Source organism: Falco biarmicus, chromosome 5, assembly GCF_023638135.1.
Source record: "Falco biarmicus isolate bFalBia1 chromosome 5, bFalBia1.pri, whole genome shotgun sequence".
Lineage (NCBI taxonomy): Eukaryota > Metazoa > Chordata > Aves > Falconiformes > Falconidae > Falco > Falco biarmicus.
Window position 1 is genome coordinate 47,348,793 of NC_079292.1, and position 243,793 is coordinate 47,592,585.

Sequence of the window (243,793 nt, forward strand, 5' to 3'; positions counted from 1 at the left end):
ATAGCATTTGAGCCTCTACTTTGCAGACTGCCAGCTTTGACACACAAAGCCCAGCCACATCCAGCCTCCACTGCGCACCCCCAAACAAGGGTAGGTTTGAATATGAGATGCTGAAGCACGGCTGTGCCGCTGCCGAAGGAGGTTCTGCAGGGTCCCCTGCAGTTCCCCTTCTAGCTGTTTCCTCTGGAGCTGCTGTGAGCAGAGTTTGTTTCCTGGCTCTTGTCCTCAGGTGCCCTGATATCCAGCAAACCCTGACAGTTTGCACACAGGACCCCAGTTTAGCCCCAGTCCCATAGCCAGGCGTCCCTCCCAGGCCTCAGCTGCCCCTGTGAACCTTTAAAAAGGTTTCCTACTGCCTTGGGGATCCTGCAGGCAGAGGTGCAGGTTCTATGTTTTGGCTTTTCCCAGCTGTTTTCCCCCATGTGTGGCTGCAGGCAGGCAGTATGATGTCTCTCCTCCCTCACCCTTGACAGAGTGTCTTGGAGTCTCTGGCAGCCCTCAGTGGAGGGCAGGCAGCATCTCAAGCCTGCCTCCTTCTCCAGAGGTGGTGGAAGCTGTGCCTGAGGGTTCGTGGATAAAGAAAGTTTTTTAAAAAGGGCTTTTAAATCATCAAAACCATGAAATATGTGACATAATTCCTTTGTCTCTAAAATTCCTTCATCTCCATTCTCTCCCAAGCATAAAGCAGATATGGGGCAAGCAGGAAAACCCCATGCCAAATTCTCCAATTCGGGGGAAGCCAATTCAGTGCAGTGCAATTGCCACTCACAGTGAGGATGAGGAGCTGCTTTGCTCCAGGTTAACCTCTCATCTAGAGCATCTAGGTCCAAACCTGGCTTTACCCAGCCTCACCCAGCAACGTTTGGTTATGTTCAGCTTTCTCATACATGCTGACATCCAAGACATCTGAATCATTAGATGTTTTGAGAACCCCAAACAAAAACATACCAGAAAGACAACAACCTTTCCCCATGAGGTGAGAATAAAATCTCTGCTTGAGCTGTCCTGGAGAGAGCCTGCATGCATCTGGTCCTGGGGCATGTATCAGGGAGCAGCAGCAGTAGCTACAGCTGTGGATCCACAGGGATCAGTTTATACCCCAAAAAAAAGCAGAGTCAGGATTTCATAAAGAATGTTGGTCGGTGTTTAACAAAATTGCAGGCAGGGCAGGGGGAAGAATAATCGCAAGTATTTTTAGTTTTAAAAATAGTTCTGTTAACTGAGGACACTGGCAAAAAATGGGCACTTTCTGCAGCTGCAGTGACTGTTTTGTTTCCCATACGACAGTCTGGATGTCTTTGCAAGTGCCCACAGATTCCTGCTGGTTTTACCTTTCACTTTATATGACAATTTGAAAACTCTTCTCTGTGGTTGCCATCCTTCCAACCACAAACTACCTACAGTGGTCACCACTGGAAAGCCCCAATGCTTATCGCCAGTGACCACACCATTTAAGGCCTGTACACTGCAACTGGCTGCACAGCAGCAGTCCGGCAAGTCCGTGTGATGCCCTTTGTGTTGTGCCCAAGACACCACAACATCTAAACTTAGAGCAGGAAATGCCTGTGGTGTTGCGGTGAACACTACCAACAATTTCCTTTTTGCTGCTGCTTGCAAGAGGTTGCTGCTGACATACCCAAGGAATTATTTATTATGAGCCCAGCTGAACTGCAAGAGCAGTGTTATTGTCTCTATCTTTCTTCCTGCTTCCTTGCCCTGCCTGTACTGATGGGTTTTTCCTTGCTTTTCATTTAGCTTAAGTGTCTCAGTGGGGGGACCATCCTTTCATCCTATGGTTACAGCATCCATGACCATGAGGCCCAGATCCTTGATGGACACAGTGGCAAGGTAACTGTTCCATGTTAGCAACATGCATCCTGGCTGTGAGGCTGAAGAACAAGCACTAACCACCCAACACAGCATGGCAAACCTGCTTTGCTGGTAACTCAGATTAAAACTGACTTTGAGAGGCTTCTGGTGCATATTGATGGGCCCTGGGCAGAGGGCAATGGTATGGAAGGAATAGGTTATACAGGAGTACAACCTCCTAGTGTAAGGGTTATCTCTCTATTTCCAGTTTAATAGCTAGAAAAAGAGGATTTTTAAAAATATTTAAAATTTTAAAAATATTTTAAAATACACCCTTTTCATAAAAAGATTATGGCCCTACAGTGTGAATGTAGCATTGTCTTGTTCTTTTACTTCACTGGAATGTTTTTCCTTGTGTATATAACATACGTCTGTGTTGAAAATTACACATAATTTCTATTTTCTTACTCCCAATGGCAACCGAGCAGAAGTGACCAGCGCCTGCAATACAAGAAACCTCTACCCATCATGAGACCTTTTTTACCATTTCCCCTTACTTCTGCTCTACACACACTCCATTCATTTCCAGCTTAAGTAAATCCAGTTCCTTGAGCCTTTCCTAACAGATCAGTCTTCATCCTTTTTGTTGCTGTCTGAACCTGCCCACCATGTTTCTTAAATGACAGTGCCCACAGCTGGACACAGCGGCCAGGCAAGGCCCTCGCTGGCAGCAGGGTGCATGGGGCAAGCACCATGTCACTCCTCCTCAGCTCCTGCTGGCCGGGCTGGCTTGGAGGGAGGCACAGGTCCCACGGATCTGACCCATGAGGAGAAGCAGAGGGACAGGGGCTGGCTCAGCCTGGAGCTGCGGTCCCTGATGAGAGGATTATGGAGATGGAGCCAAGCTGCTCACAGCCTGCTGGGAGAACAAGAGGCAACGGGCATGAGGTGAAAGACAAGAGTTTCAGACAGGGTATAAGGACACATTCTTTCCCCTTTAAGTGAGGACACTCAAACAGTGGGATGGGCTGCCCAGAGAGGTTGTCCAGCTTCCATTCCTGGAGCTTTTCAAGTCCCAGCTAGATGAAAACCTGAGCAACCTGGTCTGATCTCACGACTGCTCCAGCTTTGACAGGAGGTTGGACCAGAGACCTCCTCATGTCCTTTCAACATTAAATAGCCTGTGGTTCTCTGAGCTTATGATCTTCCAGATGACAAAATTGGGTACACAGCCATTTGTATGTATTGTATAAGCCATTCCCCACAGAGAATATACATACAAAACTAAAGCAGAAAGATGTTTGAAACAGGACTCATGAGGCATATAGGAGGACCTAGTTCAGTGCTGTATTCCCAGTCAGTGTATGCTTCAAGGAGAGGCCTACCAAAAAGATTAATTTTGGTGAAAAGCCTGGGAAGTCAGAAAGATCTCATTGCTTTGAAATCTAGTCAATTAAAAAAATCAAAGTGGTTTCAAAGGTCGTGCCTGCCAAATGCCCTTTGCCACCACCAGTGGTTTCACAATCTTGTCCTCCCATTCGATTGCAGTATTTTCTCACCTTTATTGCATAAAAGACTCACTTGTGGTGAAGCACCAAAAAATCCTGAACAGCTAGAGAAAGGAGACAAGCAGTGAACCTCATTAAACCCACAATGTTTTTGAGGGTTTGAAGTAAACAAACAGGAAAGACGTTTCCTTGAATTGCTTCAAGTTCTAGTACACTAAGCGGGTGGTTTTACCCATAGTAAGTGAAATATTTTCAGAACTGGATTTTGAACTGGTGTTTCTTAAAGTGACATCTTGAAAACTCTCCCTGCCTACAAAGAGCACACATCAGAGCCTGTAATGAGCCTTGATTTCTGACTATCTTGGCAGTAGATCCATGAAAATTACACCACTGCCTCCGTAAACCAAAGTGTCTCATCTGTTTTGTAATTGCAGCTTTTATGAAACTTCACTGCAATAGCACTGAGTGACTGCAGTAAACTGTGCTAAATGTCAGCACTGGATGACTAGAAGTTGTCAGAATCCTAGGTTAGGCTCCAAAGTCAATGCTTTCTTCTTGAATTTTTCCCTGTGAGCAACAGTGGAGAAAAGAGAAGGCACAAAAAAGTTTACAAGAATTGAAACATAAATGTAAAATATTCTAGCATCAATATTATTAAAATAGTGTCAGGCATGTATTTTAAAAAGGAAGTTTTTTACAGGCAGGAAGGCGTGTGCTTTCATGCATGTATAGAACAGTGGGAGCGAGGATTACGTTTCTCTCCTCCAGGGGCTGCCTTTGTGGGCTGAGGGAGCACCCCTGCTCCTGGATCTGGCCACCCTTCCTCTTCCCCCATCTTGTTCACAGCCAAGGCCTGGGTGAGCAAAGGGGCCAAGTCCTGAGCTCTTTCCACAGAGCAGTCCAGCCTTCACTCCACTCCCCTGGCCCCTCCCTGTCATCTGGGAAGGGAATTTCCACACTCTGGAGAAAACATCATTAGCTTTCCAGCATGTTTCCAGATGTTCACTATTTTTCTTTTTATTTTTTCTTTACATGAGGGCTTTTTAAAAGGCACCTCAAGTTTTGGGAAGCCAGCTGTCACTCAGAAGAACTTACTGGTACTTAACCCTATGCAGGTGAAGCAGCCCAAGAAGCATGACAACTACAATAAATTAATGCCATACACTTCCTCTCCTGTCTATATTATCAACTTAGAATACAGTCTCTTCATTGCAGGAACTTCCTCTTGCTACGCATTCGTACCATGCCTAAAGGAGCAGGATGCTGCTGTCAGTCGGTCACACCTTGTGGGAGGTGAACTCACATGGCTCCTTCCTCGCACTCCTCTGCGGTGGAGCTGCCCCTGTGCTTTTGCAGGGCTATGCTGCAGTTGCCCACCTATCCTGTGGATCCACCTGTGAGCCTGGCTATCCAGGCATGGCATTGATATGCCAACACCTTGGAGCCAGTAAGGGAGATCCGAAAGGCAGTGGCAAGAGCACCTGAGCATGCGTCTCCTCATGGGCCTTGAGAGTGGCTTTGGAGGAGCCTGGATGAGAGGCACAAGCAGAGGCATACCTGCAGCCCCCTCTTTGGACACCCGCTCTGGGGTCTGCCAGCAGCTGTCCCCTCCTGGCATACAGCTCATGCAGAGACACCAGGTCATGCCATGGTCAGTGTCAGAAGCTCTGGTACAAACATTCTGGTAGACTGTTCTGGTACAAATGAAAGGTCATGATTATTTGTTGCATGTTTTTTATACATCTTACTTCCATATGTATACATGCACATCTATGTGGGCACACACCGATCTTCCATTCACACCTCTGTGTGAATGTTTCCAAATACACAAAAACCATGGAAAAATAAATAAGTGAAGTATAAGACCAGTCTGTGATTCTTGCAAATCCTCAGGCTCCCACTGGAGTCAAGGAAAATGCAGCAAGCACAGAAAGTGCACATTCAGTAGATATTTATTTCTTTGCCTTCATTGCTGTGTCATGGGCTCATGTGAGGCAGGTGTTGGCTTTTCACTCCCAATGTTTAGGCAGCAACAGAAGGGAAGCAAAACAAGAAACGCACAAGTAGATATAAAAGCAAAACCCCTGGAAACGCACAAGTAGATATAAACAGCTGGGATGAAGAAACTTTTTTTTCTTAAGTTTTATGTTTTTTGCTTCTCTCACAGAGGGACTGCTGGGTGAAAAAGATTGCAACCACCAGAGGATATATTTGAGTTATTTGGAAGTCTGGAGAAGTCTGTATACAAAACTATTCATCTGATTGCTACAACTTGTAAAACTGAAACTTTCCAAGGCCTTTTTTTTTTGCTAATGCAACTTTTTCCTGACTTTAAGCCCTCATTTGAACATGCATGAGGAGCATTTTCTGCAGAGATTCAACAGAGAACACTGCAATCAGCACCAGATTTCCAAAGGTTTATTCTGGGGGACAGTATCTAATTCAATGGCAGATCTCTTCCTGTGTCATATGGATGCAATTTCTGTCTGACCCTACTCTGGGAAGGGACCAAGGGAACCAGAGGATACCCATTCACGCCCTAATCCACCCCACACAATAAATGTGCTATTGCTGGCCTCTCTTTATCGCTTATCTCCTATCCTTATCTACCATCCTCTTTATACACCTCTCTCACCATCTCCAAATCGGGAATAAGGAACAGCAACCATATAAAAGGCTGTTCCACAATCAGGGAAATTGCAGCAAATTTTGTTTTTACAGTCAGCTATCAAAAACAACGGCTTTTACAGCAAGTGTGTTCTTATTATATGTGCCACTGTCACATTCTGGTTTTGTTTCCTTTCTGTAATTTACTCAGCAGGGGAGAAGCATATAAATTTCCTGTGCGTGCTCCCAGCAGTTTTTGCACTCGAAAGCTCAGATCAGCAGGTAGCGAGCTGGGGCTCCTCGGGATCAACGCGGAAGCGGCAAAATCAGCGCCGGGATCTGCAGGCAGCAATGAAATGGCATTAACTTGGTAGGGGTGTAATTCAGGAAATCTCTCCTTGTTACATACCTTGGAAAATAACAACCACAAGGCCCGCAATAAGTAAGAGTGATAGCAGCCGTAGGTAAAGGTAAGTTTATAATTCAAGTAAGAAAAAAAAAAAGGGGGGGGGGGGGCGGGAGAAAAAAAAAAAAAAGAAAGAAAAAAAGCCCAAAACAGCTTTTCATTGTTTCCCAGGGCTGCTCTCCTGCAACTTGAAATAAAGTACTGGAGCAATATACTGTTCTCTAGGGGTTAATGTTACATTAATCAGAACTGACAAGCATGAAAATCATTCTTTGTTGTCTTTAAATTGCTAATTTAAGATCGAAATCTAAAACGCTTGAGCACCGATCGTTAACACTAAGGCTCAAACAAAACCCAAGTACAATCTTCTCTCCTATGGGCCACTACACAATTGTTTTACATTTGGTTGAGAAAACAAATGCAAAGTCTGTAACTAAATCCTAATATATCGTTTAAGTGTTTCCATTCACAGGCCTTCTTTGGCTAAACTTCAACGAATTGTACTACAGTTTAATTGAAAAGCAGCATTTGCACAGGCATTTACATCTGAAGGCAGAAATACTGGCATTGTACCATGCAGTGCAATGGCAGCAATAATTCCCCAAAATCCAAATAATTTTTTGCAGGTATTATTTTTTCCAGTTGCAGAGGTATTTCAATGAGGACATTCTCAACTGAGGTATCAAGCAAAGTCTGAGATATTCAGTAACAGAAAGCATATTTAATAATCTCATTAGATTTAATAATCTCATTAAAAACCTGTTAAAGGGTACAGTCCAAATTCAGCACAATGGAGACAGGCACCAGATAAAATCAAGGGGAAGAACATGCCATCAAACACGGGGCTACAAAACTAACAAAAAAGTATGTAGTAGCAAAACAAATGGGACAAAAGCATGTTCTCCTCCTGCCTCTTTAATGGAATTACAGATTGTGTTAAGGTCCAAACCAAGTCGTTCCTGGTGCCAGCTTGAATATTTGCAGGTTTAGGCCTATTTGCAGACACAGCTCCCACTGAATTCCGTGGACATAAGCACTTGCAGCTGAAATAAGCTGAATCTGAATCTTCCGCTTTGCAGAAGTAAACTCCGACCTAAAATCATTTAACTCCAAACCCATCAGCCGATCTGGTTTGATCTGGTCCCTTGTGATAAGGAAGGAAGGAGAAGGACATCTGCAGTAGGGTCACACTCTATGTGACTGTATGGATGCTCCAGCGGATGCTTGGCAGGATGAGAGTAGAAGGGCCGGGGGCAAAGCAAGCTGTGCCCTCATTCTTCCCTCTGAGGAGCCAGTGAGCTACAGTAGCTGCAATAGCCAGCATCCAGAGTGAAGAATGACACATTTATCACATCCAAGCACTTCCCCTTTCTTTGCAATTACAGTAAAGCGGGGTTGAGCTATGCAGACATACTTACCAGATCCATTGACCTCGATGGGAGATCCATAGCAAATCTTAGGGCAGAACTTGCCACACAAAAGACGTGTTAAAGACACAAGCACTGTCATGCAGAACAAGCTCTTAGAGCAGAAGAAAAGAACTCAGCATTTGGCCAAGGAGTGGGGTCATGCACTGAGGGTGCTTTGTATTCTGGGGGAGGACATGGGACGATGGCTCTCCAGGCTCATGCAGAGCAAAGGCAGAGGAACATAGGGCTTAGGGAAAGAGAAAATTAATGTAGGGTGTGGGGAAAGAGAAAATGTGAAAGATTCTGAGTGTTTTCTCATCTGGTAGCCGGGTCCAGAATATGAAGGTGCCTACAGAAGCGGGCACTTATCTTTCCTTCTGGTAGACAGGAGTATAAAACTGCTCTTGTATTAAGAGTTCATCAGAGCAACATTCCTTTGTTTGTCAACCCCAATATCACTAAGAAATCTCCTGGTGTCTAGACTCAAAGTCAGATCTAATGTAAGTATAAGAAAATCAAATGTCCGTTGCATCGCATGCTCCTCCACAGCACCCCTTGTGTATAGTAGTAGAGCAGGTCCCAGTAGAGCAGATTACTGACAAGCATGTTTTCACTAGGATATGTTGGATTCAGAGACATAGCGGATGACTCCTAAGTCTGAAAATTAAAAACATTTTTCACTATATATTTGTCCTTACAAGAAGCAGTAGAAAGATTTGATTGATAGATTTTTGTTGCATTAAGTTCTGTCTCTTGACACTTACAATGCATGTTTAGTTGGTTTCTGTGAAAGACTGGCAGGAAAAGAACCTGTCTGGGCATTTTTAGTGACAATATTTGTGTTAGAGCTGGGACTCAGAAGCTCACCAGCAGCACAAGCAGAGCAAGTCAAATGCCTAACATTGAAAAGGACCCTTACAGCCTCAGATTTTTCAGTAAAAATCAATAGCACCTGCCTAAACAACTGTTTGTTAAATTTTCACTTCTATTTCAAGCTATTTAAAAACTAGAAATGAGTAGAAAAACCCAAAGGGTCATGAAGCATTTTGGTATATTTAACGTTGTCAATAGGCCTTCAAAGCCCAGGCCCAAATACTTGCTTATTGTTAAATCATTTTAGCCATGGGTTTGTCTGCATTTGCCTGGCAAAGCCAGTGTGAAGAAGTGAAGGGAAGCTGAATGGGAAAGAGTGAAATAAGCATTGCATTAATCTTGACAATGACAATTTTCCCTCAAATCAGCATTAAAACGAGTATTTTCTGTTTTCTTTATTGTAATGCAGAAAAGTAGGAAAATGATTGGGAAAATATGTAGTGTTTTGTATTGTCATATGTACACTTTAAATTTTTTGCTTTTCTTTTAAACCTGCAGATCATTTAAAGACTAGGGAATACTCCCAAACTTTCATCCCATTTGTGAAAAACACATATTTTCAAACTATATCTTCTATGTTCAGACCCAGTCAAACTTGAGTTGAGTAGGGGTGGGATCCAGTGCACCAGGCAGACACCCAAACCTAAGAATCTGCACACAGACTAAGCGCAGGATTCCATTGCCTAAGGAAGAAACCTGGGCTGGGGAGAGGTGCCCAGCCTCACAGGCAGCTCCAGGAAGGTTTGGTTCTTCTGCAGACTCTCCATCATGCCAGTCAGCCTCCGAGGATGCCTTTGGTGCCCACAGCCATCTCTAGGGCCTATATTTAGGCAACTAAGCATGTTTGCATTTCTGTTATAGCCAACGGAGATCCAAGGCTTGATTCAGTTGCCTACGTATTGGATTCTAAAACAATGTAAGAACCCCTGAAGTATCTGAGGCATCTTCCTGGAACTAGCAGATATGGCACAGGACATATGAAAACTGATGCCTTTCCAGAAGCGTAGCCTGAGACACAGCTGAGCTGAGAAGCGTAGCCTGTAGGACATCCCACAGCCTCCCTAGTCACATTAGATGTTCACATAATTGAATGAGCTCATGGTTAGTGTATTCAAAGGAGTCTAAAGACTGATTTGTTTAACCAGCCATCAGCTCGCTGCTTAGGGTCAACCTAAGAAGATCTCCTGTCCTCAATTCAGCTGTCTTGGCACCCAATACCATTTGAGAGGCTATAGATTACCCCATCTTGTTTCCAGTTTCTGCTCCAGAAGGGCACTGCAGTCCTGCAAGTTGTGTGCCAGGTTGCCCAGCCCTGTCTGAATGTCTCACATACCAGAACCACCTCAGATAGATTCATGCAAGCCCCTCTGCAGCTCTACTGGGAATTAAAATACCTAGCTCATATGTAGACACAAACATGTATGTATCTTTGTCTTGAATTGAATTCCAGCCACTAAGTTTCACAGGTGCTGGAGGAAATCCTGTGTTATTTTCAGGGTCACACACAGACAGAAATTATCTTTGAGTCCTGAATCTGTTAATAAATAAAGTATTTTGTATGTATCAAGAAACATGGAAACACAACAAATGCCCAGTGCAGATGTTGCATGAAGGTAAGCATGCAAACATTCCCAAAACATGCAAATACTGGTTCATATATGTGTTGAGCTTTTAGATGAGCTTTCCGAGGGTCCCCTTCTCATATGTTGTTTTAAAACACCCGCACTGTTTTAGAAAAAATTTTTTCCTATTTGTCATCTAGAGCTGGACCAGAAACCAGCAAGCTGCTCATATTAATAGATGCAACTCTGTGATTTATTATCACTCCCATCACCCCATCTATTTTGTGTGCCTCAGATGTGCAATTAACTCCATATTGTTGGCTCCATCTGCTTATGTCTACACAGGACATGTCGGTACTGTCATAAAAGCAAAAGAACAGATTTCCTGATCACCAGTACTGCCTTGCACTTCAGGGAAGCCGGCTGGCTCTCCAGGAGGAGATATTTCATATAGGAGTGGCTTGAACTCAAAATAATTCCTGGTGTATGCAGTGTGGATGCAGGCAGCTTGAGACTAGAGCGGTGATAAATGTGACTTCACATCGGAGCAGTGTGGCTGCCACGGTGACATCATACCCTGCAAGCGCCGTGGGCATGCAGGGGCACCATTCCTAACTGGGGTGCTGCAAACAAGTAACCGCATTGACATCAGCCAGAGCAAAAGACGGCTCCATATCTTTTAAAGCTTGCTTATAATTTCTTTAGCTTATGCAAGGCTTTCTCTTTGTCTTTCCCTTTTCACCATTTCTGAACATTCAAACGACCCAAAACTAGTGGAGACAAAGATGCCTATGCATCCAGTCTTCATTGCTGTACCATATCAACTCTCTTTTCAGACAGACTCTGAAGGTTTGGTTAATTTACCCCTTTCTTGTTCTGGAGTATTACAGCCTATGACTATTTTATAATTATTTTCTATTTGACAGAAATTCAGAATTTTAGTAACTTGTAGAAGTTTAGATGCTTCATTTGAAATAACAGCTCATGATGCCTCCACCCATCAAACAGACTAAGTATTTTTCCAGCTTTATTAATGCAGTAAGTATACACAGTGTATATAATGCTGGGGAATATTTAAAAAATACATTACAACTATTTGCCATATTGGAAAGATTTTAGCATTGAGTTAGAACTGGTGTTTTCCCCTGCAGAGAATCTTTTTACACATAATAGGAAGATATGAGGTTACATTACTTTTAGGGATTTACTGCATTTGCTTGCTTCTTGACAATATATTCTATATGTGGCATAAATTTTCATAAATGCCCAATGAATTTAAAATTAAATCACATTTGGGAAATCAATTTCTGGCTGTCTCAATAAATCACAAACATTATAGCTGTGATGTCTGGATGGTGGAAAGGAGCTGGGTCTTATATGTGTCCCTAAGGCTCAAGAATTCTCTTACCAGCCATGAATGTTTTTAATGTGGCCATTATTTAGAAGAATAAATATATGACTGTGAGAAAGGTTAAAGGAAAGTGAAAAATTGTAAGCAGGTTGTCACTGAAGGCATATACGGAGCAGGATAGATATGGTAAGAACAGCACATACCAATTCAGTGATTTACGTGTTATGCTGGAGCCAAATCCCAATTCCAAATCAATACTTTGCAATGTATTAGCCAATGTGGCAGGAACAGAGATTGAAGGCTGCCCTAACCCAATAAGAGTATGAAGTGTGCTTAGTGAAAGTCAGCTGAAACGTTGTTCATTAACACAGAGAACAACCCCCCATTCCCCACCCGCCCCCCCCCCCAAAAAAAAGGACCTTTATCTATTCTGTGTTAAATCAGATATTGCAGAGATAGCAGAGACATAGCAAATCTCTGTTATCACTAGAACAGAGTTTTGAAAGATAGGGGCTATCTGGTGAAAGAGAAAGGGGTAGCACTGTGCATTACAGAAATTATAGGCTAGCAAAATCAAAAATAGCAACTAAGTACGAATTTCTCAGGATGGTAATCACTTTGGGAATGGCTGCTAAAAGTGGCCATTTAGGGCATAAAGGGGATTGGTGACAAGGCCTCAGGCTGTATCTGAGTGAATAATCAGCTCTGGAGTGAAGCTTATGCACGGCTGAGAGCCACCATTTCCCATTTACATTGCAGGCCCTAGCCCTCCTGCCAGCTGCCCAGGATCAAAGTCTGTCCTGGATGCTTAGGAAAACCAGGATTTGGGATTAACTATTTCTCGGTGCCCTGCATGGTAGTTCCCTGAGCCTCACCTAGACTTCATCCACCCGGACCACACGGACAAGACCTCCAGCATGTGCAGAGGCACCAGGAGCTTGGGCTCTCCCCCTGTAGAGGCTTAGAGGGGCTGAGGAGCTCAGGTGAAAGCAGTCTGCAAATGCAGCTGACGAGGTTACAGTAGGGATGGGAGTCAGATCCGTCTCAAAAGCAGATCCAACAGCTGCTTTTAACCAACAGACAGACATGCACACAGAACTGGATTTAGATATTGAGCGTGAGAATATTGTAAGAGGATTCCAGAGACATAGCACTACGGGAGGGTTAGTTTGCCAACTATGACTGAAGAAAATACTGCCGCTGTTAAAGATGGAGGTAGTAACTTGGCAAAAATAAATACAGCTATTTGGAAATTGTTAAGGTTGTCTTAAAAACACCTAAGAGGGATGTGGAAACACATGGAATCACTGTGTACGAACAGCTTTCATAAATATTTTGATTAGGCAACAGTATTCCTCACTTTAAAGTTACAAGTTAGAAACACACTGGAATCAGGAGAGAAGCTTAGTAAATTTACTTTATCTATATACTCTTTTTATGAGCTTCTGAAAGCACCGTGATAAAGTGAACCTGAAGAAAAGCTGAATTGCGTCTATTGGCCACATCCTGCTAACGCCGTCTCAGCAGCCTCATTAGAAACAGCAAGAACTGGAAAGCACCACTGGAGGAGAAGAGAGACAACTGGGGCCTCTAGATTTCAGGTTTTAAACTGAAACACATTTGCTGCGATGACACAATTAGAAACGCAGAAACAGATGTGCGAGGTTTTGATGCCGTCATGAAAACAGCCTGATGCATGATGGATCGAAAATGAGTGGTGTGATCTGTAGCGCTCACATTCTGCATCAAACCACTGCTTGTTTATCGTGGCTAAGCTGCAGCACGCACATGCACACACACCACGACCACGTTCTGCAACTGCTAGCAGCACCAGGCACCAGCTTTCTGGGCAGGTTCACCTAAAATAAAAGCCAACCCGATTCAGCTTGGGTGCAAAAAGTGATCTCGGCCCCGTCAGGAGGAAGTTTTCTCTGGACAACGTGCAGCCTGTGCACGGCTGCCCAGCACGTCCCGGGGCAGAGCAGGAGGCATGCTGACTCTGAGTTAGCTCAATTCAGGACAAGCAGAACTGGAAAGCAGCTAAAAAGAGCTGGCTGCTTTTCAGAAACAGTTTTTGCCTATTTAACTTTCTGTAATGAAACCTGAAGCTGGAAAAGTACCCGATGGGTAGGTAACAGGGGCCTGGTAAGAGCTTTTTGTGTGTGTGTGTGTGTGAGCTGCCTGGCAGGAGTTTCCACAAGCAATAGGCACAGAGAGATGTGAAGAAGTCTCTCCGTCCCCTGCACGGTGTTTTGGACGCCCCTCGCGTCCGGGCAGGCAGCGCCCAGGCCAGGCACGGCTCCGGGAAGCACCTGCGAGCCCGGCCCGGGGTGCAGCGCTGGCCGCCGCCCGCTTGGGGAAATGCGAGCGGAGGGCCCGCTCCGGCCGAACAAGGGCGACGCCGCCGAGGATAAAACAAGAGTGAAACGTAGGAAGGAAAATAAGGAAACCCGCCGGGGAAGCCCGGGACGCCGCGTCTCCCGGTTGGGTGCAGACCCGCCTGACGGAAAACAAGGTGCCCTGCGGGGACAGGCCGTGGCAGGAGCAGCCCTCGGTGCCTCGGGACCCGGCTCCGACGCCCGCCCGCCTCAGCCCCGACCCCGGGGCGGCAGCCCCTCCACTCCCCGCCCGCCTTCCTGCGCCCGGCCCCGCGGGACCGGCCCGCTTGGCCCGGCGGCGGGCGGGGGCGGCCGGGGGAGGTGGGAGGAGACGTGGGAAGGACTTGTGTTGCCACTACAAATCTGGTGACAGACCCGCCACCGGCACATGGCGATCGGCCCTTCCCGCCCCGCGCTCGGCAGGTGGGTGCGGGGCGGCGGCGCGGGGCGGGGCGGCCGCGGGGGGTGCCTGGCGGCCGCTGCCCCGCAAGCCCGACGCCGCTTGTTTGCCCGCGGGCCCTCCCCCGACGCCCGCTGCCCACCCGTGGGCGAGCGGCAGCGGCTGAGGGGCGACGGGCGCGGGGATCCCGCGGCGGGCCGGGGGGGGTGTGGGGTGGGGGGGCGGCCGCCGCGCGGCGCTGACGTCGCCGAGGGGCCGCTCCGAGGAGGCTGTGGCTCGGGGCGCCCAAGATGGCGGCAGCGGCGGGTGACGGGTGCGTGCGGGGGCGGCCGGCGGGAGCGGGATGGCGGCTCCGCGACCCCGCCGCCCGGCGGGGCAGGTGGCCGGGGCAGGGCGGGGGGTGGTGGCGGCACTCTTTCCCCCGGGGAGGGGCGGTCGCGGCGGCGCGGTGCCCGCGCTGGGATACCTGAGGAGGGGGCGCCCGTCGCCGCGGGGGCGAACCGGGCACGGCGTGGGGCCAGGAGAGCCGCCGGGGCGGGAGCGGCGGGGCAGCGGCGCGCCCGGGACCGTCCTCCCCTGCCGGCAGGAGACGTCCTGCCGCCTCCCCGCCGCGCTCCTGCGTGGGGCCCGGGCCTCTCACCCGTCCCGGCGGGGTCGGGAGGGCGTCGAGGTAAGGGAGACCGGGGGGAGGAGGGGGCGGCGGTGAGCCGCGCCGCCGGGCCGGTCCCGCGGGGCTCCTGCGGCCCGTGCCGCTCGTCGGCGAGAGGCGCGGAGTCGCGCCATGTCGCGGGGCGCTGGGAAGCGCCGGACCGTCCTGCCGAAGCGGCCGCGGGCAGGCTCGGGCTGCGGCGTCGAGCGCCGGGTCAGCTCGGCTGGAGCGTCTGTGCGTGCGCGGGCTGTCAGAACAGGGGCCAGGCGGCGTCCGAGCGGCTGTCAGAGCGGTCGGGGACGCTTATTTTTCTAAATGGATAGAACCGTCAAGTGGAAATCCAGACTAATTAGAAATGCGGTGGTTTTCATGCTTCTGTGAAAGTGCTTCGATCTAAACTATTTGTTTACATTGAGTTCTCAGCTGCTGGGAACGACCGGTTATTCGCAGCAAGAGACATAGAGTGTAATGCTGTGCCGGTGTCCTGGTGTAAATGACTACTTCTAGGCAGCATAGTGTATATACATTCCTTAGTTGGCGGGAAAAAAAGGAGAAAAAAGTTAGGTGACGATTTGTATGGCTCCAAAGAAAGGAGGCTGAGGCCTTTCTTGTGAAAGGCTGCACTGTTAAACATTGGAAATAATTTACAAAACTTCCTTTTGAAGTGCTGCTTTGATTTTTAAGTCTTAACTGCTATGCCCGCAGGACTGTACCGCAGCTTGAAGCTGTGCACATCAGTGTTTTGTTGGGATGCTGTCTTTAAAAAAGGAACTGTGTAAGAAAGCAGTACATATGCCTGGTATTTAGCAGACTTGTTATCTAGAACTTTCAGTTGTTCAAGTACCCGTGATTGCTGGTTTTTCAAGTACTCTGAACCTGACGAAAATCAATCGGTAAAATGTCATCTGATGTAAAAGCCAGCATATTAATAGGGCACATGGGGGTGTAAACACAGGCACACAGACAAGCATACGCACACACGGACACACACATATTTATATATTTGTAAAACTGTATTGCATTTCTAGTTCAACGCTTGAGATAAACTGATTTTTCATTTACTTGCCAAACAATTAATTACAAAAGTCGTGACTAAGGGACAAAGTTGTCACTAATGGAAAAAGTTTCCTTTCGGTTATGTTTAGAGTTACAATTTTAAAATGTACTAGCTGTGAAGATGAATCTTAATTTCTTGTTTACATGGAACACAAATGGAAGAAAACCAGCCATTTTCCTAAGTTGGATGGGTTTTTTTGACATCAAGTACTTTTTCAGCTCATGTGTAACCCCAGAATGTACATTTTACCAGCCATTCTTTAGTGAGACTGAAGAAATGAGTATGCCAGTAAAGTTGAAATGTGTTTCAATGAAAAAAAAAAAAAAAAAAAAAAGAGCTATTCCATATACCTCTATTTCTAACTTGTGAAACTTTGGTGCAGAAAAATATACCTTTGTGTTTCTTTTTACCAGACAACTTAATGCTTCCAGTGGTGCTATTCTGTGTGTTGGTACTCGTTATTTTGCTTACCACTTCAGCTCAGGTCTGTGCTAAGAACACAGGGGGGCTTGATCTCTGAAGTGCTGGTCAACTAATTCACAGTTTCTTTGTGTGTGTGCACAGAACTGAATCTCGGGAGAGAAGAATGCATAAACTAGCGCTGAATAACTTTCTTCAGGGAAATTTAACATTAGAGTATTTGCTTGTACTATTTTATTCTGGCTGCAGCTTTCTTCTAGGAGTGGGAATGACTGTGCAGTATTTTTTAGGTTTCTTCCACCATTATGTGTCACTTCACCCCTGTTTTTTCCCTGAGCTCTTCTAGTTAACAAGTCTTGGTTCTAAGGTAAAGTTTTTAGATTTTGTGACTCGACGTAGTCAGTCTCAGTCCTTCAGTACTCCACATCTTAAAACATTTGAACTGTCATCATGCTGCTTGACGTTCAGCTGAAAATTTTTTGGTCTCAGTTTTGTAATTCTAGCTTTTTCAAAGACTTTTCAGATATTTCTGTCTTTTTGACCAAACTCTGCGTTTTGATTTCTTCAAAGACTTCTCCCATGTCAATGATTTTCCTCCCCCTCCCCCCTTCCACCTCATCTCCTTTTCTCCACACGACGACGTAGGTGGGAAAATGTCATGCTGGCTTGGTTGTTGGTGGGGGAGCTGGGGTTTTAGTTTTTTTTCTTCAAGCCGCTGATCTTGTGCTTTCGTAGAATCATGTTGCTTTTGCATGAAGAGCTTGATTGTGCAACCCTGGTTTGCACAGTGCCTGAAATCAGCAGGCTGTTTTGTCCTCAGTCCAGTATCTGCTTACATTTGAGACATGTAAGTAGTTTCACTTTTGATAATATTTTTAAAATAGAGAAACACACATTTTCTGACCATATATTATTAAAAATAAGGGTTAAATAGGGCACAGTGTTTACACAGTGACTTTAACAAAACCAGAAAGGGTTGACCTGTCAGACTCCTCTGACTGACAGCATTGCTGTGTGTGACAGCCCTGTGGGAAGGCAGGGTTTAGTTTTCTTTTCTGGCCTGCTGGAAAGGACCGTTACTAATACGTTACGCAGGAGAATCTATTTCTGTTAGCCCAAAAACACAAAGATGAGTCTTGTCTCTTAAAATCCTCTCTACTATATTTAATTCTTGCAGCACACTTTAGATATTACTTTGATAGTCCAGGAAGGATTAACATACATAGTTCAACTCTGAAATTTATGTGAATTTTATCAAGTGCTAGAAAAGCTCAGTTTTCTTGGGGAAAACAGGTTGTCAGACTAGAAGAGGACATGGGATAGCTCTAGCAGTAATTGTAAAGACTAAAAACCCAAACTTGGTAAGCAAAGCTATTTGTAAAAGGATCTCATTAGCAGCCTACCGATAGACTACCTTTTAGAAGGAAAGAATTTTGTGGATGATAGCAAGCTCATCAAGGTGTTATTTGTGTGATCTGTTGACGGTAGCACGTAGCACACAAGGGATCTCGATCTCCTGTGATACACTTGTGAATGGTGCTTAACCTGGGAAACTGAATGGGTACCTAGACGTCATGGTTCCTGAAATTCTTCAGTGTAGTCAGCGAGTACGGACTAGAGACAAGTCTTAGATAAAACTGAATGAGAACGATTTATATAGGTATGTAAAACTGTATAATTTATTAGTTTCACTACAGCTGGCTCAACCTTTTCTGTATTACAGGGTAACACCTAACAGTGCGTTGCAGTGCTTGATGCTGATTATGTGCTTTAGAGTTATTTGTGGCTCTTATGCTGGTGTCTGTATTGTAACATTTTAAAAGGCAGTAGCTGTGGGCCAATTAAGCAAACAAAGCAATTTTTTGTTAAATCTTTTAACTACAGTTTTTATCTAAGTACCAAATGAAAATTAAAGGTTCTTTTCCTATCTAGCTGCAACTTTTTACCTGTTTCCCTCCCTTAGCAGTGTCATGGCATTGTGCGTTAGGATTCCCTCAGTCTAATGCTTATTCTGACCTAGACATCTGTTCTAAGTTGAGTAACCTATTATTGTGTATTTCTGAATTGTAAAAATGGAGAAATATTAGTATATTTAAGGATAATAGCGGGAATATAATTTTTTGGGTTCTATCCAGAGTTGTCTGAATCACTCAGTATTTTTGTGATGTGGTTTACTTATTGTAAAACAGAATCCTGGACCTTGATAATTTAGAGCCTAGGTCAGGTCTACAATCTGCATGCATTTTTAACGGTGCAACTTGTCTTAATTGGCATAGCCTGGATATTTTACAAACCCCTGGTACCCCTCAGATGAATTAATCGTTTCATCTGGCAAATACTGTGCATAATGATACTGGTGCCATGTGCTGTTTAGCTCTTTAGCTAGTGACATCGTGGTACGAACATCCCAGATCAAATACAATAACTTCCTGATATATGGTTTCTCTATAGAGATAGTCGAAAGATGGCAAAACCAAAGAATGAATCACTGTCTCTTTAATTCTTGTTAGGCAGAGCCTGCCTGTTTGTTTTAGGTAAACGCACCTTATAGGACAAAGCAAATACAGCAGCTTTGAGCAAGTAAATGCTACCACATAAACTTATTAAAAGATGTAAGCCAGTGTTGGCCAAATTTTTAAATAATTTTTTGAAGACATGGATTAGAAAGATCGTTCAAAATGCAGGTTTTTATAAAGTTTACAGCAACTGAGGTAGATACCTTCTGTCTTATGAAGAAAGCAAGTTTTGCTTTTTAGGTCACACTTTTGCTTTCAGAGGTGTTAGGATGACATGTTAAAATGTCCTTATTGAAGATACATTATTGTAGAGAGCATTGGTATTATGGGCTTGCCTGAGCACAAAGGTGCAGTGATTTAATTAAAGGTGTGGTTTAATTAAGGGTTTGAATTGTATAAAGCCTCATTTGTCTGAACTGTTGGCACTGTGTAAACATAATAAATTTAAGCGAACTTTGTACTTCTGCACTTTCTTGCACTTATGCTTAGGAAAAGAATTAATAGGAGCAGTTTATAGCCATAGTCTCACAGAACGGTTTGAGTTGGAAGGGGCCTTCAAAGATCCTCGAGTCCAAGCCCCCTGCCATGGGCAGCCCTCCTTGCACTAGATCAGGTTGCTCAAAGCTTATCCAACCTGACCTTGAGTGCTTCCTGGGATGGGACACCTGCAGCTTCACTGGCAACTTGTCCCATTTTAAGTTGTGTTTGTATCCAAACTCTTTAACAGTGTCTTGTAATTTAATGGGTGCCCTGAAAAAAACACGCCTCATCTGAAGTGTGGCTAGTATGTTTCAGTCCTGAGTCGGAAGGTACTGGGAACACAGTGAGATTGAGACCATTTAGTCTGAAGGTCGAACTGCAGTTGATGATGTTGATTGTGGCCCCACGTAACTGACTGCCTTTATGTGTTTGGTGACACTTAATTGGATGGCAGTCGTGATCTTGGCCTCAAGTATGAGTTTGGTATACTCTTGATACCTGTAAAAGTGATGCACTTGGGTATTTATGAACTGTAATTTATGACTTCTTTTTTTTAGTTGCAGATTGAAATATGGACAGCGAATAGTTTGGATGATGTGTTTTGCCAGTGTATCTCTGCAAGTTCAGTTTTAACAATGGATAAATGTAAGCACATCGGGCGTCTGCGTCTGGCCCAAGATCACTCCATTCTCAATCCTCAGAAATGGCATTGCATGGACTGCAATACTACCGAATCTGTGTGGGCATGCCTCAGCTGCTCGTATGTGGCGTGTGGAAGATACATTGAAGAACATGCACTAAAGCACTTTCAGGAGAGCAGTCATCCAGTGGCATTGGAAGTAAACGAGCTGTATGTTTTCTGTTATCTCTGTGATGATTATGTTCTTAATGATAATGCAACTGGTGATCTAAAACTGTTGCGAAGTACGTTAAGTGCAATCAAGAGTCAAAACTATGAGTGCACTACTCGAAGTGGGAGGACTTTGCGTTCTATGGGCACAAGTGATGATTCTTACCTTTCACATGGTGGTGCCCAAGCCTTGCTTCGGAATGAAGATCGTATGTTCACAGCTCTCTGGCACCGACGGCGTGCATCCCTGGGAAGAATATTCAGATCATGGTTTGAGTTGACACCTACTGGAAAAAAGATTTTGGAAGAAGGACGTAGGGAAGAAGCAGAAGAAAGAAGGGACAAAGCTAGGAAGAGAAGACAAGAACGAAAGCGTGAGTTGAAAGCAGAGATGGAAAAGATGCCTCCAAGAAAGAGCAGTCGTCTGCAAAATCAGATTAGAATGTCCTCCCAAACAGCACCCTGCCTGCAAAAACCATCTCAGAACATGGAATCTGTGGCAGAGTTGAAAGAAACATATACCTCAGATGAAGTAAGATTGAAAAAAATAAGTGACTCTCCAATTAAACGAAGGCCCACAGTGACTCCTGGGGTAACAGGACTGAGAAACCTGGGAAATACATGCTATATGAATTCTGTCCTGCAGGTATTAAGTCACTTACTTATTTTTCGAGAATGCTTTTTAAAGCTTGACCTCAACCAAACTCAGGAACTGCTGGCAACAGCAACCAATGATAAAACCAGATCTTCATCGAAACACCTGTCAATAGCTGCCTCAACATTACATGTGAATGAGAGCCAAGAGAAAGTAAAGGGATCATCTTCTGTGAGGCGGCCTGGTTTATCCTCTGGCTTAAGTGGAGGAGCATCAAAAAGTAGAAGTATGGAACTTATTCAGCCCAGGGAGCCCAGTTCAAAGCATATTTCTCTCTGTCATGAGCTGCATACTCTGTTCCAAGTTATGTGGTCTGGCAAATGGGCACTGGTGTCTCCTTTTGCCATGCTTCATTCTGTGTGGAGACTAATTCCAGCCTTCAGAGGATATGCCCAACAAGATGCTCAGGAATTTCTCTGTGAACTTTTGGATAAAGTGCAGCAGGAACTGGAGGCTACGGGAACCAGATACACAGCTGTCATCCCTGCTTCTCAAAGAAAACTTATAAAACATGTTTTGAACGTGGTTAACAGCATCTTTCATGGACAGCTATTAAGTCAGGTATGTTTTATGAGTATTTTTTTAATGTAATGATTTGTAGTTATGGATTTATACTGGCCAGTGGTAGGCATACTTAATATAATTAGCATACCTTAATATAATACTGAAGGTCAATACAATTGTAACTACTGAGGAGGCATGGGGAGGATTAAATACACACGGTTTCAGAAGAAAGGTCATTTGGATACTCATAAAACTTTCAATAGAAGAGTCACTGGATAAAAATGAAAGTTTAAATTTGGTATTCTAAAGCACTGAGAAATATCTGTCTTTGCTATTAAGTACCAACTAATTTGTAGGAATAAAGAATTTACAGTCTTAAGTATATAGCTTATCCCTATAGTGATACTAGATAAAAAGTGTTAAGGAAGGTGTTAAATCTTGTCTAAGTGGAAACTGATGAGGTAATGGCTGCCAAGCAGGGTATTATTTCAGTAAATAGCTTGAATTTGAGATTCATTACTACGGAGTAATTGCGTGTAATGATGCTGTGTACAGGAATACTAATACTTCTTTTCTGTTGCAACATAAAGGTACAGAAGGTTCTGTCAGCACAGGAACTAAATTTGTGGGATGAAGGCAACTGTTGTTTTTCTTTTTTCTGTCTGATTGCTCTCCTTTTTTCTGTCTGACTGCTCTCCTTTTTTCTTCTTTTCGGCTTCCTGTTAAGTACTTCAGTGTGTCCACTTACGATTATGCATATCCCAACCGTGTGTATGTACAAACGCCTGAGAACTGACTGAACAAACAAATGCTGGTTTCTGTTGAATCAATCTAAAAACTGACCAGACTGCAGCAGGAACAGAGGTTGGGGAAGTCTTGTGGTCCCCAGGAACTGATCTTTAGTATGCATGCACACGTTAATGAAGGAGTACAGAAGCATTTTATGGATATGTCAGGTAAAGGACATAGTTCTAACACAGATTAACAAAAATGTTGATGTTCCTATTGTTCTATTTTGATTTGTAGTTTAATGTTTTAGTATGTGGAGTTAGAAATCCAAGTTGTTTTTGACAAAGGTAGGATTGTTTACTGCTATGATACTGTAAACTTTATCATGAGATAACAGGGTTGTTTGCAGCATATGCTGGCTTTTAGGTTATTTTAGGGTTTGTGTAACTACAAGAAACTGTTTTATCAACTAAAAAAAACGGATAATCCTCTACCTTCCATTTGGCCCAGTGTAAGAGCATTTCTGCTGGCATACCTCCTTTCCTTAAGGTAGTTTATCTATCTTGTGTCAGGGTTGTGCTAAAGTGTCTAGTATGTTATGTCATTAAAGCTTTCTATTTGAAAATCACATTCCTGTCCAAAATAGTAACTTTGTTAGTAAAACAAAGTAATTCTTAAGTATACTGACAAAGTTTTGTTGCATTCCAAGCCTTCTTACGAGATCTAATTTTTTGGAAGTATTTTCAAGGTTTTGAAGGCACACGCATTATTTCAGTAGTACCACTTTTACATGCTTTTAGGTTTGTTATGTGAAAAGGCTTGTGACTAGAAACCCTCCCACCCTCCTGAAACCAGGGAGGGAAATAGTGATAATTCACTCAAGTGTCATCAAGTAAGACTGAAAGGGAATTAAACAGTTTTGAGCTATCCTGTGATTTCTGTGACTACAACACATATTTCTTTTACTGCAGCTGGTTAATGTCTGTGTGCAAAATACAGCCTTGATGAACTTGAATGCCTCAAGTGAGGGGAACAAGGAAAAGAGCATTGAGGCTGTTATCTGTAGTAATTCCTCCCTAGCTCATTGGGCAGTTCCACAGACAACATCCAACACTTCATCTCCTAACGTTCCCTTTGTCTTCCACCACTCTTTTGTTTCAGTTTAAGTCTTCACTAGCACTTTGGAACATTGTAAGTATTAAAAGCAAAAGGTAACTCCTGAAGATTTACATTTCTTCCTTGATAAAATGTATTCAGGTCATCTTATGATTCAGTCCCTGGTGTTTGGACATAGAAGGGTAAGTTTTAAAGACTCTCATTAGGCTATTACTTTTCTCTCCTCAATAAGCTGCCTGCATCATGATTTCACTAGGCATTTGTCAAAACTGGCACAAAGTTCTATAATGCAGTTAACAAAAAAGGCAAGAAAACATCCATGCAGGGCTGAATTAAAATGTGACGTACTTCTTGCTGTGTCATCACATCGTTGACAACGTTACTTATTAAAAGCAAGGAGTGTATGCTTTGTCCCCGTAGGTTTCAGCATTACAGTTTCTCTCTAGAAGATTGTTGGAGCTGTAGCCTGTTGCATTAAAAACAGGATGGGATTTTAGTCTACAGTATTTAATAAGCTACATCTTAATTCAGTGAATAATGGGAATTGAGAAGTTACTTTCTGTGTGCAGTTGCCTTCCACTTAAGGATCACTAAAAAAATTATTATCCTTACTGTCCCTTTGTACTGAAGATACCAGTTGAACGTACTTGATTCTGTGAGGTACTTAAGCATAGTGAAGTCAGTCTTCTTGACCTTCAAACCTCAGCAATACTATGAACTACTCTTGATACAGTACGCAGAGGATCACTTACAATGCAGATAAGCTGTATGTTTACATAGGTTTCACATTACTTTCATGCGCAATAAAACGTTGTCCCTATTCTTCTAGCTCTTCTATTTTAACTTGAAGTCATAATCCTGAGTTTGCCTTCAGTCTCTTGCTATTGCAGTGGCTGCCTGGTTCAGCACTAATTTAGGATATAAGATTAAGAAAGGAGAAAATCGGGTGTGTGAGAATCTTACGCAGATTATTTTTTGTTAATTAGGAAAAGCTTAAGGCGATGTCAAAACAATTCCACATTTTATATGAGTTGTTGTTTTGTAATGTTCTTGGCTGATTTAAAGTGAGTATTTGTCACCTACTACTTGAAATCTTTTATTACTTTATGGATACTAGACTAGGTAACAAGTAACTTCAGGAATAGCACAAGTGGATTGCTTCTTGACTTTTTTTAAATTTTTTTTTTTATTTTATTCCAATATCCTTTTTAGGATCAGAGCTTTTTGCTTTGCAACACAGACTGAAACTTCAATACCCAGTACATCTAAGGGAAGTAAAGACAGCATAACTAGCTACAAAACCCTTCCCCTCTTTTTCCTTTTTCACATGCTAGTCTTCCTCCAGGGATTGCCTGGAGAAAGTTGTGCTGTAGCACTTACTGGACAAAGGAGTATCTTGTAAACATGGGCTTTTGGAGACAGATCTGGAGCAGTGGCTTGTCCCTCTCAACCCCATTGGGAATGTAAGCAGGTGCCAATATATCTATTGAAGTCCCAGTTGTTTTCAATCCCTCAAGTGTTTGTACTCGTAGAAGGTACCCGCTATCTTCTGTCCTCAGTCCTTCAGTGGGAAAGGAGAAGATACTGCACTATGAAGTTATGTGGTACACTGATCTACACTGATCCACAGATCTTCAAAGTACACTTCAAGGGCTCAAGTAGGTTAGCTGCTCTCTCTGTCAAGAGTTTTTTGGCTTGTGTTTTTTCAATTGGTCCCAGCTAAATAGCACAGTATCTTTAAAGTATCTTTATTTCAAACTCTGTCCATATTAAGCAAGGAAGTGGGCAGGTATATATGTAAAAGTCCAGAGATTGAAATAGCAGATTTTAGCTTCCAGGGTAAATGTGTGTTTTCAGCACTGCTTTCGGAGAATTGTCCTGCATATCCGCAGAGATCTTATAAGCAGTAACTCTGATGTGTGTAGTTGTACCAGTGTTAAAATTTTTGTCAGGATGGTTTATACCGGGCAGGGGGGAGACAGGGAAACCAGTATGAAGTATTTGTGAAAGCTGATCTAGGCAATCTAGCTGATCTAGAAAGCTAGTTTAGCAGGTCTATTGCAGATACTTAACGCTGGCAAAATCTTATGCCATAGTAGTGGCAATGTTGATTTAGTAACAAGTTTCCTCTACAGATAAATTGTGATTAGTTACCATTTCTTCTTAGGACAAGCCTGTTGTGGGCTGTGAGACTTTTTCCCAATAATTCACCATTTATTATAGAAATGCCTAGTAAGAACTAATTTTGGTATCTCTAGGCATACTTAAAAAAATCCCAAATGGTTTGATTACTTCCTGATCATTTTTAAGATGGAGTCTGAGCAGAATGCCTCCCCCTGGACCCTGGGAGAGTAAGTGTGCAGCGCTCAGAGAAGTGAGTATGTCAAGACCCAGAGAGTGAAGTAGGTTCTAACCATTGTAGGATGTAAACTATGTTTTAAAATTTTAAAAGGCGCTGCCTTCGCTTGCAAGTCTTGCTCCGTTTACTTTCTTAACCGCTACTTCAGGACAGATTGACTGAGAGAAAGGGAAGTGTTTGACACCCTTTGGTTTTGGGTAGTATGCTGTGAGTTAAGGTTTGGGGGAGAATGCTGAAGCTGACTTGTGCAGAGCTGGGTGTTAAGTGTCCCACTGAATACACTATTAAAAACTATGAGAACTTCAGGCAGGTCATAGGAGAATTTGCACTTAAACCAATCCGTGACCTGCGTACTGTTTTCTGTATTCTGGTATCAGTCGCTGTTTTTACGTGTAGCATGAACCACAAAATGGTTGTCAAGTTGCTTTCTAACCAGATGAAGGTGACATTTTAAGTTAATCTACAAGAGGCAATTGAATCACAGACCATGGTTTGCTGTGGTTATGCTTATGTTATTCTGTTAAATAGATACAGATAACTGTGATGATGCTGTATACTCATCACTACAAAGTTTAGGGCTTTTTTATGACTGCAGAAATACAGTATGGACTGTCATGTAGAATTTTGTATTACAGCAGTATCCTAGAAATCTCCTTCTACTTGGATTACTTTGTGGAAAAATGCAATTACTGCTCTTTCTATATATGTTTCACATAGTGAAAACTTAAGTAGTAGTGAAAGCACAAAAATGGGGCTGGCCATCTTGCTGTTCTTAAAAAAAAACCAACCAAACAAAAAAGAATTAAGAGCAGAGATAGTAACAGTTGTTTTTCTTCCACGCAAGTGCAGGCAAAATAGGCAAAACAGCTGATGATGGAATTGGCTTCTTCTGTAGCAAAATGTTAACTATTTTCTTCGGCTGCATTTAGGTTAAATGCCATCCAGGGCAGTGGCTGTCCATCAAATTATTGTGGGCACAATGATCCTTGTGCAAGTGGTCTCCATGCTTAGCTTCAATCAAGCAATTTGATCCATCTCTTTTCAGTCTGGCCTTTGGCCCATGATTGAATACTGAGCTTTAACCAAACAATTGTATATAAGTACCCATGTTTCAAGGCATGAGAGGGTGGTCAGGGAAGAACATAAGGTAGAGATTTCAGACTAGCTAAAACCAGGAATTTACTTTCTTTGCTCTAATGTAAACTTCTCATGTAGCTTTGTTGCAAAGGACAGCATTAAGGCTTCCTGAAATAGAAATTATGGAGTATAATGGGGAAGGTGAAATCAAACTCTGAATTTGTAAAATGTAGTCATAAAAAGATACACGTCATTAACCAGATTGCTAGAGCAGACTTGGTTTTCTATTACTGTTATTCATACTCATACCATAGAGAGCTACACTGGACAGATGTATAAAAGTTTTTGCCAGCCCTGTGAGTTTGTGTGTTTTTGGTTTTATAAAAACCTCACGTCTTGTTCAGCTTTTGAGCAGTTTATACAGTTTCAGTGCTCTTCATGAAGAAGAAAATCTGGGTTGCACTTTGTGAATGGAAGTGGAGTGTGAGATAAAGGAGTGCCATTTAGGACTGAAAGAGGAGTGATGGGAGTGTTGTAAAGCCTGTGCTGCACAGGCCAGTGCAGATGGATTCCAACGAAGGGTAGGGATCCTCCTACTTGTTAAGTAACCCAATTTATGAGCTCGGGCCTGGCTAAGAAAAATACTTCCAACCTTTGTTCCAGCCCTGATTTGCCTCTCATTTACCACTGAGTGAGCGTACAGGACCAGTTATACACAGTGGCTGATACAGTTGGGTGTATGCGTATCCGAAGACTGCAGGTTACTTGGCTATTACGCAGATCCCAGTTGAACTCTTTAAGAGTTTAACTCTGCTGCAGACTCAGGGTGAGGAGGACTGTCTTGAGTTGGAGAAAGTAAGTGCAGCTCTATATCAGTACAGGATTTTGTCAACACAGGTCAGCTTTGCTTGCAGTTGCATGATGATGAGAAGCAGCACTGTTGCATTAGAGTATTGTTTTTTTAGTTTTTTGAGAGGCAAAAATCAGAAACTAGATCAATTATTTGTTTCTTTTTCTTTGAGGTAGTACTTATTAGCTAGTTGGGAAAGAGGATCTGAAAATAACCTAGTCTATTAACATTACACGCTAAATTTTAAACCTCAGACTTGTTAGAAATTATTTGAAGTACATACTGAGTTCATGTATGCACTTCATCCTGACCTCTTTAATCTTCAGTGTGCGTTCGTGTGCAACAAATTCTTAAGTTGTCAGTTAAATCAACTTTTGGCCCAACAAAATCACCCATTTATACAGTAGAAATCTATTAGTCATATTGTTTTTATGCTGGAGTTAGCTTGAACTGTGGCCAAACATATTATTTTGTCTCCAAGTCTAGATTCTGGCTCTGAATTACTAATAGTTTGTGGCTTTGAAGCGCTGCCAGATGTTAGCGCTTACAAAAGAAGCTCCTGTCAGTGTAAATTAAAGGAGAAGATTCTCTTTTCTGCCATGTAAGTTCAAAGTTTTGTTTTCTAAGAACAAGGCAGTGGCATTTTCTTCTTCTTAGAACTTAAAGCAGCTACCAGCTTTCCTAACTCCACTGCTAAACATGTACAGGTGCACAAATACATATATGCTAATGCATAGATCATGTACAAGCTGTTGTAGCTAATGAATATATTAAATACTAGTTACTCACAAGAACACCTAGAAGGAAGATTCCATAAGGTGACAGGTCTGTCATTATATAAATGATCATGAAATAACAGTCAAAGCAGGGTGAATAACTGTGTAACAGCAAACTTTTAGAGGATTGTAAAGGAACTCTCAAACAAAACCAAGTGTCACACTTGTGTGGGCTTACTAACCTAACTGAAGAGAACTACACCAAATTTATGTAGAGCAGCAACGCAAAGGCGTGCCTGTGAAATAACATTTGGATTCCTTGTGGATTTTTTCATTCCTTTATTACTACGTCTTTGTATTAGTTGTTCCAACTTGTGGTATTTTCCTAAATAGGAAGCATGTTTATAGAGATTTAATTTAGAATTACTTACCCTTGTGGTGCAAACTTAAGGAAATACTTGATATTCCATTTACTTTAAAACATGAATGGTGGTGTCTCATCACACCTGGCTGTTTTTCTGAGCTGATAAATAGCAGTATCTTGATAGTAGGTTCTATATGAAAATTCTGAGTTCCTTTAATCTTATTGGTGGGGAAGTTTAATTGTTGGGGAAGGGGGTGGGAACATGTTAGATGCTTATGGAAGTTCTGTCAAAGCCATCTTATCTAAGCCCAATTAAAATTCAATGTATTTTCAGAATGTGTCTTTTCTAGAGCAGTGAGGCTAGAGCTGCTTGAGTTAGTGGTCAACTGCAACTTATAAGCCAATAAATACATTAACAGTAGAAAACACGGGTAATTAATCTTCAGGATTGTATTGTACTTTATTGTATTGAACATACCAAGGTGAGTGTATCTTTAGTCTCAAACACAGACTTGATATCTACTGGTATTTCTGTATAGCCTTTATGAACTATGCTTGTTGCAGTCTAAATGGAGTTTCACTACTGCGTAAGTTCAGCTGCTAATAGAAGTTATTAATCCACATGGATCATGGAAGGGTGGAGGTCCTTTGGAAGAAGACTCAAATGATGTGGCACTCTTCTGTAAGCAGCTTGAGCTGGCTTTTAGAAGACTGCATTGCGAATCAGCACCTAGTGTGTTGTCATTCCAACTTAGAGAGCTACTGGTTTTAACTTATTTCCATAAATATTGGATGTTATCATAATTGTCCCCTGATGTATTATCTGCATTTTCCAGGTTGACTCACTTCACTTCTTGACATTTTATTTATGTTGTCTTACTGCTTGTCCTTTCCCTAGTGTGACGATGGATCCACTTACTGAAAGAAGAAATAAATTATTTTTACCTGTTAATTTTTCTTTGAAGAAGTATGCTTCCTAATCCAGGCTTCCCTGGAAGACTTACAAAGTAAGAAGGATATGACTTTAAAACCCCCAGCTGTTTTTTTTGTTTGGTGCTTTTTTGTTGTTGTTGTTTCTAAACTTTACTTTCTCTCTCTAATGTGAATTTTATTTTTGGAGTGTTTCTTTTTGGAGAAAAGACTCCTGAGACTCCACCAGCTGCTTTCTCTTGGACAGTCCCAGACAGACAATTCTGACACTGCTTTTGTTTCTCTAAGAATATACCTGTATGTGATAACAGTATTGGACATGCTACTTCAGAGAAAAGAAATTATGTGTACCATTTCTTCTGTTAAATGACTATGTCTTGTCTTTGGTTGCATCAGTTATCTCTAGGGGGATTTTTTTTTTTTAAAAAAGCTATTATTACGGTACTTTTAGCAAAGTAAGTATTTGAGTATAAGCAACTGATGAAATATCATTTTACAGGTTACATGTCTTGCCTGTGACAATAAATCAAATACCATAGAACCTTTTTGGGACTTATCCCTGGAGTTTCCTGAGAGGTATCACTGCAACGGCAAGGAGATGTCATCTCAGTATCCATGTCTGCTGACAGAAATGCTGGCCAAGTTTACAGAAACCGAAGCTTTGGAAGGAAAGATATATGCATGCGATCGGTGCAACAGTGAGTAAAGACAGTATGTACTCATGCATACATTCTCTGTGTAAAATGTAAAGTAAGCTGACAGTGAAAGTACAGAAGAAAATACTAAAAGTCTTAGAAGTATGTTGCAAACAAAGACGTCCTTCTTATGTCCTGATGTGGTCATTTGACAGCTGTTACTTGCCACCTAGAAGATTAAATTGTTCAAAGGATGTGTTGAAGTGTGATGCTTCTCTTAGATAAAGTCTGATCACACACTAATAGCAATTCTGATACTCCCAGCTGAAGAACCCATCAGCTTTTTATATTAAGGTGACTAACCTAAGTGACCACAAGTATTTCATACTTGCATCATAAAATAATCCTTGCAAAATGGCTCTCAGTATATCCTTTTTAAGGAGGCACATAACCAGAGCTATTCAGGTCCACACAAATTTGGTGCATAAATCTTAGACTGAAATACTGTTAGGCTGTTATCAAGATTTGTGTTGTGTAACTGTGTGTTTGGCCTCAGCAAAACGAAGGAAGTTTTCTTCTAAACCAGTTATACTCACAGAAGCTCAGAAGCAGCTTATGGTGTGTCGACTACCTCAGGTTCTCAGATTACACCTTAAACGGTTTAGGTAAGTAGTACCACAGCAAACAGTACTGCAAACTGCCCCATTCAGTTCTGCTCTTTCTGTTGTTTGGGATCAATGTTTTTCAGCATCAGTTTAATTTCCTTTTACTAGTATGATGGAAATAGTTATTCGAAACTTCTTTTTCTTCTTTAATTTAAATGTCAATAAGATACACTGTAAGTAGAGAATTGACTTTTTGGATACACTTGCTACTTTAATAGCAAAATTATTTCATCCTTCTTTTCAGTCAAAACCTACTAACCTTGCTGTGAACTCCGTTGGTAAAAATTAATCTTGTGTTATCTTCAGGTAGAGTAAATGCTCATAGTCACTAACGTATAAACCAAGATTGTATTCAGTGGAAGTCTCACATAGCCAGATAGAACTTTCTCATATAACCAAATACATTAATATTAATGCATTAGCTTGAGAGCTAGGAAGTGGAGACTTCATCTGTGTGAACTCGTAGTCCACGCATTAGCCTGTGCCCAATACGAAGGAAACTGAAAATGAGATAGAATAAATGAGAAATACTGATTAGATATCCTACAATCATTTAGGTTGGAAAATACATTTGAGATCAAATAATATGTGGAAAGTACTTCCCAGTCACTGTAACACAGATCTTAAGATGGATGTTTCAGAAGATGAGAATCATAAAATCATTTAGGTTGGAAAAGACCTTCAGGTGGATCCCATCTGACCCTATAGAGGTGTGTGTGTCTTAAGTGGAGCAGAAGGTCACTGTTTCCTCCTGGACTGTGGGGACTTCATTCTGCTCCTTGTCCCTGTCTTCTAGCTCAGGGGGCTGAGTACCCTGAGGGTAACTGGCCTTGCTATTAAAGACAAGGCAAAAAAGTCATTAAGTACCTCAGCCTTATCCTTATCCTTTGTGGCAATGTCCCATGCCCCGCCCCAGCCCCCTCTTCCAATAAAGAATGGAGATTATCCTTGGACCTCCTTTTGTTGCTAATATATTTCTAAATACATTTTTTGTTACCTTTTATGGCTGAATAGTAGCTACCATAGACACATTTTGAAAGGCCTTGAAATACAGAAGTGAAAGAGGAAGCCTAGAAAAGAAGTATGCAAATTAGCATTGATCTTGTGCACAAAGACAACAGTGATGATAAAATTTGTTATGTTAAAACATATTTCAGAACACTTTCTTTCTTTGGGAAAAAAAAAAAAAAGAAAAAAAAGAAAAAAAAAGTAAGTTTTCATTTGACAACCTTCCAGGTGGTCAGGACGCAATCATCGTGAGAAGATCGGCATACATGTTAATTTTGATCAGATGCTGAACATGGAGCCTTACTGCTGCAGAGAATCCCTCAAGTCCCTCCTGCCTGACTGCTTTATCTACGACTTGTCCGCTGTGGTAATGCATCACGGGAAAGGATTTGGCTCAGGGCACTACACTGCCTACTGCTACAATTCAGAAGGAGGTAGGAATCAGCTGTGGAATAAGGAGTGTGGGAGAAAGGGGTATTTGTAATTCTGAACTGATAGGCTTACTGTCTTCTGTCAAAAGCAGAAGGGGAGTCACTTGTAGCTGAACTGCCTGGAGTGAGAATTGCAGTTCTGTAGAGCAAAACAGTTCAATTTTTGTATTGGCTTGTTAAATGTGTTCTGGCTATAAACTCTCTTGTAAATGTGAGGAAGCTAATCTGGGCCTGAAACAGCATAGGGTTCACTTACAACTCCTTGAATGGGACTGAACACTGATTGGTTATTAAGTGTAACACAGTTACTTCAAATCAGTGTCCTGATGTCTTTTTTTTGGTGTATTTCTTCGCCGCAGGATTTTGGGTACACTGCAATGATTCGAAACTCAACATGTGCACTATGGAAGAAGTACGCAAGGCTCAAGCCTACATTTTGTTTTACAGCCAACGACTTACTCAGGCAAACGGACATGGTAAAACACTGTGTCCTAGCACAGCTGAAATTCAGCAGCACACAGAATTAGCTGGCTCTTCCATGGCCAACAGTAGTAGCAGCTAATCCAAAGCCAGTCAACTGTGTATGGTAAAAGTTTGAATTGTCATAACTATATATTTTTAAATGAAACAGAAGTACAGTATTGTACTTTTTAAATTTGAATCTGTGTACAATGTTTATGTACTTTTGTATGAGTTAAAGTGCTCTTTACAATTGTTAGTAAAAGTTTTTATTGACAGTAAGTAACTTTTAAAGTACCTAGAATTTCAATATAGCTATTTTTTTTAAGAAAAAAGATTGCTATTTGCATTTAACTCTTACCTCAGGCTGTTTGTTTGTTTATTTGTTTGTTTTTTAAGCTGGTTTTGTATTTTGATAAAAGTTTTGAATTGGTTTAGAAAAATGACTTTCAATGGGCAACTGATGTTTCTCTGGTTAATTTTTTATATATGCTTCTGTACATTTTATAGGATAGTTCTAATGATACCGTGATTTTTACTGTCTGCAGGAATTGCTACTAAGTTTTAGAATATTAACATTCACAAGCAAGGAATGTTTTACATGTCAAATAGTAACTGAACTTTTCATAGGTAACACTCTGTATATTTGTGACTAAAGTGAAATTATTTTGCAAGTTTCAAGGGAGCTACACTAAAGATACATTGATAGAATTTCTTAAAGTCTGAAATCAAGGAAATAGAGCGTGAACTTATTTTTATGTAAGAGGAGCATCTAATAATGCAAGAATGTATCTTTACCAAGACTTTCCATGTTTTAAGCCTTAAAAAGTCTGGGAACTTAAAACTCAAGTGCCATAGTCAAAGTACTAACTTGACAACCAGGGGCTTTTTTATTCCAATAACTCAGAAAGCTTTCTTAAAAACAAAACCACAAAACACCACCAAAAACACAAAACCACATTCACCCACCTCACTGTCATTGCTATTAGCACCCCTCTTTCTTGCATTGGGCAAGCTCAATTTAAACTGTAGCAAGCATTGTTGGTCTCGGTAATCTCTAATTCAGACCAAAAGAAGCTGTAACATTTCTATGAAAGTATTTTCAATCTGACTGTTTCCATTACCTGAAACTGCTGTACCTTCTCCATGGTCCTACCACTAGCATTAACAGAACTGTGCACTGATAAGAACTAACAAGCAGGAATTATCAGTCCTCCACATACAGTACTTAATGCCAAGTAAATTTCAATTGTGAAGTTTTGCGTAAGTCCTATGCAAATTGTTACCTCATCTTCTGCAAAGTTTATACCTCAATAAAATGCCTTTATGTGGACAGGAAAACGTGTGTACTGGAATTAGCTCCTACATTATCATTACAATCTTCTTAATTATTATTTTAAAATTTTGTCTAATGTGGGTCAAGGCATTAACTGTAAGACTGCTTTGGCCATCTGTTACTGATTTAACAGCTGGGGTTTTTTTCATGACTTTTCCTATCGTTTCTATCTATGTTTCTGAAAGATGCCATATTACAGGGAGTACATAGTGGTCTCAGTCCTCAAACTTTCTTTGCCTTGTGCTCATCCTAATTTAATGTGCAAGAACGGTTTGCTTCTTTGGGTTTTTTTATTTAAGCCAAGGGCCACCCGCTGAAGTGAGATGATCTGACAAATCTACTCGTTATGGCTGTACAGTCTTTCAAATACTTTCCTTCTCTGTTGGCCTTTCTGATGAGGAAACAAATGTCATTTAAACGCTTCTTTCCACTTACAGGTAGTTCAGGGGAATAGAAAGGAAGGGGAAAGAGTTGTGATAATTGCCTTTCAGACTCCTGATACTTTTTCTTCTCCCAGGAGTATCTCAACTAGATATGTAGGAGTCCTGAGAGACTCAAGCATTAGTGGAAGAGCTTATCTTGGGACTGGGGGGGTTGGGGGAGGAGAAGGAGGTTAATTAGCCTCAATCATCAGTATTAAGCACATAATCAAGTCCCTTAGAAAGGGCCTTATCCTACCAGGATTGCCTAGGCTGTGCTTATAGCTGTCCCCCTGCATTTTCTCTTGCTGCAGCAAGCATTGCTAAGTCTCGAGGCTTTCTCTAAAAGAGATCATTAGCTTAGGAGAAGCAGATTCTGCTTTCTTCCCATTGGTGCTCTCTTGGGTAGAACAAGAGAAGGAGAAAGGACATACTCAGAATTCTGGTCCTAATCCAAGTTGTAGCAAGGATAGAGACGATTACTGCAGTCCAGCATAAGGATGAGCTAATTCAGGTGCACTTCTCAACAGCTTCTGCTTGGGTTCTTAATACTTGCCAGGTGATGCAGGTAGCTCTGCACCCTTTTAAGATGGAGTAAGGCTCAAGCTCAGTGTAAGTCTACATGCTTATGTTCTGCCTTCCTTCACTCAGGTACGTATTTAAAATAGCACTCCAACTGGAGCCAAGGAAGTGGCAAGGTTCAGGAGCAGAAATACCACAGCCAGTGCAGAAGCCTACATCGTGCTGACCTTAGGAAACCAAACAGCTATTTGAGCAAAGGCCACCTACCCATTTTAGCGGCAGCTGTGGAACCCTGACCCCAGGAACAACTCAGTCGCAGTTCTGAAGAGTGGTAAAGCTAAGGGTCCAGCAACTCGGCACCTATATCAGCAACAGGGGTATAGTTAGGTAGAGTTGCCTAAGAGACCCAGGCAAACCCACCTGATTGATAGTTCCAGAGCGAGCTCGTCTGGTAGCTTAAGTTACTGGTATGAAAGATAATCGCGTGAAGGCATCTCAAGAAGCCTAACCCTTGTTTCCTCTACTCGCCACCTTCATTTTAATCTACACTCAGAAAAACAGGTTCAGTTCCATTGCTACCTTGCTAAGAGCTGTCTGCAGCTGACATACAGGCTACCTGGTCACCTAGAGCGCCGTACACTGCCCTTGCTGAATTTCCTCATTGCACAAGCAATCAGTGCTTGTAGCAACTAGGTAAAGCAATTATGTAGTAATTATTTTTAATGAAGGGTTCAGGACCACCTCACACACACAGTAACTCTCCGTGAGTAGTAATTTGGCAGCCAGCCACACTGTGGACATAGAAATGTTAACACCAGTTATGGTTTTGCATGCATTTATGAGGTCACTTGCCAACTCCCTTCTGCAGCCTTCCAGGAGAGATGCTGGGTTTTTTTCTCCAGCTACACAAGGGAAGTGGTAGTGTGCCTTAACGAGTTACCTACCAAGTACATTTGAGGAGGGTACACAAAACTGTTGATAGTGGAAGGGGCCTGTGGAGACTGTAGAGTCCAACTCTGCTCAAAACAGGGTCAACCAGAACAGATGGCTTAAGGGTGTGTGCAGTCAGGCTTTAAACAGGACCAAGGATGGAGACACCACAAACATTCCAGGCAGCCTGTGCCAGTGCTAGACCATCCTCACTGTAAAAGCTTACTTCTGACTAAATGGTACTTCCTGTGTTGCACTTTGTGCTGGTTTCCCCTTGTCCTGTCACTGGGTACCACTGAGAAGAGCCTCGCTAGGTCTCGACTCCCTCCCCACCAGGTGTTTACACACAAGGATAAACTCTACCCTGAGCTCCCCTTCTCCAGGCTAAGCGCTCCCAGCTCTCTCAGCCTCTACTCGTGTCAGATGCTCCAATACCTTTCGTCACCTTTTTAGCCCTTTGGTGGGCTCCCTCCAGGCAGTCTGTATCTTGTACTGGGAAGTGCAGCACTGGAGCCAGCCCTCCAGCTGTGTCTCTCCAGTGCTGAGGAGAGGGGAAGCATCGCCTCCCTTGATCTGCTGGCAGTGCTCTGCCTAATGCAGCCCTGGAGGCAGTTGGCCTTAGTGGTGGTGCCTGGGGTTATTCCTGCCCAGGCGCAGCACGTGGGACGTCCCGGTGTAGAGCTGCACGAGGTCCCTTCCAGTGTGAGATACTCCAGGCTCCTGCTGGCCCATCTCCCCAGCCTGTCCCGGTCCCTCTGGGCAGCAGTGCCCCCAGCCGGCCCAGCCAGCCGCTCCTCCCTGCTGTCCCCCACCCGCCAGCTTGCCGAGCGCACCGATGCATCACGCAGGGCACAGCAGCCCACTCTTCCACTGACAAAGAATCCCATTTTCCCGTCCCAGGTGGTAATGATGTATGCATCCAGACAGCATGCAGTGGGATTATGTGTTTGCACTTCTATCAAGTGGTAAATAGGGCTTCCATACAGCTCTCTCCCATTTAAGGATTTGGAGATTTGGCCTTACTGGGGTGGGGGAATATTTAAAAAACAACTAGGCCAAAAGGCTTACTCTTTATCTTAACTGCTGACAACTGCTAACTAGGCAGTTGTGGGTGGTTTTTTTTTTATAAATCACTGTAACTTTGCAAAAGAAGTCAGCAGCAGTAGAAATGCAAAGCAAAGCTAAAATTAATACGACTTTCAACCTTAGTTGGGTGGCTGTCATGGCAAAAACACAAGTCAAAAATTCTGAAAGAGTCACAGGACAGCTGTCTTAATTAGTTTTTCTTTTACTTTAAAAGTAGTCAAACATTCAACTGCCTCTTGAACCCTTGTAGAAAAAAAATATACTGTATATATTTCATATAAAAATAACATCCTGCTTCAAAGCACACAATGCTTTTCTCAAGTTACATGGTCTTTCTCTAAATACACCTTCATAAAACCATTTGGCAAAACCACTATTTTGTGAATGACTTAAGAATATATACTGCCTGCCTTTGTTTATGGACAGCTGATTGATATTCCATGGAATGCCAAGTACCAACAAGTTGGAAGAGCAAAATCCTGGCAAATAATTAACACAAGAAATACTAACCCTCTTCTTCCTTCCTGTAAAAAAAAAAAAAAAAAAAAAAAGTAAGAAAGATTTGGCAAAGTTCCTCTGCCTCCAAACACCGCCTGTAAAAATCAAACGAACAAATTCCAGTCATGCTTACACATCGTATCATTTATGTTTCCATGATACTGTCTTACCCTGGTTTTGTACTGTTATGTAACGCTAATATTATTTTGATATACTGAAGGTAACACAGCATGAAGCAATTGGAAGACAACAGCAACTTAACCTCCCTCCCTAGATGCCCCATTTCAGCTTCCTCTTTGGAAAGTTATAGTTATAACTCACCCTTGAAATACCTGCTGCTCCCTTGCAAGCCAGGTTGCTACACAGCAGCTTGCACAAAGCTAGTGCTAGAACTGCTCCGCTATTTCACAAGCCGGAGTCTCAAGTAGAAAAGCATGTTCCCAGGGGTGTACCTTACAGTTCCTACTTAGCACCAAGTTCACTTCAATTTTCAATAAAATCCACCACTAAAAAGGTGAAATGCTGATTTCTCTTGTAGGGTGGTATTTTTAAGCCAAAATTTGAAGTGCAGAACTCCAAGGAAATCTACCATCAACACACAAGTGGAAAAATAGTTTTAAAAAGAAGACCAGGGACAACAAAACAAAAAGCTGATGCATTAGTTTAGGCTTTCACCTAAAGAAGCCAAGAAAGCAACTGCGTGTAGCAAGTGCTGGAGCTGCCCTGGCATTTTCCCTCTGGCAGCGTGCTCCTGGGCTGGAGCTGGGCCTGGCACGACGCAGCGTAGGAGGCCCACGTCAAATGCCTTTTACAGGGTGGGACGGGGAAAGCAGGGCTGCAGGATGCAAACACAGCCAGCTTTTTGTTTTGGGACATAAAGTTCACTTTGCTTTTGCAAGCTGCAGTCAGGAGTCTCTGCTGCATCCTGCTCCTTGCATACAGGTAGAGGGGCAGGCTTTAAATGTTTCAACCACCTGGGAAAGACTGCTGCAAGCTGGCAGTGCCTGTTGCCCACACGGAGCATGTGCACTGCATTAGGGTGCCGCTAAGGCAGGTAAACACAAGGCAAAGTAACTTTGCCATTTTACAGGCATAAACTCATACAAGACTCCATGAAACTAACAGAAGACTGACTCAGGTTGAAGACTTGCTCAAGCAGGTGATCAAAAAGGGGAGGAAAAAAACCAACCCAAACCCAAGCCCCACATTGGAAAAGCATGTTGTTTGAGCCTAAAATGAGAGAATCTTAAGCTGTACCTTCATCAAAAGGACAGGTCAAGGTCAAGCTGTACATTCTTTAATGATGCGTGTCTCAAGGTCTACATGAAGGAGAAAGCCTGCCAATTAGGTCTGGGACTCTCCGGCACCTCTAATGAATGTACTCACTGCAAAAACTATTACCATTTCTGGTGCTGCACATACTTGAAAAGTAAGATGATCCCCATCTCTGGGTATTCGAGAAAGACGAAAGACAGACTTCAATATCTGGCTCAAAAAAAAATAATTTGATTTTGCCAAGTGACAAGACAGTATGATCCAGTTATCAGATAGTGTGGCCAGGACCTTATAACTACACCTACAGCAACAGGAAAATGCAGCCTATACGGCATGAAAGCCATAGAAGAATATTTTTTTTCTTAATGCAAGGTGCAAGGAGGTAGAAATAGGGCTTACCTTCTACACTGACTGTAAATGCAGGATGGTCAGCGGCACAGGAAGCATGTTTCCAGACAAACCCAATTAAATTTAATGGCAACAAACAATCCATCATGTTCTGCAAATGTTTTTGTGAAACATTTCCTCTACAACTTGTTATGCATGATGATCAGCTTCCATATGTGGATTAGTAAACAGCCAGTAAATTACAGAGTTAAAAGAATAGGCCATAATCCAAAGTAGCTCTGCTAGTCCAGATCTTCATACTACGTTCAGGTGAAATAAAAGACAAAGGGAGGAAACCAAATCATGGATCTGCAATACCAAGTGTTCCTGAAGTAACCATCAGTGAAGATAAAAAAGCCTTAACCTGTAGGAACAGTACCAAGTGCCACTGAGCTAGTAACAGATGATCCTTCTAGACAGGAAAGTCTGGAATTGGCAGTTAAGAGGCTAAGCACTGAAGCAAATTTGTCTTGTTTCTAGCAGAACTTGCAGTAACCTGGTTTGTTACAAAAACAGGTAAGTGAACCAGAAGCCATCAATTCCACCACAGCCTGCTCATATCAAGTCAAAAAGTGCATCAGTGGTATGGTCCTATTAGCGTAAGTAAAAAGAGCAGCAGCTGATGTACCCAGCAACCCTGTTCATCACAGATTCTTTCAAGTACCAGTTTTTATTTTGCATTGTACAAGCATGTACACTAGTTACTGTTTGTTTGGAAGTTGAGACACACATGCCCATACAGCTGCATAAATCACTTAAAATCCAATGCTGGGATGCCAAGACCCCCAGACAGCAACAACAGAAATACACATTTCAATATCCCGTTTCATCCATTTCTACAAGTTTGAACGGTACTAAGTTTAAACAATACTTACAATTGGGGAAAAATACCACTGATGTATATTATTTTTAAACTGTTGCCAGTGCTCATAATACTTGTGTTTTTAAAAGGACAAAGTGCAGCTTTTACTCGAAAGACAGGGGGATTGAACTGGTATTTCTAAATTAGTATGAACTCCTCTAACTAAACACAGGCTGTCATCTATGAAGGAGCAGGTGAAGTGTCTCTGTTTCGTAAGCAATTGTTTAAGGCACTGTTGTGGATCCATGAAAGCAGCTGTCCTTTTTGTTACTTTTGTATGTAGAATTTTAATGTGCAAGTCACGAGGCAAGTATATAGCACTGAAAGACATACTGTACCTAGGCCTGAAGAACCATTTAATTTAATAATAAATAGGGATTTAATTTACCTTTACAAATGCGATTCAGCAGATTCACTGCAGCAGGAAGAAGATATGACCTCTTATGTCAAGATGACATCAATTACTCCAGATTTGTTTGCCTGTATAGAAGAACTTTTAACACTCCAAAATAAATTAATATTTCATTGCCCCTAAAACATGTCCAATTGAATGTGAACTTTAAGGAGACTGGGAATCACACATAGGAAAATTTTACTCTGTGCAAGAGGGCATGCCAACCGCAAAGAATATATAGGGATATATACTAATATTCACAGCTGACTTCAGCCCGAAGTTGCACGTTGCTGGTAACAGCAGAGACCACCAAATGCATTTGACATGTTCTAATACAGCAGAAGTCTGAAGACCGGCACACTCAAAACCAAATCACACCACGCACCTTTACTGAAGTTGTCCCATTCTGTCCTGCAAAGAGTTGATGACTTCTTACCCTGTATCCCAGTACCGACAAGACTATTTAAATTGGCACTGAAAGGCCACATTTCATACTAAGGGTAAGACAGATCCAGTTTCAAGACAAGAAATGGCAAATCAAGTTTGTAAAATATTTAATAGAGCAGTTCCCGAGCAGACTCCTGACTAGAATCATAACCAGACTTCTAAAAAGTATATATATTTTTAGATCTGAAAATTTGTCTTTATTTTTTACAAAATGGATTCCAGGAAGTTTAAAAGGCAGTATCATAGAGGACTTGGGCGCAGAAATCAGGTGTAGTCATTCAAAGCATTCAAGTAGGAATATGGTAATATAAATATTTGAAAAGCATCTTTTCTCATAAATGTTCAAAACAAAATGTATAACTCATTCCAAACTAAAAATCGAGCTTTATAGCACGTATTTCCCTGAACAAAAAAAATAAGTAACTTTTGAAATATTTCTAAAGGCCTGAAAGCTTTTTCCTTGGTTAGTTACATTAGAAGACTTGCCTTTGATTAAATTCCTTCCTTTCCAAATACGGAAAGTATTACATCAGTCCACTGTTAAAACAGACAATACGTTGCAAATTAATTCTGGTATAGTATGTTCTGACAAAGCCTGGAGTATAAAGGTGCTGAGGTGGCTTTGAGTTTAGTAGTCATCTCCTCTGCTGACAACCTCCTTGCACGTTGGGCGCAACAGTATAGTGTGCTCAAACTGTGCCGTGTATGAGCCTTTAATGTCGCACAAGGGAGGATACGGATCCACTATACCCAAGTCGCACAGGTTCTTCAACGCCATTAGGTATTTACTCTCTCCCAGGCGATCTAGCCATCTGCGGCAGAAGGCAAGAGTACCAAAGTTTTCATTGATAACGTTTAGCAAGTGTTTTGCTCTTGGAAGCCTGAAGAAAAAAGAAGTAGTAATTTGAGAAGGAAGAAGTATCACCAGCAAGTATTCCCTACAGAAATGAAACACACTAATTAAGAAAAGGGTTAGATTTCAAGGTATTTTAAGACTGCCCAGTCTTGGGATGTCTTTCTACATCAATGAGATGTTCTGTTCACAAAAGAAAGTGCATTTTCCTCCTGCAAAAAGATATCCTTCAAAACAAAGCTGAATGCTGCCAAATATCCTGGCCATCCATTTTGAATGGGGGACGTCAGATTGGGAACGTATCTGCATCTAACTATGCAAGCAAAACTAAATGCAGTGACAGGAATAGTTCTCTTAAATAATAAAAGGACAATTCGTTTTATACGGAAAACCAGAATTCTTCCTGATCCAAAGTGGTTAATAATCTGAACTAACTTAGGCATGAGCCTGGTAGTTTAAAATGCTGAAGTTTTACTTCTGAAGTAAAATACTTTTTATTCATACTTCTTGCAATATATAAGCATAAAAATCAGAGATTTATAGATCTGCTAAGAAATAAATTTACTTCCAACCATAAGATGTTCCTTTCCAACCCTTAGGCTAATTCTACAACCCCTCCCCCTTTTTCATATTACTAGATAGGTCTATTTTGTTTCCACAGAACAATCTGGAAAAGCATGCCTGCCTGCTACAGTTCTAACCATAACAGCCTTCACTTCAGAAAATAGATTGCACTCCTAGAAATGTTAAAACGCAATCCCAGTGAAAACTGAACATTAATAATCTATTTCATTTTATAGCTATACACTAAAATAAGAACTTAAACCCCACAAAATATCTACACAAACAAAACAGATGACACTAATAGCTTGATATATTCTGGGAACAGCACTAAAATAAAGATTCTAGCACACAACCATAATACGGATGTTGATTTTTTTTTTTAATCTATACTTTTAATATATAGACTAATATACCACCATAATATATTATTAATTATTAAAAAAATATTAATGATAGGAAGATTGTTAACAAACAATCTAGGTTTCTGAAGACATAATAATGTATTTTCTCCATTTCAAGACTCTTTGGAATAAATAATTCCATATTGTTCCAGACTTACAATCAGAGCATATTTCATAGCATGAACATTGCTACCACCACCCTTTGAATCCTCCGACAACCTCAAGAGAAGAATCTGCATTGTATCAAATTTGAACCTTAAGAGGGTGGTAGCTCTAGCACAAAATACCAACAAAACCCAACAAAATCCAACCTTATTGGCACATGCCCAACATCAAAGTTCTTCATGTAATGAGAACATTCCATATCATCATGAACAACACCTTTTCCCGTGCTACCGAAGGTTTCTATAGCATACACTTCGCCTTCCTAAGGAGAGAAGAAAAAACAAACAAACAAACATGTTGCAATATGAAAATAAGTGACATCAGGCCATTCTGACATGACAATCTCAGTATAACAACTTCTGAATACAAGTAATTAAATGTGAATATATTCAATCACCGGATCAATGTAGAGAAAAATTTAATACGGAGATTTCACACTTAGTTACAGACATCTCCAAATCACCAGCTATTTATGTTAGTACCATTTGTTTCAAGCGATAAATATCAGCACATTTCTAGTCACAATTTCTCAAAGTCATTGCAGTTAAATTGTCAAAGCATATATCTAACATAGCTAAGAAACTACATTCTGTTGTAAAACATTTGCTAACTGGAAGCAATACTCCTTTTATATTCAGATAGAAGTCCTAGGAAACGTATAGTTTAGACATAGCAAATAGATGTTGATTACAGAGACTTACTGCACTGAAGAACTTTCTGCCCAATTTCTGCAAGAATTTTCTGGTAACAGCTGCTAGTATAAACCCTTAACCTGCTCATTTCCACTCCACAAGATGAATTTCTTCAAGAAATGAAGGTGATAAATATCTGCAAGGGCATTATCAAAATTCTAGCCAAGAACATACTGAAATGCCATTATATAAACTCATTTCTGGCAAGTGCACTCACATATCCTTAACGGTAGGATTGTGAAAGGGACTTTACAAGATAGGGCATCAAACATAAATGCACAGCAGGAGCTGGGTTTTTCAGTTTATTAAGCTACTTTGAAAGTCACAACCCAAAAATAAGAAGCCAACACAGCCTTCAAATTCAAGACAAACTCTTAAAGATGCCCTTGAATATTTAACTGATTTAATTTAAAAAAGCGCCCCGAAATACAAAAGCACAAAAACCTGCACACAATGCCACAAAAACAAGAAAACAAACAAACAAATAAATCACTTTACACCCACTTTTTCAGAATAAGGATTGTCAGAGGCTGTATTTCTCTCCGTCACAAAAAACTCACTGGATTGCAGTTTTATACTATAATTAGTACGGTACAGTAAGAGCTTGGCTATGCTCCACATTCTTCATTGGCAAAACCCACTGTCTTTAATGCGGTAGGATTGTGTCCTAAGTAACCTACAGAAGCTGAAGAAATCTAAAAAAGGTCTTCTCCCCAGTGTCTGGATATTAAATTAAAACAATCTCAAATCTCTGAAATCTGTAAGTAAGATTTGCTTAAAGAACTTAAATTTTATACTAGTAATAGATGATGGAAGATACACAAGACCTAACCATTCACTAAGCTAAAACAAGAACGGCACACAAGTTTTTTCTATCTTCCTTTTCCACCACTCTTTCATCCCTTTGAACACTCCTATAGATAAGATTAGAGTTAAAGCGGTCTCTTTGCTCACATCATTAACAAGGTGATCCATAATTACCATACAAGTTTTAGGCGATGAGGGTGAGCCTACCTCAAAAAAATCAGTCCTGTCCAGACCACACCTGTCCCTGTTCAGCTCTTACAAGTCTTATTTACTCTGATAGGCTTACCAGTGACCATTGCTGATCAGTGATCAAGCTTAGAATTAAATTAAAAGCTTCTTATCTCATTATCAATCTTCTAAATAAGCCTTCCTTTCTTGTTAGAACACATTTACATCAAAATGATGGCTGAATCTCAGGTTACATATTTCAACATTACATTTCCAATTGGTAGTTGCCGTATCATGTACAGCAATTTCTCTTCCCGTTCTCCAAAACACTATTCAAACAGCATCTCTCATCCAGCCTCTCACATTAACTAGAAATATGCTTGATTATCTTATATCTGCAAAGAAAACCTGCGCTGGAAGCTTCTCGAGAAAGTTAGCATATCTAACTGTACTTGCAAAAAGTCATCCAAAGCTAGAACACTACATAAATATTTCTCAAGAATTACTGGAGCAAGAGAAGATTGTTATTTCATCTTTTTAATTACAGTGAACAAACAAGGAAAGTGTGAATGACTGGCAAGTCCAAACACCTTTCAGGAAAACTCTGATCCCAAAATTTGAATTCCTGACTTTTTTCCTGCACTTAAGTGCAACATTCCAACACTGCATTAAGTAATATATACACACTGAGAAATAAACACGCAAGAGTTTCTGTAAGCATCACTATGGCCATTCAGAATTCAAGGTTTTTTTGTTTTGGTTTTTTTTTTTTTTTTTTTTTAAATAGCAGGGTCCCTAGGCTTCAATTTCATAAAGTATTAGATACCAGAACACTCCAGGGCTAAATGTAGAAGCCACTGAGATGAAACAAGAGTGATCACTCTTTACAGTAACACTACAAAGTACAGTTTTTCTTCTGCTGCTATTACCAACCAGCATCACAAATACCACACATCAGGAGTGCACAGGAAATAATAATACTCTTGCAGTGACAGTCAGGGAAACTAAACAAAGATTTAATAACTCCATTTACCTCCATTCTTGTTGCTTCTCCTCCTTTCACAATGGGCACTGTTTTCCCAGCATGTATCCTATATGGCCCAATCGAGTGTCCATTCAAATTGCGAATTGGTTTCACTTTTGAAGAAAACATCAGTATTACAGGCAATTTCCTAACAATTCCTTTAAGGCAATTTGGTTTGCTAGCCCATATTGAAAGTACAATAGTGACTCATCATATTGCAGAGGAATTAAACACAGAACTATCCACACATCTTGTACAAATCCCAACCAAGACACAAGTTAGTTTTGTATGCTGTATCAAAACTTCATTATTAAAGACTAGCAACTCCAACATTAACAAAAGCTCTATGGAAAAATGGAAAATATGAAAAAAATGGAAAATAATGGAAAATAAAGGAAAAGCATTAATAAAGCCAAACAACAGGTATCAAATTATTTGCACATTTTGAAACAGTTGTTTAGCCTTCATCTTATCTGTTGAAGATACAATACTTGGAAGGATAAACGAAGAAAATCCCTCCAGAGGAACGGCAAGCCAGCCAGAAACCCGTATTTATGCAAGACTCGTACCATACTTCTAGTACAGAGGTCTTTTCAATATGTTACATATAAATCAGTATTTGTACAAATATATATAGACACACATACACTCTCTAAGAACAACTATCCTTACATAAAGAAAAGAACTTGCCTTGGTATGTTTTGCCATCAATTTCAACCTCATAAGACTCCATAACTTCTTGTATGGCCTCCCCCACATCACAGAGACGTACATCTATTCCAGCACACTGAAAACAAAGTGCAAATATAAATGGAAAAGAATCACAAGGTTTACTGTGAGACTTGGTAAATTACTTACATAGTGATCATACCTTTATTCCAGTATTTGTGGCATCCTTTACAGCTTGTAATAGTCTGTCATATTTTGGATTGAACGTGACTGTAAAAGCACAGTCAATAATACGACCTGAAATCAGCAGAAATTAATTAGCTTTAATCTTTGCACTGAACAATGTTCTCAAAGTTTTAATTCATAAATAAAAACTAACCACTAATATGTGTCCCAAAATCTATTTTGCAAATATCATCATACTGCAGCACTGTTGGATCTCCGGCATTGGGAGTGTAGTGGGCAGCACAGTTATTCAGAGAGCAGCCAGTAGGAAATGCAAGACCTGCATTTAAACCATTCTCCTTTATCAGCTTACGTGAGCAGTCTTCTAGTTTTTCACTAAAAGGCAGAAGGGAGGGAGAAGGAAAAAAAAAAAGAACATAACAGTTGTCATCAATACTTCTTATGATGACTTCAGACAAATCAATGCAACAACAAAGCCTCAGAAAAAATATTCAAGCATATGTTTTCATGTGAAATCTTAAATTACTTATATGCTAACTAGAAGGAGACCCTAGACTGGAAAACGTTAAGTACAACAATAATGATCTTCAGTTCTTTGTGTTGTTTCTTCTACTGGTTCTTGGCCAAAATGGAGGACTTCACTAGTGTGTTTACTCTAAATTTAAAATATCCATCCTTTACCAGCTACATTTAATCCATTCCTCCTGAGCAGCAGTTATACAACTAAAAAAATTCAGGCAATTTAAATAAACTCTTTAAAATTACCGGCATTTAAAAGAGGGTGGGGTGGGTGGGGCAAGGCAACAGTACAGTCACTTCGTTTATTAAAAAAAATAAAATCTAATTAAAGGACTAATATTTTTTTCATTTAAGCAATAACTGTAATAAAATAAAACCTTATGAGACTAGCATTTGTTCATGGTTTTTGTCTACTCTCAAGCTGCTAGCTACTGGAAAGCTACAGAAACAAACACGTTCACCACTGTCCTATAGCGGCAGTGAATGACGCACTCACACCAGCGCACCATACTCCGATTTCATTTAAGAGCGCTATTCACTCAAAGCAATCTGGAAAAAGAAGAGAGCTCATTAAGAGCAAGTCCCCACAGCCTGAGGTATTTTAGAAGGAAAAGTCATGTTTTGAGAAAATTATCGCTTTTAACTGTAATAGTCAAACTGTATAATTCAGCATGACAGATTTGTTTCAGCCAGACTAGTTATTAAGGTAGCTGTCTGTCTTCCACTTTCCCTGATGGTCTATTACTTCTTTCCATTATCCTCACACAGTTACCTTGGGGATCAGCTCAGATTTGCTTTCTTACTATCCTGCTCTTGTCAGCACAGTCCTCAGTCATACCAGGCTGAAAACATCTGATTTTGGAATCTAAACTGTCCCATATCAGTGCAGTACTTGGACAGTAGACATTCACTCCAGATAAACTGAAGGACAGAAAAAGGACTCAGTCTAGCCTAATTAATTCTTTAAACTTCAGCTTAATCAAACTCATGTTTATCTTAATCCATTTGCTCAATTATTTATCAGCTGAGCATAACACAAAGAAACACTGCCATCAGCCAGTGAAGACTAAATCAAGTCAGTCTTCCTGCCCTGGACCGAGTACGCAGCCACCCCATTTTTATGCTTCCTCACCCTCCCAGAAACAGACTGCACCCGTGTTGCTCATTCACATACAATTTCACTGACAATTCTGGCAAAAGCCAGGATGTTTACTACCACTATTGCTGTTTCTCTCAGCACCGCTGCAGAACTTGTGTGCAAGAGTAGCCAAGGTACTGAACATTAAAATCAAGCATGTGCTCAAAATTAAGTGAACGCAACTGAAATCTTAAGTTTGAAATTCAGTATGATCCCAGACCCTGTAAAACTGCATAAGCTAAGAACATGTTGTAAGAGGAAACTCAGAGGAAGTAGTTTGGGATACTGGTTGTGTACTTCAAGCAGAAATCCCCCACAACACTCGTGACACGGTGAATTAAGCACACAAAATTGAGACTAAATCCCACCCCCACACAGAATGAAGAAAAATCTACAGCAGAGGTCTCTGAGAAGATCTGTGTGCTCACCAGATTTCTATCATTGTCATTCCAGGTTTTATCCAGCTCATAACATATTTTCTCACTTGTCTGTGTGCCTCTGCAGCCTCCCGAAAATCATTCCAGATTTCCTCACTGGCTTGGTCTAGCGCTTTCTTTTCTTCATTAGTTGTTCTCCAAGCAGCAGTTCGCCTTCAACATAGATTATGTGTGTCATGAAGTTACTCAGTTAGACCACAAGCTATACTACCCCCTTTATACTTTCAAAAGCCCTACCTCCCAGCCTTCCCAAAAGCCCAGAGAAGCAGTGTCCTTGAAGGATGCATACTTTTCAACAAGACAGAACAAGCATATAAAATTCATATCAATGCTTGCATTTCTACCTTGAGTTTAGCAGGGCAAATCACCGCAACATGCTCTGCTCATGCAAAGTTTATTTTTTGCACAATCTTGCTCATTCAGACAGTGCTCTTCCTGTATGCAGGAGAATCTCAGCATTGTAGCATAGCTACTTGGCCCAGAAACTGTTACCGACACAGAGACAATAGCTCCTTCAAAATTTAAGAGCTTGCAGATCCAGTATTACTTTCACTCACCCTCAGAATTACCTAATGCAGTGCATGGTAACTATGACACATGCCAGGAAGTTACTTTCTAAATTTGTTGGATGGTGAATTAATTTGTTTCAAGAGAATACCACTCATTTTGGCTCTTTTGTAGGTTCATAGAACAAACAGAAGAATGATTTTCAATGCAAGACTAAAGATAAGATCAGGTTTGAATATATTTTTTTGTTATGCAAGAAACGATACAACTAAGTTTTGAAGAAAGCAAACAAACAAGTAATTTAAGCACTCCAGCAGCTGTCAGAACTTAAATACTAATTTTCTGACTACAAAGTAGATACACCTTCAAATAGTGAAGCTGCAGTACTGTAATAATACAAAAAAAACATAGTGCTAACTCAGAGAACTCCATACACATTGTGAGGGACAAATACTAATAAAAACAACAGATAGCTGCACATCCTGCTAGGTGGGTAATAAAAGAAAAGCCATGGTGGGCAAGATGGACCAAAGATGCTGAACTGTGCCAAGGTTTCCAAGTTTAGAAACTAACTTTTACCTTTATCCAAGTGAGCTGAATATGAAGTGTTAAAGGATTACTTTTTGAAATTCAAAGGTGTAGCTACTTAGCTGTTTTATAGACATGTAACTTGGCTCCACTCTAAGTTTCCTTCACAGCCAAAACCCAGGTATGAGTAGCCAAGAGACTATGTCCTGCAATTTTACTGCATTTTGAACTTATTATTTATACATTGTTCAGAGGCCTAATCCTAAAGCAGAGATGAAAAGATAAAGAAGGGTAACAGGCTATTCCATAAACGTTTTCTCTGGATGACTAGAGGATCAAAGTATTTTGAGACTCTTTTGCTTGTTTCCCTTGAACTTTTTGTCCCTGCTCAGATAAAGTAACAACAGTGTGAAGGAGAAATCTCATGCTTAGTTTTCTGAGCAGTTTTCTGGCTCCGATAGCAAGTCTCATGCATACTACTCTTAGAATTTGCCTTCCACCAACAAAGAAACAAAGCAACAGCCTGCAACACCTAAGCCACCTTACTGCACTTGGAAACTGGACTACTGCCAACAATGCAGTCACGGCACAAGATGGAAAACGTGTACTGCAGGAAAACAGTGGGGAGAGGCTTGAGGATCCTTTCAGACTACTCTGGATTCCAGCAGGGAACACCCTCTGGTAGCAAGAGCTGCTGACAATCTGGGCAGCTGCTCTGCCAGTCACAGACTAAAGCACAAACTCCAGCAAATGGGCAGGAAGCCATCCTCACTCTATCCTACTGCATTTCAGCATATAGTCACTCCATGCAATACAGCCGAAGGACAAAGTAGTCCCTACATTTAAAAATACCGTATCAGACCCAAAGCATTTTGCTGCCAAAGCTGCACCACTGCCACCTGGGAGCTCAGGAAAGGAGGTGACAAATCCTGTGTGGGTCTAAGCACTCAAGACATGCAAAAAATCAGTTTATCAGATAAAGGTCAAACATCAAACATCAAGTCCTCTGACAGGTACATGAGCTAACAAGCTTTTCCAAGAACAGTATCCTAATGTGCTGGCTACCATGTGTCAACTTAAGAAGTTCACCTCTTGCTCCAAGCAATTTGTTCCCATCTTTTCACTGCAGTTCACAGCCCCCAGTTTTCACTAGACAAATCTTTGTAAGACTGTGCTGTAAACTAGATTTTAGTGATCAAAGATAAGAATTCCAGAAAACAATTCCCACAGATTACCTTAACCCTGACAACACCACAGAGGAAGAAACAAGCAGTCAGGGACAAGAATTCCTTAATCCCACTTCAACAAAATCAGTGTATCATGAAATATTGCTTAGAGCTTTTCCGTCCTCCCTGTCACGTCATTTCAAATTCCGGTGTCTTCAATAAAAAAACCACAAGCCTTCAAACAAAACCGAATACTTGAGATATAAAAATATCAAACCTGTTAGTCTGTTGCTTATATAAGGATTGATTATCTGCTATTTTTTCCCCTGAAAATTGAATGATACCCACCTTAGTTCAACTTCCTACACAAAATATACAATTCCAGGTTGATGAGAGGTAGCTTCAGAAAGCACTTGACACCAACAGCTAAGCACAGAAGTGCGACTCTTTAAAAAAGCAAAGACAAAACCCTACTGCCCTCTGAATGAATAAGAGAAGCAGCACAAAAATGCTTCACCAATATATAAAATGAAACTGTTCTTCAGAATAGGAAATACCCTAGCATTCATGTCAGTTACTAAGTAGCTACTTGTGTTCAAAAATGCTAAAGTACATCATAAGATGTAAATATTTAAATTAGGAACAAAACTAAGCATATATTTGCTTAAGCAAATTATATAAAGAAATAATTTCCAGTTCCTTAGAAAAGTATACTCTTTTTCCATAGCAGAATGCTCTTGGTACAGAAAAGATGCTATACTTAAATCCTGTTACAAAACGCGGTTTGTTTTTGGTTTGGTTTTTTGTTTGTTTGGGTTTTTTTGTTTGAGTTTTTTTACTTTTCAAATGAATAATAGCAAACCTAGAGTTCAAACATTTAATCTTCAATAGCTGGATATTTAACAGATGTGCAAAAATGGCGTGTTAATAAACTATGGATGTGCTTAAAGACATTTATAACCGAATTTTCTGGACTGCTTAAATCATGTCTATCTGAATGTGTCATATGCATATACAGACACTTAAGCATCAAAGAATCACTCCTGGATCAGCCTGTCAGGATTACTCTGATAAAAAGTTTAATGCACACAAAAAGGCAGTAATTTGTAAATAGATACGAGTACACCTTCTGATCAAATTAAAGTCATTACAAAGAAGAAAAGCTTCCTCAAAACTGAGTTTTAAACTCATAAAAATGAAACCATATCATCTGTGAATATCTGAGTAGAATTTATAGGATATAGTAGACTCTTTAGTTGCTTACACTGAGAAACAGGCATTGACCTTAACCAATAAATGTTTCAAAGTAATTCGATTCTGAAAAGAGTCACTGAAAACTAAACAATGCTTTCAAAAATATAAATATTTATCTACTCCCTGCCCCCCCCCAGCCTTTCATTTAAACACTTTTTTCAGAGTTTTAATGCAAAATTTCCCAGGAATTTTTCAGTAATACTTGGTCTTTTCATTCAGATTTTCATGCAGTTCAAGCTATTTCCACACCACCTCTCATTCCATACCCCCATATTCCCAGTAAAATATGACCTTCCACAACACTTCATGTAGGAAAAAAAATCAGGAAACTCAAGTCAAGCTGGTATATTCTAGTTCCTAACAAAGCACAAGGAAACAGTAGTACTCTATGAAAACCTAAGAATGCAGATCTTTGTTCCAGTAAACTGCTAAAAGTTGTTGCTTGTTTAGTAAAATTGCACACCATTCCCATGTCTGAATGAATTATAAAAAAGTTTGTTATAACATATTCATACAAACAAGAGAAGCAAAGTGCAGAATGTACCACTTAAAGAATATGAGACAGTTTAAGTCTGACACAGACACCTCTTCAACAACAAAAAAACCCCCAAACCAAGTAGTTGACATCTAGATGCCCCCAGAACTGCTGCATAAGTAAGTATCTTATCACCTTAAATTTTAAATCTTCACTCAGTTCTAAATCAGAGTATATTTTTCTTACAAGCTACCTACTGAAATCCTGTTGGCCCCTTGCCTCATAGCAATTCTGCTCAGGCTATATCTTAATTAAAAAGGCAGGGAATGAGAAACATTTCTGAACCAAAGACTTCCAGTTAAAAAAAAAAAAAAATAAAGGAAGAAAAAAAAGCAAAAAAAGCAAAAGCAAAAAAAAAGAAAAGAAAAAAGCACACCACAACTACACTTACTTTGTCCATTTAGTCATACATTAACAGTTTTGCAATTCCACACATCTAGATGACAGCATTTTTTTTTTTTTTTTAAAGCTTAAAACACTTACCCATCTTGTGTTGGTGGGTATTCGCATTCTTCCCCCTTTGGGAATATGTTGCTAGGAAATAGATCACATATTGGAATAGAAGGTGGATCTGTCTGGACTTTAGCTGTTGAGTATAATTTAAGAAAGTTTTAAATATGGTACATGAAATACTAGGTATCTTATTTCAACCATAAAAGCTAAATGGCACAAATTATTTAAGATCCCCTTACCAAAATTTAGGCTTCTACCAAGGTAACATCATTATCACAATGCCCTCATATGACTTTATTCGGCCCAACGTTTAACATGGCATTCAGTGATACCAGAAAGAAGAAAACTCAGCCAGACTTAGCCTACAAACCCAAGATGCACCCCAAAATTTGTTTCTACTGCCAAGAACAGCACTTACACATGCTTATACCAATATTCATGCGGTCTATCTTTATTTTTGTGCCCGATACCTACGTCCTTTCTTCTTTTTCTTCTTCTTCTTCTTTTTCCCTGTTGCTCCATCTCCTTCACCCTCTCCATCTACAGGAAAGAAAGTGTTCAGGTGAACATTAAGTAACTTTAAAACCTGAAGAATTCTGAATGAGACATAAAACCATCTGGAAACACTTCTTTCACAGCAGAATTTAATGGATTAAAAGAAACTAGAAGCTGATACCAAACCATTAGCATTTTTCGTCCCTACAACAAACACAGATCTAAGAAAATACTTGCTCAAGTTGAGACTTAAAGATATCACCAGAGAAAAAAAAAGTTGTTCAGGGAAAGAGCTTTCAGAAAGCCCTACTTAAAATTCCTCTATTCTCAATTCACCCAAAAAGATGCATGGGGTAGGGGAAAGCATGAGAGAGAACTGTATTAGACACAACATGTAACAAAAAGCTAAGAACTACTGCTTTGAACCCATCTTCTGATGCTTCAGCTAAAGGAACTTCTGGAAAGATAAAAAACCCAAACAAGTAAAGCTGACAGCACTTAGGTCAGGATGAGTTTAATCTGGAGATAACTGGGAAAGTCACAACCAGCACCAAGCAAAACTACTGCGTGTGGGAAGTACGAGTGGGAGGTTTTCAGAAAGCACAGCATGTAAGCACCAAGAACTGGCCACACGGCATTACAGGCACATTTGAGAGTTAACAATAACCCCATGGACTTCACATTTAGTAACATCTAATGCTTAGTTACTTCCATACACTTCATATATACTTCATATCTAGTGTGATACCATCTAACTAAACCTTCTGGACCTCAACACAAATGCATTGCAGAACCAATAGGTACTAGTCATCTACATTTAAAACATTTATTTTTTTATCTAAAGTGAGAAGTAAATCAAGAGTACTTTTAAATCAAGTAAAAGCACTGCCATTTTGAACGTATTTATACAGAATTTTTTATTTGCTCCTTTATTTAAAAAACAAACCAAAACACTGACCAGTTGTTCCAGTCACTAGATTTCAAGCCTCTCATGATGGTCAGTGTCATCTGCATTTTTATGCCACGGTAAATGCTCCTGCAGCTGGAGCAAATTTCAGTAAGGTGTCACTCCCACCCCTCCCCAGCTCATCTTGTCATTAAGTATTTTAATTTAAATTCTTGTAAAAAATCACAAGTATAAATACTTTGTAACTACAATTGTAGTCCAGCCTACCAGATTCTCAATCAGTCTGTATTTCATAGGCAGCCAAAAATCCTTAAGAGTGCATAAATTTCTTCAAAATGTGGTAATTTTGCCACATTTCTCTTGACCTTGATGTCAAACCATACATCAAGAAATAAATTAGACATGACTCCATTTCATTCACCTAGTGATTTCTGGATATTTATTTTTTTTAAACACACGGCCTAAACTGCAAAAAAAGTACTGTTGCTATCTGCTTATTATGGCTTTTTCATACATCAACGCACGTGAGTCAGCCAACTGCAAGCCAAACCAACCCAGCCTATGCTTTCATGTCCTTGAAGACTGCTGCAGACTAACTTATGCTTCTGCCACAAATTAACTACTGCATCTGAGCAATACCCTGTGTGTCTACAGGTTATTTAGCTGATAATAATAAAAAAAAAAAAAAATCACCAGAAAAGCAATTCCAGATCTTTTCAAAACTGAAGCCCAACCTTAAGCCATTTTGGTATAGCCATTTAATAACTTAGCCTAGGATCATGCAAAAGTCTTACGTATCAGCATGTTTTAACACTGCAGTGGAGGTCAGAAGTGCTACTCCTAATCAGTCCTGGACTTCAAAAGGTATGCAGTCTCATTTCTGGGGCCACATTATGGGCTTATTAGAAGAAAAAAGAAAAGAAGGGGGTGGTGGTGGGAGGGTGGTAGGTATTTTATTGGTTTTAATCTAACGCTGCACCATGTCTTAAGCAATATCCTTGAAACTACACAATTAAGATGGCAAGTGGTGAGGATCAGTACAGGCAGGAACACACAGTTGTCTTAAAACCCCCTTACAGTAATTTTTATTTTTCTGCAAAAATATTACTGCTTTTCTAAAAATAAATCCAAGTCTAATATATGGAAAAAAAATATTTCAGTGATAGTACCACTTCATTTCTTTATACCTCCTAATACTGTAATACTAATTGCTAATACTCTAAAAAGGATAAAAGTACACAGCACTTGACCTGCAACTAACAACCTTATTTCTCCTGAGATGGAACTATAGTCATTCTAATAACTTTCAAAGTATTCTTTTTATTGTATGAAGTTTTCACTACTCTCCTCAATACTTATCACTTTTGTTGCAATGATGGAAAAGCAGATATTGTATTAATTATCTTTCAACTATGTAACCTGAAATATAGCATAAAACAACAATCCATCAGAATATACTTCTGCAGAAAGTAACTGCATAAAACTGGATGCTATATATAGATTAATAATGTTCAAAGATCAATCTATTTGTAATTTTCTATATCTCAGCACACTTGTAAAAAATGTCTATAACTAATTTATTGAATTCTGGAATGATGAATTCCAACATTAGTCAACTAAGAAGATTTCTCAGCAAAACAACAAGAAACATTTTCAGGGTGCTGAGCAAACTTTAAATGCTAATGCACACAAAGGAGATTAAATGACTAAAGATTTGTATTTTCTTAAATGTTCACTTCTATTGAGAAACATTCATCAAAACAAAGAAAATACAGCATCTTTATCTGATATTCCTACAGAAAAGACGCATCCAGCCTGGATTTCAATACTGGATGCTTTTGAGGCATTTGCTTTGAACATCAGCTGCACAGCACAGGCAACATACAAGGTGTATACCTTCCTTGTGTATTAATCCCTTTCCTGTTCTGTTTTAATGAAAAATTAGGATTACAGATGAACAGGTTTCAAGTCACTGATAAAGAGACTAAAACCTGGTATTAATTAAAATGCTTCCTTAAAATCTGTATTTTTTTGTTCCAAGTCAAGTATAAAAGACATAATTTGGAACAAATTTGTACTGACCATAGTAACTCAAGTTAAGAATTATTTGTACCTTACCTTATCTTGAGCTAAACATCTCCCTTCAGTAATAAGATCCATGAAAACAAGAAGCCTTAACAAAGCCGTTACCCCCATTATTCTTTATACATATCTGCATGTGCAACAGCTGAATTGCTGCCAAAAAAGTTGAAAAGTATATACAGGTGCATTTTACCTCTCACAAGCCAACCCCCCCCCCCCCCCCCCCCAAACCAACTAAAAAAACCCACAAACCCAAAAAGCATCTGTAAAAGTTTTGTTAAAATAGGAGTCCAGGAATAAGCTGAAACTGGAAATGTCAACAGAAAAGTTACACTTGCCTTCATCATCATCATCTTTTTCTTTCTCCTCCAGTGCTTGTTTATCCAACTGTTTTGCTACATCATCAAGAGCACCTTCCATTTCTTTATCTGTTTCTTGTCCTGTTTGTAAAAGTAAAGTATGACTTACAATAAAAGATTAGCTCCATGTTAGTAAACAATAATGCCCAAAACTTTTTTTTTAAAAAAAAAAAAAGGCATCATAAAGCAGACCCAACGTAGATAGTAGGGCACTACAGTGACAGGTGCTGTTACTGAAACTTGCATAAAAAGGCAGCACTACCCAGACACTTCTGACTACTTTTTTTTTATTTCCTGCCAGGGCAACTAATTTTTCTTGCCATAGCAGCAACCTGCTCTTGTGAGATAATATGGGCGTGAAGTAGATAATTATAAAGGCACAGCATGATCATCACTAACTGCTACCCTATTAAACAAACCCAAGCCGTAGTTCTTTTACGCTATTTGCCCAGACTTGCTCCAGCTCTGAGAACCTGGGAGGGTACGGGGAACCCATAGAGACTCCATCATGCGGGATGACTTTCACAGCAGCAGTCTTACGCCTTTCCCCCCGCAAGGCATGGGAGGGGATAAGGGAAGGGGTGGCCTCTCCTGCGCGCACCTGAGCAAGGAGGACTTTCCTCACCCCTGCTTCCCAGGTGCCGAACGGCAGCGGCGTCCCCTCGGCACCCGCCAGCCCCCTCCTCGCCGAAGGGGTTCCCCCTCAGCCCACACGGGGCGGCACGGCGGCCTCGGGGGCGCCCATCGCCCTGCCTGCGCCCCGCACGGCAGGACCCTTCAGCCACCCTCAGCCACCCGCAGCCGCCCGCCACCGCGTACGAGGCCCGGTCTGCCGGGTCGCGGCCCCCTCAGCCCGCCCCGCCGGCCTGTCAGCGGAGCGTCCCGACGCGGCGCGGCCCGGCCCCTACCCGCGGGGCCCGCTTTGCCCTTCTTCTTCTTCTTGCGCTTCTTCTTGGCACCATCATCGGCGCCGAGCCCCACCGCGCCGCCCTCCGCGCCATCCTTGTCCTCAGGTTCCGGCAGCAGCTCGCCGTTGAGGTGCTTCTCCGCCTCGGCGGCAGCGCTGCCCGCCGGCCCCACGCCCGCCATGTCGCCGCGGCCGCGCCGCCTCCCACTCGCGGTGCGAGCGAAAGAGAGCGAGCGGCGGGGCCGGCCCTCCGCTCTATGGTGAGCGCGGGGCACGCCGGGAAGGCTGGAGGACTCCGCCGGGGAGGGGAGGGCGGAGGAGGAGCGCTGGGGAGGAGGGAGCGGCCTCCCCGCACGCCGGGCCTGGTGTGCGCGGGCGGCCTGTGAGGGCCCGGCCCGGGTGGTGGCGGCGTAACGGCCGCGCCTGGCTGCCCGCGGCTGCCCCGCCGTCCGTCCGTCCGTCCGTCCATCCGTGGGCCCGGCCCCCCCCGGCCTGGCCGCCGGCTGCCAGCCTGGCCGTGCCGTCGGAGCGCCGCGGCTCGGCGGCCCCGCTGCCCCCCGCAGCCTGCGGCCGGGTCAGGGCCCGCGGCCCGCCGCACGACTGGGCGCCGGCACCATCGCTGTCGTAACCGCAGTCCGCCGTGGCCGGTCATGTTGTGCTTCCTGTTGGTAGTCCCCACTGGCACGCAGAGCGGTGACCAGATGACGTGTTATGTGTGTCAGTGTTTTAGGGGGAGCGTGTGCCTTTGAGTTTGAAGGGCCACGGTTTAGTCTTTTGGCGTTTTCCTGCCGGCTGGAATCGGGGGGCCTAAACTCCCTGGGTGGCACAGAGCACTTCCACGTAACAGGGTTTCAGTTTGGAGAGGGTCAGTGGAGGCACAGCAGGTGGTGCCCATCGCAAGGGGGGGTTCAGAGGTGCAGGGTGAGGGCGCTCGGCAACTCCAGTTGTTACTGCGTATTCATCAGCAAGCGCCGTCCTGGGGAAAGAGTGAAAAATGGAAAATCCTGTTAAAACAAAGCAGTCCTTTCCCAGCAAGAGCAGCTGCCATGGAATGGTTTGTACCATTTAAGTTTGTTAAGGTTTTACGTCTTGAGAACATGGCAAATTAAGTCGTATGAGAGAGAACGTGTAAAGAAGGAAAATGATGTCAGAAAAAAGAACTTGTTCCAAGTCCCATGGAGCAAAAAAGGGAAGATTCTAATATGTGGCAAAGGGCACTGCCTTGTCCCATTTCCATCTCTACTTAGAAAACCAGTGTTACCAGCATCCACGAATAGTTCATTAAATCAGCCTGATTCTTAAAATTCCTGTACCAAGTTTATGCTTTTCACAGCTTTTCTACTAGTATAACCATGCTGGCTAAAAATACTTCCCCCACCCCCCCTTCCTTACTGGTATATTTTAAAAACTCTTGCCTGAGATGTATTTATAGTCTTTAGTATAATGTAGTGTCATGACAGTTTATAACATACAAAAATTATACACAGGCATAATCTGCATAGCTGTGTTTTAAAATGCTTCTGCAGCTAGGTCTGTGCTTGGGAAAACTGGTAGTGCCTTGTATCTCACCGAGGTACGAATTCTGGCCTCTCTGACCCACTGAGGCTGGCTGCCTGCTTCCATTCCCCCTGCCCCCAGCTCACACCCGTGGGCATCTCCTCACTCCTGGCCTGCTACAATTCTCAGCGGGCAGAAGGCTTCAAAATGATTTCCAGCCTGGTCTGTGCAGGTTTCACAGCAGCGTGTTCTCCACTGTTTTTACTCGTAAGAGTACTTGAACAAGGAAATATCCAGCTGGGCCTTTTATGAGACCAGGATGGGTGCAGGGAAGCTGACTGCCCTGGGTTTAAGGCGTGTTCAGAGCAGTGAGACATGCCTCACCAGTTGGGAATGGCTGTGTTACCACTTGTTCACCCTTTAAACCATGTTGTTATATGCGGGTGTTAATTAATACAACTGGACCACCTCCAGGAGGGTCCTATTACTATGATTAAAGCAGAATAAACCTTGTATGATAGAGCAGGTGAGTGATTTAAGTCTTGCTGCTGGTTTTCTGCTGTTTTGTTACCCCTGCTCCAGTGAGAATTGACGTTGTCTGAGGCTGATGAAGAGAGCAATGGAGGAATAGCTTTTTATCATAGCGAGAATGGATGACACAAAAGCATGTAAACTGATGTTGCTTAGAACACTTTTTGTTTATTGCTTATAATTTTAGTTTTCTAATTAGGTAGAAGAGGAATCTATAGAGCAGTGGGGGGTTTGTCATTGGTGGTAGAGGGAGGAGGAACATCACGGGTCAAATTCCCTGAATTCTCCATTTTGAGTCATCTTAGATCTTCCTGTTGCATATTACCCCTTGCTATATCCCCTTTGGTGCCTTTGACAGCTTGAAAAAGAGAGTTATGAACTTCTGCTCCTGGTCCCTTTGCTCTGGTATGTGCCAAAACAGACAAGTTGCCATGCCATGGATTTTGTTGGCTCTAGAACTGAAATCGCCGATAAAGTAGGCCATAAAATCTACAGAAGCCCAGGGAATACAGAGAGATGTTGACCAGAGACAGATAAAAGAAAAATAAGGCGTACATCTCGTGCAGAGGCTGCAGACATGAGATTCAGAAGTAAGGGCATCAGAAGAAAAAGGACAACAAGCAAAACAAATATTTCTGTGATCAGCTGAATTAATGAAGCCAGTTAAGAATATGAAATATTATGAAATAATGAAAGTAGAATCAGAGGGTTGTTTATTTCTTCCCCAGAATGACTCCAGTACCATTCATAACCACTGTGATAGCCCAACGGAGAGAGAGGGAGATGACTTGTGCTGTAGTAATGTGCGTGCAGTTGGCCAGCTGACTGCTTGCTGCACAGTGGGGGCACTTCCCGGGGCCTCTATCGCCTACTCAGCTGCTGACTTTCACAAAGTATGTCCAGGTGTCATTATTTTTGTGTTGTTCTGCCAAATTTGGCTGAAACTGGGCATTTGTATAAACCTCCTTTCCTTAAAAAAGTAGGTTGACAGCAATTTGCAGAGGGGAGTCACACTTTACTTAACAAAGAATATGAATAAAACCTAGAAAAGTGAAATAAAACTGGCAGTGAACTAGTAAGAGGCAGGATTAACAATGTGTCTCTACAGTTTGAGGTGTTACCGGACCCAGGAGCACTCCATAAGCTGTGTTCATTAGGCTGGCAGAGAAGAGGGCTTGTTGAACAGAGCGAAGTTAAGCACCTTCCAGGTTACACTGCTTCCAGCCCAAGAATTAGCACTATTATATAGTATAGAAGATAGCCAGCAGGATAATAGTTTAATAACCAACGTGCAGAAATGGGAACACTGTATGAAAAAAATTGCAAAGTGTGAGTAAGAAGCTGGACGGACTGCATTAACAAAGCAAACATTAACATGAACAGACTGACAACCGGATTCTGTGTTCCTCACTTGGCTGCTTTTAAAAGGATCCAATCTCTCAGAAGCAGAAAGAGTCACATCTTGTAGCATACCCTTACCAGCTCAGATGTTTTTTGTCCTTCTTCTGTTATTGCCAGTCAGCTGTTCCGATATTAATGAATGCTGTGTTTTCCAATTTCATGCTCTAGGCAGTGTGATGAGAAGACAGCATCAGACAGGCCATAGGCCAGAAGAGTTGTGTGAATTTTTAGCTGGAGAAAGATACTGGACTTTTTTGTTTTCTCACAGTGGCTATTCCTTTTTCGTAACCAGTGTCCCAGACAAAGGTAGGCGGTGGCTGGAGAGTTAAGGGAAAGGCTGAATGCCATCCAAAACATGTAGGAACTAAGCAGCAGGACTTGAAACACTTGCCGGAAAAATGGCACAGAGACTCACATTCTCTTTTTCTTCCAAGGAGGCAGTTCCCATTGCACTATTTTCCCAGCAAAAGGAGCTATGATCTTCAGGAAAAGACTTTTTTCAGGGTATGTTACGTTTTCTTTTGTGTTTTCTTTTCAAGCACTATGTAAGTGTCAAGGAATGGCATAGAATGGGGTAGAGGGAGCTGCCTCAGACCACTGCAGTTTAATCCCGCAAAGGGGGAGGAAGGACGACTAGGGAGTAAGTGGCCTGTATCAGTCCCAAGAAGAATTGAACAGAGGGAAGTTATGTTTTTTTCTGTTTGTATTTTTGGGACTGATGCAATTATTTATGTGTTTATGACGATTTTAATACTCTTTTTCCTAGCTTAGGGCCAAACTCATAGTCCTTACTGAGCTCTAAAAATCCACTGAAGTCAATGGGACAATTTTTATGACCAGAGGTTTAATATTGGGCCTAAAGGCTGGATGTAAACAAAGAAAATATTTCTTGCATGAGAGCAAGTATGTGTTATGAACTCTAGCAGGAAAGATATTCCCCCTCAGCAATTGCTAAGGACAGAGGACACTTGTACATTCTCAGCCATCATCACCCACAGCATTTACTGTGGGAATGACAGCTGTCACCAAGAAGTGTCTTCCTTAGCATGAGCAGGATAAAGGACTTCTTTAATTCTGAAACCACTCCTACTCTGAGATTGTACTTAAAACCTAGGTGAAGTAGCTAAATCAAAACTTCAAGTGACAAAAGCAGCCAAAGATTTCACATTTAACACTGTTCACTATGGACTTCTTTCCACATTCCTCAGAGATTTCTTTTTCTTTTCTTTTACCAAACACTAGTTTGATTACAGCCTGTCAGCCATAATCCAAATGTATGGGTTTGCATCAGCTAGTGTCATAACATCTATGTCCTTTGGAGGACAGATTTTCAAAGGATGCAATGAGTGTTTCTGAAAAGAAGCAAATTTCATCTCTGTTACTGCTGAAAGTAACCTTGAGAAGCACAGACTGCTGTTTTGTGCACTCAGACTGGGACAAAGTAAACGCTTTTCAGTTTGCATAAATAGATGCATGCTGTGAAATATAAAAATAAGTCAGTTTATTGCCGCCTATGGAGCTCATTTTTTAAATTGCTTTTAAGCGACAAGATTCATATGAACAAAACAAGCCATTGTCTGTACCAGGGCTTCTGGTTCCTTGTATTTCTGTGATAAGAAGCATTAGGCATGTACACAGATATGTGCCTTAGGGTGTGCTACAGTGAGTGTAGACAGCAGATCTCAGTGCCTGTGTGCAGTCTTGGTAGGGGTTGGAAGGCTGCACAGAGTCCCCACACTGGTATCTTTCAAATAATTTTTTAATATTTATGATGAAGTCATAACTCCCCTTTTTAAATAAAAGCTTATTTATTGACGTACTCACTGAGTCATAACTGCAGATGCAAGCAGTCTTTTTCAGATATCAAACTGAGACATTGCCTCTCCTTAGAAATAATGGTAGCTCATGTCTCATGAAAATGCTAATTTAGAGTAGTGTGCACCTAAGTTATAAAAAAAAAAAATATTTTGATCTTCAGTTTTTTTGTCACAGAATCACAGAATGTCAGGGTTGGAAGGGACCACTGGAGATCATCTAGGCCAGCCCCCTGCTAAAGCAGGTTCACCTACAGCAGGTTGCACAGAGTCATGTCCAGGCAGGTTTTGAATGTCTCCAGAGAAGGAGACTTCACAAACTCTCTGGGAAGCCTGTACCAGTGCTCTGTCACTCTCAGAGAAGTTCTTCCTCATATTCAGAAGGAACTTCCTGTGTTTCAATTTGTGCCCATTGCTCCTTGTCCTCTTGCTTGGTACTACTGGAGAGTCTGGCCCCATCCTCTTGACACTTGCCCTCAAGATATTTGTAGACATTAATAAGATCCCCTCTCAGTCTTCTCCAGGCTTAAAAGGCCCAGGTCCCTCAGCCTTTCTTCATAAAGGAGATGACCCAGTGCCCTAATCATCTTGGTAGCCCTCCACTGGAACCTCTCCAGTAGTTCCCTGTCTCTCTTGAACTGGGGAGCCCAGCACTGGACACAGCACTCCCGGTGCAGCCTCACCAGGGCAGAGCAGAGGGGGAGGACAACCTCCCTCAACCTGCTGGCCATGCTTCTCCCAATGCACTCCAGGATCCCATTGGTCTCCTTGGCCACAAGGGCACGTTGCTGGCTCGTGGTCAACTTAATTAATCAACTTCATATAATTTAATCTACTGATGCATTAATGTATTCCCATTCATACAGTGCTGGTTCCTGTATTATTTGAAGCAGATTTTCAAGGTCTTGCACAGAAAGTAATTCCTCAGCTTCATTGTTAGTGTAAAAAACATAAACAGTTTCTTTCTCACAGCCTGCTGATATAACTATTTTTCCTCTGGGGTTCTCCATCTCTTCTTCATTTGAGGGAGTAATGGGTATTTCTTTGACCAGGTATTTTCTTTTATGTCCAGGATATTTTTATGCGGTGCTGTCTTATGCACCAGCAGTGCTGTCACAGCTCCCACTCTGGCGGCTGCTGCAGCCTGTGAGGCGGGTATGCAGCTGGAGCGGCTTTCTGCTCTCCGTCACCACAATGGCGTGGGACCGCAACAGGCCCTGACATCTCTTTCTCTCCTGCAATCCTGTTTTACTTCTTTCTTATGTTCACTGTTGTCTTTCTGGGGCACTTTTGATCTTTTTTGCTAGAGCCCAATGCAAACTCTTGGTGAGTTCAATAGTTAGCTGTTAGCATTTTCCTTACACCAGATAAGGTGTTACATGAAGTACCAAACAAAACACCTTTTCCTAAAGATGCATTTCAGCATCCCATCTGGGATGACCATGGACCTCAGGAGCACTCCCAAGGGCTCCACACCCAGGCTTCTTGGTATATGACTGAGCTATGCTTGCTCCTACGTGGCAGGGAGAACTGTATACCTGCACCTCAAGTCCCCCTGTCCAACCTCTTCCACTTTTCATCTGTGGAAAGAAAATACCAATGCAGGCTTTGCAATGAATGAAGTACTCTTTGCCCACACTGGCAGTCCAGACGTGATCTTTGTGGCCTTGGAAAACAGCAGGCACCAACCTCTTTGTAGCGATAATTCATTTAACTGAACAAACAAAAGAGAGGAGCACCAAGATGATGAACATCTGAAAGACCAGCCTATTCAGTCAGGAGTCCTCCAACTGGAAGATGAAGCCACTCTTGGATTTTTCCCAAGAGAATCCAAACCCCTTTACTTATCCTTACAACCCACCTGCATGCCTCCACCCACTGCTAAGTGGGTGTCCCTTCAGTTACTTGCTTGTCAAACTATAATGCTTATGGCTGTTTGCTGCAGAAATATAATGATAAAAATCTTTTTTTGGGAGGAAGGTGGTTTTTTTTAATTATTATTTCATTCTCTAACATAAACAAACTACATCTGTATCACTACTCCAGTTTTCAGGCAGGTATTTTTTCTGCAAGCTTTGTAATATAAGGGAGTTTCTTTGTCTAGCATAGACACTTGCATAGATGCTGTTATATACTATGAAAAAAACCCAACCCCTTAATCTGCAGAAAGGTGGCGATTTGGAGAAGCAGAGACTTTTCATCTCAAGTTAACTGCAAATCCTGCATGATATTTGACTGGTTGGCTAGTGGATAACATAAGGGGCATTTGGCAGTGTCAGGAAGGTGTGTGTTTTGTGTTCCTTAGTCTGTGCACAGAAGCAGAGCCCGTTTGGTAAAGGAAAGGCTCACACTGATTTTGCTGCCTTTCAGGTAAGGCCCAGAATGAGCATCAGCTGCCTGACTGCTAGACCCACGGAGGGACTTCAGCCATTGCAGTACTGAGCTTGGAGTTTATCAGCTCTTAGACCCTGTGAAACCTGGGGGAATTCACACCCGTGTTGGGAAGCTCTGGCTCCCCGCACGATGCACTGTGTACTCCTTCCACGTCTATATTGAAATGTCTATTCTAGCAAGGGGACTGGAACACAACCATTTATTTGTTCTATTTTTTCACACAAACTACCTGAGTTAGATCTTTTAGTGGTGAGACAAGCTTGACAGTATGTCCCCTGCATTTTGTAACAGTGTTGTTCTTGCAAAATTATAACTGTGAATATAAGACAAATGCTTATAACAGTAATAAGCCTCCCATTTCAATAACAGTCTTTTGTTTTTATCTCTTTTGGAGTACTATTGCAATATGAACTTATTGTCAGTGATTATTAGCAACAGCAGAGAAGACAAAAAAGAAATGTGTTTGGAAAGAAGCATGCCTAGTGCTTAATATTATAAAAAGCTCATAATGAATTTTAGATCAGAAACACTGTTCCGTTAGAAAGACAAAAGAAGACCACTAGATGGTGGTAAAACCCCAAGCCTCTGCTAACAAAATCTGTGAAAAGAGAAGTTCAGCTGGGCAAAGAAGGGGAGGAGGAGCTACAGTTTGAGTACTGAAATGATTATTGCTTGGAGTCTATAAAAAAGCATTTGCACAGTAAGTAATTTATACATGGTCAGCCTTGACTCTATGGATTTACTCATTCCTTTTTCTCTGTTTTTGTCACCTCTTTCCACCAAGGAATCCCAAGCCCCAGATGTCAGGTGAGGAGGGGGCTCTGTGGAGGAAAGGTTGCAGGCGATGAAGAGCAAGAACAGCTGAAGGAGCAGCTCTGGTAGATAGGTACAGTTAATTCTTGATTACAAATAAAAGGTTAATTTTAAAAACTGAGAATTATCTTGATATGCTTTGAATTTTATTTGCAACTGACATCTTTAAGTGTTCCCCTTCTTAAGAATCTGATGACTTACAAGTTTGGCTTGAATATTGTCATTACCAAAAATGCACTGAATAAAATATGATCTGGAATAGAGAACTTTTTTTTATTACAGAATTCTACCGATACCAATTCTTAATTCGTAACCTTAGTGTACCCTGAAATGTATGGATTTGTCTTCGTTAGGTGTTTAATACTATGCTTTTATGTAAGCATGTTAGTATTGTACAGGTAAACTGTTTATAACACCATTCCTATGAACTTAAGAAGGACAAAGGCCAGGAAAGCATTTAATTCTTTTTGCTGAAAATGTTCAATTCTTAATTGTGGCAATAATTTAAACTTAGGTATGTTGTATTTGAGTGAGCAGTTTCTGCTGAACCTAATACTATATTTTCCTGCATTTCTGGGGTCTGAGAATTGAGACTTCGAAAACTGTTGTTTGGTTTTCAGCAGAATTTCCAGGACATTGTGCTCACTTCTGCAGGACCAAATAGAATAAACAAAACTATGAATGAAGAGTGCATGAGTCTCTTGCTATCCATCCTTACTTGGAAATTAAAACACAAATTAACAAATCTCTATCAGAGGTTAATTTAGAATCAGTAGAGGAATATGGTGTGGAAGAGGTGGGATGTGTACAAGCCAATTTAAATAGAAATGGGTGATATTTGTTTTGTCAACTTCTGCCTGTTCTCGTCATGCTATATTTTTTTTGGCAGGGTCTTTTGCCTTTTGGAAAATGCATTTATCACACTCCTTGGCAAGTCCCTCAGAAAGAACAGAACGTGTTTGCTTCCATAAATGATGAACACGTCCTCTCAACTGTATGTTTCTGAACCAAACCTGAGTGCCTCTGGTAGCAACTTTACTGTGTCTACTGTCAAGAGCTAGTCATTGCCTTGTGAGCAAGTGGTCATTGCAGCTGAGGTGTTCCTAACTCTGGGCATTGTAAGCCTCCTTGAAAATATCTTAGTTATATGTGCAATAGTTAAGAACAAGAACTTGCATTCACCCATGTATTTTTTCGTTTGCAGTTTAGCAGTGGCTGACATGCTGGTTAGTGTGTCCAATGCTTGGGAGACCGTAACGATATACTTAATAAACAATAGACACATAATTATGAAAGATACCTTTGTCCGTCAAATAGACAATGTCTTTGATTCAATGATCTGCATATCTGTGCTGGCTTCCATGTGCAGTTTGCTGGCTATAGCAGTAGACAGGTATATCACTACCTTCTATGCCCTACGTTATCACAACATCATGACAGTGAAAAGATCAGGGCTTATTATTGCATGCATCTGGACCTTTTGTACGGGCTGTGACATTATCTTCATTCTTTATTATGAATCAACTTACGTGATCATTTGTCTCATCACAATGTTTTTTACCATGCTGTTCCTCATGGTCTCACTAAACATCCATATGTTCCTCCTGGCTTGTACTCATGTGAAGAAAATAGCTGTTTTGCCTGGGTACAACTCTGTCCGTCAAAGAACCAGCATGAAAGGAGCCATCACTCTGACTATGCTACTTGGCATCTTCATTGTTTTGCTGGGCTCCATTCTTTCTTTCTTTTTTATTCCTTCCTTTCTTGCTTTCTTTCTCTTTCTTGCCCTCACATTCTTTCTTCCTTTCTTTCTATCTTTCTATACATTCTTTCTATCTTTCTCTCACATTCTTTCTTTCTCTCTTTCTTTCTTTCTATCATTCTATCTTTCTTTTTTATTCCTTCCTTTCTTTCTTTCTTTCTCTCACATGCTGTCTTTTCTTTCTCTTTCTTTCTTTCTTTCTCTCACATTCTTTCTTTCACATTCTTTCCCTTTCTCTTTCTTTCTTATTCCTTTTTTCCTTCCTTTCTTTCTTTCTTTCTCTCTTTCACTCATTATTTCTTTTTTCCATCTTTCTCTCTTTCTTTCTTTCTTTCTCTCTTTCTTTCTACCACATTCTTTCTTTCCTGCTTTCTCTCTTTCTTTCTTTTTTATTCATTCCTTCTTCTTTTTCTTTCTTTCTTTCTCTCACATTCTTCCTTTCTTTCTTCCTTTCTTTCTTCCTTTCTTTCTTTCTTTCTTCCTTCCTTCCTTTCTTTCTTACAGTGGTGTCTTACAGAATGTCTTGAAGAAATGCACACTAAAATAACTCTGTGTCCCTGGTGCTCAAATCGATGCATGGCTTAATTTTCCAACTACTTCTCCAGATTGCTTCTGAGAATAGAGAGTCTGCATTACCTGCATCCTTTTTCAGCAGCAATCCTGGGCTGTACACAAACAGTGACTGTGACTGATGTGGGAAGTTGAGGTAGTTCATGTGAAGGTCTAACCCAGGACTGATCTGAATAACCCATTTTTCCGGACACCCATCTTCTTCCTAGACGTTATTTTGTTTTTCAGTTGAAGGTGCATACAATGCACATTCCCTCATTCTTTTATTGTGCTCTTCAAGGCAAAGAATCAGTTTTAGCTCTATAAGAAGGCAGTTCCCAAAGCTTCAGCACTTTGTATTCATAGCAATGAACCATACTTTCTATTGACAGGTGTTGTAGAATAGGACTGACATTAACATCTGTCTTGATTTATGCGTCTAATTATAATCTCTCGTTCTGTTTCTCTAGGTTGGATTTTCCAACTGTCTGACTCAAATTCTGAAGATATTCACCAGAAGCTGCCTTTTTGAAATTTTCACTGTGACTCACGCTGGCCATGCTGATTAGTAAGAAGTCGGAACCTCCGCACTCTGCTGCAACTCAAGGGCAGAGTCCGGTGACAAAGTGCTCAAAGGTCTGTAACAAATTCAACAGGTGATGGGGCTATTTGCTGATGTTTGTGAGGCTGCCTGAATTCCTAGATACATTAGTAACCTTAATCATTTCTCTCTCAGCTGAGAAACTCAAATCAAAGTATGTTTTCTGCTTAGGTCACACTTCATTCTAAATTAATCAAAGTCTTGTCTGAGGATTCTGCTTAGCAAAAGCAGAGGTGTAATTTTTTTCCTCCCACATGTAAAAGAGAAGAGCAAACACCTAAGCTGAAAGAAGTGGAGTTTGACAAACCAATTATTCTCCAGCATTATGGTGATCACAGAGAAGAAACTTTCTCTGAGACATGGAAGGTTCAGACTGGCATGATTGTCACAGCAGAGCTGACATATAGCAAAGCTCAGATCCCAGTGATCAAGAAAGCAGGCACAACACAGAGAAAACTGCACTATGGACTGAATGATGGCTCATCTTCATTTAATATCCTTTCTGTTTACACAGCACGTGTGAATTCTAGCAAGAGTGTGAGAGGTGGTGGGAGGACTTTTACGGGGGGAAGACTCAGACTTAATGTGTAGCTGAACAGCTTCCAAGACTCTGCTATGTGAAAATGTTCATTTCTTATCAGGATGTATTTATATAGTACCAGAGCTATAGCGAGGTAGTCAGATTATAGCAACAAAGCCCAATATGTGTCAGGTGGGTGGACATGCCTCAGAAAGAAATTTTCCAGAATGAAGAATGCAGCTACAAGTTAATGGTGTCACACTGCAATCCATTTAGAGTATAACCTTGTGTTGAACAAAGATAACTTTTATCAATCATAGTCATCAAACTGGGTAAGGAGCAGCCTGCCCTGTCACAGGGAAAACCACCAAAGATACTGTGCTTCATAAACGTATTTCTGATTCACGTGTTGCTTCTGTGAAGATCACTTTTGGCCTGTACCAGACATGTTAGCTTAGTCAAGTGGGTGGATTTTGTACTGAGAGCCTTGCTCATCCTCCGTCCCTCCCAACCCACTTGTTCAGGGAAGGAGATGACTGGGTTAGTAACTTCACTTGTGCTTATACACTTGGACCCAATACCCAGGATATAGAGCTGATAGAGCGAGTTAGCCCCCTTGTTCTCTGCAGGGTCATGTAACAGAAGCCATAAAACTGGAGAATGATAACAAGTAAACTCCTTGACTAGTTTTAGCTGTCCTTCTGAGTATCTTGATGTTTGCCAAAGCTGCTGCAATCTCCAGAGTGGGGGTTTCTATACCAACATATTTAGCCTTTCTCCACATCATTCTATAGTTGGAACTTTCACCCCTTTTGGATGTGGCAGCATCTGTCTTCTTAGCAGGTAGGTGGATGCACTATGAGCATGTGCTTGGAGCTGCAAATTAGAGCAGAAAGCATGAAGCTATACAAGGATGTGAACAATGTTCAAAACCATAATGGGCATGAGAAAGATTATATGTTGTGTGATACCATATTTTTTCTGCAGCTTAGAGTCATAGCCTAGTTGGGTGTCTAACAATGGATTGGGTTTGTTTTGATTGGTTTTTTTGCATCTACCCTCTTCACTCAAGAAAGTGAAGCCAGGCACAGTCTTTAGTGACCAGGCTTCTGCTCAGATAGACTGGTAGTCCATGGAGAGTTTGGCATTGGAGGAGACTGACATCTACAGTGTGGGAAGATGAAAAACACCACTTCCATCTTCTTTGCAGGTCAGCTGGAGGTGAAGAAAGCTGGAAGTGAAGGTACTTTACCCTCTACAGGTCCCATCTAGCAGTAAAGTGCCACCATTTTTTCAAGCAGCACAAAAGCACTATGTTATCTAAATTGCTAAGCTAGACAGAAATTGCTTTGACAATTGAATTTCCCATTTGTGAAACCCATGCTGTAAGGACAGGATGCACTTTGGCTTACTAGAAAATTTACACACACAAAGGAGACAGCACACATTTGGGGATCCAGCCTTCTGGCTGCCTTGAATGCGTGAGATGAGGTGCAGATGGATATTACACACAGACAAAATGCAGAAACCCTCTTCCTCCCTGCACCCCTGCCACTTCTTGCTGCCTCACAATGCAGTGCATTATACAGGTCATAAAAAGAGCTGATCAAATGTTATTTGTTCTATGTATTGTTCAATCATCATTATGATTTTCTGTATTAAAAATAATTGGCATAACTTCATGGGGAAAGTGGAGCTACTGACCTAATCTGGAATAATTTACACGCAACAAAATGCTGAGATCTTAGTGACTGTCCACCAGCAAATATTTGCAAACCTGTTTGGCCCTTCCCTCTAAATGTGTCTGAGTGACTTCTCTAAGTCCCTTCCAGCTCCTTTTTCCACAATCTGTTTCTAATAAGCATAAAAATTAGACTATAATTGTCTTCACTAGATCTTACATGCTTGTTTTAAGAAAAATCCTTCAAAAGGTATTACTCATGGTTTTACATTTTCAACTTGATTATATTCCTTTCACTGGGTTACATTTATTCTCTGAGGTTTAGTCTTACACGTTCTTTTTAGGATTTGTTTTGGATACTTATCCTTCTATACAGTTTTCTTCCCTTCGTGGGTTGGTCTCCTGCCTAAAGGGGCATAGATAGGTCTGTCATTAAAATGCTACCTAATAAAAGCTGCAGGATGAACAGCGATATTCTCAATATCCTTGTGTCAAATCTCAATCTCAAATGCAGTTGTAAAGAGCAGATCGCCACTTGTGGAAAGCAAGCACACAGGTGATTTCCTCTGAAGTTTCAGACCCACCAGGCCATGTAAATTGAACAGTTCTCTTCTGGGTAATGTTACTCTCTGTTTGTATCTCTCTGTGTAGTTTTTTGCACCTTTACATGATATGAATAAAGGTTGTCATTGATTCCTACTTACAGCACAGTCTTTTCCTCAGTTTTTCTCTTTTATGCTCCTTTAGTGACTTTGGAGTACTCAAGGCATCTGGCATCATGCTCTGCAGAGAGGAACAGTAGCGAAAAATGAGGGACACATTAATTTGCAACTGCCTTCATTTTTAAAGAAGCCAAGTTCATTGGTTTACCATCCTGACTAAGATCTTGGGACTGGAGGGATATGTTTTACTGGAGCTGTGAAGAGAAGGATTATTCAGCTCATATAGAAAGACTTCAGGAGGAGTTTAATGTCCTCATAGCTAGTGGAAGGAGCTGGCCCTTATTTATATATATAAAAAAAGTCTAGGAGTCCAAAATATAAAAACCGAAACTGTAGAAGAATGGCTGCAGAAGCATGGCCATAGAATCTCTAAAGATCTGCACAATCCAGGCCTGGTATTAGAATAGGCCTGTAATTAGAATTGTGCTGAAGCTGCTGTGCTGAAGTTACCAAGAAGGTAGCCTTGAGCTATTCTTGAATCCTGAGACCAAGTAACTATGTTGTGCTAACAGGCCGTGGCTGTAACAAGCTACAGCTGCTGGGAAAGCAGGTGCAGGGCCAAGAGAGATAGGGACCGGTATGGGAAAATAGGGAGTAGCAAACCGCAAGGCTGAAGCACAGCAACACAATTAGCTACATGGATAGAATGCTTATTTTAGTCATGATAATTAGGGGTGTGAGAACAGCGCGTGCTCAGAGGCTAATAACCAATTATATTTTTGCTTTGGGAGTATGCATGTGTATCGAGTCTATATAAGTAGTGTTAGAAACTAATAAAGTTGAGCAAGATGCATAACTCATATTGAGTAATTTCTTGACTCCGGCGAACCCTTCTCCCAACACAAAACCATGTTAAACAATTCTCAATTGTGATTTAAAAAATCAAATCAAGCAAATTCACTTACACTGGCCAAACTTACATTATGGAAAAGCAAGCAAAAATACACAGAAGATATAAAGTGCAAGCATCAAATCTCAGGATTCCTGGTGCTTCTTACTTTGTCCTTGTTAATATGTATGTATTTTTCAAAACACAGTGGCAACTCAAGAAAACATAGCTTTTCTTAAAAATTCAGTTGCTGTATTCAGTTGAATTGTGAGGAAAAATCAGCAAACTTAGGACTATCTCTGGTGCTTCAAACAGTAAGTCCCACAATTTTCCAATCCCCTGTGTCCAGGGAAGACCATTGATACACAGAATACACTTAAGAACCCTTTTTTGATGATTTGAGGACTTCTTCCATGTGTTTCAAAATTTATGTCTTTCTGCAGGTCACCAGGTGTTTTTTTACATATGGGTAGATAAAAGAAGTATCAGAATACTGTTATTCTTAACAAATATTAAGGATAGAGACATAAAAAATGTTGCTGCAACTGTCAGCTGAAGGCTTATACATGAATGGCACCTATGTGCTGTTTTACTTTGTTTCTTCCTTTAAATTTACACTAGAATTTCAAGTGTTTTAGAACTCCTAGGAATGTCCTAGTAAGTGGAAATGGCATTAAAATCACACCTTTTGACATCAGTTCCTTTTTAATTTGTATTATTAAAACAAGAATTTAACTTGACTCTTTTGTCTGTATCACAGGGATACCAGCCTCACAGGCCTGTAGCATGAGAAAAGCTTGATGAGGGAGCGGATATGCAAAGTGGCTTTTGAATTAAAGACTCCTAGATCAAAGAGAGCTTCTTGGATTGCTTAGGCTTTACTGAGATACACCAGGAAAAACAGGTTTCATATTTCTACTTGATTACAGCAACACCGTAACAGTCATGTTTAGTCAGGAAGGAGGTCTGGTGACTAATGAAGAAATGGTCAGAGAATGGAAATGGCCTTGGGATAGCAAGCTTGCCCAGCCAGCTATAACACAGGTAATACTTATTGCTTTGCTTTTCTTACTGATGTTCTTACCTTTTCTTATTTTTTTAAATTGCACATTTTCTGGCCTCTCTGAGGTGTCTTAATTGCAAGGAACATGGTACCTACATTTCTTCTCCTTTAACACATTCTTTACAAAGAATGGCTTTCTCAGCAGCCTCTACATGAGTGAGTACCTTTACCTCTGTTTTACTCGTGTGGCATCTTAGCAAGAAGAAAGAAAAGCAAATTGCCTGGCAGTGCTGTAACTCATGATCTCAATAAAGCAGAGGCCCATCCTCCCTGCTGCAAGCATCTTGGAAGCATCTTTTCTGAGCTTGGGAATATGAACAAGCAATTCCTCATTTTTCTTTTGGGCATGTTCAGTAGTAGGCAGTTGTTTGCCTTACTTCAGGCCTGATCCAATTTCCACTGACGTCCATGAAAAGTTTCCTCCTGCTTTGTAGTTACCAGAGCTGGGCCTAGAATGCTGCAAAAATACCAGAAACAAAGGTAAAACATTTGTGACCGAAGTCGGTAAGCGTGCCTTCAGGCACAGAGTTTGTAAACACATCCATTATTTTCAAGGGTTGGGTCAGGTGATTTTTTTATTCCTTGCTACCTAATACAGAGCTACTGACATCATGCTTAGTGTTTTTTACAAGGCATACATAAAACCCTGACTGAATGACAGGTAGCCAAACCCATAACACATTTTCTTTACTTGGCTCATACTACTAGGCTGGCAGCTAACATGAAGGAATAACTTCAAACAAATGGCAATAAAATTCTTAACAGCTGCCATGGCTGTTTCATGCAGGCGGATATTCTTATTTGGAGTTGGATTTTTTTCCTGTAAACCGACTTTTGTTTGTTCTTTAAAATCTGCAAGACTTTGAGACTTGCAAAATACCATGAGGTATCTGCAGTTTTGGTTTTTACAAAGTCTGTAAAAATTAAATCAGATAATTATTGAAACAGTTTGGGTCATCAAATACAGATTATAGAATGTTACAGATTATAGAATGTGAATTATATGGTGTATCAAATTCATCTGACGTTCTTCAAGAGCCATATGGAAATGGTAATGAGTTTAGTAAAGCTGTTAGTTTTTGCAACATAATATTTGAATGGGTAAGAGTGTCAGAGGCTGGTAAAGGCTGGTGCAAACTGGCTTTTGGATTAAATGGGAGTGATTCTGAGTCCCCTGCTTGGTGTCACCAGGGCATTCTTCATGGTCTGTGTGCACAGACAATGCTAAAGGCTTCAGTGACTGTGATTTTAAGAAAGTACTTTGTATGTGTCAAAATACTAATTCTTTACTGGTGACTAAACATTGACCAAATCCTGCTCTCTGTCACCAGCAACAGTAATTAAAGGGCAAGCAAGGACTAGACCTTCCCGAATCGGTCCGTGTCTGACTCCACAGCCTCTGCTGCAGAAGTACACAAACTTCCCTTACGTGGTTTGAGAGTTGGAGAGTTTCTCAGGTCTTCCTGCTGTACAGCATCACCTTCCAAAACACGCACATTTGCTTTGGGCAGGGGTCATCCACATAAAGGGCTGGGAGCTGTCTCTGGCCACAGCTCTTACACCACAAGCTAACTTTGCAGGTTTCAAATGACAGTGACAGCACTTGTTTGTAGACTTAGGCCTAGAGTAACTGATGGTTCCCTCACCTATGACCAACTGTCTTGGACACCCTCTGAGACTTCAGTCTGCCTCTTCCATCCAAAGATAAATATGAAAATTTGTTGGAATTTGTAAATCTCCAATCTCCTTTTTTTCTCTTTCAGGTTAGTGAATACATCCCAATGATGACTGGAGGGTGCTTTGCAATTAGTTTGATCTACAAGTAGCAACATGAAAGTGTGTGCTTGTCTTTGTTACCGCTGCAGGGTGCGGCTCTCCCACAGTTAGAATTGGTATGTTGTAACTGCTACAGTAATGCATTTTATGAAGGCCCTTTAAATATATTATTTGCTCTGTGAACTCTGGAATTGATGAGCTTTCCCATAAAACACACTTTGCAAGTTTATTTCTTTTTAAGTGTGCTAAGTGCAGTCACACAGTGATCAAGGAAGAACTTACAGAGTTTAAGTGTAAACTCCAGTGGATTTATGCCAATGTCCACCTACTACAGGTCTGGCCCAAAAGGACAGTTATTCCTATGTACTCAGGTTCCTTTTGCTGCCTTTTTTTCCTGGCTGATTTCCTTAATGATTTGATGTATTCCCTGTTGTTGCATGCTGGTCTGAGACCAGAGCATGGTTCTGTTTGTATTCTCAGGAACAGAATTAAGACTCAAAACGGAGTCAAGAGCCAAGGAACTTTATTTGCCCAACGATAAATTTGCGAATGCAAAGGGAGAGAGAGCAAGAGATAAAGAGAGAGGAAGGAAGGAAAGAAAGAAGAAAAAAGAAAAAGAAAGAGTTCAAAGCAATAGCTACCACCCTGGAGCTGTGGCATCCCGACAGTCCGATTTGTTTCCAAGTCTGGTGGGGGAACGTTCCCTCTGATGTTAGTTGGTTCCATTTTTTTATAGAGTTGTTACAAGCTGTTCTGCTTAACCGCACCTTCCACCTGGCAATGGTGTACCAGCCCCACATTCCTCAAGGGCCTCCAGGCACCTTGACCCCCCTGACTCCAAGCCTGGGCACATGCACAGGGGTTTGGTTAAGTTTTGCAGGATCAGCCTCCTCTGTTGCTCCATGGCGTCAATCAGTTTTCTCCTTTAACAATGTATAGATAAATCTCTGTGGTGGAAGTGGTGTTATCTTCCTAACTTTAAATCTTTTCTGTGGCAGTGGTGTTACCTTCCTGCCTTAACAATGTATAGATCATTCACTGTGCTGATGGCGTGAGTTTCCTGCCATAGCCATGGGCAGACAACACATCTGCTGCAGCGATGGTGGGTCTCACCGGTGCAGTCTCTTAACACCTATTCACAACTTTTGGTGATTAAGTCCCTACCACCCTACTTCCAATGCTTATAGGTGCAGCTAGAACACAGATTAATCTTCTTTTTTGCTCAGAAAGGATGGTTAAATATTACCTGTAATTTATCTAGAATTCTCTAGTCTATGAGATAGAACACTAAGTGCATTGACAGCCCATTCTGATGTAGGTATAATTTATTAAGTGTAGGTGGCAAGCCTACACCTAATGAAGCCCCAAGAAATCCTGGTCTAAATCTTTTTGGGTTTCATTTCCATGCAGTGAGCTGCCTGTCTAGCTAGGTTAATCATCCAGCCAAACCTCTACATCTTCATAGCAAATGCTGTCTTATATTGGATTGAAATACACTGTTGGTAAAATGTTTTTTTTGGTGTGATCTGGAGGTCAGGCAAAAGATAGTTACAAAACAGTTGTTGGAAAAGCCGAAGAAATCTATGATCCAAGTAAAACAAAAATAAAATTCTGTTTGTTCAGAGGTTATTTCCTCCTTCCTGTTATATATGAAAGCATTTAACCTAAGAAAAGTAAAAGCACGCATTGCAGGCCTATAAAAGGCATGTATACGTCTCATTGATTTTAAGAGAAATTTAGATTAACTCCCGAACATCTGAGAAATTAAATTTTCAGAGTTATTAAATGTCATTTTTTATTTTTTAAGAGTTTCACAATGTGTAGCTCCTAGGCTTAGATATTAGAACACATTCTGTGAAATTGCCGCAACTAACATCACCATCATTAGCAAAAAAACTCCCAGCTTCTCATTTGCACACCTTTCTGCTTACATGGGCAAGGAAACATTCTAAATGAGGGAAGATAAAAGTAGTGAATTAACGTATTCAAAATCTATTTTTTATTTGTTTGGAAACAAAAAATCAATCTATGTTTCATAAGCTAAACCCTAGATTTTTTAAACAGTTCTTTGATAAAAGAAGATTGAGGTGCTCTTAATACCTCCCTAATAAGCTGTAACGATTTGTAACAGTGGGATGAGAAACAATACCTTATTCCTTCTAATTCTGGAAATGGCTGGGCCGTACCAATAATAGAGCTACTATAATAGAGACCCTGTAAGACTGCCATCTGAAATGCCAACAGAACAAAAAAATGTTCAAAAAAATTAGAGAATTTCTTCTCTCATTTCTTCTTCCTGTGCAAAAAAATGGAGAATCTAAGCCTCTCTTAAAGCAGAATTAGGGAAGATGAAGCACCATGAGGAATTTCCTGGGTGTCTTTCACTGGTGGAATTGGAAGGGCCACTGCTCTGAGGGACAACAAGGGAACAGGGAGGATTGGTCTAACAGGAATAAGCCTTTTGGCTCATTCACACCCTTAAGTAGGTGTTTAGATTTTATCCAAATCTCTGTTCAGACCTACTTCTTTACACATAAAGCTTTCCTTGACACAGCACTGAGGTGGAGAGTTTGGCTTTAAGAGGATTTGACTTTAAATAGCTGACATGGAAAATTCCACCTGCAAAAAATTATAGGAAATATATGGCGAACAGCTAAGTTCTGAGTCAGAGAGAACCTGTGTCTTCACTTATTCTACTGGCATGAGGGTGTGTCAGTAAAAACCTATGAAGAAGGTAGGACCAGAAGCTTTTATTGAGTTATTTTAGTTGATTATGGGTCTGTACCCTCTAAGACTCCACACCAACTCATTAAGAGGTACCCCAGCAACACACACCAAATGTATATGATATTCTGCAATCTTACTGTCCTCCCTCCTCCAAGCAGATCTGTCATTTTAAACACTACTGGTCCAAAAGAACCAATTATTTTGAAAGGTCAGACTTTTTTGAAAATGCATATGAGAAGGTGGCATTTGCTTACATGAGAAATATCAGCTGTAGTTAGTGGCATTTTAAATACTTCTACATGTTATTTAATTATAGATTAACTGACCACACCAAAAATGGTCTAAACTTTACAGTAAAGCATTTGTCTTTGTACTTCGCCCTTTGTTTCTTATTAATGAAAATTATCTTTCCTCTGAATTTCAAACAGTGCTTCTTACTTATAATCAACAAGAATATCTCTCTCAATCTTTTTCTCTTCCAAAAATCAAATAAACTCCTTTTATAGCAATTAAAATAGCTCTATTTTCTTAGAGTTGTCAGCAATTCAAATAATTAAAGACAGTACACAGTAAAACCTCATAAAACAACAAATATTTAAATGCCGTGCAATGAAAACTGTGAATCATCATAGCAGAAATGATGAATACTCTCTTTAAATGCAGTTGAGCATACCGGGTATTTGTCTTTCTTCAAGTGGTAGATTCTAAGCCTAACATCATTCTTTTTGGAGTCCCATTTAGCATCCAGTTTCACATCAGTCCGCGCTCCCTATGAAGGTTCTTCACCCCGAGAACTCTCTTGCCCTAGACATGGTCTTCGTTATGAGGAGCTGGCCAGTAGACAACATAATCCATACCCTGCTGCTGGCTACACCTTTAGCCTGAGCAAGCAGCGTAATCAGAGATCATTAAAACCAGACATATTGACACTACCTGTCACTTAGTAGTTGCCTTGCATTTGTATTTTCTACCAGCAGAAAATTATTTTCTTCAAAGCTGAGATAATTTGGACAAACTATTGGAAGGACCTGCTATTTAGAGGAGACGAGACTTCATTCTGAGAATTTTCTTCTGATTCTTGTCTCCCTAGCCCTCCAATATGTTTAGCTACAGAGACTTTACATTCATTTCTTCTGAAAGGTCTAGGTAATATATAATTCACAGGGGCAAATCTGAAAGAGAAGGAGGAATATTTTCAGGTAAATTTAAATTAATAGTTACACTGTGGCATGGTAGAATCTGCAGCATTTTTAGAGAATACAGAATGCTGGCATGCAAACTAAGCTTTTGTTAAAAAGAAATAAAAAATAGTTACATTAACCTTCAGTGGGTAAAGTGACAGATTGCAAGTGAAGAGGCAGGTATCAGACTGATTTTGATTTATGCAAGAAATTAACAAGACAAGAACTGCATAGAATGAAAAATATACTTCAGTCTTAACTGGAGAGAATCCTACAGCTCTGGAGAATAGTGGGTTACCTGGTATCTACTCAAATTTAAAGAATTAGGGAAACAAAAATAAAACCACAGCAGTCCTGCCATAGCTACCTTCTGGGAAAAAAAAGAATCTCAAGGGGTGCAATATTAAAAATGTTTATTTTCATTCTAAAAGCATTTCATTTAAGATATGAAGTATATATTCTGTGTGGAATTAATTTTATATTAACTTGAGGTTACATTTATATTTTTCAGAGGGGCCTTTGTTGTTAATTTTCATTTTCCATAGTTGTCAGGGGCTCTTTCAAACATGCACTGATATATGACTTACTGTTTGTAAAATGTTATTACATATATCACATCATTACTGTATGTTCAGAACAAACTAAAGGTAGAGCATTTGTTTGGAATGCAAAGATTTAATTGGTTCTAGATTCAGTGAAAAATCTAGCTGTCATATATGGTTCATGTGCTTTTTTTTTTTTTGCGTAGTGCAAAGTGCTATCTTCTTTGGTCACTAGAGTTTTCATGGGCCCAGCCAAGCAGACAGATAGTAAGACTATTTACTCTGCTTTTCAGTATTTGTAGTCTCCTTTGTCCAGGTTAGAAGAAAGCAGGATTCACTATTGCAATTGTTCTCCAGTGATGGCTGAGCTGGCTAAAAAAGTTTCTTTTTGAATTATACCTTGTTCTATCAATAACTTGTACTTTGTACAAATACTTGCAGCTATTTGTATCTTTCAGGCATTTGATAGTGTTATGTCAGTGTCGGCACCATTAAACACCAAATGGAATCATTAGCTCCTTTAATTTGTTTTTCCATTGTTATTTTTTAAGGCCAAAGTTGACGGAGCTGTTGATGAAAGAAGAAGTTCCAGAGGCAACTGCAAGCCACATAAATGACATCAGTGCAGCCAGAGAACGGAAGAATTTGCAGAGGAAGATCTGGAGCATTGTGGGTGACTGGCTGCAGTATTATCACACAACCCTAGGTCAAGCACGGTCATAAACCAGCTGGGCACATGGTTTTATGAGCTTACTTCTATATCAGCTGGTACCAGAGTAGACTAAACAGTGCTATGAAAGGCAGTCCCAGACTGACCATCAGGGAATATAGACACTGCTGGCTTGAACACTGAGCTAGAACCTGTTACTCAAATTGGCGAGCAGGTACTTGGGATACATGTTCCTCTGAGGTCAGCAGGTATTTCTATGCTGTTTCCGTACAGCACGGCATTAAAATTGCCAGACAAAAGCTGAAGAAGCCCACCCCGCAACTGACAGCAGTAGAACCGCATCAGAGCGCCACTGCATTCGGACTGATAAGTCATGCAGGAATTGGGCCGTTTAGCGCAAATACAGCAACATGTTAACACACTGTACTGTTCCCGGGGCCAGGCTAATACCTCTGTGTGGTACTGCACCGAGCCAAGCACATCGACTCGGTCAGGGATTGCTGCAGCGAGGTACACTGCGCAGTACAGATGCCCTGTGTAGATCCTTGAGATATAATTGGGTTGACAGACAGCAATTTCCAGTCCTGTACTGAGGAAACTACTGGGGACGTCAAGACAGGCAATGACCTGTCTGATTCCCTCCTTCCTTTTTAGTGCAACTTTTGTTAGACTGAGACTGTGGAAGTGGAGGAAGAAGCATTCAAAAAAGAGGAGGGAAAAAAGTGTGTAGTAACTAAAAAACATTTTTGAAGACTGTTGCTCTATATCCATTAGCTATAACTTTTAAACGAACTATCTGATAAGGTAATCCACTGTGAGTTCATATAACTCCTGACAGCATAAAAGCCAGGCCTGGGCAGAAGGCTAATATAAACTTGATTTCAGCCTTGAATGGAATGAAATTGACTTAGAGAGCTCATGCTTTGCATTACATGCCATGGGAATCATTCTGTGAGTGCTTGATACATAAAAGCCTCCTTAATAATACAAGCAAAAGCTGTAAGAACATGTTCTGGTTTACAGAATGTTGTTCAGTAAATTCAGGCACTGCCTGAATCTGGTTTCTTTTCTGATTAATCTAGCAGAATACACATTCCATATATTGGAGTCCTCTTACAGGGAAGACAGCTTGAGCTTCACTTTGTTCCTTTGGCATGGTTCATTTTCCCTTTTCTACCTTGTTGACATCGTTTTCAACACTGATAATGTTTTCTTCTGGATTACAATCTAGCCACCAGAAAAACCTGCCAACCTGCCAATTAGTTATACCTAATCCAACAGCAGAGAATTGGTTTTGGGCAGGAAGAGGGAGATATAAAAGGCTGAGGATCAGATTTAAGATCTACCACTTCAGTTAAGACTTTGGCCTTTAGGAGGTCAAGGGAGGTGATCCTTCCCCTCTGCTTAGCGCTAGGAAGGCCATACCTGGAGTACTGTGTCCAGTTCTGGGCTCCTCAGTACAAGAGAGACAGGGATATACTGGAGACAGTCCAGTGAAGGGCCATGAAGATGATTAAGGGACTGGAGCATCCCTCCTATGAGGAAAGGCTGAGAGAGTTGGGGCTGTTCAGCCTGGAGAAGAGAAGGCTTGAGGGATCTCATCGGTGTATGTAAATACCTCAAGGAGGTTACATAGAGGACGGAGACAGGCTCTTTTCAGTGGTGCCCAGCGACAGGACCAGAGGCACTGGGAAAAAACTCAAACCCAGGAGGTTCCCTCTGAATGTCAGGAAATGCTTTTTTACTGTGAGGGTGACCAAGGACTGGCACAGGTTGCCCAGAGAGGTTGTTGAGTCTGTGGAGAGGTTGCTGGAGATATTAAAAAGCCATCTGGACATGGTCTTGGGCAATCAGCTGTCTATGGCCCTGCTTGAGCAGGGGTTTGGACCAGATGATCTCCAGAGGTTCCTTCCAATCTCAAGAATTCTGTTGTTCTGTAATTGTGTGATTAACTTTCACGATTAATTTTCCAGTTTGGATCACAGAGCAAATGAGTTACATTTATAAGTACAAAACCACCATCAGTTACTGGGCCTGCTTTGTCACTGATTTCAGCATTGGTGGTGTATTTCAGGAACGGACCACATACACCTTCAGAAAATGTCTGACCTTCCTCTGTGACCCTTAAGGAAGGCCATAATTCAGTCTACAGATGCTCTGTCAGTTACTTCAGGTATGCAGAGATCACAAGGGAAGAGGAACAAGCCCAGCCAAACTTCCAAGTCAGAAATCCCTCTTCTAAATCAAATGCAGTTGACTCCTCCTTACAGCATGCAGCAGGAACCATACTTCTATCCTGTCAGGTAAATGAGGGGGACAAGGGGAGGAGATGAAAGAACTACTTTTCCCCCAAGTCACTGGTTCTTTTATGATTGCTTACTTATGCCACACAGTAAGAATTTGCATTCTTTTTCCATGAGATGTTATTATCAGTACCTCAGAGCTTTCATATATACTTGGATGATACTCAAAAAGCAGCAACAACAATGAAGCAGCAATTGCAAAGGTTTGGGAAAATGCCCACCTTAGATCCTGAAATACTATTTTGGCAAAAAAGATTATTTTTTCTTATTATCATCAACATTTTGATAGTAGGAACCTAAAAACTCTGTCTGGGAGCAGTGCCTATCTATACCAGCATTTATGAAGAGGCAAGCCCTGTGTGTCATGCGCTTGAATGATGCTTTGCTCTTCCAAGTGCCACCACCTGTCAAGTATAATATATAGAAAATCTGAGCTTCAGACTCATTTTCTAAGAGTTTGTTTAGAGTCATAGTCATACTACTTTGATTCACTTCTTGAAAATGTGTAAGGGAAGTCAGAGAAATGGAAGGAATGTTGTTTTCAATATCTTTCTTGAGTCCTTGCCTTTTCAAGTACCAGACGGTCTGTATTTGATTTCAAATTATCTGATAGTCTCAGACAAATGTCTTTTTATTCAATCCATTAAAGCAAAGAGGTTTACAATATTCTTAGCAATTCTCTCAAACCTGACTTCACCTATCCACCTATCCACACAAGCTAATGCAAGATGCTTGTGTGTTTTGTTTTGCCATTAAACTTTCACTTACTTGCTGTTATTTTCTCATATGGGGATCCTGTTTTACTAAGTAGAAATACCAAATCAGAGAAGGTGCATACAACTCAGTTCAATGTAAACAGAAGGAAGGTACTGTATGTCATTAATTCATGGCAAGGATATCTAAGCTAAGGCTGGACAATGATGTAAACATTTGATGGTAATAGCTTACGGGCAGTTCATTTCTGGATATGGTTTAAGGAGTTCACCTATGCTTCCAAGCTGTTACACCATTGCATGGGATGCATTGCATGTGGATCAAAAGCAGTAGTAACTTTTCACACCTAAGTAATCTACAGCTGTCATTCATGCTGTGCCTGCAGTTTCTCAGAACAGGAAAAAAAGGTGACATGATTCCTCACTGTATTTTTGGTGGCTCAAGGTTCCCTTGCGTCTTTGAGGTGTTTGCTTTTATTGATAACTTTCCTACAGGTGAATAGCAACAGTGCTTTTTCCAAACGCAATGATATCTAAAAATGAGCAAAATAAAAGGAGCAAAGTACTTTTAATTTCATACAACTAGTTTGTAGCTCAACTAATAAAGTAGAAATACCATAAATCTCAAGCATTTTATTATTGCTCCTAGTATACTGAAATTGTAATCTTGTTTTACATACATTTGAAGCTGAAAGCCAAAATTTTGCACATTCTCCTGCTGCCTGTGAGATCACTAGTGGTCTCTTTTCCCTGATCCATTTATTTTAGAATTATTTCCTTTTTCCTTCTGCTCCTTCCAGCACAATATACCCCAAGCAAACATCTAATTCAGGCCAGTGCTCCTCATAGCTCTCTCTGTTTTAATGGTTTTCTCTTGGCACAGCCATTTAGGGATTGATCCAGCATTCCTAAATACAGCATCAATCTTTCCATTAGCTTCAGAAGGGCACAGGGGAGGCCTGTGGGATTTAGAGTCTTCTTTTTTTTTTTTTTTTCCCTGGTCCAAAACTTTCGTAGGATTTGCTCTCACTATGAGGAAGTTTCGTTCAAAAGATACTGTCACCTAGAGAGGCGTGGCAGTTTCTTAATGTTGACGTCTTCACTAGAGGTGTGAAGATAAGGCTCTGGAACTTGGCACTCCTGCTGCCTGCCTTACAGGACCAAACAACCTACAGAATTCCACCACCCCCACCCCCAAATGGCAAAGGACTTCTCAAACAAACTAGTCTTCACCATACTCATGAAAAATAAATAATACCAACACACATAGTACATACACATGAATATAAAATGAGTATACTACAATCAGCTGTCTGAGATAAGAGGTGCCTATGAGACCTTCAAATAATTAGGGAGTAGCCTTTGGAGTCTGCCCTTAGCTGCTACCAAAGTTAGCCTGGCTAGCTCATCTGGCTAAAGCCCATCCCTCTTTCTCCTGTTGGCTTGATTTCAGAGGCTGTGTTTTGGGAGAAGCTAGGGTCTCCACAGCACTCATGGTTGCATCAAACCTTAAGAAAGACCTGAAACGTGTAGATAACTGCACGCCTTAGATGGATGACTGGGCCTAGGCCTGTCATTTATAGGGCTGATATTAAATTATTCTTCAATCTGTACTTGATTTATTTTACAATCTAAGTTGCTAACACTTTCCCCTATTTTCTCTTCCTTGTGGCAGGGACAAGCTGTGGGTCACATCGCAGGCTGTGCTGCTGTGCTTCAAAGAATTATGACTGGCGAGGAAGGAAAGACATGCAGGTGCAGTAATCATCAGATTCCATATGTGTCAGATCTGGAGTATGATCACCTCATTAACAATCAGTTGTCCTTTAAGGAGCAGATTATAGTGGTCTGTGTCTCATCTTCACAAACAAGGATCCTAATGAAGACAAGATAGAGCAGCTGTATAAAAGAGAGAATCAGCAGAAGTATGCCTTGTGCTCAGGTGGGTTTACATCAGACAGTAGATAGTTTTTCCAACACTATCAGCTAAGTTGAAAACTTTGAAGAGTCTTTTTGGAATAATTTTCTGTTTATCTGGTTGCTAAAATACCTGAAAAGTTGTCTCACCAGAAACGGCTAACTGATACAACTTCAAATGTGCATTCTACAGGGAATTTAATATTAAAAAAAAAAATACTTCCAAAGTAGGAAAAAAGTTTAGAAATGCAGGGTTTCCTACCAAAAAAGGCCATTTAAAAAAAAAACTGTTTCTGAAAACAAAATATTACTTGAATCTGTATCTTTGAAGATGGAGAAAATCACTATTCCCAACTTAAAGGAATTCCTCACATCATTCTTTTTTTCTGGAACAGCTGAGGGAGTAACCCTGAATAATCCCTTGATGTAGACCAGGGACCTCAAATGTTGATTGAAAATCCCTAGAACTGAGTCTGGGGGGCTTTCTAGCTCTGTGGCAGAGTGCCAGAAAACCTTGGGGGTGGTGATGGTGGGTGGCTACTGCGGCATAGCCAGCTCGGAGGATTAGTAACCACAACAGTATTTTGCATCATTTGAGCAGAAACCTGTGATTTGGTAGCAGTGTGACAAAATATCTTTTTTTGAAACATTTTGGTTTCCAGGAATCAGCACTTTCTAATAAAAATGAATTTTAAAAATTCTACACAGAAGCATGCTGCTAGAACATTTAAAACCAGCTCATTTTCCTTACAGTATAAACGTACTGAGTAGTGATTTAATACAAGACTCTGTTCTTACATTCCCATGGCCAAATACTAAGGAAACATGCAGCACAGAGTATCTTTGTGTAAGTGTAGTTAGAAGGACTGGAAATATGAGTAAGTCAAAGTTCAGAAGGGCAAAAAAGCAAAAGTAGGCAATATGAGAAATACTTTAAAACAAGGGATGTTTTTTTTTTTGTTTCAATGTCCCCCTGACATTGTCTATTCTCATAATTACCTGAAAAATTCTCAATAAAGCTAACAGTGGAAGTGCTGGTAGAGACTCAACAGGCATTTTTATCATCTTGACATAGTGGGCACAACAGTAAACACCAGCGACTGCTGTATTCAAAATCTTCCCCTTGTCACTAGACATTTGTGGAGCTGCACTGAAATTAAAATGTTAAGAGGATTTGAGTCTGTGTAGATGCAGGTCCAGTACAAATTAAGGCATTAAAATTACTTCTTTCACTCTGTCTTATTTGTCCATTCCTTGAGAAGCTGGTCACACAGCAACTATAATTTCTGATTTGCATTTGAAAAAGTTAGCATAGAAGGGGTCAAATTCTGGCCTTCATGAAGTCTTTGGGAAAACTCCCATGCATTTCAGCACCAGCAGGATTTTTAGTCCAAGAAGCAAAGACTAAATCTGAATTAAATAGCTAAATTTATATAAAGAGAAGAGGAAGAAAGTAAGGGTGTTTTCAGATCTAAATTTTCATGTTGTTGTTTCCTCCTGGAAGCCTGCCCCAAAAGCCTATTGGGAAATCGGTGGGAAAAAGACTTGTGTCTTGCCTCCTTGTCTCATAGTGTAGTCCTGTAGTTGGCCCCTGTCCACTAACAGCAGGAGCACAAGACTTCTGGAAGCCAGGATTCCAGAGGATTATGGAATCCATAAGGAGGTTGCACAATGACTAGCTACCACCTCTGTTCTTGCAACTATGAAGTTTAGTTTTATAAGTCAGAGGAGATGTTTCTTTTAAGAAGAGAGAAATACACTCACAAAGAACCTGAGAAATTTAGAAGCCTCTGTCATCAAACTTGGAGTCTAAAGAACCACTGCTACCTGGTCTGAAAGAGAAAGGTAATTCAGCTGAGTTCATAAGGACTTATTTAGAAGGAATGTTACTAGCTTAATTGTTCAGGAAAAATTTACTGCTTAATTATAGAATTGTGTTTCCCTTGTTGTTTCAGGGTTCTCTGGATTCCTTTCGTCTCCTCAAATATGGTATCACTCCTGCAGATGCATTTACAGATTGTAAGGGTTCCTTATTGGAAACAAGACATAGGGTAGCTCCTGGCATGTTTTTGGTATGTTAAAACTATTACAGCCAATTATTTAAAACTTTTAATGCTATTACTGTGATCTGGTTACAAAGAGTGACTTTGGGATTGTCACATGTCATGAGTATTCGGGCCGTCAGGAGAGTGGAGTGCTAATATTCCTTCTTCAGGAGTACTGACTTGTCCCAGCAGCCCCAACTCCTCTTTGTCTATTAGCAGTTCAGGATTTACAATGCATCAGGTCATTCTCATTCTACCCGCAAGGGGCAAGAAGCCACAGCATTAGAAAGGGAACATGATTTCTTCCTTTAGACTCTGTGGGTTAGATCTAGCCATCTATATGCACTTAACCCCATTTCTGCTTCATCTGTGGCAAAAAGTCTTGAAGCACATCACACAACAGCATGTTCTGGTCTTTAAAAAAAGAAAACACTTCTGTTTTCCAACATTCTAGAAGTACTTTTTGCAAATTAGGAAAAGGTTTTAAGAACTTTAAGGTCAGTTAGGAACCTTAAAAGGTCAGTTAGAACCTTACAAGGTCAGTTAGGAACGAGCTATTCCTGCAGAAAGAAAAACTTGTCTACAAGACGCCTGTCTGTGATCAACTTCTCTGTCCACTGGGTGACACCAGCAGACTATCTGACATTGCTCAGCTGTGTATAGTACCACAGAACACATGTCTGAAGATTAAATTCTTAACTACACAGCTTCTTTTTTCCTGGTAATATTAATATTTCTTTCCTCTCTGGTGGCAAAGTGATATAAATAAATAGGAAAAACACAATGCAGAAAAAACCAAACTTCTCCCAAACCTCTTACATGTAGTTTACAAAGTGAAGAAGACAAAGCGGAAAATACTCTGTAAAATACAAAATGAACTGAGAGCCTGTTGCAGAAAAAAGATGATGATGACACACTTTAGTATGAATGACCCACAGCTGATAAAAATGATTGTTAACAGTTCTGAGGAACACAGGTAACCAATTACAGAGGTGCAGTTTGATTCTGCTCCATGTTACCTTTTTGCATTCCCATATGCAAATGACTTATTTTTGAAAGAAAAATCAGCATAACAAGAAATTTTTGTGGCTGATGAACTGATTCATTCTTAGAACAGCTCATAAACTACTTCTGTTTTGAAAATAATTTGAAGACATTCTATGGTGTATGTATGTGCAGCATTTTGGTTTGTTTTGGTTTTGGTTTTTTTTTTACTTTACCTGTAATTCGCTGCTATAATGATAAGCCACCAGTACAAGCTCAGTTTCAGTCAGTACCTACATACAGATGGAAATAAAAGATGCATGAGGAGTAAAACCTGAAACCTAATTAGCCTGTCAGCATGGTCTTAATTACTGTTTGTAAAAACTGAATAGTTCTTTTGCTTGAACAAGAAACTAACCATTGCTTAAGGAAGAATGGAGTTTGTTTTAAGAAGGAATGTGTTAATAGTCCTTGCTATCAGTACTCCTAATGACTTTCAGATGGTAAATAATCAGTCCAAGCAAACAAAAAGTCATAGAATCCTAGAACCGTATTTCACCTGGTTACAACCCCTAAAGCCTTTCAAATGATACAGTGAGCGTTCTATACAGATGAAGCCACCTTTGCTGTTCACAGGGAGCTATTCGCCCCATCCTCAAACAGATCCCAGACATACTCAGATGTTACCATGCTCAGCCAGAACAGCTCTATCTACCAAAAGCAGTAGCAATTCAGAACTGTTTCGCAGGACTGGCTTTGAAGAGCAAGACTTCACCAGAGCTGTACTGCAGGATACAAACATTCCCTGTGGACCAGGGGGCACTAAGGAAACATGCCAGAGGTAGCAGCTCCAGCTCTCATGTTATCTTCGCACAGCAGTGACTTGCAAAGACCAGGAGAAAAGTGAGAAGCTGTCAAATGCAACTCTACCAGAAGTCACAAATTGGAAAGGACCACAGTCACTTCCAGAGCAGCTCAAAAGCAAAATAATGAATAATATTCAGAAATTCTGGAACCTAAAATAGGCTACGGTGCTTTTCTGTTGGACAACAGCATGACCTCTGCTGAGGAACTGGGACTAGCCTGAGTGCACTTTAGAAGTAATAATCACTAAGAATGAAGTCACTACATCTAGGGTAGAATAGAACTGTCCTTTTTTTTTTTTGCAGTTCTGAAAAATCAGTCATGTGTCAGAGATGACAAAATTCCAGGTCATGCTTGATTGTCTGGAATGCTCAAAGCTGATCAGAGAGAGCTCCAAAGGATTGTGCAATGCTCAGTAACTAATGATCAGTTGGTGTGTGAAATTCACTGTCAGTAACTGCAGAGTAATTTACATGGAGGAAAAGCATGGTAATTATTTATATAGCTGCAAAGATGGACACAATAGTTCTTAACACTGAAGAGATCAAAGACTCGTTCACTGACATGTTCCTGAAAACATCTGATAAGTGCTCTGCCACAGTCATAATGTAAGCAGAATGTTAATTAAAGGGTAGATAAAACATTCTTGAGATTCTGGTATACAGCACATGACTGCCTTCACTACATCTCAAAAAAGGATGTAGTATGGCATGGCTGTTTGTATAAGGAAGGACCAAATAGGGCAGCTTACAGAAGAGGCTAAGATGAGTATGAGAAAGCTTTATAAAGCAAAAGTGGTGTGGCAAAAGAATAAGAAATAAATATTCATTGTTCCTTAAAACACAGAAATTATCAGACACCAATGAAGAGATAAGCATGGGATTTAAAACTAAAGGAAGTTCTTTTTCTCACAGCACATCATTAAATTGTGGAACTTTTTGCCACAGGATGTTGTGGAAGCCAAAAGCATAAGTGTGTTCAAAATGGAATTAGATACATTCCTGAAGGTTAGCTCCACTGGCAGCTATCAAACATGGTGGCCCAGACACAGCTTTTGGTTGAGGAAATCCCTGAATTGTTAACTGCTTATGGCTGATAACAGGTCACAAAGAACAGGATTTTCTTATAAAAGCTCTTCCACTCCTCCCCCAGCTACCAACCACTCACAGGGACAGGACACTGGATGGGTTAGATGAGCCTTTGGTATAATCTTGCACAGCTGCTTTTACACCAGTATGTGCAAGGTTATTGCTTTAATTGGGGTAAAACTTTAATAAAAGGATTAGGGGGGAAAACGCACAGAGGTCATGAGAAGAATGTTCTTTGCCTCTGAAATCATGCTCAGTGACATATATCAAACAATGCTGTATATATTTTCATTTGTAAAGGGTCAATAATGCACATTTAATGTTCCCAGGAAGGGAAGGTCTCTCTCAAACTGTGTAAAAGTAGGATTAAAAATTTACTTAATTTTACTTGCTTTCTTCTTGAGGCAGATAACTGATTTCCTCTGTTCCTTGGGAATTTCCTCAGATGATCAGGAAAAAAACTTCAAAATAAAACGCAATTGTCCTCTGTGCCTAATGACTCAAAAGGCTACCCTTAGTACACTTAGAAGGACAGAGTCCATCCTTAATTTCCTACTAAAATAACTATTGTTCAGCTAAATAAATATAAGTGAGTTTAGGAGAGGGAATTTGTGGCTTCAAAGGCAAGAAGGAAATGTTGTATGATATTAAACATTTGCTTTTAGACAGCTTTCTATATAGCCTTTTAGATGCCTCAAGGAAATGGTTTTACAGAAGCATTACAATAATGCAGTTGCTCCCAGGGGCAGTTGCTTCTCTCTGATCGTGGCATGCACTTCCTGCCATATGGACAATCCCACTCTCCCCCTGCCCCCCATTGAAAGATCTTCAGCCAGGACTTAATTTTTGTGCCTTCAAAATGTTAGGGAGCTGTGTGCTTGAGGGGCAGGAGGCAGAAGGGAACCAAAGTTTTCATTTTATTTACAAGAAGTGGCTTTTCAAAAGCATTGTTTGTGCCGAGTTAAAAAAAACCAACAACTAAACACCAAACATTCCTGCTGTTTTCTTTCCCATAGTATTTCCATTCCTCTTTTTTCTAAAGTAGATACCTTTTCTGTGTAATTTACAAACTTAAAATCATACATGATATGTGAAGAAATTACTGGGACAACAAACATAAAGCTAACAATAACAAAGCATGGTGTGCTTGCATACATAGGCAAACACACACTGCTGTTGCAGGTTAAGAATGAACTTAAGCCGATGTAATTGCTTTAATCCATCAGTGCTGTACTACACGGAATGGTGGTTAAATACGGTGAAAGCTAGCTGAGGGGAAGTGGCATCGAATAATTAGATTTCTAGATTTATAATCATCTCTGGATGTCACTGACTGAGGGCTAGCAGCATAATTCTTAAAGATTGCATTTCCCAGTTTCTGGAGCATGTCAGACTGACACTGTGATGCAATGGAGAGGAGAAGGCAACTTAAGGTCAAAACCAGATCCATGGGTCTGGAAATGTGTTCCTGCCCCGAAGACTGCAACATGAGCTGTGAAAGTTCCTTATGTTTACTTAGCTCTCACTTGCGGTGCGGCTATGCAGTAACAGATGGAAAGCAGCAGCTTTAGACTTCAATCCATTAGTCCAGATCCTCTGTTTATCCCAAACCACAAAGGTAACAGGCCTCTCCAGCAAGCAGCAGTGTACCCAGTTTGTGCCACTGGTGGTAACCTGCTAAGTGTGAAACAAGAAGTTTCCCAAATGCGTAAGGAAGATAGAAGAGGAAAAATAAAAAGGGAAACAAAGCAGGAAGGGGAGAAAGCTTACCCTCATCAACACCTGCTGCATTTGCCATTAGTGGTGAAATTCATACACACCTGTAAGACATCTGTGGAGAAATCAGCCATCCAAGCATAGATGCAAGGCCTAGGACGAAGAGCAGGAGAATCCATGGTTTTTTTCCTCCCAAGATGGGAATATGTACAAGACTTCCAGAAAAGGCCAGGTGAAACCACAGCCTGACTTTAACCTAACCCAAACCTTCCCATCCCCAACCAGTGTTCTGGCATGGAGGTTTGAGATGGGAAACGTAACACAGTTAATTAAATCCACTAGTGACTTTTTTATTGCCGTTCCTACAGGCTGAAAATATTGAGACAGCCTAGCCATAAGGGGCAGTACACATTTATAACTGGTTGTACAAGCCAAGCTAAACTATCAGTATAAGAAACTTGACAGATGAGGTTTTCATGATTCTTCTCCCTTGAAAAATAGAGTACTGTCCTGGAAAAGGTGAGGGAAAATCACGACAGTCCATTTCATTCCAGATGATCTCCAAAACTTTTTAATGGAATGCTAGGTTCTATAATTGCATTTGCCTTGCAGCCTTGCCAGCTTCTTCAGTGCACTCACTGCAATACAGGCTGAATGCTTTGAGCTGATTGTGCAGCTCATCAATAGCATGGAAGGATTTCATGCAATTGAGGCCATTCAGTGAGTCTGGACTTCTCTGGATTCAAGAGCTGATGGCAGTCTTCTCGGAATATAATTCAAAATTGTTTCTGCCATTTTCTGCCGCAGATAATCAAGATTACAATGTTTTTTAGTAATTCTTCTCCAGTAAAAATAACGCTTATGACATAAGCCCAGGATGTGCGATCCCCTATTTGTACACAGAACCCAACAACACACCCAGCAACTGTTTGTACAGTCTTCTGTTTCACAAAACCTATTCTGGAAAGGCCATTGTCAGGGACTTACAGGATAATCAGTCTCTATGCTTCTTCTACTCTTAAACTTCTTTGACTAAATAAGAACACCAGTTTGCTCATTGTGTGCTGATAACGTACATGTTTGCTTATTAACCATTAGATTATTCATTATCTCATTCCAAATTGTTCAGCCAAGCAGCTGTCAAACAGTAACAAAGTTTTGTTACTGTCATCCTACTGAACTTCTGTTTTCAGTTAGGTCTCTAGTTTGGCAGATCTTCTGCAATGACGGTTCTTTATTTCCTCCATAGTCTAGACCAGGGGTCCTCAAACTACGGCCCCCCAGGGTCCTCAGTCCGGCCCCCGGTATTTACAGACACCCCCACCCCCCCCGCCGGGGGTTGAGGGGGGGGAACCAAGCAGCCGCAGGTGACTGCCTGCCACTGCATCCGCGCGCCGGGCCCCTGGTTAAAAAGTTTGAGGACCCCTGGTCTAGAAACAACCTCAAGAGGCCACCTAGCCTTGCCATTTTCACCAGTACAAAATTAACTATATCAGTGCTATTACGGAGACAAGAGATGGTACGGTCCTGACAGAGCTGTACACACCTACAAAACAGACCTTTAGTCTTGAATTGGTTTTCTAAAGTCTTTCACAGCTCCCAAAGGGAAACGGGCACTTCCATACTGTAGTTAATCTCCTTCCAGTGTAGAACGGAAGCGGGTCAAATGAATCACATGCTGGAAATGCATTTTTCTGCTCCATGGGATTCAGCCGTAGGTGAGGTGAATTCCACTCTTGCTGTTTAACCTGTTCATAAAGACTCAGTGACAGAGAAGCCACAATATACTTACAAAAATACTTCTGAATGCTTTTATACTGATATTGCTTGACATCTTTTTCTATTTAATTTTGTCTTCCTGTCGTTAAAGCCCATTATTTCTTGCTCTTTTTATCATAGACATGGAAAAGAGATTGTTCTCTTCCTTTCTGTAGCAGGTTATATTTTTATGTCCTTTCTGTCTCCTATAACTATACTCCCATAGTCAGTTTTCATGTCTGTATATCAAACAAACAGATGTTATGCAACCTTTCTTGATAGTTCATATTTTCTGGACCTCTAGTCATTCCCCTCGCTTTCCTGAAGATTCTTTCTGGTTGATATGCATTTGGCCACTTCAGCACTGCTGAGCTTGCAGGTTATATTTTGTATTTCACAGGTTGATTCCTATTTGCACACCCCACAATGATTAAAAGTTATATGTCATCATCAGCCCAGATAATCTGTAACATGAAAAGGACAGCTCAACTATCTTGTTTGTACATTACCAGCCCAAGAAGGGTGGTACTACAAAACCCAAACAGATAACAAAGCTTTCATTGAATGTATTTCAATGCTGGTGATTAAATCTAAATGAACTTTAGCATGGGCAAATCTTTTTTTACTTGAACATCTGAATGCACATGCATGTATATACATGAATTTGTCAAGTTGCTTCTCTAAGGGGCAATCTGAATGAACAGAGTTGTTTCTGTAATACGAACGTGTGAAGTTTGCTAATCTGCATGAAATATTCCTCGACAGAAGGAAGAAGGAAATTAACCTTGAGAATGACCGTCTCAGTCAAAAAAGCCAGGGAAAGAGAACTTGTGGTAACTTTAAGACAGCCACATTTTACTCCTTCCGTCAGCTAGAAAGATGTTGAAGGGCACATAAGGGGAAAAGTATGGGCTGAACTCCCAAAACCTCTACTGTGGATTGCTTAATGTCTGTGTTTAATATCTAAAATTTCCCTTTCTCCCAAAGGTTAAAAGGAATCAGGACAGAGATATATATGCTTATAAAACCAACCTACCATGGCCAATAATAAAACATCTTTTATTTTGGCTTTTTTTAATGTTCTGACATATTATTGCTCTGAAGTTCAGAATTTCTTTAGTATTAAAGTTCATCTTTGACCTTTTGCCTTTTTATGTGGAAGAATTAGTCAAGGAGGAAAAAAACCATTCCTCTTTGCCCTGGCTTGCTTATTATGACTCCCTCAAGAATTTCAGTCTGAGGCCATTTGCCAGAACTATGTTTAGCTCTGAGAGGAGAAGGAACCTCCCCCTACTCTGAAATGCTGCCATCCAAGTTTATCTCTTGGCTTTCACTAAAGTCTTGGGTTTTAAAACACTCTGGATTAAATTTGCCCCAGTAAGGGGTAAAAGAGTTTTGCTACGCCTGTTTGTGTCCACTGAGAAAAGTTGACCTTCAGAGCTACTTGCTAATGAACCTTCTTATTCTATAAAATCCTTGTGTTTTAGGAGTGAACCAAGCCAGAAAGATACCTTGTAGAAGATAAAATTCTTACTCATGCCATAAAATGCCAGCCTGTGTAAGTCACATGCTACAGAAGGCCATAATGAGAGTGACAGGAATTTGAAAACCATTGGAAAACTTTGACTGGTAACATTTATGTATTATGCAAGCAAGCAAAGCTTCAAGCATACTTGAATTTTATGCTTGAAGGCACAAATTGATTGCTTGTGGTGGAAGGAATAATGAAATTCCTCCATGTCATAACATCACAGAATCAGCCAGGTGAATTGTAATGGAAAGGGCTACATTCCTCTGACAGCGATGGTGATTGCCAGAGGCAGCCTTCTCATTTATTTTCACTTAGCAAAGTTGCAATGTATTGCGTATTCATGCATCAGATCATCTTTGGAATACATTTATCTACCCCTTCTATCAGCCTCTTCATTTTGTACAATTATAGAACACATACGTATCAGAGAACAGGGGTGCTATTTGCAAGGCATTCTGTGCGCAACCCTGCAGTGGCAAAAGGTTCCTTCCCTATCTGCTTGTTACAGTTTTCATCACTAGCCACACTGAAACAGATTCAGAGCTCTGAATGAAATAACAGAACCGGTACACACCACACCACATTTTGGCAGAATGAATGATAATGCCAGTGGTTAGACAAAGCCAAAGTGTTGTGCGTTGCTTCCTCATTCATGTGGCCATGAAAGGCAATTAAATGGACAACACAACATCTAAGGGTTTGCAGCAGCAAGCAGCAGCTAGTTCTGATTATCTGTATCAGGAACCCGAAGGCCAGAACAGACCAGGGAGTGGTGACCAAACCAGAGCACAAATCCCTGGCATATGGCTGCAGGTGGCTGCAGGTTTCTTCTCTTGCTCTCTGTGCTCCCACCATAGGCAAGGAAAGAACATGCACAACTGAGGGAGAATGATAACAGAGATACAGAGGAAAAGTATGAGAGACTGGATGCCAGATCAGGATGGTCTGTGTAAGGAGAAATGCAATAGGGAAGCGGAGGTAAGACCAGTTGTGGGAAGCAAGAGGAGGTACTGATTACAAAAAAAGTAAGAAGCAGGGAAAGAAACATACATACATGTAAAGTATGAGGAAGAAACTGAAATGAGAATAGGAAAATGAAGAGAGAGTCAGGAAAGTCTGGGCAAATAAGAAAGAGTTTGCCTCAAGGGGAAAGCACACAGACATGAAGGGGTACATATAGCCAGAGAATCAGTAGCTGAGGCCAAATGTTACTGTCATTTCCACCTGCTGATGTACACTCAAAACTGTACCCCAAGGGGAGCTTACAGGAGTCGCTTTGGTGAGATGCTGACGCTGCTCACAACACTGGATTTAAGCAAGGGAGCAGAGAAATGAGGACCTGTGTCACAGTGTAACTGTATTATACTGCTTATCACTTCCAAATCTGCACGGTTGCGAGTGCTCCTCTCACTCAGGTTAACAGACCTCTTCATAATAATGAGACAAGCTACTTGACTGAAAGCAAAATGTTTCAGAGCTGCGTACAACAGTGCTGTCATAATAACTTTTGCCTATAAAACTGAAAAATGCATGATGTAAAATGGTTTTTCCCTCTCAATTTCCCACAAGTAAAGGCAGTGTTCTACATCATGTTCATTACTGGCTATATTACAGATGAGTACGTACTGGTGTGAGCATACGATGAAAACAGTTCAGTGGTCCTCTGGATCTTCTCATAGCCAATACAACCATTGTTACTTGGATGTGTGTTATCCTGAAGTATTCGAAGAGTCTTGGAGTCCTGCATGCTGAGAACGAAATAAGCCAGATGCTTCCAGTTGTGTAACACTGGGGACATCCCACAACACCAGCAGCTTTAGATAGTCCATCAGCTTAAATGATTCTTATAAATTCAATGAAGCCGATCTGCACTTACACAAAGGCTCCTGTGCATTGCCAGAACGACACAGGCTTTCACATCAGTGAGAATCTGGCCCAGCTGCGTTACTGCTTCTTTACTGACCGAGAAAAGGCTGATGCTCTCGCCTTCATTCTTTTTATATCTACTATTTCAACAGTCTTTTTTTTAAGTCCTAATTTGGAGATTATCCATATGTTGTATCTTAGTGGAACTGTCTTTGCAACATGTGGAAGAAGTATTTATCTTTTCTTGAACTTCCTGTGGTAATTTTGAGTCTGGGGACATTAAATCCAAAAGGCCCAACTCAACAAGCCAATCCAAACCAAACTGAAATAGTGTAACAATCCAGAAGGCTTCCCCCTTTCATTTCTTGAGATCTCAGTACAAAATGCATCATCTACCTTGTTTAAGAATTCTAAGTTCTAGCACAAAACAGAATTTGGCTTTTAACTCATCTGTTTTGTTGAGGATGTCATAAGATAATAATCTACAAATGCCAGTTTTGGGAAACATGCAAATGATTGAGATGCCGTGAAATATACTTCAGAATCAAAAGCATGATTGAAACAGTGGAAATAGAGCTGGAAAATGTTTCTGGATCTTTCTGAACAGTTCTGAATTAGCTTTAGTCTCCTGGTTTACTTTTCCAGGGAGAGAAAATTGCTAAAGTTTCAGATTTTGCCCGTATTTTGAATCCATATGGCTTTGAACGTCAGGCCTAGTTAATTCCTATAGATTTACAATCACTTGTTAAATGGCCTTGGTCACCCTTCTTCTCTGGAAGACCATTTCCAATGAAATACAGTATTTAAACAGGAAAGGTCACTGCTACTTACAAAAGTTTAGAAGTACGAGACTCTACTTCTACCCATTAGAAAAAAAAAAAAAAAGAATAATATTTAGTTAACATGTGCAACCCCCCCCCCCCCCCCCCCAATAAACAGCTGTTTTTTCCTATGCCTAACATATCTGTCTGTGTTCATCTTCAAATATGTCATATTATGCCACACCTAAACTGAAATATTACTGGGACGGATGGTAGTGGGTTTTGGTAGCCCATGAAGCAACATGATAAATGTTGTTCTATGTGCTCCAGTATGCGGTGTTTCACAGTCTTGGAGGGACTAGAAAAAACAGGAGTTCTATTTTTTGATTTCTTAACTATATTAATATTATGTAAATATTTATATATATAAAAATAAAATAAATAAAATATTTTACATAACGAAGTCATGAAGCTGTAAGCCATAACAAAGTTGTAAGTCAGGCTACCCAACAACCTTTGTTTCTCAGCCTATCATCATCATTCAGAATAATGGTTGCTCTTGCCAATTCTACGTTTTTTTTGTTCTCTTCTTTGGCAGATGTACGTTCAAGGAAAGCTACTCTTTGCCAACTATATTTTCAATGGGTACAGCAAGTCAACTAAAGACCTTCAAAAACAGCCAAGATGAGGATTGATTATCACATGGGTTAGTGTTTTCCAAGCGATTTCAAGTTCAGGTATTTCTATCATGATGGTTTTTAATCACTTTATCCTGAGACCTTTGGCTTCTTTGTTCAGTTTCTTAAATGTAAAGCACCGTGACTCTGAGCAGCAAGTACAGCAGTCTCAATATCAATGCATTTGCACCTTTTCTGTGTGTTTACAAGTTCTCCATCTCGTATATTCCTCTCTGTCCCATTCAACAGTTAGGGCTGTCTAACCCTAACCGCTGAGCTACAGAATCTTTACTGGCAGTTACTGGCAAGGAGGAAATGAGAAAACAGATGAAGGTCCTGGACTCATCCCCCATTTCTTTTCTGTATGTCTGAATAACACATTTTATGGGCTGTTATATTTACATTTTGGCACTATCCATAAAAATTTAATTGCAATTAAAGGACCAATTACTTTAGTCAGGTGTCTTCTGGCAGCTAGCTGCTTCATTTAATTAAAAGTAGCAGGGAAGCTTTAGAAGCATAACCTGGAGAAAAAGCAGCAGATGGTCCACTACTTCACAGCTGCACACCGAGCATACAGCTCATGGAGGGAGTGTTCCCAGGAGTTAAAGCATATGCTGCAACAGTCAGCTCTCTTATAGAAGTTTCCAGAGCAGAAACAATGACAGGCAGAAAGGGGAAATAATTGCAACTTTTGCAATTTATTTATTACATAGCGTTTGGGAACCATATCATTACTTTTAATTTAGTGGTGCTGCAAACCAGTAATCCAACCGGAACTTCAGAGTGCCTGGTATGAATGCAAAGGCCACCGCATTCCACTACTGATTTAACCAATAAATTCTGCAGGGTGTGATGATGATGATGATCTATTAAATGAGTGCTAATAGCTGGGAAGCAGTTATTAGCAGTGACAACAAAGAACACAGGATATAACCCAAAATGAAGTGTGCAGTCTTTTGCCGAGCTGCTCTTAGCCAGCTCTGACAGGTCACGGAAAGTTCGTTCCTTTCTTGTCTTTTTCGGTTTAACAAAACAATGTATTTCATTTATATTGAAGCGCAGAAACCAGCACATATTATAGCTGCAGTCCATTCTTCTCTGAAGGAAGCTTCACATGTGTACACAGAACAATTACTGGAGTAGTAGAGAAGTTAGGGATTAAGTATGACAGGTAATTAACAGTAGCATTTTCAAAAGTATTAATTACCAGCCTACCGTGTTTTCCCTCAGTCAGTGGCAAGCTTTCTTGATTGCAGTCAGGACAGATTAGTTTTAGGCTGGGTGTTTTTGCAAATGCTTCTCTGAGTGACTGGGAAGGCTGCACTGGCCTGTGGAATTCCCTGTGCTGGTTCTTCTCTACACCAGAATTTTCCTAAATATCTCCCACTGTGGCATCATCCCTAAATGCAACTTTAGAAGTAAATGTATGCAGTCGCACAGAGGGTGTTTGCCTAACCTACGTCTAAGTATAACTGATGCCACGTGTGGTCAGAGCCAGCATGGTTATTCTGCATCTGTGTTTCTTCCCCTTGCTACCACAGCACCACGACAAGAAATCCTTAAATGGGACACTCCACAGGGTTCTTTCATGCACAGGCTGTGAGCACACAAGCAGATGCAGCTGGGGGCACAAAAACAGTCTTAATGAAGGAGAGGGTGATGAAGAGTCTGAGAGACAACCAAGGCTAGGTGACATAGCTATTTCCATATACGCTACTATAATTATATAGGTGGTGCTAAAGATGTGATTAATTTAATCCTTAAGTAAGTGTCTAATTATAGATGAAACAGTAAGTTCTCCAAGACCTGATGCTCCTGGTATTTTCCCTCTTGCCAGCGTATCTCCCACCCTCGAAAATTGCCAAATACTCAACACATATGTGCATGTGCATGTTCTGTTCTTTTTCTTTATTTCAATACTTCGGGTCCACTGTAATTGACCTCTGAACTCTTTCCTCCTGGATACCATGCCGCGGAACAGGTACTATTAAGAGTACACCTGGAGGCCAAGGAAGATCCTGCACTGCTAAAAAGGAATTAGCATCAGTGAAACACTGAAAATCTTGCTTTTCATTGGGAGGGTAAAAGAAGCACTATCATTGCTCTATCTGTTCACGAAATTATTTCTTGGGAGATGGCATTTTCTTGTTTGTAAATCAGGTGTTTCTCTAATGGAAATAAGCAAGCAGATCTTACCCTGCGTTCATTTTTTCCTCTTCATTTACCTGGAAGATGAGTTAAGCATGGAGACAGCAAAGAGAATTGACTGACTTAAGTTGAAGGCCACATTTCTAGAAGAAATATGCCCTTAGATTGCTCTTTCAAATCTCTCCTCAAAACTTGATTCACTCAGGAAGACCACCGGTGTCTTAGCATATGTCAGCAGAAACAACCATCCACGAGACTTATGGGCTTCATCTCTCAGTACATGTTTTGTGTCCTGTCCATTTGTTTATATCACAAGTATCCCATTCCAGGTTTCTTCTTCACTGTCTTACAAAAGTATGGACTGTGCTACAAAATAATGCTAGGGAAGGTTAATACAGTACAACTGATTACATGTTGGGATCAATGAAATGATATAATAGAAGTCTGAATGGCTGGCTTTTTAGGACTGGTCTGATTCCATCTCAGCCAGCCACACCACTCTGGACCAGGTTAACTGATACAGTACAAGAATTTCCAATAAGAAGCAGCATAGCAGAAGGATGAGAAGAACAGGTTTTAATGAGAGAAAGGAGAAATACAGCAATACAGCTGATACAAAAAAGTACACAATATAACACAAGTGTCTATTAAATTAGCAGAGAACTTGAGAAACAGGAAGAAAGTTTCAGATGGTTGAAGAAAGAGGCTTGCTCAAAAAGATACAATCTTAAGTCTTCATAGATATATATATACATTCTTGGCAGTATAGGAAACGTACAGTTCTTACATAGAAAATATTGACTGTCTGACGTGGTAGTATCAATTCCTGAAGAATATTTGCATATGGTACATTATGAAGAATACACACAGGCAATTTAGCATTCAAAAAATCTCCAAGGATAACATTACGGACCCCTCTTAGTAGACAGGCTTCTCCTTCTAACAGCAGCAATTGGATCTGTTCAGTATTCCATATGAAAACAAACCAACCAACCTGGAAACAGTAAAGAATAAGCAAGACCTTTTGTACTGCACAAAAAATTATGCACCAGTTAGGCAGCAAGATTCAATACATAAGAATAAATACTCCTGCCTCACTAAGCATCCCCTTGCCATTCAAGCAGAAATTATTTCCCTTCTTTCCCAGTCATCTCTAAGCTTTCTTTCCTGGGGATATGAATTAGGTGAGTCATACCTCAGTGAGAAGAGTGGTCAACAGCTGTTAACCTTAAAACCAATACAGGGAAAGCTCACAGGAAGAGGTGTGCCTCAGCCACAGCTCCTGACATCAGCAGAATACAGCCTTTGTTCTGATAATAAAGTCTAAGCATTATGAGGGAGCCACAAAGCTTCAGATAAAAGAAGCCAGTCTGTACTGCTGCCACTATTTTGGCACTTCTAAAGTGTACAAAGAAAGTCTGTTTCTTAGGAATCATCCAGTTAGACAAGTAGAAGACATCTCCTGCACAGCACCTAAGTTCAGTTTCCAGGTTAAAGATCGACCTGCTACCAGTGTCCTCAAGTGACGCATTATTCTCTTCCTAAAGCCTCACTTACCTAGCTATTTATGTGATGCTAAAAGGGATTTTGCTGATAGTTGCCCCATGGTTGCATGGCATACAGGCCTCTGAAAGATGATAGGAAGGTGCAGCTGGAAGCACATGACACACAGAAAACATTCTTTCTACAGTCATCACTTATTTAGACAAGAGTAACCAGTGTTCATTACTAAAGTGCTTGTACTAAGGAGCCAGCAAAATATACTGCAGAAACTAACTACTGCCAGGATTGCTTAAAATTAATTTCATCTTCAGGATGAAAGAGGAATTATAAATAAACTTCTGTCTAAAAGATCAAACAAAGTGCTGATACACCATTTACGTGTCCCTGTAAAAGCATTCCCTATTCCATTCAATCATTACTAATTGAAGGATGGATAAGCCACATCTATGCCACCTAGGCAGCTGTCAGGCATAGAGGATGAGGAGAAAAAGCGATACACGCAGCAGTGAGGCAGAATTTTACTACAGATGCCGAAGAAACAATAGCAACCAAAAAGACTTTGAAAGCGATTAGCATTACAATTAAGCAAACTATTTCTGAAACGAGGGAAATGCAGCCAAAAATGTAAAGAAATGGCTTCAATATAATCCTGGTGGTGCACGTCATCAAATATGTCAAAAAAACCTTTAGGTCCTGATTCATAGCCATGGGAAAAACTAAGGAGGTAAAGTGGGAAAGTAAGAAAAAAAGAAACAAAAGGGTTCGGGAAAATATCACAGGCAAAAAAACCTGTCACACAGAAAGGGCAGAACCCAGGAATGTATTCCTGCTACTGCCTACATCCAGAGCTTCAGTTCTTGGAGCTGTAACAGAGCCAGCCACCAGGCTTCATACCTGCTTTAAAGACTTCCTGATCTAAACCTGCTTGAGGCCCATCTCATCAATTGTGTTTAAAGCAGCATCAGCAACTGGCAGGGTAAGTGCAGAAGAGGCTCCTGGTGGAGCCAAACCACATGGGTTTTCAGTACAGTCAGGAAAGACTGTCATCATACAGAGCTTAAAGGAAGAGATATGGAGATTGATTTACATACAGCTTGATACACCAGCACAGCAGGACTGAGTCTTTCTGTGGAAATGAAATGTAGATAAAATAGAGGGGTTTTTAAGAGCGGCTGAAGACTACCAGTTTGATGAATGTTTCCTGTCTCCACACTGAAGAGAAATTGGTGGATCCTTCCCAGTGTCTGCAAACTTCAGAGCGTATCACATGTGATTTCCCTCTGTAGCCCTGCCAAGGTTTTTTGCTGCAGTTTGCTCTTTTCAACATTTCCTCTTATATTTTAGCTCTCATTTATTAACCAATTAAACAGCAGCTTATCAAGATTCTTTTCTTCCTTTCCCTCTGGCTTGCTCAGCAATCTATGGTGCCCTTAGGCCCCGTTTTGGGAAGTACTGAGACGTAGCAGGCAGAAAATGTTGAGGAACACGTATTTGTTTACATGTTTAAGGCAAGGCAGATGGGTGTACAGGCACTCACAGCAGCTCCAGTGGAAAGCCTTGATAAGAGAAAACAAGGTTAAATAGCTTTTCTAATTCAGGGGGTAAAATCAGCATGCATTTTAAATACCTCCACACAGCCTGCTTGGTTGAACAGAATTCAGTTCTTTTGCCATTAGATAACAAAAATTAAGTTTTTGTTTATCTTTTAAGTAAGCAACTGGAACGTCTGATGTGAGAAAGATACAGTCTCTGTGCTAGACAAACCACTAAATGGGATACCTGGCAATACACATGTACAATATGAAGAGTGTGTGTGTGTGTATATATATATATATATATAATACCTCATACAAACCCCTCAAATTAAGTTAAGAAACAATCCGTTAACACTGCTCAATAAAAATTCAAAATGGTTCAAAATTCAGAGGAGATTTAGCAGCAATTATGTTCTGAAAACACATGGTCTTTGACAGCGGGAAAGACCGAAGCACAACTGCTAGATCCCAGAGCTTCCAGAGCTCAAGGTGAGGCAGCTGTGGAGCCAAAGCACATTGGTGTAGCAGCTGGAGAGCTCGTTTTAAGCCTGTCCTGCAGGAAGAAGCAAACATGTTTAGAGGAACACAGGCTCAGCCATAACTGTGCCACCCTCCTCTTGGAAAGAACAAGTAAAGCTCATGTAATGAGGAACATGTGTTCAAGGATCGGTCTTGCTAAGGAGACATTACTATCTCATTATCATTATCACTATCAGATCATTAAGGAGGGAGATTTCTGGAAGTGAATGTTCTGAAGTCCAGGAAGGAACAGGAGGGCCAGGTTCAAATGTAGGTCAAAGCTCCCTGGAAGGAAAGTCATAACAGACAAGTTACCAGACCTAAGAATCCTTCTGTTTATGAGTTTATGACTGGGAATGCACAGCAGCGCCTTGGTGTGGATTCCCTCTAGCCTGCCATTTCATAAAGTTCAGAGAACATGTTCAGAAATGAAGGGAAAAAGTGGCTAAGTTCCTAAAGAGCTGGGAGCAGAATGCTGCAGAAGGGCTGAAGACTGCTGAGAGTGAAGAGAGAGACCACCAGAGGGAAGAACGAACCTAGCAAGAACTGGAGCTTTGAAAGACACCAGCAGAGTCATCAAGCATAGCTCAGCACCCCCATAGTCAAACCACCTCAGTACAACTCTTCCCAGAGGTGGTCAGACCAGAAGAGCTTCTCCACCCCGTGTGCCCAGGCCTTGTCTTCTGCAGTATGGCCACGAATGTTTAAGCTTTCATTGGAGGTCTACTACCTGGTGCATTATAGCATAGTAACCTAGGTGAGAAACAAGAAAAAAACAAACATCCACAATTAGTTTGTGTGGCCTGTGAAGAGGAAAGCTGAGAAGGAAAAAGTTTATGAGTGGGACTGCATGTGGCATGGGTGCTGCAACGGAGCATGACAGAGACAATAAACCCAAAAGGTTTCCCTCAGCACTGTTCCGTGCTCTCTACAAGCTTTGCAGACCTTGGGCGTACAGGTGCATGCAAACTGTCTGTAAGCACTCATGTTAGGACATTAAAAACTGTCTCATACTGAGCAGTGCTGGAACAGACAGCATGAACTTGTTTAAATTTGACCAGCTGTGGCTTTGGATGAAAGATCTGAAGGACAATCCATAGGTTTTTGGCTTTTATCCCGTAATACATTTAAAGCCTATTATTAATACTATTTTAGAAACACAGATATCAAACATTATAAAGAGCCCTCATTTATGGTGCTTCTATTGAGATCAAATGCATGACTGTGTTAGTAATGACTACTGAAGATATTCAGGAATGACTTTTTTTGTTTATTTAGGACCTCTTTTTAATAGCACAAAGTAATGGAATGCATTGCTCACTCTCTGTTTGGAAATTTGAGATTATTTTCTGTTCTTGTCCATACAACTGGAGAAGGTCAGGAAGCAGACTTTAAATATTAAGACAAGCACAAATCAAGGCAACTAATGACACCTATTTTGGGACCTTGTACTGGAATCGCAGTTATTTCTAAAACAAAACTGGTGTACACACCAAAAATGTGGTATAAATTTGAGCTGCTATATGTTATTATTTCTGTTTTGACTGCAGTACTCCCCGTTCTGGTGTCCACCTTCTGGTTCAGTTCTCAAATTCAGTATACACATCTAGGTCTAGACATTCCAATGCTGAAGATGCAGAAGAATCAAGCTGTGTCACAAACACACACAAGAAGAATCTGTGTTATTATTTCAAAATCTGGACCTCTTAAGAGTGGTGGTAAAGGGAAAACCATAGGTGTCAGAGGACCAGAAGGGTGAAAACAGTAAGCAGAAAAAACCATGCATTGTAACTTCAGTTTTACTGGCAGTATAATAAACAGTTTAGAAACTCTGTGGAGTAAAACAGAACAGGTCTTGGGCAGCCTAAGCCTGAAGAACAAAAACCCATGGAGTCAAAATGAGTAAGGAAAATGATGAGTGGCATCATCCTCGGTCAACAGAAAATAGGGAGATGAAGGAAGCAACATACGGAGTTGAGTTTATCCCACTTCACTGCATACACGAATGATGTAATTCATGTAAATACTAATTCAAACTGATGTAAATTTGATCTATGGCATTCCTCCTCAGCACCCAGGCATGTATTCCCTCCTGCTTCCCTGAAATGCTACTAGAACTCTTTCAACCACATGATGAATTAGTTGAGGGAGCCCGGTGAAAGTTAAAGCAGTGGTGCATTTTCAGCCAGATCCACGTCCTAAATCACTGAGTGGTTACAAAAGCCAGCCTAAAGGAGGGACCGAGATTGCATGGCTGTGGCATGGCCATGGCAGCCTGGATCTGGATTGGTTTAAGCTGCTATAGAACTGCATCCCCTAAAGCAGACTGTCTATGAAGCCTTTAAGATTTAAAGGTGAGAAGGTATAAAGGTCAAAATATGCTGATCATATGAAAGTATTCAAGTCTTGGTCCTATTAAACCCTTTTAAAATAAGCCATTTGTAACAGAAGCAAACTCTTTTTCCTCATCTACTAAATTATAGTCACCTCCTCAGAATCCTATGTTCGATTCAGAAAGTGTAACATGGGCTAACAGAACATCCAAGCTGTTGAGTCAAGTTTTATTCTGACAAACCTTGAGAGACGGCAGCGTGAAAGGTGAGGCAGACTATCGAGAACAGTTACGTACTGATCTGTAGCTCAAACTACACTGCTCTACCCATCTACAAAGCAAAGTTCACAGTAGGTAGCTTTCACCCCTACCTGTGAACATGTCTTATTATCACAGCTACAGTACCATTACCACTTCTCTGTTTACTGCACAAATTTCCAAGTCAAATAAATCAAAGTGTACTTTTTGGCATTTAAAATTCAAGTGGTAAAATAAAAACACATACACGAGGGAATTAAATATCATGAGAGTATGAATAAAGCACACCTCCAGGCACCTTAAAAATTACCCACAGAAGCCTTCAGTTTAATCTCTGATATCTATATATCCACTGCCACATTTCTTGTGCAATAATACATTTTCTGATACATGCTTATTCATCAGAGACCAAGAACACTGCTGAAAAGTCAAGCTGAAATTTAAACAAGTGTTGTTTGGCATCTTCAGTTTCTGTTAGACCAGGTGGCAGCTGCTGGAAGTTCATTTTGATTTAACAACTTTTTGTTTTGTTAGCAAAGAAAAACATTATCCAGCCAAATCCTGCTGATGACAGTGAATAAATATTTCTCCTCTCTCAGACCAAATATTTTCATTTGTCATCTGAACAGCTAAGGGTAAAAGATCTGAAAAGATTTTTTTTCCTATATGGACTTAAATATATTTGAATGGTTCAGTGTTTTATGGGAGGTGATTATTACTCCATACTCGGCACTGCTGAGGCTACGTCTGGAGTACTGCACCACACTTCGGTCATTATACTTGAAAAACTGGATAGATTTCTAAGGAAAGCAACTGAAAGGTGGAAAACATGACCTCTGCAGAAGGACTGAGAGAAGTGGGCTTGCTCTGTTCAAAAAAAGAAACTTAAAAACCATTATTGACAAATCGCCTCCTTTGTAAAACACTGTAATAAAGATAAGCACATAGCAGCATCGGGACTAGTAATGACTGACTAAGCATGAGACTGAAGAAATTTATGAAGAGAATTCCATCAGGACCTGTTAAAGCTGACAGCCACCACCACCACTAGCTCAAGGAGTCCCTAAGCCACAAATTGTTGGGGAGCAGCCTGGGGAGACATCACTACACGATCTGCCTTTCCTCACAACTCTTCCCTCACCATCTGCTATTAGTCTCTGCCACAGACAAGATCCCAGTGTAGCCTGACCCTTTCCACTGATGAAGCGCCTTCTCACACTCTGCCTGCTTTTTCAGATGAGACAGTATGAAACCCTGTTAATTCTAAAAAATAGTTGGGTCTGGGAACAAGCCACTTGCATAGCAACAGCAGCCCTTCACTAAGTACTTTAAAGAACAGGGGCAGTTTAGTACACTTGACCCCTTGCTTCTATTTAAAAAAAAGCAAGATAAAAAGGGATAGACTACAAGATTACGAAGTTCAGTGTTGGCCAACAACTCTACAATCCACCGTTTAGATACCTTTTTTTACTACCAAAGAAATTATTAAGACAGTTGCAAATTCTGCACTTTAGATACACATAAAATCTCCAATACTGTAAACAGTCAGGTCACACACAGATAGGTGTCCTCAGGACAAAGTCTGAAACCTCAGTAAAACTGGCTACTCTGCCAGATTCCATCTTGTATTTAGAAAAATAAACGCAGGATTCAGCGATGTCTAGTAATCCTGTCGGGAGTAAAACTGTCCCATTACTGCAACTGATAGCAGAAGCCTTCACATTTGTGAATCTTGCTTATAGTTGACAGAACATTTGACTCTATTTGAAAGATGCTCAGTTATCTGTAATTCTCAAAATTTGCTTCCATTACACCACCGTTTCATTTGTCACGAAGACATACACTTAAAAAAAGAGGACAAATATCACAGATCTTTGTCCCTATTTAAGCCTTTACCTAGATCTTTAGCTGTAAAGTCACATAAAAGATGTAGTGCTAGATTGCAATCCAACCTAAGAAGCAAGTATCTCCTTTGGAGTGCCTTCCAGGTAGGACAGGAGAAGAAATTACTTAACTCTATATAATTACTTGCTTCTTTACAACTTCACAGAGCCGCTAATTGGCACAGAGCTGCTAACTGGAAATAGAATAGGGAAAATGCATTTAGTGTTAGCCCTGCTCTTCACAAATAATTTTTGCCGCTGGTATCCTTTGGCATAACCCATTATTTAGTATGGATTTCCTGATTAACACGTTTCAAAAAGTTACAAAGCTCTAAGAAGCAAATGTTTTGTTTTCACAAAAATCCCTACCTAGGGTAATGAGCCAAAGAACACAGGACAGCACTCAGATCTTGACATGCTCAATATATTCACACAACCCTTTAGTGCCAATTCACACTTCAGTGTGTTCACATATATGTAATTTTAAATGCAACAATTAATTATGATTGCCAATAAATCAGTCAGGTTCTTGACGGAATCTATAGCATGTATGCACAGTCCTTTCAAATGGAATAATTATGAGGAAACCTGGATTATAACAGATTATTTACATGTAAATGGAACCTGATTATCAAATTAAGGGAAGTCATGCTTTGTGTGCTTTACACTGTTAGCCATATTTTTTCTGCAGAGGGAATATTAAAAAAAAATCAAAATAAATGACCTGATGGCTGTTATATATAGATGTGATGGGAGGCAGAAAAAGCAAGTGAGCCCAGATGTTCATGTGTGCAGTTTCTAAGACTGCACTAAGACAGACCGTGGAAAGCAGTTAAATTGCTTGTAGAAAATCTGTTTGTTCAAAGTAGGATCAGAACTTGCTCTGAAAAGTCATGCTTTGGTCAAACCCACGTCTAATGTCAAGGCTGTAACTTCACACTATACAATCTTTGCCAATAATGTAAGTGCGAACAATCCTGAGTCTCATACCCGCAACACAGTATGTGCTGGTACAGCTGTTTGGAGGTAAACACTGTAAACTGCATCATGCATAAGAACAGTGAAAAGTAGCCCCTAAAAGGAGTGGAATTTAGACCCAAGTGGACTTACGAGCTGGTTTATAACATGGCTGCAAAAACCTGTGTTGACACAGCTGATGGGTGAAGATGAACAACTAATGATGGATGGGGTTTCTTAGGCCAGTTTCATCACCAAGACCAGTGTATTATAAAACTAGGTCCCAAAGTCAGTCACCAAAGTAGACTCTCCAGCTCTTTTGCTAAGGACTGTAGCAAAGGAGTAAGAGATAGCAACTTTTATAAATGTGAGATCTGAAACCTATTTTAGTAGCAATGCAAAGCACTCAGGTTACTACCGACTTAATCCAAAACTGTGAGGACAGAGATAATAAATATCCTAAATCTGATCATTTTTCCAGGTTGGTATCATAGCCATACACATTGTAAACTAAGATTTGTATCCCGTAGGAAAAAATCAGGACATCATTTCTGGGATACACAACATAAGATCACGAGATGCTGGTGGATGAGTTAGTGGAAAAATATTAATGGAACATACATTTAGACAGTCAGAACAGTTAGCTAGGAACAAAAAGTATCTGGGCACTTTGTGAACTCAAGGATCTCAAGCCAAGGATGAGGAAGACTTCTTTTTCAGAAGCATGAACAGACTTGATAAAAAAAATAAATTGCTCACCACAGAGAAAATAAAACAGTGTTTCATCATTTTAGCCTAACCTTTACAGGTTACAGAAGAACATCCTTTGCCACTAAGAGGAGGCTTAGCTTCTAAATACACTACGAGAAGCATTTTTCTTCTCTTTTCTTTTACAAGTTCCCCAAGACATCATCCATTGAGCTTCCAGTCACTTACACAAAATTAAGGGCACAGAACACCGTCTTACTGGTTAACAAAGAACGGCAAAACATTCTCTTCCCAAAATCTGTGTGTGAGGGAGAAGACAGGCATTATATTGTGAAAGAACAGTGTAAGTCACATACTCCCTTTGCCTTATCAATTGACATTTACCTCTTCATGGTCTGTAAAAAAATCCACATATTTAACAGCGTTCATACAAAATCACTAATATAAGGGACGGAGGTTGAAAAAAAGCGCTTGTTTTCTGACATATGGTCAGAGTTCCACCCTAACCTGCTGACCTTCATTAGCTTCCCCACTTCTCATGACAGCGTCCTCTGAACAACTTGCATCTAAAAACCCCTTTATTCTATAGAATCATCAAGAGACAACAAATACCCTAAGTAACTGATGAGGTGTTTTGTGACTGGAAATGTATCGAGGTGCAAGTAGAGTATTCCATACAAAGAGGCAGCTCTCTCGCCATTAGACACGAGACCTTTGCTTCATTTTGTGTCAGAGGGCAAAAGGAAGAGAAGGCAGTGAAACTATTGACCAGCTCCTCTGTGAGGTTAGCATCACTTTGCTGCTCCTCCTAACGCCACCACAGAGAAAAAAAACAACCCACATAACCTCATACCAAACATCCAGATTTCAGTGTCAACCAAGTTACAAGATACACCTTAGAAAATACACAGTTCTTGTTCTCTCATGGGTTCTTAATCACACGGGTTACAGGTGTGATCTAAGGAAAAATGAAAGAACATTAGGGAAAAGCAAGTATGCTGTTTAAACAAAATACTGTATGTTGTTAAGTGCTCAGATAATTTTGCTTTAAGAAAATTACTTCAGGACGTAAAAATGTACAATCAATTCTAATATCAAACCAAACAATTATATTAAGGTTCAATTTACAAAAGGTTAACAAATAATTAATAGCTGTTTTAATAAATAGGTATTTACTTCTCAACGATTATCAATCCAACAGATAGCTTCTAGCTGTCTACAGTACTTTCTACCAACGTGCTTATAACCCTCCCTAACATATACTACACATTTCTCTAACAGGAATTACAACATCTAGAAATCATTTATTAACCCTTCATAAAATTCTAAGTAAACCTTAATCTGAAGCATGACTAACTTCATACTGTCAGCCCCATACCCCAAGACACATCAAATACTAGCTCTTTCAAGTTTTTATTTAAAATTCTACATTTTAGTTGGGAGCCACATCACTAGCCACAGAATCACAAATGCCTACGGTGGCTTAGCCAACACACTGCAGACACAAGAAGTGAAATGAAAGTGGTGGGGGAATATCGCAGGGAACAGTTCAGGTTCTCCCAGAAGAAACATCCTGGCTTTTTTGTTGGAACAAACATTGATACCACGATAACGGAATCTGAGAACAAAAAAATGTCTGTTGTAATTCAAGACATTGTTTTGCCTTCTTTTTAGAAACAAAAACCACAATACATTAGAATATAAATAAATAAAACAGAAAACACAAAGGTAAATTCCAAAACCCACCACTAGGTTCTTAAAAAGGGAACAGCCAACTATTTCTTGGATGCAGCCTAAACTTCTCTTACCTGCAAATTTTTGATATACTTAGAAGTCCTATTTAGTGTACCAGACTTAGGGAACAAGATGTATTATACTTAGGTCTCCTTTTTTTCCCGTGCAGTATTTTCATCTTCAAACCCCTACCTTAGTTTTTTGTGTCAAATTGCCTGCTGTTGGTTTAATAAAGTTCAGCTCAGACTTATACTTTTCCTTCATTTTCAGAGCCTCTATCTTCATTCTCACAGTCCTCCACAAGGACTTCATGCTCCTGTGTCTTCTCCTCCTCCCCCTCCTCCTCCCCCTCATCTCCAAAAGTCTCTTCTTGCATTGTAGTAAAAGCAAAAGACCTGGCAGCAACTTGTGCAGCCAGACCAGATGTGAAGTTTAAATCTGTTGATATGTGGAGCTGGGCCAGCCTATGCTTGATTTTTGAATGTAACACATCCTTAGAGGGAGACTGTGAAACCTTTACCCCATCCCTATTGCTCGGCTTGAGTTCTTCAATTTCCCCTTCACGCTGATAACACATTCTTTCTTCAGCCCCTGTAGAAATACCTTCAGCAGCAGCACCGTCTTTGTTTTTCTCCATCTCAGGATCTTCATACAAATATTCTGTCCTGCTTGTATCAGCAGTGTTCACTTTTGGATTAGAGTCGTCATCTTCAGATTTATCACAGCTTTGGCTGCAGTCCTGCTTTTCTGTATCTGAATTCATATGTGATTCCAAATTATTTAGTGGCTTCAGTGGTTCTACAGGAGACAAGGGTTTCACTGCAGCTTAAAAAGGGGGAAAAAAATTAAATGATAACTAAAAGCAAACTGCTATATATAAATGATTTATTTGTGTTTGAAAAGATGCAAGATTGTCAAAATGGCTCAACCCCCCCTCAAAACAACAGAAACAAAACCCACAAAACTTAAAATAACAGTGTTTTCTAATCACAAAGCTGAAGTGAAATGTGATATCTGCGTGTTGTAACTACTTCTTAAAATCTGTGACGTAAAGAGGCAGCACATTTAAAACCAGCATCAAACACAGATGATGCATTCAATGTTAAAGTAAAAAACAAGTAAAACTACTGCACTGTATACAGATTTGAACTGTCTTCATTTTAAACAACAGTTTACCTAATCCAATAAAGATAAGCTGACACATGGAAAAGTCCTTATAGGCAATATCTGATCTCATACACCACAACATATAAATACAACACGTATTCATACAGTCAAGTAAGGTGTCCTCACAAATAAAGTGTGGTTTAATTTAGCCTCTCTTGAAGTTAGTAGCAGCAGCGAGTCCCATTGCCAGCAACGGGATGCTTGCCAGGAAGTCTCTCCTCCCAGTGTTAAGGGTTAGTATAACTCGTACAATCACTTCTTGAAGAACAGACGTCTTTCTTTTTAAGAAAACGATATAATGTCCATTTCCAAGTAACAGATTCCCTAAACTGCAGCAGCTCCTTTACAGTAGCAGCACGAACATAAATGAGAGCGGCAACAGCAGATTCCCAAGTAGCATTTCCCTTTCTAATTCCATTCTGACTTTACCCCTGTAAGCAGAGATGAAAATAACTCTGGGAAATACACAAACTTTTCACGGGAAACAAAATTTATGGTATTAGGATTTTTCCATTGCATCCTATTTCAGTAATATTCACTTTAGCTAGCTGAAGGCAGGTGCATCATTATGGCTGTCACATTAGATAATTATTGTCATTAGCACACTGAAAGACCTTGGCTTCGAATTTGTATTGTACTGTTTGTTTTAAAACCTTACAGACTGAAGGAGCACTGCACCAGACCCATCTCAGTTGTTAATGGGGTAGTTCTTCCCCCAACTTGTAAAAACCATGCTGCTGCTTATTTCTGCCCATTTGCTTGAAGAGGCAGGAATATGCACAGTAATCATTTGGAAGCAAACTTGTTGCCTACTTCCTCCAAAGAATACTTCCAAAGCCAAAATTTCTCAAAAAGTAGATACGTCAGATTGGTAGCTGGCCAATTTGCTGAGTTGACTAGTTAATAAGCAAGGTGGAATTCATCAATTCTTAGAGCATAGCTTTCCAAATCTGAGAAATATTTGTATAAGAACTGTTGTATGGACAAGGTGGGAGAAAGGCAAACAGCTGGGTACAATGCAGCCACCGACAGGATGAACTTTTTTGGGGGGAGAGATTAGGGGAAGGCCAGAAGTGATTTTGCACCAGAAGAAAGTTGTTCTACAGTGTTTAACAAATGAGAACAAAGCCACTAACAACTTCACAGACCTCTTCAAAAGCATCTCCATTTCACTGGCTCAACAGGATGCCAAAGGACCAAAAACAGAAGCTCACTTAACACTCCCATAAATTGCCTACTGCCCAGCCCGTAAGCAGTTATTGCCATGGTGCTGGGCCCAGGCAAATTTGCTTTAGTCTGGTGCTCTGCTAAGATAATGTTTTTCTTCTGGAATCCAACCTATTGTCATCTCCAGTTGACTTTATGCTGTGTTCCTCAGATGCATCAAGTTGTTTGGAGCTGACCTCTTTTATGTCAAAACCATCACCAGCCCCTCCTTCAACAAACCAAAAACCATAACAAATCAGATTGGCTTGCTGGGTGCCTTGACTAACACATTTTAAAGTCTTTGAATATTTCAGGATCTTTTTTCACGATAATCACAATTTAGGAGAAGACAGGGTTTCTGGAATATGACTGCTTTGTAAAAACAGTATTTAAGAGGATTATGGAAAAGTGTGGTATCACAGCCATCCATTGGGTTGGGCCAATAGAGACAAGAATATGAACCTTTGTGGGTTTAAATCTTCAAGATAAAGCAAGCCACAAATTGGAAAGCACAGCTCACAAAAATGTTTAATTTATCCATATGCACGAGTCATTCCTTAAAGTCTGCAGCTGTATGTCATAAACACATGACTTGTGTTTCTTCTGAAGAATGGAGAAAGTCCTTAAAAAACAGTAGATCTTATGTCTGCTGTCCGTATCAGTCTTTCAGATTAGACACACTGTCTCTGAGCCAAATAGAAACAATATTAATTACTTTCATGAACTGCCCTCATGTTTTCCAGTTTTGTATAGACGGAAGTAAGCAATGATTAGTCCCAGGCAGCTGGAGGAAATCACACTTTCCTCTCTCCCCGCCATTGAATCTCTAATGCTAAAACAATGTAATATCTATACATGGAAAGGAACCAACATGAGCCACAAAGGCTTTCAGGTGAACAGTTACTGATGACTACAGGAGTCAGCTGACTCTTTTCAGCTATGGCTGCAAATGGCCTGAGGACATACTGATGTGGACAGGTATCAGCTGCTAACTTAGATAAGAGAACATCCTGTGCAAGCTTTCCTGACAAGAACTCTTTCTGCAGCAGTCACTAGGTCTGTCAACACTTAAACTGGGGGTAGGATTCCTTCCTTCCTTCTGCCCTTAACAGGGAGGAAAGGAAGAGTTGAAGAGGTTCATCCGAAGAGTTGTGAGTTGTTGCATCTAACGCCAGAAGAATAATACAGAAATCCTACTCTTGAGCAGACTATGATGCAATCTGATGTCTCACGGTTTTTTGACTCAGCTAGAAGTCAAAACCGATAGCCAAGTGACTTCTACCATAGTTGTAGCTAAATGGACATGAAGAAAGCTGTGAAGAACAGATATTTTTGTGGGTTTGACGTCAAAAGAAAAGAAACAGTCTCATAAATAATATGGTCTGTTACTGTGTGTTCTCACTTAAGTACAGAAAGACGCTATCCATGGTCTTTCTTTCTGGTAGACACTGGCAGAGACAGAATCCTTGGATATGTTGCCAGACTTGAAGGTTGTTTTGCATAACATAGAGCATGAAATTTCTTAGAGGGCTTTTCCTAACCTGTCTCTAAGAGGAAGGATTGAAAATGGGAAAAAGAAGGGAAAAAGGAAAAGACAAATTACTGCCAATTTTAAAGATAATAAATCAAACAGCTCAAGCAGTGAAAGGAATCAAGTTGCATCCAGTCTTATTGCTGGAACAGACAGACTGTCTCATTGAGGTAAGAGAAATTTTCATATTCCTGCCTTCAAGTGCAAGTGGATGGCGCAACCTAGCAGCCTGTAGATGGAGCAACCCAGCAGTCCTCACAGTTAGTAAAGGCTAGTTTGGAAGAACTCTTCTTGCAAGGTTTGTTGGGATTTTTTGGTTGTTTTTTTTTTTTTTTAAAACATATCCTATATACTCACACTCATGGAATCAAAAGCCAGTCTTACTCTTTTGGAAGTCTTTAATATTTCAAAGTCTAGCTTTCCACTTCAATGTATTTTTGTAAGACTGAGATGATTTCTAATGGTTTCTTTAAATTCTGAAAAGTAATCTATTTATGCACCCCAATTAAAATTCATATTTACTGGAAAGCCATGAAAGCCAGCCAGTTCAGTTTGTGTGGTTTATAGCCTGACAGTTCTCTTTGCACTGTCTTAATGTTTTGTGTGTTTAATATTTTAGCTCAATATTTTGTTTAAAGCCAAATTCCTGTTTCTCTGAGTTCTTTCCAATATATAGTAAAATGATTGCTACAAAGAGTATCAAGAGATGGAATAGCAACAAAGACCACACAGCTCTATCAATGACACTACTATAGCTAAGTACTGTCTGAATTCTAACATAGTCAGAAGCTGATGGCAAACAGACACCTACCCTTTCTTAGAAAGGAATTAGTTTTCAAAAGAACACTTACCATGGTCACTGAATAGCAGCTGTTTCCATTTTTGTCTTTCTATTTCTGATGCTTTAAATCCCAGTACAGATTTCAGTTCTTGTAACACCCTCTTAGATTCCTGTCTCTCTCGTTCTTGTCTCTCTCTTTCTTCCTGGGAAAAGTAGTAAAAATCTTCCCTTTTATATTCATTCTCCGTGTCTGAATAATCAACATATGCTTCCAATTCCTAAAGAAAGAAAGAAAAAAAATCTTTGATTTTCACTGTCAGTGTAGACCATGTCCTACAATCTGATGCATGATCAATTGATCTCAACACAAGTCAATGACAGTATTAGGATGGAGCCCTCTTTTAGCAGAGTCAGTGGATCTGACAAGGCTCTCATATTTGTATAGTTTTGGAGCAAGTACACTCACTGAAAAGTTAACATTATTGCAGTCACCTAAGATTTACTTTCATACACACCATGATCAAGTGATATACCTTGAAAATGAGAGTCCATTTCCTCATAATTACAAGTGGAGATAAGCAATGCTGATACAGGTTTCTAATTTACACAATAAGAAATTCTTCCTCCTTGCTAATTTAACTTAGGTAAATCTTTATTAAGAGGATGCTGATAATAACAAACTCCTCCTCTGATTTTAACTATATTGGCTTACAAGCATGAAAAAAATAGAGCTGCATTTATGTTATAACAGACAGACAGAAAAGTTATTAGTCCCAGTTCTTTGATATGGAAAAAAAATCTAGAAAGAATATTTGTGGGGTAGGCTTGGGAGAAGGCCAGGGAGGGACAGAGCAGAGCACAGCTGTTCCAGTCTGCTTTCAGAGTGCATCTGCCACTCAGTTCTGAGATGGAGGATCTTCAAGACAGCCCAACCATCACACACAAGTTCCCTAAAAAGCTGTTCAGTGTCAGTCTGCTTTAGGTATCTAAAAACGCAGATTACTCAAACTGAAAACAGGCTGGTTTGCTCTGAAGCCTGTCACTTCTGCAGCTGTGTCAGTTTACCTAACAATATGCAAGCAGGACTCTCTTTTATATACCACCTTTTAGCAATTCACACTTTTTTTTCTATATTACTCTGACTTGTGTTGCTGCTCTCCTTTTGTCACTTATTTCTAATGATGTATATGAGAATAAGTGAATGCTACTGCTCTTTTTTCTAGGAATACCTCCCCATGGAACAGCAAAAGGAATATACATCTTTTTTCTTCGTATGTCCAGTTATGAAATGGCACATGGCTACCTACTTGATCTGTCTGGGCAAGAAGGGTGCTGCACAAGCAACTGAAAAAGGAATGGATACAGCAAGCAAGCCTCAATTATTATGTTAAATAGTCTTTTTTTTTTTTTTTTTTTTTTTTTACCTGCTCCTCAGGGATTGGATCTTTGTTTTCTATGTATATGGCAGGCTGTGTTAAAGGTACTGTAGTACGCTGTAGGTTGTCACAGGAAACTTCAAGTTTGCCTTTACGAGGAAAGAATAAAAGGGATTAAAAATAAAAGAAAAAGATTGAGTGTTGAATGATGTTTTTGCCTCACTCAGGTAGGATCCCGGCATTTTCATTAGGCAGGATTGGTACATACAAAAAATGGTGAGACAGCTGGTTAGAATACACTGAAACACTGTTAGAGAGCACTTAAATAACTCAGCTATTTTAATATAAGCTGGGTCTGATGAAACTCATCTTGAACTACTTCAACTAACAAATCTCAAAATTTTTATAGACTTTGAAAACCTGCAGATGGCAAGAAAAAAGGGTAAAAACAGAAAAGAGACTTGGTGCCCAAGTTTAGAAAAAGAAATAAAACAGTAGAACTACAGGCACATCAGCTTCAAATAATTGGAAAATACTGGAAGAAACAATCAAGCAAAATTTACAGGAAACTATTTGGAAGGTAGCAAGGAGGTAAGTGCCAGCCAATGGGGGTTTGTTGAGAAAAGATGTCAAATCACTCCAATTTCATTTCCCAATGCAGTAATTGGTCTTATGAATACAAAGAAGCCAAAGATGTTCTGCATTTTGTTTTCAGTATGGCTTTTGACACAGTATCATGGCGTACTCATAAGCAAAATGCATAGGCCAGGAGAAGTTGCTATTGGGTGCATAGACAATCTCTTGGATAACCACAGTGCAGTTACCATTTTCAGACAGGAACAATATATGGAGTGAGTATTTGTCTCAAACCCAATACTCTTCAATATTTCCAATGGGTGAAAGAGAAGTGTTTCAGCTCATTAAATCTGCTGATATTGGGATAATCTGCAAGGATACTGAAGGGCATGATTAGAATAAAAAACAATACTGAAAAATCAGAGATACAGCCCAGGAAGAATTCGATTTTAGATAGAGCAGTTTCACGACAGTGGCTGCGAATTTTTGTGCTTTGGAATAGTAAAACGCAGAAATATATGACAACTGACTGAGCAGCACCACCAAGAAAAAGATGTGAGAAGCCTAGTAGTCAACTCTACCCTGCTGCAAGCAAAAAGCCAAACTACATACCAACATATAAACAACAGACTGTTAAGACACATGAAATTACGTTTCTACTCTGGCACTGATCAGGCTGTGAATGGAACATAGTGCCCAGTCTGGGGCTCTCATTCAACAATATTGTGGACCAACTAGAGGGCATCTGAAGGAAAAATGGAAATGATCAAAGGACTAAATAAAGTATAGTCATCAGGGAAGAGCTGAAGTATAGTCATGTAAAGAAAACAGAAAGAAACATATTAACTGACTTAAAAAATGTAAGAGTTACAAAGAGGAAATGGATTTCCATTGTGGGTGGATAAAAAGTACTGCTTTTAAATTGCAGCAAGCAATATTTATATTCAGTAATAACTTTATACTAGTAATGGAATTAAGTGCTGGAATAGATGCCTGGAAATACTGTAAAATGTCTCTAAAGAGAGGCCTTTAGGAATAGGTAAACATCTTTCAGCCACGCACACTAATTTACTTTTGAGCAGGGAAAAGGGCTAGATGACCTTGCCAAGCCCCACATACCCCTATTTTCAATTTCTAATTATGGATGGAATACTTAGGGATGGTATTCTGAAAGTAGGCAGTTATGACAATAATGACAATTTTAGTGGTGCTCGGTTACTTGCTTTTGCAAACAAGGGAAGTATGTAATTCCCTAGTTGCCTGGGCTGAGCTAAAGATTTGATGTTCCAGAAATATCTAAATGCAAAGTTCAAAAGAAAGGTGAAGCACGTAGTGAAATCTGTATTGGAAAATTGATATTTATAAAATAAATATTTCATGTCAAGTCCCCTTGTCCATTGCCTAACTCTGCCTTGTAATAAACATTTTAATAATAATGACAGCAACAATAGAAATATGTTCCATGAAGACATATATGAAGAAAAATTTGGAAGAGTATATGGAAGTTACCAATTAAAAGCTTGCCTTCCCAAATCAGAGGGAAACAGCTGCTCTAGTATGTACAACCAGCTCTGTTTGCCACCTATATGGGATGATTCCCTTGCTAAGGATATGCTTCAAGATCACAAATTCAGAGTGTTTAACTAAAACTGCTGCTGCTTTAGTTCCTCTCCAGCAGATCAAGATCCAGGATCTTGCAGCAGTCCTATGGCCTTGCTCTCATAAATATATAAAAAAAGCTGTATACATTTGCAAAGACAGAGACAGTTTAAAAGGAAAAAGGATGACATTTAAACAGTTTGAGGGATATTATTTCAAAGATCATTAAACCAACACTGTAACTAACCATTGAGGATATTCCATTATGTAAAACTACCAGCAGATTACTACATGCTTGAATTGTTGAGGCCTTAAGTGGTAGATCAGTTTTATTGACAAAAGATGTCGAAGAGTAAAGAGATGATGGCTGGAAGTCTAGAATCAACTCATGCTGGAAATGAGCAAATATCTACATGTAGATCAACGATAGATAAGTCTACCATTGCCCAGTGCATTTAAGTAGAGGTGAATTCTCCTCAAGGTGCTAAAGCCCCATTTGCTCTCAGGGTCTGTCCTGTATCTGACAGGATCAGTGACTAACAGCTCTGGTTCTAGAAACACACCAAGTCCTGTAAACAAAGAAGCCAAACGGCATTTACTAAAGTAACCATATGCTATAATACATGTTAGCATCACCACCCATGAAAGGCCAATGGGAATGTATGAACGTTCAATCAGTTAGACTGAAAGGCTTTGCTTTGACAGAGCTTGACACAAAGAGCTATTTAATGTAGCTGTAAGAAACCTGCTCTGGCCCAGTAGGATTTAGGGCAAGAAGCAGGTAGTGCTTGCTGAAAGAGACTCATATGTTTATACAGAGAACAATTAAAGATATGCAAAGGGCTCTGAAAAGTAGTGATAGGCAGCTACGTAGAATGCCACAACTAGGTTAGCCCACAGTTCAAAGCAGCTCCTTAGAGGCTGGAAACTTCCAACTCCTGGTTCAACAACAGCACTCTGATGCTGAACGGACCAATGAGTTCCCAATTTCTTCCTCTCTGCAGAGCAACACAGACCCTTTGCTGCTGCAACTGCTGAGCTGATTTCTACTTATGCAAGGAAACCTTCCCGTGCTGACAGCACTAGGAGCCAAGAAGAACAAGCAAAGATACATTTGTGCTCATAATATAAACACGGTAAGAACGAAACCCAAGCAAAAAGTAAATTTAAATACTGGATACATTTTGAATTTATATATGAAGAAGGAAAATGACTTATTTTGTTTAAATACTAAGCACAATTATGAGATACTGCTAAAAATATTTAACAAATATATACAGCTTTTATGTAATGAAATATTTCCTCTCAAAACTGGGTCTAAGCCATCAGAAATAGCTCCCTTTTCAACAGTGCTCATAACTGACACTGAAAATGGTATTGCCACTGCTCTACTGGTCAAACTAGTTAGTTGAACTAAACATCTACTGCAGCAAAAGAGCTGGGCATCCACTTAGACACAATTTTTGACTATCATGGGGTTCTTGCTACAGCTCTTACCAAAAGATTCATCTGATTTTGGCTAATGGTGTGTGAAGACAAAAGAAAGATGTGTTTAGCAGCTATATTATTTCAGCAGGAAGGAAGCACTGAAAAAAACCCCAGATAATTTAATGAAGCTATTTACATAATCATGACTGACAGACCAGCTGTTAAGATTTGTAGAAAGACAGCAGAAGAACTAGACTTAATTTCATGCACAGCTTGAAAAGGTCAACTCACAGAAGCTGGACTGCTCAGAAATATATCGGGAAAGTAAAATGCAGTCAGATAACAATAGTTTTCAATGACCAACAAAATGTAAAAATAGCTCATAAGGAGCAATTCAGTAAACTTGTTGCAAAACAGAGATTCAACCCCAGCACATTTCTAGGAAAGTCACTGCGCAGAAGTGAAAGTGAAGATTTTATTTTTATATATTTCCCATGCAATCCCTCCCTTCTAGGTCACACACTAGGTTATTTTTATACTGAACTTTAAAAGATGTTATAATAAGAGTGCCTGCTGTGAAATTTATACACAAAGTAAAAATAAAACTTAAACAACTAAAAATACAGTGGCATGCAGTCTAGAACGAACATTTAAGTAAAGGAGAAAAAAAAGATCAGTGGAACTGCTGGCTGTGAAATGCATCAACAAAACACAACAAGCTAGCACAGGCAGATGTACCAGACTACACCTAATATCCTCATAGGCTGTTTTACGCAGGACTGAAGAGGGAAGTTGTAAGACTGGACTATCAGGCAAAGTACACACAAATGTAGCTACACCATGTCTGGACCTGCACAGAGCCTGCATTAGGCCTCTCAGTGCTCCCAGTTCTGATGTAAGCATGAACAAGGTCAGCCTGTATTTCTCTACACCCACAGCAATATTCATCCATCTACTGGATATCTCACCTATATATCATTAAGAGCATAGCTCACTACAAATTTGGATTTCTGCAGGTAACTTGCTGAGAACCCCAAGCCATAATTTTCCTAACACAGTCTCCATTACCAGCATTTTTCAAATGCTGGGCTGTGCCTGCCTAAGACAGTAAAAAAGCTCCTGGAAAAAAGAAGGATCAGAAATTACATGTTCAGCTCCGTATCAGGAGCCCAAGTTCACATCCATTATTTAAGCTTGTTGTGATTCACAAGGAAAACAGCATGGGCAGTACAGGCAATTAAGGGGAAGGACATAAGGCAAAAGTTTGGGATATGCTGCTCAGTATGACCGTTAAACACACAGAAGATTAGCTCATCCTCTCTGAGAGAGCAGGTAAACAGGTACTATATGCTCAATACATTCTCTACAATTTAGAATGTACCAGGAAATGTTGCCAAAAAAGTTTCACGACAGTGCCACTGTGATTTCAATTAGCTATTTTATGCAGTAAATAAATGAAAATCTCAAGGACAACTGATCAAAATCCCACCCCTTCACATGTGATTCACCAAGCAAAGGCAAAAAGCCGCTATTGGTCTACACCTGGAAATGTAAAAATCTGAATCCACAGGTCTAACAGACTGAACCAACAAATTACATTTTTTGCTGAGACAAAAACTCCAAGGTCATCACAATGAAAAAGTTTGACATATGTGCATAGTTTTTCAAAGTGTATGGTTGTAAAACCTTCTTCAGCTAAAATTCTAATATACAGGCTGAATGCTGTCTTTGATCCATCTGACCATTCCATCTCTGAAGTGTATCCCATTCATTGCTAAATTAATCTCTCACACTTACCTTTTTTATTTGGGTTTCTTCCACTCATTTTCTCCACCTGAGAAATGGCTTCTTCCCAGCAGCTGTTGCTTGCTTGGATATGAGGCTGAATAAACTTTAGTTTTTGTTCCAGAACCTGATGGGCTTCTGTTGTCAACTCAGGTGTCTCCTTAGTGCTAACAAGTTTTTCAAGTTCATCCTCAAGAATTATTACCCTAAGTGACAAGGAGATTAACAGAAATAAGTAATAGTAAATATTTGACTTGACCATTCGTTGAAGTATTTCATTTAATATCCTGTTACTTTCTTCAAGTTTTAAGAATCTAACTCAGCCAACTCCTCAAAAATGCCCTGAAATTTTAAAAATAAGAACTGTGTCTCCACATCAAGATACACTGCTCACCTGCATTTGTTATAGTAGTTCTTATATGTAAGATTAAATGAGTAGGACAGTTTTGTCACCAAGGCAGTGATGAATATTTAAAAACATTTTCTAGGTAGTTACTATGAGCTGAACTTTTTTATAAAGCATTCGGTATGTTGCTAAATCAATGAAAGATAAGTATGTAAAGACAAGTAAAATGTTCAGATTTTTTCAAGGGAGTGGCAAAAGCAAGGCAAGATCTTAACGCACTGCTTAGCTTTGAATTTTCACCAGATACTTTAAAGAATAACCAGGAAACAATATCAGATTCCATATTGAACCAAGGGTCTTTGACCCCATACTATGTGAATATATGCCTATGATTACAATGAGTTTTTTGTTTTTAATCTGGGATACAAGCTGCCAACCCAAAGAACTCAGGACTGAAGCCTTCTTCCTACCAGCATATCCTCTTAATTCATGTGTAAACTTACTCATTGAGCAGTGCCTTGAGATGAAGCTGCAAGCTGCGTACTGCTGTCTGAAGACTGTTCAGCTCTCTTGACTTCTGCTTTGTCCTGGCCGGCCGCTCAAAACCCAGCTGATGCTGCGTTTCAAAGTACCGATAAAACTCATAGCTTCGCTTAAGCTCCTCCAAGCAGGCAGCATGTGTATGAGGTAGGCCTTGAGTCACATCAGACAAGATATGATGAGGCAGCCGTTCAGGGGAGACCAAGGGCTTGGGGGATGCGTTGGCTGGGGAGAGGAGCAGCACCAGCCTTCTGAAGAATTCTGAGCTCTGCCCGACCCAGAGCTGAAAGAGGACCTGCAGAACAGGGCAGGGTTAACTCTGCGCACCTGGGAAAACAGCCAGCCTCCAAAGTCAATGTACAGATGCACCACGGGAAAACATTCCTCAGATAGCAACAGGAACTTTGAAAAACTGCAAAAATCCATTGAAGGGCACCCCAGACCATGTGAGGTTCAGATCTTGTGAACCTTAGGCGACTGTTAATTTGTCGATGAAGGACATTGTATACAATTATGCTCAGAAGGCTGTCAGAGGCCTAAAAACTCGTATTCTCAGCAGGTAGTTTCATTATTTGCTATAATGTCCACATATCCTACAGCTCATAAAGGGCTGCAGAAATTCCAGTGGCAGCAAAGACATTTTTTCCTTTATGATGCCAAGCTATCGTTTCTACAATTTCTAACTACTGCACTGCCCCACACCCAACCCTGAAACACAAGTCTAATTGCACTGTACTTCAACAAAACACATCCTACATCTGAAGAAAGTTGAGCTGCCAGCTTAATTCTTCTTTCAGCCAAAGTAAAACTTCACCAATACCACTAACGAGGGAAAGGCTTGTGAGAAATGAATCGAGCCACAATGTTATATATGGTTCAAAAGAGGTCATTCCATCTGGGAGCAAGGAAACCCACAATTTCAATTTCCTGAGAATTTCCTCTTCCAATGAAATGAAAAGAACTGTTGTCTTAGTTTAGGGAAGACTGTAGGCTCAGTAGACCATGACAGAACAGTAGCATCTAATATCTCTAAAATGAAAAGGAAAGGTTATGACACTTTTCTCTGCAATAGTGGCCTTTATTAAAAGGGATGAACTGTCTGTCACTACGCGGCGTAGTCCAAAATCTGTTCTCAAGCATTCCACACCGAAGAAGACAAAGTTACTACTTATCATGCTTCTTTCCACCTCCTCAGCTACAGAACAGGACTAACAATTTACTTGTTCTGAGATCTGAATAATATATTTGCATCTTTGTATTCATATGACTATGGACAAGGAGCAGTTTTTTCCAGTGTGCAAACAATCAAGAACAAAACATTCAGAACAGTAACACAAAAAATTAAATGCCTTCAGATAGATGTGGTCTGATATACCCCAAGGGTACATAAAAAAATTCTTGAATGCAAGCTGATAAAATATTCCAAAAGAAAAGAAATAATTCTTGATTTACAAAAGATGGTCAGGAGAAAGAACATAGAATGATACACAATAATTTGGGGCACATGTGCAAGACTGATTTGGCTGGGTGCTAAAACAAAAAGCAAACAAATGGACAGCGATCACCCAAGTTCCCTGAAGGTGTGGTGCCCTGGATAGAAAGTTAAGAGCTCATGCTATAATAAAGCACAAAAGAAAGCCAATCCCTTCCATGAGACATAAAGCAAAAGCAGTGAAAAAGTAGCACACAAAAGTAGTGGACTTTAGGTGACAATAATAATCCAAAACCTACCTGAAAAAATGCACAATGATGAGAAAAGGGAATTCCAGATGTATTTAGGGTTGCAAATAGCTTGTTCTGCCAATGGCTTCTGATGATTTTTACTGACACTTAAACTTCACCCAAAACATCCTACTGGCTCTCATCAGCTTGAATTGGTATTTATTCTTAAGCCAAAATTTTTCATTCTTTAAATTGATTCAGTTCAAGGACAAAGTAGCCGAAACACACAGACTACATTTGTCATATGGTCTAGACATGGGCTTGAATGAAAATTAAAATATTAAGCAAATCTGGATACACATCTATATTCTACCTGCATTTTAATATAAAGACAAGTTCTCTCAAATTAAAAAAAAAAAACAAACCTGAAGAGGTCTGGGCATAAATATGTCCCAAGGTTATTGAAGTATACCTATTTTATTATATATGCAAGAATCTGCTTAGGACTGATTTATGTTAATTTAGCTTGGTTCAACTACACCACATCCAGCCTACATTACTGTCAGTTATGTGTTCACACAAATTGAGATATTCAATTTGTAACCCAGAAAGAGTCCCAACTAGTTTAACTAAAACAGATTTTAGTCAAATTACTGCAAACTGCAGGTAAACAAAGATTTAGCTTACGAGTTTGGGCAGCTCTGAATTCTTGTGCTTAAAAAGAAGTGGGTAAATAAGTGAGCTTGTATGGTTGCAATTAGAACTTCAGCTAATGAAAAGGCAAGAAAAAATTCCCAAAAGCTTACAACTGATGTAGCTCTTAGCTTACAACTAATTAGACTAAGCCTCAAAGCTTAGCAATCACTATTACTGGTAATATTTACTGTCAGAACAAAAGAAGTCAAGATCTAGGAATTAAGTGCATAAAATGCAACAAAAGCCAACCCCACAGAAACACAGAAGTCATATAATAATGATGTGCAATTTTCCACTAGAAAAACAATGTTAAAAGGGAACTGCCACAGCAAAGAACCACCAGAGTGTAGAAGTTTTGCATTCAAATTAGATCTTTCAATTGCAAACATTGCCTCATACAATTTAAAAATACCTAACATCTCAAAACAAATAGATAAAAAGGCCATTATAGGGTTGTCATTCTGTTCAGTTAAATGTTTTTCAAAGATCAAAGAACCACACTGGCTCACGGCAGCAGGGGTGCAAGCTTATGATTTCTACTCCTCAGTGTAACTAAATGCAGCTACTGCCTTTGGCAATTACAACTAATTTGCATCTTTTGATGTCTCTCTTTCTATCCAAGTCAAGAGATAAGCTAAAAAAGATGTAAGTACAAATCTGTAAATTATTTTATTCAGCTCGTATCAAGTGAAATCGGAGAGTAAAAATAATGTTTAAGAAAGAGATTGATCAAGCTAATTATAAAACATTGGCTTCAATTTACATGATTTGCAGAAAAAAATCCTAATGTAGTATTGTGCAGCTTCTCTTTGACCACATGCAAAAAGAAAGCATCTAAATGTCAATAACTGTGGAAACACATCATAGGAGACCAACTACATCTCTCCCTCAGATGACTGTGTTACTACAGGCTAGTACATACAAGCCACAGGGCTCCATGACAACCAAAAGAGAATTTCATTAGGACCCTGTGCTGGTGCAGATGTCCTCCTAGGAGAGGTTACCTTGAGTGCAGGCAAGCTAAAGCCATCTGTTAGATTGTGTGCCTCCTCTTCAGAAACTTGGTCTTCACTCAGTCCCAGACCCAGCTCCTTAAAGGGGACTACACAGATGTAGCTGGTCACATTATCACTCTCCGAGTTCAGAGGGTAGGTTTAGCTGGAGTTAAGGTGGTTAACAAAGCAATTTTTGCATTAAAAACACAAAAAAGGAAAAAAACCCACCCAGTAAGGTTTCTTATTGCAGGCAATTTGTGTGAAAGCACATACATTCCACCCAAACCCACCTCAATCCTGTTTAATTGAACATTTTGCAACCCTTATTCAGAGCACAAGTTTTAAAGGCTCTTAAAAGGATGAGAGATTAGACATTGATGAAACACCTAGGTATAAACACAAACACATGAAACAAAACAGACTGATGAAAAATCCCTGCATCCCTTTCAAGTGAGGAAAACATGTTTAAGTATCTTTCTCTCTGATAAAATCTCTATGTTTAAATATTAACTTCCCAGGATGTAGCTCATTCATGTCAATCTTAAACCAAGGGAAAGAGAAAAACAATAGTAAAATTTTAAGTTTCAAAGGTAGCCTATGTTTTAGACCAAACTTAGGACAATGGGAATTCCAAGCAAGTTCTGTCTGTGGAGAAATTGCTCAGAGATCTCGACAATAATTGGTGTTTGACATTTCAGATAGTACCGTGAAGAACAGGAGTTCCCCAATTGTCATACCTTTAACTTTATTGATTACATTGCTGTAAAGCCACTATGATCTTGGTAGGAACAGCAGTGAACTGTTTTTTATCAACATTCTTCAGCACATTTAAATTCTCAGTAGGAAAATGTACATTTCCAGTCCTCAGAAATGCTTAAAAAGTAGGGAGCAAGCACAATATAACTGATACCAGAAGACAGATAAAAATAATTCATAGACAAAGCAGCATTTATTTTAAAATAGCATTAATTTTAGGCTAACCTCATGCTGGGAAAAGGGGAGGAGGAACAGTCCAAGATTTCTGCACATTTTGCATAGTCACCCAGTCACAAAGTAGTAAAATTTGCTTTAAAATTGAAACTTATAACTTATGGTCATAAGCACGTTTGTTCCATAGAAAAAACCACATTTGTAAGGCATTCATGAAAATAAGGCCTTAATTTAAACTATGGGTTTTTTTTAATTTATATTTCAATTTACAAACTGAATACTCTCATCTCTTGGGGCACATAAAGATGATTAGAAGCACCTATCTCTTGTCCAACTATTATGCTTTCTGGAGAAGCTACAAGTTCCACCCACTTTCACTCCCAATTTTTCCATGTGATAAATTCTCATAGGATTGAACTTGTAAAAGTGATTTGCTCAAGAAAATTTTCACCACTTGAGTAGAACATTGTATAAAAAGAAATAATCATATTCTGTGTCACAGGATACAGCAATGATAAGTGTCCAGGCTCTAAACAAACACACACACACACACTCTTCCCTAATTTCTCCACAAAGTCCATGAAGAAAGAAGCCTATTAAGTGTTCAGACAAAAACCTGCAATGCAAATTAATTAGGAACAAAGTATTACTGTTGCCACCAGCAGCTGCCTCATAAGCAGTGTCTACTCTAAGTTAACCTGATAGCATGCCCACCAGATGGAGCACATGGGATGAGGATGGTATTAGAGACTGAAAAGTCAGGTCAAACCCCTTCAGAACCAGTTATCTCTGGGACTAATTATATCTCTTGTTATTCTTTTCCCACAACAAGACATAAAAACCAGTTTGGACATGTGAATTTCTAAGTCATGCTAAAAAAATTCCAGGCAACATCTCAAATGAGTGGTTTGACCAAAGGAGCCACTTACCAATACTACATCTCAGCTAGGGATTCCCAGTGGACTCCCACATCTCCTGCCTTGCCCTCCTCTATTGTAGCCCTCCCACCCCCATCTCTATGGGATAGATGAAAGCAGAGAACTGATCCCATGCTCCCATTAGCTTCCCAAAGATTAGACCTTTAGAAAGGTTAAACACATACACACAAACATATACATACACACAAAGACATTTCCTTCACGTGCTTTGCTGTAAAACAAAAGTATTTTTAGTGTTGAAGTTTTCTATTAAAGCCAAAATAGAGTAATTAACCTTAGGTTAGTTAAATTTTTCTATGTCTTTGTGAAAATATATCTTTCGCCTGTTTAACTTACATTCTTTACTAGCTTGGAAGAAGACAAGGCAAAGCTCTTAATAATAAACTGACAAATCCAGAATAAAGTTATCTGTCCAGTGAATGTCTAACCTCTGCCACTGGGCCAATATTATTTATATATAGAAAATCAAGAACACTAATGTACCCCTGTATGTAGAAATTTAACATTCATACTTGGCTCTTCAAAAGCACATTTCCATCTAAAGAACAGCTTCACAATATCCCTGAGAAATCCAAGCTGCTCTTTTATAAAATTCTCACCAGCCCACCAGGTGGGAAGGGATGAGCTAAGCGTGTGATGAAACAGGTGGTCAAGAAAGAAACATCACGCTGAAAAATGCTCAAGTATCTTTATTCAAGCCTTCCAGCATCAGATTTCTGATTTAGGCTTTTCTAACCCCAAAAGGGTACTACTTTTTGTTTAGCTTACTGTTTTCTTTTTCCCAACTAAAAAGGTATGTGTTTTTCTAACATTTCATGATACAATAACTGAATTTTTACAGAGAAGGAACACTTTTTTACTGGATTTACTAGAGAAAATTAGCAAGTTGCCCTGTGCTCAGTGCATCTCTAAGACACAGAATGCATTTTATATCCATTCCACCTTAATGGGGTAAGATATCATTCCATTTAAAACACTGCTATCCAATGACTGCGTTTGTAATACTGTTTATGCCTGGCCACCAGAGAACAACACCTTACACTTACAACAAAATTAAAAGTTTTTTCAGTTTAGATGGTCCAGTGCCCAGGTCATACCTATCAATATAGTTCAATGGAAAAAGGAGTATCACACCGTCTTGCATCAGCTGACAATGAGACTATTAGCATCATGAAGTAACATAAGCTATAAAATTTCCTCCATCTAGCTTGCATATAATTAAATCAATAAATGAACAATATTCCCATGACACAAGGCTCTTAAGTATAAAAATATTAAGCAACTAGCACGCCAACTGAAGTACCGTCTGAGTTATTACACAATGCAATGGAGTACAGTGCAGGGATCTGTTGAACCAGTAGTGACTAGTCTGCACAACATCCTGTAAATACTTAACCCAAAATGCCTAATTGGGAACAGTTATCTTCACTGCATTATGAACTTCAATCTCAGATTTCCAGGTTGATACTAAGAAACACAAAGATGAAGGAAAATAGGACATATGCCACATCATCATGCTTTTGCAGGCCTGTACACCAGTCAGAAGGCCCAGTCACAGACTAGGACCTTATTTTGATATCTGCACATCACACAGAAATGATCCCTGGAGTCAAAGGATCACCACTGTTGTTGAATGACAAATACCATGCCCATGTTGCAGCACCAACTGAATGCCATCAACCAAGGAAAGCAAACTATAATACAGACATTTATTTCCCATGCACATAAATGTTTCCATGAAATGCACACTCTGTGGTTCAAAGCAGTGCCTGTCCCACGTATTTGTTCACAGTCTTAAGAAATTACTGCTTCCTTATTCCTTAAACAGAAAAATCTAGGAAAATTCAATTTTTGTTGCCCTTGAGACTAGATTTTTGCATATTAAATTCCTATTGAAGATTGTTCCAAGCAAAAATAATTCAGTTTTTCACTTGCCTAAATATGCAGAGAGATATATCTGCTCTGCAACAAAAGTACAAAGCAATATCCAGTAAAGCAAAAAATGTTTATTTAAACAGTATTACAACCAACCAGGGAAAATAGTTTTTGGGGTTTTTAAATGTAATTTTGTAATATTAATCCAAATTTTAAATATCTGGAATATTTCTCTAATACATTTTTCTCTAATAAAAGCATTTTGTTTTGCTGTTGCCAGTGTAAATCACTAGCAGTGCTACTGGACTCATGTCTCTCGCAATGCTCAGGAAACATTTCAAAAAGCAATTCATTAATTTATACTCAAATAACCTAGAGGAGTTAAAGTCGACAATATCTTCTGATTTTGTGCAAAGCAGAACTTATTAAAAAGAACTGTAAAAGTTGGAATTGGGATCTCATTTCCAGACATTGGATATAAGTTCCTTTAATTTATCAACATTCCGTTCCTTCAATTTATTACCTCCCTCCTTTATTTAATCTCTCCAGTTCCTCTTTCTCCTTGCTCTAGGCCAGATTTGCACTAACAATCTGATGATGGACAAGGGCATTAAAGTTGTCACAAGTGGCAACTGTGAATGCTTTTGACATGAAGGAATCTTTGGCCCCTCCAGCATAACAGTAATATTTAATTGGAATTTATTTGAAAGATGCTCCTTGCCATCAATACCCATGTAATACACATAACATTTTCAGACATTCACAATACTCAGGGAAAAATTCAAACTAAGGCAACTTGGAACTATTTTAAAGCTGCTCTTAATTATCCTGGTGGGAAGAAGGAATCCTTTACTCACCTTCCTTACACTTAAATGCCTTACTTGCAGTTTTCGTGCACTGCAGAATTGGCCCAGCCTGCATCTCAACTCACAGGCTACCACTGTTTTTGCCACTATGTTCTGCACAAATACAACGCTTCTCTTTCCATTTGTCAAGAACTTTACGCATGCAACTTTAATAAATTCTTGGCCATTTATTTCTTACTGCTGCAATATCTGCATGATAATTTAGTATAATGGAACTTCCATGTTAAAAATTTTACAAAGACAGATATAAATGTCAAATTATTCAAAGTAAACAGAACTTTCTTCTCTCCCATTCTTTTATTTAAGTCACTCCTGTAGTAGTTTCAAAGCCAATGCACAGTCTAATACACACTAATATTCCGTATTTGGGAAGGCCACGTTAACTGATCCATTTTCAGATCTTTCTTCCCATATTCCCATATTCAATTATTTCCAACCTAGATATCAATTGCTCTTATCAATGTGTCTCAATCAGTCAGTATTTTTTTCTTTCTTTGCATAGCAAATACATCTCGTTCCTTACAGCCAAGAGTAAAGTCTTGAGCCCAGACAGAGGATGCCTATCCCTACACAAGTTGTTACTATTTTGCAAATACTCATTTCCTTCAAACTGAATGCATGCACTTGCAGCACTGCATGTACCTCTGTATGTGTACACATCATCACTCAACACATCCATCCATTTGCCAGGCAAGATGCATCAGTCAAATACTATGTTCCAGGAAGACAAACCAAGTAATTTGTCATGTCGGATTTTCAACACCTGCATTACCACCAGCTTTTGTTTCCCTGCATTTGTTTTTTCACATCAGGGATATATCTGTTCTATTTTTTGCTATAATACAGGGTGAAGACATGGTTATTTCCTATGTAGTACAATAAGTACAAGAAACAGAAAAAATCCTTGAAATGCTAATGCCATTAACGTATGCAATTCACTGAGGAAATACAGAAGGCAGTTCACAAAATGGAATCTGAATAAATTCTTCTGCTTTGATTCAGCGTAGAAACTCCTCACTCTTAAATGTGCCTTCTGGATAATAAACATAATCAGAGTTTCACCCAGCTTATCTGAAGCAGGAAATCCACTTACCTTTGAACACAGGGGTGTTGACTGAAAGACTACATTGTTCAGAGAAAAATGTATTTTGGTGCAAGGGAAAAAGATGGCTAAGAGGAATTATAAAACAAAATCCTGAAGGACCCTGAAACACATTATCAGTACTTACACCAAAGGCATGCGTGTCAGTAACGGGGACAATGTTTTCAGTGCACAGAATCTTACCTCACACTGCACAGTACACAAAAAGACAAATTTAAGAGTGTTTCAAACCAAGCATAAGCCCCAGTTCACTATGCTACCCTTTATCTTGTTTAGATATGCAATTAGATATTGTATGTTTCTAGACATAACTCACATTGGCACAATTACAGGTAGGTAACATGACATATCTGAACTTGTGGGTTTTTACAAAAAGGATATTTTTTCAGCATGTATAGAGTAGCCAGTCTTGAAGCTCGAAAGTTGGCTCTGACAGATCGATAAACAGCTTTCCGGAGACCAATAAGATGCTGACTAGGATGCTGTCCAGCTTTATTAAATGGGCAAGCGGCACTGACCCTGTCAAGCAAACTTGAAAAGTAAAATGTGATACAACTGTACAGATGTCCTAAAGTATTTTTAAAAGACAGTACAACAGTTTCCTTATTCCATTACTTAGAAAACTTTTTCAAACCCTCAGTAACTACAAGAACAAAGAAAAGAAAAAAAAGGAAAAAAAAAAAGTCCATCCTATTAATGATATATTTAATCAAAATTTCCAATAAGTAGCCAGGATTCCTCTGTAGACAGCCTGAACATCTTCTCATCTAAGCCACGGCAAAACTCCTGAGGACATCTGTTTTCTCCAAAATGTTATAAAATGATACACTAAGGGTAGACAGGTCACCTAACATTATCTCTGATACCAAGATATCACAAGCCCTCTGTAAGCTTTAGAAGTTTTAACATACAGATATTTAACATACACTTCTTTATATCCAAATTTGTTCCTTCAATAATTTTTGCAGAAAAAAATGTGCTACTACATATTTGTTTTCGTGCAAAACACTATATTCTTTCAGCCTTCTCCATGCAGAATCTTTTCTGGATCAATAGAAATATTATTTGAGAGGTGACACAGATTTTATCATCATGCAATGAATGACAGCTGTTTTGTGGGAGTCTGACAGGTAAACACATGAAATGTATGCAACTATACAAGCATATTTGAAAATACATTTTGGTGTCCACATTCAGGTGAATATACCATTTAAAAGAAACTGCCATTTGCCTATTAGAATATACTTCAGAATGGTTTTAGAACTCTAAGAAATTGCCTCATCTGGAAGTAAACTGAATTGTGAATTAGGTGATTATTACACATGTCTGTGTAACATTAAACTGCAGAAAAGGGAAAAAAAGATTAATTCCAGCTATATGTATTCATAGACAGTCAGATGCCAAACCTATAACTGAGATACTGAAAACAGCCTAGGTACACTCTTACTTGCTGGGACTGTTTTTACAAGAATCGACTCAGGAATTGACATAGTGTGGACAACAGGACAATAAATTATGATTGTTTTGGGACTGGAAGCCTGCTTCTGCTCTCACCTTTCCCAGGGCACGGTGGGGAGGTGATTTCATGTCCACAGTCACTTAAAAAGGAAAACCATAGAGGGTACCCGGCAAGAATGAGGTGGGCTGCTACGCTGGTATCTAGTTCTGTAGCCCATCTCACTAAGCCAGCAGACCTGACCCTGCTGGAAAAACGTCAGTCTTACTGCATGTGCTGAGCTGGACCAGGAGAGGAAACAGCTTATCACCTTCACTGTCAAATGTGAAAAGCAATGCAGCCTACCCAGTGAGCAAGGCTGGACCAATATCAGTTTGTTAAATATGATTAACACAAGAAGATTCATGCCAATTACTGCAGTATATTGAATACACTAGCTGAAATGCTCTATTAAAATATCCGTGTACCATATTAAATTATGGGAGTGATACTAAACGGTTTATCTAACATGTCTTAAAGTACTTTAAAATCTGAGTAAAATAAAACCAAACTGTGTTAATTTCAATTTCTAAATGTAAATTTAAAATGCTAGTCTTGCCATATGTTTCACTAGGGAATGCAGAACGTAACATAGTACATGCCAATCTTCTAACGTTTCCCTAGCTTTTGAAGGTGAAGTGCTTATCCATAAACTCTGACATCAGTTTGTAGACTCAAGCCCTGGGTGAATCATCAGAAGCAGGCTGAAAGAAAATGAGCAAAATTCTTCTACCTTAAAAAGAGAGATACATCTATGTTCTGCTACAGCAATATAAGCATTTCCAGCTTCTACACAGAGCAAATACAGCACAACTCATGCACAGCATGTACTGCCAGTAGTCAGCAAAACAATTTGCTTTCCTTCTAGGAAGTCTTGTCTCAGTGTTCTTTATAAAATAATTCTTCTTTATTCCAGTAATCTTAAATTAATGTAACTTGCTATAAATGTCTATGTGCCAGACATGCCATAACCCCAACTTCCTAATGTTTCATTTGTCTTACATGTATTTAATTTGACTTACAAAACATTATCAGCTTTGTGTATCAGCCACAAATAGCAAGAAGGAAAAAGGTTAAGGGTGAACTTCCTCTCTTCTACTGCTCCAAACCCATTTTACTTGTAAAGAACAGTGACTTATTTCTCCGTTAACCTCACAAGCCAAATTTTAAATAGGCTCTCAACTTTTAACAAACTTGTATAGACACATTAATAAAAACCTTTTACTGCACTCCAACAAGAAAGCATTTCTACAAAGATGCTCTATACACCAATATGTGCTTGTAGAGCTTGATTCTAGTTTAAAACATAGTAGAAAGGGAGTATTTTGGAGAAAATGCTAATTATTTCCATGACAGACAAGAAAATAACTACTTGCTGCTTATTGCTGCAGCCTTTCATTGGGTATTCCTATAGTTTTCATTCTATAATGTGCAAGACAACGGACATACTTTTATTACCCAGTGGAAATTTCAGGCCACAACCTGTGATCAGGCTTCATTTGTCTATTTACAAATGAAGCAGTTAGGCAGAAACACTGCCCTACCTTGGCTACATGATTTTTGTAATCCAAAGTACCCTGGTGAGGTCTCAGTCATCTCTGCATCGCAGAGCTTGCACCACAAAGTCATACCTGCAATGCCAACAGCAGTATTAAACACTTCTGATGGCCATTCTGAAATCAAAATGTCCAGTTGCCTTTGAGAGCAGGTAATAGAGGCCTGACAGGGTTCTTAGTACCTTTTCTAAGTGGCTGCTGTGAGTTTTTTTGGGTGGGAGGGGAAAGAAGGCAAAAAGATGTGGAACCAGCAGACAACTGACCAAAACCATATAAAGAATAATTTAACGTTTAGAGAGACAGTCAAATATCAGTTAACAAGGTCAAATAGGGTAGAATAAAGCAAAGACATAGATACTTCAAAGCATGTGTAAATGAGCCTACAAGAATATAGCAATGGATCGTACAATGGGGAATGCAATGTAATTCAAGCCAAATCTACAGACCTGGGCTTGCCATATCAGAGTTTAGTTAAGTATAGCTAGCCAAAATCTGAACTCAGTACTATTTACATGTCAGCTTTGGTATCTTTCCATTCACGACATCATTAATGCAGTCCAAACTATGCTGAGCTAGCAGTACATTAAAACAGCAGCATACATATCATTGAACTGGATACTGTGCTACCTGCTTGAATTCCCATTCCTTCAAGGATGTAAAATGACACAAGATACTCATTAACTTTTCAGATACAACCATTTCTATTGCTATGTGACTCTGAACAAGCATTAAGACTGACAAGGATACTACAGGTCAATATACTGAACTTTGTTCTGCTAAGGTTTATTGTAGCAAAATTCTGGAAGAAAAAAGGCGTAGCTAGTTTTTTAGATCATATATGAAGTGCTACCTCAAGCAAAGAATTTCATGTGAAGCAGCATCTCTTGCATACATGGATGCCGAAAAGGACACTGGAGTTAGAACTTCCTCCAGGCTAAACCAAAACAAAACCTATACAGCAATGACTTCTTCATACTGCACAATTGTTCCAGTGAGGATGTTGGCACAGTCAGACTTCTACTCCATCCATACTCCAAAGTCTTTTGAAAAGCTTGCCAAAGTTTTAAGTAAAGAGGCTATTAGATCAAGCATCAACTTAAAGACCAGTCTGTTTTCTGTTAATTTGTTATCTAAGATATGTAGTAAAAGAACAAGGCACCAGGAATTTAGATACTGACCACAAGTTCATTTGCTTAAACTTAGGAAAAAATCCAAATGTTTTTCTTATTTGTAATTTGGACAAGCCCTGACAATAATTTATTTTAAGAACCCATTTGCAAAGATAAGACTGCCTATTGCTTAACTATATGCTTCTTCAGCAAAAAACCAAACCAAACAAAAACAAAACACATAGCTAGGCAGACTGAAGACATGCTTATGCATTCCAAAGGGAGAATGAAACATTTCTTCTAATGAAGCATACTGAAGGTATCTCAAGCTAGAAAATTAATTCAAAATATTAAGTCTACAGTTTCAAGCTTGCATGTAAAAACATGTGCCTGACTGCAGAATAGTTGGTCTGGCATGAACAAACAATTTCTTGGTGCACACAAGGTCATTTTTTATTGTTTTTAGAAAGAAGTTGACTGCATTTTAGCTGTTGGCATTTCCCACCTCCCTTAACCTTAAGTCTGACTGGCAAAGCTACATACCTAACCATAGGTTGTTATAAGGGCATAAGGGCAATGAGAGTACACAGAGCGGACCTGTTGGCTTTGGGATCATTGCATACACCGAACATTTTCTGATGTCCTTTCACACAGAATTATGCAAATATTACCAAATAGCTACAAAAGCTAAACAACCAGGAACACTTTCACATCCCTTAAGTGGATGAGAGGAAAATTCAGCAGTAAATAATTTAAGAATCTAAACTTCTCAACAACTGCATGGAAGAAAAAAAGAGTAAACTTTATTTGAGGTGGGAAATGACCTTGATGGTCTTTGTTGATTGCTGTATTCTTATTACTTCAGGCTGTTATTTGTTACATAAAAATAGGATGGTTTTGATGTCATCTTGTTTTCTAAAATATGAATGATTACTTGGAGGTCAATTTATTTACATAGATTTGGTAATATACGATATAAAAAATCCTCAAACTACCCTCTAAATGACTCCCCAAAATAGTTAACAAAATTGGTTTAAGTTCCATTTTTTCATGTACTTCATTGCTAGCAGAGCAGGAGATTCCAAAGGCATATGAGTTTTGTGAGACTTAATTCTCCTTCAGGATACAGGATTTTAACACTGAGTTATTAGAATTCATACTTCTAGTACGAATGGTAATTATACTATTTTAGGTAAACAAAAAGCTTTAAATATTATATTTTTTATGAATTGCACTTGTTATTGGTGATAGTGGAACAAGACAATTTTAGAAGACTTCTTGCTTGAATGGATCTGTGTATTAAATAAAGTGAAATACAGACTCACAGGGTAAATCCTCTGGAAATTACTTCAGTCTCTTGAATGAGTCGTAGAGCTTTCCTCACGAGATTAGTAAAAGCTCGGCTATTCGCCACTGTTTCTTCCAGCTGGATACAGTATTTTCGCAGGGACATTTGCAGCTTGGCTGTCCTCCATGTGCCCCACACTCTGAAGACTGCATAGACAAGCAGAACTAGTCCCCACGGCAGCCACGATGATTCCTTCCACCACGAAGGAAGCATAAACAGTGCACTTACAAAGGCAAGAAACAGCGAGACATCCCTGCAAACAGAGAAAGTACCATCAACCATCAACAGATTCCGGAAGTCAAACAAGTGGGAAAAATCACGAAGCTTTTGGTTACATTTGAGATTACGCCATCTTATTACAGGGCTTTTATGTAGGTCCTGAAGGGAGCTGTAAACACCAAAAACTACTCCTAGTGGCAGATTTAGATGCATAAGCACATGATATTACTTGGTCAATATACTCTAAGGAAACATTTTTCTGCTTTTTTTGCACCATGTCAGTTTCACTTACACATGATACTTTAAAAAAAAAGAAAAAAAGAAAAGAAAATAGAAAAAAAAAATCTGACTACTCAGCATTATAAGACAGGGTGGGTAGGAACTGGAGTATCTGTACTTCCAGGTTCAAGAGTACAGTAGGGAAGGGCATGTTTCTTTTGGTAACAAAACCCTCAAGTAATGCCAGCTTTATTTTTTCCAGACCCTGACTCATTTAACTTGGATACAAACGCACCACTAGTTTTTAACTCATTTTTATAAAGATGGCTTGAATAATAATTTGGAATAATTTGGCAGTTTTTGAAAATCTTTAAAGAAAAGATCTTCTAGTATCTCAGTTCAGTTATTTCTCAAGGAAATTTTAAAAACTTCATAAAGCTGTTACTTTCATCTAGAAAAATTCAACAACAAAAAAAAACCTGCTAGAAAATACAGTGTGTTTCATATATAGTATTATAGTTGCAGTTTTATAAAATTGTGAGAGTCTTCACAGAGATGAACGGGATATGGGCTTCAAGGTACATAACAGCTTTACGTTTCCAGAATTTTTTGGAAGAAAAATATTCAATGTCTTCACCCCTTTAAGCTGTATATCCTGTATTTAGTTTTGGAAATACTCACAAGGAATATTCTCCGATTTCTAAAATAAGGTATGATCTCTGGGTTTCTATTTTCTGGACAGTTTTGTGGTCATATTTAAACAAGCTTTGCAAGTGTTGACTCTTCAGGGCTACTGATAGGCTTCAGTAAAGGTCCAGGGTTAAAATATTCCAGATATGTAGTTAACTTTAAAAAGGACAGACAGGCATTCTAGAACTTCCTTGGTGCATTAAAAAAAATAATCACACACACAAAAAATGAATCTCAACATGAAAGACTGGACGGGATTTAAGAGCTCACTTTGTCCATTTTCAGTTTCTGGTTAATCCAGACCATCACAGACAGACTGAAGGAGAAAATGGAGACTCCACAATCCACCCAGGTAACTATTCCGATTTTCCCAAAGTCCTATCTGATTTACTGGTAAATTCATCACATTATTTTTCCCCATCCCCTTCCCTTTTCTGAACAGAATAGACAATGACAGATGACCACCTTCTCACCAGCTACCTTCTGCACATCATAACACTGTTCTATCCCACCTCCGTTTTCTCTCTTTTGGCCATACAATCCTAGCACACTCTAATGTTTCTGAAAGATTACATTTTATACACTCATTATTCATCTTGTTTTGCTCTTGACTGTCTCTAAATTACCTATGCCACTCCAAGTGTGGCATCCAAACCCAGATACTGTAGCCTAACACAAGGATTAGAAACATACAGAAAAATAAACCCCTGTGCCACAAGGACACCAGGATGATATTTGCCTTTTGACTAATTTGCTGACACATTCCATTTACACTCTGCAACAATGTGCCGACCCTTTTCTGAAGTAGTGCTGCCTACCCAGTTATTCACTACTTTATTTTTTAATTTGATTTTTCCTTCCCAAGTCTAGCTTTAGACTTTTGTCTTTATTGACTTTTCTGCTGACTTCAAGATATTTCTCCAAGCTACTTTTGAACTCCATTCTACCATAACACAAACTTGTTGTCATCTGTAAGCTGAGCAATATTCACAAATTTTGTAAGTGTACTTCATCATCTGAACAGTTAAAGAAACAATGATAGGAGCAGGACCACTGGAAAAATCTGGTTCAAAAGTCCTCTTGTTTGACTGAGAGCATCAATAATGACATATTACAACTTAAACAGCTGGGGTTTTTAACCTGCTGTGGCTTTATAATAATTTTATCTATTTTCCTAATATATGTATGAAAACACAGTACGGATCTCTGTTATGACATATTTTTATCTACTGATTCCTGTCCATTTCTGAGCAAGCCACTCTGTCAGAAGACCCACCACCCTTGTTACTCTTCAAACACAGGTGGTAGCTGTTCAGACACTGCTGCAACTAGCTCCTTCAGTATTCTAGGGTGAATTTCACCAGCCACTGCAGACTTGAATGCATCTTATTTAAATATTCTTTAGTCTGTTCTTCCGGTATTCTATGTCTGAAAATTAACTGCATCCCCTCCAACATATTTTATGAAGACCACAGCAAAGAAAACACGCTCCAATTCAGACTTCACAATCATGTCTCATTTATCAAAATCACCACTGCACAGCTTTAGAAATTCAAGAATTAATCCACCAGGCTAGTTCTTGCGTATAGCACATATTAGGGAGTGGAAGTATCCATTCATGTCCGTGTAGTGATCTCAGATTAAAACTTGCTCTTTCATTAGAACACCCAAGGGAAAAAAAACCCCACATGCTTATACAACAGTATGGGGACTACTCGACCAATGACTCAAAGACCTAAGAAAAAAAAGTAGTTACTTTATTGCTACATTTTATATAAAGACCACACAATGTATTTTTTGCTTGTTTTACAGTGAATATAGTGGTAGATATTCTCTATACAATACCAAATATTAGGAGTTGCTAGGGAGCGTAGTGTTGGAAGCTGTCCGTTTTCCTGTTGCTTACACTGCCCTGCAGACAGGATACTGGGGTCAAGGAACTCAATCAGTTCCACATCCTCCTGCAGCAGAACTTCCTGTTGCAGGATGGTTCGGAGTGTGTCAAATCGAAATCCAACATCCTTACCACAAAGGAGAAAAAACAGGCATTAATAAAGAATATGCAAATTCTTAAGTTAGCAGAACAAGGAAAAGACCCAGACACTCTACAATTTACTGACAACAATCTGTTCCCAAAGACTACAGGAATGTTTCAGATATATGACAATTAGCTACATCATTTTTCTTGAACTTGCTTAACTTTAAAAACTCACATACTACCAAATAGTTTAGACTTGTAGGATGCATTGCACTTTGTCATCTGACCTAGATAGTAACAATACCTGGAAACGTGCCACAGATTATGCCAATATATTTCAGTAAGAATCAGAAAGGTACTATATCTATTAGAAGATCATTAATAAAACAGCAAACACTGTTGGGGTTTTTTTTAACATCATGACATATTTTAAGTCATTAATAAACAACAAAAAATTGAAAGAGGAAGAGAGATAAAGTAGTCAACAAAAAGCAACCTGTTGGGACACTTGGTTACAGTAGGGGCAATGCACCAGACTCAAGCCCCGAGTCAAGGCAGTGAAGTCCTCTCCTGCAGGATTCTGTGCCTTTCCCAAGGGAACTTGATCCAAACATGAAAGAGCAGGGGCTCTGAAGACCTCACACTTGCTAAACTCCAGGTAAACTTCAGGGAGTTACTTGTGGATTTGATGCCGTGATAAGCATTTGCTATTTTTTTCCCTGCAACTACAGCTCTTCAAGACAAATACACAGTTCTTGAAGACAAATATATCCAAGATGGCCCCTTGAAATTTTAATTTGCATCCCGCACCAAACTGTACTTACAAAACTTTAAGTTAAGAATGTCATAACACAACCCAAGTAACACTGAACATGTGCATCTTTGCATCTAGCTAGATTACAGGAGGGGAAGGAGAATATTTCTGAAAAACCTCTAATAGAAGCTGTTAACATAAGTATGACATTTCACAGTACAAAATCTGTTTAGTTCTGTCATTGACAGAATGAGATTCTTTATGAAACCATAAAACAGCTAGTCAAAAGTTTAATTCCACACATTGATATCACTTGAGATAACTTGCATTCTATTTTTAATGGAAAACATTTGCTTCAGGACTGTATGCAAAAGGAAATTCTGCCATCCTCCGAGGCATCCTGTGTCATTTCAGTACCCTGCTGTAGCATGCGGCAGGAGAAACACCTTTTCCATGTTCTTTGGTTGTGTCTCCATCTCATGAAAGTAAGGCTATAAAAAGCTGTTAAGATAATAACTATAATTCATAGGGGAAGAGGGAGGAAGAAAAGACTATCAAAGATCACTAATGAGAGGTTTCAGAGGAAATTTTGTCCTCTTAAGATAAGGGAGAAGTGACACCAATTGGGCTTGGCAGAACTGTCTGAGAAATGGAACCCCCTAACTTCTCATGTTGCTCACTTCTTTTTTTTAAGATACATTTGAAGACATCATCCCTCCATCACAGTAGAAAAAAAATATCAAAAATCTAACTTTTAGATTCTGGAACAGTCTGACTAATATAACATTTGCAAGCTAGACTAAGGAACCTGAAGCAGCTGGGTGCAGGTTAAAGCAGATCTCCAGCAAGCCCAGGCTAGAGACTGAAGTGGATAGAAAGTGGTACTGCGAAGAACAGGTGTAAAGGCAGCATAAAACTATTTTTAACTATCTGGGGTAAAACTATCACCCTTCAGGTCTGCCCCACACAGGCTGACTTGGGCCCTATAAGTTTCTGCATGCTCCAGGAGTAGCAGAATACAACTTCTGGTGAGGCAGATGGATACCCAGCCTGCTTCTGAACTGCTGAGATGAGAGCACATAGGCAGTACAAAGAACTGTTCTTGCCTCTCCCTACAGCCAGACCACTACACAGATGTCATCTGCTCTTAATGCATTAATACTGCTGAAGCATTATAACGGAGGTGCCTTAGTTTGCCTCGCTTTTCCCACATGCACAAGCACTGTGGACAGCAGTGCAGAAACAAATATGCCAGTATGAGTCCAGGGGTAGTACTGCTGCACTGTAGTGGTGCTACACCTGAGCTGACAAGCTGAAAAAGCGGGCAAAGCAATACTCAGATGAAGCTCAAGAGCATTCTGTCTTGAGATGTGTCTGCAAGGCACTAAACTGAAACATAGAGACTTGCTCAGGCAACATCTCCACACTGCTTTTCACCAAAGGGGGTAGCTACACTGTAACTTAAATCCTTTCAGCCTTCCAGAATTTCTTTAATTTCTCACACGTTTTATTTTAATCCCTCTTCCACATTTTGAACATCTTCAACCTGGCTACTGATATTGTTCCTGTTCTCGTGTGTCCAATTGACCTGACACACTGAAAACCAAAATAAATATTATCCAAAAAATAAGTAAAACTCTTAGACCCAAAACTAACAATACAGATTAAAGATGGTGCTCAGAGGACAAGGTACAGAGAAGGAAGACTTGTGGATTAGGAAAGGAAATGGGAAGAAAAAAAAAAAAAGTGATCACTTACCAGTCGGTGAAGTATGTCATCGTTTTTCTTATACTGTGGAAAAGGAAACCAACTTCTAAAGAACTCAACTAGTTTTGACAGGATGCCTTGCTGAAGGGAACAGAAATTACTCCAATTAAAAAAAAAACAACAACCAAAGCCAAAAATACATAAATAACAACAGACAACTCTTTTATTTCTGCATTTGCTTTTCTTGTTAACGGGGACTCAAGTACCTGTAAGGAAGTTTCACTTACTGTGTCTGGCCTAACTTCAGAGTACGCTAAGGGAACATCTGCTTCCCGTTAGTTTGCCTGTACACAAGAGCATGAAATAAAGCTTTCAGTAACCCCACCTATTTGCAGCATAATGGATTGTTATGTTATACTGTTAAAAATAACTACAGCTAGATTTAGTTTGATCTCAAGTTGGCAGCTACTGCATTGATATGAAAGACTTTCTCTCTCCCTGAGTATAAAAAAGGCAGGTTAAATTGCTGACAGGGACTGAAGAAAAGTAAAAGACCAGGAGAGGAACAACCTCTCCTTGGCAGACCACCACAGCCTGAGGACAAGACTCTGGAGGAAACTCCCTGTCCCAACCAGGGTGTGTTAGCTGGTACTTTGTCTCCATGCTGCTTCACATGCAACCTAAATCCACACTTTCATCTGAGCTGAAAACACAACTTTGCACACCATTAGTTGGCGGGACTGCCACTCGGTCATCACACATTTTACTCATGTGTCTTTCTAAAATATGATGCATGGAAGATCATCATTAAATAGATGCATGATTTTGCTTCACTCTGCAGCCATTCAATGAAAAAAAAAGTGTTTTTGACACACACTGTATATCTACTTTCCTCAGACTGAGCTGACAGGAAGTATTTTTCAAAATATCTACTTACATATATTTCATGAAGGCCCTACCTCTTAATCTTCAGACTGCTGACACTGTAATACAATCAAATGAAATGTATGCCAAAAAACATAATTGTGGAGTACTTACATTTTGTGGCATACTGTCTCAAAATAAAAAAAAACAACAAACCAAACAGATTATAATAGCTTAATGTATAAAGGGTGTCTGCATTAAATCAGCTTCTTTTTCTTCTGGTTTTTCTCTTTGTTCTTTTTCTTCTCCCCCCCCCCCCTTTTTTTTTTCTTCCTTTTTTCCCCCAACTCTAAGGTGGGAAATAGGAGAGTAAAACCAAGCAACTGAAGCTTGGAGCTTGGCGGTTAGCCCTGTGATCAGCCTGACAGCCCTCTGAAAGGCAGTGTGACACAAGTTTGATGAAGCAAGCAGGGAAGAATGGTTTTAAGTAACATCAGAATTGCCACCCTAAAGCCTTTATGCTTCAAGAATTTTTGAAATAACTTTGGTGTCCATTTAGGTAACCTAATTCCTATATTATATATCTATATCTATATATAAAGCTTTCCTTTATGTATGCCTCATCTTTCTGTGTACACTTAGAACTGCACACCTATGCCAAAAGAAGTGTTTTTAGGTCAGTGGAGAGACAAACCAACAACAGGGGTTTGATAACGACAGCTCTTCCCGATATACAGACATCACCGTGGCTTATTAGGCGAAGCTACCCCAGCAAACCACACTTCTTAAGACTGTGGAATAAATCCAAGTGATTGTACTTTGATGTTGCTCAAGAGCACTGACAGAATTTGGAAAATAAGTGTCACAAACTGCAGCACTAGCTTATCCTCCAAATTTCTTGTAAAGTGGTGCAAAATAAAATAAAACATTTTGATTAGGATTTGTGGAAAATCAAGATTAAATAAGCAAAGGTCCTTGCTCTGCGTTTGAGTTGCAGACAGATACTTCATTCAGAAGTACTCTTCCCCATACTTTGAAAGCAGAATACAGAAGGAATTGTCCATTTACTATGTAAAATTATGTCTTGGAGCCTACCATTTTCAACTGCTTAGCCTTCACAAGTCTTTTGAGTTTTCATCATAAACATTTAAACCTACACCAAGGATAATTTTAAACTGCTGCCAGCTGACTAAACTAGACTGGAATTACTGAAAGAAACTCTCATACTAGTGTGCTACATAAGTAACCTTTTGGTTTATTTTCTGTGTTTTAGTTTAAAAATAAAAACCTGAGCTTGCATAAACACTCAATAGGCATGTCAGTGCTTGAAAACACAAAACAAGACAACCCACTGTCTTGGGCCGTGACCCAGTAGAGTACAGTAACACATTAAATTATTCAGATCTTTGGAACAGTGTCTCACAGTTTGCATTCCCATTGGGAGTGTTACTGACAAGTAAAACAACTTTCATCAACATGCAAGTCAGGTCATGTTGGCAATGCTTCTGGAGTATTCTTACAACTTTAGATCACCACTCAGTCAAACTCTCTGTAAACTGAGTAACAAAGATGTATTAACTCCTAACATTTAAAGAAATAGCATAAGACATGCACATTTTAGGTACGCTCATTTAAATCTAAAATAAAATTCTAAGGACTATTTCTCTTTTGTACAGGATGAACCTGAAATGGCAAACTAGCAGGTATCTGAAATACTATCATTCACATTGGCAGCTTTCAGTTCTGTGCACTTCAGAAAGAAGATAATGCTACATATGAAATGCCTTCCAGCTACTCAGGGCTAGCATTAAGTGAGTGGGAGCCCTAGACAAAGGCAAAGGACTGGTCCCTCTGCCCTTCCTCATCAGGTCACCTGCACAGCCACTGAGGGCTAGCTAGCCTCAACACCATCCTTAGTAGCTGCCTCCAGCACCAGCCCTGTTCTAGTGATGAAATATTATCACATCTAAGATGGGATAAGGTGTGACAGTATAATCAATTTAAACATTCAGATATGCACAGCAGTCTAGGAAAATGACTGAGAAAAGAAAAATGTAAACAGGAGGAAAGACATTCCTTGAAGATCAAGCAGAGTTACTCAAATAGAATTTAACTCCAGAAAACAAGTTTAGGAACTCTTGCAAAAGTGCTTTAGAGTATCAAGTGATCATGAGACCAGAACTTTAGCTGTAACTTTCTCCAGAGATGGGTACAGCCAGGAACACTGCACCTATAAATACCATGCTAAATCACATCTCTGTACTCCCTCAGATGGGAGACTGGCATTTCATCAGCCCTCAGAACACAACCTTGAAGCACTTTTTCAGCTCAATGTTCATTAAGACTATGTTCCGATTAAAAAAATCCACTAAAACCACACACACAGAGAACTATTTAAGATGTGCTTTAAATTCAGCTGATGCTTTCTGCCTTTCATTAGACCTGAACCATACGCTCTGCTTGGCAGGACAGCAAGACACAGCAGCAATACTTGTATCAGTCACTAGGGTCCTCTTTTTTTTCCAGATTCATTTTTTCAGTCACTGAAGATCCCAAACTATATCATTGCCTTGCCAAAATCTTGCTACATGTCACCAGATTGCATCCGTACAGGGTTCCTACTTGACAAAGTACAAGACGAGTAAACAATCTCAACTCAAAGAAAAAGCAATACTGCAGCTTTTCTATCTTAATAAGTGTTAAAGGCATTTGTAAACTTGCTTTTCAGAACAGAACGAAAATGATACACACACTAAGCATCACTCAGCATGGAACATCATCTACTCCCTGTGCATATATTTTGCACTACACTAAGCCTCAACTAAGATAATTTTATATTAGGACTGTGGGTAGGTACATATTCAGAACTCAGAAACCATTTGTTTCCCAGACATTTCATAATTTCAATAGACTAGGCTAGTGAAGGCTGACAGAAGGGAAGTGGTAATAGTCTCATGTAAAAATGAGCACATGATTGGATGGGAACGTAAACAATTTGCCTGTATGTCACAAAAAGTTTGCAACAAAGCCTCAGATCCCCCAAAATCCAGTCTACTTCTGTAAATGTGTGGCCAACTGCCCCTGCCTCATTCTCTTTCCTTTTGAGACACCCTACAAAAATGGGACATCGAAATCAAATGACAAAAACAGACTTTCTGGTATCAGATTACAAAAGACAAGTGTTAACATTCCTAAAGTGGTACTGGAACAGCAGCAGGAAGAACCTATGACATTTTATCGCTAGAAATGACACACAGGTTTCTTCCTTATTTCCACTACATACCCTTGTCTAGACAGAGATGAGATAATATGAATGTCATCCTAGTATTTGTAAGAAATGGACAGCCCATTTCACACACCCACTCCCTTCAAGTTGCAAGACAAACCATGACGAATGACTTCTACATCTGACACAATACTGGAGGACTTGCTCCCAACACAATAAAATTAAGTGTAAAATGCCTGAGGGGAAGGGAGGGGAAAAACCAGAATACTTGAAGCTTTTAAAAGCACCATATCTTAATATTTTTGAGGTTCTTAACCCCACAGCACTTTTGTATTACATTCAGTGGAAATTATATACGTGAACAAAGCATCATACTGCTTTTACTGACTTCCACAAAAGTAATTATGCAAAATAAAATAATGCAGCTAACAAGTGATAGTCCGTGCATTGCTTCATACTAATGAACAGATAATCAGCCAATTAAATATGTCACTCTAATTTTCATTTAACAGTGGTTTAATTAAAGTCTTCCTGCATTAAGCCAGAATAGGTATCTTCAATGTAAATGGACCACAAAATTGCCAAGAGCTTTAAAGGGAAAATTTATTTTCATGTGGTTTCTTGGGGGTTATGGTGAATGCCAGCTGACAATTCTGAAGAGGGCAGTGTACCTAATATTTCCATGAATACTTTTAAAGGTAGTTTAAATTAAAAGTATAAAAATGGTGTTAAACCCTGAATTAAATTCACCCTTGTCTTGTGACCACTTACAGAAGCAATCATTATTGCAAACGCAATAGCTACCCACACCAACAGTAACTAGAAATCAATTTATTCATTAAATTTAAAATAATCTTACATTACTAGCCAAGGAAGCATGGAGACACTGTAAGAATCAGTTCTCCTCCTCCTCTCAGTTAATCTGTTTCTTGGGCTTACAAATCCTCAGCACATGAGACTTTTTCAAATGACTAATGAGTGTGTGAGGAATCTTATATAGTCTATGCAGAAAGAAGCTGAAATGAGTATCACTATATGAAACTATGATCCATCAACACTTCCCTAAATACTGATAGATGAATAAGCTTCACACTGCAGCTTCTAAAATTTCACTTCAAACACTGTGCATGTCAGTCCTTGCATGTACACCATGTGACTGTAAACATTTCAAAAATCACATTCTTCCCCCAGATCAGAAAAATATTGACTAATGTTATCCACATCAATTAATACACTTCTGAATCCTACCGCACCTATGATACTACACAGAGCAGAACAGATTAAAAATCCCACAAGAAAAAAATACTTCTGACCTAAAACAAAGGAGGAACAAGAGGGACATGTATAAAATTGAAAACATTTAGTTGAAATAAAGCTTAACTGCCACCATTACTTCGCTAACTCCTTGCAGCATCTGAGAACTGACTAGCAGATATACGTCAAGATGGCATTATTTGAGAAAATATCCTAATTAAAGCATAAGCTCTCCTTATTTGCCATATGATCACTCATCTACGAAAACCTGCAGAGAGATCTGGAGATCTCAGGGCCACTCATATCATATTGCCTGTGTTTGGGAAAAACAGGATGCTCTCCTCAGTTTACCGCCAGTTAATTGGGAGGGTAGAACATTGTGGAGCAGGAAAGGAGAAAAAGTTACAAACAAGAGGAAAGTGGTTGTGAAGCTCTAATTTGAAGATGGTTGAAAAGATATAAAGCAGGAACAAATAACTGGAAAACTGAGCTCCAGTGGAAAGTTAAAAGCCACAGAAGGCAAGAATCAGATGCCCTAAGGTGCACAAAGATGGAAGCTACCATAGATGATGGGGAGAAAGGAGAAAGAAATAGTAATTCTTCAGAGGCAATGCATCAACCCATGAATGCTTGGTTTGGGTTCTTACCTGTGAGGTGCTGCCCACCTCAGCCTGGAGTGGTCAGGACAGAGAAGTCTGCATGGAGGCCTCTCTTTCCCCTGGCACATAGTTGGAGCATGTCCACTGAAAATTGAACTCTCCACTGTGGAAGTGAGAGGCAGGCAGAACATAACTGCTCTTTGCATGCTCCATCTAGGTGCTAAGGAGAAGACAGACCAACTACTGAATTTTCAATATACTTGTTGCAAACAGATTCCTACATCAGCTGCCTCAAAAGAGGAATTTCCTCACCCACACTACAGCTCCTCATCTGAATGACATTGCCTGTACACTACTACTAACAGTAAAATAACATTTTTAATGAGGAAAAGAAAAAATGTGTAGGTCATAGTAGGTGTTAAATGGCCAAATTCTCAAGCATTTTAACACCAAAAGTCCACAAACTTTTACTTAAAATGATAGAGAAACAGGAAGTCTGAATTAATCAGCTGATGATCCTTGTCAGCTGTTACAGTTAGGAAATCACCATAACATAAGCAGAGTTCTACTACCTCATTCATATTAGTTATTGTACTTATACTTCCCAGAAATCCTCTTTCTTAATATGTTTTGTCACAGAGTAAGCTATATTTAGCAACTGAATGCCTGAGAAGGGCTGGGAACTGTAAATGTTCTGTTCCAGAAAATTACCGGGTTTATTCCCAGAATCTCATCCTAGGCTAACATAATAATATCCAGTAAATAAAATAATTTACAACACTCAAAAACCTCCTCAACAAAGTCTCCTGCTTCCCTAGCTTACATGAGTGCAAAGAAACACTCCAAACTATACCGGCAAACCATGCATTTCCAAACACATTCCCAGACTAGACAGGACAGCTGGTTGGGGTTTGTGTTTGTTTTTTGGGGTTGTTTTTTGGGTGGGAGTTCTTTTTTTTTTCTTCTTTTTAATACACTAAGAGATTTATCTTTATCCCCTCTGATTTTGCCTATTTGTGAAGTAATGTGGTTCTCTTTTGAGAAGATAAACACTCAGGAACAGGAGAATGCTCACTTTCTGGGCAGCATGCACAGTCCGCTCTTTTTGGCTTTCCACTGCTGCACATTGCTCTGCCTTCTGTGACACCGATGAACATACTTCAAAATCTGTGTGTCCCAAATCCTGCAGATAGCGGTAGAGTGGGGAATTCTAAAAGAGATTTTAAAAAGAAAAATGAGAAAAAGAAGTTAAAAATCATTCCACATTTCCCACAAAACACAACTGTAAATACAGCAGCCACACAACCAGCAACTAATTGATTGGGAGCAGCCCTGCACAGAAGGACTTTGGGATAGCGGCAGATGAAAAATTGGACATGAGCTGGCAATGCCTGTGCGCAGCCCAGAAGGCCAAATCATACGCTGGGCAGCATAAAAGGCATGGCCAGCAGGTTGAGGGAGGTGATTCTCCCTCTCTACTCCGCTCTGGTGGGACCCCACCTGGAGTACTGCATTCAGCTCTGGGGTCCTCAGTACAGGAAAGACAGGGACCTGTTGGAGTGGGTCCAGAGGAGGGCCATGAAGGTAGGGGGCTGGAACACCTCTCCTATGAGGAAAGGCTGAGAGAGCTGGGGCTGTTCAAACCAGAGAAGCAAAGGCTCCAGAAAGACCTTATTGCAGCTTTTCAATAATTAAAGAGGGCTTATAAGAAAGACAGACTTTTTACCAAGGCCTGTACGGACAGGACAAGGGGTGACAGCTTTAAACTAAAAAAGAGCAGACTTAGATCAGATACAAGGAAAAATCTTTTTACAGTGAGGGTGGTGAGACACAGGAACAGGTTGCCCAGAGAAGCTGTGGATGCCCCATCCCTGGAGTGTTCAGGGCCAGGCTGGATGGGGCTTTGAGCAAACTGATCTAGTGGAAGGTGTCCTTGCCTATGGCAGGGGGCTGGACTAGGTGGTCTTAGAAAGTCCCTTCCAACCCAAACCACTCTGTGATTCTATGTAACAGGAAAAAACCCAGCACAGTTAATAGCAAAGAAACCAAAATTTTGCTTTAAATACCTCCTTTTCCTGACCATAATGAAAGAGGCTGCAAAGCAGTCAACATACAAAACAATGGGATGAGAAGTAAGCACGTAACCGATCAACTTTTCCCACAGCAAGGTTTTTTTTAGGTTATCTGACAGGGTTCTTTAGCTTATAACTTCCATCTTTTCAATAAATAAATTATGTATTTGGCTATATTTTAAAATATTATTGTGTGGCTCCAGAACACTTAATGACACCGTTTTCCTACAGTTTATAAAAACTGATTACATTTTGAACCACTTCTACTGAAATAAACTTCAAGACTAGAGCACTTCTCTAATTTCAATAAACGAAGCCTCAGTGTAATGTGATTAGGTACTTAAGAGAGTGTTTTACAGAAATGGAAAAACAAATTAGAAAAAGGCTTCTGCTCTCTCCAAGGATGGTACTAGCACTTCTCACAAAGGAGTATCACGGTTTATTTAAAAAAACAACAACCAAACCCCTCAACTTTTTTAAGCTGCTGGCAAAACTACTGATTTACAAATAGACCTTAATAAAACTTCTTAAAGTATGGAATTCTGATCTCCAGAGAGTGGATTTTTACATGTTTAGGTATTCATACAGACTTCTGAAATTTCTTCTTGTCATCTGCATCAAATATCTAGATTTACTTAACTTATTTTTCTGTTTACAACCACATATATGGCAGTATCTGGGACAGATTTGATGGAAAGGGTACTTATGTTAACTCCAGTTCTACTCAGGACATGTGAAGAGACTTTGTTTTTAAGAAAACCTCTCAGCAATCAGTCTTAAATAACCTAGTAGTTAGGGATTCAGTTTGACCTTTGAAAAATTTTAACATCTCACGCTAGCAAACCACATAGGAAGAACACAAACCATTAACACACTATCAATGAGAAAACAAAAATACTGTAAAAAAAAAGCGAAAACTTTACGGTAAATAATGCATAGTTGTGGAGGTCTGCAAAACCACCAACAGAACATCTACTACAAATTGTTACATTAACTGTCATTAACTTGCTAGTGCAAGCTGTGAAGGCAGCTCATCTAATGTGACTGTGTACCAACATGGCCAAATCTCAAACAATTGCTTGCTGTACAATAAAACTTGGAAGCCACCATTCATACTAGCTAAACAAATTAACTTGTTACCTCTAGGAATTTTTTTAACCCCATCACCAAAGTGCTCTTTTGATCACTCTTACCTATTTAAAGCATGCAAATTCATACTTTGGCATGCTCTGCCTGAGTTACTCACAACAGATTCACTGTCCAGTCATTACCCGAAACTCAAAACACTCATACCAACTCAGAAGCACAATACCCCTCACCCACAATGACAATGACTGTGCAAAATGCTAGGACAGGTTAATGACTTGTTTCCTTGTGGGAATTTTGCCAGTGTGACAACTCAGTCCTATCTTTTTTCCAAGTACCCTTCCTCCATGGCTGAGTACTTTTTCAAATGCATCTAACTAATTAAAAAATGTGCTGCTCTGGACTGGGAAAGCAGGTATGTTTTTCTCTAAGCAGAATATGCCACTTTACCAGAATTACTTAATTAAAATGGGAAAGAAAACATAAAAGACTAGAATACTTCTCTTCTTTAAGACACTGTTAAATTTGCTTAATAACTTCAGGACAAAACTCAGAATATGAATGAATATGCATGACCTCGTTATCTTAAATGGTTTCCATAGAGAGCCAGGCTGCATGCTGCCAGCATACCTGGAACAACCTGAACACCCCCAACATGAGAGACTTTAGGGTACCATGGAGGTTTCAGTCAGAACCAGCCAGAATTTCCCCATTTAGATGAAGACACATAGACAAAATGGTGGATGAACAGATAATGTTTTATTCAAACTCATAGTTTTGATGCTCACTCCAGGCAGGACTCTAAGGAAACCGTATCTATGCTATTGGCAGACCTGTCCATCATTATGACCAAACTTGTCATAACCGAGGCCAGTCATCATTTGACACGTGATTATTCTTGTACTTTACTGGTACTCACCTACATACAGACAGCTGGCAAAACAATCCAAAAATACCACGGAGTTTTTCCATGAGTATCTCAGGGTACACCTGGCTTTGGGGTCCATGATGAGATAACTTTCTAGAAGTTGATCACGAAAACCAGTCTAATGCTGTTTAGAGTGGTTCTATTTCCTCACAAAAATGGATGAAGAAAGGCAGAAAGAGAGACACAGATGGAGACTGTCCACTGAAGACAGAGAGATTTAGGCAGAATCCTGAACGCTACATGAAGTGAAAAATTACACAAATATAAGAGCCCAATTCTTCCTTCTTACTGCGTATTTGACAACATCAAACCCTCCCATTTAACTGTAATTAGTACATTTTCTGCTCTATAGAAATAGTGAAAAATACACCATCTCTCCAAGTGCTAATGAAACTTCAGCCCCTAGCTAGGAAGAATAATTTTATTTGTTCTTGCAATCAAGGTAGAATACAAGCACCTTACTAGCTTTACGTAAATCCCTTCTGATTAACTTTTTGAAGGCTTTTAATGGGGTCTCATTATGGGTAGATTGCAATTTTTTATCACTGCTCAGAACTGGAAATCAGTTTTCTGACTATTGAGTTAGCAAATTATAATTAAAATTTAACTTGAATGTTTAGCACATATTCCTTCAAGTAGATAAAGGTTGTTCTCTTTTGCTTTCTCAGAAAGTACTCAGGGTGCATTAATCCTCCTCTAACACATTTCTCTGGCTCCACGTGCTTTCTCTTCCACATTTTTTCTAAAAGATTATTAGCAGAACTTAAGTATGCATTGGAAAATCTCATTTTTTATTAACTTAAATGACCAAGAACTATGCTGCAACTAAAATCCCTTATGCTGTAAGTAAAACCACCATTGTTCCTCTTTCTGAATCCATCAGAAGCATGTAAGATGTGGGTGAAGAAAGCACTGAATAAGAAGTGGGTTGAGGTACTCGTGAAATTAGATTATTAAATACCTTAATGAACCAATCATAAAATTCTTCCTTTAAGAGTGAAGGCTTTTGTGTAGCACACATAGCTTTATATTTTGCTCAGATAATCTGAAGATTGCACTCCCATTACAAATATCACTGATGGCATACATATATTAGCCTATGCTAACATAAAAGCACATAGGATTGATTGATTGATTGTATTTCACATCCTAGATACTGCTCAACAACCTAGATACAGCTTTACAAGTGACAGCCTTGTCAATATTGTTTCTTGTAAAGCTGTTTGGTCTGTATAACTCACTGAGGATATCTCCACCAGTCTACAGCAAATTTCTCCCATGGCATGTATAACAGGTAGAAAATCCAATAAAAGAATCTTAAAAAGTTGAAGGGTAGATTTTATATATGTGAACATTCACACTAAGTTCCAATATTATCAAAGAATCAGAAAATTATCAATTATGCAACTACAGAACTGCAGTATGATACTTAATACCCTATTCTATATACTGCTTGTTTCAGTACAAGAGACACTTAATGCTTACAAACCATCCTTCATTTCCACAAAGCTTTAGAAACAATAATTAAATTTCATAATGTGTCTGATGTCCCACAAATTATAGCTCTGAATTTCTAGCTTACATCCTTACCCAAGCCTTCCACTTGTAAATGCCTTCTTTGCTATAAAAAAAAATCACAGATATGCACATATTCTTGCACATGCACTGCTAACTGTGAGAAAAGTTCCTTGGTTTAAATTCATGCCATCATTCATCAGCATTGTCAGGTTCAGCTGTTTTCAGCTGCAAATTCTGTGATAATATTAAAATAATGTACTTCTTGGCTGGAGAAAACAGGAGGGATCTGTCTTTTTTCCTCCTAATTTTCTTTGCCCAAAATTCATGCATTCTTTTTCAAACAGTCCAACATTAAAAAAAAAAAAAGAAGCACAACTGATTTTACATTTCTGCATGTATTACAGATACTATACTTTTAGTTTAAGAAATTCGGGACATACCAGAAAGTTTATCCTTGCAAGCAGTGATAGGTTATAATTTAAAAAAAAAATAATAAAGAGGTTTACTTGAGAAAGCTTTTATGTTACTATGTGAATGAAAAGGACTGCAAATTTGTTTCAGCGGCCATTATAAAAAGGAAATTTAAATATAAAATCTCATCTTCCTATTTATACAGCATCACATTATTCTACAGGAATTATTTCATGTGTTTTGAGATCTTTACTTTCAACCACTCGCAACTTAGATAATAACTAGAATAGTTAGTATTGCTTATGTTTGACAGTCAGGTTCATTTATTTCTAGTTGTCTCTGGCAGAATTACAAGGTAATGTACAAATTAAAGAAGAAAAAAGGTTTAATAATAAGCTTATTGTTATGTTACCATCACACTGCCAGTTACTGATGGGAAATACTATCTAAAGTAAGTGAGGGTACCAAGACAAGGTTTTTCAGCAGTATGCTGTATTTATTTCTGCAGTTTCTTCTACGTTTCTTCTAAGTCACTTTCTGAGACCACCTAGACACAAAAGATAGGCATTACATTTACAGCCAGGGCATCTTTTTATTATGCTACTTGTTCAAAATGTGTGCTGCAAAAGGAAAACAGTTCCAGGACAGACAGAAGAAAAAATGGCATTATTCTTTGGTGTACTTTGTACAGATTATACATGGAAAATCTTGTTATTAAGTGAAGCAATGTAGTCAGAAACAGCTGATGTACTGAGTAAGAATATACTTTTTGAAGAGTTAGGGTTTTCTGGGGACTCAGCAGAAACTGACAACAAAAAACTCACCCATCTTTCTGAGACTTTTCTAATTTACTACAGTCAGTCATATGCAAAGCCATTCAATTGTAACTAGACATTTATAGTACAGTATAGTATAGGTTTATATAAAATCCCATTTCCAGAATCAAGAAAGAAAATTCTTTCCTCCTCATTCGTAACTCACTGAACATCTTTATTTTAGATCCATACTGCTAAAATTTCACTCACATACATATGTTTAATTGCAACTCTCATTTTTCATTGTTGGAAGTGGTTGAGTCTCATTCTAAACCCAAGATATATTATGCAGGATTAAAGAACTGCCCACTAAATTAGTTTTGTTCTTTAACACTTTCCCAATGCTTATTAGTACTGCTTGCAATACAGCACTGACTTGGTTAGAAAAAGCCATCACCTAAACTGAAGACCAAACATTGTGTTTGCAACTGTAAGCCTACAGTAAAAACAAATACAAAAAATCAAAGCCAAGCCAAACATTGAAAGCTAATCAAACATACATAAAATTGCCTACTGCTATGTGATGGAAAGCTTGTTACAGCAGTGAATTCCCTAGCTTCAGGAAAGAGCTTACTTTTGATAAATGTCTATTCAAATACTTACATCTATTGCAGCCCTGCAAGCACAGATACTGCACTTAAATATGTAAAGGCATTTTGTGCATGTTCTGAGAAAAATATTTGCAATCACACATCAGATTAAGACACTGTTAGCTTTCAGTCTTTTTACAGTAGCATCTGAAAATCAAAGCCACACCCAAATTATTTTTGCTGATGCATCATGAAGTAAATGACTCAGGATTTCTCCATTAGAGACAGGAGCTTCCCACACCCGATGTTCTTTACTATGATAAAATTTACCACCTAGTAACCCCCTGCTTTAGTTTCCAAGAATAGGTAATGGAGCAGATTAACCTTAAAAGTAATATTTAATGCTACTGCACAAAATAAGAGGTTTAAAGATCTCTTGAAATATGGGTATGTTTTTCCAAAGCTGAGGTTTCCAATATGCCCAAAACACAGTGGGAGCTTAAACCACCTCCAAAATAACTACAAGATACGAATTATCTTTTTTTATTGTTAAACATTTCTACCACAGAGACAGCAAAGGCTAAGATACGCTGAACAGGTAGCAAAACTCAGAACAAAATAAACAGTATTCAATCTTCCCCCATCTCTCGAAACACAGATTTGAAGAAGTTGAGCTAACACTTACAGACAGCGCGATCTTTGTCTCCTGGAATAGGGTATTCCATTTTTCTCTTCGGTACTGCTCCCATGCACCTGATAGAAACTCGCCCACCTCCCCGTTTCTTTCCACTTGTCCCTCCAGGATGACCCGAGCCGAGGATGAGAAGCAGCCGTCAGTCTAATTGCACCTGTGCCCCTGCACAGTAGCATTTTCCTGACAGCATCAGTGGATGCAGTTTGAAACTTCCCAGGACTGTGCAATTTCTCCTGACTAATGTGCCTTTCTAACTTGGGGGAGGGAGACAAGGATGACAGATTGCTAAAGGCTTTTAAAAAGATACCGCTTGAAAGAATTATTGCACATCGATCTTATATGCAGCCATTAATAAGACTTTCCAAGCAACAGTATCTAAAAGCCTCGGTCATATTCTCCTGGCTGGTAACCACCTCCTCCTGTGCTCCGACTGACAAAGAGCCAGGCGCTGACAGGGCTAATATTAGACAATGACTTCAAGGCAGTGAAAGAGTCATTTAAATTTCCTATTCTGCTTTCACTGCCACAGGAGCATAGACCTTGGTTTCTCCAGCATCACTGTATCATCTGATTTAGAAACAGGCTCCGAAAACTACTTTGAAGTCATTAATCTATTACTGTTCCCAAATATTTTCCAATGCACAATATGCATCTAATTCTGCATGCACCCAAATGTCCCGAAGAGTTAGGAAAGTTTTATAGCCTGTGTATAGTTCCTTATCACTGGATCTGTAATACAGGAAAGCTCTTTTTTTTTTTGCATTTTCAGCAGGTGACTGCATATTATTGCCATAACGGCAAAGTCTTAGAAAAAAATAGTACGTACTAGACAAAGCACTGAAACTCACCGAGAGCTCTGGACTATTTACCTTATCAAAAATGTACCTGTGAATACAGGTGAAAAGTTGAGCAGGACCTTTCTGACAAGGACAGAGATGAAAAATACCTTGAACAATTGAAAATAAAAGTGCAAGACTGGGTAACAGGCCAGCCAGACTCTGTACCTGGAGCTTTGAATGGGAAATCACTGATCATGCAGGTCATCAGACTAGGCTGATACAGGAAAACTGGTTTGTTTTATACCACTTACTAACAACTCACAGATTTTTACCCCTCAATTACATTCAAAACTAAATTCATTAAATTATTGCCTCTTGTAAACCAGTGGAGTATTTCTGAAACATTTTGGAAACCTCTTTAAAACACCAGCTCCAAAAAATTAACTTGTTTATCCATTATAAATCATGTTAATTCTGACTCCTAATGACAACACAGTGTAAGCAAATATCTTTACTGAAATGAAAAACATCCAAGAAACTAAAGAGACTGTCACATGATAAAGACTAAAAGAAAAGTACAGTGAGTCATTCTTTTTATTCATGTGTCTCAAGGAAGTTTATTCATGACTTGAAGTTGTGAGGGCAGTACTGCAGTATTAACCCTCCTGTAAACACGACCTCAGAACAATTAATATAGAGGAGGATTAAAAAATTTTTGGACTAACAGACCTCAAATGTACTATGGATCATCATGTACTTTTGGCTTCAAAATTTCTATTAAAAATAATAAAGGCAATATGGGTTTACACACCATATGGCCTATATAATACTTTTCTCTATCCTTTCAGATATGACATCAGTGCGATCCAAAAACATCTGATGAATTTACTTGCCTCCACAACAAGAATGTTTTTTACACAGCTTTAAATTTGCAGTTTCATTTATTTTTCTCTCCAGTATCACCTGCCTCCTAGTCACGTGACGAAAAGGAGCACTGTCTGTCCTCCCCTTCCTCTTAGTGGACTGCTGAGAAGCAAAATACCCGCAACAGTCCATCCATCACTAGTCCAGGCACCTCCACAGTACACGGCAATTTGCAGCAGGGATATCTCCCCAAGCTGCATTTACATGGTCAATTTAAGCTGCCATTACCAGTGGGTGCAGATGAAAGCTGCAGTACCATTTTAGAACACTAATGGCAATATTTATATAGTCAAATGGTGAGATGGAACAAGGAACTGATCTGATTGTAAAAAAAATAAAAACTCTTTTTTTTTTTTTTTTTTTTGTCTTTCTTAGCCAGGTTAGTTTACAGTCTAACCAGTCTCCGGAGCTAATTTACAGTATCACCCACAAATCCAGGTGCCAGCATAAGGAAGAGGATGGGATTAAGCCTGAAAAGAGGAGTGAAGCCTGAACATCTCTTCCAGCAACAGCCCACACTTAGGCAGACAAAGCATAGTCTCAGAACCACCTCATCAGAATGACAAGTGAACGGTGGTTGTGACAGAACTGTGCATTTAAAACTGACTTTATTTCAGCTTTTTATGTATGAAATGAAAACACTACATATTTAGCCCACCCAATATTTGGTGAGAAAAATCCTGTTGAGGGAACATTACTGACACTACCATTGACATTGTTTGACTGTTCTTTTTCAGCTTCCTCTTAACATTTGAGATGTTATTTTTTAGAATACTCATTTATAAGCCCGATGCTTGACAAAAATCACATTACTTTGCAAGTACTGACGTTTTCAGGGTTTTGAATGAATGTGACTTAAAATTTTCATCACAACAAAAAGTTTCTGAGGTTAGGTTACTTGGAGTTTTCATCTGGGTTTGTTTCATTTTTTAAACTAATTTTAGAACAGCTCAATTTAGGTGGAGAAAGCATTTGTGAAAACAAACATCACTGAGTGTTTCGATAAAAGCTACATTTGGTTGTTATAAGGGTTCAGATGAGGATTTGAACATCTCAATTTAATGATGCACAGTATTCCCAAGAAATACCTATTGGAGTCATGTTTTACTACTGTAGGCATGCAGAGAACAAATCAGCTAAAGGCTGTTTTGAAGATAGTTGTATTATGCTGGGAAAGGTGGTGTCTCTTGCTGGAATCTTAAATCTTACAGAAGTATGTATATCAGATCATTATACGTAGGCATTCTCCATGCCTCTCAGCACCAAGCAGCTCCTTGGCTTGTAGCCTAAATTAGCAGTGAGTGCTGTCTTTCTGAACCTGACATTTGAACACATTATGATCTTGTCCAGTATTTCCCAAGCACTTTTGTTTCATGTCCCTCCTAAACAGACTCCACCATTCCTACAACCTCCCCACAGAGGCCAGACCCAGTGCCAAGCAGCTGCCAGCTCTGCTGGGCCCTGGTGCTTCCTTTCTCTCTCAGGATGGCACGCTGTTCATGGAGCACTTCTCCACTGTTTTCAGGCCTCATTTTTCACATTAGCTTCTTCCACCACAGCAAGAAGACAAAGAATGCAGACCATGTCTCTCCAAACCCTGGAGAGGGTAATTCCATTTCTGTGCATATTTTCTGCCAATGATGATGACTGCTTGAGCAAGGGCTGGCTGGGAAACAAGAGCACCTGTTATACGTTCAAAATCTTTGTTCTGAGTTTGTGGGTTCCAATTCTAGGTTCAGTACAGCTGTGTTCAGTATTTCACATAGATACAAACTTTTGAATTTGGACACGAGATTTTTTTTTCCTCTCTTTGTGTTCATCCCCAGCTTGTTTTCTTTTTAGATACAGATTAGTATGGATATGAGGTCTGATGCAGATAGGCTAGCCAAAGAAAGTCTCATTTTGTTAATTTGGTATTATTCTCTTATTTGTGCAAAACAAAACTTGAAGTCAGGAAAGCTCACACACACAATTTATATTGTATTTTTCAGTTTGGGATTTCTAACAGTACAAACAATAAATCCCAAATTTAAAAGTCTGGAACCATACTTATGATCAGATTCTCTAGATCTAGAATAAAATATCAGATTCAACAACCACACTCAGCCAGCCTTTAGTGGGGCTATTATTTAACATGAATTTCCATTAGTACTGAAATAGCTAGTGAATAGCAATATTAAGTAAATAATATGGACAGAACTGGTTGCAGGAATGGCACAAGACTCATGAGTTAATTAAAACAATGTCTCAAGTGAGGGGAACTTACTTTCCTAATTAAAATTTTAAAAACTTGAGAGATGTTTATGGCAATGAAATTAATCCAGTGGTATATTTTATACAATTCTACATGCAAAGCTTTATTTTTCAAACATTGTGTATGAAAATGCCCTTAAAAATCTAAGGTGGTGGCAGTTTGACATTGTGGGTGTCAAAATCTCTTTTTTTTTCTGTGCAATCTGGTGAAAAATCTTGCATGGATTAACTTTCTTCTGCAAACACAGCATTAAAATGGAAAACAGCAAAAAGTCAGCTCCAATCCTTCCAGCAGTACCATGCACGTGACACAGGAAGTCTTTCTGGGATTAGGTTCCAATGATGGTCTGGGCAAACCTGAAGAAAGGAGCATCTCATACAAGAGGAAAAGCTGAAAGAGCTGGGACTTCTCAGCCTGGAGAAGAGAAGGCTTGAGGGATCTCATCGGTGTATGTAAATACCCAAAGGGAGGGAGCAAAGTGGACAGAGCCAGGCTCTTTTCAGTGGTGCCCAGCGACAGGACCAGAGGCACTGGGAAAAAACTCAAACCCAGGAGGTTCCCTCTGAACGTCAGGAAATGCTTTTTTACTGTGAGGGTGACCAAGGACTGGCACAGGTTGCCCAGAGAGGTTGTTGAGTCTGTGGAGAGGTTGCTGGAGATATTAAAAAGCCATCTGGACATGGTCTTGGGCAATCAGCCGTCTCTGGCCCTGCTTCAGCAGGGGGGTTGGACCAGATGACCTCCAGAAGTTCCTTCCAACCTCAACCATTCTGTGACTCTAGCTTTATAATCTTCTCTAGTTTCTGTGAGCATAGCTTTGATATCTATCCAAATGTAACAAAAAACCAAACCAACTTGCACAAGCTCATTAAAATATAGGACAGGTGACTTAGCTGGAAGTAGAAACTGAGAGCCGAAAATGCACTCAAAGAGCAGTATTTGGATCACCTTCACCCCTGTGTTCTGAAAGAATGGGCACAGGAGATAACAGAACCAGCAGAAAGGGTTTTTCATAAATCTATAAACTCAAAAGTGGAAAAAACCATAGTGCCTATATTTACAAGAGAAAAAGGCAATCAGGAATATGTCAGGCCTATGAATATGATTAAAAGCCAGCAGGCTACTGAGAATAATTATTCTCTCTGGCAAAATTCAAAGACAAAGAAGAAAACAGATGATCATCAAAGATGGTATCACATGGGTTTGCCAGAGGTAAATTGTGCCAAACCCACTTGACATCTTTCTTTGAAAGACAAGCTAATTTTTTCTAGATAAAGGAAATGCAGGAAGTTTATATGGACTTTTTATACTGTGCCATATGGGGTATGGACTTTTGATACCATGTTGTATCAGTTAAGACAAAAAAGATGGGAAAGGAACCAAATATGTAGATGGCAGAGATAAAAGTGGGTTATGTTGAACAGAAAGGTATCAGATCAAAAGTAGCTTACTAATGGATTTCCTAAAGAATGAGTCCTTGGTCAAAGCTTTTAAATTTTCTTAATTAACCCTATACCAAAAAAGCATACTAATGAAATTTCCCAATAACACCAAATAACATCACACATGCAAAAAACAATTGAAACATCATACAAAAAAACCTGGATGACCTTGAGTGGGTACTGATAATGGGCATGCAATTTAACATTAGACAACAGCCAGACCTTACGCAGGGACTAGTAAAAACAAACTCTCCAATAATATGGAAGCTGTTGATAAAAATGAGAAGTAAGGGGTTACGCTACCACATTACTACCAAGTCAAACAGTATGAAGACTTGAAAAAGTTGTGTGCAGGCCCAGGATGCAAGTAACAAAGTATTCCCAGCAGAAGCAAGTGAAAGTAGTTGTACAAGACCCCATCAAGAACACCAAGTACCATGCTGCAAGCTCAGATCAAGAAAGATAGATTCAAACTGAAGAGAACGCAAAAAAACCCCCAAACCCAAACAAATAAAAAAACAGAACCAAAAATGAAGAACAGGAAAATCTGTTTTGAGAAAGGAAGCTAAAATATATTGGATTATTTGGTTTAGGAAAATTCTTAGCCAGGATGGGGTTGCTTTCTACGACTACATAAAGAGAGGTAAATTCTAAAGAAATGTGAGAACTATATATGCTAATGGGCAAAATTAACAAAAGTGCAAGTAGGTATTAAGTGGCCATGAATAAATTTTAAGTCAGAAATTAGATGGCAGTTATTAATTACCAAAGCAATGAAGTTCTAACATAGTCCTCCCCCTGGAATAATGATGCAGAAATTTAGCCAGTTTGAACAAGGAGCTTCTTTAATTTATACATTTAAAAAAGAAAAAGAAAACAAGGAGATGTCATTGTCCAAACAACAACAAAAAACCCTCACACAATTCCAGTCTTCACATCAAAATACACAAAACAGTCAAATTTTCCAGAGGACTCTGGGGTATACAGTAACTGCAGCATTCTGTCTTCTAGCCCATTTTGGTAAAAAGCTCATCTCAAGTAACTTAACATCAAATTTCCTATTTCATGATCTCCCTTAATAAATTAAGACAGACATTAATAAAGAATCTCATTCTTTGTTCGTCCATTTTTTAGTACAATCTGCTCCACATTGCAAAAATTATTGACACACTGCTGGCGGACAAGCCCAGGCTAAGCAGATCAGGGGCACCCCTGTGTTTCTTGGGTTCTGCCCCCTCCCCTCAATATTTATAGTATTTTAATTACAGGATCAACTGGTTGTAACAAATGCAAGAACTGAAGTGCTGAGGGCTATGCAGTCGGTGAATGAAAATCACTGGCTGCTGTAAGAATTAATTTATAAACTGGATAGAGTGTGGCAGCACTTACTGGATAGATTAAAATGCCCATCATTCATTATTGTTCAATCAAAATGACCTGCAATGGCTCTTGAACTGGATGGGTAACACTGCTTTCCCAGGGCAGTGATGCCACGATTGTGTTTCCCTTGCTTCAGAGATACATTAATATAAGATACTTTGACAGTGAGAAAAACGACTGGTCCTTGGAAGCTCATAAATATCTATCAGCAGGCCATCATCTGTGTGATGCTGCAAAATCTGTAATGTGGACAGCTGTCCTGCTGGACAGAGCTATGACCTGAAAAACGTGCAGAAAATAACACAGGGCATAACTGTGATGTGGAACAGGTGAAGCGTACCCCATTGCTTCTCTTGCCCCTTCTACTCATTCTTTTGCACATAAAAATATGAAGGACCACTTCTTTACTGATTATGCATCTGTTAGCAAACCACTATTGCTTACAATATTGACTGATACCTTGTTCACAGGAGCTCCAAAAGCACAAAGAAAACAGGTGTTGGCAGTAATCTAGATGTAAATGCTCAGGGCCTTGCAGGAATGACCACTGAAAGAACAACATGGGAAGTGACCTACTAAGGTGCAGAGAAAACTGTAATTGCTTACAAAACCCCACAAATAATTAAGGGGGAGAGTCTGGGGCCCAAGAAAAAAATCCAAATGCTAATTAAAAAATAAATATGTTGTAACATTAACCACCCAAATACTTTTCAGTTCCTTGCTAATTCCCATCTCTGGCTCATCTATGTGGAACATACTCATAATTCTCTGTGGAGCCTTCATTTTACAGTAACATGAACCCTGCTGAGCACTTTTGAAGATAATTTTTTCAGGTATTTCAAGATACCCATTATTATCAGCGGGTATCTCACGCAGCTCTGCACCCCAACCTATCGACCAACCAACCAAAAAAATATGTATTTTTCCTACCATTGCTTATCCAATGTTATAGTTGTACCCTCATATATGAAAGATATGACACTTAGTATACCTATAAGTGTGTGTACACACACACACTTAATACAATAATGTACCAAAGAGCCTTTACTAGTGATGGAAATCTGTTCCCAAAACACAAAGAAAATAGCGAAGTGCATATGCACGTGCAGAGTTATCTTTTACTCCCTATGCGGCCATTATTTTCAATCAAAACGGTAACCACTGCATGAACTGTAGAACTGTGGAACTATAAAACGAGTATCACTATTACTGAAAAAGGAAATGCAGACGGCAGGCATTACACCAGTGAAATAAATTCTCACCACGGATTTATGCTATTAAAGGAAGTGATTTAACATAGCAGCAATTATAAATAACAGATTTTATTGTTAGGATTCAAGGTTGGTTGTAGATAAACACTAAACTTTGTGGTACAAACCAAAGCCATATACAGGCAGTACTTACGCAGCTGAGAAAAAAAATCATTCCTTATGTGAGGAGCTTTTTGCATCCTGGGAAAACCAGACACATTATCACTATCATAAATAATTAATAATTTTAAAGACAGTATTTCTCCGTAACTACTTTCTCTGTACACCTGCAAAAACAGGTGTGCCCTCCATGAAGATGCAATTACATTTACCCACTCCAAACTAACCTGATTTTGTCACCAAACTGCAACTGATACATTTAGCCACTGTTTTAAATAAGGCCAAAATGATATGGTTGCTGTGTTATCCAACAAGATATGCAATACAATCGTAAAAGTTTTATGTAAATAATACAAATACTGTTAAGATAAGGTAGTTTCGGTACTTACTACACACGTGAGTGCGTGCTGAAGTGTACCTTTTACGCGGATTACACCGATTCAGAAGCCAGATTTATTAGCTGCACATGGGATTTACCACCTTCGCCCCGACCGCAGAGGTCGGTGGTCAGCACGGCGCGGCGCTGATCCCACCCGCACCGAGCCGCCTGCACCCGCGGGTACAAGGGCGCTCGCCGCCCCCCCTCAGCCCCCGACGGTGCTCACAGGCCGGCGCCGGCCGCTCTGAGGGAACACCCGCCGCCACCGGCCTCCCGGCACCTCTCACCGAGACTGCAACGCCGGCAGCCGCCGACCCGCGCAGCCCCGGCGGGCCGCCGCACAAAGGATCGACCGCCGCCTCCCCGGCCGAGCCTTCCCGGCCCCGGCCCGGCTCCCGCTCCCGCCGGCGGTCCCGCCCTCGGCCTGCGCGGAGGGGCGCGGCGCGGCTCCCGGCCCGCAGGCTGCTCCGGAGCGCGGGACACCCCCGCCGTCCCGCCGGCTCCCGCCCTCCCCCGCTCCCCCGCCCGCCGCCGATTGCCCGCGGCAGGCGCTGCCCCCGGCCGGGCCCCGCGCCCGGCTCACGCCCGCCGGTCACCTCGGCCCGCCCGGCACACGCCGTCCCCGGGGGCCGCGGCGCAACGCCCCGGCGAGGGGCGGAGAGACACGGGCCCAGCCCGCCCCGGGTCGCCCCCGCGCCCACCTCAAACACCACTTCTTCGTCAAACTCCGGTGTCATCCTTCTCCGCCATGCCACCCCCTGTGGGCACTCTGGGAAACGGAGTCCGCCGCGCAGCCGACGGCCCCTCCCCTCCCCGCCCGGCCCTGCCCGGCGCCGGGGGGAACTACAGCCCCCAGAAGGCACCGGGAGCGCGCGCTTCCGGGCGCCCTGTGGGCGGGGCGGGCGGCGGGCCGGCAGGGGGCGCCGCGGGGCGGCGGCGACGGGGCTGGCGGCGGGTGCTCACTCTGCTGCCGGCCGCGGGCTGTTATGCAGTGGCGGGCGGGCGGTGCTGCTGCTGCTCGGTGGTGGCACGGGGGAACAATGGGCTCCTTCTCCTCGGCCCTCAGAGGGGCCGTGGCGTAAGGGACGAGGGGGAGGCCGGTGCAGCGCTCGGGGAGCACCATGAGCTCCGCCGGTGAGTGCCCGGGGAAAGTTTGGGGAGCGGCGGTTCCGCTCCGACCGCCCGGCCGGCGGCAGGCGGGGGCCGTCCGCGTGCCCCCGCGGCTGGAGAGCTTCGCCTCACCCGGTGGCGGCCGGCGGGGCGCGGCGGGGCGGGGCGGGGGGGTGAGGTGAGGTGAGGTGAGGGAGCTGCGCCGCAGCCGTGCCGGCGCGGGACGGGAGCCGTCGCCGTCGCCGCGCTCCTTGTCCCGGCAGCGCTGGGCGGTTGCGCCCCGCTCTCCCCCGCCGCCGCGGCTGCGTCCTCCCCTCGCCCCGAGGGAAGCCCGGGGAGGCGGGCTGGGCGAGCCTGCGAGGGGCGAGCCGAGGCGGGGGCGCATCCTCGCACCCTGCTCCCGCCCTGGGGGGCGGCCCTTCCCCGGGGTCCGCCACGGGCGCCCCGCTTCCCCGTGCCCCCGGCACGTTTGGCCTCGGGGCTGTGCGGGGCGGCCGGCGCTGCGCGGGGCTGAGGCGCTCCCCGCTCCCCGCCCGGCGTGCGGCTCCGGCCGCTCTCGCGTGTCCGGCGGAGGGACTCGCTCCCGGCGGGGCCGCTGGGGGCTGCGCGGCGGCGGGTGGAAGCGGCCGGGAGCCGGGGCCGGGTGTTGCTGGCAGCGGAGCCAGCGCCCGGTTCTGGGGTGTCGCTCCGTCTGACTTCGTGGGGCGGCTAGTTAGCCAGCGTGCGAGCCCCGGCTGTGGCGGAGGGGTGTACCTGCCCGGGTCGAGCCGGCCCCAGCTGGAGCCCTCACGCAGGGCCAGGGGTGCTGGAAAGCGCCTGCTGCCGGCCTCTCCAGCTGGTTTGAACCGACCTACCCCAGCGCTTTCCTTACCTTTCCTCCCCCTTTTCCTGACCGCTGCCAACTTTATCCCTAGAAGAGCTGCAAGGCAAATTCCTGGCTTAAAACGAGAGCTCCCCGTGTTTAAGGGAGTTGCTCACGTTTTTTTATTTGGCTGCACGGTGGTGTGCTGCTAGTACCCTAGTTCGCCCGTCCGTTAGATCAGTAGATTCCTTTCTTAGTCCACTTGCAGATGAGAACAGGAGTCGCTTCTGTGCTGAAGAGGTGTCACGCTGAAGTTATGATGTGCGGGGTGAAAATGCGACTAATTACAGCACATACCTTCAGCGTCAAAGTGCTTCCTGGGAGGACAGGGCTGGGGGTTATTCCAAACAGAGCAACACACAGACACCAGCCAAAAACATCTGCCTAATTCTCAGTGTTTTCCTCTCAAATATGTCAAATTGTTATTGGGTCCAGCGTTAACCGGATTAGCTGGGCTCTCCTAATTAATTTACTGGAAAATGCTATTTAATGCATCTTTCTCCTTTCAATATATTCCCAGTTTTTATACATATATATATATTTATATATAACTTTTAATATATACATGTGATGGAACTTATTTCGTTTAGATCTTTAAAAGCATCCAGTAAAGCGGGATATCATCTCTACCTAACAGCTGCATTGCATATTCATGTTCTTTACTAGTGCCGCTGGTAGGGCAGTTCACCCCTGCTCTCTTTGAACAGCTGTGCAAATAAAAGATGTGTTAGGGGGTGCTCAAGAGCTTAGAGCTGGGCTGTTAAAATTTGGTACGGTGCTAAGTTTCAGAAAGTTGGGTAGATTTTCAGCCCTAAACCGTGATTCCAGGACTTCTAGAGCTGCGGTTTTGTGACTGAGTCTCTCTGTTGCGGTTGGTGTTGTAATGGTGTTTGTGGGGAAGGTGAGTGAGGAGGAAGGGGTTCTGGTGAACAAAGTCACTTAGAAGGCAAAAGAGAAAGGGATGCTGAGGAATATCAGTAAGAAGAAAGTGGGACAGTTTCATGGAAAATGTGAATGTTAGCAAAGGATTTGAAGAGGAAGGCAGAGAGTGTGTCCTGGAGGGCAGGAAGGGGGAAGCTGAGAGGTATGTGAAGGCTGCTGAGGCAGGGATGAAGAGTATTTTGTGTGTAATGGATTATGTGAGGATAAAAAAATATACGGGCAACAGTTAAAACAGGATTGGAGATTCATGATTCTGGTGACAGTGTCATTACAGCTTTTGACATTTCAGTTAAGAAGCTCATAGGCAGGGCATGAAAAGACTGAGGATTGTCAGTAGACAGTTTGGAAAGTTTAATATCTGTCTCTTTGTATTGCTGCAGAATTTAGCTCCTGAAATATGGAAACACGCTTTGTAAAGCTACTGCACACATAAAAAACCAACTCCTGTATTTTAATTTAAGTCCTGTGATCTATAGGATCTATTTCCTATGTTGAAATCATTTAACTGAATTCAGTTATTACTCTGGTTTGTGCTACTTAAGCTAGCTTTCTGACAAACTGGTAATACAGTGTTTCAGTAAAAATGTTACTATGTGTGAGGGCTTCAGGTGGAACCTGAAATGCCTAGAAATCCTTCTGCTCTCCCTTCAGTTTAACTTGAAGGGCTTGAGTGTTGTTCTTCTTTTAATGTACCTTTAGAATAAAGCTTCCTGGTACAGCATCATCAGCATTGTTTTAATATTTTTAAGTAGGATTTGAAGATATGACTGACTTTTGCTTTATGTGCAAGAGTCTTAGATACTGTGCTATTTGAAGGGTCTGCGGTAGGGAGTGAGATACCGAACACGGCTTCTGTCCCCAAACAGAAGTTGCGAAAGGTCCAATATTGATAATCCAGCCTTAACTCCACTCCAGCTTGCCTTCTGTCTTTCTAAATAATGCAGTGCATATTCAGCTTCGTGCTGTGTATCTTTTGTAGTTCCTCTACAAAATTGTTTCAGTTGCATCTCAGTCCAGAGCTGGATGTAATTCAGTGATAGGTGAAGGAGTTCTGCCATAGCTGTTGCATACATATTTGAGAAGGTATGTGTAAATCTGGACTTGTTAGAACTAAGGAACTATAGCACTTATTTAGAATGCTTATAGATAATTTAAAAATTATCTTATTGTAGTGATCAACCTGTATGTTGGTTTCAACCTTCATTTATAGCTACTCTCCTCTCATTGCTTTCTCATGTGCTGCATATTCTTTATACACAATGCTGATGAATGTGCATTTACTCATTTTCTGCCTGGAACTATTATGCTGCCTTCAAGTATGCACATTGCCTTTAAAAGGGAAAAACAAAAGCTCAGTTATGAGTTTGACATTTATTATTTCTTGCTGGAGAAACGGTCCTTATATGTGAATCTATACAGCTTATTTAATGTGGATAGAATGTATATCTTAGACTTGAAATCTGATTTGACAACAACAATGAGAAATATTTAGTGTATTTTAATGTCAAAAATGTAGTTTGAAGGGAAAAAAACCATCAGGAACAGAATAAACAAAATCAACATGACTTTTCCAATCAAACTTCATTGCTTTCAAGGGTTGAAAAAATGAGGCCTACGGGGTTTAACGTCCCTTTAACCCTCTAATATGTCAAGTCTCATTACAGTTACTCAGCTCAGTCTCCACATACGATCTTAAAAGGTTGTTTATTCATCTCTTGCCCTTACTCTAAAGTTATCCCCAACTTTCCTGTTTTATTTCAACAAGTCATTGAACAACCTGAGGTTTTGAAATTAATGTTTTCCTTTTGCAGTTTATTTAGGATGTTTTCTAAAACCGTAGTGGTTTGGAAACCGTCGTTTTCCCTTGTATTTTAAAAACTACATGTGTTATCTTCCAGGATGTCATGACTCATTCTTTTTTTTTATTTCCTTTTGATCATTGTGGCACCTGAGAAAATCGGAGCCTCTGTATAATGAGAAAATAAATACACATTTGCAGGAAATAATGATCTCTGAATACTTTTTTTGAGGTGTTTACTTAATGAAACTTACTGTACCTGAAAGCAGAGTAATTGAACTGAAAAGCCTTGTTGTGAGTCATTAAAACTTAAGTTGCTGTAGATCAGGAGCTTTACAATACTTTCTCTGTTTCTCTGTGCAGTGTATTAATTGCCATTGCAGTAATTTCTGAGTGTATCCCAAACATACATCAGTAATTCTCTCTCTGCCTACATGGTCTTTAAAAGCTGGGTTGGCTTTCTTGTTTTGCGTCTGTGAGTGGTAGTGTTTTATGCCAAAAGTAGTCCCAGGAATAGTAAATTGACTGTTGGAGAGGGCTTTTCCTTCACCTAAGCAAGAACAGCATATCAATCCCTCGGTAGATACCTTCTGGGCATCGTATTATTTTCATATATAGCCTACAGATGTGATTTCCTAACTCTGAGAACACAGTATGCTTATGTAAACAAGGTGCTATGAGAAAGGCAGTATATAGGCTTGCAGTGGGCCAGCTGCTAAGCGGTAGCTGTTTCAAGCCCTTTCCTTTTCTTTTCCTAGTACATGTGAAAGTATTAGATATGTGAAGTAGTATATGAAATGGATTTCACCTCACACAGGTGAAAAGGAATAAACTACCTTCTATACTGTGCAGTAAGGTAAGAGTATACATATGGCCTCCTTCTCTAAAGTAGCTGATCTGTTAAATTCACACCTTTGCTAACCCCATAGTAACATAGATTGTGTACTTATACCTTAAGTTTAGGTCCAGCTGCTGTCAAAATCTTATGTCACACTGATTATTTTACTGTTTTACTACTGTTTTGTGTCTCAAAAAGGCTATTGCTTTAGGATGGGTTGCAGGATCCTGCCACGGGGTTAGCTCTTGTGACTAGGGACAGTCCCATAGGGGACCCTGAATGCCAGGAGCATTGCAAGGAAATGAATATCAAGTTTGTGTTTGCACGACAGCCTCCAGATTTAATTTCTCTGTCTCTTGGACAGATGCAGGTGAACGTAACTTGTTGTTTTGCTGTTCCTAAGTGTAGAAGTTGTTAACATAATCTCAAAAGTGTGGGCTTAAAGATAACTTTAGCAATAGCAGGGTTATTGCAGAAGGGGTATTGCTATTTGGTTGGGGGTTTTGCCTCAGATCAACTCTATATATCTTTTCTGCCTATTCCTGAGCTGGGCCGACAAGATGACGATGTAAAAATTTGAGGAGAAAATTTAAAGCTCTGTAATAATAGTGATTAAGACTGCACTGTCTGATTGGCTTTCCTGCTCATGCATGGTACTGCACAGGAGAAGAGACATGAGCATTTTTAAGTGAGGTCCTTGGTTGCCAAATCCTGTCATCTGAAGAACAGAAATGGACACTTTAAGGACGAAGCATTGAGAATAGTAGTTCCTCCAGGGTGTTCTCATTTTCCTCTAAACCAGCTTGGAGGTAGGACAGGAACACGTGCTGGTTGAGCAATAGCGAGTGTTGGTTGCAGAGGAGCTCAGCAGGATGGGAACGGGTGCTGCTTTTTCCTCAGCAGCTGAAGAAGGAAACTCACTAGAGGGTCAAATGTCTGTTCTCTGTGCTGTGACCTAAAATCGAGCAAAGAGCATGTGTATTGACATGCATAGGTGATGCTAATGGTTATTGGTAGAAAAATAATGCCTTTCTTAATCCACTTTAAGGGTGTTGGGTGTATTGGTATTTTTAAGGATTTTTTTTTTTCTTCAGCGCTGAACGTGGTGTTGGCTGTTCTTAGATGAGCAGTAGATTTCCTGTTGATGATGGCAGCTTTGTTAAGTCACTTTATTTATGGATTTCTCCCTTTGCCTAGTCAAGCAAGTCAGAGGATATCTCTGGCTGCTTCTCTGGCTCCTAATAATTTAATCTGTTTATGCAAATAAAACTTTGTGTTTCTGCTCTTACATTTGGGTTTATTACTGGTAACCCATGATGCTAGTCTGGAAGCAGGGATTCTCTCTGAGAAATAGAATAAGATTGGAGGGAGGAGCAGGGGAAAACATAGTGATTCTCTGTTCTGATCTCCTGAGTAAGATAAGCCAGAGAATCAAATGTCCAGTCCAGAGTTTCCTCTGAAACTTGTACACATCTTGGAAAATGAGTTTAGGTTGACTGTAAGTGCTGGTGGCTCCACCACAGCCCTAGGTGAGATGTTTCTGTAGTCAATGATCCTTTGGGTTTAATAGTAATTTTAAAGCTTTGTTTCTAGTTTGTAGTTGTCAAACTTCAGTGGTCAGCTTCTTCCTCTGACTGAAGAGACATCTGTTATCAAAAATCTTTAACATGTGCATAAGTATAAATGCTATTACCATCTCACTTGTTAACTTCTTGATTAAATTAAGCAGGGTGAGCTTTCTTGGGATTTGAGGCATGATTTTTAGACCTTGGATACTTCTGTGGTTATTTCTTGCGTTCATCCCAAGTTTTCATCTAAGAATGCCAGAACGTGATGTAGCATGTCACTAACAGTCTGGCAGATGCTGCGTACAGAAATATTTTCAGCTCTCTTCAGCTTTTTATATTTATCTCCTTGTAATTTGAAGGATTATTTACTGCTTAGCTGCTGACCTGCATGGAGCTTTCATAAAATAACTATCTACAATGATTTCCAAATTCTCTTCAGTTTTTACTCTCCTAAGCATAACCAGTCATCTCTGTTCTTAGGTGAACAGTTCCCTATGGCACCAGGAAAAAGACCCTTGTCCAAACAACTCGCCACTTCATGCTTTTGTTGTGTAACATTTCCTTGATTATGTTTATTGTTTTTCACCAAAGAGGCTTGCTTATGCTTGTCATTTAACAAAAAGTCATCCTCATATGACTTCCAGTCATTCCTTACACCTTTATATATAAACAGTTGCCTCCTACTTAGTTTTCTTTCTGTTTGGGATGTGAAATTTTACTTTTTAAAGCACTGTGTTATGTAGAACTGGTTTTTATCCACACATGATTTATTAGTTTACAATCAACTGAACTTTAATTCTTGATTCCTAATCAAAACCTTTTGCCCTTGCCTACCTGCTGTGTGTTTTTCTAAAAAGTCATAACTTGCATTTTTCAGAAACTTAAAGGTATTTTATTGAGGAAAAATGCTGGTATGCATTCCCTTCCTGGAGTCTTTCCTCTCACGTCATATTTGTGTTTGAAAGGGCTCTGATTGAGTGGTTGACTGCAAATCTGTATTGATACTGAGACTATAATGTGCCTGTTAATACATTGACCCATATGTAGTCTAGATGGAATGAGCAATCACTTTAAAGCAGATAGTGGTGTCTATTGTAACATGCAACTTGCCAGACTCTTCTGTCTGACCCACTGCTTTTTAACGTTGCAGTCATTTGAAACATTCTAGTAGGCTTTCTGAATCACACTTATTATCAGAAGGGGATTTTTCTTGCTCTCTTCGTTATCCAGGTTTCCACTATTGGTGTATAAACAACTGGTTTGTTTTCTTTGCATCCCTTTACATTTTCATGTTTTAGTTTTGAATCTTATGTTCAGGTAATGGTATCATACAACTTCGGAATGTCCTCCCTGATAAATGCTAGTTGAAAGCCCTGCAGGGTAGTCTAGTTTGATCGGTATCCAAAATGTCAGGCAGTCCCACTACAGAGAGAAACTTCCAAGGTTTAAGGACCTCAGTTTGCGGAGTGGGACAAATAAGCCACAGGATATCACTTTATCTAGCCAGTGTTTAATCTCCTGTATCTTCTGCCATCTGTTTCTCTCATTTGCACATCAGGAAGGATTTCTAAGCAGACTGTCTCTCTCCTGTTTTCAGGAAGCTTTAATACCTTGATAAATATTACTGAACGTGGCCCAGGTCTACTACTGTGTTATGTTCTGTGACAAACTGGGTATCCCTTCCTCATTCTTTACCACAGAAAACAGGCTTCTTTGTTGCTGTTGCTTCATTCTCCATCTGAACAGGCAGTTGCCTTGTCTGAAAGTGAGCGTACAACTCTTCTGCTCTTCAGGATTAGTAGGTGCCTATCCAAAGGGTTAATTTTTTAATTATTTTTTTCCTAGCAAAGTGTTGACTCTTCACTCTGTGGGGAAACTGGCTTTTGGACAGGAAACAGAAGGCGATATGGCTTTTGCAGTAGCTGGTAGTTGGGTCACTGTTGGCTGTTGTTAGTGGCTATAGGGAGCTGTACATTTGGAAAGAAATTCTGCTTTCCTGGTTGCAAAATGTCTCAAAAATTGTCTCTGCTATAGGGTTTACCTCTTTGCTGATGTAATTGCAGCAAGGACAGCTATTCTGAGTTTAAGTGGAGTCAGTCTGGATACCATTTAATGATTCATGTCCTAGAAAAACATGGTTTTCCTGTTTCTATAGTAGACACATTGTTTCTGGCTGTCATTGCCAGGGCAGTGGCTTTGTGTTTGGGAAATGCTTACAACTGAGGCATCTGCTTTTTTTTTTTTTTTTAAACATCTATTTTTCTTTCAAACAAAAAAAATCCAAAACAAACAAAAAAACAAGCCTGAAACTTTGTTCTTGTATTTCTAGGCTAGAGATTAAGATATAGTTGCACATCTATAATAATATTGGTGATAAAAAACAACCAAACACCAAAACCACAGTTCAAAGGGAATAATAAATCCATGGCTTACCCAATCTCTTTGCATGTGAAACATTAATTAGCATGTTTTCTTGAGAGTTTTAACATGTGTGTGACTTCCTGAAAGTATACCAACATATTATTCAAAACAAAGGTAAATAGAGGTAGTACATAAAAAAACAGAATGAGAAGATTGTTTACTTTATGAATGAGTTCTGGTATGTCAAAAATCACTTCAGAGCACTTTAGAAATCTGAAATTATTACAGCATATGGAAATAAATTGGTCATAAAAGATCTCCTGCAATATTAAAGTGTTTCAGGCATCCATTAAATAAAAAACCCCCACAAACCAAACAACCAAACAAAAAAACCCCAAACCAACGCCACAATCAAAACTCTATAATCTCCAAGTTCCTCATGTACTCCTTTTCCTGCTGTCCACTCTCCCCCAGGTTTGTCATCTTCTGCTGTCAAGTAGGTCATAAGTCATAGCAGTCGTTACTATTTCTAGGTCAGACAGTAACATGTTCGGAAGAGTAATTTTTATAAGATGCACGGAAGGAGGGTACTGACTTGCTACCCATTACTGTGTTACATGTGTTCACACCATGGGCTCATTTCACTGAGCTGATGGTAATGACGTGCCAGTTCTACAGCTGATACAATAATGCATTTCAGTATTGTTTGAAAAGAAGAAGAAGGGAAAGGGGTAATTTAGGTTACACATTTTCCAAAGGTGGCAGGGGAAGGGACTGAACTGTCCTGGTAGTTACCCTAGCTGTTCTGTTATCTTCATGGCTTATTATACATGAGGCACTTAACGTATTTACACAGTTTTTAAACAGTATTCTAGTAGTTCAAACTGCAAAACCAGGTTAATCTGCCCTGTTTTTATTAGCGTCATACTTAGCATCTGAGCAAGGAGATACACTTTCATAAAATTAAACTGCTTTTTAACAAATAAGTTACCCTTGAAGACTTTTCCTACAATTCCTTGATTGCGTCTGTTAAAACAAAGAAAGGCAACTAGTAAAAAAGCAGTGGTAGGGAAGGGAGGCACGCTTTTAAGAGGAAAATGTATACATACACAGACTGACATCTTGTAGATCACATGCTTTAAATGTTTTGCAGAACTTCTAATAATACTGTGGTGCAAGTGAAGTTGTTCTGTGGGCTCACGGTGACTAAAGTCTTTGTTTTCCATCCTTTCTAGAAATTAAGAAGCCACCAGTGGCCCCCAAACCAAAATTTGTGGTAGGACACAAGGCAACGCCTCCACCTGTTGCACCGAAGCCTGATGTTGTACTTTCTGGTGTTATACAAGCAGCAAGGAAAACCAAGCCAGCAATTGCACCAAAACCAAAGGTTCTAAAGAGCTCATCCATTCCAGAAGTTAAACCTCCATCGTCTATACAAAAAAGCACAAAAAGCTTTGAGGAGCACAGGGGAGATTCTTCTCAAACGCTAGACCACTTGAACTATAAAAATGAAGCCTCGGAAGGGAGTACTGGTAACACAGCATATATTCTACCAATGTCATCTTGCAAATTTGAATGCCTTCAGAAGCTTGGAAATGGGGAGAACGCCTGTAAAACTCAGATTATTTTTGAGCAATTTGAAAACTTAGAAAACATCAAAGTTGGTGAAAAAACCACACCAGGTCTGGGCAATAGTCACAATGAAAAGCTAGTAAATAGAAATCAGGTGGTTTTGAAAGCCAGCATTTTGGAAGAGAAACTTAAGGACGTTCTAACTCATAGTGTGTTTCCTAATAACAGTCCTGTGAGGCACAGGCATGCAGACAGACTTGACAAAGGGGATGGCAGCAGTTCCAAGAATGACGTTAAAAGAGAGTTTATGGAACTTATACAGTCTTCATTGTCTTCTGAGGTAGCTAAAGGAAAGCAACAAAATACTGATGGTAAGCTCACTGCTGATGAGTTTCAGATGTCTGAAATTTGTCCTGGTTTGACTGAAAATAACCATAGTTGCTCTTGCCCATTGGACCAGGAAAACCTGGAAAATGAAAATTTAAATAGTGATAGTACATTGTCAGGTGAAATAGGTATGAAAGCAGATGCTGATAAAGCCTCCTTTGAAATATCTTCAGTCCTGAGCTCAAAAGTGCTTCCTATCCCTAAGCCAAGAAAGCCACGTGCTGCATGTCTAGTCCGTCAGGATGGCATAGACACCACAGGAGAAGGAACAAAAGAACCATCTAATGCAGAGAAAGATTCCTTTGGGCTTGTGGACCAAAGCTTTAAAAAGCCAGCAAAAATTAATATCCTTGGTCAAAGTGTTTGCTATAACAATAATACAGAAGTGCTTCATCCTGAAAAATGTGAGGTAACTCAAAGCAACGCAGACAAAAAGCATCAGGTGAAGGAACCAGCTATGGAAGAGTCAGCTTCACAAAATCTTTTGCCTCAGTTGTCACACAAAACTTCTGATTTGGTGGAAAGTGTTGAATGTTCTTTAGGTGCAGACCATAACTTAGTTAACTCCATGGATGAGATGATAGATGATACCAGTATGCTAGATGCTGTGGACAAAAGAACTAACTTTGTCAGGTGTGATGCTTTGTCCATGAGTTTGCCAAAGCAACTCAAATTAACTAGCAGTCACCACTCAGCTTCCAATAGCCTTCATGTTTCCCCACAAAAATTGGAAGATAAAGAAGTTAAAATAAAGGATGAAAGTTCTCCAAAAACAGTTCCTAAGAAACCACAGAGGCACAGCCTTCCAGCTGCTGGCCTGCTGAAAAAAGCTGCATCAGCAGAGCTGGTGGAGAAAAGTTCTTACAGCTCCAGTGAGGACAAATCGAACAGTGTTCTGGAAGGATCTCACTTCACGCATCTGCCAGCCAAGGAGCCACATGCACTGTCATCCTGTGACATACCTAAACGGTCTTCTGAGAAACCTGTCTGGAAGTTACCTCATCCTATTCTTCCGTTTTCAGGAAATCCTGAATCGTTAAAAACTGCTAACATTGCTACCAGCTTCACCCACTTGACCGTCGTGACGAAGCCTAGGGCCAAATCTCTCTCTTCTGTGGACATGGAAAGGACAGACAAGCCTTGCAAAGACCATCAGAAGAAAAATAGCTTGAAAAAATTTCTCAACATGAAGCTGTCAGTTTGCTTAATGAAAAGCGACTTCCAAAAATTTCTGTCTAAAGGCAGCCAGTCAATGGATAGTGCTATTGCCAACCTTTCCACCGGGGATGGGTGTGGAAGTGGTAACAACCGGAATATAGCATCTGTAGGCAATGAAAGGAAAGCTAAATCTGCCAAGGTACGTTCCATAGAAATAAGTAGTCCAGCATTACAGAAGAAGAGGCAAAGAAACAGAAGTCAACCTGAGATGCGGAATAACCAAAGACTGGAGTCTTTAGATGGGCATGTACTTTTGGGAGAGAATTTGTCACAAATGCATTTGAATTCTGTAACCAGCACTTGTGCTCCCGAGTATGAAAACGTGCGTCACTATGAGGAAATACCCGAGTATGAGAACTTGCCTTTTGCTATGGGTGCTGGGAGACGTCTCTGTTTTGACTGGCAGAACTCCAGCAGCATGGAAGACCAGAGCCCTGGCTTCTATGAGGTTGAGGAGCTTTGTGAAGCTACAAGCAGGTATTTGAGACTTGGCAGGTAAAATAAAACCAGAAGTTTTTACTTCTCCATTGTAACTCTGTTGGTTGTAAACATGTTTAGAGGATGACTTGAGGTTGTACCCCTTCCATTAAATGTCACCAGGACAGCCACTGCTGTATATCTTTCCATGTGCTTTTGCTGTTTTGAGAAGTGCTTGCACTTGGTGAAGAGTCAAAAGTAAGCTAGTTATTCCTCATGTATGATCAAACTTTGGGAAACTAACGTATGTGCTTTTCCAGATTTAATTAAAGCAAATCGGATACAGTCATGTATTTGTATCCAAGAATACTTAAATGGGGAGGAATAAACCTTACCACAGGTTCAGGGTGAACTTGAACAAGCGTCCATAGAGTGCATAGTTGCTACGTTTGTAGGGGGAATGAATATATTTTGAGATCAGCTGATAGAGCTGGGAAAAGCAGACAGGCTTTTGGGTATGCAAATTCTTCATCAGGTCTTGACAGCTTTTTGGGTATAACAACAGATGCTGCCTCTCCCTGAATGTAGTGAGTCTTCTGTATCTCCCTGTGCTCCCAGCAAAGGTAGTAGTGATGCATGACTTCTGTGTGACTTACAGAATATTGCTGAAGCATGGGTTTGGTGACTCTGCAGGTTGTTGTCGTGTTTCGTTGTCTCAGAAGGTGATGAAGACAGATAAGATCGGCAGATTAAAAAAAGGGATTGGACTGATTTATAGGTATATCCAAAACAGATGCTAAATGGAATAGGCAGGAACATATCTCTTTAATATCTGTAATGCTGTGACTGTGGATGCTGGGAAGAGGGATGCGCCACAGAGAGTGGCCAGGCTTTTGTGTTCTCCCTAAATAGCATCATTTACTGTGTCTGTTGGAGTTTGGTAACAGATGAAGCGTTGTTTTGACCCAATACAGTATCATTTAACCTCTTAACTTCAGCGACTCAGTTGGTCTTGCAGATCCTAAAGATTTATCTCAAACCAGCAATAAGGATTTGAATTAAATATGCAGACTCTGTATTTCATAGTCCCCAGCAAACTTCCTTACACTGTTGAGAACATATGCATAATGACAAGAATAAATGAGCTAGCTTATAGATAGTCACGTTTAACTTCATGTTTCACTGAGAGATACTAAGCTTCATTTCATTTTGGATGCGTGTGTAGCAAACACATGCTCCAAAGAATCTGAGAGCTGGCTGTTCTTTAGGGGAGCATATCCTTTTATATAGGATGAGACAGATAAATTTAATGGTTGGACTTGATGATCTTAAAGGTCTTTTCCAACCTAAATGAGTCTATGATTCTATGATTTTAAGTGGTATCCTGTCTTAATAACTGTTTATAGAGTTGATATTCTCAACATTGGACTGTTTGATGGAAAGCATGAAGCCTTACCACGGGAAGCAAGGTTCCTGGTTATGGGCTCGATATTTGTAGATTTATTCATGTGGCTGTTGCGTATTTTTCTTGTTTACAGTGGAGTGTTTCTTGGTTTTGTCTTTGGTATACTTGACGTTCTTGACTGAGTGATTGCTTTTTGTTTAAGTCTAATCTTCAGCTGTCTTTTAGGGGTTTTCACTGCATTCTCTTGGTATACTTTTGATTTGATTTACCCAAGAAGGGTGAGACCAAACTTAAATAAGGATATGTTTTATGTGTTTATGCTATCTGTTTTGGTTTGTGTTGTGGTTCTGAATCCAGGTGAATGCTTGTATTTTCTTTAGGAAAAGAAGAGGACAGTTTTGCTGTATGAACCATGGTAGCCATGAGACTGCAGTTGCGCCTTGAGTAAAATTCTGTAGTTTTCTTACCTGGCTGAGTGTGTGAGATCTATTCCCTCACCACACAAACCTTGCCCAGTACTAATGATGATTTAAGGGTTTCAGTGATCTCTTGCACCCTGGCACGTCTGCATCTGTAGTTGCTCCCTAAGCTGGATGTTCTTGACATAACTGGGTTTGTGGTTTTCTTTAAAAAGCACACAAAACCCCATAACCAGAGCACTTTATGTAAATGTTTATTTTAAACTAAATTATATTGTTAGAAACTACCTTAGCAGTTAATGCATGCAGTTACTTCAGTAGATCCTAGGAGCAAAGAAAACCCTAGGAAAAAAAGGGAAAATAATGGGGCAGTGGTCTCCTAACCCGGTTCAGCTGCTGCTGGAAGAGCAGGTACAGGTATTCGCTTTTGCTCTGGCTTGGGAGGTGTAAGGGTCCTTGCCCAGATGGAACCAGACAGGCAGCTTCTCCAGTTTTCCCATCCATTGTTATCTCAAATCTTTTGAAGCTTCTTTATCAATGTCATCTTACCTTTTCTGCATAGTTCTTTAAGAGCCTTTTATCATTTCCTGGGCCAGGTGGTATTATAAAACCAGTTAAAGAAACAGGCTGATGTTACTGAAATAATTACGGCTTGCATTTTCCCCAGCCTGTCAGAACACGCACTTAGTTTTTTTTTTTTCCTAGATCATGGCACATAAAACTCCTGTAATGCACTGCTAATGGGGATCTTAAAGCAAATTATCTTATGATTAAAGCCGATGTACAAATGAGATTGTTCTTCTGAGAAATTCATAGACTGATTGCCTACACTTCTAGTCATAATAACACATACGCAGTATATTAAGTCTGAATGCCAGGCTTGCCATTACCAGAAGTGTTTAGTGGTGTTTTTACCTGATGTTACATCTCTTTCTGGAGGAAGAAATAAAATTTTCATAATGTACGTAGTACTTCGATGGTTGCTGAGAAATTTCATCCCAATCCCATTTGATGAAACCATTATGCTTTAATGGAGCATGGACATAGCATCTGACACTCTTATTCTAACTTGTATCTGAATTTAATAACACATATAATTTTGTTTGCTTGGGCCTTCTCACATATAAATGCAAATGGTGGGCTTGCGTAATCAATGGTGGATATCAGCTGTCACTTACCACTTGATTTTTTGAGTTACTAGAAGGGAGGTTGACATCAGCTGAAGGTGGGCTTGGATCTGAAAGGAAGAAAACTAGGGTCCTGATACGGGGTGAGCAACAGAGCTGGGACAGGTGCTGCCGAGGGAAGACTGAAGGGTTTTTCTTGTGTTCAGTAGTTCAGGGGAATATTCTCAACAAAGTAATGACAATACCTTGGGAGCAGATAATCCATGTTTTGTTTCCACTATGGAAAAACAGTCTCTTGAAACAGCTTTTTAAGGATGGTTTATTTTATCCTAGCCTACCTGTCTGACTACCAATTTCAAATGGATAATTAAGATTAATGTGTTATTCTAAGGACCCTGTAAACAAAATGAGTGAAGAATAGATGCTGTGGGATGAAAAATTTACTGTTAAATGTGAAAGATGTTTTAAATGTAATTATCTAGTTGCAGATAACAGGGGAAGCAGCTCTTTTGGTTTGGGTCGTTTTGGGTTTTTTTTGAGAAATGAATGGTTCAGGCCTGAAAAGTGAGTGCTGCTTGGTATGGCCACAATGCATTGTAATGTTGTCAGAGACTAGTAGTTGTAATGGTTCTGTTTTGAAGGGACACCTTTTTGTTTTGTTGGGGTTTTTTCTTTCTTAAAACCTCCTAATGAAAGAAATATTTATGCATTGGCTCTCCTCTTTTCAGTGACAAACCTTTACTGAGGAGAACAGCAAAATTTTCCTTAAAACTAAAAATAAAATTGAGTATATATTTGTCCAGTAATCTAAAGATGCAAAGGAACATGCGCTGGAATGTGTGTCATGCTGCAGAAGACAGAAACTTACACTTTTCTGGATCTTGTGGGCTTCCTTTTGGTCTTTGTTACATTGTTCTAGGCAAGAGAATTGTACTTCAGGTTGAGCAAGTCTGCTCCTTCACCCTTCAGGGAATAGCATATTGTATTTACTGACTACTTTGGACGGCGTTCCTTCAAAATGTTGCAAATGTGCATGACTGCAAATTGATTTTGACAAGATTTATAGCTGTGTCATTGTGATTGTGGCTAGGATTTATCTTTGCAAAGGGCTGGGGGAGTACCATGTGACAACAACCCTTTTTGATATCTTCATGTTGGTTTAATTAAATACTGCTTCCTATTTTTCCCACCCCTGTGGATTTAGAATAATCCATTGGTATTTTTGTAAGCTTAGTTTTTTTGGACTAAATTCTGCTTTGGTGACTGAGTCCCCACAGGTCAATTAAGTGTCCATGAAAGCTTTCCTGGAATATTGAATTTAGTATTGAAATCTGTGTGGTTAAGCACTTTGATAGATATTCCTCTTTGATGTACTGAACTTTGTTAGGGTTGAGACATGCTTCTGATGAGCAATATTGTACCAGATAAATGTGGTGGTGTTTAGAGATTGGCTGCATTAGGGAAGGGCTTTTTTTTCAGTTGTAAAATCCCATTCAGAACCACTAAATTAATAAAATACTGTAGGGTCTAAATGGCATTTAAAAACAGTTTTGAAACACTTATACTGAGATTTGAATGCGCAAAATAAAATTTAGATATTGAAGGTGTTATATTTATACATTAAAAACCACATTTTCTTTTTATTGAAGGATATAACTTCCTGAAAAGTAGATGCCAGGTATGTAGATTTTTTGGATTTCATACACTACTAAAAGGTGATAGTGGATTACTTTCTGCTCTGAGGAAGGCAGGTTCCTTTTCCTCCATCAGCTCTGCAGTCTTGCCATGTGTTCAGTCTCCCCCTGTATTCTAGTTGGCTTCTGCCACCCTTAGTTGTTCATTAAATTCTTTCTCCACAATTGTACCTCAGGTTTTAGTGGAATAGCTTTGATAATACACTGTTTAGGTTTCCTATCAGGCTTCCTTATCTTCGGTCATGTTATCACTGGCTTTCTTTTTGTATTCTGCTTCCTTGAGCTTGCCTCTTTCTCCACACCCCCCCACACCCCCCTGCTTTCTCACGTACATGTCATGCAGCTGGCAGGCTTCTGCCAGTTCCAAGGGCTTGTCAGTAAAGAGTGAGTCAGAAGGCTCAGATCTCTGCTTCCCATCCCCTCCAAGGCTGAATACAAAGCCTATCTGGCAGTCTCAGCTCTGGTGCTCCGGAGCAGGGAATGGACAAAGAAATTCTTGGCTACCAAGTATAAGGAACGTGCCGTTTTGCTTTTACAGATGGTGAAGAAACAAATTCTGTAATGAAATTAGGTGTGTCTAACCAGAGTCCAAATCAATGAGAAACTGAAATATTGGTGAGAAGTGGTAGTGCTGTTGCTTGGGGATACTGATGTTCTGACACAGGGACTTTGGGAAGGAATTGGGTGCATGCAGTGGTGGGACTCTGATCCTGGGGCTGTATGCTGCTCTCTGGAGTTCCTTCTCTTTCCTGAGGGTTAGTAAAATCACTGACCTTGGGTCTGGAATTACTCTATTTTGTAGTGTCAAGTTAATTATTTTATACACTACTAGGATAGCCTGTGAAACTACATGAGAGACAGTGATTTTTTTTTTTTTTCCCTTAGGAAAGCATGTGCAGTGTTTTGGGGTTTCTTCCCTTTCCTTGCAAGAAACTTCAAGCAAGTCAGTGTCTCCATGTTCTGCTTCTCCAGTAAGAGAAGTTTTCTTTAGTTTTGGGATGTCTTTTGGTTATACAGCTTTACAGTTTAGTCTGCTATACTACATGAAATAAGATGCATGTATTATAAGAAGGAGATATGCCCTTTGGGACAATACTTAAATCTTCTAAAGCAATCTAGGGGTATGCCAATCCATCCCCTCACCTTTTTTTTTTTTTTTCCTAAATCAGACTAAATAGGAATTTCTTGCTTTGAAAGAATCTTCACCCATTCTCATCCAAATGTTTGAGATGAGATGATTTCATCTGTTTTGACATTGGGGAAGATTCTGAAGTCTGATGCTCCCTTCTCCAACGAGGGAAAGGAGTTGGAGAACTGTATTTTTCTAATACCAAGTCCATTATTTTAGTATATAATCCAGTCTTGAAAAGGTTTGAAAGGTCTTACAAAATGAAAACAGTTGGAGGATCTCCAAGATTGTAATGAAAGAGAATTTCTGTCTTTGGTATTCCTTTCATTCCTGTTTTCAAGAGCTCCCTGTTGGTTTTAGTAAATGAAAGACGTGGGTGAAGCAGGTTGATGTGGACACGGCACATAGGGAAACTTTTGGCAGGGTTGGAGGTGCCATAATGAAAGACTTCTAACTTACTGGATGGCATTACAAGTGTTACATAAAAACAGATGTAGTTCAAGTTCTTGATATCTTTTCATGAAGTGTAGTCAAGGCTGGGTGGGGTGTGTTTGTAAGTATGAGACGGGGAAAGCTGACCGTGGCAGCAGCGATGGTGATGAGGCAGCACTGCTGGGGAGTGCTCCCTGGCTGCTGGGCAGATCCCTTTGCCACTCTCCAAAAGATTTGGTGCTTTTTTTGTCAGTCTTGTGCAGTCCAGAAAATTACATCACACTAACCTTGTAGCCCGCGCAGTCCATCTGCATTAAGAGCCATTTTAAGGGTAAACTGTGCTGTCCTTTGTTTCCCATTGAAGAAGTGCTCACCACAGATGGCAAAAATGTCTTAATTGTGCTGTTCCCATCGATCTCCCTGGTACAATACAAGGATGTCCTCGTCTTTCCTCCTGGTGACGTCGCCTCAGCTCAGCGTGTCAGCCCTTCCCTTCAGCTGAAGGGTGACTTAGCATGATGTGGGGGAGCCTGAAGTAAGCAAAGCAGCACAAAAACCCCCCTGTGTCCTTTACCCTGCTTCCTAACCCACCTGTTTATGGATAACAGGAACTCAGGTGTCACATACTTTCATAAATTAATCTGAAAAACTTTTGCTTTCCTCTTTTATTCTGTGTTTGTTTTTTTCCTAATTTTGGCACTCTTCATATGTATTTCCTTTTCCTTAAAATGGGAGAAGCTAAGGTAACGTTGTATATTTGTCACTCTACAAATATATGGCATTTCTGCCTTGCCTCTGACATGCACACTCTGTCTCCAGTTGCCAGCAGTGGTATAAATTGCAGGTTAACACATAGCTCCAGAGAGTATCACAGATGTAGAATGGAGAGTCAAATGTGACATGAGAACTGATGAAAGACCCATTTATATGCTCAACAACAGCCTTTTCCTGTGGGTTTTCTTCAGTGTTAGCTCAGGAAACATTTTTGTGAAGCTTGGTGGTACTCTGGTTTGTATGGTGATATTTTAACTGTGGCAAGGTCTAATATAATTGTATATGTAAAATAGTAAGATTTTGGGGGGCATAAAATGAATGTTGGAAGAAAGCAATCAAAATATTAACTTCAGTTTCTATTTAAATATCAACAGTTATATTAATATGCCTCATTTATCCAACATCTGTATTTGATCAATTTAAAGATGTTTTAACGAATAGACATACAAAACCGTGCAGCTGTGTTTTTTCAGACAAAATTTATGCTAAGGAATGCAGGCTTTATTTTAGATGCTAGAATCAGAGACATTTCTTTTAAAAATACTGAGTTTATGCAAGTTTTAATTTTTCTTTGAAATATCTTCGTGCTTCACTCAAGCAAAGTGGACTAAAAAAAAATCTCTTAAGATTTTTGCCTGTAAATAAATAAAAGGAGTTTTTATCAAAACTGCTATTTTGATAGCTACAACCTGAGCCTTATGGCTCAGTGATTTCAACTGTGCAGAGTTTGGTGGATTTTTTTATGTTCTGTTTTTCCTCCCCCAGTGGTGTTCCTGGGGGCTGGATGTTCGGTATTGATTTTGAGATGAGCGGAATAGTTTAGAAAAAGTGTCTAAATCCCATTCTTCCTCTAATCTGTGCAAAAGATTAGAGGAAGAGAGTGCACAAGTCCAATCTTGCTAACAGCTCAGTTATTTTTTACAGGTAGTCTGTGCTGGTCTCAACCAAACTGTTTCAACCTCTGTTTTCCAGCAGCCTGGAGCCGCATCAGCTCCCACACATGTCGGCAGTCGTGTTAAGTTAAGCAGTTAAGAGTTAAGTCACTCCACATTTATTTTAGATCTAAGTCACAACCTTTAGAGTACTCTGCTGCTTAGCACTTTCTTGTCATCTTCTAGCTATCCAACACATAAAATTGGAGTGCAATAGGTTGTGCACAGCCCTGATTTCAGGGATAAAGTCACCCAAAAATCATAAAAACAATGATGAATCAATATAGGAGATATTTAGGGCCTTGCCTTAATTCTGATTTTAGTGGAGGAGTAGTAGTTATACAATGGAACTCCATGGTAGCTCTGGCAAGGTGAAATCAATTTTGTTTGAAATGAGTATTAATAGGAGGTTTTGTTCTCACTTGGTATAGGTTTTCCCTTTCCTATTTGATGTGTTTGGTTTGAAATTTTGTCACATTTTTATTATAGTTTTCTAGAAGTCAATTTAATGTGTGCTGGAGTTGTGTTGTGGTTTTTCTTTTTGTTCTGTGACTGGGAAGTAAAGTATTATTTTTCTTCTGATCCTGCTGTCTTTTTCCCAATAAACCTTTTCCCACTATGTGTCTGTTTTGTGGACTGAGAGAAGTTAGAATAGCATGTCCTGATTGTAAATGAGTGCTGTATTTTGGTGGTCCTGATTTATATTCTTTATCACTTCCATGCCTGGAGCTTTTTTCCAAAGGTCTTGGCCATGAGCATTGCAGCTCTCCCTATGAAATGAGAATTGGTGATAAGGGAAGGCAAAAAGCTGTAAATTCTGCGAAGACTTCCCTGTTTACCTACCTGAGAAGGCAAGTAATCCCTCACAGCTTTGGGTGGTGGTGGAAAGAACTGATGCAGCAACTCCTTCTCCTGTACAAGTCTCCAGGCAAGGATTTAAATCTCAGGGGTTCAGCACAGTGTTTCACTTTCCAGTATCAATGGTTGAAACTGTCCCCTTGTGTCCTCTTCGATTATGTTCTGCTACACTGGCATGATCTCCTTTTGGCACTTTTGCTGGGGCTGTCCCAGCAGAAGCAGGGCAGTGTGACTGTGTCTCCTACTTGTCATGATACCAGCTGTGCCGTGCTGCCTTGGGAGCTGCACTGGCCTGCTGCGGGCACCCGTGTTCTTGAAGGCTTGTAAAACTGAGATCTCTCAGGTTTTTGGGGTTTTTTTTGTTTGTTTTTTTTTTTTTTTTTATTGTGGCTTTTCTATGGTGAGTGTGGAAACATCTGAAGCATGCATGTGTGTTTATGTTGAGCTTTCCAAGGAACTGAGGAATTGTCAACAAACGGTCTCACTGAAGATGCCTCCCTTGTGCATGGGAGGCTGCTTGTGGCGAGAGCGGTCCCCTGGGCACTTCCACCCGCGGGAGCTTGTGTGTTCAAATCGCAGCTAAATATGGAGATAATCTGAGAGCTGTTTGCACCTTCTTTAAGCTGTGCTTATTAAAATCGTGCAAAGAAGTATGCGCAAGACTACTGATCAATAGTGTGCCTGAAGTAGGGTGACTGACACAACGGATTGCTTAAAAAAAAAAAGTACAAAATTTATTAAGTGTGAAACACATATGACAAATGCCTTACTTTTTGCTTGGAATGTGAGTCAGATTTAATTTCTTCTTGTTGAGGAAAGAAAGAAGTGCTGTCTTGGCCTGAGGATAACAAATGCTAAACTAAATGCTGCTGGCTACAAATGCTAGGATAACTTGGTTCCAGCAAATCAGGTATTGCAGTTTGCAACATGCTCAGCCAAGTACAGAAGAAGCTGCCAGTGGCATGATCTAACAGGCTAAATATGGTGGCAGCTCTCAGCAGTGTTTGTGATATTCGTCTTGCCCAGAAAACCCAGGTGTGAGCAGGGAGTGCCAGGGGTAAAGACCAGAACAAAGAGGGTAGTTCTTGGCATTTCTTTTGGCAGGAACAAACTCCCAGCATTCCTACCTGGCCTCTCTACAGCCAGCCCGTTGCCCAGGAGGTAGCAGGCAGCTTTCGAAGTACAAGAGGCTCTGAACCAAAATCCATTTCAAATAGATTGTCTTAAGCTTCTCTTTTGACAGCATATCACTGTCACCAATGATCCTGACTTCCTATAAAAAAATATAGACGCTTGGGCATGCATACAGTATGTATGACATTGTTTAAAATAATGCTGTTTCAATTCTTGAAGTCTTTAAATTGCAACTGGAAAAAGTAACCTGACACGCACAAAATATTTTCGAGTTGCTCAGCTGGATGCTGGTTGTTTCTGTTTTCTAGCTGTGGTTCCTGAGAAGTGTTTATGTTTGTAATTGTATCCTTAAAGTTCCCTAACGGGCCTGGAGAGAATATAGCACAACAGTTATAAGTGATGCAAATAATCATGGATTCATTGGTCTAATTTGTTTGCCTCTTGTTTTGTGGTGCTTTGGTTTTTTTAAAAACTGTTGTAGACGTCTATTTCATTCCTCGGCCATGTCACCAAGGAAGGATAGCTTGCAAAAGGAACTAATGAATCTCACAGATGCAATCTCTTCAGGTGGTCTTAAAAAATATAAATAAAAGGGAGATCAACATTAAGTGTCTGTTGTGTTCCTTAGCATCAGATCAAGAAAAATTCCTGGTTTATTGCCTTTTGTGTTGTTATTAGTCCTAATAATATGAAGGACTTACTAAAATCATTGGGCTGTCACTGCAGAAGAACAAATGGCATAACTTTAATGCTATCATGTAAAACACTATTTGAGAGGACACCCTGCTGTATTTCACTGTGAAAAAGCACCATTTTTGGCAGAGAAGTTGAAGCCCAAGCAGCTTGGATACAATAAGGCAACGAGTCCCCAGTGCTGGCAGCCAAGCCAGCACTGTGACAGCCGCAGCAGTATCCACCAGCCCTTTTTCACACAGTCCACTACACCTAGAGAGGAGAGACAGGATCTCGGCTTCAGTTCTTTCCATTGGTGCGTCTGTCATTAAAGCAGAGGTGACTGATGCTGTAGGAATAACTCAGATAAGTAAGCCACCTGGTCTAGGCTGCATTTCATCCTCATTTGCTGCTTAATGGTCTGGTATGCCTGAAGGAGAAATAAAAGCAAGGGGACGTGAAGAGGACAATGAGGGAGGGGATTTTTTAGCTATAATGGTAGACAGTCACCATTGTTCAGAGAATCTGAGGTTTTAACAGTGAGGTGAATATGATGGGTTAGGGTCCAGGTGCATCTGGAGTGATTTGAAGTTCACCTTTATGCTTGCCAGACGAAGTTCACCTTTATGCTTTCCAGACAGGTTTGCAAAAGGAAACATGCTGATGTTTGCTTCTTCAGGATGGTTGTGGAGCAGAGGTATTGCAGCAAAATGTAACTCATCCAAAAAGTACATTAATTGATGCCTTTATTAACCTTGCTGATCACTAATCCTGTCATATATCTTCTTAATATGTCATAGGAGCTCACTAGTGATCTTGGTTGTATTCATGGTTATCTTTGTGCTTTGCCAAGTGTGCTTGCTTTCCAGAACTGGTTTCCTTTTTTCTAAAAACTTGCAGTAAATAAGTAATAAAGACATTGAACTTAAATAAAAGTATTAAATTAAAGCAAAAGGAAGTTCACAAAACAAAATCAAGGAAATTAACCAAGCAATAATTTCATTTTTGCTTTGGCTTTCCAAGAACGTCTTCTGTTGTCTTGAGCACCCAAATTAGATAATTGCTTCCTAAGTTGTTTGGGGTTCTTAACTTGATTTCTGTATTTACAGCCCTTTCTACCTCAAAAGAGATTCTGAATTTAGATAGGAGCTAACAGAAAAGATGCCATAGGACATTTTTTTCTCCTTTTTAAAGTCTTTTATCCTCAGGGTTTCCCAGAAGTGCACAACTCTCATCCATTGAGGGAATCGGTCAGTGAGGCATGCTGCCTTACCTACAGCTATTACAAGTGTGAGGCTTTATGAAAAAAATAAGTAAGCATGTCAGCTACTGACTCCGTGGAGAGCCAGTGTGCTTTTAGGTCTTTAAAAAAATTTAAAAAAAATTAAAAAAATAATAAAAAAAAAAGAGCTGAATGTTCCTTAATTATTGAAATTGATTGCAGGGACTGATGATACTAAAAAGTGAAAATGGATGAACAGCAATAGTAATTGTTGTCTCTCTGGAGGAAAGTGAGGTTGCAAGCAGCTGTGAAAGGATTGTGAAATGCTGTAACAGTACAAAAAGAATTTGAGATGAAATATTATAGTAGGGTATGCTTATTGGCTCTCTGATGTTTTGGTGTGTATCTTGTAGTTGAGTGGGAACTTCAGTGTGTGTAATTTTGCCTGTATGACGAAGGCTTGCTTTAAAAATTAACAAACACCGCCACCCACAAAAAACTGCAATGAAATACTGGAGGAAGAGGCAGAAGAAGGATAAAGATGCTGGGACACTCCTACAAAACAAAGAGTGGAATGGACACTCATTTTAAAATAACGGATGAGAAAATAATTGAGCAGTGTGTTGTGTGCAAGGTTCTGTTTATTCAGTGTTCCTACGTATTTGTGATTACTTACTGTAAGCAGAAAAAAAATCTAAAAATAATGAAGATCATAAGGAAATGTGTAGCATTTCCTTGCCACAAGTAGCAGCATGGCTGAATCTATTTTAAAAAATACGTTGGAGCTGTGGAAACTTGCTTTTTAGTAGTTATGGTGATGCTAACACTTGGAAGTAATTCCAGTATACTATAAAATACTTAATGTTGGGGCAGTCCATGGCATATAGTATTTCAAGCTTGACTGAGATGATTCAGAGAGATTCTGTCCCTTCTAAATGAATTGGGAACTGAGACTGAAATGTTAATTGTGACTTCAGGCTATAGTGTCCTATGCAGTGTCTGAATCAACAGTGCCTACAAGTGAAGCCTTGAGTGTATTTGAAGCTTCTGCAATAATACAAATAGTCTGAACTAGTCTTGATCATCTTTTGAAGAAATTAGAGAGTTTTATGCTGACTAGGATTATTTTTCTGCTGTAATAGTTTGATAGCCGTTCTTAAGGTTTGACAGTTTATCTTGCTGTATGTCTTACTAGGACTGGCATGTGTCCTTTCATTAATATTTTACTACTGCATTAGGAAAATACAGCACAATCTATGTCCCATAAACCGCTCATTCTGAGGCGAACTAACGATCCCTTCATTTTATGTGTCAAATAAAAAAACCCCACATCTATATTTAGGTAACTTGTTCACAAGATAGGGCAAGGTATTCTTACTCAGTGGGCAGCATGGTGAGTTGGCAGTGATGGTGTTTCACATGACCGATAATGCAGAAGTCTCTCTTGTAGTGCTGTGGGCAGGACAAAGAACCGTGATGAAGAGGGAACAAGATAGAGATAGTTCATAGTATCCCCAAAATACCGATCAGAAGAGCTGCTTAAAAATAACCATTACTGCATGCTTGTGGTATTTTGCAAAAGGGGAATTGACATGTGGCAGAAAAGATTCTGTTTAAAGATTTACTATAAAGGCTACAAGGGTTTCACTTCATCCAGAGATAACTTTTGAGAGAACTGTATATACACTTACATTATAGATTACTTCAGAGGTCAAAGTACAGAAAGAGCAATCAGTAAACACAGAACTGCTTTCTGTTTCAAGAAAAAAGCTGTGGTATTTGTGATGGCGTAAGGTCCAAGGAGAGGCACATGTTCTGTGGCACATGACTGATAAAGGCAGATCAACATAGTGACTTTATCACCATCTCCTCTGAGGAAGAGGACACAACCAGATTACCCCTAGGAGTGCATCTGTCTGTGGCTACAATATTGTGTCCTATTCCTGAACTGGTAGCTTGTTTGAGTCTGGAAAATAGCTGGATGTGAACTGGCTTTTGATCATTAATCATCTAATCATCCATGTGGGTTTAAAAAAAACCAACCACACACACAAATAAAGAAAAAAAATTAAATATAACCCGACCAAAACCCACTCAACAAAATATGTCAGGTGGAAGAACCTGAGGGCTGTGTTAGGCTGTGAGCTGAGGAAATACAGGATAAAGACAAACGGGGATTACTCTGATGTGCTTGACTGGTGGGGCAGATATCCTAGGCAAGATTTGGTATATGGTTCTCTCAGCTCTGTTTGCTTTAAACAAATAGTATGCACCACAAAGGCAAGAAAAGGAGCTTACTGCTTAAATGTTGTTGTGATTCACAGGAAGAAAAAAAATGTAGAGTGGCTCTCATTTGTGATCATCAATAGTTAATTATTAACATTTTTTTAGTAGTTTTCTTACTGAAACTTTCTATTAGATAAGCTGATTAATCTTTCATTTAGAATTTTTTTTACGTAGCACAGGTCAGCTACTTTGATCCTTATCCTTCAGTGGTGAGGGGGTTATGTTTGTGCAAGCAGAATACGGCCTTAGCTAGAAATGTGCTTGTTTCTGACTTCCGAAAGGGCAGGTTTTCTAAAACTTGTAAGTGTTGACGTGGTTGCCCTGAAAAATTTAAATGGAAAATGACAGCAAAATCTGGGAATGGGCATCCTGTAGAATATGCTTAGGCAAAAGAGCTGTGATTTCACAAGTGTGAAAAGTTTCATTAATGGAAAGGAATCTTAGTTAAAGGAAATTAAAGTAGCAATTAAAACAAATATTAAGGCTAGGAAAAGGGGCAATGAAATGTCCATTAACAAAAGTAATATTTAATGAATAAGTGGCTAAAAAGTTAATTCCCTTGTGGTTAGAGATAAAATGCTTAATACAATGGGGGGAAAAAAATAGCCCAGATCAGATGTAGATTCAGTGACAGATGAGGATGGTTAAACTGAGTAATACAGTAAAGGAAGGAATAATAGTAGTTATTTCTGTTGCAGGTTTTTACTAAAGCGGGGGGATATATCTACCTCATGTAATGCTACAGATGTAATAAATATGTTTGCCATCTATAAAATGAAAGGATCTGAAATGGCATCTGTCAAAATAAACATTCTCAGGCCAACAGGTCATTTGACTGTGAATTAGATAGACTAGCCAAGGAGTTTTCTGGATTGCTGGAGTTAACAAGTAACTGCAGAAGTCTTAGCGTCCTGCTACTGTGGTTCCAGGGAAAGCCTCGGTCAAAAGCTGCTGTTTTGCCTTCCCAAAGCTCACAGAGGCTCACTGGGAGCCGTCCCTGGCATACCCTATGCACTGTTGCCACCAGCAGTCATCTCTCTGGTGGCTGCTCTCTTCCCGTGTGAAGCTGATAATTTCCAGACTGAAATAAATGGGTTTGCCTGCACCCCGGGTGCTGCAGTCTTGGCTCAGGGTCTCATTTGAACTCTGTGATGAGCTTGCAGTCGCCTTCCTCCCCCCATTGCATTTGGTTCTGGGAGACAGTAACTGCTTGGGTGTTTCCTGCATCCTTCCTGTGTTGTCTTAATAGAACCAAGCTATTTTTAATCTTTTCCCTGTCTTCGTGGCTGACCGAGGTCTGTGTGCAGCCCAGCTTATCTTGTTTTCATCTTTAAATACATTTCTATTTGTGATAAGCATTTGTATATCTAGATTGTTGGGGTTTTTTTGTTTGTTTTGGTTTGGGGTGTGTTGTTTTTTTTAAACTCTGCCTTGAGCATTAAATAGTCAACACCTTGCTATGGCTGCTGAAGCATCCTCACACAGCTGGTATTCCTTACTTCTGGTGTTCAGGTTACTGGCAGCCACCTCCCATGGGATCCATGCTGAGTGTTTTTTCTGGTAACTGACAGTTGGAGGTGGTGACTCTCAAAGAGTTGCCCTCCATCCCTGCTTTCTTGTGATTCAAAGTTAGGCAAAGAAAAGATCAGTCATAACCATCCCTTGCGTGGGGAGGCAGAGGGCAGCTATCTGAAGAAGTGTGTAGCCCTGACAGGTGTTGGCTGCACAAAATGAGGTGTTGATCAGCATAGTGAGATCTCTGCTGGCTGCAACAGCTTGGGGACAAGGGTTTCTGGATTTGCTTTTTGCTTTGGAGGATAGTTAGTAACATCGGGCTCATCAAGTAGGAGCCCAGGGATTTGCTGTTTCTGTGTAACTCATAACTGTGAGTTCAGGCTCAGTTTCCTCTAGTCTCTGTTTTCTTCTTTATCTTTCCTTACCCCCTTTTTTATTTTCTTTTAGAATTGCATTCCTTAAATCTCTACCGAAGTTGTCAAGGCTAGTTAGAGGAAGAAGGTTGTGCACCTGCCTCATGCAATTTCCGTATTGCAAATACAGCTGAAGCTAATGAAGAGAGACGTGAACAAGGTTATATTTTATAGCTTTGACAGCTACCTGGAAGGTGTCTATCTCAGGGGGATGGGAGTTTTTAATCACAAAAGATTCTGCTCTCTTGTTTTTAAGAAAAATTATTGGACAGAACGGTTATAATATTGCCATCCCTGATGCAGTTGTTTAGCGTATGTCCTGAGGAGCAGCCCTGTGTATATATACAGACATCTAAAACTTCAGACAGAAAGCTCCGGTCTGAGTACCATATCTGGAACAAGTCATGATGCCATGAGACAGAGGAGAGCAAAACGGCTGGGACTGTTCTTTATCCTTCTGACACACAGTGCAAGTGTTGCACCATGCATGTGCATAGCAGTAAGGGGATAGATTTTAAACTTTGCTGTCAGGCAAACTGATGGACAAATGTAACATAAATATTCCAAAGGTACTGTGGCTTTTGTTTGCTGTCGGCAAGCATTGTATCAATACCAGCATAGATGAAACATTGCAGAGTTATGAGTCCACTGTGGAAAAGCCTACCATTGTTGTCATCTTCAGACCATCCACTACTGTTTTCAATGTTTTGATACCAAGTAAACTGTTTATTGTGGGGTAAACCAGAAAGTTTTTCACATAAATAGGTATGGTATATTTATTGACTATACATAATTTTAATTTTAGGTCCTTAGAAGAACACCATGATCATCCTAACGTGGTAATTGGAGATCTTCAGTCAGATGAAGAAGATATCATGAACAGTTCTGATGAAGATGATGACACAAATTCTGATTCCAGCAAAGGGGAGCCTGATCCTCAAGAAGATAAACAGGTATCTTTTTATCTTTCTCCTCTGAAGCTATTCTTCACTCTTGCGCTATTTTGTAAGTTGTAACCTGTTGGGATATTTTCAAATAAAAGGCATTGAGTCAACATTACTTTATATATTTATTTTCATCATTCTTATTGTTTAGTGGGCTTCTGTTTCTAAAATTTTAATTTAGTATGTGTACATTAGCCTGATATTAAGAGGTCAACTTTAGAAATATCCCACTACAAAGTGTGTGTTGCCTGGCATATTTTTTGTTAATCTTTCACTGAATTGTGGAGCTCTAGACCTGCCTACCATGCCCCTCTAAAAATGCTACGTGCACAGATTTAAGTTTAGAGATCTTCAGTTTTGAGACCTGTAAATACCTTTTAATGAGGCTGTCTACGCCTCACAGATCCTGAAGTGCAGTGTCTCTTCTGCACTGAACATTTAAAGTCAACCTTTGAGTTGTCAGCCTTGGTGAAACCCAAGGGAAGGGGACAGGTGAAGGTTGCAAGGTCTGAGAAGGTCCTTCTGAAGAATCTCTGGGAGGCTGTAGTTTTGCCTGGATGATCCTGTTTCAGGGGTCTTGGCCATGCAGCAAAGGCCACATCCCAGTAACCATTTCTGTGCAGACAGCTGTCTTGCATTTGCAGGTTCTGCATACTGACCTGCCAAATCACTGCTTGGCGCACAGGGGACAGGTGACTGAACCAGTTTTTAATTCTTCCTTTTCAATGGCATGAAACACAAAGATCTCAACCCTCTTTTCAGCCTTTAAGTTCCTTAATTCACTCCTTTGGTGCTGAGGAGAGACTATTGGTGTGGCAAGAGAGCTGTCATCGTAGGGTTGCAGAGCCACCTCTATGGCCCTTGGGCGAATGTAAGCCACGCTTGGCTGTTGGGGTTGAGTTCTGACCTTCTGCTTCTGCAAGTGCCAGCTTGGAATCATTTCCCCTATTTTGATTTTATTTATTCTTCAGATGAGGAGCAGGAATACAGTGCTCACTACTTCAGAATGAAATTAAGTTCTGGGTGTCCTATCCCTCTCCTTGGGGATACCCACTGTCTTACTTCTCAGTCCTGGATGCCCTGACACCAGCCTGCCTTTGGACTGGTGCCTCTCCTCAGCATTAGTCCTGGCAGCTGTGTTTCCTTTGACAGGGATTATATTCGCTTCCTTTCCTTCAAAATGAATAATAATTTAAAAAAAACCACAACAAAACACGGAAAGTCAATGAGACTTTTTAGTGCTGGAAAAGAAGACCCGACGATGTGTCAAACCTGAATGTCATTTAAACAAACCTTCTGAGAGGAATAAATTGGGGGAGGGAAAGAGAGTTGAGGGGAAAGCTTGTGCCTGTGAAATTAATCAGGATGGTACCTGTATAGAAGCTAACTTACCCTGTGTGCCTCTAGAAGTGGCCTCAACCTTTCATGTTGGAGTTTTACAGGAAAGCATCCCCGTTAGGAGGCTTCTCAGGCAGGTTTCACAGAGCAATTCAGCACTTGCTGTGAAGCATCTGCTCATCGGCTTGCCTTGGCCGCCTGCGGCACGTGCAGCCGGCAGCTGGGGATTAACAACCAACTTCCTAACAGAGAGAGCAGCTGCAGAGGAGAGTGAAGCAGTCTCTGCATTGGTCATCAGCTGGGCTTGTTTCTATTTCTCCTTACCACAAGCATCTGGCTGTTTTGATGTGTTTTATCCATTAGAAGAGTTACAGGGTTCCTTTCCAGTGCCATGTCTGAGAGCCGGATTTGCATCCCTTCAGTTCTCCCATTAGAGACTCTCTTAGACCCAGAGTACCTTTGGCTGAGCAAATGCAAAGTGGCCTTTTCAGTGCCAGCTGGTACGTGAAAAGTCTTTCAAATGGGGTTGAAAACAGACTGTGATACTTCATTTTGTAGTTGTTTAGCGATAGCGTCTTGTTCTCAAAATACTAATTTTCATCTCATTTGCAACTGTCACACTGACAGTGATGGCAGATACCTTGCTGTGCATAATTGAGTTACTTGTGAATTCAGTCTCATAGGGAGTGTGTCAGCTGTGCTTTCTAAAAAGAAATGGAGGTCTGAGGATCGGTGTTACAGTTTCACCTGAGTCTGATTGACCCTTACTGGGTATTTTTTTGGAAATAAGTGTAACTTTACAAGTAAAATCCTAGCCCTGTGTAAAGATGTCTATGTACTATATAAAATAAGTAATGTATTTTGCATATATGGGATGCAACACCAAATTATTAAATTTATAAATTAATCTTAATTTAGTAATTTAGCACTGTGTCAAATTCAAATTAAAAAATATTTTAGATTGTTTTTTTTTTTAATACAACAATATTATTAAAACCAATCTATGAATATAATCAGTTCCATGGTTTGATTTCCAGCATTTGAGGCTTGTTTCTAGGTTCAGAGAAGAACTAAAACGCCGGACAAATCTCGCAACATTAGTGCTTATGAACCAAAGGTTCATGTACCTAATGCTGCTGATACCTGCTTTTCTAGATAAACTGTTCAATGCCTATATTATAGTACCATACCTGATACAGCCTCCCCAGGACTTCCATCACACTCCCGTGTGGTATATCCTGTGATGTTTTAGTGTTCCTCACCCACACTCTTTCTTTGCAGCCCATTAAAATGAAAGCCTGAATATCTAATAGATGTGGTGACAGCTGGCAGCAGAGAAGCATATGGCAAACCATGAAAGCTGTTATGGAGAAAGGTGTTTTATCTGAGGGAAATTGTACATGGGGAGCTACACTGTGTAGAAAACACATTTGTATCCTGACACCTACCCGCTTTTGCTTTGTTACACCTGTTCCTTCTATCTGATGTTGAACAGTAGCATTGATTTTTTTGGAAGCCAAGCATGTGCGCATAAAAACCAACATTGCCTCCACAGTGTTTCAGGTAGATGACAAGGCTCACACTTCTACATCTTTGCAGTACAGTTGCTATGTATTCCAGCAGCTTCTTCAGTAGATTGCCAGAAGTTGACTTTTCAGTATGATTTTTTTTCTTTTTCCTCCTTTCATCTTCTTTTTCAGTAAAGAAAATGTGTATTTCATTTAAAATGTTCCTGAAACCCATTTGAGTTTGCTGGAAGTATTACTGTTGCTGTATTAATAAAAAAAAAATTGAAATAATGTAGAAATATTATCTGTACTTTACTACTTTTGCTAAACAGTGATCATTACTTGCTAGGGCTTCACTCTTTATGGACTTCAGTGCTTCCTGTAATAATTAAATAGACAGGCTCATAGCATTTTAAAAACTACTCTTAGCTAATGTTGTTTCCAGCTACAAGCTAAATTGATTTTTCTCACAGATCCTGAAAGGCTGGAAGATTTCAAAGCAGTATAAAATGTTTTTATTAGAAATAACTGTTGAATAATTACATTGAATTTGAGGAACTACTAGCTGGAAATGATCTTTATGACAGTTTTGGAAGGTGCATAGTATAACATAATTTTATTTGCAGAGTAAGGCAGCTGGAAAGAAAACAAAGGTTTACCATATTGCCAAGGAGATCATGAGCTCAGAGAAAGTGTAAGTGTCAATGCTAAACTTAACAGCTACTCAGTTTATTTTAATTGGGGAATTAAAATGTAACTATTTGCTTTTTCTTGCTTTTCTGGTAGGTTTGTGGATGTGCTAAAACTCTTGCACATTGTAAGTACCTAAAAAAAAGTTTCCTGTTCTATTTGTTTAATTTGTTAAAGTTCTGTGTTGAGGCTTTATTGTAATGAATGTGACTTTTTTTTTTTTTCTGCTGTCTACATATTCAAAATATGCTTAATTAGATTAACCTTTATAACTTTAAATTTTCAGATTTTATGTAGTGGGTGAGTATTTTGGTGGTTCCTTCTGCATCTCCTTAATTAATGTATGCAGTCTTACAACTGAGTGGTGATATTGCTTGAATATTGAAGATGGAATACATATCCATTTATGTTAATCAGCATCATATTTATAAGCCAGCTTGTACCATAGCAACCAAAATAAAATCTTTGGTTAGAATAATTTCTAAAGTAGCAGGGGGATGCAGGAACAATTCACCTTTAGAAATGATACATAAAAAAATACACATTCTTTAGGTAATTTAATTAGCTCTAATGGTGCATCCATCACCATGGCAGTATATTTTTTGAGGCTGCAATTCTTTGACAGATGCTTGCTTTCTGATAACAGCTGTGATTGTAGTACCTGCAATGTGTTGTCCACAGCAAGGGTTAAGTATTTAATCCATGCTTATGCAGACCAATCATTTTAAACATGCTGTGTTGAAGGTGGTAATAGTAAATTAATGAAGAATTTAGCTTTGTCTAGCTCTGGTTTTTCTGTTTTCTGTAGACTTCTGGGTGATGTGTGTGTGTTTGTACTATTTTGTGCCTCTATGAAATGCAAGCATAGTGATTTTTTTTTCCTTGGGCAATAGAAGTGGTTATATTGCAAACAGATGCTTTGGTCTATCTCAGTCTCTTGAGAAGCATGTTCTGTGAAACTGGGAACAAAGGCTCTTATAGATGAATGTATGCAGTCCTATAATAGGGAGATCTTTCAGGAAACAAAAAACTGACTACACCACTTGTTGATTCCTTTTTTGCCTTCCATTTTAGTAATTGATTTTTTTATTCTGTTCAAGCCTGGTTTTTAAAAGCTGGGTCAGGCAGTTGTGGCTAATATGTAATTTATATTTGACATGGTTTCTAGTAACAGAACTCAAACTTAAACACTGGTTAAAGGAAGGGAGTTGTCTACTGAGTATAGACAAGTTTTAAGCTATATGATTTTTAGTTACCATATTTTTCAGGCATATAACTTGTATCTTAAAGGAGTCTTCACTTTTCAGCGTACCAGTTTGTCAGATTATGTGCACGGTACTGGAAGAAAAGGCTGTTGGTGAGGAGGATGCAGGCAAGCAGAGGAAGAATACGGGAGAGGGAAAATAGGAAGTTCAGGAAGTTTCTGGCATAAACTTAAGGTTGTCCACACAGTGTAAACGTACAGTGCTATAGGATGTGTTTTGCTTTTTTTTCTTCTCTTTTTTTCTAATGGCTCAGTCACAACTCTCTTCATGACAGTATAATAGTGTCTAGCTGCCATATAAAAACCATTAGGAATGTTTTTGTTGGCTAGCAATAACAATTGATGTGTATTCAGCCTGGTCTAACAGAGAAGATGCTAGGCTAGGAGTCGAGGAAATACTTTGCCCATAACCTGTCTGTTGGCCTGTGGTGGGAGCCTTGGCGAGTGTCCTTGTCAGAGTGGGCACCAGTTTTGAAGCTCTGTGTGCAGGCATTCTTCGTTAAATAAAAATTGCCATACCTGAGAGAGCTTGGAATAACTAATTTTATTTTATTTCCACAGAGTAGTATGCTGTAGGATCTGTGTATGTTTGTTGCAGACATTATTAAATCTGTTTAATCATATGTTTCTTATGTGGATAACATTTAAACGTTGATAAAACTATCCTTTTTATTTCACATGCACTGAACCAGTTTGGCTCACTAGTTTCAAGTGTCAGGACTGCTAACTACCAGTCAAGCAACCTCTGATAGATTTCTGGAATTAAAACTTAGATTTTCCCCAGGCTGGGCTGTATTACCCACAGTAAAGATTTAGCCGGTCATGGGAGGCTCTGTTATACCTTCTGAACCATCTATTGGTGTTTTCCAAAGAGTAAATACTTGAAATTTAGTGACTAATTCCACTAGCGATGAACTGAAATTAATAGTGTTCTCCGCAGCCTGTTTTACCAATGCCAGTTAATGCAGCTCCATGGCTCTTAGTACAGCCAGGGAACAGCACTGTTGATGTAAGAAAAATTGCTACTGCTTAGAACATTTGAAGTGGAGTCTGAAGCAGATGAGAAGGTGGGAATGTGACTGCAAACTGATTACAAGTACCATGGGAATTTTTTTTAGCATTTTTTTCTTTTATATTGACAAAAGTGGAGCAACCCTTCCAAGATAGCAGGGTGCCAGCCTATTTCAAGAGCTGTCACACTTTGTAAGTACACCTGACTACTTCTGTTGAAGACAGACTACAGAAGTTCTCTAGAAAATGATAGACACTTGGGGACGTTTCTGTAATAACAAAATAAGCTGGTCATAACAGAGATAAGGGACTGGCTTTGCACACTGATGCTCTGTCAAAGGTACATTCAAAGGTGAATGGGGCTACCTGAGGGAGTAATCAAACATCAGATGTCATCTTGAATTCTCTGTATCTCTGTAATTATTGTATTGCTTTCTTAGAGGACAAGATTCCAGTAAAAATGCTGTTAAAAACTTGTGAAAACAAAGGGGCTCAAATCAGACCAGCTCATCTCTATGCACCTTTGTGAGATGGTTCATGCATGGCCTCCAGAGGCTAAACAGGGGTTGAGAAGATGGGAGAAGTGCTGTTTCTTCCCTAAGAGCACTTACAGGAAAAAAACCCAAGGAACAGTGAACTGGGTGTAAAATCTAGGTGATGTAAGAGAAGCAAGCTTGTCACTACTGCCTGAGGTGCTCTGTGTCCATAAAACACCTGGTGTTTCCAGAAAAGGAGCAAGGTGGGATTGGTGCTATTTGTACTAGTATGTTGTGGAATTATTTGTAAACAGTTTGCTTTGCACAAGCAAGAGGACCTCCTCAGCAGCACCCTGCTGCTGTAAGGGTAAGCTGCCTGGCTTATTTGCTGTTCTTTTGTCCATTTTTGTTCCAAATGTTTTGCCAAAACCCACCACTCTTTTTGTTCTCCTATCCTGTTTGATTTTGTTTTCCCTCTGCTGCTATGGTATGGGCAGTGAGATTTCTGGGCAAGCAGAGGAACGTGCTTTTTGGGATGACTCCTTCCGCTGCAGGGCTTAGTGTATCACTGTGCTGTGTGAGCAAAGAAAAGGTCAGGCCTGTGAGCTTTTACCTGAGCCTTTAGATCTGGGCTTCTGACTTAGACCCCAGCTCTGTCCTAATTAGGGCTCTGAGAGCAGGTAGGCTGTTGTCAGGAGGCACCTCTAACTCTTCTGCAGCCAAAAGATCAGTCCTTTATTGAAGGCAGGTAAGAGGCCAAACGTGTGTGTCCTTCTTACAAGAGTGAGAAGCATCTTACAAGATGCTTACAAGAGTGAGAAATTCTGGTTTAGTATGTTTACATTTTCAGAAAACAATTGCAAAATTTGTATATATATACACACACAAACTATATAATAGTTTTACATGTCTATAAAAATGTATACTTTTTAATATTATGAACAATAATTCATAGTAGATTTGGAAAAATAATGTAGCCTGTATACTGAGAAATAAAATCGCTATGGGTATTGAAGCAAAGAAAGTCCTGACCTCTGGTCCTGGCTTACAACTGACCTGCTGTTTAGCTGTGGAAAATTCTGTCAATCTCAACTCCTTTCTCTCCACTGTAAAACTTCAATATTTGACCAGTCTGAGGTGAGTATGTTGATACATTTCTAGTCATGAAGTGCTGTGGAATTGCTGATTGAGACATTTGACAATGAATTGCAGCTGTATTTATCTTGTTAACAAGGCTAATGAAATAGCGTTGGTTTGGAAGGAAACATTGTTCTACTACCCAGCCTATTCCTTGAAATCACATTCTGGGAATGTGCCACAGTCAAATAATTGATTTTTGTAAAAAATTAACTATCTTATATTGTTTAAGACTTACAAATGATTTTACTACTTGAGAAAAAAGGTGCGGAACTACTTGGCCGCTTTCCAGAAGTGATCTCATATGTTTGAAAAATGTCATGACCCACACTTAGAGTCTACATTAACTATCATCGTAGTTTAACTTAACAGTTTATGGCTAATAGTCTAACCTCAGTTAAGACTGCCTGTTTATATTTTAAATAACGTATTTGTAAAGTCTTCTGTAGCAGTATTGCTAGCAGTCCTGTTTACAGTTTGTCACATACAGCAGCTTGGCTGTTCCCCAGAGTGTGAAACTTCCTCCCCTTCTCTCCTCCCCCTGCATAGGGAATTTGTGTGTGTGTGTTCCTTGAAAAGCGTCCAAATGCAACCATATTTTTTTCCTTAAATTAAACTGATATTTGAGCTATCTGCAGGTGTATTTAGCTGGGAGTTGTACCTCAGCAGAAGGGATTATGGTTTATTTTTGCTTTACTGATGGTATGTTCTAGGAAAACGGATCCAAGATGAATATTGGTTGAAGCCTTAGGAAGAAAACACGTGACCACACTTAAGATAGTGTCGCTTTTTCTCTTCTGGTTAAATTCACAAGAAGTTTTAATTTCACCCATTTGAAATTATCTTAATTCAGCTATTAGATACCTGAAGGTGCACTGAACCCAGCCAGCAGCTGAGTGAGGGTTTAGCCTGGTCAGCACCTACTTTGGTTTACACCTGAATGTGTTCCTTCGCTCCTTTGATGCAGACAGGTTGCTTTGCTGCACGCTGGGAATCCTCCAGTGGAAGAACCGAGAGGGACTGTGAGTCAGGGCCTTTGCAGAGGGGAAGTGCGTGGGCTGATCACAGATGATTCACAACAGGGTCAAAATTATTTCAGATATCACTGCTCTTTGCTTATTTAAGGAAGCTGCATTGAAGGAGGGGTGGGAGGAAATAGAAGCAGCAATGGTGGTATCTTCCTCAAATATTGTTTAAAACCTGCGCAGCTCTAGGAGGAGTGTTTACTAATAGGATAAATAAAATTCTTTAAACATTTTCAAGTTGGGAATGCTTTATCAGACAGTAATTCAGCAACAATATGTACTCAGAAGCCTTCAAAACTGCCTAAACTAGATTTTTATATGGACAGGTACCCAGTGGGATGCTGTCCTAGTCTAGAAACTAAGACTTTCTGGTTTGGAAAGAATGTGTGTTCCAGGGATGATAAGGAGTGCTGTCCTCTTGAAGTAGCTGTGTGAAGACAATTGCCTTTTGCAGTAAAGTGGTATCAGAAGATTATTATTGGACCAGAATATAATGTAAACTAGAAACTATAAACCAGCATTTCAGAAAGTGCATAATAGCCTCCCTCCTTCTGAAAGGAAAAATTATCCTGATAAGAAGCTGGTATGATTCAGTATAACTAGCATAATCTTTTGTTTTCTGTCATACAGCATATGAAACTTTTTGTCTGGAGCTGCAAATGGTGGTTTTCAGTGAAATAAGCACATTAATTCCAAAGCATGACAAGGCTTTTTTAATGAGTAAGATTGTAGTATTTGAAAGGCTCATTTTTAATTAGAAAATCTCTGTCTTTAGGATTCGCTGTTATGGATTGCAGCATTGCTTCAAACAGAATAATTTCTAGGACTACCTAGGCGACTGTCTTTGAACACGCTGATGAAAGCAATGCTCTTCAGCAGCATTATATAGTACTATATGATAAATATGTTTGAAATATGAATCACTTATTGCAGTTATATATAGATATCAAGACAATGTATAATTTGCAACAGTGATTCTGTTTTGATGTAGCAGTGTAGGGATTTTGTTTTGGAAGTGATTAGATTCTGGTGCATTAAATGATTATTAATGCAACTTCTAAGTCACCCTTAGGAGTGAAATTTCAGAATTTACTTTTTCAGTTAACGTATTTTACATTTGGCAATTAAAACAGACCTATTCTGTGTTTTGTCCTTTTGGTTAAGAAATTACTTTCTCAGAAGGCCAGCACCTTCAAGTGTAAACACTGTTAACTCCTGTCTTGTTATGTTTTACTTTTCCTACTCCCACTCCTCAGGCATGTGCTCTCTGTTTTCAGCTCTTAAGTTTATCTCAAGATGAACTTGGCATGACAGTTACTTCACACCCACTGCCAGGTTAAAAATAAATCTTAATATGATTGCAGTGACAAATTCATTGTACTGCTTCTGTAGTGAAGACTTGATAATTTTTTTTAAAAAGGAAAAAGATAAAAAAGCATTGAAATCTAGCTCTTTTGTTGTTTAGCAGGCTGGTTTGCATCATTTGAAAGCTCCACTTTATCTGTCTTCCCTGCGTTTCCTCTCTGCAAGGCTTCCTCCATTTACTCAGTTTTGGAAGGGGAATGAGGAGAGTGATGAAGCAAAGTTTTGGTTGGCTGTTTTAATGATAGTTTTTCATGGTATGATCCAAAGCCTGATGAGGCTGATGGACTTTGAATCAAGCTGGTGAAAAACCAAATCTGTATTTGGAAAACATCCTGCAGACTCTTTGAGTTCTATATCTAGAAGTTAAATAAATGCTCTTAAACTACAAATGACATTCCTGTCTTATCTACTGGTGCTTAAACCTGGTTCCCTGCTCTTTTATTGTTTGGTCAGGGAAAAGCCTGGGTTGTTGATTACGCTACAGACAAAACTGCTTTTCTTTTCCTTATGCAAGTAGCCTTATAACATTCAGACAAAATTCTTGTTTCATCCCATGGCAAAGTACATACAGTGTATTGTGTGTGCATGTGATTTGGGGGTTGGGGGGAGAATATTATCATAATATGATGATGCATTTTACATGAAGCTCTTCAGAACGCTTCATTTGAGCTTTTGCCATTGTAATTCCATGTATCATTTCAGTGTTAAGCAATGCCCTAGGGTCAGGAAAACCCATAAGATGCAGCTGGTAGTTAACCTATGTGTCTGTAGTCTGCACAGAGGATGTAAACCAGAACATTTCCATATGAATAACACCATCTGTTTTTTAACTCCCTTGCATTTAGTTCTCAGCCTTCCCCCATCACAGCCATTGCCCTGTATCTCTTTTCAGTTTCGTGTCATAACTCTGCCCAGTCACAGCCTTCATGACCCAGAGGGTCACAAAGCAAGAAAGTGTGTCTGGAGCTCACGTTGCCCAGAGCTGATGTAATGAGGAGAGAGGGCAAGGGAAAATTGAGGCTTAAGTTTGAGAGACCCTAAATAGTGCCAGATGCTGGACAGATGAGAGAGCTGGTAAGACCTGTAGCAGTAAACCTGGGGAGGGGAAAGAGGGAGCTAATTTTTTTCCTCACCACCCCCCCCCCCACCCCACCCCCACCCCCCAGGACTATACAGATTTTCAAAGGCAGGTATGGAACCCCTGCACATTTAAAATGTAATTCATCTTTATACTTACAAACATGTTGCTGGTCACCTTTTTTAGGATGCATGTAGATTGTGCTTGCACTATCAGGTTTTAGCAGACCACAAACGTGAAAAGAGCTATTGCAGATTGTCTTTTTTCCACTGTTGCCCAAATTCAAGTGAGACACAATAATACAGTGCACCACCTAATTTGCATTTTCTTTTTTGTAAGTTCAGACAGTGTTGGTTTTCAAGTGAAATATGAAAATGTTAACCTTTTTTAAAAATTTCCTTTTTTGAAAATTTTGTTTGTATGTGATCAGGGAAAATACCTCTTGTGATGGATGCTGAGTTTCAATGTAGATACAATCCTGGCCATACTGACTTGTGTGGGGCCCAGATTTTAATTCTGTATAGTTTAATGAGGACCAATAAGCCTGGTTATACAATAAAAATGCTATAAGAAGATCCTTCAAGTGCAAGTAGGGGTTTCTGTCTCCCTGTAAATGTTTTGAAGGTACCAGTGTTGGTTTTGATCTTTGTTAACATTTGAAATCTCATTATTCCCATGTGTCTAAGTTACACTGTCTTTTTGTTAGATGTTCATTTCCCTGTATATAGAAGAGCTGTTGTGACCCTACATTTTTGTCCAAAAGGCTCATCTTCCAAAAGGGTATTTGTAGATAACTTATGAAAACTAGAATGATTTAAAAATATTATTACTGTATTAGCTGATACAACATTTTTGCTTTTTGACCCAAATATTAGCAAGAAGATACTCAAGGCTAGCAACACCCTTGCAGATACAAGCTTTTTTTCCTCCTAAGCTTCCTCTTATGCAGTACAAGCACGTTTCTTAAGGGCATGTTGTAAAAATAATGAAGAACTTCCATATTATGCATACGGAAGCAAGAAAGTAAAGCTCCAGCATCAAACCAAAGGGATTAAGGGCAGGCCCAGGGGAGTAAGCTGAGGCTGTGGGGAAACATAACCCAGATGGTACCCGCCTTGCCTTTGGTAATAGGGAGCAGCGCCTGGAATGTCTGTGGAGAGAATGCCGTTGTCTCTGTTGGTGCTTTGAAGGCTGTTTGCTCAGGGAAGGGGGGGTTCTGTCCTCTTTGTGCTCCGGCAGGATTTCCGGGATGCTGTGGCCCATGCCTCTAGGCAGCTTGGAAAGCCAGTGATTGAGGACAGAATCCTGAATCAGATCCTGTACTACCTACCTCAGCTGTACGAACTCAATCGGGACCTCCTGAGGGAACTGGAAGAGCGATTATCTCACTGGTGACTATCAATAAAGGGATACCATGCCTCTGATGTTGTTGAAATTTATTTGTGGGGCTTATGTGACTCTATGTGACCATGGTTTGACTCTTGTGTTTCACATGCCTTCTTAAATGACAGAAATGACTTGGAAAGTACAGGAGATAATTTTCTGTTTAGCTGTACTTTTTGCCATTTAGATGTATCCAGAAAAGTCCAGAAGTCACGTCAATATAAATTTTTTTTTAGCAATCACACTTTTTTACTTAAAATTTAATTTTTAATTGAATGTTCTGGTCTATGCATGGCCATAAGAAGTGGACATTGCATTTTAAAGGTAGTCCAGATCTACTAACCAGACACGGTGCTGATTGACAGCCACAATCCCATTGAAATCCATTCTCTAAATGGATCTAAATCAGCTATACAAAACCTACTGACAAAGGCACTGAAATAGGTAAAGACTGCAGTCCCATGCTTGCTGTTAGAGGATGGAGACTGCATATTGAAATTTGAAGATCTGTCTCCTCAGAAATCCAGCTTGTACTGAAGTGTTCAAACAGTTCAAGACCTTTTTAAACGGACTGTGTCTTAAGTGGTTGTAATCTAACACTAAACTAGCGTGTGGAGGTGTGCCTGGTAAGGTTTCTCAGAACAGCTACTGAGATGGGTGGCTATCTGCTGAACTGTAAGCTTTTTGTTCAGAACCTAAAGTAGCACATCTTCCTGTGAAAAAGATAGATGTTTTGCAGCAGGGTTAAGATGTATGCTCTTTTTAGCTCTTTCTAATTGCTTTATTTTTTGTTTCTAGGCTCGAACATCAAAGAATTGCTGATATATTCGTTAAAAAGGGTCCCTACTTGAAGATGTATTCAACTTACATCAAAGAATTTGATAAAAATGTTGCACTATTAGATGAACAGTGTAAGAAGAATGCAGGTTTTGCTTCAGTAGTCAAAGACTTTGAGGTACTGTAGTCATTTGTAAGACATATCCTATTTTGTGGCTTTTCAGCAGTTGTGATCCTCCATAAGGTCTTAGAGACTATCCTCCAATTTTTTGGGGGGCTTTTTTTTTTTTCTGCAGTCTTGGCTTGAGACTTTGTAGGGTGGAAGTGGAAAGAAGTAAATTCAGATTTGGTGAAGTAACTACTAATTTTGGCTACCGCTGTGAGATATGATAAAGGACCTTGATTTTCAGAAAGTGCAGCACTTGCTACAAATTATATCAAAGACACATTAACAAAATCTATACCTGCTTTTTTTTTTCCCCAGTTTTGTCTTCTGATCATACTATGCACTGATTAACTGTCCTATTATAACCAGGTTGATTCCTCTACCGCGTCATAGGGCAGTGGCTTACTCATAGGAACGGTGTTTCAGTTGAAAACATAAATGTGAATTTTCTCATCTGCGTGTTTCTGGAAGTTTCAAACCCAGTGCATGCAGGAATCAGATGAAAGCTGATTCCTGTCCCTAAGAGCATTGCCAGATTTTTATGTAACTTCCTTAAAACAAATCAGAGAAGAGGAGCAAGCTCCCTAAGCAGTTGATCTGCACAAACTGAATTTACCCCCTATTATGTGGGCTTCCCCTTGGGTAATCCCTGCTCTGTTTGCTTATGAGTGGTTCAAAAGGCTACTTACAGTGGGCAAAGGTAGAGTGAGCAAAAATGGGAAGAAGATGATGCTTTTTTAAGGACTCAGTGTTTCAGATGCACATTATTTTGAATGCAAACTCAAGATAATTAACACTTTTGAAGCACGGATCTTGTAATTCCGTGTTGTCTTTAGAGGTGTGGATTAATTACTTTAATTAAATCAATTTTAAAAATAATTGCATTAATTAATTAAAACTTCTGCAGTGAGCACTGCTGTCCTCTCTGCCTTTCTGCCCAAGGGAAGCTGAGGGATTACGAAGCAGCATGTTGCCCTTGCCACCGATGTTTCCTTTATTTCTGGGAAGCTTCATCTCTCTTCCTCATAAGCAAAAGCACCTGTTTTGAATCCACAGAGTATGAGTCCTTACCAGTGTCTTTTAACGCAGGGTGCTGGCTTTGTAGTGCAGTGTTTTAGCTGTAGTTGCACCTTCTTAAGATAAAGCTTCTCCAGTGTAATCAGTAGTTGTTTGTAGGTATGTTTTCTTTTGCTGGAATCCTTGATTACCACAGAATCATTACTTATTTTGGGTGTTTCTTTCAGATGAGCCCCCGCTGTGCTAGTCTGGCCCTCAAGCACTATCTGCTCAAGCCAGTTCAGAGGATTCCCCAATACAGGCTCCTGTTGACAGGTACAGTCAAGCTCTTTTGCAGGCTTGGGAAGCCAGTCTTCACACGTCCCAGAAACTTGTTTTCAGGCAGTTGGAACCATCTGTAAAGCATGTTTATCTGACTTCAGATATGTGAAGCATTTTTAGAAACATGGCATGGGTTTAGAAGTTTTCTGTGTTAATATTGATTGCCGTCAGATGCACAAGCAGGGAGCTAACATACCCAACGCTGTGGTGTGTCCTCTGATGGAACATTCAGCAGTACTTGGAAAGCGTGAAACCTGTGGTGGTTTCTGTTTGTTTCTGTGGTAATAGAAACCTGTAATTTTCTTAGAGGGTTGGAATTGCTCCTGTTTTGCTTTGGGTTTGGCGTGGGTTTTTTTTGTCTTTTTGGTGGTTTGTTGGTTTTTTTTAATGAAGGAAAAAGGTAGTATGGAAAAGTTGAGCTAGGAGAAGGAAATGAAGGATGTCTATGCAGCTATGAACTGCTGCAAGTAGCTTCTCCATTTCTCCCCCACCCAGGTGTTTTGTCTGTAAAACCCATTCACTTTTAAAGGCAAAACACGTTTAGTATGTGTTTACCAGTAAGCGCTTAAGACTTGTTACAGGGGCATTGTAGGCTGAAAAGCTGGCTTGGGGCTAGAAAATCTGGGCTCTATACCCTGTTCTGGCACTGGCATGTTTGGGTGACCTTGAGCAAGTCATCTCCAGGATGCAGTGCTTTCTCTTCTGTAAGAGGAGGGCAATGATAGAGCCCTCTTTTGTGAAGTGTTTTGAGATCTTTGTTGTAAGAGGGGGATGGCTCCTGTAAGGATTTGGAAATACTTAAGGCATTGTTTTTAAAGCCATTGCTTCTTGATGAGCCATTTAAAAATAGCCTGTGTTTATGTAGTAACTGCAAAATAAAATGCTCTGTGACCTTTTTTTTTTTGGCTCTGCAGCAGCTTGTTGGCATTTCCCCAGCAAGTACTTAGACTAGTGATGCTGTGGGAGATAGAGACTTAAGTGTTTTACAGCAGTTACCATGATATTAACATTGACTGGTTTAACTTTTATCATTTTAATAAAGTCACAGGTGTTGAAAAAAGGGTGAAAACCCCTTATTAAATGGACTACTTTGTAGGGGAAGATCTTGGTGACTTTTAATTGATGAAATCAAGCCATAAAAGGATGTTTGGGGAATTTCTTTATTTTAAAGGATACTGACTCAGGGCATGGTATAGGCTTGTTATACACTCCAAAATCAGTGGAGCTTTGGATATGTTCAAAAGTTTTAATTAAAAAGATTCAAAAGCGGATCACGATGGAGTAAATGCCATGCCAGTTATACATGGCAAAACGAAAGGTCTTGGGGTGAATGGCACTGAAACAAAACTCAGATGTTGAAAGGGAATTCCTCATGATCATTAACTGCCATTGTGGCTAGTACTCATTCTGTGGTGATCGGTTGCTGTGGGTGTCCCCAGTCTGCAGACCTCACTGTGACTGCCCAGCTTTAAATACAGCTGCAAATGTTATTGACAGGAATGGGACTGCAATGCTGGCTGCTGATTTAGAAAAGTAATTTTTTCTTGTTTTATGGGAGCAATAAAGGAGGTCAGACTAAGAATTTAATTGTGCTGGAACTGGGGAGTGTTATTTTGGACTGTTTCTTTTTCAGTCTGCTCAGTCTATCATGCATTTCATTGTGCTTGAGCTTGTCACTCTTCTGTATTTCTGTGGATGACCCATCTGCTCTGTTACCTTCCAGCAGCTCTGTGCAATATTGAGCAATCTCTTCGTAAACATGTGCTGCAAAACACTTGGATGATGCACAAAACACTTGAACCTGTTGTTGCAGTGGGTGAGACACTGCAATGCAGCAGCTGCCCAGTCTGAAGATGGGGGGACCTGTGGGCGAGGGAGGAGGGGGCAATGGGTAAGAGCAGAGGAGCAAAAATAATCCAGGAAACGAAGCTGCTAGGCCTGAGTCAGCAGGGATTTCTTCCTATTTAGATGTTCTGTGTCAGTGGGACAGCTTTGTACTGGTAACCTGCTGCTACATGGTCACATCACAAGATGGTTGCTGTGCTTTGAAGTGGAGTTACTTTTGTGTGAACAAAAGCAGGAGCAGGTGGGCTCATAAATCGGCGAAGGAGAGGCGCAGCTCAGCTGTGTTTCTGTTTAATTATACAGCTTCTCCAGTCCAGCAAGTGAACTTTAACTTCTGCCATGTATTAGCCCCGAGCTCTATACAGCAAATACTAGATGGGTTTTGGGGAGGTTAATTAGAGGCCTCTGATTTCTAACAGAAATGAAGTAGAGGTGATTCCTTCCAAAACGCTCTGATTTGAGTAGGTGACTTGAGACTGTACCATACGAACAGGCTCTTCATTGTCACATGATAAGTGCCTCTCTTTCTCAACATAGGTTTGCAGAGAGTGAGTCTTTTGTTATCCTTAACTGGGGTATAGTGAGGGGATGCTGAGGGGGATGCATTGCTGCTTTGCAGGTTAGAAACAGAGTTGTCAGACTTGAGTCCATTATGTGTTGGGGAGCGATTGCTCTGAGTTTAACTTAATTAAATCAGACAACCTGAGACAAAAAGCAGTTAATGAATCAGAGGAGAGTTTTTAGCAGGAGAAGTGATAGTCACTGCCCCCCAGTGAGAAGGAAGAGAGACTTGCTGGCCGCTGTGGGGTAGAAGCAGGGCATAAGGAAATTTTATTCATCACAGGAACAGTAGTTACGTGCTTTTGTGTTGATTTTTGTTGTGTTTTGGAGTATCCAGCAGAGCTATGGATTTTAATTTCTAACTCTGCCTTTCTGAAGGTATGCTTAAGGTCTTCCTGGTCTGAACAACTAAAGCACATTTCAGAGGGGAAGATTTTTTTTTTTTTTTTGGCAAAACAGTAGATGCCATTCCACCTTAATATTTGACTCTGTATTTATTTTATCTAGGAATATTTTTGCTAAATTTTTACTGCAATGTTACTCATGTCTGAAATCTGCTTGTCTGTATAGTTTAAGCCAGTACCTCCAGAAAGTTTTTGTAAGCACAAAACTTCCAGTGTGTATCCACAGAAGAGACTAAAAATATCTGTTCTGATGCTTCTCTGAAGCTGAGTTTTAGCTATGAACTGAGGTCCACTTACTAGATGTTCATAGAGAGTATCAAGATGAAGTTATGTATTTATCACTGTCAAGATTTTACAGTTGCAACTTTTATTGGCTGCTTCAGTCTTATAATGTAAAAGCTGCCTTCCATTTTAAATACAGAATTTTAAGTGAAAAATATCTAATTTTCCCTCTTTTATTCACTGATCATATGATTTAAAATGCTGGAATACAGCCATCAAAAAATATTTTGAGGGATATAACATGTTGTTTTGGGGAACAAGTCATAAAGCATGAATATGCCAAGAAACAGTTAGTTCCCATGTTGGATCTCTGGTTTTAAGTTTCCACTGCAGTCACTTTGGATGCTAAATTGAATGTTTCCATGTACTAGGGACATTTACTTACAGTGCCAGCAGTATGTTTTGCAGATGAGTAAATTATACCCACCTCACCTCTTGCTCCCGGCCTGTAGGGGTGAGTGTGTGGTTAGTAGCTTTAAGAAGCTGGTATTTCTGTGTAAGCTGTAGACGCTCATTCTTATACTGGGAGGTTCCCACTGCAGTCCTTTGTGCTGACCCTGATGAAGATCTATTTGGAATTGTAAAGCTTTAGCTTGATTGCTTTATGGTGGAGTCCCAGGAGTGCTCTGCCTGGGCAGTATGGCACAGATCTGACTTGAGAGAGCGCCCATGGGCAGGCAGGACAGGAGAGGGCAGCTGGTATCATGTGTGTGATGGGTTCTTCCAGGTCAAACCAAGTTAAAAACAATGTAAAGTCTTCTCAGTTCCTTTCAGAATACCTCCTGTTGATTTATTTATTAACTCTCACACCAGTTTCTTACCAGCATCACCCAGGGTGAAGCAAGATGACCTTTGGTTTTAGTGGAATATGCGTCCACCTAAACATTGCACTGGAGTGTCTGGTAGCTACTACAGCACAAGATCTTGAGGGATGTGAAACTGCAATATTTATGGAGCACAGCTAGTGAGGTTTTGGTGCCATATCAGACTTGTCTTAAAAGATCACACGTTGACCAGTGCCTGCTAAAGATAAGACAAAACTCTGAGGAGAGCAGAAAGCTGTGGGTGTTCCTGTGGCCCAGCCAGCCAGACCTCCCAGTGCTCCCTTCCCACTTCCCTGCAGGAGACCCCATCTGGTTCCTCTTCCTTCACCCCAACCTGCTTTTCATGCTTCTCTCTTGGATCCTCCCTTAGGTCTTTGCCAAAAAATAAAATTTTAGTGCCAAATATTTCTCTTCCCGTAGTTCTGTTTTTCTCAAAGCTTTCATTAACTGTGACAAGGTTTTCACTCTTTGTAGCATTTCTACCGCAGAAACATGTTTCATAATTCCCTTTTTCTTGCATAAGGAAAAGATTACAGTACACTGAGCAGTCTCTGAGGGGCATGCATGAAGCAAGACCTCTTAGGAAGGCAGGAACAGTTGGCTCCTGATTCTTCTTGAGTAAAAGGATGAATTTGGGTAGGGCAAGCATGTGGGAGTTGAATTATTTCACCCCTGCATGAAACTTGTACAACTGCAAAGCAAAATCGAACGCTTGCTAGGTCACACATGATTAGGTTTTGGTAGATCTGCCAGAATCTTAATACCTCATTTAAAAGGTAATTATAAAACAGTCTTTGTTGATATTATCAATCTAACACGTATATTTCTTTGAAAGTTTTTGATTTGATTTCTTTCAATTTTAAGTACTTCAAAGCTGTAGCATGTAGAGAATAGATGACTGAAGTTTTACTGAGGATATATGTTAAATCTTTGTCAGGATACAGTACTTGCTGGTGAACTAGGCGCTTGACCAGGGAATGGGAACTCGAGGGGGATGTTTTCTTGTATAGTCATACACTTGGAGCTAATTTTAACTAAGTAAAATAAATTTTAAAACTCCCAAGACTTGCATGGATTGAGGGTGCCATCTTGTGGTTGAAGAACTAAGTTTGTAACTGAAAACCAAAAATCACTGAACTTTAGGGGGGGGTATAATACTTTCATTGTTGAAAAATATTAATCATAACCAGATCTTCTGTAATGGGCTACTTTTTTCTTCGCTTCTATAGACAAGTTTGGTGCTCAGGCAAATATCTATAATATTAAATTTTTTTGCATCAGCTTAAATATTGCAATATTTTGCACAATAAATATTTTTCACTTGCTTGTTTTGTTCTGGAATAATATATACAACATACCATTTGTCTTTGGGGAAGGCCAGTGCTTCAATAACCCTCTCTTCCCTGAGCAAGGTATTATGATATACTTTAGTTATGGAAGCACGAGTTTTCCTTTTGTTATTGCTTTTACAGATTTAAAAGATTAAGTACTAGATCTTTGTGGCATAGATCTGCCTGAAAAGCAGATTTACCGGAAAAAGGTGGGCTTTTCTACTTTCTGGTGCTGTTTATTTCTTTAACAAAACTATCTATTTTTTTTAATACAGATTATTTAAAGAATCTTTTAGAAGAATCTGCAGACTATAGGGATACTCAAGGTAAATGTCTCTTTAGATTAAAGAAATAACAGCTTACATACTTATTGTAATGTTTCTAAATGTTATATGCATGCAAAGTGCTTAGCCAGTAATAGAAACATTTTCTATTTAGTTCTAAGTTTCTCAGCAAGGATACTGAAAGACTGCAGACTTGTGTTTCAAAAACGTTTGGAGCTGACATTTGTATCAGCTTACTTTTGAGTGGAAACCAAGAGATAAGAGTGAAGTTCCACGGGCAGCTGAAGCAGATATTTGAGGCACTGCCACTGAAAGAGACAGTCCTTCCATCTGTAGACCTTTTATGATAGGCAGTCTGGTCTACCAGCTGGTCTCCCCCAGCTATGAGCCTTTCTGGCTGCCTCCTCACTCTTTGTGCCAGGACAAGTGTTTGTGTGGTGGGAGTGAACAAGATCAAGGAGCTGCTCTGGGTTATATTTACCCTGAGGAGTTCTCCAGTTTGACTTGTCACAAGTTGCACAAACTCAAGTGACTTCCACAAGTTTGCATGCATGTGGGGCAAGAGGAGGTAAGGGGAAGGGAGAAGGAATAGAAGGTGATGGAAGAGGACAGTGCTACATGTTTCATGGTAGTTTGGGATTAAGCTGGTTTAACTTGAGTGTAGCAATGCAATGGACATTCAGACTGTTTCCTCCTTTCATGTGTGTGCCTCAGCAGTATTAAAAATGCTGCCAGCCAGTGTTTCAGTTTCATTTGCATGAGCCCCTGTCACTTATTCCAGTCTCTTTAGTGACATTTGTGCAAAGCCCATTATCTTTAGGAGGGTTGTGCAGATGTAGTTCATTGGACTGTAATAAATGAGTGCCTTCAATGCACTGAGCCAAGTTTGCTTTCTTACAGCTTTGTCTGCTGGTATAGTACTGTAAAACTTGTGAGTAAATACAATTCTTAGGAAATTTAGCCATATTTGTTTGATTATATTGAAAAACATAAGCCAAAATATTTTAAATGATGACTCTCTAAGAGACAGAAAAGTTTGTCTTGTACTCCTTACGGCTGTGAACAAACTGATGCTTGCACTGCACATTAAATAATTGACCACTTAAAAAGTGAGCAACTTAAATATATATTTACTTTATATTTTCTTGTGATTTCTCCAGCTTCTGCATTTTTTGTGGTTGTACCTTCCATAGTATTTTTCTCTCACTTCATATGTCAAAGATAAAAGCAGAAGCTTAGTTGTAACAATAACTGTTAATTTTATGCATTTGACATGTTTGGTAGTCTATCTTTGAAACTGGGTAAGAAAAGAAAATCTGACCTTTACTCACCAAGACCTATCCTGTGAGAATTAAGCTTAACTTAGTTGTAACTTCGCTTAGTTGTTTAATTCCATTGCAGCGTGGGGGGAGACTGAGTTTGGTTATGGTTAGTGTTCTTGGAAAAAAACCCAAACAACACAATTCTTCCTGATGACCTTCATTTGCATACATCACTCCAGCTAAGGGGTATAAGAAGTGGAATGCTTCTCCCTGCCAAAACCCACTTTGTTTATGGACTTTGACCCTATGGATTATTTTCTGTTGTTGTTTAGATTAATTTAGTGTTGGCTGCGTAAGTGGCCCTGAGATTGTGGAACTTTCCCTTCAAATAACCAGCAAATTTTCTCTAACATTCTTCAATCTTTCTTGAAGTCAGTCAGTAAAATTTTAAGTTTTTAATGGATATAATAACTGATAGATGAAGGAAAGTATAACAAAAAATTCAGGTACTCATTCCTGTCTTTGTGAATTTAGCTAAATTTCCCTTCGTTTTCTTCCAAGTGGATGGGAGCTGGGGAGTGTTTTGGCTGGAGCAGCTCCAACATTTCCTAGTAGGAGGCCACCAGCTATGTTTCAGCAGGCTCAGTTGGCATCATGACATCTCTATCTAAACTTAAATTTTGATCAAATGCTCGATATGTGCTATGCCTTTTAACTATTTGACTCCTGTGCTTGCATTGCCTTGGTTCATGAAAATCTTGAACAAAAATTCTCCTTAGGTTGACTTAGGAGAAGCTTTTTGTTTGCACCGTTTAGTCTTACATGGCTTCATGACCTTTTGAACCTTTCAGTTCAGAAAGCTGTATCTTTTAACATGCCTTCTTTCTGACTATGACCTCAACAGTAAAGGAAGTATATACATCCTACAGTACTAATACTCTAATGATTAACTGGAAAAAAAACCTAAGGCTTTGGGTTTACCTACCAGGCTTCTCTGTGGACTTTTAAGCAAATGTAGTTCCTTTATTTGAAGTGCCTGACTGCACTTCAGTTACTCAGAAGGTGCTAAAAGCTTTAAAGACTGGTTTTATCAGAGCAGTTGTTCTAGCTTTCAGTTAAATGAGTCGTCTTTTTCTAATTCTACTTAAGTAAATCACAGGTTTTTGGATAAGATCCTTGGATGGATTGTGTCATATATACTCACTCTTCAGTAATTTACTAACCCTTCTATGTAACCCCTTTTTGCAGTTACACTTCAGCATAGATTACAGTCAAGTTGCTATTAAATATCAGGACTTAATAAAATCACTCGTCTTTGCTAACTTTTCTCTTTCAGAGATATTTTTTTCTACTAAGTTTGAAATTTAGAAATTTATACTTTATACTGTTATCTTGAGGTGCAGGAAAACCAAAGGCAGAAGAAACAAATTGCAAAGATTGGGATAATTTTTCTAGGTAGCCTTCCATGACTGGCACGGGAGGCAGTTGTGTAAAATGGAAAAAACGTAATCTCTATACAGCCTCAGTTAAAACGATGTAACTTTTCTGCTGTAAGTAGAGATACTGAAATTAAACTAATTCTTTGTGTGAGAAACTAGAATTTAATTTTGCTTGTACACTGTTTTTGATTAGCTGTAAGAAATGATTGACGCTGTTGGTTGAAGCAGTGACTTGCTGGGGCACACTTAGTAAACCATGATCCAAAGACTCTAGGATCTATGGGAAGTGCTCCTGAAGGCAGTGACTGTAAATCAGGTCCCTGAATTTTAGCATGATATGGAAGGGCAATATTGTACCTGTGCTTTACATAATACCAATGCTAACTAGTCTGTATAACCGAAGCATCATTTCTTCATCCTTCAGATGCTCTAGCTGTTGTCATAGAAGTTGCAAACCATGCCAATGACATCATGAAGCAAGGAGTAAGTATTTTGACTTATGAAGCTGGTTGATTCAAGCTTTTTCTCTCTCTTTTTTTTTTTTTTTTTTTTTGAGTTGGGGGTGGGTGGTTGGAGGGGGAAAAGGGGGGAAGTCAATTACTTACCTTTTGCTTTTTCTCCCTGTAGGATAACTTTCAGAAACTCATGCAGATTCAGTACAGTTTAAATGGACACCATGAGATTGTACAGCCAGGAAGGGTAGGTCCTCCAGATGGCATTCAGCACACTGCAGTAAAGGTGCAGCACAGATGATATGCAAGAAAAGTACTGAAGCTGGCATATACAGAAAAGGAAAATGGTCCATCACTTAATTATTTGGTTCTAACAGTCAGAGGAATACTCTTTCCATATGTGTAGGGTTATTCTTAGATGTTTATCTGATGAAAACTTACACGTTTTAGAATACAATTCTTTGCCAGATCTTGCAGTCAGGCTTTTTCCTCAACCTTAACCTTGTATTTGTCAGGGTTTCAAGTGCAGCATGGAAAACTGTAATGCAGCCATTCATACTCACTTTTAAGAGAAACCTAAGGATGAACAGCCTTTCTCAGAAAGGGAACCTTAAATCCCAAAACTTCTGAATCACCTCTTGCGTAGTAATAGTAATGGTGATGAAAAAGCTCATTTGTACAGCTTGTGCCCTGAAAAACTAGGGTTTGAATCACTTGTTTTAATTTGGTAGGTCTTTTTGAAAGAGGGAACACTGATGAAGCTGTCCCGGAAAGTCATGCAGCCACGAATGTTTTTTCTGGTAAGATGCTGAGTGTGTTGCTGTGTGCCTAATGCTACTGTAATTTGAAGTGGTTGAAACATTACACTGCAAACGTAACTAACTGGTACCTTCAGGTAGTGGAAAAAATGAGCAGTTGTTACTGTTCTACTTAGTTCTAATTTAGAGAGATCATGTGTTGCATATGTACTAATTTTAATAGAAAACTTTCTTGCTAAAATGTACTGGTTTGAACAACGCTCGTTTAGAAGTTGAGCTCATTTATGAAGAGACATCATCTGTGGTAGTGCAAAAACTAACACAGTTACTCCATCCCACTTAGCCTTACCAGGTCTTAGAAATTACAACTCTGCTGCAGCTATTGCATCCCTACCGCCCTCCCTCCTTCCATCTTTCCTCTTCCTCTCTTTCCCCTGCACGAGCCCACTTGCATCCTGCGCGGAGCACTGGGCTGGAAGTTAGGTGCTGGGTTCACTTCCTGTCTCTGCTACTGTTTTGAAACTTCTGTGTATCTCTGAAGTTTCTGTTTCCACTTGAACCTGTTTTTATCTCTTCTGTTTAGATAGTAAAGCAGCTGTTGCCCAGTGTAATTTGTGGCATTATTGGTCCGTGGTCCTGGCTGAAATCTATCTTGTAGTTACTGTAGTACAAATAAGTATTTCCCTAGGCAGTCGTGGAAAATGTATTTTGAGCTTGCAAGCACCTGTCTTATGCTCTGGAGATGATTTTGTAGCGTATAAAGCACTGAGATATCTGCAAATTGTATCACTTAAGGTAATGTTCTCTAAAATCTGGTGCTATCTCAAGCTAGACTAGTCAGATGTTGCTAATTTCAGTGGCTCTAGCAGGGATTTCTTTGTTTTTACTTTTTGGGGTGGTGGGGTTTTGTTGTGGTTTTGTTTGGGGTTTGGGTATTGGGTTTTTTTTGGTGGTTTGGGTTTTTTTTAGATATAAATCATGTAGGCCAGTTTTTATACCTTTAGACACTTAAGCAGTGATTTTTTCCATTGATCACGTTGTGAAGATTTAGTAAGGCTCGTGAAACATTTGGTTATTTTGCAAAGAACCTGATAGCAAAAACTTTATATGAGACAGTTCAGTTTCTGGTCTGTGTTTACATGCAGTAAATGAAGTTTGGATCTGTGTGTTAAACAACACAGAAAATAGAAAAAAATCTTAAATGCTGTTCAGTAAGTGCACTGAATAAATCCAGTCTGGTAGAACAGGAAATAAACAGTAGATGCACATTTAAACTGGTAAAATTCACATGGTACATATGGATGCTTGTCCTTATAATCATAAATTGCTAATCTTAATTCTGCTGTCTCTGAGTTTCTGGAACTTTTTTTGAATGGTTAATGGTTTTGCATTGTTTTGAACGGTTAATTGTAATGTCCTTTTGAAGTAATTTGTTATACGTTATAGCTGTGTACATGAGACTCAATATTTGTGTCCTTTTTGACAGCCTGTTCTTTGACATTCGTGCACTGTTTACTCATGTGCCAAATGTATATTTACACAAGGAGGATATAACTAGACACCTACTGTTCTCTAAATTCATACATGAAAATGTTTCTTGGGTTCTAAGTGGAATAATAGGAAGTAGAAAATGCCCTTCTGGACAGTTGATCTCAGTGCTGTATGAGTTCTGTACTTCCAGTAAAGTGTATCTGAAATTATCTGTCTCTAAATAGTCTTTAGTCATTAAAAAGTTTGTTTCTATATCACAGTTCAATGATGCCTTGTTGTATACTACTCCAGTTCAGTCAGGGATGTATAAACTCAACAACATGTTGTCATTGGCTGGAATGAAGGTGAGTCACTTGTTAAAATTACTCTTTCTCCAAATCTATTTAAACTCAGGCCTTCAGATTTTCAAAACACAATTGTGTTTATTGTTGGAAAGAGATGTTAAAGATGCTTATATTCCAGAGCAGTCCTACAGGCTTAATGTTTCTTGCAAATGTGGCCTGTGGTATTGTTATCTAGGTTTCCCTAATAAACTCTGTTGCCACAGGATCATCTCACCTGCATTTCATCCAGTATCGTTCTACGCTGAAATACTCTGCCTGCTTAATTTTTGTGTTGGATTTTGTTTAGACTGCCTCACTTTTGTCTTGCAACTGCTTCTTATTGCCCACACCCAGAGGTTAGGCACCTCTGCCTGATAAGCTTCTGGTGGATCAGATCTCCATGGTTTACAGAGATCTGCTAACTGTGAGGGAAGATAACAGCTTTTGTTTCTGAGCCTTTGTGAAAAGCATCCAAGTTAAGCCCTGAGCGCCCCTGGGTAGGGATAAGGGACATGCATGACCATATGTTGACATAGTCTCTGACATGACAGTTAGTGGGAATAGCAAACTGTCACCTTAGGCATCAAGTAACTTGTCTCTGGTCCTGTCAGAGAACAGCACCAAGTCCAGCTGCAGTGCAGATCTGGTGCCCAGGTACAGGCTTTCGCAGACAGAGCTGCAAAATCTCTTTTGCCAGCAGGTGTCTTGTGGTGGATGAGAACTGCTCCTAACTTCTAAACCTCCTCATGTTTGAAACTTTGTTATTCAGAAGGGATTGGCAGGGTGATCCAGCCGTTGGGGGTATGAGGCACATGCTCACTCTGGGGTACGCTGGTGAGCTACATCTTCTCCTGCAGCAGTGCCTTTTTTTTGCCCAGTTGCAGAAGGTGCTTAGAGGGCAACGGGCCTGGGCATGTTGAAGCACAGTGGGAGGTGTCTGACAGCTCTTGAGCTTCATTCCTCTGTACATCTCCAGTGCTTGTGTGGGGCCACAGTCAATTAAAATGGTAGGCTGCACATAATCTTACTGTAGCTGGGCCCTCTGGATTGCTGTATGATCCCCAGTTTTTGAGATCTTTCCCTCCAATGTACCCCTTCTGCAATAAAAATGTAAGAATTTTTGAAGTCATTAAAAATAAAGCAACTATAAAAGTACTATTTCAGTTTGAATGTCGTATTTCCTCTTTTGACTGAAGGTTAGAAAGCCAACCCAGGAAGCATATCAGAATGAACTGAACATTGAAAGCGTAGAGAGATCCTTCATTCTTTCAGCAAGGTAAGTCTTTATAAAGTAATGATTTTAAAACCATGTGATTTCAAACAGGCCACATAAGCTTTTTATAGCTTATTTTGTATTTATGTAATGAAAAGTTACCCTTGGCTAGAGTAATTACAGAGTAGAGGGAATGAGAGATGGGTTTCTGGAAATAAGACAGACTTTGCTCTAGTTCACTTTTGTTCACATTCAAAATCTAATTTTGAAAATTTAAGTTTATTTTTAAATGGACCAGCAGAAAGGAAGCCTGGTCACATGTAGTAAATTTCAGTAATACCATATGAATTTGTAGTTTCTAATACAGTTCACCCTGACTTGTAAGGAATGCTGCCCGTTGTGAAGTGATGCACAGAAGCAAAAACACTATAATAAACGTGTCTGGTATTTGAGCACTTTGGGCTTAAGGGTGCAGCTGGTGGGGATTCTGCTGTCCTCAAGACAGTTAACTGTTAATCAGAGTGAACGTTACTCTTGCTTGGTTCAGCTCAGCTACACCTTCAGAAACTTTAAGTAAACTGAAATACTATCCTCTCACTGCCTTTCCTTGAGAGGTACAAGAATTAAAATAGTTTCAATTTAGTTAATTTTAGGCTTTGGTTTTCAGCATTTTTTTGTTCTTCCAAAGTTACTGATGCGATCTGTCAGTGCATTAACGGGACAGGAGATGAAACATGACAATAAATTTTTGTATTATTATTGGTAACTGATATAAATTGGAATAAGTCATCCTGGTCTTCCAGCTAAAATAACAGTGTAATTGAAACAAGTAATAGATCTCAGTGAACCTGAAATTATGGAAATGGCAGAAATTACTGGAATGGTGCTTGTCTTTACCAGAAAACCAAATTCTCCGTGTAGCAGCAAAAGGATACACGGCCACTAAACCAGAGCACCTCTGGTCTGTCTTCACCGAGGTGCCTTTAGCAAAGACCTGGTTTTGTGGATTGTGGTTTTTACTGTGTTTGAGTTGAAGTTTTATATGTTCTGACATTTGTGACAGTGCTGATACCAATGAAGAAAGACATATTTTCTCTTTTGTTTAGCAAAGCTGGGCAAGGGCAGACTGCTTCTGTTTGTGTGACCTTGTAAATACGGACATGAGGATGTCTGCACAAAGACAGCAGTATCTCTAGCTGAAGGGTTGACCAAGGTTAACTTTGTCAAAGTAGCCAGAGGAAGTAGCTCAATTGTCTGAACAGTAGTTATTTATAACAGACTTGAAAGCAGTTTTTTAATATTTTTTGAGCAAGTTTACATGTTTCTTATGGTTCTTCTGCACATTGGGGGAAAAAATAGGTGCATTTCACTGTTTAGGGTATGGTTCTGCTCCAGTATAATATGAGCAGGTCTGTGCTGCTTAGGTCCCTTTATGACTGGGTGTTGCACAGATACATGAAGGTATTTATGAGATTGCGGTAGACATTGTGGATTTATCTCTGCTTGACTTGAAACAGCATTTCATTTTTAATTCAGATGTTTTAAAGAATTGAAAAAAATCATTGGAACTTGTGAAAAGTTTATCAGCTTGAAATACAACCTATTTATTTTCCACAAAACAGGACAGACTTGTCTTTTTGAGGAACAGATTATGTGGTAGATTAAAAGCAAGTCCTGTGAAATACATGCTGGTTCACAGGGGAAAACCCCTATACATAACATTCTCACCAAATTGTGCAGTGTTTCTGACATGTTTTTGTCTTGACCTTGAAATTACTGGCATTAACCTCACGTTACCAACTAAAGCTGCTCTGCTTTGCTCTTTCATTTTTAGTGTTGTTAATCTTGCATCTTTGGAAAGCATTGAGCTCTCTTATTTTATTCTTGCTGGAAGCTATGTGTATGCAAGAACCCTGAGTTACACAACAGTGACAGAGAGAGGTTGCATTTGCTTGGGATGAACGAGGTGCTGGGGCCTCGGGTGTAAATGACAGTTTTCAGATTATTTGTCTGTAAGCTAAACCTGGGTCTGTTGTGATGTAGGAGGGGAAACAAGTGAACAACTACCAGCAGGAGGTGCTTGCATGTATTTTTTCCCAATTAATTGTATTATTTCTATTGATAAATATCCCAGATGTGAAGAGAATGGATATCTTGTCAATACAGACTGCATCTTCCTTTTAATGATACCTCAGTCTAACAGCTGCTTGGCTCCTATGTAGTAAAAATTTCAATTACAAAACATTTCAAGTTAATCTTACAGACATCGGAGACAAATTTCACTTCTGTGTTTTTTCAAATAGTAAGCATTATGTGGCGTGTACACCAAAGAGATACTGAAATGATCCTGGGGGCAGAGATGGGGAGGGGAGCAATTAAGCTGGTGGAAAAATGCTAGTAATAAACAGTAAGCCTGTTAATAACAGAAGTATAGATTAATGCCTAGACAAGAGTCTTTGTCACTTCAGGTTTAGTTTTATGACTGCGTTAGTATTCTGCTTTATCTAGTCTGGCCTGAGGTTTCGGTTTTCCTGGGATAGCTGTAGGAATGTGTATTGTTTTACATGGTACAATGCAGTATTGTACTAGAAATCTCTCAATCAGAGAAACAAGTTAGCACATCTGCATGATGCAGTGCTGTACAGAAGTAAAGCTTTGGTCCTGAAAACAATAATTGTGCCACCCTGACACGGTCTGAGGCCAGCTGGCCCTGTCCCCCTCAGTAAGGCTAGCAAAGAGCTACCCTGGGCAGACAGGGCAGACAGCTGCATCGCTTCCCCTCACATGAGGATAGTTCATGCAAGACTAGCTCAGCTGGGAGAGGTCGCCTAAGGCTCTGATCCTGGGAACAAGAGGGGGGTGTTTCTGTGAGCCCTCCTGGGACCACCAAGCTGCTTTGCTCCATTGGGCAGCTATGACGTGTGCCCCTAGCACAAGTTTGCCAGTAATAACAATTGCTGGGGCTCTCAGCAGTGCAGTTGAAGTTTTCTACTGTTGTGTTAAATAATTTTTTTAAAAATAATAATTTTAAGAAAAGCTAAGAAAACACTGCAATTTTAGTAAACAAAATGACTTTTGGAACGATGCAACAAACACTGGACCTTTGGTGAGGGAAGTGGTAGGGCTGCACAGCTGCAGGGGGAGGGCTGGGACTTACAGCAGAAGAAACACTGCCAATTTTGCTGCAGCAAACCATTACGTCAATTCAGTTGCCAATGGCACCGCCTTTGCTCTTAAGTTCTGAAGGGTGGTAAACAATTGCTAGGAAATCTACCAAGTGCAAGCTCCCTAGTGAAAGTATCTCATTGTGCAAGCAGCCCCATATGTAGCAATCCCCACAGGACTGGGGGATGCTTAATCTCCAAAAATGGGGCCAACTTTTAAATTTAGTTATTTAATGCACTTATAGAAACATAATTAAATGTAACAGATTTTGAAAAAGCCAAAGGAGTTGATTAGAGTTATGAATGTTACATGGTTAATGCAGTCCAGTTGTTCTTTCCGGTTGAGAAACCAAAGGTAAATAAACTGAACAAAAAATGTTCCACTTGGAGTGTGAAATATTAGGACAGACAATAATACATGCTTTGCCCCTGCTTTTATCTTATTTCTTCTCCCTTTGTTCTGATTTTGTTGCTGTGTGCGCTAGATCAGGGGGTTTTGCCTCATGCCTCACAGGCTTCTCCTGTGTTTACTTTACCAGATTTGTCCTCTCTGATTCTGTAGAGAACACAATTTCATCCAGTTCAAAACCCTGGCTCACAGTATCTTCCTTAAAGGTTCAAAGATGATCAAAGCTTCCATATTCACCTACAAAAGCCATTAAGCAATAATTGGTGTTGCACACCCAATTTGTGTAGATCATTGCTTTCTTCTTCCCTGACTTCCCTTTTTGTGTACGCGTCACGTTCAATTCCTTGGTTTAAACAAATTCATTTATTTGATATTATCTAAGAAGTGGGGAATAAAAAAAGTGTTGGTGGTAGATGCTGGTTTAAACTTTAGAAGCCCTTTTTAAGCTGGCATGGCATCTTAAATAAGCAATCCAGCTGTTCCTCTGCCACAGAACTGCTTCTTCCTCCCTTCCTCAGAGCACCTTCCATGGTGCTGCACAAGTGGTTGTTCAGCTGCGTGATGAACCCAGTTGGGAAATTGATCCAGAGGAAAGGCAGGTTGATGGCTGGCTTTAGCAAGACCTGTTTCCAGGTCCAGCCCACTGCACTTATAGCCCGCTGTGTGTGTTCTGGCACAAGGGTGAATAGAAGACTTCCTGGGTGAGAGGGCATGTAGGCTGCCCTTTGCAGCAGCAGCATGGATTGATGTTACGTGAAGTGGTGGTGTGCCCACGGTCAGAGGACATGCTTTGGCAGTGTATGTAATCCAGTATAGCTGCAGGCTCCTGCTGTGCCAGGCACTCCTTGTTTTCCCTGCTCCCTGTGCCATGCCCCTGCAGCCTAATGCTTTCCTTGCAATTGATTAGTGATCCACCAGCTGTGTGATAAAGAGATACATTAGGCTTCTCTGGTTTTCGCTTTGGGTTAGCTAATCCAATGGAAAAAATTGGAAAAGAAGAATTATTTAGAAGCATCATGACCTGGTAGGAGCAAACAGTTAGGAGCACAAGGCTGGGAAAGAGCATGTTTTTTCTGACAGAAGCTTGGGGTTTCGCAGTGATGGGTACAACAAACTGCACCCTGAGACGGAAGGAAGGAGCGGGGGGAAAGGCTTGCTGAAATTTCGGAGTCCCTTTCAAGAGGGAGGGCCCATGCCTTTTGTCTGGAGCACCATTTACACCAGTACACTCAAGCTATTCAAAGGTCCAGGGAGAAGGAGGGAGCAATGACACACAAGCCTTGAAACAATTTTGGAAGGAGAGGGAGGGAGTCTACATTATAGCAACAGACACAGAAATCTTTTTTAGTATTAATCAACACAACTGGCACCATGTGGACAGTTAAAATGCCAGTTTCAGCAGGAACTGGCATATAAAACTGAAATCGCAAGAGAGTTAAGTCAACGTGTAATAAAGCTAATGGAATTCTAATCAACACTTGCTTCTGAGTTTTAAACGTTAATACTAATAAATTGATTTTTTTTTTTACTCCAATAGTTCTGCTACAGAAAGAGATGAGTGGTTAGAAGCCATCTCCAAGTCAATTGAAGAATACACAAAAAAGAGAATCACATTTAATCCTAGTAAAAGTCTTGAAGAGGTATATCACACTATTATTGTTGGTTTGTTCCTTTTTGAATATAAAGTTTCTTTGCAGATATTTAGAGAAACAAGAGGCATTCCGTGATGAATAATAAAACAGGATGGTAAATAAGTGAACAGATGATAGTACAGAATGATATAATGTTATGTACTTCATAAATTTAAAATTATTTTCTTAAAGAAAACCCCAAACTTGCTTTCTCAACTATCTTGATAATCTTGCTAACAGAAAGATAAAATGAAAAGTCTTTAAAACGTAGCAGCTAGCAATATAAGTAGGCTGGTAAAGCTTGAAAGTCACACACCCTTTTGGAAGTAATTAAATGCAGCTCTGTCTTTCAGACCATGACAGTTTGTCAGAGACAGCTTTCCAAAATAATTAGAGTTAACCTATAATCACTGATAAGTATTAATCATTTCTCATCACTGAATGTAGTCTTCTGTGTATGTTCTCTCAGGCAGATCCAGAGAAACGAGAAGATAGTCCGCTGGGATCAAAAGCTCCCATCTGGATCCCTGATACTAGAGCTACTATGTGTATGATCTGTACAAGTGAATTCACGTTGACGTGGAGAAGACATCACTGCAGGGCATGCGGAAAGGTTGGGCAATTTTGTGATTACGTTTTCCATTAGTCATTCAGGTTCCTTGTGTGACAAATACAGATGGAGCCCAATTGCGCTGCAACAACTCTTAAAAGAGAGCACTGTACTATGACACAATTATATGTGGATTGAAAACGTGTTGAGGTTGCGGGGTTTTGCTTTTTTTTGGGGGGTGTGGGGTGTGTTTAGAAGTTGGTTTTGGGGTTGGTTGGTTGGTTGTGGTTTTTTAAGGTGTTGTGACAGATCAGTGGTTAACCTTTTAACCTGTTACAAGTTTCTTATTTTACTTTTTGGAGTACTATTTATGGTTGTCTTCTGCCTCCACTATTACATAGTACAAAGAAAGAATGCTAGCTGAAATGAGAAAAATATCTTCTTACTAACTTTTGTAGGATAAACAATGATTTTGTTTTTAAGCTAGTACCAAGCTTATTTTATATTTAACACTTCTGAAAGGTACGTCTAATAAACCTTCATTTTTTTCTTTCTATCAAATGAGAACACAGAATTCAATGCACTGAGACATTGGTGTTGTAGAGAAGTTGTCAAGAGAGCAATGACTAAAAATTACTATTTTCAGTTATTTCTTTAAACACGATTTAAACAGTAACACAGTAGGCTTACTCTGTATTTCGTGGATTGTTACCATTGGCTTATTGACTTGTCTAATTCAGTGATTTTTATATATTTAAATGTTTATCATTTAGAGGAGGAAAGATCAGTGTGTTGAACATAAGGACATGGGGAAAAGCCAAGACCTTAAACCATCTTCAATGTAAAATAGTGCCTATTTCAGATTCTGTTATGGGCTTAACAGTGCTGAAGGGAATGTTTTTGAGTATTTAGTGATTTACAGGTGCATATCATGTTCAATAATGCTTTTGATTGCTTCCAGATTGTCTGTCAAGCTTGCTCATCAAATAAACATGGTTTAGACTATATGAAAAACCAGCCAGCAAGAGTATGTGATCATTGCTTCAGGGAGCTACAGAAACAAGGTAAAGAAAATCCTCACAAACTACGTCTTATTTTTGTGGCCCTTATTAACGTGGTATGTTTGTACCTCACCTTTACTGCTGGGTTCAAGTGCCTACTTCTGCCATAGCATGCCTGAAAAGCAATAGGCATCCGAGATTACAAGAGCCCAAATAAGTTTCTGTGAAGTGAGCTAGGCAGTGAATTTACACTACATTGGCTCTTCTTTCCAGAAATGTGCGTGCACTTGCCCTATGGTAATGACATGTGGCTTATGCTGCATTCTTTTTTTGAGATAACTAGTGTTATTTGCTTTTCATTAATTATAGGGTACTAGTAGTACGTTAAAGTCCTTGCAGCTTTTTGTGACCTCCCAGTGGGTTCATGTGTACTTTCACTCTCTGTAACTTGTATGCCTGTAAACTTCATTTTTGCCAGCTAAGCTGCTGAGATAGCTGAGGTTCTGGGGCTCTATAAATAGATAGGTCTTCGTCTTACTGAAGCTCAGTCTCTTCAGCCCCAAGCTTTGGCTCATCTGGGTTTCAAGAAGCTGGCATACCTGCACCTCAGTTCTGAGGGCAGACTTCTAACCATTACCTACTGCACACTGGCAACATGGATTTCAATGTAAAACACCACAGCTAGAGCTATTTTCATTGAAATACTGAGACGTGGTACTACTAAGGCCTGCTGGAAAGCAAGGGTTAGATGGCCTGGTCGTAATAACATTTGTTTAGAGAAGAGGTCCAGGGTCAGTTTCCTTCTCATCCTGAGGGAACTCAAATCCATCTCTTTGAAGGAGCTACATATCTTTACGCAGAAATGAATGTAAAATCAGTGGGAATGTAAAATCCCACCAGTGAGGTGGGAATCCAGTCTCATCTCGCAAGACCTGCTCCAAGTTCTGTCCAAAGACTCTAGTATTAAATACAAAAAAGAGCCATAAGCAAGGGACTGAAACAGTTTGCTGCTCGTCCCTCAGGCAGAGGCTCCAGTTCGACACAAGCTGTCTAGGGTATCAGGAAATCTGTGATCCCCCTGAAATAATCGAGCAACACCGACGACTCTTCAAGTAGGGGTGGGAGCCTGCGACGGTGTCTGGACTACCTGCAGGTCTCCGCGCTGGGCACTAGAGGCCGCTGTGCTGCTGCAGTTGCAGGTGCTCTGTTAGCAGGGGAGGAGCCGCAGGGCAGGTGCGGTACAGCTGGCTATCCAGTCACTCTCCTGCTCTGCTCATTAGTTCAGAGCCTCACCATGTTCACGGACAGCTCTAGAATTAGACTTCATGAAGTTACTTGTTCCAGGCTGAGCTGTAAAATAGTGGTGAAAAGGGGGTTTTAAAAGACTGAAGTGTTGCAGATGTCTTCCAAGAGAGATGAAGGAACTGCCTGCAGCAGTGGATAAAGACAGCACATGCCCTGTAGGTGGGAATCTCCAGAAGTGTGTGTGTGTGATGGCATGATGCTGGAAGAGGAGCCCTACAGCATCCATACTGAAAAAAGCTGAGAAGATAGCAGACGTAGAGAATTGAAGGGCAGAGTTGGGCAACAGAGGTGAAGCACGGAGTAAACTGCAGAGGACAGCTCTGAAAATCTGGTGTGGTTTTAAAGACTTGATTTGCACCCTGCTTATGGCCAAAGGTAGTTCAACATCAAGAAAACAGACTATGAAAACAAACAAGACCAATCCGTTTAGTTTTAAATATCTTGTGGTTGGTTTTAGTCTGATTGTGATTTGGGGGATTCTAAGTCATGGTGTTGTAATAATACTGAGAAGTTAATTTAACACTGAATTTAACGTGATAGGTGAAACGCTATAATCAGAAGAAAAATGTCATCTGTTTTTAAGAAAAAAAAACCCACTCCAAGAATCATTACCTGTGTTTAGTTATCTGTGACATGAAAACAATCTATTAATCTTATGCGTTTTAGATAACCAGTGCACTCCTAAGAGTGGATCCCCAGTCAACCATAAATCTCCATCAAGTGCCTTGTCTACAGTATTACATAGTATTCCCTCTGGAAGAAAGCAGAAAAAAATTCCTGCAGCCCTCAAAGAAGTAAGTGCTTTATTGGTCAAAAGTAATGTCTTGTTGGTATTATATCATTAATATTAACAATGAAGAAAATAATTCCATACTTTGGCTATCTTCTCTGGTATCAGAAGTCAAATATTTGACTACAGCAGGGGTTTGGTCCTTAGTTTTTTATAGGCAGGGATTTGAACTATGAAGCAGAGTATTAACTGCATAAATACCTATGAGACTGCGATTCAGAGAGATAGCTGGATTATAATTTCTTTCTTGCTTCACTGTGTTTCAAGGAATTATGATTTACTTCTGCACCAACAGTCAGTGAGAAGACTCCTACACCAACCCAGCTCTTGGCTTATGATTAGGAAAGGTAGAGCTAAAGTCTCCCTACTGCACTGGAGGTCTTGGGAATGAGAGGAACTAATTTTTCTTATAAAGGAATGCGTGTTCTCCAGCTGTATGTGGTCCTCAGTGTTGCAGCCCTTTCTTGTACTGTTGCAACCAATTTAAGTTCCAAACCTTAGTGACTGCAGAAACCTCTCTTCCAGACCAGACAGATGTTGGCAGACAAAATTATTTTTCTTTCAGCCATCTGAGTTAATTAACAACATTAATTGAGATCAGGTAAGACTTCGAGTCTTTGACAGGACAAGGTTCTGGAGATGTGTTTTAAAAAACAGCTTTACTGTGAAGACCTGGACAGATGCATACATACTCTTGGGGTTTGTTTGTCTGGTTTGGGTTTTGTGGGTTTTTTTTTTTTCTCTTCAGGTTTCAGCAAACACGGAAGACTCTACAATGAGTGGCTACCTGCACAGATCTAAGGGCAGTAAGAAACCATGGAAACACCTATGGTTTGTTATAAAAAATAAGGTGCTATACACGTATGCTGCTAGTGAGGTAAGAGACTACATATAGGAAATCAAATATCCAATGATAATACTGTCTTTGTAACAAAGTTGTTTATTTTTATGATCTAGAAACAACCTATAAAATTAGATCACCTTACAGTAATCTGATTGCGATGTAGTATTTTGAAAAGGCCCAGTCAGCTTGGTACCGTAATACGCTGATATAGCTACGCTGTTTCTGATTTCAGACCTAGCTTTGAGTACCTCTGCACTGCACACCATTGCACAGTTGTAGGTATGTTCTGAGTCAGTTGAGTACACCGGGGGGGTCTGTTTGGATGCATCACACTGGAATAGTGGCAAAGCCAACATTATAAAAGCATCTTGAAATATCTTGTTTCTGCAGTTCCATAAGGTATCTTAAATGCTTGGAAAATAGCAAACTAAAACTCTTTACTTCTCCTCAAACTGTTGTCTTCAGCCTGGAGTTATTATTTAATATACAGTGCTGCAGTAGAAAAATAAAATGCATCTTATCTAATGGCATTTGCTTTTTTATTTAGAATGTGTAGTTCTATTGCAGTTTGGAATAATCTCTAACCAATTTATATAAGCTCTGCACATCTCAGCATGTGCTGGGGATGTGGAGTTTATGGCATCTTAAAATGTTTTGCAATATATATGGATGTATTGTAGCACTGGAAGATCTCGGGGTTTTGCTTTTTTGTATTATATGTTATAGCTTGCTAATAGCTTTCAAGAGCAAAATATCCAAAGCATCTGCTAAAGGTATTGCTATCCTTCACTTTCTTTTAAAATTTAAAGCCCAATCTATCCTGACCAGGTAAAGAATTACCCTTCTTCACCCCCATGCCTCCCCCACTCTAGTTATTTCCTGGTTCGTATGCAGGTTTGTTCCTGGGTTGTTTCTGCTGTAGTGACAGCCTTTGTTTTAGAATTCCTGAATTATGTCCAGAATCTGTGATATTTCCACCACAGCATTGACAATAGTACAAAAAAAAAAAAAAAAAAGTTCTAAAAGTATCCTTAATAATCATTTACAAACCAATTACTTTTGCAAAGATTTGAAAAATATTTGAGAGCATTGTGCCTATTCTGACAGTTGCAAAGGAGACTTTGACAGCTGTAAAGAAAGGCATGTTAGTCTGTGACAGTCACCTTAAATTTTCTTTTGCTTGGCTTCCTCTGAGATATCACACTTCCAGAGTAGTTTCATTTGGCACGTTGCAATCACAGAATTATTCCGTTTTCTGTAAGGAATATCTGTCCTCATTTTCCATTTTTATGAGCTATTGCAGGAGACGTTGTTTAGAGTCTCAAGGGAAGGTCCTGCATGGCCTTAGCCAGAAAACCCCACTTAGGCTATTTACATTAGTTCCGAGTGATATAAAGATTAGTGGTAAAAAGACTACTTACTAGTGGTACAAAGACCTAAAATAGTAAAACATATTGCTAAGCCTTACTTAACTGTTTTCCAGTATCAAAACATATCAGTATGCTTCACAGGATACTGTTTCAATGCAGAGGCAATTACCAAAGTTTTCACCTGATGTGTCAGTGTTTATGTACATTCTTTGTTTATTTTTCCTATTCAGAAGTGTTAAGAGACTCTGCCTAGTTGCAGAACACTGTTTTGGAATTTGCACAGGATGAAAATACTTTTTTTTTTCCTTCCAAAAATGTTGTGCATTGTATTTATTAATTAAAAGACAGGAGTACAAAAACAGGAAGTAATTGAGATGAATGAGGAAGGGAAAGTGTTGCCTTTTTAGCTAGATTTTGAAATTAAATGAAGAGAAAATAAAAAGGTACAGCTTCTCTTGCTACTCTTTCCTAGCCAACCACTTGTGAACAGTCAGCAACTTTTTTTACCCTGTCCTGTCAATTTTCAGCAACAGAAGGCAAAGTAAGCCATCAAAAGTATTGGGAGTGTGACTCCAGCGTTTGAGAACATGGGTTACATCCATAGCTCATCCTGTAGCATACTCAGTGCAGCTAGTAGCATCCCATAGCACTTCTAAGACATGAGAACTTAGTAGTAAGGTTGTTGGAGAGAGGTGGACCTTTGGTCTGCTGCCAGGCGGCAGTCAATCTTTTGATACAAATTCTTACCAGGCAGAACTGTGAGGCTATACACTGAAAGGCAAGGTAGATGTTACTAGGGAAATAAAAAAAGGAACAGCAATGTTGAAGTCTATGAGGTTTTTTTTGTTTCCTGTCCCTGGACCTCATGCATGGAGGCTATAAACAGCAGCATTTTGTGCATGACTATTTGTAGCAACTTGTTTGTTGTGTAATCTGTTGCAATGGTATGGTGCATGAGTAAAGTCTAAATGGATTCCTTAGTATGTCTTACAAGTTCTAATTCTGTCTTGTTTGCTTTTTTTCCCATAAAATAGGATGTGGCAGCATTAGAGAGCCAGCCTCTACTTGGATTCACAGTCAGTGAAGTAAAAGATGAAAACTCAGAGTCTAGAGTGTTCCATTTACTGCACAAAAACACTTTATTTTACATATTCAAAGCAGATGATCCCCATTCAGCTCAAAAGTAAGAAACTATTTGTATTCATTTTTGTTACTTTTTTCTAGAAAACATTTCAGAAGTCACGCATGTTAATATTCACAGACTAAGCATACATACAAAGGATGCATATTATATAATATATAACTAAAACTTTGCAATTACTTAAACTGGTAAGTCATTAGGACTTCTACAATGCTTTAAATGAAGAAGCAGCCTTTCCTCTGCAAAAGAATGAATGTAAGAGAATGAAAAAGTCTAAGATAAAGTAAGAAATCCTTCGTTTTCCTAGCCTATTTCTCTACTGGTCTGCTCTGAAAATTTAATGTTACCTTTTGGAGAAATCCAGAAAATGTGTTTTAGGAATGAGTGGATGTGCCCCCTTTTTTATTTCCAGCTGTAAATTTCAGTTATTTTTAATTAATATATGGCAGTGAAAAGTAAAGCAAACCCTAAAAAGTAGGGGACAGAAGTTTGATGCGTGTGTGCAGGTGTGTATGAACACTTAGGCATATTTAATGTGTTCAAACCAAAAGCTTGAATTCAAAGAAGACTCACACAAGCTGTTTCATTTCTAGTCCTGCTGTTGTGTCTGAGTTTGGAGTCATACTTCTTGATTTATGTATTGTGTGTGTTTTATATAAAATAACTTAAAAGCTTGGTCATTAATCAGTGCAAGACGGTTGCTATGTGAGTCATGAAGTAAACTAGGAATGAGCATAGAAGCAAGACATTTAAGTTACCTTGCCTATATGCCTAGCTTATCTGACTGGTTTCACTGCAGTTTTCCCAAATGGATTTTGCATTAATAAAATAGATTTCATGCACTAACTAGTCCATTATTAATACTTAAGCATTCACATGGCTGCAGGTATAGTTTTATGCAAATAGGAATATTCTAAAAACCAAAGTACCCAGGACAACTGAAAATTGTGAACAGCTGAGAACGTGCTTAATGATACTTCTCTACACACAAAATCTGGAAGTCCATTTGATTTTTGTGGGTATTTTGTATTGCAGGTGCACACAAATGTTCCCTTGTTAATTAAGATACTATTCTCGTTTCCACTGTGTCCTCATTTACACTATATAAAACAAAACTAAAAAAATCCAAGGTGTTCAGTAGTTTTGTTTTCCTATTCAGACAGGGGTTTGTCATCAGTAGGAAAACTTGAATTTGGAAATACTCTATTTTGCTGAGGCTAGGTGTCATGGTTTAACCCCAGCCAGAAACTAAGCACTATGCAGCCACTTGCTTACTCCCCACCTATCCCAGGATGCAGGGGAGAATCAGAAAAGAATGTGTAATTCAAGGGTTGTGATAAGAATAATAATAACATAAAATAAGAGAAAAACCCAAACCCAATAATAATAATTAATAGTAATAACAATTATAATGAAAAGGGGGGAGAAGGGGAGAAGAATAAAATCCAAAGGGAAGGGAGAAAACACAAGTGATGCACAATGGAATTGCTCACCACCCGCTGACTGATGCCCAGCCAGTCTATGAGCAGGCATTGGCCGGCTCTGGCCAGCTCCCCCCAGTTTATATACTGAGCATGATGCCATATGGTATGGAGTAGCCCTTTGGCCAGTTCAAATCAGCTGTCCTGGCTGTGCCCCCTCCCAATTTCTTGTGCCCCTCCAGCCCTCTCGCTGACAGGGCCTGAGAAACTGAAAAGTCCTTGGCTTTAATATAAACCTTACTGAACAAATAAAAACGTCTGTTGTCAACATGGTTCTCACACCAAATCCGTAACACAGCACTGCACCAGCTACTGAGAAGAAAATTAACTCTATTCCAGCTGAAAACAGGACACTATGAATAACATTAAGTACCTGAAATTGCAAGCTTTCTCCAAGTATTTAATATCCTTAGGAGATGTATGCTGAATCTCCAGAATAAATGCTGCTTTGATAGCATTCAAAGAAGAAACAAAGAACGTGCTCTTGGCCTGTTTGCATCAGTGGATGCTATTTTTTCCTGTTAGAGCCCAAGAAATACCTGATGTATTTATGTAAGTGCAGTAATAAATTTTAACTTTACAAATTATGTTTACTTTTTGATGAGCTTTTAAATGTCTTAGTTCATTACTGTGTTCAGTGCTTAAGTTGTTTATGAATTAGTTGTATTTGTATTCAATTGTAGTTATTTTAAGGAATATACAGCAGTGGAAAATACAGTGAGCCCTAAAAAATAAGGGATAGAATTTTGAATTGTGTGTGCAGACAGGCATGAGCACTTATACATCCTTAATACGTTCATACCAAAAGCTTGAATTCAGCAAATGTGCACACAGTTACAAAGTTAAATACTTAAGGCAAGGAAGAGCCAACATCTGTGACTAACATTTAGAAACCCTCTGAATACTAAGACAGGTCTGAATTTCCATTATAAAGATAATTTTACAGTCGTTGTTTCATTGAGTTCTTGCAAGATTTTCACTCAGGAAAAAAATCATCAGTATGTGGGCATCATAATTTTACATGCACACAGTTCAGCCCTCACTTGGAAGACAGAATTATTCCTTTTTTTTACTCTATTTGTCCATGTAGCATTGGACTGCTTCAGAAACATTTTTTGCAGCGTCCTTGAGGTAAGGGTGTTTATCACTCTCATAATCAAGTAGGAACAGATAAGGGGGTAAAAGTGTCTAAATATTAACTTTGAATTTCCAGTTTGAGACGCCCTGGATTAGCTGTTTGGGATCTTCCCCCTCCCCTTTACATATACTTGTATTTTCACAGATACCTGTTATTGTATGATTCAGCAGTAGCACATACCATGTGTGTGAACACAGGGAAGTTCTGTCATCATGCAAAGGCAGCGTTCCTCCAGCCCAGCCCATGAGCCCTGTGGCTTCCTCCCTCAGCCCCCACAGTCCTCCACTAATAACCTTTGCACCAGCTGCAAAAGCAGAGAGCATGGGTTTCGCAGATGGATACCTCAGTTATAGTAGTGTCTTCATTCATCTCAGATTTTTGCAGTGAACTAAGAGGAGGGAGTATTGGGGTTTTTTCAAAGGTATGCAATCTTGTTATTAAAGTTGGCAGAACCTTGGCATCTATCTTACGTTTTGAGCATTTGACTCCCGAGCTTCACTTGTTCTTTATGCATGTAACTTCAGTATGGAGGAAGGACAGGAGAAAATTTCCATCATCTGGCCTTCTACTGATACCTAATAAGAATATGACTCTAGCAAGTATGTTTGGACTCATTGGATAGATTCCTGGCATTTGCACTAACAGACCAACTGGTAATGGAAGGATGTTGTTAACTTCTTGTGTGAATCTGTAGCTAGTCACAGCAGCGTGATTTATACTTTTACCAGCAAATTCCTAACATTGTTTAATTTTCCCATAGATGGATAGAAGCTTTTCAAGAAGGCACAATTTTATAGCAGTGTCAGCATCATATCTACAAGTTTAAAGGAAAATGTCCAAGGATGGTGGTAAAACAGACTACAGCAGCTGTTCAAAGAAACAGAATCCTACCGTCTCAACCTACACAAAACTGTATATTTTCCAGGGTTAGGAGTTGTTGCATCTTTAGTGTAAGGTAATATTTTTTTAAAGTATTGTGTGTATTTCTGTGTTTATACAAATGTGTTATTTATTAAATTCCAATGTTTACTTTAATGGTCAGAATTATTTGTGAGGTCTGCATTGATGTCCGAAGTGTCCATGTCTTCAGAATGGCAGATGGTTGGTCAACATATTTGTAAACTTTGTGCTTTTTTAAAAAAACAAACCACAAGTCAAATCTGTTGCAATTGTACAGTTCCTCATGATTTTTGTATAGGTATTGAGTTGCTCATGCTCACCTTGCAATTTAGGAAGAACAGATCAGAATAGGAATTTCAAAGACTTTGGATCTTCGTTAGCTATGTAAATTCCTTTATAAGAAGTGCTGTGATATTGCTGCTTCTTTCCTTGAATGGCAGTTGAACTCTTGCATACCAGTACATTAAAACAGTGCATCAAATTCTGTATCACAGAAGCAACTGCAAAGTACAGTTCAATTATTAAAAAAGAGAAAAGGAAAAAATATTGTAAAACAGACGTTGCAATTACAGAGATAAGGCACTAGAGCTTTTACAGTACTACAAATGCCAAAGAGACTGAATGAGTTCTCTTCAAGTAATTGCAGGATGTATTTTATTTTAGGTTTCCAGCAGCAGTTTAAAGCACAGTAAAAAAAATACATTTTTGATATACAGGAAAAAGATTAAATACCTTATTCGTTTAAAAACTGTGTCAAATGAGTTCTGTATGCAGTATGAAACACTGTATAAACTATTGTTCAAAGAACGTTAAACAAATATATGCACCCCCCCTCCCAATTTTTTTAACTATTGTATATTTAAATATTATGTTTAAACTGGAATTGCCATACCAAGAAAACCCTGCTTTTTTTAGTGCAGATGGCATTGAAAATGCATACCATTCTTTGAAATATCTTTTGTTTACACTATGTTTTGTTCTATTTGACATTTTAAAACACAATTCAGCTTTAGGTGTTTGGGGTTTGTTGGGGTAGTTTGTGGGTTTTTTTTTTTCTTTAAGAAACTTGTCAGTATACCTCACTAGGAAATACTTACTGATGATTCTGGTGCATTTATTCTATTTAACTTTTGAAATTTTTTTAACACTGTAATAGCATAAATGGAACTAGAACTATGAAAAACATGTGAAAGGAAGCCATTTTTATGTCAAATGAGATGCATATGTAGCCAGTTAATTTTACTGTATGAAACACTTCTCAGTAGTCCTCTGTATCAAGCTAACTGTGGTAACAGAATTAAGAGCAATTCCCTTTTAATTAATGGTTTGAATCCATGCTAATAGCTATTCTATGGCCTCACAAAGGAAAGAGAATAGATGATAGAACAGTTGTTAGTTACCACAAAAAGGCCAAGAATGAAAATGCAAACCAAAATTCTCATACTCCCTCAAATACCTCAAGATCAGGTCTAAGATACTAACATAGCTCTGAAGAAGCTTGATTTTTCCAGAGCTTCTGTTAAGTTTGTAGCGGGCTTGGAAGCTTAATGCTTAAGTATACAAGTAATTTCATTGACTTCAAGCATTTCAGTAGAGTACCTTTCTGCATCAGGGACTTAAGGCTGTAGATCTGTCTTCCCTCATGAACGCTAGAGATTTGACTAGGTAGTGTTTGAAATTCAGTGGGCGTCTGGTCAAAGCCTTTATCATCTTTTAATACAAATGTGATTAAATGAATACTTTCCTCCAATATAAAGGGCTTTCACTTAATTTTCAAAAGCAGCTGCTGACTGAAGCTATGTAAGCTATTGGCATGTCTCTTCAGGGTGATTTCTGACATGGTTTTTACTGTATCTGAAACCAAACTGATACTAACGTAACATAGATGTGATGTGGCTTTTCCAGTTGATAGTATCAAAGGGACAAGCTTCTTAATATTTTCATAGGAACTGCACACTAGCTAAGACGGAAAGCCATGAACCAGCAAATCGATCAGAAATCTGGCTAGGAGCAAGCTAATTTAATTTCAGTTTATGGTCTGATATTGATCTCCCTGCTGCAAAACAGAGCAATAAAAGTCAAAACACATACTGAATAAGATGCCCGAGTTTTGCCTCGTGTGGTGTCAAACTACCTCTCAAGGATTTGGCGCAGAGTGAGAAAACAGTGTTCTGTAAAAACCAGAGGACTTCTTCCAGCAGCAGCTGATCAATCGAAAAATCTTCCTGTGGCAGAAATAGATTAGAACCGAGCCTTAAAAACAATACGACACATATTGCAGTCTAATTCTGTGTGAAATAAATTGTCTTTGTAAACATGTTTGAATATTTCTTTTCCTTTTTCTCCATCATTAGTGCTTTGCGTCACATGAAGAACCGACAATGTAGGCATTTTCATAACATTTTCAGATGGTTGCTTTTCAGACTTACCCTATTTCTCTAGCTTGCCTCCCATTTTGATTCATTACTATCAAAAGTAAAGTATTCACTTCTTGATTTGACTAAACACTAGAACAAGACCAGAAGTTTTTAAACACCTGGCTACCTCCTCTTATAAGACTCTATAGTTAATAATTAATTTAAGATTGTTTAGTAGAGTATGAGACAAACATTAGCATTGAATATTAGATCTAGTATCTTTATTCTTGGATAAAGAAAAGGTTCTAGGATCCTGAATTCTCTCTAAATTAACTTAAAAACTATATTTTGTGCCCAGAGGACTTAAAACTTAAGCGGATAGCTGAGCAGCTATGGAATGCATTTTACTAAATATTTTTTATATGTGGAAACTTGATTACTCAATTATGTATATTACATCATAAAGAGATGTTTGGAAAGACACATTCAATGTATTTGTTTGCTGTAACTGCTGTCTCCTGCATTTACCAGCCAAATAGGCTTTTATTTGGAGCAGTCCTAAATCTTGCTGTCTAAATGAAAGAATCTTTATTTTGTAAATGAAAACAGTTCAAAGTTGTTGTAAATATTCCTGTGAATATGTATCATTTTTGTATAAATAAATTCACATTAGTTGAGTCTGCATCTTTTTTAAAATATTTTCAGGTTTTTATGTATTGTGTATTCATTTATTTTCAAAGGGCAGAATTTGCTGCCATCATCCTGCACATCAGTCTTGTTTTAAAATTTGTAATATTTTTTTGCCCTTATGAACAAAAAACAGCCTGGAAAGGTAGGCTGCGCGCACAGACTGACACTGCTGCTGGATTTGACCACCTGAAGCATTAGTTTTAAGTGAATTATCTTGCTCGTGTCAGCCAAGACACTACACACTACCAAAACTGGTGTGTCTGCTACAAAAATTGTTTCTGTCTTCCTTCCCTCCTGTCTTTCCTTAGCTGCCTCTTGCTGTTTAGTTCTTAATTTTGTTCCTTCTTC

General features: G+C 39.9%; 5 protein-coding genes across 14 annotated transcripts; 3 read left to right on the top strand and 2 right to left on the bottom strand.

Annotated features, from left to right (window-relative positions):
• Positions 1–14,107: 14,107 nt before the first annotated feature.
• Positions 14,108–34,114, top strand: USP44 (ubiquitin specific peptidase 44). 5 transcript variants are annotated; one of them, XM_056339292.1, is made up of 6 exons: positions 14,108–14,326; positions 19,983–21,491; positions 30,075–30,273; positions 30,767–30,875; positions 32,112–32,317; positions 32,674–34,114. In XM_056339292.1, the coding sequence occupies exons 2-6, from the start codon at positions 20,061–20,063 to the stop codon at positions 32,874–32,876; spliced, it is 2,148 nt and encodes a 715-aa protein (XP_056195267.1). In that variant the 5' UTR covers positions 14,108–14,326; positions 19,983–20,060; the 3' UTR covers positions 32,877–34,114. The 5 variants fall into 5 exon arrangements, with proteins under 5 accessions (XP_056195267.1, XP_056195264.1, XP_056195263.1 ...); XM_056339289.1 differs by having other exon boundaries at positions 14,260–14,326; positions 19,989–21,491; XM_056339288.1 differs by lacking the exon at positions 14,108–14,326 and adding an exon at positions 14,565–14,616.
• Positions 34,115–41,019: 6,905 nt separating this feature from the next.
• METAP2 (methionyl aminopeptidase 2) lies at positions 41,020–58,035 on the bottom strand. Its single transcript, XM_056339293.1, has 11 exons — positions 57,747–58,035; positions 56,818–56,919; positions 53,470–53,535; positions 53,026–53,128; positions 48,544–48,705; positions 46,652–46,833; positions 46,475–46,569; positions 46,294–46,390; positions 45,613–45,716; positions 43,059–43,174; positions 41,020–41,810 (listed from the first exon to the last, which is right to left on the bottom strand). Exons 1-11 carry the CDS (start codon positions 57,925–57,927, stop codon positions 41,558–41,560), a joined length of 1,461 nt encoding a protein of 486 aa, XP_056195268.1. The 5' UTR covers positions 57,928–58,035; the 3' UTR covers positions 41,020–41,557.
• Positions 58,036–63,498: 5,463 nt separating this feature from the next.
• LOC130149792 (melanocortin receptor 5-like) lies at positions 63,499–80,871 on the top strand. The gene is given in 8 exon segments (XM_056339822.1): positions 63,499–66,268; positions 67,085–67,313; positions 67,400–67,916; positions 67,918–68,040; positions 68,977–69,074; positions 73,789–73,903; positions 75,686–75,744; positions 80,700–80,871. Coding segments are annotated over 6 exon segments (1,068 nt in total). The 5' UTR covers positions 63,499–66,268; positions 67,085–67,313; positions 67,400–67,415.
• Positions 80,872–101,753: 20,882 nt separating this feature from the next.
• On the bottom strand, positions 101,754–169,886 carry VEZT (vezatin, adherens junctions transmembrane protein). 5 transcript variants are annotated; one of them, XM_056339266.1, is made up of 12 exons: positions 169,602–169,886; positions 152,114–152,248; positions 145,147–145,236; positions 142,502–142,677; positions 139,506–139,781; positions 134,402–134,551; positions 128,319–128,466; positions 124,920–125,251; positions 124,083–124,276; positions 118,731–118,831; positions 117,377–117,584; positions 101,754–113,446 (listed from the first exon to the last, which is right to left on the bottom strand). In XM_056339266.1, the coding sequence occupies exons 5-12, from the start codon at positions 139,739–139,741 to the stop codon at positions 112,869–112,871; spliced, it is 1,947 nt and encodes a 648-aa protein (XP_056195241.1). In that variant the 5' UTR covers positions 139,742–139,781; positions 142,502–142,677; positions 145,147–145,236; positions 152,114–152,248; positions 169,602–169,886; the 3' UTR covers positions 101,754–112,868. The 5 variants fall into 5 exon arrangements, with proteins under 5 accessions (XP_056195241.1, XP_056195240.1, XP_056195239.1 ...); XM_056339265.1 differs by lacking the exon at positions 169,602–169,886 and adding an exon at positions 168,322–168,445 and having other exon boundaries at positions 134,402–134,539; XM_056339264.1 differs by lacking the exon at positions 169,602–169,886 and adding an exon at positions 168,322–168,445.
• Positions 168,570–243,432, top strand: FGD6 (FYVE, RhoGEF and PH domain containing 6). 2 transcript variants are annotated; one of them, XM_056339262.1, is made up of 21 exons: positions 168,570–168,754; positions 178,335–180,771; positions 197,511–197,658; positions 201,122–201,189; positions 201,282–201,312; positions 209,781–209,932; positions 210,723–210,879; positions 212,112–212,199; positions 217,728–217,778; positions 220,862–220,920; positions 221,065–221,136; positions 221,621–221,689; positions 223,399–223,482; positions 224,658–224,737; positions 229,785–229,887; positions 230,348–230,491; positions 231,390–231,492; positions 233,401–233,528; positions 234,273–234,401; positions 236,773–236,921; positions 240,259–243,432. In XM_056339262.1, exons 1-21 carry the CDS (start codon positions 168,742–168,744, stop codon positions 240,293–240,295), a joined length of 4,302 nt encoding a protein of 1,433 aa, XP_056195237.1. In that variant the 5' UTR covers positions 168,570–168,741; the 3' UTR covers positions 240,296–243,432. The 2 variants fall into 2 exon arrangements, with proteins under 2 accessions (XP_056195237.1, XP_056195238.1); XM_056339263.1 differs by having other exon boundaries at positions 168,571–168,754; positions 178,335–180,753.
• Positions 243,433–243,793: the final 361 nt, after the last annotated feature.

Coding starts and splice junctions, on each gene's coding strand:
- USP44 (XM_056339292.1), top strand. CDS start 20,061: ATGGATAAATGTAAGCACATCGGGCGTCTGCGTCTGGCCCAAGATCAC. Junction 30,274..30,766: donor TGCATGCGATCGGTGCAACA/GTGAGTAAAGAC, acceptor GTTTGGCCTCAG/CAAAACGAAGGAAGTTTTCT. Junction 30,876..32,111: donor TTACACCTTAAACGGTTTAG/GTAAGTAGTACC, acceptor ACAACCTTCCAG/GTGGTCAGGACGCAATCATC.
- METAP2 (XM_056339293.1), bottom strand. CDS start 57,927: ATGGCGGGCGTGGGGCCGGCGGGCAGCGCTGCCGCCGAGGCGGAGAAG. Junction 53,536..56,817: donor AAAAGATGATGATGATGAAG/GCAAGTGTAACT, acceptor TCTTTCCTGTAG/ATGGAGAGGGTGAAGGAGAT. Junction 43,175..45,612: donor GAGAAGCAACAAGAATGGAG/GTAAATGGAGTT, acceptor TTCTCTCCTTAG/GAAGGCGAAGTGTATGCTAT.
- VEZT (XM_056339264.1), bottom strand. CDS start 168,357: ATGACACCGGAGTTTGACGAAGAAGTGGTGTTTGAG. Junction 139,782..142,501: donor CTAGCAACTCCTAATATTTG/GTATTGTATAGA, acceptor CTCTGTTTGCAG/GGATGTCTCGCTGTTTCTTG. Junction 128,467..134,401: donor ACTCTATACATGCTGAAAAA/ATATCCTTTTTG, acceptor CTCCAGCTAAAC/CTACCCTCTGAACTCGGAGA.
- FGD6 (XM_056339262.1), top strand. Junction 212,200..217,727: donor ATACAGGCTCCTGTTGACAG/GTACAGTCAAGC, acceptor TTTTTAATACAG/ATTATTTAAAGAATCTTTTA. Junction 224,738..229,784: donor TCCTTCATTCTTTCAGCAAG/GTAAGTCTTTAT, acceptor TTACTCCAATAG/TTCTGCTACAGAAAGAGATG.